This window comes from Takifugu rubripes, chromosome 9, assembly GCF_901000725.2.
Source record: "Takifugu rubripes chromosome 9, fTakRub1.2, whole genome shotgun sequence".
In the NCBI taxonomy this organism is placed as follows: domain Eukaryota; kingdom Metazoa; phylum Chordata; class Actinopteri; order Tetraodontiformes; family Tetraodontidae; genus Takifugu; species Takifugu rubripes.
Window position 1 is genome coordinate 5,705,982 of NC_042293.1, and position 271,748 is coordinate 5,977,729.

Genomic DNA, 271,748 nt, shown 5'->3' on the forward strand with positions numbered 1-271,748 from the left:
GGTGTTTGTGGACCACTCCAGTTTATTGTCCAGCTGAACACCCAGGAACCTGTAAGATGAGACTATTTCCACATCCTTTCCACTAATGCAGACTGGAGAGGGAGGGGACTTGCTTTTTCTGAAATCCACCACCATCTCCTTCGTCTTGGTCACGTTGAGCTGCAGAAGGTTCTCCCTGCTCCACCTGACAAAACTCTCCACAAGGTCCCTGTATTCATCCTCCTGTCCATTCTCCACACACCCGACTATGACTGTGTCATCCGAGTACTTCTGGAGATGACATGTCTCAGAGTGGTACTGGAAGTCAGCTGTGTAGGTGGTGAACAGAAAGAGGGAGAGCACAGTTCCTTGAGGAGCTCCTGTGTTGCTCATCAGGGGGTTGGACACACAGCTCCGCAGTCTCACAAACTGTGGCCGACCTGTCAGGTAGTCCTCAATCCAAGAAACATGTTCTCCAAGAAACATGTTGCATGTTCTCCAACTTAGCCCTCAGCAGTCTTGGCTGGATGGTGTTGAAGGCAGAAGAGAAGTCGAAGAACATGACCCGCACTGTGGTGTTTAGTCTGTCCAAGGAGGAGTAAGCCCTCTGTAGCAGGTATATCACTGCATCATCAACCCCCACCTTGGGCTGATAGGCAAACTGCAGAGGGTCCAGAAAGGGGCTCACTAGAGGTCTGAGGTGTGACAGCACCAGCCGCTCCATGACCTTCATAATGTGGGAGGTCAGTGCTATTGGCCTGTAGTCACTCGGTGCCACAGGATGGGTCTTCTTCGGCACTGGGACCAGGCAGGATGTCTTCCAAAGCACTGGGATCCTCTGAAGATGAAGGCTCTGGTTGAACAGGTGCTGCAGTATTCCACACAGCTGCCTGGAGCAGCTCTTCAGCACTCGTGGGCTGATGCCGTCCGGTCCGGCAGCCTTTCTCTGGTTGAGCCTCTCCAGCTCTCTCCTCACCTGGCCAGACGTGAAGGATAGTCCTGTCGGGGGGGATGGGTGACATGTTGGAATCCATGTCGGGTGTCAGCAGGGGGGAAGGGGAAGAAGTTGGCAGAGGTGTTAGGGGCTCTGGGAGGTGTGAAGGGGACCCATTGTTATCCAGAGGAATATTGGGACAGCTGTGGGAGTGGGAGCTAGAATCAAACCTGTTGAAAAACTGGTTCAACTCATTAGCTTGGTCCACGTTCCCATCAGCTGAGCGTATTCCTTTCTTCTGGAAGCCAGTGATTGTTCTCATCCCACTCCAAACATCCCTGGTCTGGTTCCTCTCCAGTCTCTCCTCCAGCTTCTTCCTATAGGCGTCCTTGCTCTCCTTCAGACTGCGTTTCAGTTCCTTCTGTACACTCCTGAGCTCAGCCGGGTCCCCAGCAGTGAAGGCCCTCTTCTTCTTGTTCAAAGGGGCCTTCAGGTCACTTGTCACCCATGGTTTGTTGTTTGGGTAACAGCGTACCTTCTTGGTGGGGACGGAGTTCTCAGTGCAGAACTTGATGTAGTCGGAAACACAGTCTGTCAGTCCATCCAGGTCCACCAGTTGGTGGTCTCCAGGGCATCCCGCAGACAGTCCATGGCACCATCAGACCATTTCATAACAGTCCTTTTTAAAAAAAAAAATTTTATGAATATGTGAGAAACTGTTTTATTTCTACAGAAGAGTCTTTAATGAACAATACAACATAATTGCAACATAATCTTTCGGCTATATAAAATGCTCCCTTTACCATAGATGAGATAAGACGCTGTTAGATAAGACTTGTCAAATTGCACCAGGAAAAAAGAGCATGAAAGAAGCCATAATTAGACACAGAAAGAAACCTAGGAAAGAAACAAGTAAACCAGTTTTTAGCCAATGGCTTCAACGTCATATATTAGTAAATTGTTTGAAAAAAATGATAAATGAGAGGTTAATGTATTTATTAGCAAGTTAAAACATGATTGCCCCAAAGAAAAGCTCATGTAAATAAAGGGATTGAGGGTGAAGTTTTCTTTGGTGTGGTGATAAAATTGCATGGAATAGGGGTAACTGGGAAGATATTTATTTGGGTTATGGATTTTGCAAATGAAAGAACTGAGTGTGGGAGCAGAGTTAACAGTGCACTGTTAAATATGGGACACTGCAGGGGGAGAGGACTTACAGCAGAATTGCCATAAGTATTTCAGTACCAGCTCCAAGGAGCTTTAAAACAGGAGCATCAGAACTCTCCAAGGTCTAGTGATACATGCAATAAGAGTACCATATAGGAAATGTCCAGAGAAAGGGCTTGTTTTCTTTTTTAATGGACCCCAGTACACCTGAGGATTTTAGAGAAGAGAGGCCAGACAAATTAGCAAAGGAAGCAGTCCAGAGGAGCGCTATCAAAAATGAAATTAAATTTTCAGAGTCAGAGGGTAGGAGTGTTGTGTAGGAAAAGCAAAAAAACATTGGCAGCAAAGCAGAAGTCAATCAGAGGCATTTATTTTCAGTAGAAAGGAAGGTTGCATTATCGAGGAGGAGGGGGAACCAACAGAAAAGAGCAATTCACAATAACCAGGTTAAGAATTTGGTGCAGTACCTTAAACAGGACATTACACATTATGGGGGAACATTTAACTGGATAATGTCAATATTGCCAGGAATTGGAAACAACAAAAGACAAAGAAAGAAAATTGATGATGGATGAACTGGAAATGGTGGATGGGGATGAGAAGAATATTTAGAGTTATGTAGAGTGTTCAGGTGATAGGAGAAAAGTTTTTAAATATCTGATCTCCACTGGATTAAAAAGGAGAAATAAGCGAGGAAGATGACCCGAAGGTGGCAGTAAATCAACTTCCCAGATGCCAACTGCCATTAAAACCCAGAGAAGAATAAGCTTCTGACATACATAAATACATACATACAACTGAGTTTTCATCTGTTCCGTTGTCCTCTGACATGTGAATAACTGATATTTCAACACAAAATTTGTGAGATAATAAAGATGAATTGAATCACACATTATCTGAATTTTTGTCCAGATAATATAATGATTATTAATATATTGTTACTGCTTGAAATCTGTCTCTTCAATGAATTACAACAAAACATATAAGTCAGAGTTTGAGATTTTTTTATTTTTCATTTGGTGTATCTGCTTCGACAAGTTCCATTTAAAGTGAAAGGAGCCAGAGAACACGAGAACATCAGCTTCCTCAGCTTCTGTAGGTGCTGTAGGAGAAACGACTGATCAGCAGAGGTAGGTGGAACCTCTCTTCACCCTCACTGATGAGAATTACAACCTGTAAATGGAACTTGTCATAATTTAGAAGAAATATGACATGTTCCGTTTCTACAACAGCTTCTTTTAGAAGTACAATGTGCTGAAAACAAGTTTGTTGCTTCAAAAGATAATTTAAAAATGCTTTTGTTTCCTTCAATAAAAATACTATCAAAATGATACTTTCAGAAAAAACTTCAAAAATGTGCTGCTTAAAAAATAATTCTGAATGCACAAAACCTGAATTAAAGTGTTCCATGGAGGATGTGGAAGAATTAGTATTCAAAGTAAAATTATAGAGTATCATTAAAATGATTTCATCTGCAAATACCAACCTGATTTGCTGACGCAGATCAAAACTTCACAGTGATCAAGAAAAACGCACCTCAACATAAGGATAGAAGGAAATGTGACCCAGGCTCTCCCAGTATGGGCCTGTCTCAAAGCGCAGTTTGTACAAGCCGGGGAGGAAATCAGGGTGAGGGATGAGCCCTGGACAGCAGCCATCTTCATCTGTTCTAAAAAAAAGCAACAGTCCACAAGATGTGTAAATGATTGATGAGCGACAACCATGTTTAATGATTGATCACAGTTACAGGTTTAAAAAAGGAAGTCTGTGGGGTTTATTTATGTGGAGCCACAGGTGTTTGATGGTGGTTACCCAACACTAATCATGTTCCAGATCATCAGTTTGGAGTCCAGTCGGTGCAGACTGAGCGCCATTCTGGCTGCTGGGATGCCATCTCCAGTGTTCAGCACATGAATCGTCAGAGGGCTCAAGTGTGCTGCTGCCATGATCTTGCTGGACAGCTGTGGACAGCTGTGGACAAAAGGACCATCACAGCTGAAGCAGATGTGCTTAATCATGAAATGACGGAATTCTGTTTCCTATCAATGGAAATTAAATATTAAAAGTATAAACATTAGTGACATCTGGGGTACAGAAATGCTTCACCACCAGTTTTATTTAGCTTTAGCCGATGCTGTCACGCTCTTATTATCAGACAGATGTTCACATCACATCAGCTGCTTATGGTTAAGAACATTTTTGATACTTCACAACCTTCTGGAACCAGATGAGTGGTCCCTCACCCATTAACATTTGTGAAGTTCCATCATGTGACAGGATGTGACTCCTGCAAAAGCTGCTAACCTCTTTTTTTTTTAAATGAATTTGTCTGTTGGTGGTGAGAACTGGAAGAGAATTAGTTCTAGCTGGAACCTTTCATACTTACCTCCCACACTAGGCCCCTAGTGCCCCTGCTTCTATGCTCTTTATCCCTTCACAGTGTTTGGCATTTGCCTGTGTCACCATCTTCTGGGACAGATGTTATTCTTTGTTGTGTCTAGTTTGCATGGTGGCCATCTGTTCCCTAAACACTAGAATTCAGTCCCTACACCATCACAAAAGATATTTGTGCTTCTCTGCATTAGCCACACCCACTTCAAATTTTGACACAAAAATCACAAAATACTCTTTAGATGCCACACAAGACAAAGGTTCTGTTTGGATGAACAGTAAACGGAACCTTTAATAATCAAAGCAAACACAGGAAACATGGAGGTGATCTGCAGTTTAACCTAGACTAGAGTCTGGATTTTTGGGGACTGTGTCCATTTAGACTTGATTGTTAGCTGAAAATAAAATGAAAAATGTCAACTGTGGTTGGTTTAATCATTTGGTGACAAGAAAATATTGCTTTTAGGGTTAGGATTCAAACTATCATAAGCTGTGTATGATCAGATAGAGTTTAGTGAAGAAGAAGTGGAGTCAGTCCAGCTGGAACATAAATATTGCTGTGTTAATTCATGCTAACATTTGAAAATGCCATCATAGGTCCAATTTTATGCCATATTTGAAGAGCAAACAACACATAGACTGACAAAGGTGAAATCAAATATCATACATTGATCCTGTCAGACTGTGAGGAAAACCAACAACAGGGACCAGGACTCTTAGACTGGTCTTATTGGTGTGTGAGCTTTAGTTGAAGTAGTCTTACCTCTCTGAGTGATTTCACCGTCACCAAAACAACGACAGTAAAATTACGTCATCGTCCTGAGTGAAAAGTTAGCGTTTAATCATTGTGTTATTCAGTGCATTGAACAGGTTTTTCTATATCATCACTGAGTTTTCTATCCTTTGGGTTGTTCTTTTCTCAGTTTCCTCACTAACACTTGTTGTACTTAATGTACTTGAATGTTCTATGCCTATTCTCTCATCTAATTGTCCTTCCCCATCTCGCCTCCCTCCTTCTCCTCCCTCTCTACCCAGCCAGCCATCAGCAGGAGGGTCCCCCTATATGAGCCTGGTCCGGCTCAAGTTTTATTTCTGTAAAAGGGGAGTTTTTCCTTGCCACTGTTGCTTGTTGGGAGTCAGACCCTGGGATTCTGTAAAGCGCCTAGAGACAATTTTGATTGTAACAGATGCTATATGAATAAAGATTGATTAATTGATAACACTTACACATAGCCCACAATAAAGGGTCAGCCAAAACAGGGTAATAATAGTACAATTGTACTGCTAATTATTACTAATCACACTCGCATTAAGCATTTTTGTTGGTGTGGCAACTAGATATTTTCACTGCTAAATACAAAATTATGGTAAGAGGTTTGTCAAAATATTGACAAGTGCAGCAGGAAATAATATTTCAGGCCGATTTAACTGATGAATCAGTTTTAAAACTTTGAGATTGTTTTACATATAAACAGTCCACATCCTGTATTAATTTCTGAGCAGTTTTTCATCATTTTGTTGATAAGGTTTAATCAATAATAGAATATGTCCACACACGTGTGTGTTTTTCCTCCCAGGTGGGGACTGCTCGTCAGTTAAGTGTTGTGCGGACCTCCCTCCTTATGGGGACCAATCACATAAATTTCCATAAATAAAAGTTGGAATTCTGATGTGTAATAAGCTGTTATTAAACACATTTAAATGATCTGGGTGCCTTCATTTACAATTAGTTATAATTAAATGTGATTTTCTTTCCTAAATACAAGAAAATTAAGCATTCTAGTGTACCGAGGTGTGTAGGACTTATGTCTTTGTAACATCTGTTCACTGACAAATTAGACAGGACTATAAGAAGAGAAGAACATCACTGGCAACAAAAGAAATGAAATAACGGAAACATTAGCTTCAACACACACACATCAACTTTAAACGGTTCCTAAGGGATGCAGATAGAGCTTGAAGAGGACAGGTGCAAGTCCCAAACCTCATGGACTCAATGAGGCAAATTCACAAACACTAATTGATGTACGTGTGGGTGCAAATATAACGAATTTATCTTTCTTCTTCTTGAATAAATTAATGCAACAAAAAAATTATATGCACCCTCTAAACTGCGCGCTTGCACATACTCAGCGCACAAGAAAATCTATGCAGCGCACAAAATAAAATTCAACAGAAACGTATCAATTAATATCTAATATTAGAACTGATATGATCTAGTTAATTAGACCAGTAATATCGTTTTCTGTACCATTTCGCAACGTAACTCAATGAGCGACAGGTGTCCAGCCAATAATCCGATACAGTTCACTTACGCTACGCAGCCAATCAGCATTGACAGTATTTGCGTATGTGCCCTGCCTTTACTCGCCATGCACGTTAGCTAGCTAACAGTGCAACGGAGTTAAGAGATGCAAATGCTAATCCCTTATCATGGCGAAACGAACGGGCAGAGACACATCCACTCATCAAGCCAAAGTAAAAAAGAAATGCGGTTCTTTTAAGATGGAATGGCTGTCGGAGTATGTGCAAATAGAAGAACAAGCGGTGAAACTGAGTGACTCTTCCTATGGTTAAAGCAGGACTCTCACATATAACATAGTACACATCTCATGAACAAGATTTTTGTCTTTTTCATTTTATGTGCTGCTGTAATTTGATTCTTTTAATAAGCCACGTAACTTGCTATGATCCAAGGTTTTGAACAAGCGTGTGTGTGGCCACAGCGTACCCATCTGATGTTGCTCAAAGTGGTCCTCAGTGTGCTCAGGGAGCTTGTGTGTCTACTCAGACACATGAAAAATTGTATATTGTATGCACCACGTGTCCTTTTTAGTGACATGTCATCTACTGTCCATTGTGGGTCTGTTCTTGATGTTTGGAAAAGGAGGAAGGCAAAGCAGAATAATGCAGTAGCTAAACGTGGGTAGCCTTCTAAAAAAAAAAACTGCCTTTGGACAGTTGGTTGATTGTGCTGCTCCTTCACGTTGAAGTTTCTACTCATATGTCTCTTAACTGAACTCTCTGAACTGACTTAACTTCTCTTTTTCCATTTGCGTACTTCAGTCTATAACGAGAGTCTACAGGCAAGGGTCCAGAGAGGACACAGGTGAGCAAACATGAAGGTTAAGATGAGGATGGAGCGCCCCCTGTGGTTCAGCCACCACATCACAACAACACGCTTTTATCTTGGGTATCTGCTGTGATTTTAGGAATGATGTGAAGCATTCGCACAGAATGGCCACGTGTTACCCATTTTATCAGATGGGTTGTTCATTATCGACCAGGTTGTCATGGTTACCTAGTAATTGTCCATTCAGTCAACAAGTGAAAAGTTAGAAATAACTTAAACTTTATATATATATTTAGTAGTGGGTTAGTATATAAATCCCATAGTCTGGGTTTCAATTGTGATTTCAGTTAATGACAATCATGACAATAGCAGCCAAAGATCATTTCACTCATTTAAAAAACTAATTGTCTGATATAGTGATGCGTTTTATATAACCTGTCGTAGCTCTTAATGTTAGTAATAATAAATTCCCTTCAGTAGACACATTAGTAGTCCCTTCCAGACACATACAGAAGCGCCCCCTCCTGGCCACCAGCAGATACAACACATGATGTTCACGTGGTAACTGTATCATGTTTACTTTTTAGCCAATCAAGAGTGAACAAGTTATAAATGCAATAACAAAGGCTCTGATACCTTTGTGACCTTTTCCTTTACAAATATGATCTTTTATTGATCATCAACCGGATGAGAAAAATGTATATTTCTCAAGGGAAAACATTTTGACTTTATTTTCAATGACTCCAAATGAGCTGCAATGTGTGTTCTTGAGACTGCTACAATTGGCCAATTCTTTCTGTAACCCAATAACGAGGAGGAGGAGGGGGGGGGGGGGGGGGGGGGAGTCAGCAGAAGAAGTGGCAGGAAGGGGAGGAACATTGGGAGGGGGAATTTGACAGGGGTCCTCTTAAACAAACGAGAGCAGAGTAGCTGGGTCAGTGTAGGAACCACGACGCACGAGTGCAAGTCAACAAGAAAGCGTCTTCTACAGGATGAAGCCTGCTTTTGTCATCACGGTGACACTGTGTCTTCATCTCACCTGCTCCTCATCTGCTCAGGTAAGAACAGCGAGACACTTTCAGTCAGACAGAGATTGTGAAAAGGGAGGAAGACTTTTCTGTATGGTTGAGTCTATCCATCCATCCTACATCAGTCCGTCCGTCCATCGCTGGGTCCATCAATCATACCACCATCCATCCATCATTCATCCATCCATCATCCAGCTGCCCATAATCCATCCATCCATTAATTAATCTGCCCACAATCCATCCATCCACCCACCCATCAACACATCATCTATCTGACTATCATCCATCCTTCCATCATCCATTTGCCTATCATCCATCTATCCACCCAACCATCCAGCTGACCATCATCCATCAGTCATCAAATCCATTATCTGCCCACAATCCATCCATTTATGCATCTATTCATCTGCCTGTCAACCACCCATCACCCATTCATTATCCATTTGTCCATCTATCCATTCATCCATGTAGGACTTTCAGATTATGGTTGTGATGTTAAGTTTCTGAATTTCAGACTTGACCCTTGACCCTGATGCTGTGGCTCTGGAACCCTTGACATTAAAATAACTTGTTTGGGATGTGATGAAGAGGGTTAGGGTTAGATATTTGGTTGTTTTTCATCCCATCACTGTTTCAGTCACAAGATCAGCATCATCCATCATCTTTCAGTTAATTATTTTTTTCATTTCTTGTTTGTATGACAAGTTAACATCCTATACTTAGCCTGATTTAACTAGCACTTCCACTCGTGCGCTGTATATATGCAATAATATTTGATTTCTGCATGTTTTCACCTGCAGGAGTGTCCATCCAGCCACCACCTGCTGAGCTCACTGCAGCAACTGGGGAAGATGTTGGCGGACCATGAAGTGTCTTACTGACAGAGCCTGCATTCGCTGAAGAAAAAGATTAGCAATCTGCACAACAGCACAACAGCCCTCATTAAATCCAGGGGTGAGAAATTAACTTTTGGCTTTATGCGGAAAATCATTTTTAAAGAGTTTTTTTACTTTTAGAAAAGTCATTGCTATGTTTGTATATGTTTGTTATTCTGACACGAAAATCAAACAGTGGCATGAAGTAATGATTCACCGCCACCTCTAGTGGCAACATGTGTTTTTACACAAAATAAAAAAAATAAAGAAAAGGTGATTTTTTGAGAACTTTATACAAAAAACTCACAAATGGACTAAAAGAGAGTGTCAGAGGGTGAGTGATGTCATCTTTTCACAGTTTCCTGTCCCAAACGTCCTGTCCCTGCTTATGGACGCAGGCTTGGAAGGGTGTTTGCCGTTGGACACGAGGTCTACTTCGTATGCACGTCTGGCTACAAGCTGATTGGTCCACGGAGCCGCATGTGTCTGCAGACTCAGAGATGGAGCGGCCAGCAGCCCGAGTGCCACCGTACATGTCCTTACAGGATTCTGAAACCGGTTTGGGTTCTGACTTCTAACACAATTTTTCCTCATTCAGGGCGCAACAACACCAGAGCTTCCACAACCCCATCCTCCCTCGCTCTTCCATCCTCTTCTTCGCCTCCTCCATCCTCTCCCTCCATTCGACCGTCTCGCTGCTCTCACCTCTGGGGGCACACCATTTCGGGGCACAACAACATCTGCACAGGTGGTAAATATCAAAAGGCTGAGTGAGTCAAAAGCGGTCACTATAGTAACGTCTGTGTGCTTCAGACATCGATGAGTGCCGAGTGTTACTGCTGGGACAGCCTGGGCGGCTCTGCGTTCATCATTGTGTCAACAGCCCCGGAAGCTTCAGCTGCTTCTGTCCGGCAGGATACGACAGAGATGGCAGCAGCTGCACAGGTCAGAAGTCAGAGGTCAGCTTCTTGTGTAAAGGAGAAGAGTCTGTGATGCTAGTTTATTTTCCTTCAGATGTCAACGAGTGTGAGACACAGATCCACAATTGTTCCACTCAGCACATGTGTGTCAACACATTTGGAGGCTTCCAGTGTGTGACAGTGTCGTGTCCCAGCAGAAAAAATGCCACCTACATAAAGACTTCACCTGTGTAAGTGCCCCAGAGCCATGCTCATCTTTACACCTACACCAATTAGATGGTCATGTCAGTTTATAACAGACTAACTGATGTTACCATTAGCATTAGCAACAGCTCTGATGGAACCGCCCAGCTATCCCAGAATGTACCATGTTGGTGTTACCAGGTGCTGTGAGAAGAACCCGTGCATGCAGGGGGACAAAGGCTGCCTCCAGACACCAAACTCCATCTCTTTTCACTTCCTGTCTGTAGTCTCCAACATGTCAGCACCTCGAGTACTCTTTCAAGTGTCTGCGGCACGTGTTCTGGGGGACACTCTGCGTTTTGGCCTGGCTGGTGGTAGTGGACACGGCCATTTCAGTGTGCAGCGCTCTGGGAGGCAAACCGGAACCCTCCTCCTGGTGACACCCATCAGGGGTCCCACCACCCTGTAGGCAGAAGTGGAGATGAGTGAGCTGGAAAACCACTATGTGCTGGGGCGCTACATCACCAAGGTCATGCTCTTCGTCTCTGCCTTTGACTTTTAGCTCTTTGGTCAATGTTTCCTGTTTCTGGCCAAACCTGAGCTCAGACTAGCGCAAATTGTCTTTGTTCTGAAAAAATAATTCATGAAAAATTTCTGGAGCAGATATAAAGTGTTTTTGTTCAGATGTTATCATAAGTCTCAGTGTATGTCTTCGATCAGTCACACTCATCATTGTTCCTCTGTTTGCAAGAATGTTCATATACACTGTTAAAGGGGAGTTTTTCCTTGCCACTGTTGCTTGTGGGGGGTTAGGCCCTGGGATTCTGTAAAGCGCCTCGAAACAATTTTGATTCTAACAGACGCTATATAAATAAAGATTGACTGATTGATTGACAGACACAAGATGCTACCAAGCTCCCAACTCAAACCATCCCATCTAACCCAGCCCAGACCTAAACCATGTCTTAACCATCAAACAGTCGTTTGAAGATGTGAGGACCAGCCAAAATGTCCTCACTTTGCTGGCAGAATGTGTATTTAGGTAATCAATATATAACAAGAAGACACACACAATTTTTTTAAACTTTTTCCCTCGGGTGTAATAAACATATTTAACTTGTGACCCAATGGGTGTTTCACCTTTGTTCTGCTTGAAGGTCAAAATGTTTTGGTCCGTCAGGAGTGAAGAATTTCACAGAACTGCGAGATCGTCTAAAACCGTCCTCAGAGCAGACACAACACACACACACCTCCCTGCTGTTTAGCGTCTCTCATGAGCAGATTTAATATTTTGAGGTTGTCAAACTATTTTAAGAGTTTGAAATGAAACCAGCAGATTAGAAACTTTGCAGACTTTATTCTTATTAAACTGTCCAATTTGTATCTGTACAGAGCATCAAAAAGAAAACTAAAAAAACAAACCGTGAGGAGCCACAAATACAAAACATCATTAAAAAAGATCACCAACCGTTAATCTGACATGTTGGGGGGGGGGGGCACACTTCAATACACACACATTTCACATGCCCACAACGCACCTGTGCTGCAGGGGATTTTTGGGATTGTGGTAGAGCAGGATCTCTGGGGGAGGAGGCACACATCAGAACAAAGTAAAGGCAAATGATGTAATCAGGAGGGTGGGGTCACCATGGCAAGCTAATTACACATCCAGGTGATGATGCACATGTGCGACTGTTGGCACAAAGACAATAGAAATAATAAACTTCTCTCTGATGTCTCATCTGGATGGGAAATTTGACATAATTATTGGGGGGGGGGGAATCACAACAGACCACCGCTCGACTTCGGAATCTGGGTTTAAAACCATCATCTGACTAATCTGGTTCTGAAAATTAGGCCAATCAGATGGATCACATCGGGAACATGACCTCTGATCTTTTCGGCTGATTCAGCAAAGATTGTCAACAATTGTCCAACTTATAGAAAAGATTTAAAAAAAAAAAAAAGGTCACATGCAAAGTTTTGAACCTAACAGTGCCATTTGATTAGTGTAAAAGGAGCTGGTGCGTGGGGCTTAAACACATTAACACGAAATTAAAAATGTTTATAGAGTGAAGCAGAACACCTGAGGCCGCAGGACAGATGACTGAACATTGATGTCATGTTTGCAAAGTTAAAAATACCTTCTGACTGTTTTTTTACACAAAGACCGTAAAAATACAGTTATCATCTTAGAGTTTTAATTTACTTTCGAAGTTTTTAATTTTCTCTAGCAATGGCTTCATCAAGCTAACACTTAACTCCACCCTAAACTGTCAGGAAAACTACATAATCAAATTACAGCAACTGTTTTTTAATTCAGATACTTCCGGGACAATCCCGCCCCCACACTGGAAGAAGGCGCGTGATTAAAAAGGCAACATTCAAACCATAGAAAAAAAAACATCAGTACACAAATAAATAAGGAAACAACCAAAATATATATTTAGAGAAATAAAATAAAGATGAAAATGTGCAACAATTCCAGTATCATTCTCACACGAACGTTCACATCTGTACAATTACTGAAATGTTTAATTTCTTTATTTTTTCCATTTGTTCTTGTACCAATCAACACCAGTTCACCACTGGGAAAACACTCCCGCACAGCAACAAACTGGCCCCACCATCCCAAGGACCACGTCTGGGCCTCTGCTGGAGCGCTGATGTGGGCGTGTGATGTTTACGGCATGACTGCAATTGAGAAAGTTGCCTGGTCTACCATTTAATGACAGACGAACCACAAGAACTTTGACTTGAGGGAGGGGCAGATGGCCAAGCCCACCTTACAGTCGCATGGCACTAAATGTCACAGACGCACAAATATCCAGAGCCACATAAACTTAAAGAAAGTGGTAGCAGAGATGCACACTGTCTCTCAGTCCCTCTCTGTCACACACACCATTAAAATACTGAGTCAGCAAACCACCCTAGACATGAGAATTTCCCATCTCATTTCTACACATGTACAATCATTTGATTTACCTTCCTGACTCCACCCCCTTGTAACCTTTGACCTAACCCCCCCACAGAAAGGGGAGGAAGGAGGACATAAATGGTGCAGGAATAGTACTTCAGGACAGAAGGACGCTCAATGGAGACAAAAATATAGGAGTAGGTGTGGCCTCAGTCTGACCGTGAGGGTCATGTTTGATCTAACTTTGAAGCAGATGGTTCCGGATTCCAAAATAATTGTGGGGAAAATTAGCCTTGTGCTGCTTGGAGGGAGGAACAGGACTGAAGCAGAGTGTCATAGGGTGGAAATTCCAGAGGTGATGGTTCATTTTTCCTTTCTACCGTGGCCATTCACCTAGGGGTGTGTCGTCCAGCCTCCCCTACCTGTCCTTCAGCTCTTGTGTGACACGCTTGGTGAACCTTCCACAGAAGAGTCCCATCAGGAAAAGCAATGCAACGCCGGCTCCAATCACAGTCAGGATGTAGTTCTTTGAGGGTGATGTCATCACCTGCATGGCGAGGTCAGAAAACCCCTCCGCCGGAGCCACCTGCAAGGTGAGGAGACGGTGGTGTGAGCCCATATCCAAGTCAGACCAAGTGATGTAACTTCCACTAATGCTACTCCTGCTTATGCTACTACAATAACAGCACAAACAGCCTTTAGAGGTCAAGCCTGAGGTCGACAAACCTTAGCAGCGTAGCTCCACATGTCGATGCGATCCTGAAGTCTCTTTTTGCACTCTGGCTGCAGGCGTACGCGTTTGTCCTGCAGCGCCTCCATCAGACAGGACATCTCTGTGAGATGGACAGACATGACACCATGAGGTCTGAAACACACTGACAGCAGCCAAAATGGATTCTAGACTCACGCCGTCCTTTTCCAGGTGGGATGGCAGCACACTGATGTTTGATGTCCAGAGCACAGGCTGTGTGGAGGACAGGGTCCACAAAAATGTCTGCTTTACTCTCTTTCAGCATGTTTAGGACCTCCTGTGCCGGAGAACCAGAGCCATTAGCATGTTAGTCGCTCAAATCAGCCCTTTAGCTCAACCTTAAAGTTCAGTTCTGAGCTAAACCATTGTATCAACTTGTGATGGCTTGTTGATAGTTTATATATGGTTTAAACAAAAAAGGTTGCAGTTTCTTTCATTTCTTAGGAAGGTTTTTAATGTGGTAAATTTACAGGGTTGGCTTTCTTTACCTTCTTGCACCCTTCCTGTTTGATCTTCAATAGGTTCACTTTCAAACACTCCTCGACCTGCCCCGTCTGCTCCTGAGCAGCAGCTTCCTCTGCACACAACCTGGAAATCTACACACACACACACACACAGACACACACACACACACAGACACACACACACGCTTAATGTATTACTCAAACACTATGAAGAATTTTATTCCACAGTCAGTTGGACCTCCTCCTTCTGGTCATCCTGACACATTACATGCAGTCAAGGATGAGGGCTTATCTGGATGCACGAGAATTCCAGGCTGAAGACACACACCTCATGTGTGCACTGGATCTGCAACTGTGGATCCAGCCTGTAATCCAATGCTGACTCCTGCAGGATGACCCGAATCTGATCCTCACAATCAGGAGACAAACGCTGGAACACGAACAAATACGCTCAGAAGGGCCCAGCAAAAATCAAACAGAAGCAGAATGAAGCTCTGGGAGCTTCTGCTCCGAGTTCTGAAATTAGAGGTCTGACCTGGTCGGCGTATTTGAGCTTCAGGCAGGAGATGACCTGACCTTCCAATTCGCTGTCAGAGGCGGCCTTGGTCAGGATGTGCTGGCAGAACTTTGGGATATCAGCCTTACAGGCCTTCCTCAGCACCGGATTGAGCCGGTAGTCTGCGGAGACAAAGACTTAGTCCAGAGTGCCAACAGCTCCAAGCTTCTGTTCTCCTTCTGGCTTCTGATACCTGTATTCTGGGTGATCTGTCTCTTGGTGATCATCTGCTTGCATTTAGGGTCCATCAGTTCACTGTTCTTGTTCTGCTTCAGACACTGAAGGACGTTCTTCCCCTCTGACTCAGTGCAAAAACGCTGACAACACAAAGACACTTTGTTAAAGACAATGGTGAGGATGCCCACACCAACGATCCCACAGATGGCGCTGCCTACCCTGATCATGGGTTTACAGACTTTCATCAGCTGGTAGTCCAGCTCAGGGTCGGCCATCTCCACCTCCTGCAGCTTGAAAATCCGCTGGTGACAGCGCTGAGTCAGCTGTTTTTTGCTCTCCTTCAAACACTCGATGACCTACAAAGACAAAGTCATCAAGCTGTCGCTTCACGAACACGGGTTCGACTCTCACACAGATGTGAGGGAACAATGGTGGGACCATCTAATGAAACAGGAAGTGACAATGTTCAAGGACAACAACAGCAGCGAGTGTGCTTCAAAACATTTCCAGACCACAGCTGAGGAACCACCAAAGGAACTTTCACAGTTGATCTGGCAGTGCTCCTTCTTCAAAACAAAAAAACCCTGTCACAAGACTTTCCAGTAAAGATATACGATATACAAGAAATACGCCTGAAGTCCTTTATACATCCACATCAAAGCCAATGGGAACACCCTTTGAAAACAGTTGGTTTGTCAACATGTGTAAAAGATTTTAAGAAATCACAGTGTGTGAGTGTGGGTATGTGTGAATGCTGACCTGAGCGTTGCCAAAGGCCACATTCTGACACAGCCTGCTGATGTCCTGCCTACAGGAGTCGTACAGTTCAGGATCCAGTCTGATGTCTTCTGACTGCACATTCATACAAACACACAGGCATTCAGCGTTCAGCCACATTTGAAAATCTAAAATCTTGTACAAGTGTGCAACTGTTACTGCTGAAACACTGAAATGAGTGCGTCGATGCGTCTTGACCCGCTCCACTCCATGCTCAGAGCGGTCTAACCCTCCTCGCTGAGAGGGGCGTGGTTGCTTACTCCCTCCCTCTCATATGCCATCACGTCAACAAGGTCATCATTCCACCTTTATCTGTGCTGGGACACTGAGAGCCGGACAACGGACAGCATGAACGTCAGGGAGTCCATGGTCAGCCTTGTTGTCATTTCCTACTTTAACATTTTGTCCCTTTTGCAACACTTGCAAGATCAGCACAAATTGGACAGTGTCCAAGTGTTCATTTAGAGAAGGATGTTGCACTTTGGGGCTAATCTGGAAAGATGGGAACAGAGGACACTTGGCTTGTTTGTCTAATTTATGGTTGCAGTGATCAGGCTGCTAAGAGAAGGAGTAACTCCTGAAGAATTTGTCTTTGAAAATAAATTTCTGTCAGCAAATAATGTGTGTGTCTTAAACTCCTGACAGCAGTGGAAGGCACAGAGGACAGCACTGATGCAGCTAGCTGAGAGTTGGATCTGCTCAGGAGGTTTAGCCAGTGCTGAGTGGCTGTAGCTTCATTAGCAACAGTGTTAATAGGGCCACTCAGAGTGTCAATAACTTGCAGTATCAATAACAGGGAGCAGCACAGCAGCTGCAATCTGGTGATGAATCTCTTCTCTGCAGAAGCTGAGCAGATGGTGGATCTGCTGATCTTGTCTGTTGGCTGCCATGAACCATGAAAAGCTGTGTGGTATGGCTACAAAAGCTGTGATCAACAATCTCCCATGGGTGGGGTTCCCTCAGCAGGACGGACTTCAGCTGTGAGCTCCCATTAAAGGTGGAGTAGACTCTGAGATGAGACCAGTCTCTGTGGACAGAATGTCCAGTGGCTCAATCACAACAGGACAGGCAGGAACGTCAACATCATGGGCTAATTTAACAGGACTACCTTTGATGCCTTTCATATTGTAGGTGAGCCACGTCGTCCTGCTAATTTCCTGGGTTGAATGAGCCTTCAAATCAACAACCTGGGGCAATGTGCTATTTTAGTGTGGTGTGAAAGGGGCTTTATGGAACCATCTCGCTGTGGTTGAAACCACTTTGTTGATCCCACACTCATGATAGCAGCCCTGCGATCACTGTGTTCGCCACTAGAGGCCACTAAATGAACGATTAAATCTTGTGCAGCAGTTGAGATGTTTGCAGAGCAAACTTACCATCTCTACCTCCTCCACTCGCAGCTGTTTACGACATTTGAGGGACACGCGCTGCTCTTTGACCTCCTGCAGGGTGTCGTTTCTCACCATGGTGCTGAGGCACATCACCACATCCACCCTAACACACATTAGACACCATGTTACACACTGGTTTCTCCTCAAGGACTTCACAGGGTCTCAAATTTTTTTTCCCTTGTATGGTTCTTTTGACACTTTTACTTACTTCTTCTTGATGTTGGGACACAACTTGAGAACATCTTCCTTGCAGGCTGTCTTGAATTTGTAGGAGAAACGAAAATCCTTAATCTGAATCTGGAAAGAGTTGAGAGGAGAGGACCTCCTTCAGCAATGAATCCCTCAGATTAGCATTGACACCCCTAACTAGCATCTCAGTCTGTATTTTACAACTGATGAATGGCTGATTGAGAACAGGACACATAACCATGAGTGTTCTGTCAGCTTGATGTTAGAAAACCAAAGGTAGTCCAATTATCAACAACAAAAATGTGCTCATGACACATGGAGGACTGTTTACTCACCAGCTGGAAGTGCGTCACTCCAACCACACACTTGTCATTCATCTCCTTCTGATGTTTGTTCTGAACCAGACAGTCCATGAGGTCACCACTGTCAATCTGATTATCAGCTACCTCCTACAGATCCCACATGCACACACACATTATGGATTTTATATGATGTTGCTCTCATATTTTAGAATCTGCAACAGAGACAGGCTATGTGACAACTCAGTGCGCGTATCTCTGTGTATCTGTGTGTGTGTGTATTTGAATGTCTGTGTGTGAGTATGTATCTGTGCGTGTATGTGTGTGTGAGAGTGTCTGAGCATGTGTGTGTATATCTGTATGAGCATCTGTGTGTGTATATCTGTATTTTTCCTTGCCACTGTTGCTTGTCTGGGGTCAGGCCCTGGGATTCTGGAAAGCGCCTTGAAACAGTTTTGATTGTATAAGACGCTATATAAATAAAGATTGATTTGATTGATGAGCATCTGTGTGTGTATATCTGTATGAGCATCTGTGTGTGTGTGTGTGAGTGTGTGTATGTGTGTGCAGGTAGCAGCAGCATCAGACTCACGTGGCAGTGCCCCTGGATGACAGGTTCACAGGCCCTCATGAGCAGTGCCTCCATCTGAATATCCTGATGACAGAAGAGACACGCGTGTCCTCACCACAGGTCGCTGCTCAGGAACTAACCCACAAATATTCACGTGTCCCTTTTCTCTCACGCGTTCATGGTCACTTTCTGCTCATTTTTACCTCAGACTCCAGCTCAGTCAGGTTTCCTACCACCTCTCGACAGTCCGGCACCAGATCTTCCAGGTGATCCTGCAGACACTCCAGCTCCTGGCCCGCCTCCGTCTTCTCGCTGCACCACTTCCCAAGGTCGGTCATGCAGCGTCTCTGGAGCTCCGGATCCAACTTCACATCCAGGGCCCTCTGATGGAGGATCCTCTGCACCTCCACCTTACAGTCTCTTGAGAGCTGCAGGAGAAGGCTGGGTCAGACCGGCACACTAGCAAAGACCACAAGACCAGATCCAGATAGAATGTACAAGAAATAGCGAAATAATTGTCGCCGAGGCTCCCAGAACATAAAAGAAAAGCCGGCTAAGAAAGAACTTTGACTTCCAGGATGATTGTTTAACGTGATGCAAGGCTCTGAACCACTGCACCCTCGTGGGGCATTCAAGTGCTCCCTCTACGATTGGAAGTCAATACCCTCTAAGATCTAGAAATGTTTACTGTTGTGAGTGCGAATAGGATCAAGTTTACAAATTGATCAAAGCTGTTCATTGGTAATGGATCAATATTGGCCCACAATCAGAGAGTATCATTCCAGATCCTCGTTGTCATCCTCAAATTTCTCCTTCATCACTGTCATCACGCTCCTCCACACTGACCTTGGAAGGAGGAAGTCTCACATCCTCATAGCAAACAGGAAATGGTCCCACTCACCCGTCGTCCCTGCTCCACAGAGCGGTAGGCATGGCGGTACAGGCAGGAGAAAATGGCACCGGGTGGCATCATTTCACTGGTCTCATTCCAACCATGGGTGTGGCACAGCCGAGAGGCATCGCCCTGACATTTCTTATACAGGATCGGGTCCAACCTGAAAGCACCAGTCAACTGTGTCAATGAGCTCATTTTCATGGCGGACTGACTATAGCTACAGACTCACTTCCAGTCTCTGGCGATAAAATACTGCAGTTCCAGCAGGCGGTGTTCACAGTCCTCCACCATCTTGTCAGTGTACAGATGTTCCATTAGACAGGACAGGATCCTGAACACAGACACACGTTAGTCTCTCTTCATGACCACACAAGCAGAGTCAGCGGGACTCACATGGGGTCTCCGGTGCGGATGTGTTTGCAGGCGGTCTGGATGACAGACTCACAAGCCTCGCTGAGAGCCCGGTCAATGCGGTAGTCGGCCCCTGGGTCGGCTTCCTGAATCAAGGTCTGGACCTAAGGACAAAATGGTGTCAACTGGAGACAAACAATTTTCTCAGCTCTAAAATAAAGTTATTCAGTCCAGCTTCATCCTAAAGCAACACCAGCACCAGGCCCAGAAGTTCTGTAGTTGGATACTTTCCAGCCATTACCACTTACTCCTGGGTCTTTTCGTCCATGCCGTCTTACCGCCATTTGACAGTTGGCGTCAATGTCTCCTCGGCTGACCCTCATCAGGCAGTGCAGCGTTCTTCCTTTGCGGTGCAGACCAGAACAGTGGCCCTCGATCTCGCTGCGGCAGTGCAGCACAATCTCCGGGCTCAGAGAGAAATCCTCCATCAGCATCCGCCGGTAGTCCATCATCTCGCCCTGACACTCGCCACTGACCACACGTCCTGAAACAGGGATTTTAAAAAGTTGACATGGAAACCATCCAGAAAGAACCAGCTGTTTTTATGGATAAATCAAAAAATGTAAAATTAAAAAGTGCCATTTCACCACCACCTTCGCTGATCACTGTCAGATAAGCTAACGTGTATCAGAGCTAATTACCAGGACAGAAGCCTGTTATTGCTAGTGTGTCTTGAATGCTAACATACAAAGCTAATCAACCCACCGGCTCCCTTAACCAGAGGGTGCCATTACCTCGATGTACTGCGGACTCCAGGCAGAGCAGCAGGTAGGACAGGCGGGCTTCTCGAGCACGCGGCATGTTGTTCTCAGCATTGCAGCGGTACTTCCTCAGGTCCGACTTGCAAGATCGAGCCAGGGAGTAGCTCACCTTGTAGTCCTGAGCGATGAGCTTCTGCCTAGTAGTCAGCGCCTCGCGACACTGGACACAAAAACCATCAGCACCACACTGGAGGACAGGCTGCACTCGTCTCTACAGGCTACGTATTAAACACTAAGGGAACAAAACTGGGGTGCAGTGCGACTTCATTTATGTTCATAACAAGGACAAAAAAGATTTTAATTCCTCTTGGGACAGGACCCAGGACTTACGCGCTCGGACATTGCCTCCTCAAACTTATGATTGAAGAGACATTTGTATACTCGCCCCTCCCCAGCCAGAACCTGAAACACAAAAGCAGGAGTAGCTCTTAACTGTGACATCAGGACAGGAAAGATGCTTTCCAAAGATGCCTTAAGCAGGATCCACAGGTGACCATGTTCTAAATCTTAGAGACCCGGCACTAAGCTGAAACATCAGGCACTGGACAGTCTGGATGCTACAGTGTGTGATGTACTCAGCTATCATCAATGCAGCACATCACACATTAAGATTATGTCCCACGCCAGCTTAGAGTCTCATCCTCCAAGACAGAGATCATGCATGATTGCACCTGCTCTAAGAAAACGAAGAGACGTAGCAGCAACCAGCAAACACAACAGACAACACAGAGGACACACTGGTGCCAGTCTGGGGATTGTTATCAAACTAAAAGACAGGTGGAAACCCTGGAGGTGGTGCCAACACCCTCACCTCTCAGTCAGCTCACATCTTCAAACTCGTGTTCCTCCTCATAGTTGACGTTTAAGTCCTGACTTGGGAGTCTACCCACACATTTACAATCCTCGATTAGCAGGACAAATCCACAATTTAACACCCCTCAGACCACATGAAAATCTTAGAGGACATAGGGGTTTGCCGTCCTTGGGGGGAGGGTGAAAATCAGGATATAAGGCGGCTGAGTATAGGCAAGAGTGGACCCTTTAGGAACAATTGAATCATGTTGTAGGTGGATTGATGAAAAACACACATTTTCACAGAAGCGTTCCCGGTCCTCCCGGCAGGAGAAGTAGAGGTAACGGTCCAGGTGGAAGTCATCTGAAGACAGCTCTGCCACTCTCATGATGGCTTTCTTGCACTGATCTCTGATGGCGTGCGCCCCCAGCTGCTGCTCAGCCTCACGAACCAAACCCTTCTCCAGACACGCGATGACCTCACCCTGAGAGTGGACGTCCTGCACACAAATGTCACATTTCCAGTCCTTCACCTGAAGATGGTTCCTTTTACACATCTGAGCAGTCAGTCAGGAACATTGTGTTGTCAACACTGGGGAGAAGGTCAGAGGTCAACTCTGACCTTCTCCCCAGTGTTGACGCTGCCACAGAGGAGAGTGTTGATGTCTTCACGGCAGTTGTCCATGAAGCCACAGATGAGCCGGTAATCGCTGAAGACGATGCCGGTCATCTTGGTAATGTACTTCCTGCACTCGTAGTCACTGATGTTGCCACGGTGATCCACCAGGCAGGACATGAGGTAACCCTTCCCCAGCTCCTCAGCAGCACATTCTTTAACCTGCACATGGGACAGGAAGTCAGGCCAGGTCAGGTTACTGAGTTCCAGCAATCCAAAGAGCAGCAAAACTGTCATCACCTCAGAGATGGTAGACTTGCAAACCTCCACGGCCACAGATTCAAATTTTGGGTCGGTGGTCAGGTTCAGTTTGTAGTTCCACAGCAGCTTTAGAGAGAGAAGATGGACTAATGAAGGTTCACCCGTGTGGGACGGACCCTCTTGTCCTCCCTGGTGGACTGTCAGCAGAAGCTACTGTTGCTGTCACTAAACTCTGTTTTGGACTCAATTATCAGAACGTATTAAGAGCTTCACATCAATTGTGTCACCAGGGGGCGCTGCAACCGATCTGACCTCCCAGGACCTCAAACCTTGTTCTTGTATTTTCAGTCTCAATTATGTGAAGTTATGACAGGCTCCATTTTAAAATAACCTCTTACTAGTCAACCAGCACCGAGAGGGCAACGAATAAATGGCAAAGAATGTATCTTAAAGTTTTGCAGAATGTTTCTACAGTAAACACCAGTTGTTACTCACGTGGTTACATTCAGTGGAGATCTCTGTTTCCTTGAAAAACAGAAAGACGGGGTCAAATACACACACACAGGTCACACACACAAACATTAATACACACATATTGGTCTCAAACACACGCTGAAGCATTTAGGCAGTAACAACCATTGGATCCACCAACGATGTTATGGTTTAAGAAGAGCAGCTGAACGATTAAATTCGAAGAAAGTTAGAAGTGAGAGAGAGAGAGATGCGTGCTAGCATGACAGGCTACAACTGTTAGCACTCAGACTAGCATGTCGGTAACATGTTCGCCGCCCCAGTTTCTAGTTATCACATATATCATAAACCTTTTGGACTCTCGTTTGAAGGTGGACAGCTGTTTGATGCAATTAGGTGTTTATTCGTGACTGTGAGGATTTCATAAATAGTTGATCCACACATCTCAGCATTAACTCCTCTCGAGGAGGCGAGATTTCAGGTTGTCGCTTTCAATCTGCAGCACACGTTTATTATTATTACTATTATTATTCATTATTCACTATACCAGCGTTTAGAAAAGCTAAAGAGGTCCACAACAGCAAGGGAACAGTCATCCATCTGAACGGTACCGCGTCAGGCCAAATCGGGGAATAGATCATGGCTGGTCTAAATGGGAATTCAACGTAGTGAAACACTAAATAGAACCTTTAACTATTTAGCAAAAAGAATATATTGGTGAATATCCGGCTGTCAGCGGAGCGTTCTCTCTGGCTAGCGGCTTGCAGCGGTAGCAGCTAACGATGGTCGAACACAGGCACACCCTACATTCCATGCCCCGACCACAGACTCCATCCACTTATTTAACCTCTTTCCTGTCTTGTAGACACTCCAGCACCGAGAGGTTGTTGGTCCAGGAGTGTTTGGGGCAAAGCCGGGTAACATCTTCCCTGCACACCGCTTCCTCAGCCAACTTCCAGCCGGTAGAGCGCCTCCGAGGCGGAGAGGCCGCTACCCCGAGTTTCTTCTCAGCCACTGCTGCGTTCTCCAGAGCCCACCCCGGTCCTCCGACTGGATTTTGTGAGTTTTCGGGTTCAGCAGCAAGCTTGGCAACAATGCCAATTTCTCCTCGAATTAGATGCAAAAACGATAAGATGCACATCAAAAGCAGGAGCAGTGGAACACGTATACAGTCCGCCATCTTTACGAAGCGAGTCAGCCTGCTGCTACATTCATGGACACTCGGAAAAAAAAAAATCAATAAAGTTGGCCATTTAAAAAAAATGGAAAATGAACGCACTCACTCAACACCGTACAGACTGTCATCAGAATTTCAAGTTATTTTTATTTTAAAAACATGATAACAATAATAGATGAAATAGGCAATAACTAAAATCACATTTACCTGTCGCAACATTTCACGTCACCCTATCTATCCCATCTTTACATTTGTGGACATATTACGATCTGGCCATAAAAGCAGCGCCAACAATAGTGAACCATGTTTTTTGGTAACACCGCCACCAGCCGCCACGTCTGAAAACTCTTCAAGTTTATGTTTCATAATCACATTTTTCTAAGATTGATGAAAATAAAGTTACAAATAAGTGGTCCTAATTATTTTAAGACCATGTATGATTTTTGAACTCCTATTTTTGGCACTGAGCTCTGTTGAGACTCAAACTATGGGAAAAAGTTCACTCAGATCATTTGAAAATTATTCATAATCTTTATTAACTGTCACCTGGTACACAAACTAACAAATAAACATATGTAAAATTTTCTATATGAAGAACAGATACTTTGGGCACTTTGTGTGTGTCTCCAAGAGACAAAAGGACTGAGGACATGAATTGTGAACGGAATGAATGAATGTAAACATGCAGGTGTGACACACCTGATGTGACCTCCGATAACAAATTATTTGAAATTTTCAAAGTGTTGTTTCTCCAAAAGCCCTGTAGGCATAAAGTTCAGCAGCATTTTAATTTGTTTCTTGTTTTTCTTCTGCATTCCCAAATGCAATTGCTCACTCCCAGCGGTAGAGCTTCAGCATCTTCTCAGTAAGTGAGGCCAGGAAGTGCTTGCCGTTTACTGTAAAAGGACTGATGTCCAAAACAGGAAGGTCAGCTGGAAGCTTCTGGAGCAGAGAGCCGCTGCCTGCATCCCACACCTGAGAAGAGGTGGAAAGAGGGAGGCATTTAGGCTGCACTGGGACCAGACAAACTTTATTAGGCTGAAACCAGCATTAAAGATCTACACAACATCTGTGTTGACGTGCACATCGGGACTGACCATGGTGGAGCTGGAGGCCTCATCACCAGCACACACCAGCGTTCCTGTCCCATCTGGATTCCTGAAAACTGCATTCTTGGTGAGCAACTTGCAGGATGAGCCGGCACTAAATGTCTGTACTGTTGAACAGGAGCAGCTGGGCGGCTGAGTGGAGTCCTGCAGAGGTGTTCGGGTCAGGGCCATCAGGACGCAGCGTAGTGACGGGTTTGAGCGCCCTGTAACATCCATACATACATACACACATATATACAGACTTCAAAACCCCTTTACAATGACTTATTTAGGAGCTTACCTGGCCTGTAGGTGACCAGACAGTGTCGGCTGTCCACCTCTACCTGGATGTCAATGCAGCCAGTGTTCTCCAGCGGGAGGACGTGTGGTCTGTACGTGGTCTCATTCGTCTGCTCCCAGAAACAACCCCCCTCCAGGGAGCCAGCGATCAGCCCGCCACAAGGGAATGTACTAGATGCTGCATGTGGTACATAACACAGGGAAGCTACCGGACACCTGAAACCAGTGAGAGCTCAACATAAGATGTGCCTATGTGAGTGCTTGTTTGTGTGAAGGTCTGTGTGTCTGTGTGTGTACCTGGAGCGCAGCGGCTGCAGCTCCTGCACATGTGTGCTCGTGTCTCTGGTGTCGTAGACGAGCACAGAGCCATTGCTCAGACCTGCATATACGTAGGTGCTGTTGTCCAAACACCAGCAGCAGCTCCACACTGGTTTACCTGCATTATACGTCTGAACCACTGTGTTGGTCAGCAGACTGCAACACACACAAACATCCTTGTATCTTTATGAAGACTTTCATAGATGGAAGACATTCCCAGCTCCTAACCCTCAATACCACAACTTACCTCCAACCTCTAACCTAAAACCAGGTTTTACTGCTTGTGGCAGGCCACACAAAGGACAGTGGGAGGGGCCCTGAATCTGGGGGCCAGGACTGGGCAAAGTTGAATTTCTTCTTCAACCGATTTGACTGTGCCGCCCCTCCCTCTCCCACTCACCAAAGCCCAGACCTGACTGTGTTGTCACATCACCTTCCCCCTCTCCCCCCGTAACACCTCCGACACCAGCAGCTCTCTTCTCACACCACCTCCCTCCACCCCCTGCCGGATCGACCCTCACACTCCAACCCCCGTCCTCACTCACCAGGAGTCACACCTCGCCTCTTCATAACAGCTGATCGGGTGAGGAAGGAGCTGAGGAGGACCAAGACGAGGAAAGCTACTGGCCCTGATGGCATCAGCTCCAGACTACTTAAGGACTGTGCAGATCAGCTCTGTGGAGTACTCCTGCACATCTTTAACCTAAACCTCAGTCTGGAGAGAGTTCCACTCCTGTGGAAAACATCATGTGTGGTTCCGGTTCCTAAGACTGCGCACGCCAGGGAGCCCAACCACTTCAGGCCAGTGGCTTTAACCTCTCACCTGATGAAGACCATGGAGAGGATCGTTCTCACCCACCTCCAACAGCTGGTGGACGGTAAGATGGACTCTACAGTTTGAATATCGACCGGGCATTGGTGTGAATGACGCTGTCATCTACCTGCTGCACCGGTCACTTTCACACCTAGAGGGCACCAGGAGCACTGTGAGAGTCATGTTCTTTGACTTCTCCAGTGCCTTCAACACAATCCAGCCATCATTGCTGAGGGGGAAGCTGGAGGGAGTCGGAGTCGACTGTCACCTAGCTGCCTGGAAAACCGACTACCTCACCAACAGACCACAGTACGTGAGGCTCCGTGACTGTGAGTCCGATGTGGTAGTCTGCAGCACGGGGGCACCGCAGGGTACAGTTCTCTCTCCCTTCCTCTTCACTCTCTACACATATGACTTCAGCTACAACTCAGACAGCTGCCACCTCTAGAAGTTCTCCAATGATACAGCCATCGTTGGACGTGTGTCTGAGGGGAATGAACTGGAGTAGGAAGGTCATCACCAACTTTGTCACCTGGGGTGAACTGAACCATCTGCGCATCAACGCCAGCAAGACAAGGGAGGTGGTGATCGACTTCAGTAGGAAGGCTCCTCACATTGCACCCGTGAACATCCAGGGTTTGGACATGAGATCATGGAGGAGTACAAATACCTGGGTGTTCACCTCAACAATAAACTGGAATCACAACACAAACGTCCTGTACAAGAAGGGCCAAAGCCGTCTCCATCTGCTGAGGAGACTGAGGTCCTTTGGAGTGTGCAGGACACTGCTTAGGACTTTTTAATGACTCTGTGGTGGCATCAGTGATGTTTTACGCTGTGGTCTGCTGGAGCTGTGGAAGCTCAGAGAGGGACAGGAAGAGACTCAACAAACTGGTCAGAAGGGCTGGCTCACTCCTGACTGCTCTCTGGACTCCATTGAGGAGGTGGGTGAGAGGAGGATGTTAGCCAAGCTGACATCAATTATTATGTTTACATGAGACTGTGGGGGCCTTAGGCAGCTCCTTCAGCAGCAGACTGTTACACCCACGGTGTAAAAAAAAAAAAAAACGATACCGCAGGTCATTCATCCCAACTGCTGTCAGATTGCACAACAATCTTAATGTAGCACCAATAACCCATGGTTGGCATATTTTTCTGAACTACTTAATCATACTACCTCTGGAATCTCTTATTTGCACTTTCATTTTTCTTCATTAGTTTTAATATTCCTTTCTGTATATAATTTCTATCTGTATATAATGTACATAACATAATAGTTTTTCTTTTAGTGTTGTATACCACTGGCTACTACTGTAACATGTGAATTTCCCAGATGTGGGATCAATAAAGTTTTTATCTTATCCTATCGTACCTGGTTCAGCATGGTAGGGCAATGGTGTCCCCGGCTTACTAATCAGTAGACCAAGTGCCAGACTTAAACATACACACATTACACAGACATACACACCCTTTCTATAGCTACAGGTCTGCATCAGACATAAGCCATCGTAGAGACAAATCTTGGCTGCTTATTTTCAGCGTTGCTGTGGTCTGAATAAGTTTATCGTCACCATAATGTACTGTTGAACAATGTTCACAAGTATCAGTGTACAAGATATGAATACACATGTGTGTGGGTCCATAGGGGCAGACGTACAGTATGTGTGGAAAGTTTGGTTTTGATCTGTTTCAAAGTCAGTTCTTGTTTGTATTGTTGTTTTTGGGGTTATCTTTTTCCTTTTCATTATCCTTTTCAGGCCTGTCTGGTAGTTATTTGCCTGCCTTGCTGTAACTTAATTGGTTTGAAGGTTTTCCAGCAGTCAGGCTCAACATTCATTTATAAAATAAATTCTGAATATTCATCATTATTGAGGGCGGGTTCGTCAGGCCCATCCTGGTTAAAAAAAAAACCTGTCTGGTACAAAGAGGCGTTCAGATGCCAGTTCTGCTGCCCCACTGCTGGACAGGACAAGGGGGAAAAAAAAGAAACAAACAAAACAGGTTTTAATCCTCAAACAGTCCCTTGAACGTATGAGAACCAGCTAAAGTGTCCTCACTTCCCCAAAGGTCCGTACTTTGCTAGTAGAATGAGTATTTTGGTACCGGTACTCAATATGCCACAAGTACAAGAACACACATCTGCTCTCACATACATGTGCATGTGCACACACATCCGCGCTTGTGTACCTGGTCAGTTTGACGGTGTTATCCAGGGCAGCGGAGAGCAGCAGGCTGTCATTCTGCCTGTTGAAGGACAATCCTCGGATCTGTTTGCTGTGGATGGGGACATACTGACTGGCCTTCATGTTGACAACGCTCACCTTCTTTATGCCAAATCCTGAATTAGGAAACAGACTATCAGAACAGGACAGTGACAGAGTGGAACCAATAAAAAGCATCTCCAGATGGTGACAATGTGAGGATTAACAGCTCTAAACCAGATTGCAGGAGAAAATTCCAGACATCCTGACAGCAGAACATCTACAGACACCTGAGGGTATGCTGACATCTTTAAAATCTGACACAGGACATGTTTCCAACTATTTGATCATTTCTGTTCAATATGATTCGACACAAAAATTTGTTTCTTGTTAAACAAACTCTCCAAAATTCTCTCCAAAAACCCTGTAGACTAAAAGTTCAGCAGCATTTGAATTTGATTCTTGTTTTTCTTCTGCTTTCCCAGATGCAAATGCGCACTCCCAGCGGTAGAGCTTCAGCATCCCATCCCATCTTCAAAATCCCATCTCTTATATACTTCATCTAATTTTATCATGGTTAATTTATATTCATTTTGTTCTTATACAGTTAGCATCTTGCTAACAGTCATATGTGCTAACGCTCTAAGCACAGATGAGCTAAAAGGTGAATGATGGCACAGTGCTGCCACCTACAGGCTGTAATGTCACTGAGGCCGTAATAGAAAAGTGGGGGCTGACCAGGCACCAGAGTGCTGTGTGGCGAAGGCTGCGAGGCCAGTAGGCAGCTCAGTGGTTCGCAGTATGATAAAACCCGACATCCTCCGCCCTGAGACACCAACACTGCCTTGGAGAAACTGTACTGGGCTGTCCTGGAGCCATCCAGCCTCTGAGACACACCGAGAAGTGATGATGGCGACGAAGAGGAGGAAGTTGGAGAAGAAGACGGAACAGAGCCTTTATCTGCTATCAGAGCCTTCAGCTCCTACATACACGCACGCACGCACGCACACACACACACACACAAACACAGGTTGTGTAAGTATTGAACAAGACTAAATACAGCTTTTGAACGTAAACTTTAAAATAAGAAGCATATATGTCCAGATGCCCCCACACCTCACCTGCAACTCCTGCTGAGCTTGTCCATATTTGTTGGTGATGACCTGCAGCTTTAGTCTGCACTGGGCTGTCTCCAGCTCAGCTTTCCTCCTCAGGGACTGTTCCTGCTCCAGAGACCTGTGTGAGTGACCACAGAGCTGCATCACTTCAAACAGGAACGAGCTGATCCAACAGTAACTCTGTGATCACTCAGCTGTAGATGTTCACTCACTTCTTCAGGCTCTCCTGCTCAGTGTTGTCCAGGGCCTTCAGCTTGGGTGCATACAGAAGGACAATGTCTGAACGTCTGGCTTTCTTGTTACACTGCACAGACCGAGACACAGTCAGAGACAGACAGAGTCAGAATCAGAGACAGAGATACAAAAACAGAGTCAGAGACAGATTCAGAAGTTTCATCATGGGGGAGGACTCAGGTCCCAGTGTGAAGCCGGGTGACCTGCTGACCTGTGGGCACTTGGCCGCTGAGCCCTGAGTCTTCAGCCAGCGCTGGATGCATGTGAAGCCGAAGATGTGTCCACAGCGGAGAGCAGACAGTCTGTGCTCGCCTGCCGTTGTCCAGGCTTCAAAGCAAATGCTACAGGAGTCACCATCACCTTCCTCACAGCGTGGGGGCGGAGTCAGAGCGTAGGCCGTGGGGGAAGGCTGCAGTTCAACGTGACAAAGAATGAATGGTGAAGGAGACCGGCACACCAGACTGATGAGTCAAGGTACAGTAGTCAGTCTGACCCTGATCATTCTGGTGATTTGTGGAAAAATGAATGGATTCATCTCATCAATTGTCTAAAAATGATTTGGGGTTTTCCCGCTAGTCTGGGCAAAGAGGGGCTTACACACTCACAGGATCTAACCCAGAACAAGACAGATATGCACACATGTTCTTCACGCGTCAGGAAATGCTACTTTAGAGCAGTACTCACGACTATGCTAATTGTTCTCCCTGACATTGTTCAGAAATAACAGTTTATCTGAATTGACCTTTGACCTGTCACAGGGTTCAGGTTAATGTCAACCATCTCGGCCACCTGACTTACCTTTGTGAAGGTCTAGAAATGGATTTGAGTTGCAGGTTATTGCAATGCTTGAATCGATAAAGGACCTCAGAAATTTTAAAGCCATGACCACGTCTTCCACCAATGGACAAATGAAATGTAGATCCCAGCATTTATCGTGTTAATTACCTAAATGATCTGACATGGAAAAGTTACCTGAGCGACCCGATTTTGAGCTTGCAGTCCATCAGGGTCTGCAGCTGATCTGGAGTCTGAAAACACACAACTGTCACCATACAACCTTCGGGAGTGACTCTGGCTCACAGTGCTGTACACACTCACTGCTAGGAGCAGCTTCCTGCAAAAGCGAGTGCTGGACACCGGTGCCGAGGTGCACACTGGCTGGTGACCCAGGGTTTCCTGGCTCTTCTAGTGCTCTGTGTGGTGGGCCTTCAGCAGCAGCATATTCATCCTCTTCTGACTCACTGACCTCCGTGGTGCTCCCTGACTCAGGCTGACCCGCACCAGCAGCTGGAGCACGGAGCAGGAAGTCTGAGAAGTCTCTAGAGGGCGCTGCAGTCTGGCTGTGGTAGTGAACCCTGAGGCCCTGTCTGGGACAACATGTATGACATCACAAGGTACCCTTCCTGCTCTGGACAAAAGGTCAATTACACCTCATAACCAGCTCCAATTTTGCTTCCAGCTACCTCAGTCTTCTCCTTATCGGAGCCCTCTGAGTGGATGAATTTGTAGCAATGGGGCTGCTGGTGGCCCGTTGACTGAACGCCCAGGTGCTGGGAAGTCTGGGAGGCACTCGAGCCAACATCTGGCCTTCATCATTGTCATCTTCTTCCACTTCTGTGTTGCTGCCAGAGTCCAAGATGATGTACAACTCGTCTCCAGTTGCCGCCTGCACATCAGAGGGAGAGTCCACCTCCATGGCTTCCATCTGGTTAATGCAGATTTTCACTGTTTTTTAATTACCCTTTTTAAAACAGTGTTCTGACACTACCTCTGATTTTAATGAAAACCCAGGAAATGCCAGTTTTACACATTTCACACATGGTGGAAGAACTTAGTATTCAAAAAAGTAATTGAACGTTCCTGCCTAGAGTTTAATGTCATATCTAAATTCATGGCTTAGTATCACCATAAGCTGCAGATTCCTCAGTGGGGAGGCACTGAAGCTCTCATGAAAAAACACCACACGCACCCATCAGCCTGCACAGGCAGATACCCCTGATGTCTTTGTTTTGCTTATTTTTCTTGAAAATTTTTTGGTAGTCTTACTATTTTGGAGTACCCTAAGAACCAGAGCACAACATGCTTATACTGTATATGAATCAATGTTGGTCAAGAATCTGGTAATATTTACATGCAAACTGACCAACGCATGGATTTCATATTATTATAAGTAAGAATGTTCTCTTGTTAGAAGCTCCCGTTATTAATCCCACGGGGAAAGTGCCTTGAGAGGCCCAGACCCCCAGTTCTGTGCAACACCGAATGATTTTGAATTAACCGTAATGCATTTTCAGCAGTATCCTGTTCACGACAAGACATGCATCATGTTGATATGCAACATCCACGACGCAAAAACTAAAGCAGACAGGGAAACCTAAGCAAAGAAGATATAATGAAGCGCCAGATAGAATAAGGGCATATTTAAAGTGGTTCCATCACAGCCTGTTGTTTTTATTCGCCAACCTCACATGTGCTACTTGGCTAGCACACAGGCAAAGACATCACAATAAGTCTCCGAATGCCACCAGCCCAACAACCATTTTTTTTGTTTGATCCAGTCCTTAAATCTAAAAGGGGACGCCTTGCGGTGCTTCTTCCGGCCCCGGTGAGGGTGGAGCGCTCTTCGGCTACATGTTAAACTCGAAACCGCGGCGTCAGCGGTCCTCCAGGAAAAAAACTGGTACCACGGGTTCTGTTGTCAGAATCCAGCTTTGATCGAGTCATTATTTCAGGATGCAGCTTTAGAAAGTTCTATGATTTAAAGACTTTTTTGGTGTTCTGCCAACCATAAAATGCTGCAGCTAAATTGGGTTAGCATGTTGAGCTTCCGCTGCCAGCCAGACTCCTCTGAGGCGGGGAGGCTGATCAAGAGGACCAGCCCACTGTCCCCTTTAATCTGGCTACTTTGAAAAGTTAACAGATCTGATTCGGTTCGGCCCAGGTAGCAACAGCCATGAAATACATACCCGGTGAAGACTTAATAACAGCCGCTAAGACGGCTCCGCAGAACCACGCTGCGATGCAACATGACTCGGAACTTGCCGAGCAAAGTGGACCAGATCCGATGGGCTTTGTGCTTCTTTCGGGAACGTTCTTATGTTGGATCCGCCAGGACGGAAGTCAAGGATCGAATCTCCCGGCGCCACTTCTCTCTGCCCGCCCCATCCTGCACTTACGTCACCGCAAAGATCGTAAACTGGCTACACGCTGCTCAACAACGTTGTCGAATTAAGAATTCGGACACTATTTCAAAATGGCCTCCACACTATTGAGTGCACTATTAGGGTACTATAGGGGGTGGTTTCGGACATAGCGACGGTCCTCGAGGGCCACAAACCAACCGGGTTTTCTGTCCTACCAGGCTGAAAATGCATTCAGTGAGATATAAAACCCGGCTGGATTATAGCCCTCGAGGACTGGGTTTGACGTGCCTGCTTGAGTTAGGGGTCGGCAACCCAAAATGTTGGAAGAGCCATATTGGACCAAAAAAAACAAGAAACAAATCTGTCTGGAGCCGCAAAAAATTAAAAGCCTTATATATGGCTTATAATAAAGGCAACACATGCTGTAAGTGTCTATATTAGCTGTATTAGTCTACTTTCCAAATGATAAGTAGGCTACAAATACATAATGAGCATTCGTGATGAAATGTTTATTTTCCCTGCAGCACATCCTGGAGAGAATGACACACCACGTGGCCACTCTGCTGTAAGATGGTGCTTCCATTATAATGAGATGTTGAAATTCAATATTTATTATACAATTTATACAGCATTGGAAAACTTTAAGAATGTTTGTCACATTTTTACTTCTACAGAAATTATAGTAAAACAATTTCCATTTTCATATTTTTGAAAAAGCTCCAGGGAGCCAATAGGGCGGCGCCAAAGAGCCGCATGCGGCTCCAGAGCCGCGGGTTGCCGACCCCTGGTCTAGTTGGTCAGTAGCACCCCCGTCAGGAAGTCGTACAGGATGAAGTTCTGGAGAATCAGAACCTGAGCAGAGGTCTGGGGTCGGGAATCAGCTCCTCCCACCAGTTTTTTTTAAATCAGCTAAAAACATTGATCCCAACAGAAAGTTAATTTTTATTTGAGAAAATCTGCTGAACGCAGTTCTGATCCACAGTTATCCATATTCTGCCGCTTCAGTCAGACTCTTAGTTGCCATGACAGCAGCCTAAAATCATCAGTGAGGAATTATTCATGAATAAAAGTCAAGATTTCTCCAGGCGGAGGCGAAAAATAGAAGCCTCTGCCAGAGGTTGACAACAAGGGGCAGTAGCGTGCACCTGATCTGCTGCAGGTGAACCAATCAGAATCAACCCTGTCACATGACTCCTGCACTGGTCTGTTAGAATTATTGCTCCAGTTTCTTAACAAATTCTTCGAAATATTGTAAAAATTATTTTAAATGATCATGAAGGCATGAACGCATCAGCAGCGGAGCCTCTCCTCCTCACCACTCGGCTTTGTGATGAAGAGTCGTTTGAGGAAGAGGAGCTGCAGGTAGCCTGAAGTGACAATGAGGAGGCTGAGGGCCATCGACCACCAGCTGACGTACTGAGAGTTGGACACCAGCAGGAAGTAGTCGGCACTCCTCCTCATGCGGCCAAAGCTGTAGTAACGGAACATGTGGAAGACGTAAACGTCCACTCTGTGACTGGCGCTCTGCAAGACAAGTGGACAATCATCATCCTCATCATCACAGCTGGGAAAACTGTGGTACTTTACTACACCAGTAAAGTGTGCCCAGTATAAAGTACCAAATAGTGAACATGTACCTCGATAATGCTCAGGGTGTTATTGGGGTCGTTGCTCATTTCCTCTTTTTTCTTATCGTCCTCTTTCTGCTGGGCAGGGTCTTGGATGCCGTTGTAGTAAACGCCAAAGCTAAGGAACACCTGCATGTTGCCAAAGCGGTTGTGGAAGTTGCTGAAACACATCTGGTAGAAACCTGCAAACAGCAGAAGAGTCAGTCAAATGGAAGATATTGAGAGGTCAGGGTAGGCGGAGCAACTGTGGCTGGGTCGGGGTCATGATCGGGTCTGGTCGGGGTGACAGTTGGGGGCAAGGGTATGGTCCTGGCCGGGGTGAGGTCAGGGTCATGGTTGGGTTAAGGTTAAGGTTTGGGGTCATTAGCAAGGCTGGGTTAGGGTCGCAGTCAGTCTGAATTTATTTAACGTCACACTTTGACACTGGTGTATCGTACCCGTTTCTTCAGCCTCAAAGCTGATTTGGCCTCGTGAATCATCAACGGTGGACAGTAAGAGACCACTGGGAGCATTGACGGTGACAGACAGGTGCCTGTCATGGCCAACACCAGTCACCCACTGGACCTATAATCAACCGGGAACACAAACAGTAATAGTAATTTGGACACCTTTAATAATTGATGTTATTTGAAGTTTATATCTCAAAGATACATTTGTTAAATGAAGTTTGAAATCAGAGTAAAGGTGAACTGAGAGGTGTCTGAGGTTCTTCTCACCATGAAGTTCAGGTAGAATTTCTCTCCATGGTGAGCGAAGTGCCAGAAGCACTCTAGCACCTCAGCCTGGAACACCACGGAGAAGTCGTACTGGTCGGCGCCCCAGAACAGCTGCTGGTCAGAAACTTTGGGGTGAGGGTCCGTCAGGGGCCCCGCGTGAACCACACCCCAGAATGTAAGAACATGGAAGTAGCAGGACGTCCAGGAGCACATGTCTGCAGAAGCCGAGCCGTTGGTGGCAAGTGGCGTTCGGTGGAGTGCAGTGATGAATGATTAACTGATGTTGGTGGGAGTCGACACAGGTGAGAAAAACAGACTTTCAAATGACTTTAACACATTCTAATAAACTTATTTATACAAGAATTCAGTCTGACTCAAAACCAAAGTAAACCAACCTGATCCGGAAGAAGCTTCAGAACAAGATGTGGTCGGAGTCACCTGCAAGGGAACAACTACAGCTTTTACCTGTAACGAGTGTAGTGAAAGTGACTGTTCTTCACTGCATGGTTCAATCAGAATCTGATTTGACCTTTTTCAACCTTTATTTTAGCAGAAAACCTGGAATATGGGATCAAAATAGATTCATTACCCACAGAAGTGTAATCAGAATACTGTCCAGGAGGAAAACAGGTTTATTGGTGAATGAAACTAGCTAAAATTATCCACATTCATAAAAGATGATCAAAATCTGACAACAGAACAATGAAAGGGTTTAAAAGTCCAGTAAAAATATAAATAACATTCTGAAGCATCATCACTTACCAATATTTACCTGTTAATATTCAGAAACTCAGCTGATTTTTGATGACAGAAGTTTTGGAACTTAACGCCAGTGCATTTAATGAATGTAAAATAACCCGGTAAATAATGGAGGAGAGACTTCTGATTAGGATCAGGTTTATAATTTTACAACTGCTGCCATGACAAATGTTTGCACCTTCTTAAAATAAACAAATTAGATGAAATAATGATTTCACCAATGACTTTGCTGATGCAATTATCTGAATGTCAAGACAGACTGGGATGGAAGCGGCGCCACCCGACCTGCCGAATCCAAATCTGTCTTTTGACAGCGTTCTTAAAATCAAATGAGCGGCTGCAATAAAATAATCAGGCATAATATCAGTTTAAAAGGTTTAAATATCAAATGTTTCCTTCTTCCTTTTAAGGACAGTGGAGGAAGAGGATATGAAGACTCCCGCAGATGGAGGAAATTAAGATTTTCTTGTCTTCTCACTGGTCTTTTCCTCCGCACCATGACGATCACTCTTATGACCAAATATGGCCTGCACTCACAGGAAGTGAACAGTATTTCAAAATAAAATCAGATCAAGAGCTGAGCTTCAGTCAGGTAACTCCTCTCAGCAAAAGCCTCTGAGGACATCACCTGAGCTCTACATGAACCTGTGTGAGTGTAGTTGAGGCGGAGCAGAGGATGACATCATCAGTGCTGATAAATGATGGCTGGTTTCCTGTTTTCACGTCACCCAGCCAAGTGAAGAAGAGACGGCGCAGATTCACTGGATCAGCCATCACAGTAATTTAGACCCAAAACTGTTCCATACAGCAACTCATCCAAAGTCACTAGTTCTTCCTACATGTGACTTCAGCTGTAGCATCCTGGCCTTTGGCCTCCATGGATCTGAGCTGCGGGGAGGCGGGGCTCTGAGTCTCCGTTGATTTTCAAATGTGACTCCTGGCCACCAAGGGGGCGGAGACAGTTCTTACTGGGTTCATGTGACTGATCAGCTGAGAGGAGACAAGTGTGTAACAGTGTCTGAGAGGGGAGAGTGGGCGTGGCATCTGTGGTTGGAAGAGGATCACCTGGTGGAGCCTGTCCAGTTGGGTCTGTGGGTCCCTCTGCTGGGTCCAGTGTGTGACAGCGAGCCAGTGGCCGTTCTCTGATGCCAAAGTCCACGGCCGTCTCCAACGTTTCCCCCCATGCCAACCTCTTATGGGCTGGATTCCCCTGCAGAGTGAAATGAGTGATACATGTATCAGCAGAGAACAAGCGTGATCATATGGACACAGAAAACTTTTAGAAAGAACTGCTACCTCTGATTGCAGGGGTGGAGTTTGGTAATGAGATGGGACTGGTGACCATTGATTACCGTAATGGAAAAGTAAATACCTGGTTTAGTTTTGAAGACCTGGAGGAAGAACTATAATCTTTCTTTGTTTGTAGAATTCTGAATCAGGACAGCAAAGAAAGTTCATGCCGAGTTTGGTGCTGCCAGTCTGAATTTGCAGTGTGTGAATGGCAGGTACCTGTTGGTGGGAGGTACCAGCTTCTGTCTTCTGCTGCTGGCATGATCCTGCAGTCGCTGGATGAGGGAATGAGCTGCAACCATAAGAAAAACCAAATACCTTCACATGAAAATGTGGAACTCTGTCCACTGAGATCACATTACTGTATTGTGATCACAATACAGTAATGGTGAAGAAGACTTAAACAACGTTTAATCTGACTACAGTGATCCCTCGTTTATCGCGGGAGTTGCGTTCCAAAAATAACACGCAAAAAGTGAAATCCGTGAAGTAGTCAGCTTTATTTTTTTTTATTATTTTACAATGCAATACTGAACTATAGAATGAAACCAAAAATCAAAACCTGTTTTAAAGCCCAAAATTTGTTTAAAACAATAATTTTAATATAGTAATACAAGGTTGGAAACATTGTCACTCGCGTATTTCACAGTCCCAGCTGTGCCTCTTCGTCCTGACTCCGCTCCGCTGTAGCGTCTGTTTCTACTGAAGGAGTCTTTCTCCGAGAGAAGAACATTGTTATGGGTAATTGTTGGCGCTCTTTCTTTTTCTGAGCAAGAAGATTTTTATAAACGGATATGCCACCTTCGATTATATTTGAGAACTGCAATGAACGACTCGCAAAAAAAATCCGTGAAGCAGCGAAGCCGTGAAAGATGAAACGCGATATAGCGAGGGATCACTGTATCCCCTTTCTGATCATTCCAGGATTTAAAGGCATTTTTTCCCTCTTAGAAGTGTTTTTTAGATTTTCAGAGACAAAAAAGAAGAGCAAGCAAACTGTTCACAACAACATTCTGGACTGCTCACACCAACACCACGCTGAGCTGTTCATGCTAACCTACACATTAAGGTGTTCCCAACATGCTGCTCATGCTAACAATATGCTAATCTAATCAAGCTAACCTACATGCTAAAGTGCTCATGACAACACGCTGGACTGTTCAAGTTAACAACATGGCAAACTTTTCAATACAACACACTTAACTGTTGTTCACGGCAACCTACACGCTAAAGGGTTCGTGCTAATGTGCCAGTTTGTCATTAGTTTGTACATTATCATTCCCTTGTTTTGGGTTTTAGTTCTGATGATGACGATGATGATGACAACAACTACATGTTGAACCCTGACTGAACAGGAACCAGTGAGGATTCAGACGTTACCCAGAGCTCCTTTGGGCACCGACAGCAGCTTGATTGGTTCCTCATCAGGAGACAGCCCAGATGCTTTCTGCAGAGCTCTCAGGATCTCTGTGTTCTGCAGAAAACACCATTTACAGTCATTCAGAACAGAGAGCAGAGGAACAGAGACCCAGAGTCAGAACATCAAACCCACACTGGCCTTCCGCTCTGATCAGAAACTAGTCTGAAGCACATACCTTCCCACCCATCTCATAAGCACAGTCCAATGGCGTCTTTTGGCTCTTGTTGCTGAGACTGGGAGATGCTCCGCCCCTCAGCAGCAGCTCCACCAGTACCTGATGTCCACGACGCGCCGCCTCATGAAGAGCCGTGTTTCCCTGGAGGTTAGCTACATTCACCAATGCATTACTCTGCACACATACACACATCCTTGTATGTCTATCTTTGTGAGGACTTTCATTGACACATCACTTTCCCCAGCCCTTAACCCTCGCCCCTAACCCTGACCTAAACTCAATTCTAACCTTAAACTTAAAACCACGTCTGAGGAATGAAGACCAGAAACAATGTCCTCACTTTTTTAGGTGTATTGTCATAATTATTAGGCAGCATGAACAAGAACAGACACACAAACACATGAAATGAGGACCAAATACACATTTAACCACTGAAGTGAGGACATTTGGTCTGGTCCTCAAAACTTCAGAGGGCTGTTTGAGGGTTCAGCCTTGGTTAGAATTGAGTTTGGGTTAAGATTAAAGTAAGAGGTTAGACGTAACAAGTACACACCAAAGTAAGTGTGTGTATGTGCATGTGCATGTGCGTACCTCCAACAGTCTTGTGACCGTCTCCAGATTTCCACACAAACAGGCATGTATGAGAGGTGTGTTTCCAAAATTATCCTTCTTATTTAATTTGGCATTACACTCAAGCAGGAGTCTCACAACCTACACTCACACACACACACACACACGCACACACACACACACACACACACGCACACACACACACACACAACTGTAGAAACAAACGAATACAGTGGTGTGCAGTGGTTTTTAAGCACTTATTGAGTTTTAATAAAAGTAAAGCTGGGACAAACTTTTGTTTGACTAAAAAGTTGAACTGATGAGTTTTAAAAGTACATGAAGGACTGAAAGGAGGTCTCCTGGCTGACGTACCTGTATGTGACTGTTCTGGCTGGCCAGGTGGAGCGGCGTGGCACTCTGGCTGGTGCGAGCATTGATGTTTGCACCGTGGCGGATCAGCAGGCTGGCAAGCACCGAGTGACCATGCAAGGCAGCCACGTGCAGCGGCGTGAAGCCGTCAAAGTTACAGCTGTTTACAGCCAGAGCTCCGGTCTGCAGGACACACATCTACACAGACACAGACACACATACAGAGTCAGGACCAACCCTCTGCTTCACCTTCTCATCCCTGTTGGGGAGAAAGTGATCAGTTTTCTTCCCGTGCTGTTGCCATCAGAGGAATGAGACGGAAGCTTCAGTTTACTTGCTGCAAGGGCAACCACACATCTGCAGTGTGAGCTACAAGTGTGGGCCCTGGTGAAGTTTATTCTTACACTAGCACACGAACATGTAAGATTACAATAAGCGTGTAAGCTTCACATGATAAAACAAAGCATGATATATACAAAAGGAACATATAAGAAAATGGGGGATGGAGTGTCACAGGATGTTCAGGTTGTCCCCTGCTATCCCGAGGTGATAGAACATCAGCTAAAGTAGGTCAGGGTTCTGGTCAGGAGTGATAATAAGTAGTTACAGCATTGTTATATGAACAGTTTGAACCTAACAATCCCTCACTTTCCTCTCACACCTTATGTGTCGGAGAACAGCTGGGACACTGGCAGAGAGGGTGACACAGCAGAGCCTGAACCTCCTCTTCATTCTCCTCTTTCTCATCTGTCCATTCGAGCAGGAAACGCACCTACACACACACAGCTTTAGAGAAGATCAGCTCAGAAGATGTGACTACTTCCCATTTCTTCTCACCATCTCCACATCAGCATCAGCTACAGCTCGCAGCAGCTTCTCCACCTGTCAATCATACAGGCTCATTACTAGTTGTCATGGAAACAGCCAGTGCCAGGTCTGTCCCTTCATCAGCACAGTGAAAACACATGCTCTACTCTTTTCCTGACAGGTTCCCTAGGTGTTTTACCTCTCTGTGTCGGACTCGTTCACCCTCCGGTTTGAACTCTGAGCCCAGGGAGGAGGTGCTGGAGATGGAGGAGCAGAGACTGCTGTCATCTGAGACCTGAGGGGAGCAACATGGTGATTGGGGGGGGCAGTTAAAAGAAATAGGCAGCAGGAGCATAAGTACCATCAAAAAACCAAAGCCAACTTTCCTCTTGGATCACGCACACAAACACACACACACACACACACGCACACACACACACACACACACTCACACACAAACAAGTTGCAGGAACCCTGGTAGATGAAAACCAAGTCAATGGCTGCCGTGATAAATTATGTTATTAACTTCTAGAATGTCAGAAGTTTAAAACATCTGTGCAGAGATTTCTGGACCAGCCTGTGTGTTTGTGTACTCACAGTAAATCTAGTGTTGCTGCGCTGACTACCATTCTGGCTCAACTCTAACAGCATGAGGATCTACAAGAGAACAGAACGAGAACTGGATCACCTCAGTGATCAGGTCCAGGCAGAACACAGAACATCCAACATTCATCTACATGTAGGAACATCAGGACGGAACAGCTGCTGAAGACTCTGTGTGTGTGTGTGTGTGTGTGTGTGGTTTAGATGCTCATCAAGAAGAAGTTTGTACCGAAGTATTTGATCAGCCCAGGACATGAACACAGTTAAGTAGATATATCAACCATCTGATGGTCAAAGAGGATGATGGAGCAAAGGGCTCTACACCCTGACCTTAAACTTACCTTGGAGTTGAGGGCACACTGCAGCGGGGAGTCTTTGTTCTTGTTGACAATGTGGATGTTTGCTCTGTTCTCCAGCAGCACCTGGATGATGCCCTCGTAGCCCCAGCGAGCTGCGGTGTGCAGCGCTGTGTCACCTTTATCATTCTGCAGGTCCAGGTGACATGTTTGGATGTCGTAGTACACCAGCGCCTTCACACACTGACACACACACGGATTCTAGTTACTGTTCCAATGAGTGACAGGTGCTCTGCATGACGACGCTGCTTGGTGTTCCTGCTACTCACATCCTCGTGGCCGTACATGCAGGCGAGGATCAGCGGACTGTTGCCACTGTTATCCTGAGCGTCCGTGTTGGCCTTGTGGTGCAGCAGCAGCAGCTGCAAGCAGTACACATTTTTAGTGTATTTATCTGTGTGTCTGTATCTACCTGTGTGTGTATGTGTGTATCTATTCACCGTGACTCCCTGGTATCCATGCTGGCAGGCTAGGTGCAGTGGTGTGAGACCATGGTAATCTGTGGCATTCACTGAGGCACCCTTACACACCAAGAGGTCAATCAGCTGAGACTGACCTACACGCACGCACGCGCGCACACACACACACACACGCACACACACACACACACACACACACACACACACACACACACTAAAGCTCCCAGTACAGCTCCCAGTACTAACATGCTATAGCTGTACTGTTATAACTGGGGCTCACCGCAGGTAGCAGCAACATGTAGTGGCGTGTAGCCTCGGTCATCTCTGGAGCGTGGCGTGACGATGGAAGGGTCATTCAAGCGACTAGAAAAGGAACCCTACCACATCAGTTTAAACATTCTATATGTAGTGAGTCCTAACCTCCGGCAACAGATACAAGCACTTAAAAACCAAAATGATCTGGCCGAAGGCTCAGGGGGTCCATGATGAGATGATATTTACCCAGACAGCTGGAGGTCACAGAGGGTACAGGAACAGAGCGGATGACACATTCTGACCTCCCCCTCTCTCTCACCCTCATTCAGCAAATGTTCCACCACCTCTTTGTTCCCATTTGCTATGTGCTTCAAAACCGGCACAACACATGCACACACAGGATGAAAAATTGGTCATTCTGGTGCTAAAATATGTGAAGAAGCCTTTTGTCTGTAAGCTCACCTGGAACAGATGGTGGATGGGTGTGGCGTTCTGATCCAGCAGACTCAGCCTTGCTTTGAAATACACCTTTTCATTCAAGGAACCCGAGTGCTGAGGGGACCCAACCTGTTTAAACATTACTGAGGCACCATGTGTGTGTGTGTGTCTGTGTGAGAGACACTCACAGTGTGTGTATCCTGCAGCTTCCCCAGGTTGATATACTCGACGGCAGCCTCAAACGTGCTCAGACAGTAGCTCAGCTCATCTTTGCTGGAGTGGCTGAAGCAGAAATTTTTGATGTAGCTCAGATTCGCCATCCTGACAAAACAAAAACATTAGATTTGCTTCATAGGCTCCAATCCATTGATGGATTTGGTTATGACTGGCAGCCGTCATGTCTGCCCCCTGCTGACTGCCTTCAGTTTAAACACCCTGCATCAATGTGTCTTTACTCCTGCCAAGTTGTATATCTGTCCCACAGAGGGGGATGTGTTTAACAGCTATACTGCAACCAGCCACAAGGGGCATAAACACCTGCCTTCTGATTCTGAAATGGAAATTGAGTGCTAAAGAAAGGAAAAGAAATGGAAATTAGAAAGGGTGGGGTGAAGACTGGGTGAGCATATGAGCTTGTTTGCCACCTCATGCATTCACAGGGAACAAAGGCGCCCTGAGGCTCAATGGAGACCTACGTCAAACGACTGACGAGGGGGACATTCTACTTCTTGCGCCAGCCAGGACACATGCTGTGCAGGCCCCGAGCACATGCTATGCATGCAGCGCGCACATGCTGTGCAGACGTCCTGTGTTGAGCACATGCTGTGCATGCAGCGCACACATGCTGTGCAGACATCCTGTGTGTCTTGGAGGCGGGCCTTCGGCTGTATAAGATCAGAACTGTGTAGGCATAGGCAGAGATCTCTCTGCATGCTTCCATGCATGTATCCTGACCGACTGACTGAATAAACCATCTCCTGCGCAGTAACTTAGATTCATCGTTTACTTCTCAAAACGGCTAAATTCTGCGACAGCTTGCACCTGATACTGTCACAAAGATCAAACCACAGAGATGAAACAACTGAACACAGACATGATGACAAGGAAATTTGTTGGTGATGTGCTTCACCAGAGCTCATCTGCTCACCAGTTGGGGATTTCTGTCTTCACCAGCAGATACAGGACGACTGACAGCAGGTCATCTGCACACACGGCTTCAATACTGACTGCACGCACACACGCACGCAGGCACACACGCACGCAGGCACACACGCACGCAGGCACACGCACGCAGGCACACGCACGCAGGCACACACACACACACACACACACACACACACACACACACACACACACACACGCGCACACACACAGAGTTACACCAACAGCCCCTCGCTTAAAACCACATGATGACACTGGCCGGCTGGTCCAAACCTGTGCGCTTGGGGGTCTGGATGGCGGTGAGGGCGACTTGGCGCAGACAGAGCAGTTTGAGGAGGGGGGATGTCTGCTGGTTGAGCCGGCTCAGCTCTCTCTTTGCTCGAGACAAGTTGATGCTGCGAAAAAGCAACAGGTGAAAATGATGAAGCTGCTATTAGAGCAGGGAGCGGTTACTACAGCAAGAGCTCCGTGGTAACTGAGGCCCAGATAAAAGATGTGTTGCGGAGCAGACCTGAACTGGGGTTTGACTCCCAGATCTTTCTGCTGCAGCTCCTGCAGACTCCTGCTGGTTTTGTTAAAGGCTGCATCCTGTTGAAAAGCATCAGAACATAAAATAGAATCACATGACTCAGCAGCAAACCTGCCATCTTCACTGGACATGAATAATCTGTCTGGAACTTTGTGAAGGTGCAGAAATGAAAGGAGAACTATTCTGGACAAAAACAGTTTACTTCCATGACTGTGGGAAAAAGAAGGGTTCACACCTACCTGACTGGCTTCAAGAGTCCCCACAAAGTTAAAAATGATGTCATGGATTCCATGATGAACATACATCTGGAAAAGGAAAACACAAGACTTTGTTTGGACAGCAGCTGAGGGAAAAGGGCTCAAAAACCTTTAAGCTAGTATTGATTTCAGCTTGACAGCTGAGTAAGCAGAGATGATTACAGCAACCCCTGCTGTTTCTCAAGCCCCACTGTTACAGCAAATACAGCAACAGTGGCTCATCTGTTCTCACTAGCCATTAGCTGTTTCTTCAGAGGTGAATACTTTTACCTCGACAGCCTGTTTGAGAAGATTCATCTGTAGCCCCTCTTTAGCCAAAAGTTTCTGAACAAAGAAAAAATGACAAATGTACCAGTCAGCACAGAAGATGCAGAGGAGGCACTGCTGGATAAAAGCTGAGCAGAAAACAGTCTGGAAATATTGATGATGCCTGAGCACCATCTGTTCAAACAAACCCCACCAAGATCATGTGGTGGGCCATCTGTTGTAGAAGCTGGTAATAACCAGACCTCTGCACATCCATCCAATGGACACGACACATCCAATCATCTAACCACCATGCATTCAAGCTCACGCTCATGGTCTGAAGACCAGTTTGACGTGACTTTCTGGGCGGAACTTTCTTCTCCCATGTTGTACTCACCAGACGAGAGTCTCTCAGCAGACACTGAAGACACTTGGTGTAAAGAGCATTCACCGAGTCCTGAGTGGAGAGACAACAGGACAGTTTCACGTGGTTTCTGCATCTGTGCTGTAAGGAGAATAAGTGGTACCAGGGGCAGAGAAGAAGAGAATTTGCCTCACTATGTGGTGTCGGAGACCTTTCCTGTCCTGCTGTCTGAAGGCCTGACAGAAGCTCTGGATCAGTTTGTCCAGCTTCTGTGTGTGGTGGCCCAAGAACTCCCGGACATCGTCCAGATTCTTCAGGTAGGAGGGGTGCGGTGGGCTGAGATCACAAAGACTCAGGTCCACCTCTATGGGCCTGGAGATGCACAGAATGTTGTAGCTCTGCTCCTGGTCATTGTAGAAGGTCTCATCAAACAGGATGGGGACCGAAGCCAGAGCAGGAAAACCGGATCCCAGTAGGATCTGTTTGTTTTGGATCCGGACCTCCTGCAACAGGAGGAAAACCATTTTATTTCCTTGTTTTCAATCAAAAACCCAACGTTTCAGACTGGTCTCCAACACTGTCCAACTCTGATGCCGGTCTGGATTTGATTCATGTGATGTAACTGTATGTTTCTGCACAGGTGAGCAGCAGGTGAGGTTGCACAGACGGACAGAACAAACCTTTCCGTCAACTGTCTGGAATCCATCCTCTACTGGCTGCAGAACATAACTGTCAAACTGTGTGTCTGAGAAGCTGCTGACCGTCAAACTGCTGCAACAGGGAACCAGAACCTGCAGGAAGACACAAACCCAGTTCAACACTCACTGATGGTAACAAATGTTTCAACATTTCTCAGGAGATATGAGGAGACAACTTTAACCTGTATCTGTAAAATTAGATACTGTCAGGGCAGAAAGAGATCAGACCATCCTGGACCACAGCATCACTGACTGATGTGTGAAATGAGTTGTTAGATAACACTTCCTCTCATACTCAAACATTACAAGTGATCCTTCAAAAGGGTCAACAGCAGGTTACTGCTCGTTCACATTGCAGACCTCCATCAGCAGGAGTGGCCTCCCACTCTACTTGGTCACCAACAATGTTTAGTATAATGAAGTTGCACCGGGAAATGCAGTGGTTGATGGTTTTCATTGAAAACATGGAGGAGCTGAAGAGCAGAATTGGATCAAATCAATTCATTTTTATTTATCAGCATCTGCTACAATCAAAAGTGTCTCCAGGTGCATCATAGAATCCCAGGCCCTGACCTTCAACAAGCACCAGTGGCAGGAAAAACTTCCCTTTAACAGAAAGAAACCTTGAGCTAGAGAAGGCTCATATAGGGGGACCTTCCTGCTGGTGGCCAGCTGGCAAGAGAAGGAGGAAAAGGGGGAGAAGTATCAGCTTGAGTCGGAGGTGGTCATGGTTTCCGACCCAGGCTCACGGCGCGTATGACTGTCTGACCCTGACCTGGCAGAGGAGAGCAAGAAACAGTCACACCATTCCAGGAGACCCAGTGACTCACCACCATGTGAGCCAGCAGACAAAGGGGAGACGCCTCAACCGAAACTAGGTGAATGACCCTACCAACGACCCTACCAACAACCCTGCCGACGACTCTCAGGTGACCACTCAGATCATTAACATAGTAATGGTCCCAGGGGCTATATTTTCAAGCTCGGTCCCCAGCGAGTTCAGAACTGAAGAAGCCTTCTGGATAGAAGGCGAAACGTCTTCACAGAGAAGAAACACAGTCCAGTTGACAGAGAAAACTACCTTGGATAACGATGACCTGGATGACTGAGAATCTACACAGGCAACAAACAGTCGGCTACCAGCTAAACTGGGCTAAAGTGGGGAGGTATGAATAGGCCTTCAGAGACTCACCACACCGTGGAATTCTGCCACTCGGCTGCACAAGTCTGGTCTCTGCTTCTCCAGTGCCAGGTAGAAAGGGTTCTTCAGGATGTTCTCATCATACACCGCCATATGGAGGAGGCAGTCTGGATCCTGGTCATGACAACAGACAGAACCCAGTGACCCCATTTCAGGGAAATCAATTTGAGGTTTATTGCGAAGAGAAAATGATAGAAGAACCGTAAGACAAACTGCAGCGATGCCTCAAAGCAAGAACATCAGCATCAACCATGATTGCCAGAGTCTGACATCCTTCCACACATTCCAAATAAAGCAGGAGCAGATATGGGACAATTCCCATAGCAAGAGAGAAGCCAGAGTGACCCCAGGAAGAACACAGGGAGAACCATTCCAAGATGAGTGGTGCTGGGCTGGATGTGCTCTACTAACAAAAACAAAGCTCGGCTGTGATCTCAGGAGAAATAAATCATTCCAAACCATGGAAATGTTCCTTCTTTATTCAACAGTTGCTCTTGCCATTCATTTCTGGGTCTGATGAAGAAACACTGCACAACCAAAACTCTTCATCAGATCAGCTTCACCCTCTCTGATCCAGGCCACGCTAGAACCATTTCACGTTCTGAGCCGGGAGTCACATGACCATCACAATCCTCATGACCTCACAGGAAGAGAGCTGTAGGAACGCTTTGTGGTGTCAAGGAATGTCAATATGACAAACCATGAGATCAAAGCATGTCTCATCTGATGTGTTAGCCCCAGCACAACAACAGGGGGACAGAGGGACACATTCACGTTATCAGTAATCGGATTATTGGCACGTTGATAGACCATCCCAATGATTAACAGCTAAGTGACCAGCATAAATACTGATGATAATTAGAGACTACTACAGACATACTGGGACAGACAGGACTAATAGACTAGTTGAACTGGGTCGGAGTGGTTAAATGGGCTTGTTATACTTGTGACGTGCCGTTCATTAGCACCGGGTTTGATGTTGTATATTAGCTCTTGAATATCAACAGATACTTTACACAAACGACGATTATAACAACGTGCGGGTGAATCAAAATGTTATTTTCTAATTGAAGGTATTTAGGTATTATGACAGCTATATTATTTATCGCTCCGGCAGTAAAGGAACACCGGAAGCGTGAACATTTGGGTCCAGCTACATACACAACTGCTAGATGTACTAGCACCGGTACCAGCAGCCCCACAACAACCCTCGTTACCTCAGCAACATCCCAGCGTGATTTCTCGGCTATATAATGTGTTTTACCTGTTACTGGAGGCGGGCATGGCAAAGACCAACAGCTACGGCTACCATAGACATTAAGATCGATGACGGCTACCGCCCGGGGCTGCTGACTGGCGGTTAGCTTCCCGTCTCGGGTACAGAACTACAACAGAATTTTAAAAAAAACAACTGCTGTATTGTTCTGTTGCTAAGGATCTCCAGACAATTCCTTACGGAGAAAAAAAAAATCAGATTTCAAACTGCATTTTTATCTAGAGGTCGAACATTTGCTCTACAACGTCAGCTACCTCACGCGGCCCCCTATCGAACAACACACGTATTACTTCTTCTTTCCCATAACAAGCCCACCTCACACTATACTGCCACCTACGGCACCACCCTGTATTACACGAACATTATAAGCGACTGTCCACTATAAGGATGGACTTGAATTCTAGTCAGAATATTTAATACTTCATACACAAGTAAAATGACATCTTCTTAAACGTCTGAAAAATTAAACATGAGCAAGATTAATAAAAACTGTGGAAATTAATAATTCAATTCCAAAACCTTCAGCAATTCTCTCATTCAAATGAAATTACATATAACTTTAAATGAACACACAGATATTAAAACAAATCTATAAAACACACTATCAATAGGACCTTAAAGCAAAATTTAGACATCTGAAATTTGTTTCAATCCTCCAGGAAACATGAATACAGTCCTTGCCTGGGCTCCCCTTCATCACCCGTCCTCCCCTCAGGGGTTCCCACAACAGAAAAGAGTGGAACTTGGCCTGCAGAGTGGTGCTGGTAGGTTAGGGTTAGGGTAATGTCCATTATCTTTACATCCTGTCCATAAAAGTTACAGAACTGCTGACAAAAAGCAACTCTGACTAATGCTTCCCGAGAATCTTCCTGAACAAACATATGGACCTTTACCAGAATTTTGTGGTTTCGTCTTGTCCAATCATCATAAATTCATTCTAATGTCCCCTGTAACCGTTTGGCTGAGAGGAGGATTCAAATGATGTATCACAAGGTCTCTGCCTTAATTGCACACAACAAAATAAAGAGAAAGGAAATAAAGAGAAAGGAAACAGCTTTCAGAGCAGCCATCATCAAAATTCTCTTGACGTATTTAATGTAAACCAAGGAGAACTCAGAACTCTTCATACAACACAGGAAATACATCACTAATCATTATTAATTACAATAACTGAGAAATACTGAAATGCTTGCAACGGTTCAGCTCAGCTGCAACATTACAACCAGCAAAAAAGTCTGTGAACAACCTGGAATAAACTTCTGGGACACATATGGAAAGAAAAACTTGGACTTCTCTGCTACTCCACCCATGTAAAGCCCTTTGATGGATGATAACAGGCAGCACCAGGACCTGTAACCTTCAGTCACTCTCACTGGTGCTGTCTGAGTTCATGTACCAGTTGTCCTCACCAGTTTCCTCCACAAACCAGGGACCTGGGGACCATGAACATAAAAAAGTCATCAAAAGTGTCATCTGCTGAGCAGCAGCCACTGTGGTTCAGTTGCCTACCATTCAGGGCTATGGCTTCTTCCTTCTCAAAGTGCTCCGTGTCGTAGCTCACAAAAATATTCTGCCAAGAAAAAGAAGTTGTTTATTCCAAGCGACTCAAGATGAGAAATATGTGAGCATGATCGCTGCTGATCAGCTGTGGGCCAAAGCTGATATCAGAGCAGAAAGCCCATCAGCTCCAGACAATACTGAGAGATTTACTGTTCTTTGATCAGCAGTTCTGTTCTGTAGTGCCTTATTCCTTCTTATGTTTTATATATATATATTCCTTATATTCCTTCTTCCATCTTATGTTTCAAAAGTTTCTGTCACAAAAATGCAGCTTTTCAGCTAAAACAGCTTCAATAAATACATATCTCCATTTGATGCCATTAGCATACTATTGGATGTCAGGAATGGACTGCTGCTGCCAACATTACCATCAGTGTGAACTTCCATCAGTACCTTGTTCCTAGAGAAGCGCTCCCAGTATCCCTGCTTCTGTTTCACTAGTTTGAGGACCGGCTCATTGCAGCTCATCTCCCAGCAGCAGCTCTCAGCATGGATGCTAGCCTGAAGCTCCAAGTCAGCCCAGTACTTCCGTCCGTTTGCTCTACCACTTAACACATGAGAAAATGTCCCGTGTTATATGTCACAGACATGTCTGTGTGAAGATCAGGCTGTAGAGGAGCCCACTCAGGCCTCTGAAAAGTTCTCAGAAGGTCCAGTAGCTAGAAATGTAAAACTAGACACAAACAGCCAACAACTAGATACCTGTAAACGACTCTGTCTGGGTAGAAGTGGCAGCTTTGATCCTCCGGATTCAGCAGCTTCACCGTCACCATCACAAAGTCACGCGTCTGGTACCAGCGGACCTGAGGGTGGAAACTGCAACACAAACAGTAGATGCAGCTTCACTTTTGGAGCTTTGTTGGCAGGAGGAAAACTATCTCCTACCTCCTGGTGGGTTCCTGGTGGGCTGAACCTTTGCTAAGCAGCCTGCTACCGTCCTCACAGAGGTGGATGGCTGTGGGCTGACTGGTTGAGGAGTAAAGTCTGCCGTCCTCACTGGTTCTGAAAATCAGAGACAATGGGAGGTTGATTGTTATTAAGCAAAGACAGAGATCAGCTTAACTTTTCCAGGCGTATGTATTACGCTTAATGACTCGTGGTCAAACATCCAGTTCCGGAAGTTCTCAAACATAAGAAGTAATGTCAAAACATTTACAATAAATCTGACTTCTGGTACTTTTAAATGTCAACATATATCATTGATAAATCTGAAGAATTGGTTCACTTGCCCCAGGTAGACCTGTGCACCTTCAGTTGGTCTTCACCAATAACCAACCTTGAGATTATCAAAGACGACTCCTCACAAATTGCAGCCGGGTAGGCAACAGCATCCCTTCCCGCTGGTTCTACTGGGAGCAGGGCCTGTGTCACTGGAGATCCTAGACCAAGGGGTTCAGAGTAAGAACAGTCACCCAGAACAGTCTCCTCAGCTTGGATCCTGGCCCCCAGAGATACTGCTGCTTCTCCCGACCTGTGAACATTCATCACCAGTTGACTACAGTCAGCTTCCCTGCTAGGACCACAGTCAGCATCCTTACCCAGACATGTGACCCATTTCCTGGCACAGTGCCCTCAGCAGGTCCAGGTGATCAGGGTTCTTGACGGCCATCCCAGTGTTGAGGATTTCTGTGTGCACGTTGTACTCGTTGATCACAGTTCTCATTCCAGGAATGTGGGCAACACATACCTGAGAAGTACAAAAGAAAAGAAACCCAGTCCAGTTGACAGAGAAAACTACCTTGGATACAATGACCTGGGTGATTGAGAATCTACACAGACATCTTACAAAAGAAAAGCTGTTAGCAAGATTCAAATCCAAACACAAGGCTGATGGACAACATTCACCATAGGATCCAGGAACACAGTCCTCCCCAGAGTGAAAACCACTCTGGCCTGGTGCGGCACACCTTGGATCTTCTCACGGATCGCTCTGGTGACCTGATTTTGGATGCAAAGACAGATCAGATGAGGATGGGAAGAGAGAATGTGTTGGGAGAGGAGACCTTTGGGTGCCAGTCCTTCTCACTGTCGGCTGGTCTGACCCCACAGACGATCATTTCGACAGCCTGGCTGGGCACAGAGTGGTACCGTTGAGGGAGCTCCAAGAGCTGGTAGGACTTGACTTCCTCCGTTTTCCCGACATCAATAAACCAAACTACATTGCTGGAAAATAGGCGGTCGCTTCTGTCAGAGACAGACAGGATCTTCACCCTGCCGGCAGGAGAACATGGTCATGGTCATCCTTCTCTGATGTTCATGGACATCTGATTTATGGTCACACCAGTACAGCTGAGAGAGCCGCTGCTGTTTAGGTTGTTCATGCCACACCTGTGGAACTCTGTGGCCTCCTGCACCACATACAGGCCTCCCTCCTTCACCTGCCTGGCTGCAAGCTTCTTCTCAGCATAGTGAGACGTCAAGTCGGTCACCATGCTCTGAAAATCATCGTGGCACTCCTTCCTGATAATACGACCGTAGAAGACCGACGCCGTTTTTACATAGAGAGGCTGGACCTGGGATCACATGATGTCAGGTGGTTTTATTGAGAAAGCTTCTTGATGACTTCTTTTAGACCAGCTTGAAAGACCTGCATGGAGCACGGCTGGTCTCATATTTTAGACGGACACAAGGGTGATTTAAGGCTGTTTTTACCCTGCATGCGTGAGGTATGTATGGTAATCGTCTCTGAGCACTGGGGAACAAAGTGGTCAGCAGTGGTTTTCACTGGAAATGAACCAGCTCACCTCTATAAGTCCTGTGGTAGGAAGCAGTGGCTGATCCAGATGATAAATCAGTCTGTGGCGATCAGGACACCCACTGCTGTCTCTGCGACACACAGAAAAAAGCCAACATCACCACAGCGTGCAGCCTCCATCCAGGAGAACAGAAATGCTCACATCAAAGAGGTCATGCCAGCAGGATCAAAGGGTTTTTTTAAGGGTTGATGGGTTAAAGGGTTTTTTAGAGTGACCGCCTGAATCCTACTGATCTCTGACGCCTTTGGTGTCCCGTTAAATGAAAACCAGTGAGAGCTGAATTGTTAAACTGGCACCAGTAAATCTCTGGTGCCATATGTTCATCAAAGACCTGCAGACTCCAATGGTCTTCAGATAGCTGCAGAGAGGACGGTCCATCTTCTGCTCTTCACGGGCAGCAAGGACACCCTGGACAAAGGAGAGTAGCTGTGGGGGCAGCTGGGCACAGGTCCGCTCCAGGTAATGCAGGATCCCCACACTGTGACTGGTGCTCCTCTCAGAGATGAACAGCACAGACTGCACAGGAGCAGGGCAGACAACAGCCAGGGCCTGCAGAGGAGCCTGGGAAAAGCAAAGAGACATCTTCCACAGCCAATCCTGATGTGTTCGTAAAAGCGATCGTTCCGATTGCTGATCAATGACCTCCGACAGACAGGAGTCAGCACAAATCAAGCTCATTGTACCTGTTCGGAAAGGTTCCTGAAGTTGTCAGCCATGCAGAAGAGTCGCTGACCGAACACTTTGGGAGACGCAGGAAAGTCGTAGTGGATGATACTCGTGGCATCCCTGATGCTCAAACTCTTCAGACACTCGGTGGAGGTCACTGGTCCCATCAGAAACCATCAGAGGTTAGACACAGACCGTTCACTGTAAATGAACCAACGGTTTACCCAGAATGATGTGAGTGCTGGGACCAATGTCCTCCCTCCACTGTTCCATCACACAGTCAAAGCGATGAGTCAATGTCTCGTGTACCATCAGGCAGAAAGCAGATTTGCTGCTCAGAGCCTGAAATTGAAAACGTCAGATATTCTCCAGACATCAGAACAGTGTTTTCATTCAGCATAAACCTGTGAGGACATAAGAGTTTCAAAGCTCTTACTGTCAACATGCTTTATTAGTACATGCTAATTTGAAGAATCAATCTTTTCAGAAAACACATTTGTCTAATCTAAAACCATAGCTGTAAAAAGAGAACTGATCCCCGTTACAGCTGCCAAAAGACACCAAAAGAAGGCCAGAGGCCACAGCATGAATGACGTCACAGTTAAAACAGAAATTCTCTTTCACCTTGAACACCTCTTCCACCTCCAGAGCAGATCTGGTTATGACCAGAGTCTTCTGACCAATGTTAGGATTCAAATCCAGCAAATCCAGCAGTTCAGAACTCTTCTTGCTCTCCATAGTTACGAGGACAATCTGGAAAAAGTTATAAGTATAAAACTTATACTGATAAAGTTGAGCTCTTTCACAAAACATCTGAGCCGTCAGATGATTGCTTGTGAATGAAGGACTTTGTGATAATTTCTGATAAAAAAGTTGACGTTTTGTCAGATCTGATGTTAAACCTGCTGGATGTCAGCATAGAGAGCCACCTCCTCCAACACAGACAGCACGATGCAGGGGTGTGGCATGTAATTGGCTAACAGGTGGCCCATGTGCCCACTCCATCGTTTGGCCACAGCAACCAGCTGGTGACAACGGGACATCGGTTCCCCCTTCAAGTTCCCTTTCTGGAAATGCTGCAAGATGGTCACCATCTGATGAGAGCATTTTTAAATCCACAGGAGAAAAAACGAAGAAGGAATTCAAAACGAAACCATCTGACACCTGGAACAGCCAAACTAGGACTCAGCATTCAGAGCCAGCTTGGCTGCAGCTACATTATTAAAAATAAACCTGCTGGGACGCTGGGACTTAAATATTGGGTCCCCATAAAATCAGGTGGCAGAATGAAGGATTTGGGACTGTCGTAGAGAAACGGTCACATTTTCATCAGCTTCACATGGAAACTGCCACATTTACAGCCAGTAGAGGTGTAGATGAACCTGTGGGGGAGAGAGACGGTGCTTTACCTGCTCAGGTGCAAGTGTGAATAGCCGGTCGGCCTCGTCCAACACCAGATGAGACAGACGCAAGAACAAAAAACAGTGGCAAGACAGCAGACGGACCAAGGTGAAGGGAGTGGTCACCAACAGAAGGCCTGGTCAAAACAGAAGTCATAATTTAGCATCAGCACAGGCATAGATTACCATTAGCATTTCTGATAAACCCCACGGCTCAGTTTCTTACACAGTTTCAGTTTCTTACAGTCCCAATCAACCAGTCTCACCCACCACGCTCCCACACTGGGAGTGTGTATGTGTCTACGCACAGAAGTAGTGCTGCTGAGAAGATTTGGACATTTTACAGTCAGCGACGTATTATTTGGTGTTTCTGCTGGTTCTTCCTACCCGTTTCCCTCCCACCAGTGCTCATCTCTAAAGGAACAGCCTTTCGGAGATTGCTACATCCCTCCTGGATGGCTTGTGTCTTCCAGGCATACTTGGGTTCGGTTGTGTTCTGTCATGTTTTGGGAACTATTCTATTGTTAAATTTCGCCATAATTTCTAATTCACATTTCCACAGATGAAATGAAACAGGAGAGAGTGTTTTTGATGAAGTAAAATCAGAAAATTTAGAATCAGATTCGGGCTGCATATAAAAATCCGATGACCTTGTTGATCACAAGCAGACAGAGATGAAGATGTTGACTCACAGTTTTTAGGGATCTTGAAGGCTTTAGCCTCGTCTTCTTTGAGGCCCAGCAGGATAATGATGGAGTGAAGGGTTTGGTTGACCTTTATCTCCTCCAGCAGGTCATAGACAACTTGAGCCTTTTCCCAGCCTGAACACAGCACGACAGCGATGGGCTGGACACAAGAGCAAAGCCCAAAGCTAAGAACACCCCAACTAATGACAGTTCAGTACAGGAGCAGACAGGTGTGATCAGGATGGCTTTCTAAATAAATATAACTTGAATATGAAGATGTTTAAGAATGAAGACGACGATGATGTTCTCACCCCTTTGCTGGAGGTTTGGCAGGTGAAGATGGAACTCAGCAGGATGTTGGTCAGGAACGGAGCCAGGTAGCTGAGCGGCTGCTCACTATTTTGTGAGATCACTAGCGTGTTGCACCCACGAGCCATAGCTGGCCAGCTATAGCAATCAGCTGGAGACAGAGTACTGTACTGTGCCCTCCACCAGCCCTGAAGACAGAGCAGCAGTGTGGGAAGCTCCACTGGGTGTGGAGCAGGTGATGAGCCCGTCCACTACAACCAAATCTTTGTGCAGTTCCCCCAGTCTCTACCCTCCCAATTCTCCGCATTCCCCTGTCCCCCAAGTCTCCGCACTCCCCTGTTCCACAGTCTCCACCCTCTCCTAGTCTCTGCCTTCCTCCCTAGTCTACGCCCTCCCCTGTCTCCCCTAGTCTCCACCCTCCCCTGTTCCCCCAGCCTCTACCTCGACAGTCTCCCTTCCATATGCCCCCCTCCCGAGTCTCCGCCCTCCCCTGTCCACCCAGTCTTCGCCCACCTTATCTCCACCCCCTGTCTCCGGTCCCATCTGTGTGGTGGGTGGTGGAAAGGTTGCTGATTTACTCCAAGGTTCTCACACTGCAAACAACCCATTGTGTGTTTTTGAGGCTGGAATTCAAAGTGAAGCTGAACATTCATTTACCCTGCGGAGATGCTCCATGATGGGGGCATCATCCCAGCTGCTGCAGGGTTCTACTGGAAGGGCAGAGTGAACAAGGACGGTGCTCTTACTGGGACCACTGGGAACAACCTGAGGGCCAATGACATGTGAGCTTTGAGCCTGTTCAAAGCTGTACTGGATCAGAACAATTCAAATGACTCATTAGGTTCAGAAATGCTGAAAGGTTCCACAGAGAATACCTGTTTGCACTCTAGAGCATCTGGATCATGGTCCAGAAGGTCTGGGTTCAACCACTTCAAAAAGCTGCAGGAGAGAGTTCAGGTCAGAGAGCTGGACTGATGCAGACTTTTGAAGTTCTGGACACTAAAGGACATCGTGGTCCACTGCGGAGCAGAACAGGCGGAGACGAAAACAGGTGCAAGCAGCACCAACAAACTGTTGCTGTATGTGGAGGAGCTGTGACGTCAAGACTCAGGTAGACGAGTTAGTCCTGATGTCTCCTGTCAGTCAAACTAGAGAAAACATTGCAGTTCCATCAAACTTTCAGCAAGTGAAGCGCACCGTGCACACATGACATCCTGCTCCCTGCTGCACGTCCTCTGTGCTGCTTCACACCACAGAGCGTTCTCATACCTCCTTTCTTCGGTTTTCTCACCAACACATTCAGCTTCATTTCTGCAGGTTCAACAAATCCGGTCCAAGGAAAGGGTCCATTCGATAGTCCCGAGCAGGGGTACAAAAACAGAGTTAGAGTTAGAGGGGCAACATCAGAAGGGCCTCAACACAGCATTCAGACACATGTAGCAGATATGGTGTCATGTGGTTAAAGCAAAGGTCCTTAGTCAGATGAGCCTAACCCTGCTAGCAGCATGCTAACATATATTAAGGAATATTCCAAAAAGAGATCCAAACAGGGCTTCACCTGTCAGCGACATCACCATCATCATCTTCAGCACCATCAGCAGCAGCACCATCATCATCATCTTCAGCACATTCAGCAGCAGCACCACCATCATCATCATCATCTCCAGCATCATCATTTTCAGCACCTTCAGCAAGCCTGAACACTGCTTGGCTGCCTGCACACACATGTCCATCTTCTGACCACTCCAGCTTGTGTTGTGGCCTCTAAAGCAGCAGAGGAGTTAAAGGTGAACATTCACTGCAGAAAATCTGTTGAAATGGTTTCAACATCTGCTCATCCACCCAATGCTCTGCCCCACACCAGCTCCTGCAGCCTTATCTCCTGTGGCAGGGTTAGAACCTATTAATTTCTAGTCACACAGTGACGATTAAATAATGACCATCATTAAACATCAGAATATAAAATCATCATTTAGTAAAGAAGCTCAAATGTTATACAAGAGTCCACATGTCCATGTGCATGTGTGATCTTTGTGGAGGCTCCTGCTGAACCGTACACCGATGTCTCAACACAAACCATCTCCCTGCCCTGGAAACTGGACATTTACATGTGTCCTGTCCAACAATGGCCCTTATTTACATGCTAGTGTGTGTTTTGTTGTCCTACGTGGAGCAGAGCTGCTGACCTTAGGTGTGGATGGAGGAGCCAGGTGGTCACATGCTCCACCCATAGACCAGCTTTGATGCAGCACTGTGAATGAAACCATGTTAGAGAGGACAACACCACCACCACCATCAGCAGCAGCTGATCTTCATTGGCAGGAGACGTTGGTGGTCAAGAACAAGACAGTCTGACCCAACAGGAAGCAGACAAGAAGTGTGTACCTGGAACCGCCACCCTCGTGGTCGTGCAGGCGGTCTGCTTCAGGATAGAAGCTGGTAACATAACAGGTTCTTGGTCAACCTCATCCAGCTCATAACCAGCAGCCAGCTGGCTGTTGTACAGCGCAAACTTCTTGGCCACCAGATCATCGTTGACACAAATCTAAAACGAGATCCAGACACCTCACTGTTCCAGTGGAACACCTGAGTCCAACCACTGCAGAGCTCCCAACAGCAATAAATATAGGATAGTTATAATAAAACAGGAAGGTTAAAGAGCAACACAACAGGTCTGGGGGTCACCTTGATGTTCCCAACAGTAACGTACAGCATGATGGGGGTGGGGTCTGTCGCCAAATCCAGCAGCACCACCTCCGATTTAGTAGACACTGATGGAAAAGAGAAGACTGATTAGACAAAGTGAGGAGGAGGGAGAGGGACAGTGTCTTACCTCGTAGCAGGTTGTGGAGGTAAAGTGTAGCTGAACTGTCCCACTGAGTGGACGGTCTGCAGAGAAGACAATAGTTGGACTTTTGGTCCTGGAAGCTTTTGAAGCAGCAACATTTCAGGCTTCTCTTACATGAGCTTTGCTCTCTCCTCTAACACATCCACTTGCAGGGTTGTGGGTTTGATTCCCATCAGATGGAGCCTCTTAACCCAGAACGGCAGCTGGAGGAAATTCTGTGTCACCACTCGGATCCTCGGCGAGATCACAGAGGACAAATTCAGTGTTTATTTGGCTAAAGTGTGTGAAGACAGCAGCATCGTCACTCCATCGCTCTGCCGATAGATGTTTCTGCACTAAAGGTCAGACCACCGCAGCATCTGAGAAGACACAGCTGTCAGACCTCACACATCACCTGACCTGCACTACCAGAAGTTTCCACCAACTTTGGGAAAGGTGTTGAAGCCCTGGTCACATCCAAGCGTGAGCAGTTGGTAGCAGCCAAGGGCAAAATAACTGTGTTGGCGGCAGAGCTAGGATAGCGCCAGATGAAGATGCTTATTTCTTACTGGTCAGAGGAAACAACCAGATGTTCTCCATGGTCCACCAGCAGGCAACGAGCTGTGCAGCACACAGAGTCCACAATGAGCGACTCCACCACGGCCCGGCACCATGACTGCAGCACAGACCAGTACACTACACAAACCTGCGGGGAAATACAGGCACGCACATGTCCGGCCCAGCCTAGCTTCAATCCAACGGTGTGTTAGGTGCGGTCTTACCTGCCCCTCCTCTAACACAGAGGGCTTCAGCTCCTGCTGGTCCTTGGTGACATCATGGTAGAATAAGTTCATCTGCAGCATGAGATGTTTGTACTTCTCCACGATGTCTGTCTCTCCTCCAGGTCCCAAGTAAACTCGACTCCAGATGCAGGATGGACTGTCCACCTGCAGTCAACAAAGAACCAAAATCGTTGGTGGGTCCATTTGGAACTGGACTTAAATCTAAGCCTTTACTGTTCCCACAGATGGCAGAAAAAGACAGCTAAAACAAGCAGTGCTCCTGGAAGTTGGTGGATGTGGAAAAGTCAAGACGAAGACATGTCAAAATGATGACTGGACCACAACATAAAACTGCATTAACATAAATCCACGATTGAAGTCAATGTAGATTTTTCTACTGTTGAAATCCTCACAAACATTAAAACGATGTCTGATAAATTACATTTAGCACGCGACATCAAACAAGCCACTGTAAATTCAACCATATCAAATGAAGGACTTTGTCCACCCTCTGCTAAAGTCAAGAGGTCAGAAAATCTCTGATTTACCTTTACAATGGATGTTGTCGCCATTGTGGTTGGCTTTAATCAATATGCACTACAATTTCACCTCAACACAGTGGACGCTGTCGGGAAAAAAAGTCACTAATTTTAACTCAAATTAAACACGAAGAACAAAAAAAAAGTCAAGTTAAGTCATACGAAATTAGCATGCGTGAGCTAATGCTAGCTAGCTCATTGGTGGCACATTGCTTTCAAATATAAAGCTTAGAATATTCTAGAATGGGTGATGCTGCAGTCTAGAAATAGTCATTGTTTGCCTGGCTGTTGTTGGTTTTTTATTTGTTTTTTGTTTTTTCAGTCAACCAAAGGAAATATTAATCTTACCAGGGACCGAATTTCTACACGAAACAGCCGGTAAATGCGGGGGGCATGTGTGTGCAGTTTTAGCCGTGACCGACAGAGGTCAGTGACAAGCCAGCTGTGTAGTTACGATCTAATGATCCTGGTTCGAGTCCGTGTCAGAGTCCGGGTCTCGGCACCGTCTGTGGCGAGTTTCCATGTTTCTTTCCACATTTCAGCATATCAGAGACTCTAAACTGTCCCCCTGCGCGCGCGCGCGTGTCCTGTGATGGACAGAATACCTGTCCTAGTGTGTTCCTATCTTTCACCTGGTGTCGGCTGAGATGTACACTACCACCTGGGTTAGAACCAGACCTCACTGACCACAAACTGCAAGGATGGGTTTACTTCAGATGCTTGGCAGAATACTTTAGGTCTGACTAGCTAACTAATTAGGCCTGAACATTATTTTATATTCATCATATCAAAATGCACACCATACAGAAAAAGCAATTGTGTGTTCCATATGCAGCCATTCCAAACTGTATCCATGTTGCAGTTTTCAGCATTGTTGCTGAATATCATATAAAGAGCAAATACATAATATCTAACATTTGTTTCTCTCATCTGTAAAGAATTTTCTGCTTAAGGCGGCTTCGATTCTCTTCTGCTTCCCTAATCTACATTTGTCGAGTTTCACTCAACGTATCTTTGAGTAAAGCTTTTGTGCTATGTGCTTTTGTGCTCGATCTGATTTTGGGCTCTAATGGCGTCATTTACTGTCTCGTTTGGAGTTAGACTCAGGATCGGGGAAGAAAAGCTTATGCGCTTTTGACTGATCAATCTGCCCTCCAGTCCAGCAGGAGACGGTAATTCACCTGCTTACCGTTTGTTTACCGAACGTTATAGAACAAGAAGAAGAAGAAGCAGTAGAGGAAGATTTTAAATATGATTAGGGTTAGGGTTACTTTGATTTGCTCTAATGTGGGAGCTTTTTAGGGATGGAGATCAAAGGAGCCGCTGTCGTTAACACACTTCCGCCCTATGGACACGTTATTGCCGCCGAGAAGTGGAGAAACTCTATGCTTCTTCAAGGTTTAAAAGGTGAGAGGAGCACTATTTGTTTCTATTTTAGGATATAAGTTGTCTTTCTAAGTTGTCTTTCATCAGGTTTTTATTAGTTCAGTTGCTACACAGTCGAAAAAGGTTGATACTGTCAAATGATGTTCTGACTTCATTGGAGGACAGTCGGACATAAGGTGCTAATTAACAGATTTGACCCGTCACTTTTCTATACATGGTGGCAAACAGAAGCTGAAACTTTCAGAGAGAAACAGCGTTTTCTTCTCATCATGCTGTAGGTGAAGGAGTGAAAATCCTGTTTGAGAGTCACCTGGGGCCTGCAGATTTCCATCTGCCCAACAAAAGCTGCGTCCTCTACCTGTCTGAGTGTGACGTCATCGCTGGCAACGGCTACAAGAGGAAGGTGGTTCGCTACAGAAACGTGAGTTTTAACCACAATCTGTTTTATCCTACTGTTCCAAAGCCTGAGACAAACTGTGCACGTCCTCTTTTCAAGGTCAGTGGTAGTTTACAGGAGTTGGTGCTAGTGGAGGACAGCCAGCTCTGTCAGCAGTACTTTTCCAGCGTGCAGAAGAAACTCACCTTTGTTTGGCTGAAGAGACAAGGGACACAAGTCTCATCCATACATGCACGCTTCATGTCTCAAAGCTTTATTTTACTTCAAAATATGTGTCTTTTGAAAAGGTCCCTCTTGCAGCAGTGGTCCTTGCTGCTTTCCTGCTGTTGGAAGTTCAACAGAAACATTAAGTTGGGGAAAAACTGTGATGCTGATCTCTTTGCTTACTGTAACTCACAGGATTAATGATATCTCAAACAACCACTCACAGGGAAACATCAGGATGTTATAGATGGACATTCCTGAATTCTCTCAGAGGTGCCAGATCCATCACATTAAATGTGCTTTAATCAATCAAAATTCTTTATAGTCTCGCAGCGTTGTCTTCTGGTTTCCAGGTGCACATGGACGATAGGGACAACACGTTCAGGAGACGAACTTCATTTCAGCTGTTGGACCCACTGGTCTTGAGTGTGGTCCTGCAGGTCCCCGGGGTAGGCCGTGTCAAGGCCCTAGCTCTGTTGAAGCACTTCTCCAGCCTCCAGCAGCTCTGCAACGCTGCTCCTTCTCAACTGGAGCCCATTGTAGGTCAGGCTGCAGCTCTGCTCATCCACCACTTTTTCAACAAACCTGTGAAGCCAGTTTGTTTCTGACGGACCGCCACTTGGGGGCGCCTGTAGACCCTCCATTGGCTGTCATCTTCAACCTCCGTCTGTAATGTTGGAACAGCTTTAACTGTACAGAATGTTCTTAGGATTGTTCAGCAAACATTTATTGAAAATGTGGAACAAGACATCAAGTGTGTCCATATTCATTCATGTCACAGTTCTGTGAGAATAAAGACTGATTACTTCCATCCCTGGTGCACACGCTTCTCTGCTCGTTACACCTGCTTTATTTCCTGTGGCTTCCTGGGAGCAGAGAGGTTTCTGAATCGCGTAATTTCCAACAATTGGCTTTTTTATTCTGCAGTGAAACTCTGATCTACATCAGAAAAAAACCTTAGAGTCTTTCAGCTCTGAGATGGGGCACAACTATTTGATTTAGTCCCGTTGGTCCATTTAAAGCTGCATCATGTGAAGGTTCAGAATAGCTGCTGTTTGCCTTTCACCCAGGTTTTTTGACCTCACTTATCTCTCCTCACTTTCCTGTATTTTACTTGTCTTTTGAACCCAGGAGGACCCTTTTACCACATATACACAATAAGCTTGATTTGGCCCCGTAGACCTGCCGACAGTCAAATTCAATAAAAACATGAAGCAAACACTCCCCACCACTCCTCTAGAGAGGAACAGTGGCTGAAGGTCATTGTGGGCCCTGAAGAGCCAGTCTTCCTGTCCCATCTGGAGCCTTTTCATGTGTTTTTCCCTCTGTCCTAGAGTTGACATGAGCAAAGCAAGAGCTATGAAAGACCCAACAAGAGTGTCCATTTGAAGACTGGCAGCCTCAGGTCTTGTGTCTGAGTGACACTATGGATGCTTACAAAAGCTCTGGCTTTCTTCTACTGCAGAGTGATGAGAGAAAAGAAAAGGGGGCTGCGTGGGGCGCTCTGGCCTGGAAACTGGCCTGCTGTATAGGGTTGGAGGATTAGGCTGTGGGTGATGGGGATGTTCACCCGACTCTCTCCAAGCAGTTTCAACTGGTTGCCAGTGTGAGTACAACGATGGTGGAGTCGGACCAACATCCGCCACAAACAGAACATGTGAAAAAATGTCCACCTGTCCCGCCTGTCCATTCATCTGTTGGCACGTCCACAACTTTGTCAGAGCTCCTGGTTGGCCATGCACAACGTTTCTTGTCCCTGTGACCTTCTGGAGACTCTGGATAGACTCTCGAGTTTCACCATGTCAACACAAGAATCAGTGTCTTCAGAGGAGCTCAGGAGGTGTCAGCTGAAGACATCAGGTGATGATAGGCTCCTGGGTGGCTCCAGAGGCCACTGGTGGATGTTGGATGATGCACTGACACAGTGCTCATGAACTCTGACACTCAACCAAACTACTGTTGGGCTCTGGCACTTAGCTGAGTCTGGAGGTACCTGAAGACTAACGCCAATGCATGTGAGACCAGTAATATCCTGATTGTGAAGGTTCCAACGAGCTTCTTTTTTTTACTGGTGACTGTTGCATGTTAGCACATTAAAGGTAGCTCTTCCAGGAGCACATTGGTGCACTCACGGAGCTGTTACAAGAGTATAACTCTCACTTCTCCTTCATTTACCTCTTGACGCAGGAACGTATTCTTTCCTGGTCAACAGCCCAGATACAATTCCCAGCACCGAGGGAAGCACTTCTTCTCAGAGTGTATTGTGGAGAGGAATGCTATTGAATTGGCTGTTTTTTCATGCAGCAGCCTCTTTTGTGTTGAGTCTAAGGAAGTCTATTGTGCAGGCAGACACCCTGAGAAAAGAGGCGAGCTTGTCTGCTGGTGCTTCAGCAGCGGCCCAGCCTGTAAAAAGAGCTGAATGAAGCTCTGCCATCGGAAGCAGCCGGCCTGAACTCAGACACAATGCTGCTGGGCAACTTTGAAGAGCAGCAACAATTAAAAACACAGCTTCACTATATTAATTATGCATTCACGCTTTTGTCTTGGGGGGTTCAGAATGGCGAAGTGCAGAACTTTTAGATTCAACGGCTGTGAAAGTGAGCTGACTGTAAACATGCTAATGATTCTGCAAACGCTGCAGCTGGATGAACAAGAAGAACCTGATCCTGGTGTTCAACCCAAACTTTGCTGTTTGAATGAGAACATGAAAACAGAGCAGATCTGCAAAACCTGGTTTCTTCACCCAGAGCATGTTGCTAGGACACGCAGAGTTAAAGCCTGGAGTTGCACTTCGGAGATTCTTTTTCTGTAAGGCCTTTTTTCCTATCTCCTCCACTGGTGGCCAGCAGGCATAAAGCAGCTCTCTGCAGGCACTGAGGTGAATGTCGGCTGGCTGGCAACGCTATCAGGTGGTTCCCTTGTCCTTCCAGTCACAAGCCATCACCTCCTGGGCTCCAGGGAGGTTTATTTCCAACAAGCCCAAAGTGTTTTGAAAAATGGTTATGCTGGGAGAAATTCCTTCATCAGAGATTCAGCAGCTCTGAAGAATGAGTGAGTGTCCGGAGAAAATCTGAAAAGGTCTCCCACTAAAACCTTTTAGACAAACAGGAGTCCTGCTGTCTGTCACCTGGACTGGAAGCTGCCTCTCCTACCTCGGTACCCTGAGGTAGGAGAAGCAGTGTTTGTGTCTTCACCGTTGTTGAGCTCGTGTCACCATCATCTCATTAGCGCAGAAACACCCATCAGGAGAGGCACAGCAACCTCAGAACACAAATCAATTGTAATTATCATTGCTGCTTTGTAGAAAAACCCATGTTTGACTCTTCTTGAAGCCAGACTCTTGATTTATTTACCCTGTCAAATGATAAGAACGGGAAATCCTTTTCTCTGTCCTCATGAAGACCTTTGCCTTATAGTTTGGATTTTGGCTTCAGCAGACTCCTACAGCTCTCCTGGTCTACAGCTCTGCTCTGTCGCATGTCTTTCAGGTTTTCTGGACTGAAACCCTTCAGGGCTGTGGAGACCAGCGGCACAACCTGGAAGTTTATTTTGTATCTGACTGGGACCTGTTGGGATCATCTGAGAAGAGCCGCAATGTGCTCGACTCAAGCCTGCCGCTGTTCTGTGTTGTCACAGTGACCGGTGGGTCACAGCCCATCCCAGGAGACCAAAACCTGGACCGTCTTCTCCTGCTCTGCTTGTCTTTCAACCACTGTGTCAGCGTGTGTTGGTGTGTTTCACCTGTGCTGTGGTGGCAGCAGAGTGAAGGAGCGTGTGAATGCAGAGCTCATTAGTGCAGCAGGAGAGTCTTGGAGGACACAGAGATGCCAAAGGTGAAGTGAGCATTGAGGGTGTCAACACATTCCTGCCACTTTACTTGGCTGAGCCGGGATGCCGTGTGTCCCAGAATAGAAGGTCTTTTTCCATTGTGTGTGAGTGATTCTAATAGAACACATGTGAAGGCTCTTCTCTCCCTAAAAGGAACTTGTTGTCATTGGAGAGGCCTGTGAGTGCTGCTGCTCTCAGAAGATAAAAGCCAAGCAGACATGCTGTTGGCTGGAGCCTCCTTCAGTGGAAACCACCAAAACAAGCATAATAACAATTAATCTGTGCCAACAACCAGCAGGCTTTGACCCAGAGTGGCACCTTCAAGAGCGGAGTAGAGAGAGGGGACAGCCACCGTTCCCATCGGCCCAGCGTTCATGTTCTGGTCCGGACATCTGCCCAACAACAACACCAATGTTGTCCATTAGTGCTGCTGATCAGCCTGAACAACAACAGGTTCGAGGCTGAAACACTGTGTCTTGTTCAGTTTTGATGTACCACCTATAAACTTGCTTCATTTAAAATGATTATCTTTCACTGACTTCATCAGCCTGTAAACCAGCAGCCTTTGGCAGAGCCTTATGGGGCTGCATCAACACACCGGTGAGATGAGGTCATCCTTCAGTCCGTTTGTTGCTCCTTGTACATGTTCTAAAGGACTATGGTAAAGGTTGGGTTTTTAAAGGACCCGAAAGCAGCTATAAAAAGTCCAACAACAAGTCTTTATTTAGCAAATTCAACTGGCAATCCCCCTGGACTGCAGGGAAGCACTGGTCCAGTCTTCTGGGGTGCACAGCAAGCTCCAGCGCAGAGCCAACACAGGGGTCAAGTCTTGCGCATTCTCTAGTCCAGCAGGGCAGCATGGAGACCTCGAACAAGCAGGGGAAACCACCAAATCTCTCCAACCCTGGTAGACAGGCGCTCCCTCCTTAAATAGGTGGCCTGATGGCGATTGCCGACAGGTGCGCCTGCCTGCAGCGCCAGCTGTTGCCAATATCGGCTCCTCCACGCCCCCTGCAGGAAAAAACAGACACACAACCCAAAACCCTGGACAACAACAACAACTATAGCAGAATGGTGGTGAATCAGCTCAACCAAACCCTTCCGAAACCTCCTAAAAACTAAGAAAGTAGTTGAGTAATACGTCTGCCGTTTCCTAATCCTAGAGCCTGACCTCTGACTTCCATGTGGGTCCGTGTGTGTATTGTGGATGACTCGAGAGTGGTGTTGGGACAGTTTTAATAAGTGGCTTTATTAAATACTTGCAGGTAACAGCACAGAAGTAATCACGGGCCTCCATGGAATGCGGAAAACACAGCACAGCCACAGGTGGGCAACGGTCCAAATAAACACACGGCAAAACTCTTAATCAGGGACAGAAGGTTGTCAGATTTACCAGGGCAGAGATGTAGAATAAAAGTCCAAGACAGGCAGGGTCAAATCCATTAAGTCCAATCAAACAAAGTGCTGGAGAGTCAGGCATGGAGTGATAACAATCTGGCAAAGCAGAACTGCACTGCTGTGGATTAAATACAGTTTAGGCAGAAACAACAGGTAAAAATGCTGAAGCCAAATCAGATGGGTGTAGAAGGCAGAGTGAGTGGAATTTTCCACTTCAGCACAAGAGCAGAAGAGCAGGCAGTGACAGGTACCCCCCCCCCCCCCCCCACCCCCCACCCCCTCCAGTTACGACCCAAAAGCAGGTCCAGGGCAGAGGAAGTGGAGCCACCGAAAGGAAAAAAATAGAACCACCTTAGGGTCGGATAATGCGGCCAAACTCAGCAAAGTGTCCAGCTCAGAGCCACTCCTGGGTGTCTTCCCTCACTGTGGGCCACCAGAAATGTTGATGAATGGCCTGTTGGGTGCATAGAGTTTCAGGATGGCAGGTAAGTTTAGAGGAGTGAAACCACTGTAACACCCCTGCCCATAAGGGTACGGAACGAGCAGACAGTTCAGGGGACAGGCACTCGGACTTGGTTGACCTTCAGTGGCTCTCTTCACCTCAGACCCAGTGTTTGTCTCCTCATTCTGGAACTGCCGGAACAAGGCATCGGGTTTGGTATTGCAGGATCCTGGGCAGTGGGAGAGGGTGATGTCATAATGTGATGTCACAATGTCGTAATTCCTCTCCGCAGGGGACAGGAACTGAGAGAAGAAAGCACATGGGTGGAGTTTCTGGTCAGTGGAAGACCGCTGGGACAAGACAGCTCCTACCCCTACATCCAAGGCGTCCACCTCAACATCAAACTGACGTGTATGGTCAGGCACCTGGAGGATGGGCGCGGACATGAAGCGGGCCTTGAGAGCCTGGAAGGCCTTCTCTGCCGTAGGAGTCCATCGAAAGGGCACTTTAGAGGAGGTTAGTTTGGTAAGAGAAGCTGCCACAGTGCTATAGTTCCAAATGAAACAGTAGAAATTGGCAAAGCTGAGAAAGTGCTGCAGCTGCTTCCAATTCTCTGGCACTGTCTAACACATTAACAGCAGACACCTTTGCTGGGTCCATCTGGAGGTGTCTTTTTGCCACCACGTATCCCAGGAAGGCAACTGAGGAGGCGTGAAATTTGCACTTCTAGGCCTTAACATATAATGAGTTCTCCTGCAGACGCTGGAGTACCAATTGAACATGGTGGGTGTGGTCCTCCCGGGTTTTAGAGGATATCATAATGTCGATCAGAATGTCATCCAGATAGACAAACACACATCTATTGAGCATGTCCCACAAAATGTCATTCATTAGGGCTTGAAAGATAGCTGGGGCATTGTGAGGCCAAACAGCATGACGAGGTACTTGTAGTGTTCTGTGGGTGTGTTGAAGGCTGTCTTCCACTTGTCCCCCTCTCTAATGCGGACAAGATGGTAGGCATTGCGTAGGTCTAATTTTGTGAAAATAGTGGATTCCTAGAGCAGTTCAAAAGGAGACAAAATCAGTGGAAGGGGGTACCAATTCTTAATGGTAATGCTGTTAAGACCACGGTAGTCAATACAGGGTCTCAATGTCCTGCAGGGGCCAGAAAAACCTGGCCCCTGCAGGGGAGAAAGAGAGACGGATGAGACCCGCAGCCAGTGAATCATTTATATAGGTGTCCATGGCCTTCGGCTCAGGTTCCGACAAAGTGTACAGGGCGTCCTGGGAGGGTGCGGTGCCCGGCAGAAGTCAATGGCGCAATGATATGGGCGGTGAGGGGGCAGAGATGTAGCCATGGCTTTACTGAAGACTTGGCAGAAATCCTGATGCTCAGGTGGCACCATGTGAACTGAACTGTGTTATGAACTGGAGTCGGGAGGACAGACAGGCGAAGAGGCTTGCTGCAGAAGAAAAGTCCCAGGCGGGCACGGTCAAAACCCAGTAAGTCCAACCAAAGAAAGTGCTGTAGAGTCCAGCATGGAACGATAACACTCTGGCAAAGCAGAACTGCACTGCTGTGGCCTAAATACACCCTAGGCAGAAGCAACAGGTGAAAATGGTGAAGCCAAATCAGATGGGTGTGGAAGAGGGGCATGGCAGAGTGAGTGGAATTTTCCACCTCAGCATGAAAGCAGAAGATCAGGCAGTTACAGTGGGGGTGTTAATGACAACCAGTCTGTCATGTGTGTCATGACCTCATTACCTCAATCCATGTGTTGGCTGGGGGTTGGGGGGGGTTGGCCTGATGCTCTGCATACAGACACACAGAAACAGTCGTCAACATCACAGCAAACTATAGTCATTCACAATCGGATCATGTAGGGGGACCCTCCTGCTGATGGCCGGCTGGGTAGAGAGGAGGAGGAGAAGGGAGGAGGACAGGTAGAGAATAGAATAGAGAGGAGAGGAGAGGAGAGGAGAGGAGAGGAGAGGAGAGGAGAGGAGAGGAGAGGAGAGGAGAGGAGAGGAGAGGAGAGGAGAGAATAGGCATAGATCATATAGAATACATACAAAACCCTGTGAAACATGGAGGGACCGCATTATTCAGTCAGCAACTTGTCAGGTGACCAGTCAGGAAAACGGTCAGTTGCCAGTCAGTAAACCAGACAGGTAAATGATCAGTAATCAGTCAGTTAACCATCCAATTAATTAAGCCAATTAACCAGTCAGTAATCAGTCAGTTGGCCAGCAAGGAAAACAGTAGGTACCCAGTCATGAACCAGCCTCGAAAACACTCCCTAACCACCCCGTTAATCATTTAAACCAGTCAGTAGGGCAGCAAGGAAAACAATCAGTAGCCAGCCTGTTAATCAGCCAGTTAACCAGTCAGTAGGCCAGCAAAGAAAACAATCAGTAACAAGCCAGTTAACCAGTCACTAACCAGACAGTTCACCAGCCAGGAAAATGACCAGACAGCAAAACAGTAGGTAACAACTCAGTTAAAAGACCATTCAGTTAACCATTCGGTTCAGTAACCAATTAGTTGACCAGCCAGGAAAACAGTCAGTTAGCAGTCAATAACAGTCACTTCACCACTCAGGTGATGAGACTGGTGAACAGCCAGTTAACTAGTCAGTTTGTGAGGATGTTGGTTGAGACCTCAAATGTTCCATCATAACTCCGAGTGGACTTCTGATGCCAACACTGGTCAATGGTGGACAGAAGGATGAAGGACGTGAGGACAGGACATTTATGACAAAGACCATCTGACTATTGGCCTGCATTCCTGAACAATGGGAACAATGCTGAGACACCTGCTGTCCCCAAAAAAAGGTTCCCTTAGGGAGGGTTAGTTGTTCAGGTAACATGAGTGGATCAGTCCTGTTGCTGGAGTGTGAATGACCAAACAGGAAGTTCCTTCATCTGTAGTCTCAATTTACCTAGAAAACACAAACATAGCCTTAAATGTGTGACCACTAGCCACCTTCAGCGCTCTCAATGGTTCCCCTCCATTCACAGGATCACCATTGGCTTTTCAGTGTGCAAAAACTTACATTACTTATATTTGTCATCTAGACATTTTAGAAGTGAAAATGGCCATCAGTGGCGCTGATGTGTGCTACGCTAGGTGGTTAGCCCCTTCTTCAGTTTACTAGAAATTCATAAAAATAGCACAGTGGAAATGATAAAACTTTCTTAGCTTTGGAAATGATGGCGTTTCGTCTTACTGTTGGGTTGTTTCCAGACGATCCTGGAGGGAAAATGATGGTGAAAAAATTCTCCACCAACTCCTCAGAAACATGCTTGAATGGCTCTGTGGGAGTACGGCTAATTTTATTAGCCTCCTTTCAAGCACAGCAGAAGCTTTTTCTGCATAAATTAACGATAATCCAGAGTAAATTATGCAAATGTATTCAGAGCCATAAAGGCCGGACTGGTGTGGTCGTTTATTGTCACGTTAGAACCTCTGAGCCAATCGCCAAACCTTCAGGAGGATCCAGGGAATCGGACCTTCAGGTGGCCAGATCTATAGAAGGACTCCCCATTACACCAATATGGTAAAAGGTTTGACTGGGACAGACAGAAAACAGAGAAATAAACAAAGGAAGAAATTAATTTGAAAACAGATGAAAAATACTTCAACACACACACACACACACACACACACACACACACACACACACACACACACAGACACACACTCACACACAGAGACACACACACACACATACACTCTCCCTCTATTTTCCTTTCCTTTCATCAGGTGATCTGCTAAATCAGGGTTAGGGTCAGCAGTGCAACAGGTCAGCCGTTAAGTGATGTCACCTGTTTTTATCTTTATTCCACAAGATTGTGATATTCGGAACTTTGGAGCTTCTGCTCTTTGTGATATTCAGAACTTTGAAGCTTCTGCTCTTTGATTCCACCCTGGATGTGAGTGAGAAGTCATTATTCTGTGTGCTGGACTCTGTTTGCTGTTTTGGATGTTTTATCTTGAAAGGTAGTCCGTAAGTGAGTTTACTGACTCTTTACCGGGGCTTTTCCGGGGCTGCTGCCGGGTGGAGGAGGCTGGCGTGTCTGCGGACTGTGGGTGGCGCACTACTCCAGTCTGTTGGTTGGGGTGGAGCAGAGCGGAGCAGGGATCAGTTGTACACACCCGGCTTCAGCAACATCTCAAAACAGCGTCAGGCAGGAGCGAAGCAGCATGAAGCTGTGAGGACTGCGGAACCCCGGGACCTGGCCCCGAACCCCCGACTCATCACTTTAGCTTTTGATCCCCGACATGGAGCTGGCAGGCGGGCTGCTGCTGCTGCTGGCTGCGCTCTTCACCTTCCTCTGCCAACAAGGTAAGACGCTGGTCTGTGCTCAGGACGCCGACAGGCTCGTTCTGTGCTTCTCCATTTTTCCGTTTGCGCTTCGACTCCTGGAGCCGCAGAACTGCCTTTGTTGGAGAACCACACCGACTTTGCGCTGCGTAACAACAGCTGCGTCCTTGGAAATGTTGGCGCGCACAAATTCTTGCAAAAGAGCCTAAATTGGGTCTCTATGGTGATGAAGAGTTGATGATAAGGGTCTGTGGGATGGCAGGTGAAAATGGGAGCGAGGTGTCATAGATCAGATCCAAAGCGCAGCTGTCACGCAAGAAAAGAGCCTTTTGGACACGGTGGTCAGGCGGGCTCGTTCAGGCCGCCACATTTTGCGTTCTAATCTGCAGACCAACGTTGCTTCCAGTCAGCAGCGCTCAATTGCTGTACTGATCTTCTTTCTTCGTGATTGGAGCGAACACAGAACTTTCCTGCTCTTCATTTTCTTCTGTAATTATTATTGTAATAATGGATGATGGAGAACCTTCTGGTGCATGAATACTTCATCTCATCAGTACTTTTGGCACTTTCGATGACTAAAGACTTTATCAGCTCCAACATTCTTGCCTCCTTTTCAACTTGAACTTTTCAACTTTTAGAACGGTTGTCAAGGAAAGGCAGATTAGTTCCATTTTTGTTTCATCCATTTAGAGTTCACAGTCTGGATTCTGTAGAAACCCAGAGTCTGAATAGCTACAGTGGCAGCTAAACTGCTTCTAACAGGAAGAAATCTTGGGCAGGACGAGGCTGATGGGGGAACCCTCCTGCTGATGGACAGAAGGACAGAGACATCGGCCATACAAGCAGATACATTAGTTAAACTGAATGTGCAGAACTAAAACGGAGCTTGTCAGAGGGGTCAAAGGTCAGCAGGTCAGCAACTTTGTGTCTGGGTCAGCAGCATAGCTAAGATGATGCTAAAGATGAGCTCTTTCTATTCTAGCTATTAGCATTAGCTTAGCTTGTTCCCCTCAGTATCAACCACCTCCCTCTCCTCTGTTCTCTTCTCTTACACCAGGTAGCCACTCTGGTACCAGTGGTCTTTGCTAACCTTGACTCTCAAGAGTGTCTATCTTCTTTTTTAAGCATGTCGAAAGAGGCTGCAGCTCCTCACAGTCTCTGTGGTGTTCCTCTAACAGATTAGCAGGTATTAGGCTCAACAATGTTTGGTGAACACGACCTGACCCGGCCCAGCCTGGCCTTGCCCGGTCCAGCCCGGCCCCACTGAATTATGCTGTCAGAGTTTGTTTAGTAACACAAGGAAGGAGAACAACTGTGAGAAAGAAAGATGTGTGGGAGCAGACGGGAGGAGGGGGTCCATTGGGGCGGGGCTAATGTGGTTGTGACCACACAGACGTGGAAAGGGGGGCTTCTGTGAGTGTGTATCCAGACACATTCTGGAGTCTTTTGGATCTGACCTGAAAACACTGTTTTCTCTCTTATGCTGGTGTTCTTTTCTTAATTCTTAATCTCTCCTTTTTTCTCCTTTCACCCTGTTGCCCCCCAAGGCAGCCATTGTGTCTCTGCTGGTATCCGTCTGGTCTTCTGCCTCTTCTTACTCCTCCTCCACCTCATCCTCCCCAACTTCTCTTCTACCTCTTGTCCTCCCCCAAATCCTCCTCCTCTCATCCTCCCCCAACTCCTTCCCCTCCTTCTCCACTCATCCCCCAACTACTCCCCCTCCTCTCATCCCCCAACTCCTCCTCTTCCTCTCCTCCTCTTTTCCTCCCCCAACTGTTCATCTTCGTCTCATCCTCCCCAACTCCTCCCTGCCCTCCTCTTGTCCTCCCTAACTCCCCCCCTTCTTCCCCTCGTTCTCCCCAACTCTTTCCCACCCTCCTCCTCTTGTCTTCCATCAACTCTTCCCCCTCCTCCTCCTCTTATATGCTGAAGGTTTTACACAACACCTCTATCTCAGACATGAGACTTATCCTCTTATCTGGATCAGAACCAGCTTAAATTCCTCAGTCACCCTTTTACCTTCACCTACTGTGACACCCCCCCCCCCCCCCCCCCACCCCCCCACCCCCACACACACACACAAACACAAACACATACGCTAATGCTAATGCACACCCTGGTCAAGACAGATGTTTCTGCTGTGGTCAGGTGATGTGACCTCTGGACCACCAGGACTGGACTTTTAAAGTGGGTTCAGACTCTTGATGTCTGTCCTGCTGTAGTTTCAACAGATTCTGATGGTTGATGGGAAAATGGTGTCAAACAATGACGAGTAGGAAACAGCCGCCAGCAGAAATGTGTCAATGGCATTGAAGGACAAATCCATAATTTCCTCAGTGCGCCCTCCCCCGTCCCCCCATCGTCCCCGCTGCTTTTTTAAACTGGGTCATTTCTCAGAATAGTCCAATGTCCCCTCAAAGCCTTTGCTAATGACACTGATTGCACTCATGATGCTGTCAACGGGAAATGAGACCAGTAAGGTCTGGAATAAAAGTCTGCTGACAACAGAGTGACACTTAATTCTTTGAGGAGTCCTCATTCAGGCATCCCACTATGAGTCTCTACTTGTGTTTCTTATTCCCATTGTCCCTCATGCTGAGTTTGAGGTTGCAGGTCTTTATTAAAGGTATGTGATGGAGATGAATGTTCTTCAGCTAACAGCATTGACATGCATTAGCACTAGCTGTGTGGTCAACAGAAGACTTGTATGTTGGCGTGGTCTGCTGCCATCTTGTTTCTCCAAACAGAAGCTCCTGCAGGACCCTTTTGGTCGTTATGTTGCAGCTCAGATGTAAAGGTGCAGTAAATTAGTGCTCATGTACTGTATATGATCTCACCCTCACTGGCTACTAACGTCATTTAATTTGAGTCTTTATCGAGTTTTTAGGTTTAGTCCCAACAGGGCAAAATGAACAAATGGACCTTTAAACTGGCAAGTCATTACCTGTGGCAGGTTTGGAGGTCATCCAAGATCCAAAGTTTATTGTGGAGTCGTTATGGTTTTACGTAGCAACGTGAACACCTTGTCTATACAAATGGGCCTCGGCATTTACGCATCAGTGGACCGATGTCTGGTTCTCTGTGAAACTTCCTGCTGAAACTGTAGAGGGCAAAGCAAATCCATGATTCACTGTGCCTTTTCTGTCAAAGCCAAGGCAACATGATGGATGCCTGTATGTTTTAGAGGGTCACCGAGCAACGCTGATTACTTCTACATTTACAGCAGCACCACCAACAGCAACCATCACTATTAAAAAGTCAGAAAAGAAGCTGCTCATCACAGTTTCTCATATTTGCTAGCTGCTGCGGAGCTGCTTAGATACAGCTAGCGGTCCCAGGAAGCGTAGCCCAAACCAAAGGCCCACGGTGCACCACCACCACCACGTGGCTAATCGTTTTTCCCCACTCGGCGACACACCCGCTGAGAAACCGACCCTAGTAATTGGCAACTCTTGTTTTGCGCTACGTGAAGCCGACTCCAGCTACCATAGTTAAGTGCATTCCAGGGGCCAGAGCGGGCGACATAGAAGCCACTCTAAAGCTCCTGGCGAGAAGTAAACGTAAATTTGGTAAAGTTATTATTCATGTCGGAGCAAACGACACCCGGCTTCGTCAGTCAGAGGTCACCAAAATTAACATAGAGTCGGTGTGCAACTGCGCAAAAACGATGTCAGACTCCGTAGCATTCTCTGGTCCCCTCCCCAATCTGGCCAGCGATGAAATGTTTAGTCGCATGTCGTTGCTTTCTCGCTGGCTGTCACGGTGGTGCCCTGAAAACCAGGTGGCCTTTGTAGACAATTGGAGCACTTTTTGAGGAAAACCTGGTCTGATCAGGAGAGACGGTGTCCATCCCACACGGGATGGTGCCTCTCTCATTTCTAGTAACTTGGCTAATTTTATTAGACCCAAAGTGACCTGACAATCCAAGGTCCAGACCAGGATGCAGAGTTGTAGTCTTACACACCTCTGTGCTGCTTCCATAGAACCCTAATCCACCAACAATAACATATTTAACACTTTAGAGGTAGTCTGTGTTCCATGGTTAAAAGTTCACCAAGCACAGAGCAGGGGTGCGGTCAATCACCATAATCTTATTAAAATTAATACCAAAGCACAAGTTGGAGAAACTAATATCACAATTAAGTGTGGACTGTTAAATATTAGATCTCTTTTGTGTAAATCCCTGTTAGTGCACGACCTGATAGCGGATCATCACATTGATTTATTTTGTCTTACTGAGACCTGGCTTCAGGAGGAGGAGTATGTTAGCTTAAATGAATCTACACCTCCTACCCATCTTAATTATCATATTCCTCGTGTTACTGGTCTAGGAGGGGGAGTGGCAGCAATCTATCAAACCAGAGAAGACAGAGAAGTTAGTGAAGCTTCAGACCTATCTTAAAGACATAAAGTCCTGGATGTCTTCAAATTTCCTCCTCCTTAACTCAGGAAAAACTGAGGTCACGGTGTTTGGTCCTGAACCTCTTAGGGATAGATTAGATCACATGATCACTCTAGATGGTATCTCATTAACATCTAGTCTCTCTGTGAGGAATCTGTGAGTAACTTTTGACCAAAATCTCTCCTTGAACTCACACATTAAAACAGTCTCTAGAAGTGTTTCATCTGAGGAACATCACAAAGATCAGGAAACTACTGAAACTACTGATGCTGAAAAGTTAGTCCATGCATTTGTTACTTCCAGGCTGGACTATTGTAATTCTTTATTATCAGGGTGTCCAAACAACTCTTTAAGAAGCCTCCAGTTGATCCAAAATGCTGCAGCCAGAGTTCTGACAGGTATTGACAAAAGTATAACTCCCGTACTGGCGTCTATTCATTGGCTGCCCATTAAATTTAGAATAATTTTTAAAACCCTTCTTTTGACCTACAAGGTCCTCAGAGGCCTAGCTCCATCCTACCTGGAGGAGCTAGTGACACCTTACCAGCCCAATAGATGGCTACGCTCTCAGAATGCTGGTCTACTTGTGGTTCCCAGAGTCTCTAGGAGTAGAATGGGGGGCCGAGCATTTAGCCACCAGGCCCCCCTACTATGGAACCAGCTCCCTGTCCAGGTACGGCAGGCTGACTCCATCTCTACTTTTAAGATCAGACTTAAAACTAACCTCTTTGAAAAAGCTTATTGTTACTAATTCTGCAGTTCCAGTTACTATCATAGACAGACAAACTATCATACTTAGGGGGTCGTCTAATCATTAGGTTAACATCTTAGCTATGCTGTTATAGGCCGAGGCTGCCGGGGTCCAGAAACATGATCACCTCTGTCACCCCACTGGTTTCCATGGTTTCCTCTCCTCTCCTCTCCTCTCCTCTCCTCTCCTCTCCTCTCCTCTCCTCTCCTCTCCTCTCCTCTCCTCCTCATCAAGTAGACTAGTTATGCTGATTCTTGTGTAGTTTTTCTGCTCCCCCCCCCCCCCCCTTTCTGTATTCATCTACAGGTATCGCCGCCTTCGGACCTGCGTGATAATCTCCGGCCCCGCTGACCCACTCGGCTGGCGGCTTGCATAAATAGTGTATTTTTGTATGTGTTTCTGTGCTCTGTGCTTCTCCTCTCCTCTCCTGTCCTCTCCATTCTATCATCTACCTGTCCTCCCCCCTCTCCTCTATCACCTACCTGTCCTCCCCCCTCTCCTCTCTTTACCCAGCCGGCCATCAGCAGTAGGGTCCCCCTACATGAGCCTGGTCCTGCTCTTCTTCTGTTAAAGGGGATTTTTTCCTTCCCACTGTTGCTTGTTGGGGGTCAGGCCCTGGGATTCTGGAAAGCTCCTTGAAACAATTTTGATTGTAAAAGACGCTATATAAATAAAGATTGATTTGATTTGATTTGTACAAATGTTCTTCTAATGTATGTGGACTGACTAACACCTCTGAAATATTTCCGTTTACTTCAAAAGCCAAAATATTGGAATTTGTCACAATTTGGTGCCAATCTGGTCTGACGGCAGACCCCCTCAGAGTGTTCCTCCTGGGCTGAGGCTCAGACTTCTGCCAGAAGAAAATCTTTTTCTGGAGGCTGCCTGAGAAGCTCTTCTCAACTCAGGAGATGCTCCCGGGTTTCCCAATCTTGTAATTGCAGATAGGACCACGTTCATTCTGAGTACAGGAGGGGGTCATTTACTGCCAACACAATGAGACTTATAAGGTCATCAAACCTGTGAAATCTTTTGAGACATGAAAGAAATGAGAGACACAAATGCAGGTGAACTTTTAATGAGGAATTGTTGGGCAGCCGATTGATCCTGATGAACTCGGAGCAGATGTTGGTGTCTCTGGGTGGACTCAATTGTCCTTCTGCTAGAGATCATGTAGTATATCTGGATTTGTGAGCCACTTTTTTTTCCAAAAAATGTTTTTTTCTGTTGTGCAGCTGAAGGATATTCATACAGGATTCAGCGGAAGTTCTCTGAGGATATAGACTGGTCATATACTGGTGAGTACCACGTTGACAGGGAACACCAGAACAGTTTCCCACAGGTGAAAACTAAAACATCATCACTGAGGGTTTCAGCTGATTAGCTGGATGCTAAGAGCTATATCTAGAGCTATAAGTAAGTGATACACTTCACCCGCTTGATTTAGCATGTTGAATCACCATCATGTGCGTTCACAGCATATGCAAAAAACAAAAAAGGTGACAAGAAGCGGAGGAAGTTATGCACGAAGTAAAACTCACATAGGTGTACAAATGTACTTTGGAAATGCAAAAAAAAAAGCTCTGATGTCAGTTGTACTTCTGGAGTCTCCTTAGCCCAACAGTGACATGTTCCAAACACGTATTTCGGAAATAATCCAGCTCAACAGAACCTGAAGCACCACCACAATCATTTCTGTGCCAATGTGTGCCAACAGTGTGACGAGCCAGTTTGAGAAACCAAGCAGATAAAAATAGAGTGATGCTTCCAGATGTTTTGAGAGTACATGAACTTTGGCTCTGTGCTCTTTAAGGGACTTTAAATCAAAACAACTGGGCCAAGAAGTTTCCATCCTGCAGCAACGCCAGACAGTCTCCTATCAACATCGAGGAGAACCTGGCTCAGGTGAAGCTGCACTACCGGGAGCTGAGCTTTGAGGGCTGGGAGAAACCCACCACTGCCCAGACCACCATCAAGAACGATGGGAAGACTGGTAAGAACACATGCTCTCAACTCTGGAACCAGAACTTTCAGGCTCTTTGTTAAATGTTAGACAGGGTTTTGGGAGAGAATGTTGGTCTCCCTCGAGGTGCAGATGTTTGCTCCACCTTTCTGTTCATGAGCGCAGTGAGAAAGAAAAGAGATGATGATGAGTGAACACATTCATGTTTCATCATGAACATTTCAACAGGATGTATTCAGCTGAGTCAATATTTACCCTCTGTGGAGGGAAATGAGCTTGTAGAGTTAAGCGATGGTCCTGAAGAGAAGGGCACAGTAATCATCACTGAAGAGTTGCTTTAATTCTTGCTTCTCATTATCAATGCAAACATTGAAACAGAATCATTCAGCCGTGGGACTTCTGGATCACAGGGGAGGCACACTTTACCTCCCAGGGTGAACCTTTCCATTTCCATAGATAGCTTACCTCCTCTACTTCCTAAAACAACCATCCCACAACAGGAACATTTCAGTAGGAACGTTAAATCAAGGCAGGCCGAAGCTTGACATTGATGTTTAGGGATGGGGAGCGCCGATACCAGGCATTGGTATCGGGCCGACGCCAGACCTTTTTAAAAATATGGGTAGTCGTAATCACTAACCCGAACCAGCAACCAGGTAAAAAAATGTTCAAACATAGCAAACATGACTTCTCCTGTCCCAAAAAGCTCACAGGTTTGAGAAGTCTGTTAGAGTTGCTACAGGTGTAATGAAGAGGAGTTCCTTGTTTTGAAAGTTTTTCCAGAGACTTCAGTTGCATAGTTTACAGATATCTCTCTCATTAACTGATGACATTTCACAGCATCCACATGTTGTTTGCTAGTAAAGATGTTGCTTTCTTATAATGTTGCTAGCTAACGGTTGTGCTAGCTAAACAACTTGGGTATTTCTGTCAGCACAGATGTAAAAAAAAACACAATAAAGCCAATGAGAAGTGATTGTTGTTTGCATTAAACAACCAAAACAGACTAGACATGTCCCCTTGCTTTCAATGTATTTATTGTATCTTTGTGACATTTATGTTTTGAGTGAAGGACATCACGATGTGAAGGACACTAACAGTTTTTAATTTTTAATATGTCGGATGCAGACAAACATATTGGCGATGTGGAATGTGCAGTATCGTTATTACAAAAAGGTAATTTAATTATATTAAGGTAATTCAGTGACAGTTAAGCTGTTATTTCCATTTTTTCTCAGTTCATTTTGGTTTGTCCTGATTAAACTTTGAACTTACATCTGACCAGTTTTAAATGACCTCTAGAGGTCCTGGATATGCAACCATTTCACCTCAGTCAGTTTGGGAAAAAACAAAACACAAGGCTAAAAAGTACACAGTAACCAGAGCACAAGCATAGACAATAAATAAATAAGTTATTTAACTAGACATGTTGGTTCCTCACCTGATCGGTTATGGGCTTATGTTGTAAGTCTAGTTTAAGAGTAGGAATTTAGTAAAGGACCTCAGGGTGTAGAAAGAGATACATTCACAAAAGTCCACAGATGTGTCGGTAATGGTGAGTAATCGAGTGCTTGACAATGAGTGCTCGAGTGTGAGAATTTGAAAGTGAGGACTCACAAAAGAGGACTCATACTCGCACTGAAAGAAGTGGTATCAAACATCCCTAATGATGACCTCCCTAATGACCTTAACTGACCTTGTATCTTGTCAGTGGCCATCAACGTGGATGGAGACTTCTACATCGGTGGAGGGAGTCTCAGGTCAAAGTTCAAAGTAGGACGCATCACCTTCCACTGGGGTCGCTGCAACGCCTCAACAGAGGGCTCCGAACACAGTGTGGATGGGGTCAAATACCCACTGGAGGTCAGGCTGATGTCATTTAAGCTTCAGTATTCTGCTGCTCATGTCTGAAGGGGTGTGAAGTTGTTTGAAGAAGTGTGAATGGGTGGAAAGGTGTGTGAACGGGTGTGAAGGTGTGTAAAGGTGTGTGAAGGGGTGTGAAGGGTTCTGAAGCTGTGTGAAGGAGTGTGAAGGGGCTCTACTCCTCTGCTCTGCTCCCACAGATGCAGATCTACTGTTACCAGCCACATCACTTCCACTCGTTAGATGAAAGCATCAAAGCCGGGGGCAGGATCGTTGCACTCGCCGTGCTGTTTGAGGTATGTGCACATGCATACGCACCATGCTGTGTAATTAGAGAGTGTAAATGTGATGCTGGGAGTGGATGAACGGGAGAGTTACCAGACTCAGCTGAAGGAGTGCACGCCTGCTGGTCCTGGATCAGCTTGTTGCTTCTCTGAACTGCAGTTTGGCCTCAAGCTGTTGGTACTTTCAGACAGAACAGACAGAATCTTCTGAGGTGAAGCTACAGGAACATCTGCCTTCAGAAGGTCTTCACCCTCCTGGTTTTGTTTTCTGGAATAAACAAGCTCACCTGGATGATGAGGAGGTTCCTGTAGCCTCAGGCTGACGCCCACGCTATGGAGCAGACATAGCAGAGATGGAATGTTTCTTTAGAAGTGTGAGATGTTCTCCTGGGCTCTGGCTCTGATGGTGGAGCTGCCAGGAGGGCTTCTGTGACCACTCTGGTTTCTGTCTGCAGACCAGCAGCCAGGAAAACAGCAACTACGCTGCCATCATGGAGAGCATCAGTGGCGTCAGCAGATACGGTGCGTCCTCCTTTCTCTGTCTTTCTTTTTCTTCTGTTGACCCAAATGTTATCTGTGCAGGTAAGAGTGCACAGGTGTTACCCTTCACACTGCAAGGGCTCCTGCCAAACTCCACAGAGAAATACTTCGTCTACAACGGTTCTCTGACCACGCCCCCCTGCAGCGAGACTGTGGAGTGGATCATCTTCAAGAACCTGGCAGCCATTTCCGATGAACAGGTGAGCTAAACCTGAAGCACCTGTTGAACTCAACTGTGCATACAATCAAAAAGGCAAGATGAAGTATCCATGGTAACCATTTTCCTTTAGTCCTCCTGAAAGCCCAACTTGATATTAACCCACTTTGTGGTAGCTTCTGTGGATATTTGTCCATCAAGTCATCACTTAGCTTGTCCATTTAGCATTTAATCTGGCAGCACAAAATAAGGAGCACACAAATACCACTGTCTACCACCTGGAGACCACAGTTTTACCTTGGCATCATCCATCTTTATGCAGAAAAGAGAAATTGAAAAATTACAAGTCAAAGTGTTTCACAAATACTCAGTAGCTTCCAGGACAGTAGCCCAAATAAACTCTGGTCTCTAAAGGCTAACACCTACCTAACACCTACCCCATCTAGCTAACACCAACCCCAGCTAGTCCCCCTCCCTCTCCTTCTCCCTCTCCTTTCTGTAAAGCGCCTTGAAACAATTTTGATTGTATAAGACACTATATAAATAAAGATTGATTTGATTTGATTTTGATTTAACACCTACCCCAGAGAGTTATCTTCTACCCCAGCTAGCTAACACCTTCCACAGATGGCTAACACCTTCCCCAGCTGACTAACATCTAGTAAGGTAGCTAACACCATAAAGCCTGTCCCAACTGAGTACATCTCCAGCTGAATGCAAAGTAGACATACAGACAGACATATAGATGTGGAGACACCAGGGTCCACATAGCTTCCTGTCGCATGAACAATCATCAGTTGTCACTGCGGTGAGATCACAGAGAATCTCCACCATTTCATTTAAAATCACTCTGGTTCCATAGAATCATCAGTTTTAACAGGAACACTGATGTAGGTAAGAAATGTCCTAAACACATCCCAACATGTCAAACATTCCAGCTGCACCTTACCTTTAAAAGAGGTGGTGCTGACACCAAGCCTTGCATAACAGACAGGTGACTCACCTACACAGGTAATGAGTAGGGTGAACAGTAAAGACAGGTGACAGTAGCAAGCCCACTGAAGTTCTACCTATTTTGAAGTGTCCATCCATCTATTATGTACATCTGGAGAGAGGCGGGGTCACCCAGGACAGCTCACTGCAGGGCTAACCTTGACCTTTTAGCTGTGAGGTGACAGTGCTAACCATTGCTGTGCCACCATTTTTAAATGTCCATCCATCCATCTGGTTCCACTTTTCTATTTAAATGTTTCTGTAATAATCAAAGATTTATGAATGGCAAATTAGAACATTAAATCAACTGAGATGTTTTTCAAAAAGAGGTATTTACAGCTGAGCTTTGATTTTTGGAGCTAAAGATGGCTACTGCTGCACACATGAACCATTCATATTAAATGTTGCTGTGGTTGTTAGCTCACTATGACTAGCTATTAGCATCAGAGTTTGTTATTCAATGTTTTTATGTCCATAAAACCCCAAACTTCCTGATAAAGATGTGAGTTGGCTCCCCTCAAACCCTCCCCTCAGGCCTCCAGACTAGTTTTGCAGGCCAAGAATTCAGAAGAATTCAAACTTTCCTAGTATTTATGTTCAGACTCCAAATGCTGGACTGAATCAGTTTCCTTTCGAGATTTTATCTGATGTGTGCTGGTGTGATGTTAATGCTGCTTTCCTTTGCAGCTGGAGACGTTCTGTGAGGTGATGACGATGCAGCAGGCTGGATACGTGATGCTGATGGATTACCTGCAGAACAACTACAGGGAGCAGCAGCAGCAGTTCATGGGTCAGGTGTTCTCCTCCTATACCGGCAGTGAGGAGGTTCTCACGCCAGGTAACAACAAAAAGCACCAGCAGGAGACTAAAACACAGAAAGGTCACAGCAGGTCACACAGAGCAGTGTGATTGTCACGTCACGGGAATCTGATCCAGTTAGCACCAGTGCTTCCGATTTTGGAGCATCTTTACAGAAAAATCCATAAGCTCCAGCTAAAAGTCCACCACAACATTTGTCAGGCCCCAAATATTAAAAAATCAGCCATTACCTGAACGTTGCAGACATTAAAACACTTTTTCTAATGTGTTTCTCATCACTGAGTTGATCCAGTTTGATGAAAGTCCACCAGTATATTCGGGGCCTCATCAGAATTTTGGATATGAGCACTAGCAGTTTAGCTGTCATTAGGTGTGTATCAACTTCCTGTCAGAACAGCTACATTCATCAGGAACATGTGGGCCTCAGAGCAGGAACCACTAGACCAGCCATGCTGGGTTTATGGTGCCCTCTCGTGGTGGTTAGATTATTTCTTGTTACTGATCATTAATCTGTTTTAATCCCGCCCACTGTCTTTAATCCCGGTGACGGACCCACAACACAACAATACCATAGAACAGAGGTCGGCAACTCAAAATGTTGAAAGAGCCGTATTGGACCAAAAAAAACAAAAAACAAATCTGTCTGGAGCCGCAAAAAATTAAAAGCCTTATATATGGCTTATAATAAAGGCAACACATGCTGTAAGTGTCTATATTAGCTGTATTAATCTACTTTCCAAATGATAAGTAGGCTACAAATACATAAAGAGCATTCATGATTAAATGTTTATGTTCCCTGCAATGCATCCTGGAGAGAATGACGCACCACGTGACTAGTCTGCTGTACGATGGTGCTTTAAGTTTAACTTCCATTATAATGAGATGTTGAAATTAAATATTTATTATACATATTTTTACAGCATTGTAAATCTTTAAGAATGTTTGTCATGTTTTTCCTCCTACAAAAATTTTATTAAAACAAGAAATATATTCACACCATGTTTTTCCATTTTCACATTTTTGAAAAAGCTCCAGGGAGCCACTAGGGCAGCACTAAAGAGCCGCATGCGGCTCTAGAGCCATGGGTTGCCGACCCCTGCCATAGAACCTTCTCGGTCTCTGCTGCTTGGATCTGAAATGATCCAGGCTATGGAGATCTGAAAGTTGATCTGTATTCTTCTGTCAGTGTGTAGTTCAGAGCCGGAGAACATCCAGGCGACTCCTCACAACCTCAGCAGCCTGCTGGTGACGTGGGAACGTCCACGGGCGGTGTACGATGCCGGCATTGACAAATATTCGGTCAGATACGTGCTGGCCAGTGGGGAAAAGGTCACACCGTCCGTGTACCTGACTGATGGAGACCAGGACGTGGTGAGAGTCACATGACTGAAGCTCTCAAATCAGTGACTGATGAATGCTCATGATTATGGTCCGTATGGTCTGTTTGTCACCATCAGCATCTGGGACATGAAGTACAGGGTGGGACAGCTGTAGTCCGACACTGAAGAAATAAAGCTGACTGAATTGAACTGGTCGCCATGGTTTCCTATATTAAATCAGAGCTGATATAATACCTTCTATATCCACCAGGGGGCATTACTCACCGACCTGTTAGCCAACAGCAGCTACGTGGTCCAGGTGGCGGCGGTGTGCACCAACAGTCTGTTTGGCCGTCTAAGTGCTCCTCTGATGGTCACCATTCCCATCGATGACCCGGGTAAGAGACAGACTGAAGGTGGAGTCTTGAGTTAAAGAAATGAAAGCAGCATTGCTTTGATTTGGAGGAAAAGGTCCAGGTAGCTTAGGTTATCATCTTTTGGGGGGGGGGGGGTTCTCACTTGCTCTCCATCTTTGATGTGTGCTTTGTTTGATGAGATCCTGTGTTTCAACCTGATTTTTTTACTTGAGCTTACTTTCTGCCACAGTTGTAGATGCCACTGCCATCTTTGTTTGTGTTGTTACTGTAACAGTATAACTGGTCTGTACTTTTGCAGAAACAACTTGGAAGCTTGTAATACACTCACTTGGAATCATAAATTGTCCCTTTTTCTGTAGCCTGTTTGCCAACAGCTAGCAGACCAAGATTTGTCTAACCTTGAACTATACTCTAAATCAATTAGCCGAGGAAGCAACGTTCATTTTTTGTGTTTCTTCTTCTGTGAAAGACCAAATGTAAACTTCTTTGATCCTCCGACAACAGAAACGAACCAATGATCCCTGAATAAAGACATTAAACTGTCTCCATGTCTGACTGCTGAATTAGAACCAGTCTTCTCCTCAGAACCACAGCAGATGATCACGCGTTTAACTTGGTCTCCAAACTCAAAGATCTTGTTTCTTCATGTTTGACTTTTCTGAATCATCTTCCTCCGTCTGAAACGTTAAACCTCATCTCATGACTTCACCTGTGACAGGTAAGAGCCACCCCCTCTCAGCCATCCCTGAACATTCCCATGTGTCCTGTGTTTCACGTGTGTCGGGGTTCTGTCCCTGGAGGACAGGCAGAAGGTTCACAGCACAGGTTTTGTCTGTTCGTCAGCTTTTAGAGGAGGGTGCATGAAAGTGTGACACGTGTGAATGTCCTTCTGTTTTTGTCCCTCCTTTATGTCTTCTCCACCTCCTTTCATCTTTTCTCAGAGAAATGTCTCAGTTTAATGCTCACAGTTTAACACATAAAGGCATCTGGACTTTTTATAGGATGTTGAAGACCACCTCTCCTCTCACCTGATGATTACCCTCAGGTCTTTGGTGCTCTGGTGCACCTGTACTGGGTCTGACCTGTGTGTCTTCAAAAACCTACAGAAGTTCAGGTCCTGCACTTGTGGGTGAGGTAGAACTTTGGTGGCGAGCTCCCATCAGGCGCAGCTTCTCTCCAGATCACCTGGTCTGAGTTCACACAGCAGAAACTTCACTGTTCAGGTTGATTATGGAGTTGTTCTGTTGGAGTAACCGTCCCACCATGGGCGGTGTCACAATGAGATCACGTTCATCCCCTCCAGGTGTTGGCTTCACATGTTGCCTGTTCTTTTTTCATTGTGTGTGCTTCACTGTGATTGGCTGCCAGTGTAAAAAACTGGTCCGTTAGAGCCCATTGCTATCTGGACTAGTCTGGAGAAGCCATGGTGGCTGCTGATTTGTGCTCCACTTAGGATTGTTTTTTATTGATCTTATGTTTCTGTGTTTCCTGTGCAGACGGAACCTTGGATCCTGATTCTGATGACTTCCTTGTGGAGGTGAGGGAACCCTCCATTTCTCTGTGGTATCGCTTTACTTGTTCTCTTTTTAAAGGTGTTGTTCTATTACCAGCAGGACCGATTCGACCTCGAACTGCTGTGGAATGCACCCATCCACATGAATGATTACAATCCTACCCAGGCTCCCACAAGCTTTCCACGTTCTTCTGCATCTGAACCTCATCTTTTCCTCACACCTGAGATCAGGAGCACAGCAGAGTCTGGAAAGGACCGAACTATGACTGATCTGCCATCCTGGGCCAAGCCAACTGACCACAATCACGTTCTGTGCCAGTTGGCACGCTGCACAACAAAAGACTCTGAAAAGCGAGTTGGTGGTGTGAGGACCACTCCAACTTTCGCCAGTGCTTCATTAGCATCCAACCAGGCTGAAGCAGACACCAGTGTGGACACTCGTCCAGGAGGCCAACCAGAGGTTCAGGACGAGATCTCAACCCAAGAACCTGATAGAGCAACAAGTCAGAGCGTGCTTCATTTTTCATCTATCCCGACCTCCACCCAGTTGAGTGGTATTCTCTTACAGACATCGTACCCACTGGCTACCGGTGAGCAACTCTTTGTCCTCCCCTCCTCTGCCTCCTCTTGCTCCTTTGCCTCGGACCCCAGCTTTTCCTCCACCCGCCTGCATGACCCTTCCGCCTCGTCCTGGGCTCTTATGTCATCCTCTGCATCAGACTTCCAGCATGTTGCTACAGACCCAAGTCCAGCTACTGCTTCAGTTCCCTCAGCTCCTCTTGCCTCCTCCTTGCCCTACTACCCCTCTGACCCCCTGTCTGATGGGGGCTCTGATTTGTTGCCTGCGGCGTCAACCTTGAAAGTTTCTCTTGGTGATACCCCTCCTCTCCAAACAATGCCGTATCCATCTGGCACAGAATTTCCTGACAAGTTTCCCGGGTCGTCTGGGGACCTATCACTGTCAACACCCTCCCTCAGTCCCACCCTGCAGCCTTCAGTTCTTGTCTCAAGTGTCTTCCCTTTCTTTGGCACAACTCTGGGTTCATCTCATTTCTCCTCTGTTGGGTTTGAGGAATCAAAGTACGCTTCAGGAAGCAAGGTAGAATCTTTTTTTCCTGACACAGGTAGTGGGAGGTTTAGGTTAGCTACTGATTTGGACCCCGTATGCGGTTGCTCACTGGAGTCATCGGGTTCTTCCTTCTGGTTGCATGCTTCTCCTCATGTTCCTCTGCCATCAACAGTGTGGGACTCTGTTAGCTTAGCCCTGTACTCTAGCATCACTTCAGGCTCCAGTGTTAGTATCGACAGTTTTCTACATTCTGAGTCCATGCTGGGTTCTGGTGGTCTGTCCTTGGACCAGGATTTGCTCTCCCACAGTACTGATACTCCATCTTTCCCTTTCACCCTCTCACAAATCAGCCAGGGCGCCTCCACCAACCTGCCCCTTTCTGTTTCAGCCCCACTGCCTGCTGTCAGTAGATCCTGGCTGACCAGCTCTGACCTGCAAACCTCTGCCCCCCCTCTGTCAGCCTCTGCCACTCCATTTCCCCTCACCCCAGAGGAGCAGACATTAGACATTGGCAGCGGTGCTTCTGGCTCAGCCATTGTTCCCGACTCTCAGGAGAGTGTAGATCAGGAGTGGGACAGGATTCAAGTCTCTGGAGGCTCTGGAGGAAGCAAGTACCCTCTCTCCACCAACACCGTTCCCCCACCTACCACCTATCAGTCCACCCAGAGTCCCCATAATGAACACTCGTCGGCATTTTATTTTGAAAGTGAGAGTGGTAGCGCCACAGAGGTGGGAGATGCAGCAATGCCAGCCCTTCCTGCTGTGAGCGCGGTATCACCCTGGTCGTTGGGCACAGAGAGGCAGAGTGGCTCAGGTCAGGGTGAAAGCCTGTATGACAACGAGACGCCCTCTGACTTCAGTATCTCTGAGCACAGAGAGAGAGAGGAAGAGGAGCCAGTTGCAGGTAACAGAACCCGTTGGCTGCCTGAACATATGGATTCATCTCTAGTATTTCAAGGGTTGCATAGCCACCATTAGCACAAGCGAATGATGTTTCAGGTGCTAAAGTCCATATGAGCGATGATGATGTCGTTCTTTGGTAAATCAGGTTGGGTCAATAGGTCCAATGACTAAGAGCAGCCAACTGCTGTTCTATTATGCTAATGTAGGGTGAAAGATTTCTTCCACCAGTTTAATATACAGAAATATTCTCACATCCATAATCTAAAAATCACCAAAATGTTGGCTCATCAGTAATTGTATTTTCTTACATATTGTTTATATCATTAGCATTGGTAGCAGCAGCAATAATAGCATAGTATGAATATTGGAATGAGTATCACAAACATTAGTGTTACTACGCCATAGTTCTGGTCTAGTTTTCTATTTCCTAATTCATTTTATTAACTGTACGTTATCTATCGGTTTACATAGCTTTTGTAGCATTACTCATGAAGACCACCAGAGTGCAGTAGAGCTGTAAATATCTTTAATTTGTGTTGCGTGAGGGAGGGTAAATATGTCATTTATTTCCAACAATGTACTTTCTTTTATCATTTACAGGGAATATTGATACATGTGGTGTGTGGTTATAGCTGTGGTTTCATCTTGATAAAATTTTTAAAAAATAAATAAAATTTCAAGGTGTGGTGGGTGCTCAGCCTGTAGGGATCTGGGCTGAGATGCAGAGGGTTCTTGGTTCAAACCCCAGTGTAGACTAAACATAGGAGGGATTCTGGAAGCAGTAGGAAGTTCCAGGATACTTTCAGAGCACCACCAAGGTACCATTGAGCAAGGTACCGAACCACCAAAAGCTCACATAGGGCCCTTTGATGAGGGGAGAACCCTGCTTTCTCCGCCCCCACCCCCAATAAATCAAATCAAATCAATCTTTATTTATATAGCGTCTTATACAATCAAAATTGTTTCAAGGCGCTTTCCAGAATCCCAGGGCCTAACCCCAGACAAGCAACAGTGGCAAGGAAAAACTCCCCTTTAACAGAAAGAAACCTTGAGCAGGACTAGGCTCATGTAGGGGTACCCTCCTGCTGATGGCCGGCTGGATAAAGAGAGAGGAGAGGAGAGGAGAGGAGAGGCACAGAAACACACACAAAAATACACTATACAACGGGTCAGCGGGGCCAGAGGTCATCATGCAGCTCCGAAGGTGGCGATACCTGTAAATGAATAGGGGGGGGAGAGAAGCAGAAAAACTACACAGGAATCAGCATAACTAGTCTGCTTGATGAGGAGGAGGAGAGGAGAGGAGAGGAAAAAGGAAAGACAATTTGATTTGGAGGCCAAGCACTCATCTGTCTTCCATCATAGAAAAATGCTACATTAAAAGCTGTAATTTTGAGTTTGAAACCAAAACCCTTTTAAAAAAAAGAAAAAAGAAAAAAGTCTTGAATTACAATCGAACCAAAGGTAGCAAAGTTCTAAAGCCATCCAGTGAGGATGATGAAGGTTGGGCCTTCCTCGCATTATTGGGCTTAAAAACTCAAATCTATTTTCATTGGCTTTTTTCCAAAATCTAAAATATTTACAATATTTCATCAAATTCAGATTAATAAGATCAAAGGGAAAAGTTTTCAAAATATTCACAGATCAATCAATGACCGTCAGTCATGTGACCAAAACAACTCCTTACCTGCGTAAGGCTGAGTCTATGGCGTCTTCTTCCTCTCTCCACCTTTTTGTTGAGTCATCTGGTTAATGAAGCCCAACTAAACCGGTTGGAACAATCAGACAAAACATAAAGATCAAAGAAAGCAGCACATTTGTTGTTTCAGTCTCTGATTCTAGAGCAGAGGTCGGCAACTCAAAATGTTGAAAGAGCCGTATTGGACCAAAAAAAACAAAAAACAAATCTGTCTGGAGCCGCAAAAAATTAAAAGCCTTATATATGGCTTATAATAAAGGCAACACATGCTGTAAGTGTCTATATTAGCTGTATTAATCTACTTTCCAAATGATAAGTAGGCTACAAATACATAAAGAGCATTCATGATTAAATGTTTATGTTCCCTGCAATGCATCCTGGAGAGAATGACGCACCACGTGACTAGTCTGCTGTACGATGGTGCTTTAAGTTTAACTTCCATTATAATGAGATGTTGAAATTAAATATTTATTATACATATTTTTACAGCATTGTAAATCTTTAAGAATGTTTGTCATGTTTTTCCTCCTACAGAAATTTTATTAAAACAAAAAATATATTCACACCATGTTTTTCCATTTTCACATTTTTGAAAAAGCTCCAGGGAGCCACTAGGGCGGCACTAAAGAGCCGCATGCGGCTCTAGAGCCATGGGTTGCCGACCCCTGTTTTCCAAATTGTATTTGAGTCACCTGTAGGGGGCGCCGGAGACAAGAGGAAGGCAACCATTGCGCAGGCCTGTGTGCATTGGTTGTCTTTGTTTTCCACCATGCTCTCCTGACCTTTACACTTCCTTTTTTTCTCCTGACGTTTTCTCCTGGCTACTCTCAAGCAGTTGATAGCTGCGGATTCAGGTGCTCTCAGGTCAGCGAGTGTTGTTCAGTGCTACAATGACGCGGTATGATCAAATGTGCTGGTGGGTGTGTGTGAAGTTGAGCTTTGGCAGGTGGCTGGAGTGCTGCTGTCAGCAGTGGTGGCGGTGTGTTTGTGAAGATGTTGAAGTTCTGACTGAATTTTTTTCTCAGGGTTTGGTTCTACTCAGCAAGTCAAATGATGTCACATGAAGGCTGGTCCAACTATGCATCAGAAAATCTTTTCAAAGTGGTCAAAGGTCATTGGTATCCAATGATTTAACTGTATTCCTGCTGATGGACAGATAAGCAAGGGAAGAGTGATGAAGGAGGAAAACAGAAAGAGAAAAGGAACAAACACATATATCATACATGCAGATAAATGGAAGTGGAAGTATCACTAAAACTGAGAAGGTCAGTCTCAGAGAGAGGGGGCGAGATTAGAGATGTAGACATGCAAGAATCAGGAGAAAGGAACCCACCTGATCGTGTCTCTGGTCCCCAGCAGCCTGAGCCTGTAGCAACGTAGCTAAGACAATGCTAAAGCATAGCTGTTCCTCTTCTCACTATTAGCATTAGCTTAGTGAATCTCACATTCATCAACATTTCAGTAACTTAGATCTCTTCATAGCTACTAATAAAATCCACACACGTTTTCGACCATGTGTAACGCTTGTGTAAATGTACAACCATATAAATAATGCTTGTCACTCTTGTAAATTACAATTTTAATTCATATTGCGCTCTGTTATAAAAATAATAAGCATATGCCTTCAAAAAACATGATATAGGCATATCCTAAACATGACAAACAATTAGAAATATAAGACATTTAGTTAGTTAAATTAATTGGCAATAGGTGGCTCTTAACCGTATCACTTTTTAAAAATGTTAGATAGCTCTACATTCCGACAGCTATCACGGATTTAGATTCGGCTATATCAATTATGCAATATAACATTGCTGGTTTCACATTTCTGCTTCAATCTGGAGAGAAAATTGCCCAAATTGTTTGGCACTGTATTGATCTGAATTGATCACTAAGGTATCTGTCATCTAAGGTCTTTTTTTTTAGAATGTAGACTATTGTGACATAACATTTATTACCTTACCATCTGGGGTCGCTATCTCCATCAGAGATGATTCCTGACAAAGCGCTCTCCCCAATAATTCCTGCCATTCGTCTGTATTTGACAATTTGGACAGTGAGCCTCCTGCTCCTTCTGTGTGCACAAATACGTATTTGGCCTCTAGTTTTTATATCAAACCACTTTCCTTTGACCTCGGGCATGGTTCTGGGGATGGCATTCACTGCGTCTGTTACCTCCTTCCAAGCTTTTGATTTGCCTGTCCCTGTCACACCACTGCTTATTGATGACATTAAAATGTGTTTTATTTTAGCTCAGCTTCACTCAAAATAATCCCTATCTCTGCTTCATAAAGTTTTGAACTTTATGAAGCAGAGATAGGGATTAACCTTTGTTCTCTCTCATTTTGCTTATGCCATGACTGACAGGTAAACCGGACACATCAACGTCCAGTGACATCAACAATGGTGCTCATTGCCAATTCATGAGTGGAGATTTATGCAAATTGCTGATTAGCGGGAGCGGACTGTCAATTTATGATCGTTTGGCATTCATGATCTACAGACGTGTTTACAAGATCCGAGTTCCCCAAACACAGTTTCACGTGTTCCTGAATCCGGAGTTGTTTGTTAGTGGAGTAGGCTTATATGTGTAAATCTGTAGCTACTGGCCCCCGTTCTACTGTGAAAGCTTCTGGAACTAGCAGTAAACTGAAATCCTCTATGTTATGGATTGGGGCTGAATATGTCTGAACAGTGGGTAGCAACAAAGTGTTTGTCCTTCATGTCCATGACTTTGTCCCCCTCCTCTTCGTCAGAGATTAGCAACAGCAGCCACGAGTCACGGGTGGGATCGGTCAGGGAGAGAGAGAGGACAGCCGTCCTTTCCTTAGCTATTGTGTCCAGCCTCGCTGTCCTTGGCCTCATTGTCCTCATCGGCATCCTGGTGTACTGGAGGTGAGTTCTGTTGCGCGTATGTCAAGGTGTCTTGGACAATATCATCGTCAATCAATCAATCAATCAATCTTTATTTATATAGCGTCTTTTACAATCAAAATTGTTTCAAGGCGCTTTCCAGAATCCCAGGGCCTAACCCCAGACAAGCAACAGTGGCAAGGAAAAACTCCCCTTTAACAGGAAGAAACCTTGAGCATGACCAGGTTCATGTAGGGGGACCCTCCTGCTGATGGCCGGCTGGGTAGAGCGAGAGGAGAAGGGGGAGGACAGATAGAGGATAGAATAGGTAGGAGAGGAGAGGAGAGGAGAGGAGAGGAGAGGAGAGGAGAGGAGAGGAGAGGAGAGGAGAGGCATAGAGCATAGAAATACATACAAAAATACATTATATTGAATATTGAATAAGCTACCGGTTGAGTGGGTCAGCGGGGTTGGAGGTCATTATGCAGCTCTGAAGGTGGCGATACCTGTAAATGAATACAGAAGGGGGGGGCGGGCAGAAAAACTACACAAGAAATAGCATCACTAGTCTACTTGATGAGGAGAGGAGAGGAGAGGAGAGGAGAGGAGAGGAGAGGAGAGGAAAGGAAAGGAAAGGAAAGGAAAGGAAAGGAAAGGAAAGGAAAGGAAAGGAAAGGAAAGGAAAGGAAAAGAAAGGAAAAGAAAAGAAAAGGAAACCATGACCCAGTGGGGTGACAGAGGCCTGTCAGGTGATCATGTTTCTGGACCCCGGCAGCCTTGGCCTATAGCAGCATAACTAAGATGTTAACCTAATGATTAGACGACCCCTTAAGTATGATAATTTGTCTGTCTATGATAATAACTGGAACTACAGAATTAGTAACAATAAGATTTTTCAAAGAGGTAGATTTTAAGCCTAATCTTAAAAGTAGAGATGGAGTCAGCCTCCCGTACCTCGTCCATCTTTGACCTTCAGCTTTCTGTCAGAGGCATCTCTTCTTATCTTATTTTTACTGTTGTCCTTGAGAATGTTTTAAATTGACAGGATTTCAAATATGATCTGAGCAGCACTTCATGGCAAAGGTTCCCAACTTTCATCAGACAGGTTCAGACAGCTTCTAGACTTCACAGATTGTTCTTGTTTTGAACTCCAGTCCTTGTAGCTGCAAGACTCAAGCAGCAATAATCCCCAGATTAATGAACACCACTCTGAGGGTCGTCAGCCTGACCGTGTCCAACAGGAGGAGGCATGTCAGCATCTTGTAAGGCCAGATTCCAAACGACACTAATCCTGCCGTGCTCTTTTTCACCGCCGCCACAAAACACAGTGCTCATTTGGACACGGCTGATGTGCATTTAAGATCAAGCAACTTTAAGTGATATGCAGCTAATTAGCAACAGACAAAAATATTTCAGCCAGAGCAGGATGTTAGCATCTGCTTCAGTTAGCGCTAATGAGCAGCTGTTCTTTTCCAACCAGAGTTTCTGGTAGTAAAAGGAAGTTCTGTGTTGTTTGGAGTTGCCATAGCAACATGTAGCCCCTATCAGAGAGAATGGACAAGATTTAGCCAAGTTGTTGCTAACGGTGAAGACCAGAGGTTCTGTAAGCTTCAGGTATGTAAACATCTGGAGATGCCCCCTGATGTGTCCATGCACACAGGATCTTTAGCAGCGGTGGCTCTTGCTCCATACAGGCTACAGCGTTGCTTCTACAGTCGCCCAGAAACAACCAGCAGAATTAAATAGGAAATGTAATACATCTTTACATGTAAGATGATGTTGCCCTCCTCAACAGCCACCACAACTTTCCTGAACGGACAGAAGGGGTCAAGTCCATTTTCTCACCACTAGTTGTCCCCAAAACTCACAGACTGGATATTTGAATCTTTAGAACCTGAAAAACACAGCAGGACACAGCCGGTGCTTCCTGCAGAACATGGCATTAATCTGAGCTTCGATCTCCCTGCTGCTCATAATCCCTGAAGCACATTTGTGTGACGCCACTGCTTCATCCCAGGCGGAGCCCATCCTGTTAAAAACGTGTTCTGGATTATGAGAACACAGATTTTTCATGTGTTTGTGTGAAGATTAACGTGTATTCTCCCAAATCTGGGCCCAGTGTGCCGTGGAAACAGATGTTGACTGATGTGGGGAGACGTGTCCACAGCGATCTGTACTGCTCCATAATCAGAAAGACCTAGTCACATCTGAGATCCAGCTACAGATGCAGTTCTTCAGAGGTGCTTTCATTGTTCTGAAGAACCCAGAAGACTGGAGTGAAGCAAAACAATTCAAATGTTGCCATGGCAATAGTATTCAGGCTCCAGTCTTCTGGGGTTGGTTATTCTCTGCAGATCCTCTCAACTTCTGTCACGGAGACTTGAGGTTCATGTCAAGCTTCATCCAGGACTTGCATAATCTCTGCCTATTCTCTCCTCTACCTGTCCTCCCCTCTTCTCCTCCTCTCTCTCTACCCAGCCTCTACATGAGCCTGGTCCTGCTCAAAGTTTCTTCCTGTTAAAGGGGAGTTTTTCCTTGCTTGTTGGGGGTCAGGCCCTGGGATTCTATAAAGCACCTAAAGACAATTTCGATTGAAGCTATTCAAATATTGATTAATTGATTGATTGATTGATTGATTGAAGGAAGGAAGGAAGCAAGCAAGCAAGGAAGGAAGACCTTCACAGAGGTCTCACACTCAGTCCGGGGTTGTCCTGGTTGTGTGCCACGAAGGTTCTGCTCTAACCGACTTTGTGTGTGTGTGTGTGTGTGTGTGTGTGTGTGTGTGTGTGTGTCTGCAGAACTTGTTTCCAGACGGCTCACTTCTATGTGGACGATAGCTCGTCACCCAGGGTGATTGGACCGACGTCCAGCGCCACTCTGACTTCTGGTGTTGACATGTTCTTCAAAATGTGATTTGCTTGAGTGGCGTTTATCAGGTCTCAACTGTGTTTGCTTGTTCTTCTTCAGATAAACAGTCAGCGTTATCCCTCACGGAGTTCGTCAAACACGTCGTTGAACTTCACAACACACAGAGTTTTCACCGAGAGTTTCAGGTATGACTCAAATCAACAATCAAATCTTCAGACCAGTTGCGCCTGTTCTCCGACCCTCCACCAGAAAAAACTTAAAGGACTCTTTATTTTTTAATGTGTTCGTGGGCTTGGCCTGGTCTCTGCAGGTGTGTTTACAGGTGTGACATCATCAGCAGATGCTGTGGATGTTGAGGAGGTGTTGCTTGAATGAAGCTTCTTTTCCTTCAACATGTTTTTCTCTGCCTGACTGTTCTCGTCAGTTGAATTTGTCTCTGTTTTCTTGTAATCCTGTGTGTTTCACCTCTTTGCTTCACTGTGTTGTCATGGAAACATCCTTGCTGCCTGCCCTTCCTCACCCTCATCATAGATTGTAAAGGAGAGCTATGAGGTAAGATGCTCTCCTCATCTTATAATTCAGCAGACAAAAGCTGAGTTGGCTATTGCTCAAACACGACAACCTGAGCCCACTGTACCACTGCTACTTCCTGTTGTTGAATCAGCTGTCTGTCATCTGATACCGATAACTACAAAAACTACAAAAAGATTATTCAGCCTAATTGTTTTTAGTTCCAATGATGAAACATGTGTGTCCAGGAGGTTCAGGCATGCACGGTGGATATGGAAATAACAACCGACAGCTCCAACCAGCTCCGACAGCTTCCTGACAACAAAAGGAAAAACCAATACAGCAACATTTTGGCCTGTGAGTGGCTGACCATTGGTGACCAGTTGTGTTTTGTCAGATTATTTCATCTGCTACAGTTTGCAGTCATCTGATTGGTTGTTTTGTGCTTTGAACACAAATATGAATTCATCACAAAGTTTGTCTCCTCCACATGAACCATCAGATGACCACAGCCGTGTACAACTGATGCCAAAGGCCCACAGCGATTACATCAACGCCAACTTCGTAGATGTAAAAGAACTTTTTTCAGCTTTGACCATTTTGCTGTAAAACCCTCATCTCGCTGGGGTCAAGTAAAAGCTATGAAGCAAACAAAAGTTTCTCTGTCAGTTTTCATGGAAACATGACGTTCTGCCAGCAATTCACTGTGTGATGATGATGTGTGAAGGTGGACCAGTTGAACAATGATGCACTGCAGCATTTGTTCTTCCGGTACAGGCCTGGCCCGCACCAGTATGTGCAAACACCCTTGATCAGTGTTCCTGTGAGTGAGTGAGCACATTCTCCTGTCTCAGTCTCCCACCTGTATGTTGTCAGGGCTTCGGAGTGCCGCGGTATTACATCGCCGCTCAGGGTCCTCTGAAGTCGAGCACAGATGATTTCTGGCGAATTATTTGGGAACAAAATGTCGGTGTTATCGTCATGATCACCAAGCTGGTGGAAAACGGCAGAGTGAGCTTCCTGTTGACATCTTCAGAAATGTCAGCATTTTGTTGCTGTTTGATGTGTATTCTGTCTTTTTTGACACGCTTCCCTAGAGGAAGTGTGACCAGTACTGGCCCACAGACATGCCGCAGGTCTACGGGAGTTATCTGGTGACTCTGAAGAGCAGCAGAGTTCTGGCCCACTACACCCAGAGAACCTTGACTTTGAGGAACATCCACACCAAAAAGGTGCTGCCTCTGCTAGAAGTGAGCAGAAAACCTTCCTGTGACCAGACACCGCCCATGAAGCTGTTCAACAGCATTTCCTGTGTGCTTGGCATGCAGGGCTGTCAGAGGGGCCGGAGCATCGAGCGGACAATCACACAGTACCAGTACACACAGTGGCCCGACATAGGGGTCCCAGACTTTGCTCTCCCGCTCCTCAGCTTCATCCGCAGGTCCTCGAAGGCCAGGACAGACGATATGGGCCCCGTCGTCATTCACTGCAGGTAAGATGGTGCGTTTCTGTCCCTTAGCGTCAGATCTTGCTCATTATTTGTGTTCCACAGCGCCGGAGTGGGACGGACGGGCACCTACATAGTGCTGGACAGCATGCTGAAACAGATAAGAGACCAGAACGCCGTCAACATCATGGCCTTCCTTAAACACATCAGGAAGCAGCGGAACTATCTTGTTCAAACTGAGGTTAGAGGTCATCCCCAGCCCCAGTGCTGAAAAATGAGACAATACTCATCTTTTGTGGGGGAAGCTGAGGTCCCACCGCCTTCACAACTCAAAAGCTCTGAAAAGTCTATTTGATCTGACGCGATTAATCTAATAACCTCCACAGGAACAGTACGTTTTTATTCACGATGCCTTAGCAGAAGCCATCACGTGTGGGGAGACGGAGGTGATGGCAGCGCACCTGCGCAGGTACGTGGATGAGCTGCTGGCCCCAGGGCATGCTGGGAGGACACGCCTGGAGAAACAGTTCAAGGTCAGTTAGCACAACAACACTCCCTCTCAGTCAAAATCCGAGGTGTTGATACAGGTGTGGTTTCTCCTCCGCAGCTGCTCCGTTGCTCCGGAGTGAAAGTGCATGATCATTCTGCGGCGCTGCTTGACTGTAACCGCAGCAAGAACCGCAGCGGCGCCGTGATGCCCGGTGAGCCCAGCAGCACGCTGGCACTACTAAGCTCCATGCTTTTGTTAGCGCAATGTTAAAAATACAGTAGCCTTCTATTAGCCTGTCTTAGCCTTGTTTTCATCTGCATCAGTCTGAAGAAATAGTTCTTTTCCAGCTGAACGGTCACGAGTTCGCCTGTTGGTGACGGAGGGAGAAACGTCTGATTACATCAACGCGTCTTACGTAACAGTAAGAAAATGTGGTTTCTTTTTCATCAGTTCACCAGAAGTAGCGTTACGTTCATGTGTCAACCTACTGTTCACCTGTTTGTAGCTGGAGTTGATGGTAAGAAAAGCTTCATGGCAAAAAAAAATCTGTTTCCTCCTGTGATCATCTGCAGGGTTACAGGCACAGCCGGGAGTTCATCATTACCCAGAATCCTTTGCCTGGCACCATGAAGGACTTTTGGAGGATGGTGTGGGACCACAATGCGCGCATCATTGTATCGCTGCAAGCAGCGTGGGGGAGCGAGGTGAGGAGATAGCCAGCTCGCCCCCTGTGATACATCACACTGCTTGAGACACTAGAACTTCCTGTCTTGCTGATTTGTTGTTAGGCGGAAGAGGAGGTTGGGCTTTGTGCCCTTTGGCCTCAAAAAGGTCAAAAAATCTGCTACGAGCTGTTCACCGTCATGCAGAAGAATGAGGATCGTATCTGTTTGTCCAGTGAGGACGTGTTGGTGATCCACAACTATGTACTGGAGTCCACAAAAGTACGCTAATATTTGCAATACAATATATAAACACACATAAGTGCACTCTGGAGCATCAAGCTCTGTTCTTGGTCTCAGAAAAGGATTCACATCTAAAACTTTCTCCTTCAGGATGATTTTGTTCTTGAGGTGAAACAGTACTGCGCCCCCAGCTGGCCAAATCCGGATAGGCCCATCAACAATACCTTTGAGGTGGTTGCTATGGTGAAAAACCAGGGTGCCATAGATGGCCCCACTGTGGTCCATGATCTGTAAGCCCTTCTCTGAATGTTTCACCATCAGGACAGTAATATTTGTGGGATTGACAGTGAATGCATCTTTTATTTGATCAGTGTGGGTGGAGTCACTGCGGCAACATTCTGCGTGCTGACGTCTTTGACTCAGCAGCTGGAGGCTGAAGGTTCTGTTGATGTCTTCCAAGTGGCCAAGATGACCAACCTGATGAGACCGGGGGTCTTCAGCCATGTTGTGAGTTAGAGGCAGGGCTTAAACCAGAGCCTGCAGTGGTGGGGCTTAAAGGCAGGGCTTAAAGGCAAGAGAAGTGGGAATTGTGTAGCATTGATGGGATTTTTCTATAATGGCAAAAATATTCTGTCTGTTGGCAGGATGAGTTCCAGTTTCTGTATGAAGCTCTGCTGAGTCTCATTGGAATGCTGGAGCAGGAAACATCCTCTGATAACAATGGTTCCGTCGTGGTGCGGACTGGACGCAGCGTTGCTGAGAGCCTTGAGTCCCTCATTTAGCAGGAAAAAGAACATTCTTTCATTTCTCCTCCAAAAGCAACAAAGTTGTTTCTATACCGGTTGAAGACGACAGCAATTCGGGTCAGAACCAGTCCCATCCCTTCCCTGTGTGCCTTCTGGGACCAAATGAGGAAGATTTGAGCCAAAAGTTTACTCAAAAGCAACAAAGTCTTTTTTCCTGTCATGATTAAAAAAAATGTTTTTTTTATGAAAAAGGTTGAAGTTGAGCTGAAAACACTGAAAAGGTTTTAGGAATGTAAATAATATTATTCTAATCAACTCAAGGGGCCAAACTTGTATTTATACATTTAGATTTGTACATTTGACCCTTAGTGCGTTCACATATTTTGGTTCTAACATTTTTGAAAACTTCTGTTTTCGTAACACTGAAGCTGAAGTACTAAAACATTTCATCTGCTGGATTCTCAATAAACAGAACCAGAACCTCTTATAGTCTGGCTTTTATATTTGTCCAACAGGGAAAAAGGCAAATAACTGTATATTTGATCAGAAGATTTTGGAGAAGGAGCATCGCTGTCAAAGTGTCCCATCAGCAGATTTTTCATGAAGGTACTGCTCTAAAGCACAAACTAAAGAGCATTTGAACAATTCAGAATGACAGAAATGATCAGTGGTTTAATGATGCCAGAACTCACTTGGATGTGTGATGGCTGTCGAACATCAGCAGCTCAAAGGTCACAAACAGCCATCAGGTGTTAAAACAACCAGCGGGATTATCTTTTGTCCTGGATGCTCTAATCCCAAAATCGACCTGTCGTTCCACTTAATTTCCTTTTGAATTAATCCGGGTTAAGGCGCTGGATGAAAGGCATCTTTTCAGGACAGAAAATGGGTCAAGCATCCAGACAAGCAGCACGTCCACACCTTCATTTGCATTTTCTGACTTTCCAATCCTCAGCTGCTCACTGGACTGGATGGATTAAACCAGTCTGGATATTCAGATCAACTCTGATCAAATGTCCTGTTAGCTGAGCGACGGCAGCACAGAGCTCAACAGTCATTCAAATGCTGAAACACCCAAACACCAACAATCATTTGAGGAGTAACTCCACAAACTGCCAAATAAAAACATGTTACAGTGAAGAAATCTTTTATTCCCTGGAGGATTGAGAAGGCAGATATGATCACGAGTGGATGTTTGATTATGACATTGCACAGGAAACATGCAGAAAAAGAACTTTTTAAATAAAAGCATTCACAAAAAATCTACCCCGAAATTAGACAAGAATTTAAATTAAAAGGGTTTTCTGAAGCAACAGAAGATAAATTAGCTCAAAAAAAGTTTTAACTGAATGTTCTTATGTGTAACGAGTCACAGGACGGCCAAACCTGCACATACAAATGCGAAAAGGATGTTAGCTTCATCATATTTTATTACTTGTTCCAAGATGAGACCTGTGCTTTTTAAATGTAACAATGTCATTAAGAATAGTCACATAGCAGTAGTAGCAGCAATAACAAAAACAGTTTCTTTTAAGCTCATAAATGTGACTACCTAGCATTGACTGTTGACCCTTACAAAGTAAACATCTTCAAAAAACATCATTTACTTTGGTGGCATTTTATCTTTTCACTTCTTTATGCTCACATATTTGTTGAGGTCAAATAAAACACAAGCTCTCATTCCTGCAGTGTGCTCATAGACCTGAAGTGAAGCCCCTCCTCCTTCAGCCGCGTCAGCACCGGCCCATAAATCTCTTTTGTCATCGGAACCACAAGTCCTTTTCTCGTGATTTCACCTAAAAGAAAGGTGAAGCTTAAGTTAGCATTAGCATAACATTTGCTTCACACATTGACACGGGCGACATAAACCAGCGTTAGCTTCACAAATGTCAATACAAATTGATATTTTAACAGATTCACCATCCAGCAGCATGCGAGCAGCAATGGCTGCTGGGTATCCCACAGTCTTGGCCATGGCGGAGAAGCCGTCCGGGTCGCCATACACGACCAGGCTGATGTGTTTGGTCTCCAGCTCCCCGGTGGGATGTCGGAGGCCGACGTCATTCCTGAGGACAATCATGTCTCTCTCGTTCTCATCTGGACTCAAAATCAAAGAGGGTTAATCAGCATCCACCCTTTCAACTTTGCTTTCATCTGAGTTCCTGTCGCACCAAAGGCCAGTTTCACTTCCAGGTGTTTAGCGAGTGACGCAAGCACGCTGTCGGCACGTGGCACTGCCTCCTCGCCCAGCATTCCGAGCCTACGTGGAACCAAAGACAACAGTGAAGATGTGTTCTAACATTCTGACCTCTGCAGCCTCAACCTCAACAACCTTCTGTTGCAACTTCCACTCAAACGTGGAAGCTTGATCTATAGGCTCCGCCCCCCCAGAGGCTGCAGCGGCAATGCCCAGCTGTTCAAATGCTGAAGATGATGACAGTCACTCACCACCGCAGTGTGTCCATCCCAAAGTCATCCTGTCCCAGACGCTCATATATGGCTGCCTGAAAGGCCTCATGGGAGATGGAGGAGGACAGTCCTGCCTGCTGACACAGCAGCTCTTTCTGCAGAAAACACCCGCCCATCATGTTACCAAATGTTTCCATGGTGACTGGTTGCTTGTTTCTGAACGTACTATAAGGTGATAACTAGGGATGCAGCTACAGTATATCAACATTTTATTATTACTACTGTTTTGGCCGATAATTGATTTTCAGCAGTATCCAAAGGTTACAGAGCAACTGTTAATCAAAAAAATAAGTTTAGCAACATTTAGTAGAGTAGAGATACCCAGGTAACAGGAGCAGCTGTTGGTCCGATGGCTGCAGAGCTGCTGTGGATCAGACCCAGTTTAATAAACCCTCTCATGGCCTGAGAGAAACCCTGCAGAACAGACAGGACACACCGAAGATTCTGTCCTCAACAACATAGAATAGAAACACTCATCCTTCCTGTGTTTGTGTGTCTGTGTGTGTGTATATATACCCTGAACCGCAGTGATCCTCTGATCAGTGTGTGTGCCGTCTCAATCCCATAAGGTTCAGCATATTTGGTGCTGTCACGATTTGGAAATCCCTCCAAATTCAAACCAGGAAAGAACTTGAGGGGCATGGTGGCATCCATGAGAGCGCCCCCTGCAGGGATGTTCACCAACTGTGCACACACACACACACACACACACACACACACACACACACATTCTGACTTCTGAAAATTCAAATGTTTTTGTCCATTGAAGGCTTCCTTACCTGGCTGTCTCTGAGAAAGAGGGCGGGGCTAATGGTGTTGAGGAGGACGCTATAGGGACTCCAGCTGAACTTGTAGCGGAGAGGATTGTCTGAACATTCTGGAGCAGGAAGACCACCACAGAATGACATGTAGGACTCTACCTGATCACACAGATATCACAGCACTTACCAAGAGCCAAGATCAAAGATACACTCACACACACACACACACTCACGGTGCAGCCGTCAGCTTTTGCCTGGTCAATACACTCCATGGCGAGCATGTGATCAATTCCTGGATCCAATCCCACCTCGTTGATGATCGTGATTCCTGCTGCCTGCACGCTGTCACAGACATGCTCATGTTTTCACTCAGGCTCACACAAACCATGAGCTGCCAAACTCTGGACCAGTAACACCAGTCAGCAGCAGAAAAAACAGTTAGTGATGGTGAACATAAACAGTCCTGAGGTAGAGATGCTGAGTAATTTTACAAATCTTGGTGTAAAATTACAACATCTCTGCCCTGAACTCTGGTTCTGGCCTGGACCCCTGGGACTGACCTGACCCTTGGTTCTGACCTGATCCTTGGTTCTGACCTGGATCCCTGGGACTGAGCTGACCCTTGGTTCTCACCTGGACCTCTGGGACTGACCTAACCCTTGGTTCTGACCTGGGACTGACCTAACCCCTGGTTCTGACCATGTGATCGTCCTCCAGACATGTCAACAGGTTCTTGTGTAGTGTGCACGTTACCTTAGAACCCAGGAACCAGTGTTATACACCTTCTGTTTTGTTTTATAGTTTTCTTGGTTGACTGGCAGACTGTCCGGGGGATAAATTGTCTTTTTATTCTGTCTGTCTCTATAGATTGAATCTATTTGATAGTCCTGAGTGTTACTGCTCTTGCCAACCAACTTGGTGGTCACCTGCTCTGCAGCTCCTTCATGGCAGGACTCTGGTAGCTGGCAGTGACCAGGTTCACCTTCCTGCTGATACAGTGTTTGGCCACCAGGGGGTGAAAGGAGTGTGGCAGCATGCTGATGGGAAGAGGGAGGAGTTTAAGCCAGGACATTTGCTCTGTTCATGTTCAGTAAAAGAAGGAAGTTTAACAATAGAGTCACCTGATGACCAGGTCGTGGTCTTTGAGCAGCGAGTCCAGGTGTCCTTCCTGACTGCTCACATCCACCATGATGGGGATGGTGTTGGGGTATCTGGACGCCAGCTCCTCGGCCTGCTTCAGCACCACCGAGCCTGGGGGGCACACAGAGACCCCCAGTCATCCACAACAATCATCTTCAAAGAATCTTTTATGAGTTCATGGAACACCTGATCCTGACATTTAAGATCTGCACCTTCTCCAGGTACTACAAATTGACCTCACTGATGCTAAGGTTAAGGGGTTGACCGCTAGGGTTGGGGGTCAACCCTAACCTTAGAGTCTTGAAGCATGACAGTGAGATATGATTCTCAACAGGTTCTCTGCTGGGTTCAACAATTTTCTCTGGACAAATCAGATCTGCTCCACCATCTTGAATCAACATCACAACATAGCCTACATTAGCCTAGCAATACCGTAGCTTAGCCTTGCAAAAAGAGCAAATCAACACCGGTTGGTTTTCATTATACAGTAAAGGTGTGATTTGAAGGGAGGGCGGAGCGCCATAGTCGAGATACCACAGGAACTGATGTCATTTACAGCATGTAAGAAAGACAACTGTGGCAAGAGCATTAGCCAGCTCGGAGCATTAGTTCATGAAAACTCACCCACGGTCACCTGTGTCTTGTCATCACGAGTCAGATACTCAACCACAGGTCCAGAGACGTAGCCTGAGCCCAGCAGCAGAACCCGTTTCATCCCAGTCCTCCTCAGAATCTGAGCCTTCTCCCTAATGGACAAAGAAGATTGGACAAAGAAACCTGTGAGAAGGACTGAGAAAAAAACACAACAGGAGAAGGAGGAGGAGGATGAGGATGAGGAAAACGAAGAGGAGGAAGATGTCTCACCTTCTCTCTCTGAGCTTCTCTATGTACTCAAACTTTGGGGTCAGCGCTCCGTTTGAGGTGATGATGGCCTTTAAAAAGAAAACGTGACAGGAATTATTCTGAACAACAATGAACTCTCCTGACAACTCAACCTGAAGGTCATCAGAGATGGAGTGATGAGTTAGAGAGAGAGAGAGGGAGGACAGAGGAGAGAGAAAGAGAGGGAGGAGAGAGGGAGAGAAAGGGAGGAGGGAGAGGGGAAGAGAGATGGAGGAGAGTGGGAGGCGAGAGGATGAGAGAGAAGAAAGAGAAGAAGAAGAGTGGAGTGGAGACAGAAACAGGAAGAGAGAGGGGGGAGAGAGGGAGAGACAGAGAGAGGGAGGTGAGAAGGAGGAAAGCAGGAGAGTGAGGGGAGAGGGGGACAGGAACAGGAGAGAGGAGAGAGGGAGGAAAGAGGGGAGAGAGGGAGGAAAGAGGGAGATAGAGGGAGAGTGGAAGAGAGGAGAGAGGGAGGAGAGCAGGGGACAGAAACAGGAAGAGAGAGGGAGAGAGGGAGAAGAGAGGGAGAATGAGGGAAGAAAGGAAGGAAAGGAGGAAAGAGAGGGGAGCGAGGGAGGTAAGAGGGAGAGAGGGGGAGGAGAGAAGACGTGTGACTATTTTACTGGTCTCTGCTCTTAAAGCTGCTTCACATGAGAGGAAGACACAAGGCTGTAAGCCCTGCCCCCACACTTCCTTGTCCAAGTGTTTCCAGGCTCTTCTGGATGATTGACAGGTATGACAGAAAACATTTGAGGGGCCAACTTACGTCTTTAACCTGTGGGCTGAAGTCCTCTTGGTCCAGACTTCTGGTGGCATCTGAAGGCAGCTGATGGCGACAGACGCTCCGTTAAAACCTTTCTGGCTGCAGCAGATATCAGACTGACAACAGTCGGCACTTCTCACCATCTCCCAGATGTACGGGAACAATCGGTCTCCAAAGTATTCTGTGGCTTCAATGGGCAGCTGAGCGGGAAGGTTGTCGATGGAGCACATGAGAATCCCGTTCCCCTCCACGCTGCCAGGACAAAGGTGAAAGGTCAGTTAGTCACAGTGCCACACTTGCCTGGTGAGAGAGAGGGAGGGGAGACAGAGGGAGGGAGGAGGAGAGGGGGAGAGAGAGGTGAAAGAAGGTGAGAGGAAGGGGGAGAGAGGATAGAAGAGAGAGGGAAGAAAGGGAGAGAGGGAAGGAGGAAGAGAGAGGGGGGAGGGAGAGAGGGGGGTGATAGGGAGGGGGAGAGGAGAGAGAGCAAGACAGGTAGTATAGAGGGCATAGCTGTAGCTAAGCTCGGCAGTTGCCGCTATACTAGGCTGCAGCTAAGCTATGCTTAGCTTTTTTGAGGATATAATCGTGATGATGACATCATCAAAGCGAGGATGATGGCGCACCTGTCGTGGTCAATGTGCTGGTCAGCGTCGTACATGCAGAAGGGTTTGTCGATGGTGGTGCACTCGTTCATAAACTCGATGGAGCCGCCAGTGTCGGCCGAGATGTCGCAAATGGCGAGGAGCCTGCAGACAAATGAATGTCCGCCATCAAATGTTTGATGAGGTTCAGCTCAGTTTTACATCCAAACTGGGAACACTGGGAACAGACTGCTTGTGTTCTCAGAGAAGATCAAATCTGTGTTTTTTTTCTTTTTACCTGGTCAAAGCATCAAAACATTAAAGCCATCAGATTCAGTGTTTAATGTCCCACAAAGCTAACACAGCCTGTTTGGGCTAAACGTGACAGGTCAAAGGTCATAACAAAAATGCCATTCATGTCACTTGACAACAACAGGCTAATAGCGGAGCTAACATTAGTTCACACACATACCTGTGAGGCAGTACTGGTGAACCCTCTGTGGACGCTGGAGAGACGTTGGGAGGCCTTATTAGCTTCTGTGCATCGAGCCTTCGCAGCAGTCGGGGAGTATGACGGTCCCAGTAAATTCCATTGATGAGGCAGGTTGTGTACGGAGCCACCTGTTTGGGAAAATGTTTAAGCGACGTGAGGAGAAGCTGCCTCACAATAACTGACTGCAACAGGCATGACCGAAGCCACGGGGGAGGAGCACTCACGCTGGTCCTGAAGTGGGAGGTGTAGAGTTCCGGGTGGTTCTCATATTCCATGGGGTCATAAATGCTGTCACTCTTGCGGACTAGGTGGTGATGTCGGCTCAGGACTGTGGCGTAGACTTTGGTCAGTTCTGCGAGAAAAAGTTACATTTCCGACCTTCACACCTGAATGCTGGGAATAACCGCTAAAACTAGCATGAACACCAGAAGCACTAAATGTTAACAGGCTGTTAGCTCACGCTAACAGGCTTCAAAAGTTTCAAACCTCCACTTTCAGAGACGTCCTTCAGCTCCAGCGGCTCAACAAATTCAACAGGAAGCTCATTTAAGATGTCCTGCGCCCCCTGTAGGACAATAAGAGTAGAAAAAAATCAAACATGCTTTTTCAAAAAGTGCAAAGGTCACAGCATACCTTGGACACGTTGCCAGTACCAGTGAAGCAGAAGGTCACAGGCCCAATGGACTTGGGCATGAGACCCATGGAAATCTCGTACCCACAATCCCTTACTGCCTGGATGGCCTGGCTGACGTTCCTGTAGTTATGAGCCATTCCGATGTGCTGGGAACAGAAAGTAAACATCAACACAGGAAAAGCTGAATGTTTGGTGTTCTTGCTTCTCTCACCATGAAAGGGGTGTGGTGTCCAAGAGCCAGAAAGCGCAGCCCCAATCCATGTAAGATGTTAATCATGCCTAAAATGAACTCAGTTTTGACTCACTTTCTTCAGGGCTGGTTCTTAAATGATTGAAGTTCATTTAACACATACACATAACACATACATATGTACATATCTTAGACATGTGACTATGATAAACCTCATCAGAACATAAAAAGAAGTACCTGCAACACCGGCCCACTGGCCAAATGCAACAATCCGATAGCCATTAGCATCGACCATCTTCTCATAGTCAATCAGACGAACCTCCTGAGGGAACAAAAGTTGAATTTCTAGCTTCTTAGCTAGCAGCATAACAACAGTTTGAGCAACACCAGTGTGCTAATGGAATGCTGACCTTTTTCAGCAGGTCATCCAGGAGCCCCATGTTAGCTTCCTGAGCTTTGATGGTGTGAGAAAAAAATGCATATGTCTTCCTGGGAATCACCTTCTCCTCTGGCAGCCTCTTTACCCCAATGATTAATGACGCCTCTGAAATGTCCTCCTGAACGATGGCGCCCGCCCTCTCGTAAAACTACAACGATACCACATGCCAATTTTGGAAAAAAATCAATCTTGTGTGACTTTTTTTTCCACAATAAATGGCAGGAAACCATAGGTCAATCGTGATATTTGGTCATGATAATTGGCCATTACAAGCGGTCATGAGAATCAGTAATAATCGGTTGTGGTAATCAGTAACTATCGGCTATCATGACTCTCAGAACGAAGCGTCACCTTCTCGTGGATGGCTCTGCGGTTGGACGGCTGGACCAGGACTTTGACCTTGGCATTGGTCAGCTCCTTCACATGCCGCGGAGCCAGTGGGGCCCGCCTCTCCCACGGGTTGATGTCCTCGCGGCGGATGGCCATGATGGCCCTGTAGTGTTTAAGGCGTTGTTGTTGCACCACACAGCACCGTGTCCTCTTACCATGGTGATGGAGAAGCCTGAACATGGCGATACCTTTGCCACAGACACACACCTGATTAAACACTCAGATTAGTCTCATTAACACTGATCGTCAACAGCAGCAACAAGGAAACTTGACAGCGTCAGGATTTGACCAAGGATTTGATCAAGTCTTAAATTAGAAATTAAAGTTAAAAACAGCAGTAAGGTCAAGCTAACGCGGTTCAAGGTGCCTGTGATGCTGCCTGTGGAAAAAGGAGGCGCTGAGAGGGGTCGGGCTGAGGAAATAATAGATGGTGTCATGGTTTAAAGTTTCCACCTCTGGAGAAAGAAAAAGTGACTGGAGTGTTTGAACCTGTGGGTTCAAACTGGTGGATTTTCTAGGTTCCTCTGGGTCAGCCCTGGGTCCCTCGGGTTCCTCCTCTGGGTCCTCCAGGGTCACCCGCTGGCCTTCATCATGTTCACATGACCAATAAACCTGATTCTGATAGTTGACTTTAACCAGGCTGCTGCATCCCACATAACAGATGTGGAAAAAGAGAAAGAAACAGATTCTAATTTTTGGCTCAATCTGACAGAGGAACCAGTCAAACGGAGCAAACTGACTGGGAAGACACAGGTGCCCATTTGAGGAGCGGACACTCAATGACAGGCTGACTGGTTCCGGGACTGGGCTAAGCTAGCTGGCTAACATGAACAGCAAAGGTCTCAATCACAAGTTACACCCTTTTCAGCGACGTCATGGTTTGGTCCCAATACACACGTAAGAAAAGAAGAAAGTAAAAGAAAAACAGATAGAAAAGAAAACTTTAAAGCAACTTTAAAACTGGACAAAAAATAAAAGAACCGCTGACTTTTTGAAAAACGAATAAAAATGAGGCAGAATGACATTTCGAAGGCCACAAGAAATAAAACTCAGTTTTGACTCACTTTGTTCAGGGCATAGAATAAAGCAAATATTTATGTACAAATAGTCATAAAGCGGCTGTGGCTTAATTCAGAACGCCGCTAACTTCGGGACGTGGGCTGATATTGATCGGTATTATAACGTCACGTTTCTGGCAGCTGATCGATAAGCAATGAAACGCTGAGGACGCAGCTCAGCTTTACCTTGAAGAGCAGTTTGTGTCCGGATCAGCGCCTCCAGGTTCTATTCCACCTCAGAGGTGATCCCCACTTCACAAGCACCACACATTTCCGCTCAGACTTTCACAATAAAGCGGATTTCCGTTCATGTTTAGGTACGTCACCTTAAATCTCCCGATTTAAACAGGACTGCAAAAAAGGACTATCACAGGACAAAAGCGTGCATACAGAATAACATAAATTATATTATGTATTATTTTAAATGTGCATAATATGTCTATTATTGTTATCATAACAATATTTATTATGTTTCGTGTCTATTATTATTATCACCATCATCACCATCATCATCATCGTCCTCTGCATATGAAACCTGCAGATAATAAATCCTTTCATGCAGGTTGTGTTTCATGTTTTAATCAAACTTTGGATAGTGAAAGGTTTAAAGGTACATTTATATTTTATTCTGAAATCCTCAGTTTCCGTTTTGTCCCAACCACCTGTCAGGGGCCCTGCCGACTTTCGACCAGTCAGCTTCCGAAGCTGAGGCGCCTCCTCTTCTCCTCACTTTGCGACTGTAGTTGTATTATCGAAAAAGGTGTCTGTGACAGACTTGAATCAGACTCTGTCCACACAGATACACGTCATCCAACCTAGTTTGTCATTTTGAGACAGTTAAAGAAATCGTAGAAACAAGAGCCGTCAGGCATTTTTTGAAAATTAAATCTTAAACATATTTTTCATTTAAATGGGAGTAACAATGAGCAGTTTATAGAAGAAAATGAAAACCGTTGGATTATTTATTATGCATTTTATTTAGGAGTCAAATAATGCGGCTATTATTCGTCAGCTGATCTCAAGAATGTGGATGAGGTTCAGACTGGAGGTAAAGATCTCACCTAGGTCTGACCCGCAGTGTCGAACCTCAGACGAACCTCCTTGGGAAACAAAAGTTGAATTTCTAGCTTCTTAGCTAGCAGCATAACAACAGTTTGAGCAACACCAGCGTGTTAATGGCTTGCTGACCTTTTTCATCTGGTCATCTAGGAGCCCCATGTTAGCTTCCTGAGCCTTGATGGTGTGAGACTTCATTCGACTACGAAGTCAGTGTCACTGTGGCGTCACCAGATGGGAAAAGTTACATTTTGTATTTTGGGAGTGATCTGGAGTGGTCCGGAGTGATCGTGAGTGATTATGAGTGATCGGGAGTGATCAGGAGTAATCGGGAATGATCCCTTTGATAGACAAATCGACACTATTTGTCCTTTTTAGGAGGTGTTTATCGTAAAAATAAGATCAGGACCTGAGGGCTGGAGGCCTGGCCCCATGCAAGGATCCAGTGGTCTTATCTGGTGCTCTCATCTTCAACAGGATGGCGATTGACCTCTGATGACCTTCAGGTTTTGGAGCCAGGACAGGGGTCATGTGACCTGTCTGGCTTTGTTGATCAGGACTCTCACACAATTAAAGCATTTATTAAATGTTTTCTCATTCAGCAGAAACACGATGGCAACATGTTAGAACATCGGAATAATTTAACGTAAATACCATAAACACTAATTTTACAGGAAACCTGAGATCAAAATCAAAGGATCAGTAAAGTGAAGGAGGAGGTAGGAAGCATCGGCTCTTCCTCTGTCAACAACAACTGGACGGAAGAACAAACCAACATAGAACACACCTTTAAGCTCAGGCTCCATTTGTCTTATCAGAATTTTCAGTTATTTCTGAATCATTACACTGAGGAATGAATATTTCAGAAAGTGAAACACCAAAAAAAAGCTTTGACATTTTAAAATCAAAGGGAAAGAAAGGAGCCAGAGATGAATCCCACATTTCAAATAATAATGTCAATAAACATTCAAAGATTCAATCAAAAATTAACATTTGAGGGAGAGAAAAACTCAAAAGTCCAGCTTAAATAATTCCAATTTTTCTCCTAACAAGATTTATCACAAGGAGCCGAAACTCTGGGAGGTGAAGATTTATATCCATGAACACCTTAAAACCCATCCTTCATTTAGTGAAAATGTGGTTTCAGTCTTACTTGATCACAAAAGGAAAACAGGTTTTCTGATGGGGAAACATCTGGAATAAAGATGGTTCTGACAGGAAGAAAGAACCAGATTCAAAACTGCATCTTCATCCTTCACCTGTTTTCTGTCCAGACTGAACAGAGAGGATCATCTTCATCCTCCTCCTCCTCTCAGACACGTCATATAAGAAATGAAGTTACTGAAACAAATCTGCTCTCAGACCTTCTCTCAATAATCATCAGCTTAAAGGGAAATTCTTTCATCAGGTTCATTTCTCTGTTTTAGTATCACAACTCACGCCCAGTCTGAACCCAGTATAAGCCCAGTCTGAGCTCACTCTGAGCCCAGTATGAGCCTAGTAGGAGCCCAGTTTGAGCCCACTCTGAGCCCAGTAGGAGCCCAGTATGAGCCTAGTCTGAGTCAAGTCCAAGCCCAGTCTGAGCCCAGTAGGAGCCCAGTCTGAGCCCAGTCTAAGCCCTGCATGAACCCAGTTTGAGCCCAGAATGAGTCCAGAATGAGCCCATAAAAGCCCAGTATGAGGCCAGTCTGAGTCTAGTATGACTCCAGTATGAGCCCAGTCGGAGCCCATTATAAGCCCAGTCTGAGCCCAGTCTGAGCCTAGTAGCACAGTCTAAGCCCAGTCTAAGCCCAGTCTGAACCCAGTATGACCCCAGTCTGAACCCAGTCTGACCCCAGTCTGAGCCCAGTCTGAGCCCGGTCTGAGCCTAGTCTGAGCCCAGTATGAGCCCAGTATGAGCCCAATCTCAGCTTTTGGTGGTGATTGAAACAGATTTTTCCATAAAGCTTCAGCTCTTCTGATAAACTCTGGGGAGATTCTGCTGTAGCCTGTTAGACAACATCAGACCTGAGCGGACCTTCTTATCTGCTGCATCATGGGAAGTGTAGGAACTCCTCCCTTGGGTGATTTCACTCTTTTGATCCAGACTTTTTTTTAGCAAGTCTATAAAAGTGAATCATTGGTGTGAGTTCACCTGATGTTCCCGTTCAGGTCTGCTGAGGTGCCGGCGACTGCGGTCCAGTCAGATCGTGGAGCTTCCTGATGTGTTTCTTCAGGTCAAAGTTTCTGCAGAAGCCTTTCCCACAGGTGGGACAGGTGAAGGGCTTCTTGTCATTGTGTGTGTGCATGTGGAATGTCAGGTTGTACACCTGATGGAATGCTTTGCTGCAGATGGAACATTTGAACTGCTTTTCCCCGCTGTGGGTCAGCTTATGGTTCTTGTAGTTTCCTTTGTAGACAATGAGACGGGTGGAAAGACAACGCAACTGCTTATTTGTCATCATAAACAACAACAACAACAACAACAACATTCGCAGCTATAAGCGTGGGTTTCGGGAGCTGTTGCTGGTTACGTCTGGTCGCATTTTTCAGGACAGGAACTGTAACCTGAGCAGGTGCCGCCAGCAGAGGGCGCACTTTGCTTAGCTCCCACTAACGTCCGCCGCTAAATTTGTTCTTAACTATGACGCCACTTTGAAATTCAAAAGTTATTTTTTTTAACAAATTTCAGGTTGTTTATTTGTGTGTTGGTACTAATGACTGTTATATTTTGCTCTGACGGGATTATTTGATGTTTCCATGAATCAGAGGTCACGTGAGGTTTCTGTTGATGTTTGATGATGATAATGATGATGATGATGATGATGGTGATGATGATGATGGTGATGATGATAGAAACTCACCTTTCTGATGGAATCCTTTCCCGCAGAACTCGCACACGAACGGTTTGTACCCCGCGTGGATGCGCGTGTGCGTGTTGAGTGTGGAGCTGCGATTGAAGGCTTTCCCGCACTGGTTACATTTGTGCGGTTTTTCCTGCGTCACAACAAGAAGATGAGATCTTTTCGGTCTGTGTGTTTGAGGGGGATCAAAGTCCACCAGAAGAATCTGGATTATTTCAGTGCTGCACTCAGAAAATCAGACCGACGATCACGCGGACTGCTGGTTTCTTTATTTCTAATGTAATCCGAAAACACGATCAAGAATAATAATCACGATAAAATAATAATAAACTGCCACGTGTTCAGGTACGAGAAACGCGGCATCTTTACTGGTTTTCTTCTCTACAAAATTAAAGTACTTTTTTCAGGAAATAATTTAAATATATATTTACATATACGCGTGTGCGCGTTCATTTACGTTTTTACAAATAGATTAATAACAACTATAAAAAGAAAAATGTATTAATAGAAGTAACGATGATGATAATAGCAACAATAATGATATTAACCTTCCAATTTCTGCCGCTTTTCCCTTACGGAGTCGCGGGGGGCTGAAGTCCGCCTCTGCTTATAACAACAACAACAACAATAATATAGCTCAATAATAATAACTGATGTTGCTGTTATGTTGCTGTTCTTGTTGTTGATTCACAATATGACTACTAGTGTATTGTCATTATACCAATATTTATTGTGTTTCTTGTATATTACCATCATCATCATTATTATTATTGTTGTTGTTGATATTATTATTATTATTGTAATTATTATTATTATTATTGTTGTTGTTAACTATTATTATTGTAGTGGTTAACTCTAACCTGAGTGTGGATGATCTTGTGGCGGCACAGCGTGCTCGCCTGTCGGAATCCTTTTCCGCAAACTTTGCACACGAAAGGCCTCGCGCCGGTGTGCACGGGCATGTGGCGGGTCAGGTTATAGTGCGCGTTAAACACCTGCGGGAGGAGACAAAAGAGTAATAATGATTATTGTTATTACAGGAACAGAACAGTTGAAAACTGAAGATTTTGACTTTCTTATTTTTAATTGAAATGATTAATTTTACCGTGGTTGGGCGTCATTTCTGCCCTTAAAGCTTAAATAATTCAGACATGTTGCAAAAATAATGTGGGACAGCTGATCAACTTTAAATCGAACTGCTCCAAATTTACTTAAATTTATTTACTTACCTCCCCTTTAAACCCAGTTAGATTTTCTTCTGTGAATAATAATAATAATAATAATAATAATAATAATAATAATAATAATAATAATAATAAAAATAATAATAATAATGTTGTCAGCCCGGTTCTGCTCGGGCTGTTCTGACTCACCTTGCCGCAGACCTCGCAGGTGAACACTTTGGGCTTGGTGCCGGGACACGGCCCGCTGAGGCGCGCGGCCGCAGCCGCGGAGCTCTTGAAGAGTTTGTCGGTGAGAACCTGGTCCCGGTCCTTCATGTAGTTCTGGATCTGGATGTGGCTCTGGGACACCGGGCAACGCTCCGCGGCCTGCAGGCCCGCTTTGCTCTTGTCCGTCAAGAGGGATTTGTGCCGGGCGCTCAGCAGGTACGAGGCCATCGGGTGCAGGTTGACAAGCCCCGCGGGCGGCGGGCAGCCCCCGCTGTCGCCGCTGCAGTTCAGGTAACACACAGCGCCCACCGTCGGGAAGGCGGACTGGTTGACCACGCGTGGTCTGAAGAGTTTGTACTGGCCCGGGGTGGAGGCGGACTCCTCCTGATGCGCCCTGAAGCCCAGAAAGTCTGCGTTGGCGGGCAGAGAAGCGTCCAAGTGGCCCGAATCCAGACCAGCGACGCTGAGTCGGTGGCCCGGCTCGTACCCGAACGGCAGCAGCGGGATCATGCAGTGCAGCGAGGACGGGCACGTTTCGGGTTTTCCCACCGGGGAGGACGGGAACCAGCCGGGAAGCGGTATCGACCTGGGTTCTGGAGTGCGGGCCATAATCCGGTCGATGGAGAACGCGAGAGGCTTCCCGCTGCCGACTTGCATGTCAGAGCCTGTGGGCTGGCTCCCAGAAGCCGGGGGGGCGCCGAGCAACCCCACTGGGCGCAGGAGAGGAGCGTCCATCACCTCCGCATCCACCGCGACCAGGAGCTACTGCAGGGAGGCCTGGAGGGGGTCGCTGCTGCTCCTACTGGATTGCAGGAGAGGGCATCATCAGAGGGGAAGCGTCCACGCACACACCCGTCGAACACGCGGCCGCAGCTCGCTCGATACCCGCGTGCCGAGAGCCGAGACCCGGATCGTTACCGTCCAGAGCGAGGAGGACCTAATTTGGTCAATTCTTCACAGATGAGGAGATGAGGAGATGAGGAGGAGGAGGAAGAGGAGGAGGAAGAGGAAGAAGAGGTGCTCCTGCTGGCGGGACTCTGGATCATCTGAGGCTCCTTTCACTCTCACCTCCCCTTGTGGCTCCGCGTGACATCATGACGGGTCAGGAGCTGTCAGAGGCGCCCATCAGATCAAAGTCATCGATCCGAGAAGCTCGCGCCAGAACTTTCCCCACGCGCGTTTAGGCGAGACAAGCAAAACTCTTTCTAATGCTATATTTTCTTATGCCGTTATGTTTATTTTCTATTTTTCTCCTTTATTTCATTGTTCAATTTTTTTATTTTATTCTATTCCAAACAGCGCGCGACCACGTATCGTTAAGACAATAGAATAAAAAGGTAATAGCAATCATACAGTGATACTAATAACAACGATAAATATAGAAATAATTATTATCAATATTATAAATGGAGCAGGAAAACGTGAACTCTTTATCAAATAGTCAAACAAAGATGAACAAGCTGAAAGTCCAGATAAAACTGCTGCGATGAATAAATAAAATGTGAAGAAGGAACTTAAAAATCAGCTGTTTTGAGAATATGTAAAGATAATTTAATAACATTTAATAACAAAATAAAAGTTAACAAATTAAGAAAACGTTTAAATTTATTTTGTGAAATAAAAAGATAAAATGGCCCATAAATCAAATAAATTGAAATGAGGAAAAAAAAGAAATTGTTTGTTGCCATTGTTTTTTTTAACTGTTATTACTCTAATTATTTTAATGCTGTTCTCACATTTCTATCTAATGACGCAAATTAATGCAATTAATGCTACTTTAATAATATCTGTTTTATCATTATTAACTTTATGAATAACATTGTGTGCAACAGTGCATCTGTGTGTTCTCCTGTAAAAGCCATGTTCTTGTTAGAACCTTGACGTGTCCTTGAATTTAGAGAAATAAAAAAATGTTGATCAGATTTTTCTTATTATATTAAATTCCTTAAATTGTTTCTAAAACTGTTGCTGATGTGCTTTAAATTAAATGAGTCTCTATTTTTAATGATCAAAGCTGAATATGTAGAAGACAGAGAACATCCTGCATCCATCCTGGGTGTCTGAGAACAGTTTCTTTGATCATCAAACACACCAGTGTCGCTGCAGTTTTTTCCGCCACCTCAAACTGGTTACAGCAAGAACTGGAGATCTGTCGGCTGTGAGACCAACAGAACCTTCAAATCATGTTGTCCCAATGTTCCTGCCTCCTTTAGCAGGAACGTTTTCTAAATATTGGTTGAACTGAATGTGAGCAGAAATTTTGCCTTTGATGGAGACATTTACAGGGACTAAGGAGACAGCATTTAGCTATTTGTTAGTGGAGATGACTAACAACAGGAACAGCTACAGCTCATCAGTCAACACATCAATCAGACCAACAACATTCTTTGTTGTTTCTCTCATCCACCGTTTCACCTTCAGCTCAGCTTTTATTTGTTCGTTCACAACAATGTAAATTCATCAAAACCTTCACACAGCAGTTAGCAGCAGCAGAAGTTTGAGCCTTTGCTTTCAAAACGGATTCAGGTATAGCTCAAACAGGAAGTGTCTGAAAGCGCAGGAATGCAACGCAGACAATATAACTAGCTAATTCAATGCGCCGATGCTGTGTTTGCTAATGCAGCTGTGCACCGTAACGCGGTTACGGCTACGGTGTGGTTGCTGTGTTGGATCAGTCAGAACAGCTATTGCTCATGCTACACGTCAAAGCTGTGTTAGCTGACCGAGCATCGGAGGCCAGGTTAGTGAAGATCGTTTGTTTTTTCTGGCTGACTCATCGCATGTGCTGATGATTGAACATGGGTTTAGTTTGTCATGGATTTTGTGTTGGAAACTCCGCTGACAACAAAAACTGAGGTACAAAGTGACTTTGAGAAGAACATGGCTGCGCATAGGAGGGGGACTTCCTGTCTCACTGTCCAGCCACTTTCCACTGTGAGGGTCTTGTACAGACTTCTACAAAGCTTCTACAACAAACCGTGACAACATGCACACAGCCTACACAGTGAAATTCTACTGACAGTTAAAAAAATATTGTAAAACCAGTGTTTCTCGATAACCACATGTAACTCTTAAACAAGCTACAGTTGGGGTTTGGTTTTGCTGTCAGCATTTGTCCTTCTGTTTCTGTCTGTCATGGTGTCTCTACTGGTTGTTTCTGGGTCCCTCACATTTGTGTCACAGAATTCTCTCTCACTTAACATCAAAAGGGAACAAAAACAGGAATTAAACATGTCTGAGCATCAACCATAGTCCTTCTGTATCAGCGAGGAAGGTGACTCATCGGTTACTCGTCCTCCTCATCGCTGTCTCTCATGCTGATGCCCTGCAGACCGTCGCCGGCCTTCACCACCGCTGTTGCCCCCTCCACCATTAGCCGGTTGTAGACGGTCTCATAGTTCTTGTTCTTCAGCGTTCCGACCAGGACGCCCTGCAGCCGAAAGTCACGGTAGGTCTTCTGTGGGTTTGGGAAAAGTGGATGAGCAACAAACTGGGAGGATCAGAGGAGAGCAATAGGTGGAAACTGGTCTGACTGGAAATGTTTCCCCTGAATAAACACTGGACCACAGGCAGAGGAGCTGTGGATCTGCTAACCTTCACCATCTTGACGAGCGTCTTCAGCTGGAAAGTGTGGAGCTGCAGGTCTAGCCTCTCCGTCAGCCACACACACACCGCATTCATGGAGCCCGTGTACCACAGCTGCCAAACACAGGAAAATATGGGTTCACACAGGCACGCACGAATGCACGCACGCACACACACTAACTGCAGTGAGACTGGTCTGAAACTGGGTAAACAATGGTCAGGTTAGTTCCTGCTGGATGAGGGACCATCATCAGAACACATTTCTACAGATCAAAACATCAAAGGAATCAAAAGGCTGAGAGCAGAACACCAGAACCTCCTGAAAGCTGCTTCATTCAGCCCCTGAGCAGCATCATGAAGCTGGTCTGAAGTAATCTGGAAGATTTCTTTGCTCTGAAGTTGAAATAAAAGTACACTATGTTAATGCTGACACGGGCGAGCAAGGACGGCGTGCACCCGTCATCCTAGTGAGGAGCCATGATGATCGCCATTTGCCTCTGAATGCTGATGACACTACAACTCAAGGTCAAGGGATGTGCAGCGTGCAAACGATGAAACTCAAAGAGGCTAAAACATTCGCTTATTCAACGCCGCCAATTTACCGGAAAATACTCGGAATGCTGCACATCAAAGGAAAAGATCGGCGCTCCACCATGACCTCTGCTGAGGAAGAACAGAAAAAAAATCAGCCAATGCTTTTGTCATCTTTGTCAAACCGTTGACTACCAGGCTGCCACCATCGCAGCCGCATCAAACCTTTTCCTCTTTAATTACAGCAGAATTCAGCACCAGAAACCGCCGCCACACGCTTACATTCAGTCGCTGCCAGAATTACCGCAGCAACAGAGAAACACACACACACAGCCGCTAGATCACCCGAGTGTGTTTCTGTGTGTATCTGTGTGTTGCGTGTATCTGGGTGTGTATCTGAGTGTGCATGTGTATTTGTGTGTGTATCTGTGTGTCGCTGTGTGTGTATCTCTGTGTATCTGAGTGTGTATATCTGTGTTAACATGAAGGTTGTAAGTTTGATGCACAGCTCTGTGTGTCTGTGTGGACAGACCTTTGACTTATAATGATGAACATAAACATAATGATATCATGATTTCAAATCTGCTTTAAAAGACAAATTTTGTGACACAGATATTGGTGATGTTTGTGTAACAAAGGAGACAAGTACTTACCCATAATGCACCTGGTGGGGGGGCCCACTCACATATGTGCAACACTTTACCTGTGTGTGTGTGTGTGTGTGTGTGTGTGTGTGTGTGTGTACAGTCTAATGGGCCACAGAAGTATCAAGTCATGCACAGAGAAAGAGGTGACAGCAGGGCCTCTCTCACTCTCTCTCTCTCTCACACTCACACACACACACACACACACACACTTGTATTTCTATCATTGTGAGGATTTTCGTAAGCATCATACATTCCCAGGTCCTACCCCTCAAATAGTCAACAAAGTTGTGAGGATAAAGCAAAATGTCCTGACTTTTTCTAGTAGAATACAGTTTTGTTTTTTGTTTTGTAGTTAGTATGTAGCAAGTACACACCCCCCTCCCCCCACCACACACACAAACACACTCTCCCTCAGTGGAGGCTGCAGGTGGCAGAAATCCATCTCTTTGCTGTCATGCTGCTAATATGGATGGAGGTCTGTGCTGCCATGTCCTCCACATTGACTGGCGGCGGCGGGCTGATTCGTGTTTGGACCAATCACGACTAAAGTACTTTGGGAAATCTAAAGTGGGGGTTTGTTTGCGACCCCTGCAGAGCGAGCCGGTGCTGCTGGCTGTTTTCCTAAGTGATAAACGGGTCAACAGAGGCAGTGTGTTTTCAGCCTGGTGGCGACCTGCTGAGATCACCTGAATCTGTAGTTTTGTCTGCTGAAAACAGAAGTACCAGAAACTCTGACTGCCACACTTCCAAAGACCAAACATGGTGAGGAAAAGAAGCACACCGGATGTGGTGAGGAAGGAGAGCATGTGGGGTTAGGAAAGGTCTTTTAATATAAAGGAACAAACGTGTGAGCGCCATGGTGCCGCCAGCTCCAGGTGAGCATCAAGGTTAGCATGTGCATCAAGAGCATACGTAAACTCACATCAAAGATCTTCTGGATGTGCAGCTCGTCCCTGATGCCATCTCGCAAAATGTCTTGGTTCTGCCGGACAAAGCTGATGTAGCTGTCAGCCAGGTCGGAGCCTGGTTTCTGCAGAACAATGACAGACGTGTGTTACAGCAATCAAACAATGGAGCTGGGTTTCCACGGGAACGCTTGATGGGCTGTACTCTCTGCAGGATGCATGCTTGTCAGGTGTAGAGGCACAGCCCACATGACCTCCACCCTTTCCTAATCTAGAGCGTTCCCACGGCGCCTGCTGTTTGCCAGGGCAACAGTTTTATGGGTTGCTTCCTGAATTGGTTGTTGTGGAAATGGATGTTGATTCAAAGGTTGTTGCTCCATTGTTGGTCAAGTTGTTCAACTGCTCTGAAACTTGTTTTTTTGTAGTTCCATATGGAAGAGCAGTTTTTCCATTAGGTCAGATGGATGGCTAGTCAGATGAATGGATGGACAGATGGATGGATGTCTTAATGTTTTCCAACATAGAAGCATCAACAAGCTACAAGCAGCTGGATAGTTTAGTGAATCAACCAAACACCTGATGTTATTTTTCACAATCATCTTATGTGATTACTTTAAGGATTACAATCATCTTTAGAGGAGGAGGTGAATGTGAAGGAGGTGAAGGATCAGGAGGTGAAGGATCAGGAGAAGAATGAGAGAAAGAAGAAAAAGTAGAAGAAGAGAGGTGGTGTTTGGTGTGAAGTAGCCTCCCATCATCAGGGGAGATCGCCATCAAAACACTCGTTCACACCTTCTCTCCACGCCGCCCCCCCCAGGGAAGCACGGGGGTGTGGGGCTGAGGAAGGCGAGGGTTTGATTCCACCAGCGGAAACAGTTGTGATATCAGACGGAGGATTCTGGTACCTGATGTCATCTGAAATCCAGTCCCCCTCTCCCTACCTTCTCTTGTCCAGATTTTCCTGTGGGTGATTGACCTTTAGATGCTTGTTACGCCCTCGATCAGCCCTCAGCTGACTCCGCCCATTATCACATCTACAACTCGCTCTAAGACTCGTCAGCGGGGTTTGGCTGTGATTCAGAGTGAGCGGTGAACACAAACCACAGGTTAAAGTGGGGTCACACGGCCGGGGCGTGATTGACAGGCCTGTCAGAGTTGCAACCATCGTCCTGAAGATGCGAGTCCATGTCGGTCACACACGACACATTGAGCAAAATCAAGCCTGCTTGCTGCAGCAGAACTGGTCACATGACCAGGCGCACATGTCCATGTCAGATGGACTTTATTACTGAAACAATGTAATAAGGAATTATTACTATTATGAATAATAATAACCAATAATAACAATAGCAGTAACAACAATACTAATAATAACAGAAATACTGTAATACAGCAATAATAAATAAAAGCAATAACCCCAGAAGATTGATAATTATTCTAATAATAAGAACAGAGAAACAATATTAACAGATAATAGAGCAACAATAATAACAGAGCAGTTGTCCTGATGTGTAATCTGTAAACGTGTCGGTGTTGCTGGTGAGGCGAGGACCCCCGGGAAAACCGCTGAAGAGGAGGAGGAGGAGAAGGAAGAGGAGTGGGAATCAGAGCCACAGTGGGGTTATCAGAGGAGAGCTTTTGTTTCAGTTGGCAGACGTTAGGTAAATGTGGGGGGAGGGGTAGAGTAAAAAGAGGAGGAAAAGGAGGAGGAAGATAAAGAGGAAGAGGAGGAGTGAAAATCGGTAAAAAGAGGAGGAGGAAGAGGACAGGAAATAGGTAGAGTAAAAAGAGGAAGAGGAGGAGGAAGCTCTTCGTGGCCTGAAGCCTGGGCTCATTTAACCCTCTCCTGTGGATGTGACTATCAGAGGTTCCGGCACAATTCCAACCACATTAAAGCAGGAGAGCAGAGAAAACAGTAACACCGTCACTCTTTACTGATCAGACAAATGCTGTTATCTGCTGCTCCATCAGACCAGGGGGGCCCAGGTAACCCACAGCAACGAGGTCCCTCTGTACCACCTTCAGCCCTCATGTCTGCTTTGTTTGATGAAGAGCTCAGTTTTTAATGGTGTGTGTGTCTTTATATGTGTGTGTGTGCGCGTTATATCCCGGGGTCCTGGACTGAGAATGAGCGACCCTGCTGGACTGGGCCTTATTCATCAGCAGCAGCAGGTTCTGGTCAGCAAACGTGGAAACATGAGAGAAACAAGAAGCAATAAACAAACAAACAGAAGAGATGAAAGAGAAAGTGAAAGATGAGGAATGTTCTCTACACGAAAGCAACAATGGCATGATGGTAACATTAGCATCCATCAACTAATGGTTGTTAAGGTTCTGTTGCCTCATTTGGGGCACAGACACACCAACACACTGACCCATTCTCATGTCAAGTGTGCAGAAAGAGTCAGAGGCTTCTCGTGACAGCAGGGCGGAGCATTCCAGCAAAGTGGCTCAAAGCCCCGCCCCTTAACTCTTTATTCCACCTGGAAAAGAAGCTTAGTTGTGTCAGGTTTCTTGCTCACTAAAGAAGAGGAGCAGCAGGTAATGCTTACATTATAATTTCAGTCTGGAACTTGAGAGCATGATGGGAAATACAGGAGCCACAACAGCAGGGTGGAGGAGCCAAAGAGCTCAGGTGTTGCTCTTTATCTCCAGGTGTGACCTGAGGGCTCTTTTATGCTCTCCTTGACTCAGGTTAGGGTCCACATACAGGGTTTCCATCCAAAATCCATCCATCCAACTTCCAACATCCGTCCATCATCCATCATCCTTCCATCCATCCATCATCCAACAAACCATCCATCAATTATCCAACATCCATCCATCCATCATCCAGTTTTCAGATGATTCAGGAGGGATATTTTTAAAAATAAAAACAGATTTTCTGTCATTTTTTGTAAATCTCTCCATACTTTTCTCCCACTTGGACTAGAGCAAACTGTGAAAAATGTTTTCAAAAAGTTGGTACATTTTTCATTGCTGACTTGATCTTGTGAACATTAAATTCAGCAGATGAGACATGTTTCTCCTTCACACCTTCAACACTTTAACCATGCCACCCCCCGCACTCCCCCCACTCTCACCACCGTTTATTAACCATTTGACACACGCAACTTCGCCCACAAACACTCAACAAAACACATCTCAAGGATGGAGGAGCAATTAATTAGGGTGGTGTGTTCTTTGACTCTGGAGACAAACACGGAATAAAAACCCACATCAGGTGTTACGCGTGTTCAATGGTGTGATCAAGTGACAGTGATGCATAGAACATCAGGGGAACAAATATAGTACCAAGAATGACAAACTGAACCATTAATACAGACAGACTTACGGGGACGTCCATGTATCTGCCTGTTGTTTTGACCTTTAGGAGAGCAAAAGCAGAAGAGAAGAAGAAAGGTGAGACTTCTTCTGTTCCAGTGAACAAAGAACTGGTCACTCACCGTGAAAGAAATGATGGAGGAGAACAATGTGCCTTCATCGTATCTGGAGAGTTTTGAGAGGACACCATCTAAAACACTGGCCAACTGCAGACACCAAAGAGGGAAGAGATGAAGAGGAGACCCTCAGGTCTTGATCAGGACTTCATTCAGTTCCACCAAACCAGAGACGCAGATACAGAAAAAAACATCTTTACCTTCGCCATCAAACAGGAAGTCATGTCAGCGTTTGCCTCATCGATCAGGATATCGATCCTAGAGTGATACCTCTGCTGTGGGGGGGGTAAGAAGAGACATGATCAATGAGATCAATTCCTGCTGAACTACAAACAGTGGCTGGAAATGTGGTTCAGGTTAGAGTCCAGATCATCGAAATCACTAAAGTGAACTGGATCACTTCACACACACACACTCCTCAGACACACACACACACACACTCCTGCACACTCTCTCACACTTACGCCTCTGACACACACAATCACACAGTCACAAACACAAACTACATACATATACACACACATTCACACACACACACACACACACTCTCACACTTGGACAAACACACACACAGATAGATACACACACTCACACTCCTCAAACACACACAAAGACACACTCACACACACCACAGACACACACACTCACAGACATACACAGACACACACTCACACAGACAGACACACACTCACACACACACCTCAGACATACACTCACACACCTCAGACACACACTCACAGACATACACAGACACACAAACACACACTCACAGAGAGACACACACACTCACACAGACAGGTACACACCTCAGACACACACTCACAGACCTCAGACACACACAGACACACACAGATACATACAGACCTCAAACACACACACACCTCATACATACACACACACACACGGGTGGGGAAGGGGGGGGGGGGGCAGCCAACCAAACATTTGTGAGCAGCACCGTTAAGCAGCTAATGGGACCATTATGTGTGAGTGAATTCCAGTCTGTGCTGGAAAAGCAGAGGAATCTGAAGGATACTTTTTGTGCTTCTCCTCACAATTAGCACAGCCTTGTATTCCTCTAAAGCTCTGGTCCAGCTGTGAAGACCAAAGACTCACCAGATTCAATTAATCCGCCATTTCACGTCTCGTTTGTGTCCCAAAGCTAAAAACACGTTGGCACCTTTTCCCCTGAAGGAACGGAAGAAAAAAAGGTGGCTGGGCTAAGCGCTGAATGGCGGTGGCAGCGGGGGAGTTCGTGTCTGGGCGACAATGGCCTTTCACTGGCCGTCTAAAGAACGCCCAAATTAAAAATTTCAATCAACAAAGCTCGCAGATCGCTGACAAATTGCAGGTCTCGGGAGGTCAGCGCCGCCGGCCCTAATTGTGCCGTTTTTAAATCCCCTCCTTCACACGTCCTTAAAATGGCAGCTCTCTTTCAGTGAGCAGCATCTTTTGGAAAATCTTGAGGGCTTTTTTTTCCTCTTCTTACCTCAATTAGCATGACGGCTTTCCTGACAAAAGCAGCTGGAAAGAGCACAGATGGGACAAAAAAGATGTTTGGTTTTTGCCGTTTTGGCAGGAAAAAATTGAAAAAAAAAAAAAAAATTCTGTCTGTGACACTAAACGAACCAATCAAAAGGCGCCAGCAGGATCACTCCTGATCTCTCGTGATAAAGCCTGATCACTCCTGAGCACCTCTTGATTCCTCCTGATCACTCCTTATCACCCCTGATTACCTCCCAATCCCTCTTGATGACCCCTGAATTGCCTCCAGATCACTTCTGATCACAGTTTAGATGCTGTAGCTTTTCAAACCTGGAAGTTTGTTTGGGAAGTTAGAGCTGATGGAGGTCTGAATTTCATCTCCAGTCACTCAGTCAGTCAGTCAGCAAGAAGACAACAGTGATTTGTCACTTACCCACTGATTGTCAGCCTGGAGACTCAAGGATGGAGGGACAGATGGACGTATGGACACACGGGAGAGCAAAAAACATAGAATCAGTTAAAAAGGGACAGATTCTTAAACAGTGGAGAAGAAGCTACTGCAGATGTTTGACATCTGTTACGCTACTGAGCTGCTCTTTAAGACTCTCAAACTGTTGGAGCCTGAACATGAGTGGTCAAGTCAGAATGAGGAGGTTTCCTAGAAATTAGAACTGACAAAGAAAGCAGAAGAGCTGTGACATGGCAGTAGTGGTCCAGTCTGTGATGGGAGCACTGGTTTGGCTGTTTTTGTCTTTTAGAGATGACTTTTCCCACAAACATCAGGTTTCACATGTTTGTTTTCAACTACCTGACGGTTCTTTGATGATGGAAACGCTTTTCCAAACGGGAAAGTGTGAAGGCAACAGTCGGAGAGCAGCCTGTGAAGCGTGTGAATAAATGAACAGATGCTGAGATAGGAGAGGAAACTGAAGGTTAAGAGAACACAGAGCTTAGCTCTCTATCAAGACTGCCGGCAGCCAAGGGTTTAGCTCTCAGCGGCGGCAAGGCCACCGTCTCTCTCAGGCTTCACGGTCATCCATTAAACAGCTCCGCTGGAGCGCTCGGCCGCTTCAAGTGAACACAAAAACACCTGAACTTGGCCGCTGCCGAGCGCCCAGGAAAAAGTGCTCTTTCAGAGTGACACTCTGACTCGACCTGTGTGGAGCGAGGCCGCGAATAAAAGACGGCCAAGGTGCTTTAGAAGCTGCCGGCAAACATCCTCCAACTGAGGAGAGGGGAGCCGGTAAAAGGCTCCACAACTACAACTCTGCGGCTTCCAAGCTGGTTTCACCACCAGCGGCATCATCATCAAGCTTTTACAGCTGAGCCACGTCATGCAGTCATCCACAAGGGGGCTGACTCTGTCTTGGAGAAGCAGCCTTTTACAAAGTAAAATCTCTGCATATCTCTGCTGTGTCATGTGACCACCAGCTCACCTCCTGGCCCATGTCCAGCACGCACAGTTTGGAACACTGTCTCTTGGCGTCCATTAGGACGTTGAACATGGTACAGACGGTCGGCGGCACACGCAAGTCTGTCCACCTGCTGGACTTCTGTAGTCTGGCATCAAAGGCTGATCTGGTTCTGTCAGGACAGAGCAAGAGATTTTTCAGAGTTTACAGTCATTTTACAGTCTCTCTCTCCTCCCACCGCTCCCTTCCCTCTTCCTGTCTGTCTCTACATTCACCTGTCCTGTAAAGCAAAATTCTGTAATACTGTTCTCACCTCTTGATGTAGGCTTCCATCATGTCGCTGGCCATCAGCTTCAGCCTCTGCTCCAGATGTTTAGCGAACTCGGGCTCAGGCCAGTAGAGGTCCATCACAAACATCTGCAGGGCATCGAGCTTCCAGAATAGATCCTCAGAGGTGGCCGAGCCATTACTATAGAGACAGGGGAGATGGTCAGAACACCACCAGCCTGCAACCAAGACCAGCCAACTGGGCTAAACCTGCAAGGTGAGGTCCTTGTTCACATCCACACGTGTTCGTGTCAGGGTTAGGTGTTTGGACGTGAAGGAGGACACATCAGGATGCCTGGACTAGAACGTTTGACTTAGAGAAAGAATCTGAACTGAAGTCTCCGTTCACATATAAAAACAGGCAGCTGTTGAACATTTGTTTTCACGTTCTTGGTCTGATTAGTGGAAATGGATTTATTTCTCGTGTTTTAACCTTTTTCCAAGTTTCTCTTCCTGCGCATTAACACATTTTTGTCACGTGTTTGGCCAAGAATCATCACTTTAGATTTATATGATCTCCAAACTGAGTGTTTTGGCTCTGATGTCTGAACACTGTTGCCAGGCAGACGGCGTCCAAGTGTACAGCGCAGCAGGACTGATGGAGGAGGCTGAAACCAGATCTTCACTTTGTGGTTAAAAGACTGTTACCTTAACAAGTGGCAGCATGGGGACAAACGCTGCGTCGCCACTGTCCCCTCATGTCTAATTAGCGGTGCTCTTCTCTGAGCGGCTCCCCAGGGAAAAACCATCCCACTCGGCAGTCTGTGCTCGCTAATGAAGAGCCTTTTTTCTCTTGTCCTTCTCTCATTGGCCGTTGCAGAGCAGTGGAGGACCAGTGGCCTGTGTGCTGGGATGGCTGATAGAGCCTCAGACCCAACTGGCCTCGGGGGCTGGGACCAGTATGGCCACTGACTGACACAGTCACTCACTGATGTGAGAAACAGTATTGTCATACGAGAGGAACAGTCAGATTCACCACCAGGAAACCCATTATTGCGGGATCTTCCTGGAGCAACTGACCACAGAGGACCCACACCACCAGAAACCACCAATCTGGGAATTCTGGGAAAAGGGCAAGTTGTTTTTTTTTGCTGGAACATTTATGTGACTTACAAGATTTCAGGTGGACTTACTCCCTGCAGGCTGCAACAGAAGATGGAGGGTCAGGGTTAGAAGGTGAAAGGTCAGAGGGCACTGGGTCACGCGCACAATCACAAAAACACTCAGAGGTGGAGGGTGGAGCTTTGAGTGGAGCTTTGAGTGACTAGACAGACAGACAGACAGACAGACAGACAGACAGACAGACAGACAGACAACAGTAGAATACAGGTAGCAACCGGACAAGCAAAAGTGTGAAAAACAGCCAGCCAGAAAAAAGGCAGAAATCCACAGCAACAGACGGAAAGACAACAAACATGTCAAAAACAGACACAGACCATTGGGAACACACAGAAACAGGCAGAAACAGGCTTGACAGTCAGGAACACAGAAACATGCAGAGACAGTCAGGAACACAGAAACAGGCAGAAAAAGACAGAAACAGTCAGAGACAGCTGGGAACACACAGAAACAATCAGAAAAAGGCAGAGACAGTTGGGAACACACAGAAACAGGCAGAAACAGTCTGGAACACACAGAAACAGGCAGAAACGGGCAGAAACAGGCAGATGAGACACACCAGGCTCAGCACCAGAGCTGCTTCTCTCTGCTCTGGAGCCTCAGCAGAAAGAAGCAGAGAGAGAGCCTCTGCTCTGGAGCTCAAAGTGTGGAACCTGTTCTGGTTCTGGTTCAATGCAACATGAAACCAGGTCACCATGCCGACAGATTGTGTGTAACCCCGCCCCACCAGCCCATTCAACACCAGCATGCCGAACCTGTGAGCTGGTGCTCTGGGCCACTCTAATCTTTACACCTTTTCACTGAAGCCTGACAGCTGTGTTGTGATCCAGATCAGTTCTGATGTGACTTTCAAACAGTTTTTTCCACATTGACTTCTGTATAAAGAAGAACGCTGAATTTCATTTTTTTGGTAACAAACTCGATGGTGGCAGCAAGTCAGCACGCCTGTGGCCTCGGGTTTGTTACGGTACCTACGCGTTGTCGCACAGCGGTCCCATCCAGACGGGCGCTGAAAAACTGGGCATCTGTGGCAGTTTGAGGGGGAAGCTGGGGACCTTTGGAAGAGGAACGCCCGTGAGATTGTTAGTCAGGGACCTGCTGGTCAGAGGGGGCGAGACCAGGGGCGGGACCCAGGCACAGACATGTTAGAGAGGACAAGATGAGACAGGAGAAAGTTTTAACAGCAGCTGCTGATGGGTAATTAAACACAAATGCTCCTCAACTTCATCCTTTCACTCTCACTTCTGCAGCATTTGGACGCAGTGGCACCGCCAGTGTTCCTGCTGCTTGCTTCCTTTTGTTCCATGCCATTTCTTCACACGTGCATTGTTTCTTTTACATTCACAGAAACCATTAGCATAGCTCAAGCACTAAACGGAAACAAAGCCTCAATGGCGTGTCCCGCCAGTTGCTCGGGGACCCCACTCAGCTATACACCGCAAAAGACCACGCCCACAACCACAGCAGGGTGATGAACATCAGGTGGGCCGCCAAACTACACAGAATCATAAAAATTACAAGGCTGTGCTATTTATGTTGTGTGACAAGCATGAGCAGAAAAACCCAAGGTCAAGGTCATCGCCATCCTGCTGAAGTGAGTCAGATCCCACAGGACGGCCAAGGACTCGCTCACTGATCAATGGAGTCCAAAGAGAACTCATAACTATGGGTATGACACCAGCCTCAAAGTTCTGCATTGAACAAAAAAGACTCGGATGTGGCCAAAGCTGAAGACATATGACAGGTGCCACCAACGTCCCCATCTTGATTGTATATTTCCTAATAAATACAAAAGTGCAAATTTGTGGTTCAACATGAAACATTAAAGAGCAAACAAACCGGTGCCCATGTCGTGGATGCTAGCGGGTGGGCGGAGCTTACTTGACACACTGCCACTTCTCCTGCTCGAAGCCACGGTGAATGGACTGAGCAATAGACGACTCCATCAGGTCGATGTAGCGCACCACCAGTGGTATGAAGAGGTCCTGCAGGTGTTTGTGGAACGTCCCGTTGCACAGGTGAGCTGCAGGAGGCAGGTGAGTAAACCAGTCAAGCTATTGCTAACAAGCGCTAGACGATCCGCTAACATAAACCCACACGAGGGTGATTTGCAGCAGCAGCGATTTTTAGACCTTGAACAAAACAAAAAGAAGAATCATTCAGATTTGTGGAATTCCATAATAAAAGTTGTGCTTACAGGCTATAAACCAGAACGAATGAAAATTTCAAGGACACCTCATGTCCCTTCAGAATAGAGCGAAATGATTCTATTTCAAAATCTTGGAGGACGTGTGTTTCTATCTCCTCCTGCTGGCCAAACTCGCAGTAACAAAGACTGTCTTCAGCTCAGTTTTGTTCATGGACAGACCTTCTTGTGCACGTACCCCAAACCTCAGCAGGACACTGTTCAAGTCAAACATGCAGAAACAACTTGAATGTTGCTTTTAAATGTTCTCAAGACATCATCAGACAGATGCACAGCCCAGCTGGAAATTAATTTGTCGCTCCAGGAACCGATCCCAGAAATGTTCAGGCAGCTGGTTTCAGCCGGCATCCTCCAGAACCTCCCGATACTTTATCCTCACATTGAGAATTGTTTCATCAGCATTGGCTCCACTTGGACTTCCCTTTACCTGCTACTGTACAGTTAGCTCGGCTACATCTACTCATCTTAGCACCCTTTCCTCTCGAGTTTCTACCACGAAATAAGCATACACAGGACTGTCCCTGATCATGGGGGATGTCATTTTCTGGACTCATCTCTTAATTTTTATCAGTGCATTGTTCCTAGAGATCCTCCTGAGGTTTCTGATGGAAGTCTTCTGTGGGAAAGGTGCTGCAAGGCTGCGGGAGGTTGCAGCTGATCGGTCAGAGACAGTGTCAAATGACAGCAAGCAGCAGCTCTCTGAAGACTTCATTAGCTTTAATTCCTCCCGCTCTGCTCCAGCATTATCAACACTAGCCTTTTTGCCCTCCTGGGAGCAGAAGAAGCTTCTAGTCACAGCCGCTTGCCTTCACACTTCGACAATCAAGTGAGCATTTTAACATTTGACAGAACATCAATCCGATCATAGCGGTGAGGACAATCCGACTGTAGTGGTGAGAAGACCGGCTTCTCGGTCTCAACTGGGTTATTATGAACATGATTATTGTTCCTTTCACATTAATAATTATTCTTACTTTTTAGAGAAGGTGGCCTTTTTGTCTCTAATGCGCTGTTTCATCTGCATCCGATCAGGAACGAGTTCAAGTGAATTTCTCTCACTTTTATCACAATTATCAAAAACACAACCATACTGCACTTGTTCTGTTTGCTCGGTGTTCTGCAGTTTAACCCGACTTCTGCTGTGATACTCAGAGTAATTACAGCGGGGACGATGTAATTAGTAAAAAGTCATAAAAGAAGCCGACGGGAGCTGCAGGAATCGTGTTTGTGCGTAATGAAACACTAAAAAGCTCTTTGTTCCCGGTGGTGGCCTTGGGCCGTCTGCCTGTCTCCTACTTTACTGGAGGCTCTTTTGGCATCAAACACTTCAAATGATGCGTCGCCATTCGCCAAATCTGTGCTGGCGCCGAGACAAAGAGGAAGGAGGGCTCAGAAACAATGAGAATTCCAATCAAAGCGAGATTTATCTGAGAGGAAAACAACATGAATACAGACATGAGAAACTTCTGAGTCTGTTTGGACCTTCAGCACAAACTGTGACTGTTATAGTTAAAATCATGTTCATGTTCAAAGGCAACCAGGAACCTTTGGAGGAACCCTTAGAGAATTGGGTCTCAGCTGAGATAGTTCTGTTTTTCATGTCTGTGGACCTCAATGAGGTTTAAAAAAGCATATGGAAGGCAGTGAAGGCAGTTCTTCAGGAGGTCCAGAGGGTGGGTTTGGTGAAGGGGTGGGGGGATCGATGCTGCTGTGTCAAGTGTGTGAGGTGCCATTAACCTCAGCTCTTAAACAGCATCATCAGTGTTAATTAGCAGCAAGGCTACACAACACAGGTGCATTTGCTCACCAATAAGTTGCTGTTTCTAGAGGAGTAAAAAGGCTGTGATGAAGAGGAGAGTTGGCTGCGAAGGCTTGTTAGCGTGCATGGCAACACTGCATTTTTACAAAGTGCATTGTGTCAAACCGGACCCTCTCACTTCAACATTAGTGGTTTTATTACTTGTGGTTACACCCATTTAAAATGGACACCCACGTTGACATGGTGAGTTTCTCTGCAGCAGGCGAGCCACATCGTGTTTAACGTTACGACAGACATGATCCGATATATCGCAAACATTTAACTAAGTAAATAACATGCCACCATTGGTGTGTCTTGAAAAGGTGAACATTTTGATAGCAGTCAGAAGAAACAATGAGACGCTGAAACCGTGAGGAGATATCTGCTCAGCTACCGCGGGCCCATGACGTCAGGCCTTTGGCACCGCATCACAGAAAAAATCTTGCCTGCACTCAGGTGTGGCATGCATGCTGCATATGGCTCAGAGCCAAGTGGGTGGGTGAAACAAGCTCCCAGTTGACCCTGTCCTCAAATGTTCATAGAGATAGAGAGTCAATGGATTCCTGCAAACGGACACCGTCACACTCACCGTCACTGCGAAGGAAGTTATTGAGAAGTTGAAACAGTGGGAAGCTGTTCCACGAGTCCACGGGCTGCACCTGCAGGGCCGCGTCCATGTCGGCTCTGTACAGAGACAGAAACGTTTCGGTGTGTTCTGCCATCAGCTCAGGCCACCACGAGAAGGCCTGAAAACACCACAGATGAGAAACATCAGGTCGTCCAGCCAACAGAGCTGCTGATGCCGGCAGTAGCTGGCTCATCACAGGTTAGCATGTCAGCTAAAGCAGACTTGAATACTGTGCAACACAAACAGTGAGCGTTGTTCATGCATGACAACACAAACACAGGAAATGAACTTACGTCTCTTCCCTTCAGGTCGGAAACAGAAACAGAAACAGAGCAGCAGAAAGTTAAGTTGTTGGAAACCAAACAGGGAAACAAGCAATGACGACTGACCGCCCTCTGGTGGCTGAGAAAATGTTAACGCATTGAGGTTGACGTCTATGACAAACTTTACAAATGTGAATGTTGGTAATTCGCCATGACGACCATCTGACATGACGTAGAGGAGTAACAAAGACACTGAAGGAACCAGATTTTTCATTTAAACTGTCACTGCTACGACAAAACAGCCCTTAATTTGTAATCACCGCCACAAAATGGAAGTTCTCTCATTGCCATGGCAGCAGCAGAGCGAGGCCACTAAAAATAGCGCTGAAACAGATGCCAGAGCGGCACATCGCCACTGAGGGCTGATCACAACTGCTACGTCTCAACACCTATGATTGATCAGTTTTACACCATGGCGTATAAATGTAATGCACATATGGGCCGTGGGCGTTGTTTTGCTCGCTCCGCCATCGCCGATGCTAATGGCAGAGCTGCCACTTGCTGTGTCATCTGCCACTTTAGCACAAACGCTGCCAACGGCAGAGGAAGAACACGGACAAAGCTGTGAAATCTCAAATGATCAACTGTTGAAAAACACGCATCCAACACGCCAATGTGACGCTGCCCAGTCTGATGGTAACGTCACTTGTGCGACGTGACGACACTTTTGGGACATTTTGTCCTCACAACTTCCAAGACCTGGTTTTAGGTTCGAACTAGGTCTGGGTCTACAGTAGGTTAGAGGGTTAGTATGGTCAGGGTCAGGACTGTGAAAAGTAAAATGTCTATGAAGGTCCTCACAAGGACAAGGTTGTGTGTGTGATTCTGAGAGTTTATGAGAGTGCATCTATGTGTGTGTTCCACCAGAACAGCAGGACCAACCAGACCTCAGAGTGATGTTCTTCGTTCTGCTGCAGAACTTCAATGCAGAGTTCTCCCAGTCTCAACAGGTCCTCCAGTCGTTTTTCTGGACTGGTAAGAGGATTGACTGAACAAAAACAAAGGAAATCCACCATTGTGATCACAATGGACAGTGATGACACACACATGTTCTCATGCACTCCTGTGATCCAGAAGTCAGTCATGGAGAACCTTTGTGAGAACAGTAGCTGCTGGACCGACAGCAATTCCATGGCTTCAGAAAGAGTTGGGAGGTGGGGCCTGTTTGCTGATTGACTCCTTTAGTTCATTTACATGCCTAAAATTATCTGATAACTTGGAGGAATCAGATTATTATTTTAATCAGATCAGCCACAACTCCGGCTCATGGCTTTGTCTGTTTATTGGATTTACTTCGGCGTACTTATAGTACGTGGTGACTCAAACTTCCTGTTATCTTGAAAACATGGCTGCGGTCTTAGCATTAGCGCTCCTAACATGGAAGCTAAATTCAGTTACACGCTGCTGCAGTCCTGCCTTTAGCCTCTGGGTCTTCTGATCGGATCGTATCCATTACAACATGTTGCTGTTCAAATGATCACAAGCAGGAGTGTAAAAACAATGATGAACCATCAGAACATACAGGCTGTGTTAGCTTGCAACATTCGGATAAACTCACTTTCTTATACTGTGTTTTCGCGACCATAAGGCGCACTTAAAAATCTTAAATTTTCTCCAAAATGGACAAGGTGCCTTATAATTCGGTGTGCCTAATGTGTTCACCGAGTTCCAAAATCTGTAAATGCTTTTCGGCTTGCCGGCTTTAACAAAAGCCATTTCGGATTCATTTTGGATATAGAAGATGAGTACTTTGAATGATTTGTGGATGAGGATTGATAAAAAAATAACGTGAGTACATTGCTAAATACACGCTAGCATGCATGTTTTAAACTAGCATACCGGTATGTTTTACCATGCCTGCACTATGTAACTGAGACTGCACCTTTTAATACAGTGCGCCGTATGGTCGCAAAAATACGGTAATCAAATCTGATGAATATAATAATTTCCAGGAACTTTGTGAGAGAGGGAAACGAGCACTGTTGCTTGGCAACTGGCAGTTATAACTGCATGCTTTAGTAAAAATAGATGTTTAGTTAGCAACCGCTGATTCAAGCACGTTTGTTTCTATGCGGATGACACTCTATCAATAAACTATCAATTAAAGAGAAAATATTAAGTCACACCATCATTTCTCAATCTGCAGACTCAGCATAATTATCAATGACCAATAGCTGGATAAGACTCCATTCTTTCGTGTTTTTAAATTAAGGTGGGGGGGGTGACCTTTACCTTTGACTTGTGCATATTCCATCAGCTGACTGTAATTGATGTGAGCAGCTTTCTCCAAACACTTTTTGACCAGGTTCTTCATCTCCTCTGGAGGAACAGGGGTGGTGATGTCCTTCATCAACACCTGAAACATCAGCAACAATCCTGCCACCTTTTATTGCTGAATCTGGGTTACCATAGCAACAGCAGGTTGGCTTATTGATCTTTGTGAAAACGGCTAATACCAACTGTAGAAAAATAAAGTTGACTTAAAAAAACATTTATTTTGGACACTTTGAGATGAACCTGAAATATTCCTCTGGATCAGCTCTGGCCTTTAACTGGAGCTAACTTATTCAAGAAAACTGTTACGTCTGCCCGTTGGCGGCTCCAAATATTGAAGAAAGAAAAAGGTTTCGAGATTTATTTAATGATTTGGAGAAAACCTTTTGAAATAATCTGACTGAATGTTCACGTACCCGTTCCTGAAGGGAAAGCGTTGCCTTCAGGGCCCCATCTGGTCGTCCGAAGGGGAAACAGTACCTGCAGATGTAGAACGTGGGAGGTCATCGCAGTTGCTTACAGGCTCAAGGACGAGTGCGTGATAAAAGAGGCAGAAGAAAAATATGTCAGTCAGCTCCAACAGATGGCCACCTCCTTTCATCTAATTAACCTGATGAAGAAGCTTTTCTCGTCTCTAAGTCCAGCTCAGCACAGGCCGCCGTGTTCATGAAGGTTCCACGCGGCTAATTGACAAGGGAACACGACTAAATTAACAAAGGGAGGCGGTCACACAGGTCGGCCATTTAATGGACAATAAACCTTCAGACAGATGTCCTGGTTCTTCACACTTGCACGGCTCAACAAAAGCCCGATCAAAAGGTTCATTTAGGAGGTTCTGAGATGGCCAGTCAGAGGTTTTCTCTGTTCCTGACAGAGATCAATGCACTGAAAAAACTTTTATCTCAGCATCCAAAAAGAAACCCAGTTTTGTCTGGCTTGATCAGTGATAGAAATGATGGTTGCAAAACTGTTGGATTTATAAACGCACCCGATCATCAGTGTGAAGACACATTCACAGAATTAGCAGAATGCTAAACAAAGGCAACAGTTGTTTTGGAGATTCATTTTTATACCTGGACAAATCTACTCCACAAATGGGATGGAACATCAGAGTTTAATAAGAATCAACAGAACAACAAGAATCAGAAGTTCCTACTGGAACATTCTCATGGTTCTGGAAGTTTGGAGGTGGGGCCAGGAGATCTAAAGATTTCTAGTCGGCTGAATGCACTCGTTCATCAGGAGAGATTTCGGGACTAACCCTAACCTTTACAGAGTTCCAATTCCTAGATTCTGTCTGTCATGAAGCTAAAGGTTCCTGAGCTGCAGGTTCTAATTTTAGATTGTTTAGCTTCTTCTGGTTCCCCCTCAAAAAGAGCTTCTCCAAATACTCCCAGAACAGAAAACACTTAAAATCCTCTTGAAGAAGGTCCACCACATTGATGTTCCTTGTGAAAGTGAATTTTAATGACTCCCATAACACTTCTGTCTTGGCGACAAAATCTGACCAGGAGAGACGAATCCAGAGACCTGCAATGGACATGTGACACCTAAATGAGGGCAGTAATTACAGGATAATCTGAGGAGCAGTCCTGTTGTCTGAGATGTGCTCCTTCCTGTGAAACAATAGTCCCTCAGCAGAGTAGAGAACCACCTAAGGAGAACCTTGATCTGCTTTAACAGCTTTAATCTGGAACCTGGTTCTTGTTTGGGGCTGGATTAGTGTAATCAGAGTATTGCAGTGGCCATTGTTTTCCCACATTAACATCTCCTTGAGGGGGTGAGTAATGAATCCCCCCTCCTCTTCCTCCAGGACCAGATGGAAGCTCCCCTCAAAAGCACGGAGGCTTTAAATATTCCCGGTCCTCAGGACCCTTAACGGAACACAATGTATTCACATGAGTGTGGCTCAAGGTCTGTGGGCTGCTGCTTTCACGCCCGCTCACAAAGCTTTCACACGCTGGAGCAGCTGGAGGAGGAGCCAAACACCAGGAAGAGCCATTCCGAAGCACCTCCAGCAGGAGGTGCCCTCACCTTGTCTCACCCTCACCTTGTCTCAGCCTCTGCTGGCCTTACCCTCAGCTGATCTCACCCTCAGTTAGTCTCACCTTCAGCTAGTCTCACCCTTGGCTGGTCTTATCTTCAGCTGGCCTCACTGTGAGCTGGTCTCACTCTCAGCTAAACTCACCCTCATCTAGTCCCATCCTAACCTGGCCTCACCCTCAATTGGCCTCACCCTCAGCTAGCCTCATCCTCACCTAGTCTCATCCTCACCTGGTCTGACTCTCAGCCAGTCTCACCCTTAGCTAGTCTCACCCTCAGTATTCTTCAGAGCTCATTAGCACTGAAGCTAAAGCAAAGTCAGGCTGTGGTCGGTGAAAGCCACCATGTTTGTGCATTGGGATGTTTGACATCATCAAACAGGATGTGATGAAATCAGAAGCTGCTCTGAAGCTTGAAGGCTGCTGCTGCTTCCTGAGCAGCTTCTTACCTAAAGTATGTGATGTGATTCTCCAGCAGTGCCATCAGTCGACTCCTGACAGCTTGGAACCTCTCCTTTTCCTTCACCGTGACCGTTCCCATCCCATCAGGCCTGGACAGACAAACACAAGGTCAAAGTCACAGATGACATGACGAATGGTAATGAAATCGGTCACAACATGAGCCTATGCTTAAAGCCTGGGTTCCTCCTCACAGTCCTACAGAGAAGATTTCACCTCACACAAACTGAGTTGCTTTTGTTCCAACAGACAAACAATAAGGCTTTGCAAAGTTGTAAAGTTTCAATATTAAATATTGTCAACTTCCTGTTCATTACAGGAAGTTGCTCATTGACTCACTGGTAAAACCTGACTAAAATCATTCTGAAATCTGTGCAGACGAAGGTTTCAAAGCCTTAAAGACAAAAGAGGAACAAGTCAAACAGCTGCTTTTATTTTCCACAGAGAATAAATAAAATCATTTGGTTTTCACTAAACTAACGCATAAAGGAAAAGAACCCTTCATGACCTCAGAGTCAACCAATCAAACACGAGAGATCTTCAGGCTCCCCTTCCTCCTCCACAACAAGGCAGTCGCAGGACGATGTCCACAAAGACTCGGCAGAAAAAACCTGCGAGTTGAGCGCTTCATTAATGTTTGTAAAGCTTTCATTCGCTGCCGTCTTTGTCTGAACAGGCAGTTCGCTAAAAAAGGAAAAAATGCAATCAGTTAGCGGAGCGACCAGCCTTGACTCTGAGCAGCTGAAAGAGAAAACGCGGCCTCTCCAAACAGCTCTGTGCTCGCTGCAGGGAGGAAGCGAGGAGCCTCTATGTGAATGAGCCCCTGACCGCCGTGAGCTCAGCGCGCGAGATCGCACAGCGGTAAAAATCAATCACAAATACAACACCATAAGTCATTGTTGCAGAAAAATACAGCCAAACAAAAGGATGAAGGAAGAAACAAATGTTCCATTAAAACCAAACCGGTTTACTTGTTCGTAATAAAAAAAATAACATGGAAGCAATGAGCTTAAAAGGAGAACAACATTATTATACTTTAGGAATGGTCTGTTTATTTATCACCAAAACTGGATTTAATTTCATAAATGTCAGTTTCATATTTTATCGTCCTTTAAAACTTCTCAGGGTTAAAATTCTTTGCTTTGATCAAATGAATCAAGATTAGGTGGCTCTATCTTCTGGGAAACACAACTTGAGCTTCCCCCCGATAACAAGAGAGCCCGCAGAGCACAGCAGAGCTCATAGAGAAGAGTAGAATCTGCAGAGCACAGCAGAGACTGCAAAGTGTGGCAGAGCCAGGAAAGTCTGCAGGGTCGGCAAAGCCCGCAGAGCAATGTAGAGCCTGCAGAGCATAGCAGAGTGTGACAGAGCACAGCAGAGCCCAAGAAGCCTGAATGACACAGTGGCCCTTACTTTCAGTCATTCGTCACCATTAAAACCAGTCACGTGTTTCTGCCTGGACTCCCACACCGAGTGGGAAGTGATGTGACAGATTGTCGGGGTTCAGACACATTGTTGCTGCTAAATGAAGCAAACGAGTTGGAGCTAGGGCTGCTAGGGGCTGGGGGAGGGGGGCCACACGTGGAAACTATCAGTGCCAACAAACCCCGCAGCTACTTGCTTCTGACGACTGAACTCAATGTGGCGTTGGTGAGGGAGGGGTGGGGGGTGGACAGGAAATGGAGCTGAGTGGCAGGTTACCCTGTGCCACATCCTGAACAGATGGGGGTAGAGGTGCTGATAAAAGCTCCTGTCACATCATGTGTTGCCGTGGCGTCCAAAACTCAGTGATGGGAAAATCTGAGGTGACAGGCGAGAAGGAGGCGAGTTTTCGGCAGCTTCACTAACGCTCCTTTAACCTCGATCAGGACCAAGACTCGGTCGTCATCTCCATCACCTGCTTAGGTGTGATCGGCAACGACAACAATCTCTTAAGGTTCATTGACCGCAGGAATGGCCACAAACAACATTTTCACAGCGGCTTTCCTGATTATTTCATTCTGAAAAGCGTCACGTCACCTTCACTGTAACCCCTCCCTGCCTGGCCCTAACCTGCATGTGGAGCTTTGCCTCTTTCCTCACGGTCTAAGGCACCAGTGTGAGTAGTGTGAGTAGACACAATTCTGGACTTCAGAGCAGCATCACACCCCCCAAAAAACAACTGTTGTAACGGGGTGACTAACAGAATTAGCTGCTTGCAAAAAAGCACCATTCAGTCTGGCGTTTTTCTGGGTTTTTTTATTTTAGAAAACTTCCAATCTTTTTTCATGCTTTTAATATTTATTTCATCTTTTCCTCCATGCAGCCTCTCTCAGGAAGGCAGTTTATGTGGTGAGGTTAGTGGGTGTTAGATTAGCTAATCGCCCAGATAAGGGTACAAAGACAGGAAGTACAACTGTCAAGTGAAGAGCTAAATCTGTAGCTGTATGTTACAGTAGCTAATCGGTGATGGCCTGAAGAGACCATGGTTGTCAACACTGGCAAAGCATTGTATCTGTGAATACAGAAGACCGAGAGCTATCGTGGAAAGATTTACATCTCTTTCTCTGTGTTCAAGGTAACGCTAGCATGAAAAAAGACAAATGAAAGAGTTTCTGCATCTCAGTCACAAACACCGCAGTTGTGTCAACAATCACAGGTGAAGAAAGTCACCAGGTAACACAGCAGGTGGCACCTTAACTCACCTGCAGGGGAACACGTCAGCTCATAGGTCAGCGGCGCTAAAGTTACACTTGAGAAGTGAACAAGCACCTCGAACTTTAAATGTACATGTTTAGAGGTCTGGAATCAGTAATTGCACTATTGACATGTGACCAGGAGATTTTACCTGTTCCCGTGGACGTGCGAGGCACAAAAGGCGTAGCTGTAGTGGAGCAGCGTGGGGTCGATCAGAGCGTTGTTCTCTGAATAATCCATCAGATCAGTCAGGTAGCTCAGGTGGCGATGGCAACCGCGGACGCCGTAACGAGCGCAGTACTCATCCAGGACGAACACCTGACCTGGACTGAACCAACCCTGCAGACACAACACGCAGATGATCTACTGGACCGTAACAGGCAAGCGTGCAGAGCCTCTGTGAGCTTTGGATGGCTCCAGACGGATGTGAGCACCTCACATCCTCAGATTTCCCCTCGTTGATCATGCTCGACAGGTGAACCTATGTCACCACAAACTTAATACCAGTCTGAGACAGAAATATCTGCTGCCATGTCCTCCTCCAGAGGAACCGTGATGGGTGAGCAGATGGGCCACACCTTCAACAGGTCATTCTGCTGGAACTGCTGCATTTTTGGCTTGTGACCACACACACTGAGAGCTGATGACCTCCACCCACATGCCTCCCTCCTGAACCTGCACATGAATGTGCACGAGCACAACCTTGTCAGAAAAGACTTTTAGAGCACTTTAAAAACTGTGGAGCCACTAAAACCTCCTTATGCTAATTAGCTCAGTCAGACTGCATGACATCGTTAAATTAGCCACCAAACTGCAGAGCTAATTAAGACTCCTGCCAGAGGCACACACACAAATTAACACCTCCACCAACAGTACACAGACATATACACACAGATACGCGCACACACAGACAGATACACATTCACACATACACACACTCACACACACAGGTAAAGAAGCATCAGAATGTTTCAGATGAAATCTCCTGTCAAGTATTATTTTAATGGAGGTCTAGTGGTCCTAGAAGCTCTTCTGGTTCTCATTCGAGCAGGAGAGCAGGTGGTTCTGGACCTTCAGAGGTGGGACAGTGGACTGGAACTTTAGCAGCACGCGGCAGGTCCAGACCTGCCGGGGAAGGGGTCCAGGCCACTGTTGAGAACCTTGGATATGCAGGTGGTGGTGGTGGTGTTTGGGGTTAGGTGATTGCCCAGATGATGATGATTTCTCTCTGGAAAATGAGTGGCGTACTTCAAAGGTGGTCTGAGGACAGCGGTTTCTTTATTTTCCGTGGATGCTGGCCAAACTTCTGTTTGCCGTTGAGGTTTTCTGGAGATGACAGATTTTTCTTCTGCACGTCTTTTAGTGCCTCCTCCATCTCCTCCTCCCTCACTCATCAGTTTGGTTTTTTCTCATCTTCATCTTTGTGTCCATCTGTGATTGCAGGCTAATAATATCACAACACACAGCGAGAGGAGGGGGGCTTGACGGCGACAGAGAAGCAACAAGATGTTCCTCAGTGACAAACAGATGGCAAACTCCAGTCTTGGCGTTGACCGCTCAATTAGCTGCTAACGAGCCGACTGTCTCGTCAGCTTCATCAGCCTCGGCTGCATGCCGACGCGTCCATGACCCCGAGAGGAGCGTAGATGGGATCTGTCAATCACTCAGCGTTTCCCTCCAGAATTTTCCTGGCTGATGACTCTTTTTCTCCAAATGTTCTCATGATCCTGATGGTCAGAGGGTTCTTTACACTGTCTTACAATGTCACACACACACCCACACATTAATTATGTTTCTGTGATGATAATTATTATAACTAGAGATCTATTTTGATCTCATAAATCGAGGCGAGGCGAGGCGAGGCGAGGAGAGGCGAGGCGAGGAGAGGATCAGTGGACCCACCAAGCAGGAGAAGGAGTCGTTCATGCGATGTTTCAGGGTGTATCGCTGTAAAGCTGCGAAGAGAGTGGCGTGGTCGAAGTGGGACGGCGCCGCTGACATCAGCTCTTCAACGCCCTGATGCTGCGAGAGGTCCACACCTGCACAGATGAAGGCAGAAGCTCTCAGACTTCCTGGATTACATAATCATCCACTTTAGAGGCATGCTGGGAAATGAGAGTTTCACTCATATGTAACAAAAGAGAATCAAAATAGAGCAATGTTTTTGCTCCAACCATGGCAGGATGGTCCCTGTTGTGCAGAGCATCACTACTGCCATACATGTGGAGCAAGCTTAGTGTCACAGCTGCATCAAAACAGCCAGTGTGATGGGCAGAAGTAAAACCAATAACCCATACTGGAATACATTAGTGTGCAAACTCGCCTCCTCATGTGAGTTGGCATTAACATGGCATCTAATACTTCCCACCTCGCTTGGCTACGAATGCTCTGTGAGGCTCTGCGGCGCTCTCAGCTGACTCAAAACATTTAGCCAACATGGCTGACAGGCGAGGAAATGACTGCAGGCAATTTGGAGAGAAACTTCAACTCCCAGAAGAGACCTCCTGAAGCCCCGCCACCACCCACTGTGACCTACATGGCAGCAAGATTCGGCCCTTTAAATTACAGCTGCCTTTTTTTGTTTTATTGTTAAAATTGTCAGACAAAACTGAAACATACATTTGGAACCAACTAAATATGTTAGAACGACCTTCATTTGATGGCTAATGTCTAACATAACTTATATATGTTGTCAACTGTTGCTGCATCTGACATTTATCAAAGATAATAGTGGAATAAGTGAGATGATAAACAAAGGATAATTACAGGAACACAACCATGTGCAGCACATGTGAAATGAATTGAAGCTACCAGTAACCAACATAAGCTAGCACAGATAAACCTTTGCCAGAGGTAGAAATAACAGAGCTTTAAAACGTTGGGCAGAGAAAAAATTGTAGTTTTCTAATTAAATCATTCATTCACCTTTTAATTGCATGACCAGCAAAAATATCAAAAATATAACAAAAATTATTGCATCAGACTAAGATTTAATGGAGAAAAACTAGATACAATCAAAAACAACCAGAATGAAGGACATGCTAAGCTAGGCTAGCCTTGGCTAACAGTCTTGCAAGCGTTTAAGACATGTGAGCGTTTCAAAAGTAAAAAGATAAATTAGTCAACATGTACCATTTCGGGTCAGGGGCAGAAGAATAAAGGCTGAAGTAAAAGCCAGCAATACAGAGGTGGCGGTGGCAGCACAGCGACCAGGCCTGAGCAAACACTGGTTCATTTACAGTCCTTTCAGGCATCCTGTTAATGGTTCCACCAAATCAAAAGCCTAACACTTTCTATTCTGCCTTCATCTGGGGGGGCACAGTCTGTAATGGGAAGGTTCTGAGTGGGACGCATGGCCCACAAAAGACCAAAGCTCGCCCGAGAATGCAGTGCTGCGGCGCCCCCGGCCTTGCGTCTCAGACCAGCATTAGCGTTTTTATCCACGCTGCCATTTTCGTTTGGACCCAGAGAAGCCTGCGAGGACTTTGAAAGTTTTGTTCCCCACCCCCACCAACACTCTGCTTTTGTCAACAAGAAAAAAAACACAGCAAAAGTGAAATCTTCACAATCAACTTCCGATCGATGCAGCGCTCCTTTTCTTTCCCTCCTTTCTTCTGACTCCGGCTGCCCTTTGGCTCCTGTGGCCTGCTTTCCCCGCTGTCTCATTCCGATGTAGGTCATTTTACATTCATTAGCTCCAAAACACCGATTGTCCTTAATGTAATTTGGAAAAAAGAAGTGAAGGAGGCGACTCTAAAGAAAAACGAGACAAAGAAATATAGATTAATGCCCATAACAAGAAAAGAGGGGCGGAGGGGGAGTATTGATTGGACTACACGCGCTGGAGGACAGATGCTGATTTGTGTCAAGACCAACTTTCAGCTATTATCTGGGGGCGGGGGTGTTGGGGGAGGGGCTGCGTGTGAATGAAAACAGGGACGGATGTCCACAGATGGTCTGGCCTGTTCCCTCTCATCAAAAACTCTTCCAATGCGCCAGAGAAACAGTGTCACTAATGCCTGGAACCGGATCTTCTTCTAGACTTGAGAACCAGCACAGCTCAGGTGAGATCAGATGGTTCCAGACCCTCCAACATGCCCAAGAATGCTGCTCTGCTCTCAAGTTACCTGTAGACAAAAAACTAGTCCCCGTTTGGGAAGCTCCCAAACTCCCTAAAGTAATATGTTGTGACCGACGGTATCAAACGCCGCCCTGAGGTGCAGTCGCACCAAGACTGTTGCCATTGGCTGTGTTTAAACACCTTGACAAAAGTCTGGGGCTGAAGAGCAGCCGGAACCTTGAGCAAAAGACACCAAAACAACCAGTAACAACCACACGGAGATGGAGCGAGCACGCTAACCACACCATGCCCGGCTACAACATTGTGTGTGTGTGTGTGTGTGTGTGTGTGTGTGTGTGTGTGGTGGGGGGGAGGGGGCAAATTCCCATCTTTGATGTCTTCATATCTACCCTGTCAGTATCGTCGTGGCAACAGTCACATCTATGTGACGTGCCGCTCTGAGAGGCAGAAGCGGTGGCGGCAGGTTATTGATGTGCAGCAGGAGGAGAAGTGTTTCAGTTTCAGGTGCACTGAGCTGAGCGATGTGACGTGATGTGTGTGTTGAAGCGTGACAGTGTACGCACGTTAAACACACATGTAGATGAACATTCAGACAGACAAGTGCGGCGGTGAGCGTCTGACTGAGCGGCTTCTTGTTGCTCCAGCCCAACTGGGGGAGAAGTTTGGGAAATGCAGCTGTGGTTTTAGAGGGTGGCAGGAATCTGCAGAAAGTTAAGCGAAGCAGAGGACCGACCAGCTGCCTCCTCACACAGCTGGCATGATCAATCAAGGTGGATCAATACAGGAAACAGACTCGTTCTGAATCCCCAGGTCACGATCCATCAGACCTTCAGCACGGTCAAGTGACCCACAGACAGGAAGTGACACAAATAAAGTTGGCCGACACGCCGCTGCCTGTACATTGAAAACTGACTGACTGGTTAGAGAATGATTGGACACACGTTCTGACGCAAATGTTCTGGCGCAGTGGTGTCGGTGCTGAAGGAGCACCACACACACACACACACACACACACACACACAGCCATACAAACACACACACTCACACAGACGCATACACGCACACTCATACAGACACGTATAAACACAGACATACATTCACACACACTCATGGACACACGGATACACACCCACTCACACAGACACATAAACACAGACAGACATTCACTCTCACACATCTACACACACACGCACACACAGACGCATATATGCACACATTCACACAAACACATGGACACATACACTGACACAGACACACATTCACACACTCTCTCACACACACACACACAGACAGACACACACTCACACCGACACACGCATATGCACACTCGCACACTCACAGACACATACACACAGCAATACATACACAGACACATACACACAGAGACACAAACACTTAGCACCCAGTTAAGAGCTATTTCAGGGACATTTCCACTTCCTCGTGCCCAGCGTGTCATCACCTCTCACCATTAGTGTGTCAGTCTGTTCCATTAAAAGCTAAAGAGCGCAGTGGCAGTGAGGATGAGATGGCACCATCAGTGCCCAGCATGATGCGCTACATGTGACAACGGTCCGACAGCTAATAAATGAAATGATTTGTGATTGAAGGAGAACAGGAAGGCTGCAGTTATAGGTGAAGGTAGAACAAAGAAGCAGAGAGAGCGCCAGACAGGAGAGATGAACCAGTTTCTATGTAAAGTCTCCCTGACATCCACAGGAAGACACGCATGACTTAATCTCCCATGACCAAAGTTTGCTGGTCCCAGGTCAGAAGGTGCAGCTGCTTCCTTTCCCATCAGCACTGTTCTTGTACCACAAAGAGAGATTACATTTATTTCCTTTAAGTCCTATGACACCTTAAATATGTCAAATGCTATGATCCTAACAATGTTAGTAACCTCACATGAAATAGCCAGATTCTTTATGTCATATATGATCTAAGTGTGTGCTCAGCTGCAGTTTAAAGGCTCTCTGCACTCACTTATTCTGTCTCTGAAACCAAGACAACATAGAAGTTCCCAATGTGTTTCTGTTTTCTGAGAGCCTTTTGGGCGGGACTTAGGAAGAGGTCAATTGCAAGCAATGGAGTAGGCGGGGCTTATTTTAATCCTGCTATTAGCCTCTAGTGGCCTCTAGAGCCACAAGAGACACAACATGACTGCTTTCAACACCTTCTATCTTTTGATAAATCAGGAGCGTTTTTCTCTGAGGACGTTGGAGACTGTTCCACTTTCCACCAGGGGGTAGACCTTGGCTGCTTCTCAAAGAATAAATGTGAACATACTCATGGGGGGTGCTGGGTTCAGGGATCCTCCGCTGCGGTTGGACATTCTGTTCTGTAGTGGTGGAACTGGTTTGTGAGACTGTCCTGTGGCCCGGTACATGGCCTGAACCCACATCATGCGGTCCTGTTCATCATCACAGGCGAATGTCACCAGATCACCCTCTCGCACGGCGTTGAAGAACACCCGGCCGCCCTTCAGGCCTGACAAAGGAGGAGGACCAGGAAGTGATGTCACAACCACATTTACCCCTTACAAAATCCTGTGTGTTTAAGTGTGTGTGTGTGAGTCTTAGTTTGTGTATGTCTCAGTGTCTCTGTACCCGTTTGTGGGTTGCAGTAGTCCACTGTGTACCCCTCCATCTGCATTAACTCCTGAGGTTCTGCCTTTTTCTGTCTGTAGCTGCACATGGCGAAGGTATACTGACTTACCTGACAGAAAATTTGATTATTGACACAATCTGTCACTCTGTAGAATCAATCAATGATGTTTTCACCTGAACGAGGACAAAGTATCGTCTCTTCCAGCGTTTCCAGACTCTCTGACCAAGAGCAAACAAGTGTCTGCAAAACACACACACACACAAAACCTTCATCATCCTCACCTTCATCATCATTTATGCTCATATTCACAATTATTTAGGATAAGACTAAAGATATATTTTTAAATACATTTTTGAAGCCAAATTAATTAATTGTCATATACTTCATAGAGTTGGAAAATGAAGGAATGAAGCAGATGAGGTTAATACTGCGCTATTACTGAGGTTATTACGGGTTTTTTGGTGTGTTATTTTGTTGTTACGCACCAATTACGAACAGATCAAATTCCTTTGATCCGACTCTGATTCCTATGGAAGTCGGACACTGACCTCTGCTGACCATTTTCAGAATTACACACATTAGCTTTGAATTGTTTACTTTCGCTGTTTGACTAAAGACAAACTGACTTTGATGTTTGAAAAATGTTTCATAAATTAGATTTAGATGTATATATTATAATATGTATATATTATATATATATATGCTTATAATATATGCTGTATATATGCTTATAACGTTCTAATCTTATTTGTATTTATTTATTCTGTTTCTATACTTTGTAAATACAAAACCTAGTCTACAGTTATATTAATCCACGTTAGGCTGCTACTACAATTGAATTTCCCTACGGGGATGAATAAAGTACATCTTGAATCTTGAATCTTGAATTGACTGATTGAAATTGAAGCTTCATAGTTTTTGAAGTTACTGAAATGACTGAAATGTTTGTTCATTCTTCCATCAGCAGTGGAAAGATCAAAGCTTCTTCATCATGGATGAGTGGATGAATGGGCCCCTCAGAACGTCTAGAAGGATCCAGAACCTGCTTGGATCATATGACCGACTCACCCGCTGTGTTTCATGTTGGGGGGTTTGTCCATGCAGACCGCCAGCTTGATCTTCAAGTCTGTGTCCTGGCTGTTCTTGGGAATCACCATGTTGTGGAACTCGGCCTGCTTTGGCCCGTTTGTGGTTGGATTAAGGACCACCTGAGGGAGTGCAGAATGGGTTAGAACTCTGCCGTTGTGTCGACTCAATCGTGTTCAAACAAGTCAAAAATGATGAAAATCCAGATCTTTTAAAAATGAACAACATTAGGAATAAAAACACATTAACAGAAACCAATATCCATCTTCTGTTCACACCATCAGAGAACGTCTATGTTCTGGTGGGTGAACGTGGTGCCAGCAGCAGGCATCAGGTGAACACAAGCTCTCCTGCTTGCTACACGGTAACTGTGCTACGGACACTAACACTGCTGACTGGGATGTGTGTGTGCTTCTGTGGAGGTGGGCTCACCCGGCCAAGTTCCTTGTCCTCCAGAGCCAGGACCCCGGTGCTCTCAGTGAAGAGCTTTACTTTGACAGATGGCAGTGGGTGAGTCGTGGTGAAGTCACCCTGAGTCCCCCACCTGAAAAACACCTCAATCACAATGTTCAAAAACATTTTCACTCTGAAAACAAAGGACAACAGTGGGCCAAGAGGACCTACAGGGACTTTTAATGGCCTACCGGGACTTTTTCTGGCAAACTGGGACTTTCAACGGCCTACTGGGACTATTTATGGTGTATCAGGACTAATGGGACTTCTCTGGAGCTCATTGCAGCCCATCCTCTTGTGTTTTTCTCTAAGGGGTTAGCGATAGTTCTACTCCCACAAGTATGCAACATTAATCTGTGTCAAATGGTGCACGCCATGTGCCTGTCTATGCATAATGAAGTCTCACAGAGCCTGCTCTAAAGGACATGAAGAAGAAAAAATCTGGCCAAAGATGAAGGTCAGATTAACTTGAGAAAAAACTGAAATATGTGTTAGAATTTCACGCCTTGGGTCAGATAGTAATCAGAATGTTGTCGCAGCTCCAAAGAGAACAAAGAGAAGCTGGGCCATAGTGAAGACAACGATGGACAGTCAGATATTAATGTTTCTAAATGCACGTAAAGAGTAGCCCACTGGCAGTAGCCTGTCTGCCTGTTGGCATCGACGTCAACAACATTAAAGTCCCTCACAGGGAGGAATGGCCAGATCACTACAGACCACTATGGGGCCAGTATTCCAGGGCACAAACACTCAGAAATGCCTTTGAGACATTCCTCTGAATAAGAGGAGTAACAGCATTTATTTTCTCACTTTAAGTGCTGACAACAGCAACCTTAGCACTGCAGCACTGTATGAAGATCTGGTCATCTGTAATCTCAGGTGCTGAATAAAAGAATATTAAGGTTTTAATAAAAAGTTAAAGGAAGAGATGATGACATCACAGAGTTGTTGGATAGAAATAGAGGGAAGCTTGGGGCCCCGCCTGGCTGGGATAAAAATCTCCTTAACTAACAGCAGGGGGCCGTGAAAGGGCAGCCTCATTACCTCGAGGACCCCCTGCTATCGCCAAACTCCACCTCAGGTCATGAACTAAAGGAACAAAACTGAATTCCTCTATCTGCACTCTGAAGAGACCTAGTTTGATTTCTACCACCTGCTGAGTTCTCTAGCTGCTTCACCGTGGTGGGAACATTTAGACGATCAGCAACCGGAATTCTGGTCTATAATGAGGACCACAGGAGGCTTGGGTTTGTGCTGTTTGTTGTTTTACGGTGAATCATAACCAGATTAATGTTATTCTGCCTACAAACATGCTGAGGTGATGAAGATGAGGAACTGACTGAGGTCTGGAGGCTTCTGCCTGGTCCGTCTGCAGTTTCTCTCCTCCCTCCACCTCCATGGTGCAGTAAACAACCCGGTTTGGGGCCAAAGAATTCAGACCCTGAACTTCCACAATCACAATCTGGAAAAGAAAATCTCACTTTAACTCCAACGATGGTAAAAAGAGACTCAACAAAGCAAAGTTTTTGCAGGACACAGTGAAGAACCCATCTGTGACCTCCTGACTGGACTCCAGTGATGATAATGGATGCTTCCTCAGCTACTGACCTCCAGGTTGAAGGACAGAAGGACATCAGACTTGGACAGGACCTCTCCCTCCTCTCCAATGTCCAGGAAGGAGTTGTTGAGTGAGGAGCGCTTCAACCGCTGTTTGAAGTCCGGGCCCCCTTTAGCCACTGGCAGACTCTCAAGGTTGGCCATGAGCAGGTTGATGGATGAGTGCAACTCCTCCACATACAGAGACTCCATGTCTGCCGACACAAACCTGGGAAATCTCTTCTCCTAGAAAGTTTAGAATTTTTCAGGTTCTTCTGGAATCATCTCAAATGCCCAGAAGCATAAATCAATAATCTGTTTTGCTTCAGCACCAAGTAAATGAGATGATTTTCTGCTGTTGCCGTATGAACTGATTATAAGTCTGTAAAATTACAGACATTCACTCTTAAAATCACTGCCATTTTATCCAGCCAATCAACTAGTCAGCAGTCAGCAAATGCAGTAACCTTCCAGGATCTCACCCTGGAGATCTTCTCAGCCAGCTGAAGACGCCCATCAAGCTCTCTGCGAATCTGTGCCGCCTGCTCATCTGTGCTGTCCAACTGAGAGAGGAAACACAAATGATGTCATCAGTCACATGGTCCTGCTTCTTCCCATCTACCATGACTGGTTTTCTTGGTGGCAAAAAAATGTACAAATCAAAGTTAGCATTGATGAATGATTACATCTGACTCAAAGAACTGATGGCTGCAGTTTCTATGTGGGCCACCAGCTGCTGCTGCAACAATGCTGACACCGTGTGGAAGGGGGAGAAGGAGTAAAGAAGTGTCTGTGGTGCTTCGAAATGTCAGACAGAGGAAAATTCCTGCTGAGGTGGATGCTTCTGTGCTCGCCCCTGGATTCAGCTCCTCTTTCACTCCTCACGCCACAACCTTAAAGGTCTCGATCAGGAATGAGGATTGAGCCAGTAGTATGCCACACAACGTGGCATACTACCTACATTTACTGTTACCATGGCAACCGATGCTCAGCACACAACCTGAGATTTAAACAGCTGGAAAAGAATTACAGGTACCCCTACAGCAAAAAGGTTCCATGTTCGAATCCCCCGTTTCTGTGTAGAGTTTCATTTTCTGTGTGTGTTTGTGTGTTCTCTCTGGCTCCATCCACAGTCCACCGACTTGCATGTGGGGTGAACCGGTGGCTCTGAACTGGCCCCAGGTGTGATTGTGAGTTGGCTGTCTGGATGTCGGCCCTTCAGTGAACCGACAGCTAGCAGTAGAAGATGGTTGGTTGGACACATAGATGATGGATAGATGGATGATGGACAGACAGATGATGGACAGACAGACAGATGATAGACAGATGGATGGATGAACAGATGGATAATTGATAGATGGATGTTGAACAGGTGGCCAGATGGATGGTGGACAGACAGATAATGGACAGATGGATAATGGACAGACTGATGGTGGACAGATGGACGGTTGGACAGATGGATGTGGACCGATGGATGCCTATTGTATCTGTTTGCAGTAGTTATGTCACAGCTCCATTCCCCCAGTTCCCTCCTGTCCCTCTGCCTCAGTAATTTTCCACTCTCCCTGCCTCTGCTCCACTCTACCTGCCAGCCACTCCCACCCCATCAGCTCAACTCCACTCACCTGCAAGCACAGCTGCAGTCGATTCCCAATCAGCCCTGCTTATAAGCCTCCCCTGCACTCTCACTCTTTGCCAGATTGTTCTTCTGCGTTTCCATGCAAGACTCTCCAGCACTTCTTACCTGCCTGACCTCCTGTTGCCAAACCTGTTTGCCTCTAACCTGCCTGTCTCCCGGTAAACTCACCAGCCTTCCGTCCCTGACCACGACTTCAGCGTTTCTGGTTCCTGTCTGCTCACCTGGTCCTGAATTCTCCGCCTGGCCCCAACTTCCCTGCTGCTCGTCCCCAGTCTGCTCTGCTGCATCGTCGGCCTCATCTCCTGTAAGCCCCTTTCTGTCACTCCTGCCCGCTGTAAACGGAACTGTACAGTTCCGAGGGTTCTCGTCCTCCCCCTCGGTTCTGCTTTCTGGCTCTGCTCAACCCAATCCCCGAGCCTTAACCCCATAGACTTTGTGTGGGCCCTGAGCCTGAAGAACGGACTGAGCCTGAAGAACGGACTGTTTCCTCCTGGTCATTACCAACGGTCCCAGCTTTCCAGAGTGCTGCTTTTGGGTCCAAATTGCACCCGTCACAGTACAATCTGGCCAAACATGGACCCAGCACACTCGTCATCACCTCAGTCTTGCTTGGACCAGGTGGAGGGAAGGCTCTAACAATTCGAGGCCCAGCTAGCCTTCAATGCTGCAGAGGCTCGGCAGACGGCATCGGCCTTGGAGCAGGCATTAACTTCAATAGCCACCCAGGTCCAACAGCTGACATCTCAGTGTCACAACCGGCCGCTCCTGTACCTGCTCCAGCTCCTCCTCCTCCGGTTCCTGCTCTCCCACCAGGCACTGCTCCAGAGCCCCAGGTGGGAGCCCCAGAGCGTTATTCTGGGGACCCTGAGGGCTGCAATCCGTTTCTGACGAACTGTTCTATCCTATTTGCTCTACAGCCCTAAACCTTGGCCTCAGAAGCGGCAAGGGTCGCCTTTACCATCAATCACCTGACTGGCAGAGCACACCTGTGGGGAACGGCAGAGTGGGAGAGGGGCACGCCGGCCTGTTCCTCCTTCCAGGCTTTCTCTGCTGAACTTCATAAAGTTTTTGGACCTGTTTCTCTGGGCCCGGATGCTGCCGGGGGACTTATGAGCCTGAAGCAGAGGAGTCGGCCCATTGCCGACTACGCTATTGACTTCCGTACCCGGGCCCGTCTTAGTGACTGGAACTCAGCAGCCCAGTGTGATGCCTTCCTCAATGGGCTAGCGCCATACATTAAGGGAGAGTTGGTTTCCTTTGATCTTCAGGGGGCCATGGTCTTCACCAAGTTGGATCTCCGCAATGCCTACCACCTAGTCCGGATCCGGGAGGGGGACGAGTGGAAGACTGCCTTCAACACACCCACTGGACACTATGAGTACCTGGTCATGCCTTTCGGCCTTACTAATGCACCGGCCGTATTTCAGCCGCTCATTAACGACATTTTAAGAGACATGCTCAACAAGTTTGTGTTTGTCTGCCTAGATGACAACTTGATCTTCTCCCGGTCCAAGGAGAAACATGTGCATCATGTCCAGGCCGTCCTCAAACGCCTGCTGGAGAACTCTCTGTTAAAGCCTAGAAGTGCGAGTTCCATGCTACCTCCGTCTCTTTCCTGGGGTACATCATCAGTCAAGGTAGCGTAGAGATGGACCCCACCAAGGTCTCTGGCGTCACCTCCTGGCCCATTCCCAAGTCCCGGAAACAGCTGCAACGGTTCCTAGGGTTCGCCAACTTCTACCGAAGGTTCATCCGGGGATACAGCACCGTGGCCGCTCCACTCACTACTCTCACCTCCTCCAAAGTACCCTTCCGTTGGTCCCAGGCTGCTGAGGAGGCATTCCAGAACCTAAAGCCCCGGTTCACCTCAGCTCCCATTCTCCTGGTTCCTGATCCTGAAAGGCAGTTCATAGTAGAGGTGGATGCTTTTGATGTGGGGTCGGAGCCGTTCTCTCTCACTGCTCTGCTGATGACCAGAAAATGCACCCCTGTGCCTTCTTCTCCCGACGTCTGTCTCCGGCAGAAAGGAATTATGACATTGGGAACCGAGAACTGTTGGCGGTGAAACTGGCGTTGGAGGAATGGCGTCACTGGTTGGAGGGGACTAAATTGCCCTTCCTGGTTTGGACGGACCACAAGAACCTAGAGTACATCCATTCGGCGAAGAGACTGAACTCCCGTCAGGCCAGGTGGTCCTTGTTCTTTACCAGATTCAACTTTTCCCTCTCCTATCTGCCGGGCTCCCGCAACGTCAAGCCTGACGCTCTATCGCCAGTTCTTGGGAACAGAAGACACTGCCCTTAACCCGGACACCATTCTCCCTGCTCCCTGAGAGGAGCGTGTAAAAGCTGCCTTGGAGAATCAGCCTGGTCCCAGCTCCTATCCTCCTGACCACCTGTTTGTCCCGGTGGGTCTGACGTCCTGCAATGGGCTCCCGGCTCACTTGTCACCCAAGTATTCAGCGCACTAAAGAGGTCCTGCAACGACGGTTCTGGTGGCCCACTTTAGAGGACACAAGAGAGTTTGTCAACGCCTGCCTGATCTGTAGCCAGCACAAATCCTCCTGCCAGGCCTCTGCTGGTTACCTGCAACCTCTGCCTGTGCCACATCGGCCCTGGTCCCATATATCACTGGACTTTGTTACCGGTCTGCCACTGTTGGGCGGATTCACCACTATCCTGACAGTGGTAGACCGTTTCAGCAAGATGGCCCACTTTGCGCCCCTACCCAAGCTTCCATCGGCCAAGGAGACTGAACTAGTTCTGCAGCACATATTTCGGCTCCACGGCCTTCCGTCTCTGATCGGGGTCCCCAGTTCACGTCCGTATTCTGGTGGGAGTTCTGCAGCCTCATTGGGGCCACCGTAAGCCTGTCCTCTGGGTTCCATCCCCAATCCAACGGCCAATCGGAGAGGATGAATCAGGAGATGGAGACGGCACTTTGCTGCATGGCGTCCAGACACCCCTCCACTTGGTCCAAGCAGCAACTGTGGGTAGAATATGCCCACAGCACCCTAACCAACTCCGCCACTGGACTTTCTCCCTTCCAGTGAGCCTACGGCTTCCAGGTGCCGCTGTTCCCTGCCCTGGAGAAGGAAGCTTCCTGTCTGTCCATCAAGGCCTTTATCCACCGTTGCCGCCAGACCTGGACCCAGGCTACGACAAGCTGACGTTACGACGGCCGCCAACCGCCATCGTTCCCAGGCTCCCAATTACCTGGTGGGCTAGAAGGTATGGCTCTCGACCCGAGACCTTCCCTTAAGGGTGGAGTCCAAAAAGCTGGCTCCTAAGGTCATCGGGCCATTTTTAATTTGTCATCAACCCTGCGGCTGTCAGGCTTAAGCTGCCCGTGCCATGCGGCTCCACCCAACCTTCCATGTCTCCAGGATCAAGCCGGTTCGAGAAAGTCCATTAATGCCTGCTTGTCAGCCGCCACCACCTCCACGGATCATTGATGGGGGTCCAGCCTTCACAGTTCGCTGCCTGCTGCGCACCCACCGCCGCGGAAGGGGTCTCTAGTATCTCGTGGACTGGGAGGGATACGGCCCAGAGGAGAGGTCATGGGTCCCGGCCCATCACATCCTGGATGCGCAGCTCATCCGCGAGTTCCATCGATATCACCCTCACCAGCCCTCCAAGATCCCCACTGCTGGTGGGTGCGCCAATTTAGAGACTGTCCTCCCTGAAGAGAAGGGGCCATCCTCAGGGGAAGACGACTCGGAAGAATTTTAGCCCTCCTCCAGGCCCCTTCCACCCACCCGGCTCGGCTTGGACTTTGTTTTTGGGACGTCAGGGGCCGTCCCTTGAGTTCCCTCCTGTCCCTCTGCCTCAGTAATTTTCCACTCTACCTGCCAGGCACTCCCAACCCGTCAGCTCAACTCCACTCACCTGCAAGCGCAGCTGCAGCCGATTCCCAATCAGCCCTGCTTATAAGCCTCCCCTGTACTCTCACTCTTCGCCAGATAATTTTTCTGCGTTTCCATGCAAGAGTCTCCAGCACTTCTTACCTGCCTGACCTCCTGTTGCCAAACCTGTTTGCCTCTAACCTGCCTGCACTGCCTGTCTCCCGGTAAACTCACCAGCCTTCCGTCCCTGACCACGACTTCTGCCTCAGCGTTTCTGGTGCCTGTCTGCTCACCTGGTCCTGACTTCTCCACCAGGCCCCGACTTCGCTGCTGCTCGTCCCCAGTCTGCTCTGCTGCATCGTCGGCCTCATCTCCTGTAAGCCCCTTTCTGTCACTCCTGCCTGCTGTAAACGGAACTGTACAGTTCCGAGGGTTCTCGTCCTTCCCCTCGGTTCCGCATTCTGGCTCTGCTCAACCCAGTCCCCGAGCCTGAAACCCATAGATTTTGTGTGGGCCCTGGGCCTGAAGAACGGACTGTTTCCTTGTCTGCGTTCCAGTTTGCCCGTGTACTAATAAAGGTCATTACCAACGGTCCCAGCTTTCCAGAGTGCTGCTTTTGGGTCCAAATTGCACCCATCACAAGTTAAAAGCTTGAGATCATTCATCTCACAGATAACATAAGAAATTGTGCTACTGTACCATCAAGTTTAGAGTTTGGTGGGCGGGGCCAGGATGGAGGTCTCCCTGGACAATACCCACAGAAGATGGTTCTCATTTGTCAGCTCGTCAAAATGCAGCTGCTGAGCTTGAGGACCATAAAGTTACCATAGAGCCATGTTTGCTGAGCAAGCAGAAAGAATGCGTGAGGAGCAGAACCATCTCCAGTGACAGCAGATTAAAAAGCCCGTGATGGGAACTGCCCTAGAGCCAGACACAAGCGGAACCATAGATAAGGACTTTCCTTTGAAGGGTCCGGCAAATCATTGCTTGCTTACTTAGGTTATGCCTCCCTTCATGAAAGCCAAGAACAGAAACTGAAGAGGCGGAATGCTGGGAAGGAACATTCTTCATCTCAGATGGGATTAGAAGGGGACAGAAAGGGAGGAGGAAAAAGACAGAGGGAGGAGGAGGAGGAAAAGGGAGGGGGGAAAAAAAAAAAAAGAGGGAGGATGAAGAGAGGAAGAGTGGGAAGGAGGAAGAGGAGAAGGTTGTGATGTTATCAGGAGGTATGGATCAATACTGTCCATCCTTTGCTATGTACAATGAAAACAAATAGACAAAATTATGTTTGGTAACTCTGCTTCTGTGGAGGCCTCGTCTTCACTTTCTGTTTCTGTGTGAATGTTCAACTTTGACCTGTAGGTGGGTGGAGTCTCTGCAGCTCTACACATGGACTCTGGGAATATTTGCTTAACTCTGAATGCCTGATAGGTTCTCTTAGAAGAAAATAATCACATCCCACACAGGTTTGAAGCCAGGTCAGAAAGTTCTGTATCCATGACAGGACAGCAGGCCTTCAGAGAACTTGCAGCAAACCTCCAAGATCAAGTGTTTTCATCTGAGCTGGAGTCATAGAAATACCACACGCCCAGGGTTCAAAGCCATATTTCTGGTTGTAAAGATGAGAAGGCTGCACACTAAAGAAGAACCTCGCACTCTTCTGTGGAACCAGAGTGTGTGTGAGACCTGTGTCAAACCTACCTGACAGGCATTGTACAGCAGTTGGTGCTCAAATTTGCGGATGCCGAGGATCTGCTGGAACATCTCATACAGCTGCTCCTTGCTGAGGATGAGCTCCGACACAACGCTGAGGTGCACCCTTTGTGGCTGCCGTCTCATGTTCTCCTCACCTCTGTAGATAGCGTCATACTTTGCAATCCAGGAGCTCAGCACTGTTTCTTTGCTCAGGCCGTCAATCTCAGGTAAGCTCCGGACACGACGCTCAATATTCTTCTTGAAGACCTCACGGAAGTCATTGGCTGAGCAGCCTCCGCTCTGAACCATCCGGGAAACACGCTCGCTCTTGAGGAAACCCTGTCAGAAACAGACACACCACCATGACTTCTAGAAGACCGAGGAACACCACCCCACCAAACCCTCAGAAAACATCCAAACACTTCAAATCAGAGCTGCTGCTCCTTCACATTTAGAGGAATCAGCTGAGGTGGCTCGGGCACCTGTTTCAGATGTCCCCTGGACACCTCCCTAGGGAGCACTATTTTGGTTTAAGATGATGTGGTGTTACCTGGTCACGATATTATTCTTCTGCGAAGAGCTGCTCAATCAGGGTGACCCACCCTGTCCTGCAGGCTAGATCATGTCTGAGCGCTCATGATTTTATTGATATATCCAGGTCAGCCTGTGGGCCAACCTGATCTGTCTTCTTACTGGTAGAAACCAGAGCACCCAGAGGAAACCCACACTGCCTCACAGCAAGAAGTTGCTGTGAGGCAGTAGTGCTAACCAGCATGCTGTCATAGTGTCCCAGCTGCAGGAATCTGATGGTCAAACATAGGCTAAGCACATACAACCGTCCTGGATGAGGCTGATGATTGGTCAACAGAAAGTCAACATGTAGATCTTCACCCAACAGTTACATAACGCCAGGAGTCCTGCAGCAAGGATGGAGACAGCCTGAACCGAGTGCACCGCTCGATCAAATCAAATTAATCTTTATTTATATAGCGTCTTTTACAATCAAAATTGTTTTAAGGCGCTTTCCAGAATCCCAGGGCCTAACCCCAGACAAGCAACAGTGGCAAGGAAAAACTCCCCTTTAACAGGAAGAAACCTTGAGCAGGACCAGGCTCATGTAGGGGGACCCTCCTGCTGATGGCCGGCTGGGTAGAGAGAGAGGAGAGGGGGGAGGACAGGTAGAGGATAGAATGGAGAGGAGAGGAGATGAGAGGAGAGGACGGGCACAGAGCACAGAAACACATACAAAAATACACTATTTATGCAAGCCGCCGGTTGAGTGGGTCAGCGGGGCCAGAGGTCATCATGCAGCTTCGAAGGCGGCGATACCTGTAAATGAATACAGAAGGGGAGGGGGGGGGGGGCAGAAAAACTACACAAGAATCAGCATAACTAGTCTACTTGATGAGGAGGAGAGGAGAGGAGAGGAGAGGAGAGGAGAGGAGAGAGGAAACCATGACCCAGTGGGGTGACAGAGGCCTGTCAGGTGATCATGTTTCTGGACCCCGGCAGCCTTGGCCTATAACAGCATAGCTAAGATGTTAACCTGATGATTAGATGACCCCCTAAGTAGGATAATTTGTCTGTCTATGATAGTAACTGGAACTACAGAATTACCATAATTTCCGGACTATAGAGCGCACCGGATTTTAAGCCGCAGGTATCCCACGTAGTAATATGAAAAATTAGATCGAAAACATTCAGTACGGTATATGTTTTTATTACCGTAAGAGACGAGTCACGGACGAGTGACAGACAGGTAAGAAACAACAGCCACTCTTTTCACTTGTATGTTTATACAGAGACCTTAAATCCAATTTTTATCACTTCAGGATTTTTTACCTTTTCTTTTAATTTAATCCGCTTAGCAACATAAACAAATATATTCTACCGGTAAATGCTTTTTTATTCTAACGGTGTCTGTAATGCAGCTACCTTGAAATATACATTTGTATCAGCTACACACAAATTACGTTGTTTATGCTTTTTTACTCAAACAATGAACAATCTAAAACTCCCCGATGGCCCACCTCTAAAATCTTCTATTTTCATCGTGGTGGCGATTGCTTTTGCCTTCCATCTGAGTTGTACAGCGTAAACACCGCGGCCGCCTGCTCTCTGTGTGTTGACCCAGTCTTCCAGAAAGTTTTCAAGCTCGGGCCACCTGCGATGTTTACGTCTAAAAGCTTTTGTCGTCTTTTTGCTTTGGATCAGTTCTTCAGGCTGGCATCTCCACCTTCTCGCCATTGATTACCGTAATGTATGCCAAGATTACGTGTGGCAGCTCAATTTCCTTCTTCAACCGCCAGAGTGATCGCTTTTAACTTAAAAGTCGCATCATAAGCTTTTCTTCTAGTATTTTCCACGTTGATGAGGGTTAGTAAAAATGACTGATTCACAATAGTTGTAAGAACTATCAGAATAAGCCGCAGTGTTTAAAATGTAGGAGAAAAGTAGCAGCTTATAGTCCGGAAATTACGGTAGTAAGAATAAACGTTTTCAAAGAGGTAGGTTTTAAGTCTGATCTTAAAAGTAGAGATGGAGTCAGCCTCCCATACCTGGACAGGGAGCTGGTTCCATAGCAGGGGGGCCTGGTAGCTAAATGCTCGGCCCCCCATACTACTCCTAGAGACTCTGGGAACCACAAGTAGACCAGCATTCGATGTAACACAGGAGTTCTGAGGTTTTGAGTTCTGAACCTTTAACATGCAACAGGAGGATTCTAACACCTCCAATGACGTCACATATCTGGAGGCTGCTACAAGTGTTAGGGCGTCTAAACCAGTTCTTTATTGAGAAAGACCTGGTTGATTAGACATTTTACTCAACACGTTATCTTTGATCTCAACAAAAGACAACAATAGACAGGTGGACATCTAACGTGGTTAATGAACTGCCACTCTTCCATCAGTCCACCCACCAGCCACCCAGCATCATGAAATAATTACCATCTAATATGAGTCAAAGTCAGGACAGAAGACATTCTCAAGGTGGTCACACTGTTAAGCATGGAATGTGCTACAGGAGTGTTGACAACATATCAAACAAAAGGATCCGGAACATCTGATAGATCTTATACTAATAGCACGCTGCTAACCCCACATATCCTCCACATATCTGTGTTTATTATGTCTGAACAATTCATACTGGAGAATTCATGAATCACAAGGTCTCTGCTGCCACAACGATTATTCTGAAACACAGGAAATGAAAATCGTTAGCATTATTCTCCAACAGAACCATCATCGGGGTGGTTCAGATGGCTCTGTGGGTGCTCTGGTTTCAACCGACCCTCCTTCAGACACAAATGTCAGCAATTATTACTAATGAATCGATGAGCCCCCCTCTACCTCCGCTTTCAGATTTGACTGAATTATTTACACACCAGCAGATGCCCCCTGAGTCAGGAGGTTAAAGATTCCAACCATCTGAGGGACTGAAGACCATTACCACAGCAACACGCCAGAGTTTGTCCCACCAGCTGAGCTAAGATTGGGACATTTTTATAAAAATATAACCAGCCCTTTAATCTGAGGAACCAGAGAAACCTGCTGAGAATATGTTCAATGTGTTCAGATTTTTTTTCTCTGACTTTTTGACCTTTGATGACTCTGTGAACAATGTCAGCCATTTTTGATGTGATGAAAATTGAAAAACATGTTTAGCCTTAAATGTGAGCGTCCTCTTTTACCTCCCATCAGTCATAAAGTTCAAATAAAACATGACATGTGCTTCTCATGGAAACAGGTTGTGACTGAAGTTAACAGTCAGCAGCATCCAAGAGAGTCACCCTCGCCAGTCACCCTCAAAGGTCACCCCTAAAAATAAAAATACCTCTAGACTTAATTCTATAAGGAATGCTCCGCTGATCTCTATTGAAACTGAAAATGGCAAAAAGCACAATGAACAGAAAAAGCAGGTACACAGGCAATGACCACAAACCTGCCGCAATAATTTCAGGGAGAACACGTACGGATGTGAGAGCAAAAAGGCAGGACATAGGAAGAACATGAGAAGAACAGAAACCATTTCAAATTAACTCTATTGATCATTGAGCAGATTTCAAAAATAATGTTACAGATTCTAACTGTATGAAAGTCATTCATAAACATCAGCAAGGTCAGAGACCACAGCCACACCACCAAATGAAGCTGCATGGATTTTCTTCCAATCACTCGTAAACATCATGTGATCATCACGTCATATCTGAGGCTCATTAAAGCTAAAGTAAAACCACTGGCTGAGTGTCACAATCTGCTAAAATGAGCACATAAACATCTCCACTGGTTAACCTCAGTCAGCCAGGTCGAAGGCAGTTGGACTTCTTTTAGTTTTCTGAACATGTTTGACCTCTGATACAGGATGCTTCTTCAGTTCTAAACTGGAGGAATCCTAGAGTTCTATAAACTGTACTGGTTTACTGAATGCCATCACTGGTGGTCATTGGTATTATTAAAGGGTGGGTCATCATCCGATGTTGGGTTTGATCAATTGTGAAACTTTCTGGGAAGGGATACCACTACAGCACTGGGAGCAACAACTGGTGGTCACACATAAATACACACCAGTGATAACCTGCTCCTATTTTCACAGCGATTAAAGAAGCTGTGAAAATGAGAGGTGAAGAAAAAACTGCAGCAATATATTTATACAGAAAAAGCAGGAAGGGGCTGCTACATCGACACTGTCAGACAGGAGCAGAGTTACACAAGAGAGAGTGTGTGTGTGGGTGGGGGGGGGGCTTTCCTGCCTCTGGCGGTACCTGGTGTGTGTGAGACCTGAAGCACCAGCAATGACAGAACTAACCTCTAACACCTGAGACAGGAAGTACAAATCAACCAGCAGCTTTCCATCAAACCACCTGACCAAACCTTTCAACACTCAGTTGAAGGTGAAAAACTTGCAGCAGAAAACACAATGTGACTTCTGTCAATTCTCTGTTTTGGAATAAAACACACCCTCCGGTCCCCTCCCTGGGCTGCCACCTTATCGTGGTGGAGGGGTTTGCGTGTCCCAATGATCCCAGGAGCTCCGTTGTCTGGGGCTATATGCCCCTGGTAGGGCCACCCATGGCAAACAGGTCCTAGGTGAGGGACCAGACAAAGCGTAGCCCAGGACCCCCTAATGATGCTGAACAACATTGGTGCCAAGTTTCCCTTGCCCGGATGCGGGTCACCGGGGCCCCCTCCTGGAGCCAGGCCTGGGGGTGGGGCACGTTGGCGAGCGCCTGGTGGCCGGACCTCTGCCCATGGAGTCCGGCCGGGCGCAGCCCGAAGAGGCAACATGGGACCCCCTTCCCGTGGGCTCACCACCTGCAGGAGGGGCCAAGGGGGTCGGGTGCATTGTGTTTTGGGTAGCAGCCGGAGGCAGGGACCTTGGCGGTCTGATTCCCGGCTGCACAAACTGGCTCTAGGGACATGGAATGTCTCTCTGGTGGGAAAGGAGCCTGAGTTGGTGCGCGAGGTTGAGAAGTTCCGACTAGATATAGTTGGCCTCACCTCGACGCACGGCAAGGGCTCTGGAACCAGTCTTCTTGAGAGGGGTTGGACTCTCTACCACTCTGGAGTTGCCGATGGTGAGAGGCGACGAGCAGGGGTGGCAATTCTGGTTGCTCCCCAGCTCAGTGCCTGTGTATTGGAGTTTACCCCGGTGGATGAGAGGGTAGCCTCCCTTCGCCTTCGGGTGGGGGGACGGATCCTGACTGTTGTTTGTGCCTATGATCCAAACAGCAGTTCAGCGTATCCACCCTTTTTGGAGTCCTTAGAGGGAGTGCTGGAGAGGGCCCCTTCTGGGGGCTCCCTCGTCCTCCTGGGTGACTTCAATGCCCACGTTGGCAATGACAGTGCGACCTGGAGAGGTGTGATTGGGAAGAACGGCCCCCCTGATCTGAACCCGAGTGGTGTTTTGTTATTGGACTTCTGTGCTCGTCTCAGATTGTCCATAACGAACACCTTGTTCAGACATAAAGGCGTCCACATGTGCACTTGGCACCAGGACGCCTTAGGCTGCAGATCGATGATCGACTTTGTGGTTGTGTCATCGGATTTGCGGCCGCATGTTCTGGACACCCGGGTGAAGAGAGGGGCGGAGCTGTCAACTGATCACCACCTGGTGGTGAGTTGGCTCTGATGGTGGGGAAGGATGCCGGACAGACCTGGCAGGCCCAAACGTGTTGTGAGGGTCTGCTGGGAACGCCTGGCAGAGTCCCCTGTCAGAAGGAGCTTCAACTCACGCCTCCGGGAGAGCTTTGACCATGTCCCGGGGGAGGCGGGGGACATTGAGTCCGAGTGGACCGTGTTCCGTGCCTCCATTGTTGAGGCAGCTGACCGGTAATGTGGCCGCAAGGTGGTTGGTGCCTGTCGTGGCGGCAATGCCCGAACCCGCTGGTGGACACCAGCGGTGAGGGATGCCGTCAAGCTGAAGAAGGAGTCGTATCGGGCCTTACTGGCCTGTGGGACTCCTGAGGCAGCAGATGGGTACCGGCGTGCCAAGCGGAGTGCAGCTACGGCGGTTGCCGAGGCAAAGACTCGGGCATGGGAAGAGTTCGGTGAGGACGGCCTCGAAAAGGTTCTGGACCACCATCCGGCGTCTGAGGAGGGGGAAGCAGTGCACTGTCAACACTGTGTATAGTGGTGATGGTGTGCTGCTGACCTCAACTCGGGATGTTGTGGATCGGTGGAAGGAATACTTCGAGGACCTCCTCAATCCCACCAACACGCCTTCCAGTGAGGAAGTAGGGCCTGGGGACCTGGAGATGGGCTCTCGTATCTCCGGGGCTGAAGTTGTCGAGGTAGTTAAAAAACTCCTCGGTGGCAAGGCCCCGGGGGTGGATGAGATCCGCCCAGAGTCCCTTAAGGCTCTGGATGTTGTAGGGCTGTCGTGGTTGACTCGACTCTGCAACATCGCGTGGACATCGGGGGCAGTGCCGCTGGATTGGCAGACCGGGGTGGTAGTCCCTCTTTTTAAGAAGGGGGACCGGAGGGTGTGTTCCAACTATAGGGGGATCACACTCCTCAGCCTCCCTGGTAAGGTCTATTCAGGGGTACTGGAGAGCAGGGTCCGCCGGATAGTCGAACCTCGGATTCAGGAGGAGCAATGTGGTTTTCGTCCTGGGCGTGGAACAGTGGACCAGCTCTACACCCTCAGCAGGGTCTTCGAGGGTGCATGGGAGTTTGCCCAACCAGTCCACATGTGTTTTGTGGACTTGGAGAAGGCATTCGACCGTGTCCCTCGGGGGGTCCTGTGGGGGGTCCTCCGAGAGTATGGGGTGTCGGGCCCGCTGATACGGGCTGTCCGCTCCCTGTACGATTGGTGCCAGAGTTTGGTCCGAATTGCTGGCAGTAAGTCGAACTCGTTTCCGGTGAGGGTTGGCCTCCGCCAGGGCTGCCCTTTGTCACCGATTCTGTTCATAATTTTTATGGACAGAATTTCTAGGTGCAGTCATGGTGTTGAGGGGATCCGGTTTGGTGACCTCAGGATCGCGTCTCTGCTTTTTGCGGATGATGTGGTCCTGTTGGCTTCATCGGCCCGTGACCTCCAACTATCACTGGATCGGTTCGCCGCCGCATGTGAAGCGGCTGGGATGAGAATCAGCACCTCCAAATCCGAGGCCATGGTTCTCGACCGGAAAAAGGTGGAGTGCCTTCTCCGGGTAAAGGAGGAGATCCTGCCCCAAGTGGAGGAGTTTAAGTACCTCGGGGTCTTGTTCACGAGTGAGGGAAGAATGGAGCGGGAGATCGACAGGCGGATCGGTGCGGCGTCCACAGTAATGCGGACTCTGCACCGGTCCGTTGTGGTGAAGAGAGAGCTGAGCCGAAAGGCGAAGCTCTCGATTTACCGGTCGACCTTCGTTCCTACCCTCACCTATGGTCATGAGCTTTGGGTAATGACCGAAAGAACAAGATCACGGGTACAAGCGGCTGAAATGAGCTTCCTCCGTAGGGTGGCTGGGCTCTCCCTTAGAGATAGGGTGAGAAGCTCTGCCATCCGGGAGGAGCTCAGAGTAGAGTCGCTGCTCCTCCGCGTTGAGAGGAGCCAGATGGGGTGGCTTGGGCATCTAGTCAGGATGCCCCCTGGACGCCTCCCTGGTGAGGTGTTCAGGGCATGTCCCTCCGGTAGGAGACCCCCGGGGAGACCCAGGACACGTTGGAGAGACTATGTCTCTCGACTGGCCTGGGAACGCCTGGGGATCCCTCCGGATGAGCTGGAGGAGGTAGCTGGGGAGAGGGAAGTCTGGGCTTCTCTCCTTAGGCTGCTGCCCCCGCGACCCGACCCCGGATAAGCGGTAGAGAATGGATGGATGGATGGATGGAATAAAACACCCCATCAGATCTCACCTGACTAACACAGCAGTAAGAGAGAGCCTGATGGTCACCAGTGTGAGGTGACCCACCATCTCTGGGCCCTTTACTAACCTCGCCTTTGTTCCACTGTGTAATAGTTTGATTATTATAGGAGGTTTTTAGGACGGGACACTGGAGTTGCTGCCTACCTGGTTTTAAACATTTCATTGCTCAGGTGAGCTTGCTGTCAATACTGTGCATAATATAAATAAACCTCAGTGAATCTTTGGAAAACTCACTGTGCCTTTGGTGTCCAAAGAATCTTGAAACAAAAGCAGAGTTTTTGGTGAAAAGGTGGTCTGAGAAGGAAAGACGTGTCCATCCAGATGATCGTACTCTCTTTGGCCAGGAGGCAGAGCTAGAATCACCACCTGCTAACAAACACCTTCAGCCCTCTAGAACATTTCTGCCCCAGATTACTAAAGGTTCCTCGAAGGTTCAGCAATAACATTGAGTGATCCCCAAACCTAAACTGGCTCCAGGGGATCTGAAAGGCTCTGGGCATCACTCATCAGTTCTGTTTTGTTCTGTCTGTGGTTGTGTAACAGAGTTCTTCTGGTCTCACTTGTGATGAAGTCATGATTGTGGCTGACTTTAATGGTCATGTAAATGCTGATCTGATCTAGTTCTGACTGACAGATCTTTCTTTGGAACACCTGCAGTGTTTGAAGGTGCAGCAGCCTCCATCCTGTCAACCTGAGAGAGACAATGAATCAGAGGAGGCTTTTCTATGATGCATTCTTTTCCTCCTCCTTCACCCAGCTCTCCATTCTCAGCTCTTGAATTCTAACCTTCTATCAGTAATGTTGAGCTTCACTGTTTGTGTGGATGGTTTAGAAGTTAATGTCAGTCTGGTTTATTATGAATTTATCCTCCATTTCTTTGAATTTTGAGCCCAGAATCAAACCTCTGCCTCCTACAATATAATTTATTCAAACAGAAACAGAGCTTTTAGAAAAAGTTCTTGCCTCATAGTAGCTCCTAACTGCATTGCAGAAGGCTTCATCAGCCACAATCTGAGTCTCCCCACTGAGAAACGCCAAAAACCGTTCCTTCACCGCCTGAAGCTGCTGCTTGTTCACCTGAGAGCAGACAGAAGAGATGAAGAGAAGAAGGGATGAAAGAGAACAAGGAGCAGATTAGACATTCCACCATTAGCACATTAGCTTCTCAATAACAGAAGGAAACCTGCAGCAGCACCGCAGAGCTCTGATGGACCTTTTGAGTCTGGGAACAATGTCGATCATCTGGAGGTTTCAGCGTCATCACTTGACGGCTGACTGACCTTCCCTAATGCAGAGGCAGCAGTCATGTGGAACAACATTACTGATGTTCTGTCACGTTACTGGCTGAAACATCTTCAGACAGAACCTTTGATTGAATCCAAACTTGAAACTCCTGAACCAGATTCACACATTCAACTGAAAAATGGAGAGATTGAAATTTTCTGGTCCACAAATGGCCCATGTGAAGAAGAGATTTTCCTGGACCTTGCTAACATCTGGAAGACCTACTTTCCGATAACAGAACCCCTCAGAGCAGAGCAGAAAAGAAAACATTTGCAAGAATGTCAGCATTCTCATTTGTCTGGTCAAGCCCACAATAGGCAGAGCTGCATGTGGATGAAGATGAAACACACTGCTGCCAACAGTAAATCTATCCTGCGAGTGACAGAGGGTGGACTTATCTGCGTCTCACAGGGTCCTGCGTGGGTTTCCTCCAGGTTTAGCCGCCTTTAACTACAGCGGATGAAAAGAGAAGCTGCTGCAACAGTGGAGTGCTCCATGAATTTCTCTCACATGTTGTCATTAGTACTACTGTGGTTTTAGGGCCGTGGCATCAGGGATTGAGTAGTGGATCCCCAATTGATTTAAAGATTGCAGGAGGTTTTGATTCACTAATGCTAACACCTGGATTAGTGCTGTTCTTCGTTCCTTTTTTACATCATGAGAGACTTTAAAGTGCTTCAAGGATGTTTTTCCTTCAATATTAGAGCCTGATTGGGACACTTTCAGAGCTGACAGTATTCATGTGTTCATCAGATCCAAAGGCATCAAATAACAGTTAATCAGATGGCCAATCAGGTCTGCTGCTCTTGGCGCACCATGATGAACCTGAGAACAGAAACACAGAACGTCTACTGAACAGTGGAAACCATGACAACAGAGTGGGAAGCCCAACCCTGACAGTCTCCACTGTCAACACACTGCTACCAATGAGGACAAAAATTAGAAACAAATGAGTTTTTCTGTTTTAAGAATTTTAGACTTAATGAAAAAATAAAGTGCTGTTGCTAGTTCTGAATTCTGATGTGAACATGTGAGAATGGAGTTGGATGATCTGATCTAAGGTCAGCTGAATCCCAGTCAGTTAACCACTAAACTGGCTGTAAAGCAAGTGGAAGGTTCTGGTTCTGCTCCCCAGTATCAGAGGAAGGAAGTAGTGCCACCAGGTCACTTCCTCTTTGGTTTCCCCACACTGTTAGATTTTAACAGCTGACTCAGAGGTCACATGATCTCAACCAGCTTTCAGTGTTTTTACTAAAACAGGAAAGTCCTGTAAGGGCGGAGCTGCCAGATCATCTGTGTGTGTATGTGAGTTTATGAGTGTGTGTATATGTGTGCGTAGGGGGACAGCAGGACAACGAAGAGCAAAGACTGGGGGGGAGCAGGGCAAAGATGACTGCTATGACTTCAACAGGGAGATAAAAATAGAAGCAGATCGCGGCGGCGAGCGAGTCCACCCTCCAATTATCATCGCCGCCAGTTAAGCTGGAGAATTTATGAGATCAGAACTAAACCCACCATCCACATTTTTGAGATGGACAAGTGGACTGTGTCCCAATGCTGCACGAACCACCTACTTGGTGCCATAACGTAATCACACCCATCATACTGCCTCTTTGCTGCCTCTGTGGTTATTGACAGCACTAATGTTCAGACTCATCTGATTTAGGAGATAAAAGCAATGTGAAAAAGGCAGGTTTGGACCGAAACGATAGCCAATGATACGTCGTCATTTTGCAGGGGACAATTAAGTGTACAAGACCAGAGACAGTTCTACACACCCATTGCTGTTGTGACCTGATTCGGTCAATAAAACTAAAATGTTTTTAAAGGATTTTCATGGTCTTTGCAGTGCACCTGGAAATGAACTTCCTCCGAACAGAGAGCAACCTAGTCTAGTGCAGTGTCATACTTGTGAACCGTTACCTGACCCCGAGGCATGGCGGTCTAATGAGGAAGAGTTTGTCCGTCCCTGTGAACACTGAAAACCCACATGGCTCAATCATTCATTATCAGAGCACAAAGATAAATGACAGGCGCTCCTGGAACACCTCATCCTCCTTCAGTTGGCTGCACAGGCATGGCGTAGCCAAGTCCCAGGACAGTGGTGATGACAGCTGAGGGGACGTCAATCGTCTCTGACAGAAACAACCAGAACCAGGCGGCAGCTCAGACAAATCTAAAAACAGTTTATTTACCATGTGTAATACATCCAGAGAACCAGAGCCAGGGGTGTCTATGGTTCAGTTCCTGTCCAAGTCATTATACCTGAAGGTTGAGTATCTGTGAAAAGTCCATGTTGGACTGGCAACGTGAAATACAGTAAGAACAACAGTCGAAAAGTTGAATCCTCTCTGGGGTGAAAGGCTGAAAACTCAACGTTTGAATCAGATATGACAAAGAAAAGAAGATCCAGGAAACAGAAAAGAGCATCAAAGGAACTCCAAACTGGAAAAAAGATGATTGTTTTATCTCACGTTTGTGGCAGCAAAAGTTTCAGTTGTAGAACAATAACCCTCTTTGGCTGCAGATGTGTGTGTTGTCACACTGAATTTACTAATAGTTTGGGAGGTGGCGCTGACTGAAACTCTCCATGGAGCTCCTGGCTGAGAGGAAACCCTGCAGAGACATCAGAGGAGGAGAAGATGTTGCAAAACTCTCTGAAAAAAGAATCACATCTCAGGATGTGACAGTGAGGGAGAGATGGTACCACAGGACGGCTGCTGCTTTCAGCTAATCTCAGCAGAAGAAGGTGGTGTTGTTCAAGATGAGGTGGATTAAGAGGTGAAAAAAAACAACATGAAAACAGCTCAGCACATGCTGCTGTCGTCTGTGGTTCCTCAGGTGATCCACAAACTTTCTCTGGTACCATTCATGTGTTTTTCTGGAGGTTTATCAGAGCAAACGCACTGTAAGCTCTGTTTATGCGTGGGCAGAAGCTAAGCATCATTAACTCCTCCTCCAGTACCACAGAGTCTGTGTTTCATGTTTCAATACAGCTGCCAACACTGGCTCTGGTCCTCAGCTGAGTCCAACAGGTAATGCAGCAATTGTTTACATCCACAATTCAAAGAGTGAAGAGCTGACACAGAAGAACAGGTTTTAGATGGAGAAGCCTGTTGTTTCAGACCCGTTTAGCGATGGTGGAAGTAATCCCAGAGCCTACAGCCACATCTAATCCAGCAGGACTCTACACATCTAGAATCAGTTCAAGTGCACAGATGAACCAAGCTGGAGATGGATCAGAACAATGGAGGAGAAAAGAACACAGCTAATAATCACTGATAATCATGTGACCAACATGTTTCTGGTGGTCATATTCTGGTCCACATAGTAGCACATGGTCCGGTTTTTCCTGGGCTGAAAGGCATCTTCTTCAGACATCAGACCACCAGGCTGCCTGCTGACATCATCTCACCATAGCTCAGTGACGCTTCTTGTTTAAGAAGAATTACCAGCAGCAGAAGACGCTGCCACAGAACCACTGTTACCAACATTCCAGGCTGCCCCGCAGGGGGAGGTGGTCCTCTCACCCTCCAATAGAGGGGCAGAACACCACAGCGGAGGTGGAGCCACTGAAACTCCTTTAAACAGGAAATCAAGAGACTAAACTGGCCTGAAGGTTGAGCTGCATCGGCTTCAAACACAAACACTCTAAATCACTCGGCAGCAGGAAGTGCATTGCAGACTGTCAAAATAAAACAGGAAGTACAAACGAACAGCGATGCTATGGTTACTATGAGTTTTCTAGTTTAACAAAGTTCTGTCTGAGATATATCTCATTAGTTTTGTGTAATCTGGATCAATGTTTTCACAAAGACTCCTCAAGCGCTGCTGGAGTTACCACAGGACTAACGTGCACGCCTGTGTCGTGTACGCGACTGAACACATTTCAGCACCAACTTCTTGAGCGTTTGCAAACTTGAACGTGAACTCATTACACCTCAAACTTCATCTCTATTTATTTAATCTGTTGCCTCAGCTGTTTGGAAGTTTTTAGAAAATCACTTTGGGATAAATAATTTCATGGGCCTGGAAATGATGCAACAGAGAATCGTGGAGGACAGCAAAAGCCTAAAAGGTTGATCATACGTGTGCCGAATTCCTCAGCGCGTCAATGTTTATCTGAAAAGACTTGTGGGACGGATCGTGTCAAGCAGTAGATTTATTTCGAAACGGACCAGTTTCTGAAGGAGGTTGCGCTCCCTTCACAACGAACAACAGGTGTCTGCGGCGGCTCACCTTCTGCTGCCGCCGGGCCATGTCGGTGGGCTGCTTGGCGTTGAACGGGTACGCGATGCATCGCAGGACAAACACGTATATCTGAAGTTTAATCTTCCTCTGCTGTTCCTCCTGGATCCGCTCTCGCTCTTTCCTCTCCTCCTCCTTCTCCTCCTCCTCCTCCCCCCCCCCCACCTGTGGTGCCATCGTCTTTTGCGCGTCTGCCGCGGGCACCTCCAGGCACCGCACCGCCGGGGTCGCACCGCTTCCCTGCTGAAGAGGAGGCTGGTTTGTGCGGACCCTCCCAAATAACTTCTGGGTCGGACTCCCCGCCGGTGTCTTCGCTAGAGGAAGGGTCCAGCATGGCTCCGAGTGGTGGAAGAGTGCGCGCAGAGAAAAACAAGTTTGTTTGTTTTAGTTGACGTGGCGTTCAACCACCGCTCTCATCTGCCGCTTCCGCGCTGTGACTGCAGCCACTAGTTCCACCGACGGCTTTTTTGGCGAGTGGGCGGAGCCTTATCGGCGGGTACTCAAGAGGTTGTCGCCGCGTGCGTTTCGTTCCGTCACACAGTGCTGGAATGGCAGCGCGCGCCCCAGCTCGCTCACAGGTGAGAAACCTGTGGCTGCCGAAGAGTGTCAGACAGGACGTCTCACTCTGTTTAAAAAATGATACTTGTTGAAACGTGTTACTTTTACCTCGTCTTATTAATTCAGAATTATACCTCAAACGACGACATCCACAGTGGCATAGTTCAGCATTTCAATGTTTATTTTAGTGGTATTCACATAAAAATATTGTACAGGTGTTGTAATTCAAACATTGTAAACATGAAATGTTGCCTTTTAAACATTAGCTCATTAGAATATTTAAAGTTATAATTTCAAAATACAATAAGAGTAAATGGTTGAATCTGGGGACCAGGTAAGCAAACAAACAAAAACGTTCACTTTTTTTATTTACCGAAGCATAGAGACGTAGCACATTGAACAGTGGGTGTATTTTTGAAGCATGAGTGAGAGTTTAGGCTAAAGAGAAGATCTTTAACCTGAACTCAATCAGCAAGTTTTTGGGAACCAAAGTAGCAAAAAGCAACAGGTTAATATTTATCTTCATTATACTGAAATTTACACACACTTCGAAACCAATTACACTTTGCATTTATTTAAAAAAAATGATTTGGGTACTTTTTCATCATGATTCAGGAAGTTCTGGAAGATCTTGTATTTACTCAAGATCTGTCACCAATATATCATCTGATGATTGCATGGAAATAAATATTTGCTCACTTCGCCAACAATATTTGGCAGGGTTAGATCAGATAGGCCAGGCAGAATGCAAAAATGCATAAACAACGAAAGCATTATTTCAGTGATAAATTAAGTTTGTTTTCAGTTCAACTGGTCTGAACTAGTTCATCCTAAAGTGAAACTGTGTAAAGGTGTCCAAAGCAAGATCATTTTTATTCCTTTATAAAATATAAAGACGGGGGAAACACCTAAATAAAGTACTGTAACACACAAGCGTTACTTCCTGTCTAGATTTATATTTACAGTTATACAACGTTCAAATTCACAGCTCAGTTCTGACCACTAGAGGGAAGCACCCTAACACACATCTGACTTTACGGTCTGTTAAACGTCTAGAAGGTTTTGAACCATCCAACACCAAAAGGTGGCCCTACTGAAGGGACTTTGGCTGATTTTGATTTTGGCTCTGTTGTTCTATTTTTGACTATGCTTATTTTTCACTGTTTTAACAACAGCAAACTGAATTAAATGTTGTGGAGCGCAATGACACTTTTTCTTCACATTCATCACAAATAAACAAGTCATGCCTGGTATTATTAGTAGCTCTGCCAAACCAAGGGGCTGTGATCAGAAACCACCTATGTTATGCACCTATATGCAGAATATACTATGGGTGTAGGTCACATTCTGTGAGGAAATGAGCTGCTTGGAGAAGGTCGATGTTCTCAGAGTGGTGTTTTTTTTTTCCCCAAATTACTGTTATTATCTTCTTTTTATTATTGTTATCCAACATTCATTACCTACCCTTTTAGCACCATATTGATAATTTAAGGAAATATTTACCAATTCAGTTGTATCTATTGACCATCCCATCATCCCATTTATACTAAATTTCTACTGAGTCACAAATTATTTAATTTATTAAATTAATTTATTAAATTAATTCCTCACAGACACCAGGACAACATGGAGAACCCTCACAGACCAGGGCCACACATGGAGACTCCTCACAGACACCAGGAAGACATGGAGACTCCTCACAGACACCAGTACAACAGAGACTCCTCACAGACACCAGGAAGACATGGAGACTCCACAAGGAAAGACCATGAACACGGAATCAAACCCACACCCTTGACAAGAATGTGTTGACCACACTAACTGTACGAGCTGTAAGTCTCGACGTAAAGCTGGGTCTGACTTATTACTATAACACAAGTGCAGTTATAACAACAGTTAAAAACAAAAGTTGAGTGTTTCCATGGAGATGAATTGTAAATGAGTAAATATCAGTCCTGTATTATCATTAGAACTGTAGAAAAACTGAAAATGTTGATGTTGAAAACAATGGATCCTTGTTGTCATGGTGATGTGGAGTTGGAGCCAGGATACACCGGAGCCCAGTCAGGGTACGTATCCAGCGAGAATAACGGAACTCCCCACGTGGCCACAGCCAAGAGAGTAGCAAGGACGCCGATGACATTAGTGCCAATACCCGCTTTCACCTGCGACAAGAGACAATTATAACAGCTGTAGGTTAATGACCTTTTCCTGATGTTGGTGTTCTTCTCACCATGTCCATGATAGTCAGGTGTCCGTAGCTGAACACGACGGCGTTGGGTGGGTTGGACACTGGGAGAAGGAAGGAGAAGGAGGTGCACAGTGTGGTGGGGATCAGGACGTAGAGTGGGTTCACCTGGATGGCTTCTGCCTGCAAACAGACACACAGGATGGCAACAATGTCACCAGCTCCAGGTGCTGAACTTCCTGTTTGCTGACAAAGGACAATTAAAGCAAACCTAACTAATGTCAGCATAGACCTACCAGGGCTGAAAGGATGGGGAGGAAGATGGTGATGGTTGCCGCGTTGCTGGTCACCTCTGTTACGGTGGTGACAATGATGCATGCGACAGTGATGGTGGCTAACACAGGCAGGTCACCCAGAGGTTCCAGAAGTTCAGCAACCCACAGAGACAGACCTGACACCTACACGCAGACACACACACACGGCCAAGAGTGGACCACCAATATACACTGCTTAACTAGGGACATCTGTTTTCTTCATTTAAAAAAATGGATGTACATTGTATCATTGTATTTAATTTTGAGTAGTTCTCCTGGTGAAATAAAATAAACATTTAAAAAAAAAATCAACAGAAATCTGAGTAACTTTCTGCAATCTTAACAGATGTGTATAAAAATATATAGAATACAGCATAAGCTCCTACCCTTTACCCACACACAACCACAAACATTACCTTCCCAAGAGAGCCTGGATCAGATCCTGATTTCTAGAATCAGAACCTAAAAAGATGACAATGCTAATAGTGCTACACTCAGATCAGAGCACAAGATGCCTCTAAGACACAGAAGCAGAACCTTCTGGAGGAGGACCTCAGGAACCAAGAAGCACCCTCTGACTATTTCTCAATTTTTAAAGTAATATTTCAGTATATTATTTATGTATTTTAGCCCTAAAATTCACCCCAGGATAAATTTCTCAGAAGTCTGAGACAAGCAATATCAGAATTCTGATAAATAAGTCAGAACCAATCAGGGATCTAAAAATTCATTGTCTGTGAGGAGTCTCTGTTGTGAAGTGAAACAGGTGAATTATTAATAAAATATCTGAAGTGCTAAAGGTAAAACCTAAATCAAATAAAAAGTCAAAGTGAAAATGTTACTTTTGTTCCTTCGGCAAGTGCGAATCCTCCGCCGACTAGCAGGGCCACATTCCATGGCATGGACTCTTGGAACTCCCTCCAGGAGATCATTGACACTGGTTGGAGAAGAAACAAACTAATAAGAAAGCTCATCCGCACATACTACAAATTCTAATGACGTGTTTGCCACCAGCAAAGCTAATGAGCTAATTGACATCATGCCTGACCCAAGTCAGGCCCGCTTAAATTGTAACCAGGAGCATGAGACATATGTGTGTCTAGCATCCCATGTTGATTCATTGACCTTTTAGCTTTTTTCCAATCAGTTGTCGGTCATTCCAATCACCTCCACCTAGTTTTCTACAGTTGTTGGGCCCCTTGTCAAATATCTGTTAATGTAAAAAGTTCAGTGGGTGGAAGATGACAACTTCCCTTAAGATTTTAAACAAAATCCCTTTATTTTCATATTTTATGTTTTTAAAATAACACACGCAGAGTTAGTGCTCAACAGCGCCCCCTGTGGCCAGCATCAGAGCTTGTTGAGGCTTCTGTAGCTAGTCAGGCTATTTCTGGGACATCAGAGCCTGAAGATATCGCCCTTTGGGATTATTAGCATGCTAATGATGTGGGTGATCAACTAAGAGGATTTAGCAGGTTTGTTGACCCAGTTCAACTTGTGGGAGCTTCCCCTTTGTCTGCAGGGTCACGTGGTGATGGGTCACATGATCCTGTGTGAAGGTGTGAACATTGACGGACGGAGTGTCAGACTGTATTGTTGTGTTTTTAAACGCAATGTTTTTTTCAACTTGACATGGTGGGTACAGCCCTCTGTAACCAGTGTTCTTCTTTGGTGAGGAGCCTTAGGCTGGAGCCTCAAGAGTTGGTCTACAGTGGATTCTAAGTTGTGTTTAGGATCCTTATCCATCCATAGAAGTCATCTTCTTTTCAGCTTTTTTTACAGGTCCTCTTATGCTTGATTCCAGAATTTGATGTAATTGCATTGATTACATTCTTACATCTAGATGTGAGATCTTCCTGCTGGCCGGAACACAAACCCAAAGCATGCTTTACAGCTGGACAGATTTTTTACCCAGTAAATTCTGTGTCCACGCAGACCTTTGCTCACTACTGCCTGAGTTCTATTACAATCTTGTGGTTCAACGGGACTTGTTCTCACAAAACTGTCAGGCCTGCTATTCTGTTGGCTCTTCTGAGAAGTTTAATCTGTTCAGGTGTTGCTGTTAAAGAGTGAAGCACAACTCTGGACTTTGCCAGATTTTCCTGGAGATCTTCTGCAGCTAAACAGAGTTCTGATCTTGATCTCCACTGTTTCTGTAAACTGTTATGTCTTAATCAAATTGTTAATTGAGGAAATGACCTGAAAACACTTCGCTATCGTCTCAGTCTCCTCCTGCTGTGTTGGCCTTAGCCATCTTCATCTCCAGAGTTCAAGATTCTGCTCAGAGGAACCATGTTGGGGTGGAGTAGAGGAGTCTGGTATTAATAAACCATTGATTAGCATCAGTTGGTAATGACTGTAAACAGGCCAAGATGCCAACAGACTAATGAAGGTGAAAGTTATCTGTGAGGTCAGATCTCCTGAAGTTTTCATTCTTTCCATCTGTCACTTTAAAACCAAACCAAACCAAACAAAAACACAGAAATGTTTTAAATATTGAAAATAGTTTCATATTGAGCTTTACATCATTTTCTGATCAGTTCAACTTCCACCTGTTGAACTGTTTACATGAACAGAAATTATGACCAGACATTTTCAGGCAACTGAAGTTTTCAAATCAAAACTGATGCTGGACATTATTTGATCGGTGGTGGTACCGTATTTCTTTTGTGGTCCATAAGCAGGAACAATGAAGAACAGGAGCCCAAGCAGAAGAGCCACAGTGGCGTCCGTGATGTAACCCGAGTAACTGTTCAAAGACACATCACAACCTTTGTCAGGAACTATTTTCACTTTCGTATGAATCAGGTGAAGGAAATAAAGTAGGTGGCTCACTGAGGAAAGAGGGAAGACCAGCCGGGCATAAATCCAGGAGATCTGGTCAACCACAACAGGACCATGAGCAGGAACACCACACCAGTGAAGATCTCCTGAGAACTGACAAGAACCAGTGAGTCAGTGAGAGAATAGTAAGGGAATTCAGGAAAAGGGTGAAAAGGGAGAGAGGAAACAAATGAGGAGGAGAGGGAACAGTTGGGGAAGAGAGGGAACACTTGCGGAAGAGAGGGAAAAGATGAGGAAGAGAAAGAACTGGTGAGAAACAGAGAGAACAGGTAGCAGAGAGAGGCAACAGGTGAGGGAGAGGGAACACACAAGGAAGAGAGGGAACAGGTGGCAGAGATGGAACAATTGAGGAAGAAAGGGAACATGTGAGGAAGAGAGGTAACAAATGAGGAGAAAAGGGAACAAGTGGGGAGAGAAGAAGCAGGTAAGGAAGAGAGAATTCATAAAGGGGTCAAGAAGGCAAGGTACTGTATCCTCACCTCATTGGTCCCAGTGACTTGCACTCCTCCTCAATCACTTTCTTTGCTGCTCTCTCTTTCTCTGTCTGTTCTCCTCCACATTGCCACAGGAAGCTGAAGCTTCACACACAGAGATACACACACACACAGATTAGATAATAAGATAGTTCAGTTCTGTTTGTGCTGATTGGCTGAGATTAAACTCACTCTGAGCCAATGAAGAGCCAGTAGAGCCACAACCACGTCAGCACCAACATGATGAGACTAATGGGGAAACACAACAACAACCAGTTCCCGAAGTTGATGCAGTTGCATTTGGGGTACATCCTGTAAGCAGAGACAGTCGTCAGGTCAGTGTTTGGGTGTGTGGGTGGTTTGTCGCTTCACTCACTGGTTCAGGAACTCAGAGAAGATGAGGTTGGGTGACGTTCCAGGTAGCGTGCTGATGCCTCCGATGTTGGAGGAGTAGGCGATGCCGATGCACATGGCTTTACAGACCATCCGGTCCCGTTTGTTGGCCTCACATGCTGCAGGCTGACATTCAGCACCCTGAAGACAACACAGACGGTAATAAATCCTTTTAAAATACAACAATGAAACAGAAACCAATTGGAGTCTCAAACTGAATGAAACCATGATCTCCTGCACATTCTTTGTTGTTGTTTGTACCTGAGCTGCACAAAAATATGATGTGGTTTGGTCAGGAACAGTGGTGACGACAGAGTCAGGTACAGGATCACCTGGAATATTCTGTTCACTAAACACACGCAAACAAATAAAGTTTTGGTTGATGTTGCTGACGATGCCTCACAACAGAAGGACGGAAGTGGACCTTCACGTACCTGGAGGGCTCTTTCATCTTTTCCTCATGGCCATCAGACTCTACATTGATAACAGGCAGCTGTTAGCGTTTCTAATGTTACATGACGTATTGTTAACGATGCTAATGCTGACAATCACTCAGACTCTTTAGATGTTTGTGAAAATGTGATCAAATTCTACTGCAAATCTGAGCCTTTGGGTGGTTGCAGTGACCTCTGACCTTTAACATCATCAGATCACTCATAAACCAACATAAATCCATTTCTTCAGTTAGATTTGACATGATGCTTGAATATCTGCAAAACATCACATGTTACCGTCCATCTGCAGGTTGGGGTTCACCTCTCCAGCAATCTGCTTCTCATTGGCCTTCAAGATCTGCTGAAGAACTGCTTCAACAATGGGCATCACCATGGCGACAGCTGAGGTGTTTTGGACCCACATGGAGAGGAAAGCAGTGCCAGACATGAAGCCCAGTATCAGCCTAGAGATGACAGGACACTGCCATCAGGGAACAATGTCCACAAGGTGTCGCGCCTGCTCCGGCCTCCCACAAGGCCAACACCAGGCGATCTGACCAGGAAAGACCAGGTGAACACTCACCACACTGGACTGACTCCCACCAAGGTCACCAGCCTCAAGGCCACCCTGCGGTGAAGCCCCCACTTTGCAATGGATGTGGCGAGGCAAATGACCCCCACCAGCAGGAAGTGAAAGTCTTTAAAGTACTCCCTTGCCACCTAGAAAGAGTTTTCTGATGAATCGGACTGTTCTGCTCTTTGAAACTGATTGTTTCTGTTGTTGGGGAGAATTTTGTCTACTTAAATTAATCAAAGCTGCTTATTTCCTAAAGTGCAACTGTGGGATAGTAAACAATGAGAAACCGACTCACGTCTGATGATTTCATGATGCCAAAGATGGGGAACAAAATGGCAGGTAGCATGGCAGCCATTGCCAGAGGGATGACCTCGGTCATCCAGAAGACCGCCATCAGCAACAAAACGAAGGAACATTCTGCTTCCTGTACAGACACAGAGGCAGGAACTGTTGTTATTACAGCTTTACGCACCTGTAACAGACGGATGCCAGGATTAAGAGAAACAATGATCAACACAGTTCCTTTGAAGACACGTCCTATCAGTCAATGATTCAGGTCAGTCCACATTATTGCCACTAACTTTCGTCCTGATAACCAGAGGAAGAGGAAGCAGCAGCAGCGGCGTCACCAGGATCAGGATGATGCTGCGAAAGTTCCACAGAGTTCTCCTCAGGGTCTTCATCTCTGGGTCTGCTCTGTCTGACTGACTGTCCCAGCTTAAGGTTCATGCTCTTCTTAGGAGCTCCCACTGCCTTCAGGTCACATGGTTTCATGTTCATATCAGGAACGCAGAGTTTCCAAACGTGGTCCATAATTGCTGATAATCTCTGAACAAACACACACATAGAAGATAAACAGACAGCTTTTAATTTATGAGTCTTTAAAAAGAGAATCATTGGTGGAAATTCATACTTTCATCTCTTTCTTGTGAAATCTGAACATTTTTCATAGAACTCAGAGTTTGTTTAGAAGGAAGCTAAGCTAAGCTAGCATTTTCCTGGCTAACCTCTACGTGTGTGTGTGTGTGTGTGTGTGTGTGTGTGTGTGTGTGTGTGTAAGAGAGAGAGAGAGAGAGAGACAGGGAAACATACGATTAAAGTTTGTTTGGCCGCACTTTTACTGTCTGAATTTCCCCACTGAATATGAAGAGTAACCTTGACCGGCAGGGTTCAAGCTAATTAAACATTAAACCCATTTTGCCAACTTTGGAGAATTTATTGGTTTATTTCCTGGTGTATACATCAATATAAAGGTTTAAAGTTTTGTTTAAAGTAGTTCTCTTCATAAACTAACTTTCTTCTTGCATACTTGGTTCAGACCAGCCAAGCAGCAGCCAGTCAGCTGTTTAGGATGACTGTTAGCCAAATAAAGCAAACATGGAATAAAAAGTAGGCATTAGCCCAAATCTCACTGGTGCGATGAAGATTAACCCTTTTAGCTGAAAGACAGAAATCCCATGTGTGATGGAGAACTGCTACATTTTCATAGGACTTTCATTGCATTTCATTCTTATTAAAGTTGTTGTTGGGATGTTATTCCCTCTCAATCAGAGATACGGTAAGCTTCACGTCTTTGCTATAAAAATGCTGTCATTGACCTGCAGCAGTCACAGAATTTATGCATCAGGCATTTGTCATTTATTGTGTTGATCAAGTTTTAATTATTCAGTTACATCTGCAGGTAGTTCCTGGACAGGGTCACATGGCTCTACCCTGCTGGCCACATGCTCATAAACAGGAACCCTCTGATGTAGTCAGACTAAAGTAAAGGGTCAGGCGTCAGTGAAGGGTACTTGAGTCAATCTGCAGAGACCTTTAAGCGTGAGGAACGCTCTTACATAACTACGCACCAGACTGAAATCAATATCCCTCAAAGATATGTGGGACCTCCATGAGTCTCCTATCATTTAGATAAGGAGGGGGAGAATTATCTGATTAACACTGATATTCTGTATCAGACAGCTTCCAAGTTTGTGGGGGTTAAAAGGGTCCAAACACATTTTCTTCTGTTACTGAATCTCATTCATTAGCCAGGGTCATGTGACATCGCTAATATAATATAATATAATATAATATAATATAATATAATATAATATAATATAATATAATATAATATAATATAATATAATATAATATAATATGTTTCACTGTGATGGAAGCACATTAGAATCCACTGACAAGGTATGTTGTTTTCATGATGGCAGTAATTTATGAAATGTTTCCTGAAAAAGAACACAGTAAATGTGTGCGCTGAGTGGAACGCAGTGAAAGTACGTTATACTATACGTGTATGGGACTACCATGGGCTGGTTACAACAATACTGGTGAGATCTGGAATGTTTGGCAAGTTAACTCATGAAAGTTATAGATTATTATTATTTCATTTCAAATATCACAGAAAAATCATATTTCCATTCTCAGGTAGGAATTTAGATGTTACATCAACAGTGCTCAGGTAATCAGAGAAACTGAGAGTTAGCTCTTGACTAGTTAGAGCCTGTTGTGGCTGTACAGTTTTGTCAGTTTTGTTGTGTATTTAATAGGACTGATTTCCATTTGCAAACCTCAAGGTGGTTGTTCTTGATGGGTAAAGGTCATGTCAGGATTATAAAACATCCTGTTTGGAAGTTTTGTCCTGACTTTAGCTCCGCAGACAAAACTGCTGCTCAGCTGCTTCAGAAGGAAAACATGCAAAGTATGCGCCCTAGTCCAGTAGGGTCCAGTAGGGGGCCTACTGGACTGTGAACAGTACAGTAGGTGAATCTACCTCTTGACGACGCCTCTTGTGCAGCACCAGCGTTACTCATGACTGTCACACCTCTTGAAAGGCATTTGCAGATATCAGTGTACACACAGCAGCAGTTGCACTGCTCTCACCTGCTGCTCATACTGAAAACTTTCTGTTGACAAACCAGTTAAGTCTGAACACCAGAAACCCCAAGACTGTAGAAATTTGAAGGTGGGGAGTCAATTGGATTTCCTATCCAATCAAACCGAGAGTACAGAGATGTAACTCCTCTAAAACCACAGAAAGAAAACAAGTGTTAATGGAGTGATTGGTGTAATTACCCTCCAATCCTCCAGGGGCAATAACAACTGTACTAGATTAAGTATATACTATTCTATTGTAAGCCTTAATCTTAAGATTCCCTCTCTCGCTGCCTTTGTATGTGTTTGTGTGTAAGTTTGTGTGTATGTCTTTGTGTATGTATGTGTTTGTGTGTGTGTGCACATCTCTGTTTGTGGATGTGTGTGTGTTTGTTTGAGTGTGTCTGCATGTTCATGTGCGTGTGTGTGTGACTGTGTGCGTGTGAGAGAGATGAACCTGCCCCTTGTTCTTGCCCCAATAACTGCTGGGCCAGATTCATGATGAAGCCTACAAGCCAAAAAGAAACAGTTTTAACAGTGGTCAGATTTTGATAAATATTTTTATTTTCATCATTTCAGAACAAAACAGGAAGGGGACAGTACGATGAGAGGGTTATTTATGTAGCTGAGCTGGTGACGGCAGCCTGTTCATCTGTCGTCGTGGAGACGGGGCTGGAGAGCAGCTGAATGTTGAGTCCAGCTGCTGGATGGGAACTGAGATACTCCACCAGCGCTGGGTTCTGTCTGAAATGACGCCAGGCCAGCAGGTGCCTGTACTCAATACTGCGGATGAACACCGCCTTGTAAACCTGAGCACAAGCGCACACACACACACACACACACACACACACACACACAGTGTTATATTAGGTGACCCCACCTGGAGCTCAAATGTAAGCCACCTGCTGAGTTGTGTTTGGGGATTTTAGAGTCCTAGCAGCAGCTTTGTGATTGCTGGGATTTGGCGAAAGTTATAAACTCTTAAATTCAGCCTCAAATTTAAAGATGTAAAAGTTTGAAATTTTCACGAATAAAGACAATCCGCCTTTAACGGTAGGAGTTTCGTGATTCTGGGCTTTGGGTGATCCTGTGGGTATGGACAGACCTTGTGGAGATCTTTCACCTCCAGGTGGCTTGAAGTTTCCTCTGTGGGCAGCAGGATGCAGTTCCACGGACTCCAGTCTCTTCGACGGTCCCAGCGAACAAAGTCCAGAGCATCCAGGTCGCTCCTGTCTTTAAAGGCTGAGCAGAATGTCCAGACATCCTCCACCAGGTACTGAACATCCTCCACCTACAGACACATGAGTTTTGATGAAGATGCTGTGACAGAGGAAAAGGCCAAACTAGAGAGATGACCTGCAGCAGGAAGGTGATTCTGGCCTCTTTGTTCAGCTGCTGCTCCTCAACCCTCAGTCTTAACAGCATGTTCTTGTAGCTGCAGACGTCCTTGCGGGTTCTGGCAACACTGTCAAGCGCAGTGCATCTACGGCATCGACTAATCTGGTGGCTGCCAGCAGGCAAGTTAAACTTTGTAGAGAGCAGGACGCGATGGCAGCTCTGGCAGAAGAGTGTGTCAATTTTCTGAGAGGGACTCTGAGGAACCTAGAGTCAAGGTGAAGAAGATGTGTGTTTGAACAGTGTTTCCATGAGGAGGTGACCCTGATGGTGCGCTGCTCACCTCCAGCAGTTTGGACACTTCTGGGTTAACCTCTGGTTTTTTGATGTACTGCAGGAAGAGCGTGCTGATCCTTTTCCTCAAACCCTCCAGATTGTCTGACCTGACCCCTCGTTTCATCAGATCCACCTCCCTGTTAATCAAGCCCATGATGTCCTCTGTCAGCTGACACCTGTCTTCCTGTCCAGAAAAGCAGCAAACATCAGGTCCACAACCACCGTTCTCAGAGGGAAGTCCACTACATCCCCGCACACAATTGTGTGAGTGTGTGTCACCTGGACGGTGTCTCTTAGCTTCTTCAGCATACAGACTCTCTGCTCTGAGCTCTCAGGGGCCACAATGATGGAGTTGTAAACATCTCGCAGTTCTCTTGCTCTCCTGATCTGCTGATTGTCGACCTCGATGGTTTTACCTCCTGCTGCTGGCCATCGATGAGGGGCTGCTGACTGACACGGCATCACATATTAGCATGAGGGGGGGGGGGGGGGGGGGGGGGGGAGGGGAGGAGAGGAGAGGAGAGGAGAGGAGAGGAGAGGAGAGGAGAGGAGAGGAAGCCATGACCCAGCAGTGTGACAGAGGCCTGCCAGGTGAACATGTTTCTGAACCCTGGCAGCCTCGGCCTATAGCAGCATACCTAAGATGTTAACCTAATAATTAGACGACCCTCTAAATATGATAATTATGTCTAGGATAATAACAGGAACTACAGAATTACTGACAATAAGCTTTTTCAAAGGGGGAGGTTTTAAGTCTAATCTTAAAAGTAGAGATAGAGTCAGCCTCCCGTACCTGGACAGAGAGCTGATTCCACAGCAGGGGGGCCTGGTGGTTAAATACACAGCCCCCCATTCTACCTTTAGAGACTCTGGGGAGAGGAGATGTCTGAACTCAAAGATGATGGATGGAGACAGGTGAAAGCTGTAATAACCTCTGACCTTGTCCAGCAGCCTCCTGACATAGCTGTCATGGTTGCTAGCCTTGGCCTTGATTTGAAGGCGCCCAATGGCGGCTATGTGCTGTGTCTCCTGCTGGACCAGTGAGCAGAGCGCTGCCGTCTTCTCAGCTCCTGTTAGGGTGGAGCAAATTTGCTGCTCCGCCATCATCCTCCACTCTGAAAAACATGTGGATTAATTCATATTCAAAACCTGATCAAAGAACATGTCTGTAATCATATGACACAAGGAATACGTCTTACTCGCCACTGAGCGGTACAGGTCATTGAAATCTTCCTGCCGCTGTGGGTTTGACCAGCGCTGGTGACGTTCCCTCATTTGGTACCTCTTTTCCTCCTGCCTCCTCCTGACCTGCTCGTTCTCCCAGGCGAGCCGGTGATCCCGTTCCATCTTCAGCATGCCCACTTTCTGCTGGGCCAACCAGCGTCGCACAAAAGACTGCAGACAGATCACCTGGAGCAGAAAACACCACGTGAGTGGCTGACGTCAGATTGATAAGCAACACCCACCCCTGCACAAATATTCTCAACACTGACTATTCTCAACTAATTAAGCATTTCTGAGTCCAACTGCTGTCAATTTCTTTTCAGTAGGGGGATATTGCTCCTCAGGCCCAGGTTGATCATTGACAGAAACTCTTTATAGAACACTTTATAACTGCACACAATTACAGAACTTTGGTCAGTGGGGAAAAGCTGCCAAATGATTTGGTAGCTTAGCAACAAATCAGCAGCTGGATGCTTTTACTGCTGTGACATCCATTGTGAAACAATGATTCACAACAGCCACAACATCTACAGCCGCTGATGATCTGTTACCAGACAGACATCCAGTAAAACAGCACCAGTGGCAGTGTGGACTCACGGCTCTCAGGCGCCACTCCTGATAATCGCCAGCCGTCGCGTAGTTGCCCGGAGAAACCAGCTTGTCCTGGCAACAAGAGACGAAACAACCGACCCTGGTCATCTGAGTAGAGACGTCAACTGCACACTGCTGCTCCTGACACCTGAGCTCCACTGTCTGATGAATCAAGAGACAGACAATCAATCAATACATCAGTCAGGTCATGGCTACATCTGCTGAGAAATTCGTGGCTACATCTGCTGAGAAATTTTACTATTTCTGCATTTTAGTGTGAAATTTTACCATTTCTCAGCAGATGTAGCCATGACCTGACTGATTGCTCATCTGGTCATAGCTACATCTGCTGAGAAATGCTAACACTGGTACAGAGAGGACTGGTTGACAGAGGGAGCACTATGTTGTGGTGGTGATAGTTACTATGATAAATATTGGTGTTCTCAGGTTAAAAACCTTTTAAGTAGAGAAACATTTTAACAGCACATGTTTTATATTCATTGTTGTCTCCGTGGTAAAAGCTTGAACTGATGTTGTTGTTTTTAGTGTTTTGCTGTCACCTGTGTGTCGCGGCTGAACAGCTGAACTCCTCTGTCAGGTCTCTTCTTCTGCAGCGTCTGCACAGCTGCGTGATGGTACTCCACCCCTGTCAGCTGGTGTCTGTATCCTCCCAGGAACCTTTTCTGATAGCAAGGATGCTCAATCTCTACCATCAGCTCCTGGTAGTCACCTTCATCTGAGATCAAGGAGTCAATCTAAACACAGATGATCTTCCTGCACAACATCCTCTTCTTCCCTCCAATTTCCTTTCTTACCAGTCTGGACCAGGACCGTGAGGACATCTGGCATGAAGTCATTCTCTATTGTTATCACGGGGTGAAGTGGGGAGGTGCTTGGTTGGGAGGAGCTAACCTCCATCACCATCAAGGTGGATTCATTAAAGACACCCGTCTCCGTCAGAGTATGCTGTTCGTCCACTGCTGTACATAAGAATGGAGGTTTCACTCAGACTCCACCTTCTTCCTGTCCTGAAACATTCACTTTCAAAGTGCACCAGCACAGGTGTAGATATTATTCTGCTGGGCCAGCAGGTGCTGGCTGTATTTTAGTGTTCAACAAAAAAGAAACCTTTTTTTTCTGTCAAAAATTGAGTTGCTGTTCTCTCACATTCTACATTATTCTATCATGTTCTATGGCGTTCTTAGTGTGGTTAACGGTCAGCACAGATGCTAATTGCTCAGGGTCTAGACATCTGCACAGCAGTGATGACTGTGCTGACCAAAAAGACTCACCTATGGTCAGACTGGACTCATCTGTGGTCAGACTAGTCTCAAATGTGGTCAGACTGGTCGCATCTGTGGCCTCTCTGCTGCCCTCTGTTGGCTGTTCTGCAGCACGTTGCTGATTTGATTCTCTCTTATCTTCCATCACCTTTCAGACATGAGCATGAAGATCTGTGAATCATTTCAAAGGTCATTCATAGATCAGCGGCAGATCCTGCTCAAGGTTCGGAGCAGACTCCGCCGAGGCCCCGCACATCTGAACGTCACAGAAAATCGTGGCAGTAACTCAGTCCACGTTGAAGCGCACGGTTTGGCGTTTTTGGTGCCTGAACCACAAACATGCCATATATAACCGTGAAACTGCAAAATGTTGATGGATTAATTTAAATTACTGGTGGAGTCCAGTGCGTGTGTGTCCCTCCGTTTGTCCTGCAGAAGAACAAACACCCTTGTCAATATCTCACCTGCTTGTCTTGTGTAATTATTTCCATAACTGCTGACTGTCGATATTAGTCAAGGTGAAAAAGCGGTTGAAATACAACAACGCAGCTGTAATAGAGTATGCTGCATGAAATCAAAGCTCCTACCATCCTTTGATCTTTATTTTGGTTAACACCTTTTTTCTTGGTACAATATTTAGACATACATTCACTATTCCTGCTCGTGACACAGGTTTTGTTGTATTTTTGTGATAAACGTGAAAACTGTCGGACTATGACAGGGACGCGCCAGTCTCAAACTGAAACAGCTCCTAAGCGTCCACTTTGCCATCAGATGACGCTGCTCTTCGCAGAAGTTTCGTCCTGCCGCCACTTCCAACAGTTCAAATTCAATTATCACTTACCGACTTCGGTTCGAAAACGGCGGAAATATCGGTTTCCTTTAAAAGACACCCAGAAAGTTTCTTTTTTCCGTCCTGGCAGAGGAGAGGTGAGAAACCTCAGCCCAGATACCTCTGAACAGCTACGTGAGTTCACGCGAAGTCAGTTGACGCGTTGCTATAGCAATCGCGGACTGGGTCCGCCTTTAAATACACAAAAATAAACATTAGCATTGTGACTTTATTTATAGAAATTCGGTTCATTGTTGTCAAGGTGTCCAGTTTTACTGCACAACGTCCATGCATACTGAGGAATAAGCAAGCGAATCTCTCCAATGTCTTCAGCCTGGTAGCATATTTATTACAGGAACATGAACTCACTCGGTATACCGCGCTCTTAACCGGAACATACAAGGAGCTTCCGCTGCGCAAAACGTCACATCCTACACGTGACATAAACAGTGTACAATACCACAAAATACAGTACTATAACTAATAGGGTAAGGGTGTCATCAAATAACAACACTTAACAGTAAAATCAAAAGTTTTTGGTGAATTTTGAACTGATGAAATGGAAAAATATTTAACCTGAAATTATTGTCTTCCTGTCCTTCTGGTCTTTTGTCTCAAATTTTGACCCCTGAGAAAGTAGGAAGTATTAAAATACATAAAAATTAAGTTACTGGTGCAAAAATGGACTTTTGTGTCTTTTTAAAGTTTGAACATGACGTGGATGAATTCTATTTTGGGGGATTGTGTTTGCTTTGAGCTCAAAATAAAGTTTTGATGGGTTCCAACATGAATCATACAGTTAGAGGCAGAAACATGTTTGTCAGATGAGTTCAGACACTCGTCTGTGGACAGCGACACTTTGGGAGGTTTATGTTGAGCTATATGTTGTTATTTCAGTCTGGGGGTCAGATGTGGCGCCTTCAGATAAAGCTCCAGTCAGCTGCTGATGGGGGGGGAGTCCAGAAACCCACTGATACTCTTCACGCAAACACGTGAGGAAAACGGACGCTGTGATTGTTCTCAGCACTGCAGCTAATCTGACCCTTTTAATGCTGACAACTATCAGAATTTTGCTGAAGGCATCAGGATGATTTTGAAAGTGTTAAAACAGTTGACAGTTAAAAATCTTCAAATGTTCCTCTATCTGAGAGAAAACAGGATTCACTCCACTGTCCTTTGTTTTTTTGAGAAATCTCCATCATTATCATCATCAATTTAATTGTGTGAATGCACAAATGTTGAATCGAACAACATGTGTCGGCGAGCTAAAGCCCCAGACAATTGTGAGATCAGAAAAGGAAGATTTCTGCCAAATACGACAAAGACCCAGCTTAGACAGCACAATGGGTCTAGTAACCCGACTCTATTTAAGAGCAGCAGCCGCGATTGGACCCTCCAGCAGGTCACAACATATAAATGCTTCATCAGAGCAGCAGTGCAACACGCCACCAGCAAACCTCCAGGTGAGAACTTCAGCAAACCTCCAACATTTGGGACATCTTCTGTTTTAATTTTTAGTTTTGGCTGAATTTTGTTTTTAGGCAGGAGAAAATAGTCATTTATGACTCAATTCAGAGTCTTGACTAGCTGGATTAGCTGACATTTGCTTACACATTTGGCTAACATGGTGCTCAGTCTAAAGGGAGTTTACCAATGTGCCTCAGAAACCTCCTTTATTCACATGAGCATCAGCAGGACAATGTACACTCATGAAGAAGATGGTGAAGATGAGCTCAGTGACTACATCACCCAGCTAAACATTCACGAGTCCTGCCAAGAATCCTTTCTGAAGTCTGCAGCAAGGTACCACACAACATTTCAGTATGACAAAAACTACACTAGCAGTGCCTGTGCTGCTCAGTAAATACTAGCTTACTGTAGCAATATTACAATCATAACGGAGGATGCTAATCCCTGATGAGGCTTCATTCTTTCTCTCTTAGCTTAGCAGCAGAAACGGATGAAAACCTGAGAGTTTTGGCTGCAATCGATCAAGGTAGGTGAGATTCACCTTCAGTATCAAAGAACAAGCAGCTCAACGGGTTTTGATCTTGTCTTCCTACAAACAATGGGATATCCTGATATTACTGCACTGGAAAGGTGAGGTGCTGGTGCTCACAGATCTGCTGAAGGGCTCTGGGGCCTTCAGAGAGTGGGACAGTCGTGGATGTCTTCCGCTCCATCGAGCTGCAGTCCAGCCAGTTCTGGAAGTTCTAAAGACAGTTTTGAGATGTGAGTTGTTCTGTATGATGTATTGATTTGTTCACACAGATGATGTTTTTCCACTGATTGATAAATTGACCGTCTTAGCTGCTGTCCTAACCATATGCTAACTTACACAAAAGCACCAAGATTGTAGTAAGGCCAGCTGAAGATGAAAACATCACTGAGATGAGAAGTTTGGCTCTCACTGACAAAAATAACCCAGGACATAGCTGGACATCGAGTTGAGCTGCTCAGCTGCCAGGTTAGCAAGTCGACCTCCAGGAATGTGGACCCTGATAATCTGCATTTGTTTACAGCGGCGACTCAGCGGCTCAGCCTGGAGGAGAGGACGGCGGCGGCAGAAGGAGAGACGCCGCTGACGCTTGCGGTCATAGCTGGACTGACACACAATGTGAGGACGCTTCTGGAGCACGGAGCATCGCCACACAATACCAACGGCAAGAAAGAGTCGCCACTGATGCTGGGTAAAGATGGCGGGAGGATGAAAACCTAGCCCGGTGAATCAGTCGCATTAACACGACAGCTACAGAGTCCATCAGCCACAGCAATTCCTCCTGAGTTCTAACATCTCCTCTCAGTTAAACCCTGAAATCATAGAAAAGCTGAGCAACAGCAGCACCATTGACTCTCTGAAGGACTCCATCTTACTTCTTCTGTCGTTTCTTCTCAACAACACCCGCTGATGTGTCCCACCTGGCAGCAGTGAAGGCGGGCTCTTACGAGATGACGCACCTGCTGATCACCTACGGTGCCTGGGCGGAGCAGGTCTGCTGGAGGAACTGGACGGCGACGCATGAAGCCGCCAAACTGGGCAACACAGACATCCTGATGCTGTTGCTGAGGAATGGAGGCCGTGTGAACCACAAGGATGTGACGGGTGCGACACCTCTCGCCGTGGCGGCCGAATATGGCCACGCCCACATCGCAGAGGTTCTGCTGAGCTGTGGTGAGTATGATGAAAGTAGACTTGTCTAAATGCTGGTGCACTCTGCCAGAGGTGTCCCATCTCCTTTGTGCCTGCTCAGGTAGCAGAATCAACTCTCAGGCCTGTAATGGGGAGAGCGTCCTGCTGGATGCCGCTGGATCAGGAAACACAGCCTGTATCCAACTGCTGCTGGACAACGGAGCCGACGCCAATCTGCCCAATGCCACCGGACACCTGCCCATCCATAAGGCTGCGTATGCTGGACACTACCAGTAAGTTCTGGATTGACGGGTGGGACGACCTTCTGATGACTGACACAACCTTGATTTGTTGTCATGCAGAGCTGTGAAGATGTTGATACCTCTGACCACCAAGAAGGCCATCAAAGAGGCGGGTCAGAGCCCAGTTCACTCCGCAGCAGAGGGAGGCCACAGGCGCTGCCTGGAGCTCCTGCTTGCTCACGGCTTCGATGTCAACTATCGAATGGATGCCAGGAAGTCTGAAACCTACCGAGACATGAGGAGGACCGCCCTGTACTTTGCTGTCTCCAATGGAGATGTGGAGTGCACCAGAATCCTGTTGGCTTCCGGTGCAAAGACAGATCTAGACCCATTGTGTTGCCTCCTGGTGGCAGTTCGGTCTGGCTGCTATGACATCGTGAAGCTGCTCCTGGCGTCCAAAGCAGACGTGAACCGTTACTTTACAGTGGTGAGTGACACGCTCTTTCCCACTGCCCTGCAGTACTGCCTCAAGGATGAAGTGATGATGAGGCTTCTGCTCAACAACGGATATGATGTAGAAAAGTGCTTCCAGTGTCACCATGACAACGCCTCTGACACTGGGGATGAGGGGCAGCGGAAAATTCCAGTGAGTCACAACTTAAATGAGGTTCTCTGCTGCCGATATCAGCCTGTCTGTGTGCAGGTGTGCAGGAGGTCTTCTGCTCTCCCATGTTCACCAGTGGAAACTCTGAGCTGAGAGAATTGAACGTCTGAGAACACCAGAGAGTTACTTGGTGTTTTAGGAGTGTGTGTTTGAGTTGTGTTGTGTCACTCCTCTCTGCAGTTCTGTGAGTTCATGAGTCTTTGCTGTGTGCTGCATCTGTCTGGGAAGGTGGTCCTGATCCTGCTGGACTACACCAGCCACGTCCACATCTGCTCCAGACTAGGAGCCATCCTGGAGAAGCAATCAGAGTGGCCTGAAATACGTCGAGTCCTAGGTGAGTGTTCTTAGTTCCAGCTTTTCCCGATCCAGAACCCCAGAGAGATGGCCCTGAACCTTAAACCAGAATCCTGAACCTGAGGAGCAGCATCTGAACTTCTGCTAATGACGGAGATTCACAGTGTTTATCAGCCACAACCTGCTAACATCGGGGCCACTCAGGATGTTTTGTGTCCCTGTTGCAGGTAAAACTGTGATCTGATTGGCTTGTTTCTATGACCCCCTAGGTACCCCTCGCTCTCTGGGGCACCTGTGCAGGTTACGGATGAGGCGGAGCCTAACTCTGAAGAGACTCAACAACCTCGAAATCATGAATTCACTCATCATCCCACCAGGGCTACAAAGGTTCCTCCTGTATCAGGAACTTGACCTCTACACTTCTACAGGATCCTGAATGCACCATGACCTCACCTGAATGCATCATCTCTTTTTACTACTTTGAATTAATTTTTTATATTAACTTTTTTTCAATCACTTTTACACGATTGTGATGTTTATAATTTTTTGTGATGTTTAATGTTTGGACCATCAGAGCTACCATAGTTAAAAACGCTGAACAGCAAAATAAAAAAAGATTGACTTCCTTTCACACACACACACACACACACACGCACACACACACACACACACACACACACACACACACACACACACACACACACACACACACACACAGTGATTATAAACTTTGTGTGGATACAAGAAGAAAGTTCAAAAGTTTGTTGAATGAAAATATTAAACAATGTGAATAAATGTTTCACCTGAAGGTTCTGCTGGTTTTGGGTGGAATGCAGTAGCTTTTGGACAGCAGACTCTGAGGGCCACCTGCTGTTCTGTTAAAACATTACTGATTGAAGGAGGTTTCATGATAGATCATCTCAGTTGGTGTCTGCAGAACAGAAATTCTGACATCAAAAGTTTCTTCTGAGTGCCTTTGTCTTCAGAGGGGCCAATGTTAAAATGAACTCTGATTTTTCACTTTTCAGTTCTCAATCTGTAAAAGGGATTGTTGAAACCTTTCAGGGTGTTTAGAATCCTCGGGAGGGACATCAGGAGATCAGCAGAGAGGTCAAACCTAGAGAGGAGCAGCAACCTGTAATGAGGACGAAATGATCCAGCCTCCGGTTCTGCTTCTGGAAAGTTCTCTGAGACACCTCAAAACAACATTAAATTTGTATTATCAAATGACAATTTCTTCTGCAGCACTATTATATTCTGTAGAAGTCCATTAGGCCAAAGGCCACACTGTTGCCATTAGGTCAACAGACAAATTCAACTTGTCGAAAAAATCAATTATATCCAAATATTAAAGGCTTGCTTGAAAGTCTTTCATTAAACTTAAACCTTCATCATTAAATGATAAATTCATTCATTAAGCCTGATGAACTAATGTTTCTTTCTTTGAACAAGTGACCTTTCTCCAACTAAATCTATATGCAGGTCAAAGGTCAGACCAACAGCAGATTTATGGCACGTTCTAACTTCAGTCTGGTAATCTGACACTAGGGTTGAGCAGCTCCACACAGCCGCTCATTGAGAGATTCCAGCTGTTCCCAGGCAGTCACACAAGAAACGTTGTTTCTGAGGGAGCCGTTGAAAACTGATGCTTTTCTAATCTGTGAAGTCTTGTTCCGAGATTCAGGCAGATCAATCTCAAATCAAATCAATCTTTATTTATATAGCGTCTTATACAATCAAAATTGTTTCAAGGCAGATGAGACGCCAAAGATTTCACGTCTCCAGGTTTGAGGTTAAAGTTGAACTAAAGTTGCCTTCTGTTTCCTTCATTGTCTGATGAGCTTTCAGCACTTAGTCTTCACATTCCTGCAGTAAGCCTCTGGTGGGCCTCCCTAAAAAAAGACCCTCACATTCCATCCCCTTTCCCTTGAAGACTCTGGACCTTCTTACAGGCCACATCAGTGATCAGAAGACGATGGACTGAACAGATATCCTGGTTGATTCCTGTTAGGACCATGACTTCCTTTGGGTACCACAGAGAGCTGAAAATGTATGAGGAGGAGGGGGATGAAGATGAACTGTTGGCAACATTGTCCTCTGAGGAGCTGCAGGAGTTGGATAGGGAGCTGATCCATCTTGATGACAATATTCCAATTGGAATGAGACAGAGAGTCCAGACGGTCAAGACCCCGATTGTTCAACAGGGACGCTTTGCTGAGGTTCTGGGAGGAGAACAATAAGCTGCTCGAGAGCTACAGCAGGATGGTTTGTTCAGAGCATCACACCATCAGAACATGCTTAAACCACAGAGACGAACCATCCTCAATCAATCATCACTTTCTTTTTAGGTTCCTGCAAAATTCTAACATAAAGCCGTTGATATCTGATGGCGGAAGCACATGACAGCAGTGCTTTTAGCTGTGCTATGTTGTTCCTCCACAAATTCCACAATTCATAAAGTTGCAACATTTCTGATTCAACAGATAAAAGTTGACATATTTAACAACTGAAATCAGAAAAATCAGAGGAAATGTCTACAAGACAAATAAGAAATACATGAAAGTCAGAAAGACTTTCCACCAAAGAAATATAAATATCACACGCTCCTGTGTGTGTAAGTGTGTTTTCTGCAACTGCAGTCACTCTATGATCACATCTTCGCTGTGTCACACACTCGTTCCCTATTCACTACTCACTACATGGGTACTTGGATTGAGTGAACTACGTAGTGCACTGACTTTAAAATTATCGTTCGGACACTATGGCGCACGTAAAATGACGTCATGCTGTCGCATAATAATTACGAACCACGGTCGACGGTAAAAGTGGCCAGGTCCATTTACTTATTTTAACCCATCCGAAACACACCCCAATACATTCAGCGGTCGTTTTTTGGAAATGCAATATTTTACGCTAGAACTAACTTCATATAGTAAAATAAAATATTAATGTCAATAATAATAAAATTGTGGCAGGACGAGGAACGACTCGGACAGAGCAGATGGTTTAGACGTCTTTATTCTGCATCCGGCAGACAATACCAATTGGCGCGTTGAACAGTGCATCAAATCAAGGGCTAACCACGCCCACCACCCCATGCATCACCTGGGTGTGAGTTACACCCCAATGTGTCCGCCACAAAATAACAATTACTTATTACCTAAAATAATTAGTGTCTCAGGACATTTTCAAGCCAAGATATGATGGCACATTCTCAAGTCATATTCCACTGTAGTGAAAACATTTAATAAAGCAAATTTTCATCAAGAAATGGATCCAGTGCTACTTTTCATCTTTGCAAATAATATTTTAATTAGCCTGGTGAGGAACAGACGATTCTAAAGAACAATTTTAAGTGTGTGTGTGTGTGTGTGTGTGTGATGGGGGGGGGCAGTGAAGGTTGATTGATTTTTTTTTTTTACACATTTATGTTGTAATATTTTTAAGATGATCATCTTGGACCCCTACTGAAAACAATTGTAAACTACATATTGATTTCTTATTTCCCAGAAATTTCATATATCAAACCGCACAGTAGAAATTACGTTAAAAAAAATGTATCCCATCAGCCTTTACGGTAACACGTGATACCGTAAAGGCTGATGGGATACATTTCCAAGTTAGGATGCAGCGGTTGTACACTACTTTTCGCAGTGCATTGTGGGATACATTAAGTGCACTACATAGGGTACAGCGATGCTCACTAAGAATTCGGACACTATTTCAAAATGGCGTACACACTATTGAGTGTACTATTAGGGTATATGGGGGTGGTTTCGGACACAATGCTTCTGTCCTGTAATCTTATGCAGGAGGAGCCACCATCAGACCACTGTGCAGAGCAAGTGACGGTGACCAACGATGACCCCGCCCTCAGCGTCAGGAAGGACGGTGAAACATGGAGACGTCTGAAAAACGACAAGCGGGAAAACAAAGACAAGTTCAAAAACTCTTTGATCTGGATTTAAAGTCATCAGAAGGCCAGTACAACAGAGGAGTCCAGAAAGACTGATTGTCTGGACCAGACCCAGAATCCTGGTCCGGATCCAGTCTCTGACTGGCAGAGCAGGAATCTGGCAAATGTGAACAGAACTCTGGAGCAAATTCTGTCTGATGATCCCAGCACCAGCAAAGTCAACCTCAACAACATCGAAGATATCTCAAAGAAGACTTTGCTCCGCTTTGCCGAGGCTCTTAGCACAAATGCTCATGTTCACGTCTTTAGCCATGCCAACACCCATGCCAATGATCACTTGGCCTTCGCCATCTCCAAGATGCTCAGCAATGCTTTATCACAAAACTGAACATCGGAGTCCAACTTTGTGTCTGGTCATGGTATCTTGGCACTGCTGGGGGAACTGCAGCACAACCAGACACTGATGGAACTCCGCTTCTACAACCAACACCACATCTGTGGGGAAAAGGTAGAAATGGAGATGGTGAACATATTAAGAGAGAACACCACTCTTCTCAGACTGGGTTATCAGTTTGATCTCCCAGGTCCAAGGATGGCACCTAACATCCTAACACGCAATCAGGACAAACAACAACGGAGGAGGCTGTGACAGAAGTCCCAGCAGATGTCCACAGATGGGCCAGGACGAGGGTCATCTGCAGACAACAGACCTCCAGAGAAGCTGGCCCAGTCTAAATCACTGAAGAATCTGAACAAGAATCCTTCTCCTTCACCTTCAGACCCTCCAATAAGGAAAAGTGCCCAAATGATCAAACAACGCAAAGGCTGGGACACCACCAAGAACCAGCACCAAGAATGGAACCCCAGACAGAAGAACTTCAAGAAGAGCCACGATTATAAAGACAGCGGCGATCTTCTCAGAGATCTGAGGAATGTTCTGAAGCCATCACTGCAGAAGAGACGAGAAGAACCGAACCTGCCTCCGCCTCAGAGATCGAGTCACGATGACCTAATGGCGGCAATAAGAGCGAGCAGCATCAGGTCCTTAAAAAGGGTAAAGTTCTCTGAATCTGACCTGCAGGACAAGAGAGAGAGCATCACAGTTGTGAAACCTCCGTCCAGCCACATCTCAAGAGTGTGACTTCCTAACTGATAAGAAGCTTCAGAGGTGCTAAATAAATAAGTCAACATGACTATCTTTGTCCTGGTGTCTGTGATAAGTCTCCATGTGGTCCTGGTGTCTGTGAGGAGTCTCAGTTCATGTTTGTTTCCAGGATGGTGACAGTGACGAAATGTTGTGTTTTGTCATTTTAGGTGGATCTGCGAGAAACATGAATTTCCTGTTATGAATTCAGTTCTTGAGGCTCATCAACTGTGCTGGATGCGACATCACTGTTTTGAGTTCTTCCTTCTCCTTATCATAGTCTTGGAGCGGAACCTTTGGAGATCACAAAAACGACATATGGGTTATGCCAATTAGTTTTGTTTCGTTTATCCCACTTATCCGGATCCGGGTGGCGGGGACAGCAGCTTCAGGAGGGATACCCAGACAGCCCTCTCCCCGGCCACTTCCATTAGCTCCTCCGGGGGGACCCCCAGCCGCTCCCAAGCCAGGCGAGAGATGTAATCTCTCCACTTAGTCCTGGGCCGGCCACGAGGTCTCTTCCCAGTGGGACATGTCTGGAACACCTCTACTGTAAAGGGAGGCGTCCGGAAGGCATCCTAGCCAGATGCCCGAGCCACCCCAGCTGACTCCTCTCGATGCGGAGAAGCAGCAGTTCTACTCCGAGCTCCTCACCCTATCTCTAAGGTTGAGCCCGGCCACCCTGCGGAGGAAACTCATTTCAGCCACTTGTATCCGCGATCTCGTTTTTTCGGTCATCACCCAACGTTGATGGCCATAGGTGAGGATTGGGACGTAGATCGACCGGTAAATTGAGAGCTTCGGCTTCTGGCTCAGCTCCTTCTTCACCATGACTGATCGGTTAAGCACCCACACCACTGCTGACGCCGCTCCGATCCACCTGTTGATCTCACGTTCCATCCTACCCTCACTCGTGAACAAGATCCCAAGATACTTAAACTTCTCCACCTGGGGCAGGACCTCCTCCCAAACCCGGAGAAGGCACTCTACCTTTTTCCAAGCGAGGACCATAGCCTCTGACTTGGATATGCTGATCCCTGCTGCTTCACACTCGGTTGCGAACCATCCCAGCTTTTGTTGGAGGTCCCTGTTTGATGGCGCCAGAAGAACTACATCATCCGCAAAAAGCAGCGACGAGAGCTTCCGCCCACCTTACTCGACACCCTCTACTCCCCGGCTGCGCCTAGAAATTCTGTCCATAAAAGTTACGAACAGAACCGGTGACAAAGGGCAGCCCTGGCGGAGTCCCCACAGGATGCTCCTGGGGATCCGGTCATAAGCCTTTTCCAAGTGCTTTTCCGCTCTCAGAATGCTGGTCTACTTGTGGTTCCCAGAGTTTCCAGGAGTAGAATGGGGGGCCGAGCATTTAGCTACCAGGCCCCCCTGCTATGGAACCAGCTCCCTGTCCAGGTACGGGAGGCTGACTCCATCGCTACTTTTAAGATCAGACTCAAAACCTACCTCTTTGAAAAAGCTTATTGTTACTAATTCAGTAGTTCCAGTTACTATCATAGACAGACAAATTATCATACTTAGGGGGTCGTCTAATCGTTAGGTCACATCTTAGTTATGCTGTTATAGGCCAAGGCTGCCGGGGTCCGGAAACATGATCACCTGACAGGCCTCTGTCACTCCACTGGGTCATGGTTTCCTCTCCTCTCCTCTCCTTTCCTCTCCTTTCCTCTCCTTTCCTCTCCTCATCAAGCAGACTAGTTATGCTGATTCTTGTGTAGTTTTTCTGCTCCCCCCCCCCCTCTATTTATTTACAGGTATCGCCGCCCTCGGAGCTGCATAATGACCTCCGGCCCCGCTGAAGTGATTGTACATCATATTTTTTGTGTGTGTTTCTGTGCTCTGTGCCTCTCCTCTCCCTCTCCTCTCCTCTCCTTTCCTCTCCTCTCCTCTCCTCTCCTCTCCTCTCCTCTCCTCTCCTCTCCTCTCCTCTCCTCTCCTCTCCTCTCCTCTCCCCCTCCTTCTCCTTCTCCTTTTCCTCTCCCTCTCCCTCTCCTCTCCTTTCCTCTCCTCTTTCCCCTCCTCCTCCTTCTCCTCTCCTCTACCTCCCCTTCACTCTACTGCTCCTCTCCTCTACCCCTCTCCTCTCCTCTCCTACCTATCCTATCCTCTACCTGTCCTCCCCCTTCTCCTCTCTCTTTACCCAGCCGGCCATCAGCAGGAGGGTCCCCCTACATGAGCCTGGTCCTGCTCAAGGTTTCTTCCTGTTAAAGGGGAGTTTTTCCTTGCCACTGTTGCTTGTCTAGGGTCAGGCCCTGGGATTCTGGAAAGCGCCTTGAAACAATTTTGATTGTATAAGACGCTATATAAATAAAGATTGATTGATTGATTGATTGAAGTCCACAAAGCACATGTGGACTGGTTGGACAAACTCCCAACTCCCCCCAAGCACCCCAGCAAGGGTAAAGAGCTGGTCCGTGGTTCCACGACCAGGGCGAAACCCGCATTCTTCATCCTCGATCAGAGGTTCGACTATCACTCTAATCCTCTTTTCCAGCACCCTGGCATAGACTTTCCCAGGGAGGCTGAGGAGTGTGATCCCCCTATAGTTGGAACACACCCTCTGGTCCCCACTCTTAAAAATAGGGACCACCACCCCGGTCTGCCAGTCCAAGAGCACTGCCCCTGATGTCCACGCAATGTTGCAGAGGCGTGTCAACCAGGACAGCCCTACAACATCCAGAGCCTTAAGATACCCCAGGCAGATCTCATCCGCTCCCGGAGCTCCGCTGCCAGGCAGCTGTTTCATTACTTTGGCAACTTCCGCTCCGGAGATTTGATGGTCCACTTCCTGGTCTTCCGACTCTGTTCCTCCTTGAGGATACATGTTGGTGGGATTGAGGAGCTCCTGGAAGAATTCCCTCCACCACCCTTGCCCCAGGAGACGTCAGCAGCTCCCCACACACACTTAACACGGTGTGGGCGAGTTGCCGCCTGCCGCCCCTAAGGCGCCGGACAGTTTGCCAGAATCTTCTCGGAGCCGACCGAAAGTCTTCCTCCATAGCCTCGCTGACCTGTAGGCCTCTTTCTTCAGCCTGATGGCTCCCCTCACCTCTGGTGTCCACCATCGGGTACGGGGATTACGGCCACGACCAGCACCAGCGACCTTGCAGCCACAGCTCGCGACAGCCGCCTCGACAATGGTGGAGCGGAACATGACCTCTTCAGACTTAATGTCCCCTACCGTCCTCGGAACATGATCGAAGCTCTGTCGGAGGTGGGAGTTGAAGACCAGCTTGACGGGTTCCTCCACCAAGCGTTCCCAACAGACCCTCACTAAGCGTTTGGGCCTGCCAGGTCCGTGCGGTGCCCCCCCCCCACCTGATCCAACTACCAGGTAGTGATCAGTTGACAGCTCTGCCCCTCTCTTCATCCGAGTATATATGGCCGCAGATCAGCAGATCATTGACCTACGGCCCAGGCTGTCATGGTGCCAAGAGCACCGATGAACCTTATGTTCGAAATAGTGTTAGTTATGGCCAAACTGCGACTAGCACAGAAGTCCAATAACTGAACACCACTCTGGTTCTGATCGGGCAGACTGTTCCTCCCAATCACGCCCTTCCGAACCAGCCACGTGGATACTCCCGTCTCCAGTGGACCCACCACCTGCAGGAGGAGCATGAAGGGTCCAGTGCAGTGTGGATTGGGCGGCGGTCCAAGGTGGAGGCCTTGGCAGCCCGATCCTCGGTTATGGAAATTGGCTTTTGGAACATGGTTATGCCAATTCTTTATTTTTAATTTTGTTTTGTTTTTTTCCTTGGACTTTTTTGATCACATGTTCTATCTCATTTGTATTTGTGGATTAAATTTGTGGAAAAAAGTTATAAGCTGGTGACAGAACATGTGTGAACTGTGCAGCAGCTGTCTTTGAACAACACAAGAACATGATCAGAAATCATGACCACAGATGTTCTCTGGAAATATTTGCATTTATTGATGTAAATGTTGGAGCTTGATCACCGTCTTCCAGTCTGACAGGGTTAGCATCAGGGTTAGACTCACAGAACACCAGTAAGAGCAAATCAGCAGTTAATTGTTCAAACAGTGGGATCACTCACTCACAGACACACACCCAGACCCCCACACACACACACAGCTCAAAGGGTTTATCTCTATCAGGAGATGATTTTTGTTGTTTGCATAAAATGACGGCGTTAAAACTGACTGTCATAGTTTCTTTGCATGAAGAGAAGCAGGAAATGATGTGACAGCCAAGGCAACCAATCAGTTTGCAGCAAAAGAAAAGATGAAAGTTAAAGCATTTCGTCAACTGTTATCAAATACACAGCAACACAAAACATATTTAAAGAGTCTCACGGTAACCAATTGTTCCACAAAAGAAGCTAAAATACAACATAGAAACAGTGTGAAAATATGTGCAAACATCTTAAAACCAGACCAATGAAAGAACGAGGCCACAGCAGAGACTTCAGACCACTTCAAAATGAGAAACCCAAGAGTCAGAATAAATTAATCTGAGCTGCCGTAAAACAACAATAGAATAAATTACTGAGAGAATTTTAAGAAAATCGTTATTTTACACAGCCACTCGTTTACTCACATGAACCAACGACTAAACTCGCTTCCTCACGTATCGTTACCATTTAAGGGATGAAATATTGCACAGAATAAATTTATTAATCCATTAAAAAAATAAACAAGCAAAAATAAATATGTTGCCAATTCATAAAATGTACATTAAAATGTCAGTCTAAAAAGAGTTGGAGGAGATATTTTAGCGTTAGCTGAACTCAGTCATCCCACTCATCATCCTCTTCAAAGTCTTCATCATCGTCATCGACGTCATCTTCATCTGAAGAAAAAACAAACGCAATAATACCAAAACACAAAATGGCTAATGTAGCAACAACACACATGAGCAAGACTGAGCTATAAAACTAGAATCAAACAAAATTAAAACCAAGCCGGACAAGTATAAATAAGATTTTAATCCTTTAAACCCAGGAGTGTCTATTTTATTGATATCTTTTATTGATCCTACAGTCCTACATACAGTACAGTCTGTGGGTGGGCTGCTAGTTACCCCCCCCCCCCCCCCAGCTCCTACTCCACCTCTGCCCTCTTATCCAAAATAATGTTACTTTTGGCCCCAACAACACAATAAGTCGACATCCTGTAGACTCTTGCATTCTAAAACAGCCCTTCTAACTCCAACGGTGATGTCACAGAAGTTTGCCACTTATTCAATCGATGTTTTTGCACAACTGCAGAGTCACGTTAGCTTAGCATAAAGACAGGACCTGTGGACTACCTGGCCTATTCTGCTAATGAAAACAGAGTGGGACATACTAACAGTATCTGATGTTAAGACCTATGCAGGTGCCCTCACCTGAGGAATGGATGGCTTTGCTCCTCTTCTGCATCACCTCCATCAGGGCACCTACGATGTCAGCGGCGGGAACCGGTGGAGGACCAGACTCAGAATGGTCCGACACCTGATGAGAGAGGAGCCCCAGTCAGTTTCCAGAGACTCCAATTGTACTCTTAAACGTGCTCATCAGGAATTTCAGTTCCGTTCAAAGAGAATGTCATCTGTTCAAAAACACTTCAATCAGTTCTGGTTCTGAACTGGTCCCAGAAACATCCTGATTGGCTCACCGGTTTGAGCTGAATTCCTTGTCGGATCTGTCCCAGCAGGGCATCCCGGCCTTCTCCTCCTGTTAGTGCTCGCTGGCTCTGCTCCACCTTCTTCAGCTGGGTTCCACCTCTGATCTGTTCCAGCAGCGCCAATGACCCACTAGGGCTCGGCCAATGGGGAGACTCTTCACCTCCATTGAGTCCATTCAACAGAGGAGTTGGAGGGGGGGCGGGAGCAGGGCTGCCATCATTGCCTACAGGGTACTGCAGGGCCAGAGGTGGAGGAGGGGGAGTGGTTTGGTGAACAACAGAGGTGTGTGAGGAGGACTGTGGAGGAGGAGGTGGAATCTTTTGGTGCAGAGGAGGAACCTGGTGACCTCCCCGAGTGGTAGGTGGTGGAGGAGGTGGGGCTCCCAGACTTCCTGGTCGGGTGGGAGGAGGTGGGGGAGGGGCAGAGATAGGGGCACGTGATGGAGGTGGAGGAGGGGGGGCTCCACGGCACACTCTGGTTGGGGGAGGAGGGAGTGGAGTGGAGATGTGTTGGGTTGGAGGAGGAGGAGGAGGAGGAGGACCCCCACCACGGGAAGGGGGTGGTGGGGGTGCTGGGGGAGAGAAAAACAAATCAGGCTGACATGACACAAAGTCACATGACCACTGATTAGAAGATGTTTACCTTTAAAAGAGTTTCAAATCAAAGTTCTGTCTCTATTTCAGTCAATTCTCATGTTTTTATTAGAACATCACAACATAAATGTTCCACAGCATGGAGTCCGGAGCTAACACACTTCACTAGCATTTATCTCAATGTACCGGTGCAGATACCCCCTTCAGGCAGACGTTTGCCCTCACCTTGCCTCCTCAGCTCGTTCTTCACTGCCTCTACCCCTCCTTTCTTCTCAATGAAGTCGTAGATGACCTTGGAGGTCTTGCGGTCCTTCAGCTGAGCCTCAGAAATGCCACACATGTCAAACAGGTTCTTCAGCTCTGGGTCCAGGTTGTTCAGCTGAGTCAACACACAGAAGAGCTCAGAACCACGGTGAGCTGATCAAAGCCCCCATCAGTCGTACTCAAGACCATTAACTCCAGTAAGGTGAACAGATCTGAGTCACATGACTTCTCAAGTTCAATTAAGAGAAAACAATTTTTGCCCAAGTGCAGCTTTGGTGATGCAGTGATGAGCAAACAAAAAGACCCTCTGATGAATCTCTTCCCAGACACCCACATACACAGACACTCACTCACAAACAGGTCACTATTGTATGTATGTGCTCACATCAAAACCCGTGTTTGGATCCCAGCCCACGTGACCAATGTGCCTGAAGAAAAGAGGACAGAGAGAAGAGGTCACTCGTGCAAACAGACACTCACATTCTCACATGTACTTCTATGTTTGTAAGGACATTCATAGACAGTATCCAGTCTCCACTTTGCAGTTAAAATGCATATTATGGTCCTCAAATCATTGTAGGTAATAAACCACAGAAACACACACACACAGGGTTCTTGGACATGATTGGACAGAAACCAGGACCAGGAACTCACTGGAAGTTGCTGGGCATGCCAATGTCAGCCTTGGTCAGCTTCTTCTTCTTGCCCTTGCTCTTTTCCTTGCGGCTGAGGATGTTGTTGAGGTGGTACGGTTGTTGGGGGCTGTGAGAGTTCTGAATTCGGACATTGTTGATTTCGGGGTTTTTGATGTCCACCGTGGCGATGTGGAGGTCTGGACCTGGGGGAGCAGAACAATCATGGAGCTCAGGACCGTGAAATAACCAAGAACAACCATTTGATAATGTCACAGGTCAGGGGTAACAGAACTGTCCTTTACTGTCCTGTTCAGGACACACAAAGCCGTGGTACAGTGGGAACTGGACCCACAGTCATGTACGGATTGTTCAGATACATCACATGACCTTCTCTCGGCCCAGCTGTCCTCCTGGACTGAGGAAGCAGCCATTACGGGCAGAGCTCAACCTGGAGTGGTGACCACATGTCCCGTGTGATACAGCTTTTTCTCCAGAGGACCAATATCACAGGTCACCAGTTTATATCCATCCTCTGGTAAAAAGGCTGTTTTGGACCATCCCCTCCATGGTGGTTGGTGTGTTCCACTCAGGCTGAAATTCTTATTAATCTCTCCAAACTTCAGCAGCCTCTGACAAATTCCTAATCCTAATCTCAGTCCAAATCCCAGGACTCCCCATCAGCACTGGTCTGCACACCGGTGGGCTGGTCTCACAGGGCAGCAGCTACCACTTTTAACCAGAGGAGGGGGGACTAGATATTTGATTCCTGGGAACATAAAGATTCCGCACTGAAAAACATTCTATTTAATCCCAGATTAATCCGCAGATAAAAGGGTTCAACCGTTTGAGATTCAAAATGAAATGGTTTGCTGTAATACAGAAATCTATGAATTTAGTCCTTTAATACAACAAATGCCACGACAATTAGCTAGCTGTCACGAACCAACATTTTAGTGGGAGGGAACATTTAGCAGCTGTTAGCTTCACATTTGAAGCAATCGTGAGTCTGTTGGTAGCATGATAATGCTAATTTGCGTCTTTGTTAATCTTTATGTTAAAGATTTACTCCAGGTTTCAGCGTCAATGTGAACTAGCACCATTCAGATCAATCTGCTTCTTCGTTCTCACAGTCCAACTTTGATCAATGCGATACAAGCGAGGAGCAGCGAGATTACAGATTTAGCCTAATGTGGGGGCACGTGGGCTCCATATGGTTCAGACGGACTTCCTGCTGACCGGATTAACCTGCATCAGACAACATTCTGCCATAGTCTGCTACAGCACGTAACATCAGGAAATACACACCCTCAGGCAGAGACGGAGCAGCCAGGGAAAATAAACTGGCTCTCTCAGTTATCCTGAAGCAGGAACCTTAAAAGTCTCCTGGAGTTCGAAGTCTGGCTGTTTTAAAGAAAACACAAACTTAAAACCAAACCGGTTTTACGCTGTCGACGGTTGAGCAGGTCATTGATGTTGTTTCTGAATCTTCTGGCCTCTTCCTCACTGGCAAAGTTCAGACCAACCTGACAGGTCTGAAGGAGAATATGTGGATCATTAAAGTTTCACCTTTGAGAAACATCACAACTAAATTGATATCATCCAAACGTGGTCTCACATAGAAGAACAAATCAAAGACCAGGTTGGCTGATGAGGAGCTTTATTTTAAATTTCTGCTCTGAAACTGGAGGAGCATCAGAACACTGACATCACACTTACGTCTCCAGCAAACGAGATGAAGTAGGACCTGCTGCTGCTGACTGAGAAGCTGTGGTAGAGTTCCTGTTCAAACAGGGTTTTACCGTCCTGCAAACAAGCACAACATTCAGGGTCCCCACAGAATCAGAACCATCACACATGCAGGAAACCAGAGAACGTCAGGCATGTTCACACGGACAGAGCCGGACCACAGAGTGATAGCGTCGCCCACTCTGTTCCCTTCACACATGCCCAGATGTAGGAAGAGGCAGTTGCAGTCTGGCTGCTGAAATCTGTAGCATGGTTCCAATTCTCTAGGAGCAGTGACTCGCTCACTGGAAAGATTCTATCCATTCATTAAAAACAACACTCGGTCCCAATATCAAAGCAAGAAAGCCAAAGTGTTCCACTCATCCCTCAGAGGGGGACAACGTTTATGACAGAAGGGGACTATGACAGAGGGGGGACGATGACCATGACAAAGGGGGACAACGATCATTACAGAGGGGATGACAAACATGACAGCGGTGGACAGCCATTGCAGAGGAGGATGACAAACGTGACAGTGGGGAACAACGACCGTGACAGAGGTGGACGACAACCATGACAGAGGGGGAATGACATGTTGCCTTTGGGGATGTCAGATTACATATGAGGTTTCATGTTTGTTCTGATGACCACTATCATCATAACTGCTGTAATTACTGAAGCAGGGCGCATGGTCACCCATTCTCACTGACAGCTCAGTTAATAAAAATGGCAGATGGATCCTCACCTTCATGTCCAACACTCGGATAAAGTAGGACCTCTGGGGATTGTCTTTGACCAGACAGGCCACGCCACAGCATCGCTTGACCCAGCTGCAGGTCCGGTCTGAACCATACACCTGGACCACGGCCGAGCATAGGCTCTAAAGAGGTTAGCACATTTATCTGTTTACTCTTTTAGGACATTGACTTAGGGGTCAAAGCTCGTGGGGTACCCCATCCCACCACCAGATTATCCTATTCGATTAGTCAGAAATTTGCGGACAGAACTGCTGGCATTGGCACGATCATGTAATTATTGATACTGAACTCACGGTGCATTTCCTGCCCAGGTAGCCGAACAGACACTCGTTCTCATGCGGGGTCAGCAGGATGGAGCCCACGCTCTGGGACCTGCGAGGTGTTGGGTGGTTGTTCATGTTTCCACACTCCGCTACTCAACTCTGAAAACGACACACTCACCCCGCACAGACATTTGCGCTCACAGAAATTCCATGCGCGTTCCGCTTGCTATGGCCTGCAACCGGATCATCTGCACCGAGTCCAACTCGGCTGGAGGGCGGGGGAGAGTCGGAGTGCTTCCAGGCTCGTCCCACACGGAGAAGAACCGTTTTGTTCGGTTGGGTTTGGAAAAGACGTGGACACACAGTGTGTCTCTGCACACACTCACAAACGCTCAACTCTAGATCAGAACGTTTCTAACGGCGGAGGATAAGCTGACGATGATGCTGATGCTCCCGAACAACATGGCGGCCAGACGGAGCAAACCACCGCCAGAGAGCTCAGGGGGTGAAGGACATCTCCCATTATCTACCGAGGAGTAGACCACACCGTGGTTGTGTTGCATGACGTACACATCTCAACATTCAGATTTGGCTTCCTTGTTTAATGCTCCGTTTATAAATGTTTAATACTCACGTTTGTTTTTCAATGTCAAGAAAAAGTGTTCGGTGTACAAATGGTTCGATATGTTATTGCACCAGGCTCGTTTCTTACGTTTACATCTTTTGAAGGAGAATAGATGTCAAACGCACATTTCAGTTGGCAAAGTCTATTTTTTATATTTTCAAGTCCAAAAATGATAAAGAAAAATGATGCAGAGTGACGTAGCCCAGGTAGGAGCCAAATGCTGACGTAGTGGCTCCTTTCGGTCGGGTCCAGCGTGGCCTCAATTTTACTGAGTAGAATTAACCAGACCAATCAATCAAAAATGAGGCCCGAGTCGTCACTAAAACTGCTGGTAACAGATGCAATGAGAACACGTGGCCACTAGATGGGGAAAGAAGTTTATCTTGATCACCAGATAGCTCTACAGAAACACGAACCACTGTAGTCATCTGTGATCCTACATCTGCACCAGTTCAGCTTCCTAAAACATCAAAAATGAAATGGCCAAATCTCTCCTGTTGTGTCAAAAGTTCATCCACTATAAATGTGTTATAACACATTCATCTCAGACGAGTCAGATCAGACTCAGCAAATCACAATTGGACGGACTCAGTTAATCTCTTTAAGATTAAGATTAAGATGAACTTTATTCATCCCCGTGGGGAAATTGAATTATAGTAGCAGCGTATGCAGAGTAAAGAGACAGAAAAAATAAATACAGATAAGATCAGAATGTTATAAGCATGTATACAGCATATATTATAAGCATATATATATATATATAATATATACATAATATAATATATACATATTATAAGCATTATAAGCATATATACATAAATATAGAATAAATTAGAAATAAAATTACAACATGAACATTACACAGTTATTGTTATTGGCTGGGTTTGGATGAGTTATAGAGTCTGATGGCGGTCGGCAGGAATGACTTCCTGTTCCTGTTAAATCTTCCCGTAGCGTGGATGCATTTGGGGTGACTAGAGCGGTGGGTGGGCCTCGCCGGCCTGGATGCTGGGCTTCTTCATGATGTTGGAGGAATGGTGGGAAGGCTGAACCCCTTTCTGACTGACAGCTATGTTGACATTTCCACCTGGACACTGGGAGCTCCATCCCTTCATGAGTTTTACTGGTGAAGAGGAAAGACAAAGTTGTTTGACCATTTTCAGTGTTCACTTCTTACACTGTAAATGAAACACTCTTATTCGATTTCATTTTTTCAGTTTACATTAATGATGGAGGGATGGAATTGAACCTGCATGAAGAGAGAAACGGAACAGTGAAATGTTCCTGGAGCTCAGTGTCGACACACAACAACCACCTTGCCAATGTCAGGGTGTTTACTTGATGCTAAACTTGATCTTACAGATTTTGTACCTCTGCTCACTCAGCCATGAGAGACGGAAGGATCCGCCCACATGTGCAGCCTCAAGTTTCTAGACAGAAAGTCTCTGATCCAGAATCAGTTCTCTTGCAGTCACAAATGTGATGCCGGTTGCTTATGAGAGCTTTAAAGTTTTTTTCGGGTGCGTAGGACAAATGAGACGTTTTTAGGACAACAATAGTTGCTAACTTCTCAAGTACTGTTGCCAGACCACATTCTGCCACCAGACCTACAGAAAGAAAGTTCCCTTAAAATAACCGTCCAGATGTTTTGATGACATCGTCTGACTGAGGAAACAGCAGAAGCTCCTGCACGAACAACTGTGACAACTGGTCAACTAAAGCAGCTACAACGGTGAGAGTTTAGGACCCAACCTTTGACCTTCTGATCTGAAACTAAACGTGTCAAATGGACAACAGTTCTAGCTTAGATTAGCCTCATTGTTGCCCCACCTCTGAGGAGGAGCTGGAGCTTCACATGAACATGGATCACATGACCCTTAGTTGACATTTCCACAGATGCTCTAACATTAAAGATTTGTTTACCCATTAGCCTGCAGAAGTGATTCAGCTTCTTGGTTTGTTCTTTGATGTTCTTCATCACAGACTCCAAACATCCAACGCTAGCATTTTTACAATTAGCTTGTGTCCCATCACGTTTCAATTGCTGGGTGTCTTTTCACAGAGGGGGAGGAGTTAATCCAACAATATCAGGGCGTCAGTGACCCGCGAGCCACCAACAAACTCACCGAAACACAGACACGATTTAGCAGCTCATCAGATGGTGAATTCCGAGATGAAATGAGTCTTCATCTGCAGCACAGTCATTCACGACTGGAAGGTAGGTGTTCCTCACAATGGTGTTAATATCACCTGCACCTGGGTTAGCATAAGAGCAATAAGTAAGCATCTTTGCACAGGAAGTAGTTTTGTATGAACATGGTTATTTGGGGACAGGCAGTTGATATAAAAACTAAGTAGAAGTGGGAAGCAGGGTCCTTGCTCCCTTTCACATGATGTGATGGAGGAAAGCCAGCATGAGTCTGTCAGTGTGCGGTATGAAAAACCACTGGATTGTGGGTATTTCAGAGGGGAGAGATTCTGAAAACAAGATGTCGGAACAAACTTTGAGGATCTGGAGACGCTGAACAATAAACGTCACTTTAATGTTGTTCCAAAACCAAACTAGATGGCGCCGTGTGGTGGACAAACCAGGAATACCTGGAAACAATTTCTTCGCAAGCAAACAAAAATTAGAATTATGTGATATTTGACCTCCTGACCAAGGTTACAGCTAGGGTTAGGCTTATGCCTAGGGTTAGGGTTACGATTAGCAGCCTGACCTCATCTGGATCCACTTTTACTATCTTTTTGCAACAAACCATCAAAGCCAGAATCCAGTTTGCATTAATTCTTGGTGCTCTGGGGGTCTTCCCTGTGGTCTGGAACATTTCAGTGGTTTGGTGGACAGCACCACTAGGGTTTGTGTTGGAACAGTGCTGATGGAAAACCGTCTTGCTGGCATGATGATGGAACTGCCCCACCTGAAGAAATGCTTTCAGAGGAGGCATCTAATAAATCCACCTTCAATTTTTTTGAAGGAAGAATGTTTATGATTTCCAGCTGACCCCTCCCCCTGCCCAAGGCCACCTCCTGCTCTTTTTTCACTCTGGTTGTAACCGGACCAAATGAATGATGAAAGATTTTCCGTGGCGGTCTGGAAGCAACCTCTGTGGTCTTGTTTCCCAAGAGCCAGGTCACAAAACCTCCCTGATGCTGGAAAAACTGAAATATGAATTCTTCACATGTGGGGTGGGGGATGGGGGTTGGCTACATGAACGGTTTCTGTCAGATGTTCTAATAACTGCATCAGAAACTGCTCACAACTAAATCTGCAGTATAATGTCCCAACGGGAATGTTGTGAATCATGAAAAACCAACAAAGCAGTTGTGGGAACCAGGACATCATTAACATGGCGCTTCCTCTCTCTCAAGCAGAACAGCTTTGTGTTTTGTTGGGTTTTATTTTGCTGAGAAATTGGACCCGTTTTCTGTTTGATTATTTCTGCTCGCTGAACCTCAAAATGTCTTTGTGCTTGGTCCGCTTTTATAGGACCGCTAATTGCTCTACAGGGAGACTGGGGCCATGGCGCTGATGGAGCTTGGCCTCCTGGTACTGGCCTTGTGGGTTGGCTGGGACAGAAAGCTCCAAGTTTGGGCAAATCAGATGAAACCTGCCCGGGCACCTTTGATCCCTCACCGGCCTTTCGTCGTAGTTTGGAATGCTCCCACTGAGTCCTGCCGTCTGAGGTTCAAGGTGGATCTAGATCTCAGTGTTTTTGACATTGTAGCAAACCTTAATGAGACCCTCAGTGGCCCAAATGTCACCATTTTCTACCACAGCCATTTGGGATACTACCCGTACTACGCCGTGTCAGGAGAACCCATCAATGGTGGACTACCACAGAACCAGAGCATTTCCAAACACCTGACCAAGGCACGAGCTGATATCGAAAAGCTCATCCCTCAAAAGGACTTCCGTGGCCTCGGAGTTATTGACTGGGAGAACTGGAGGCCTCAGTGGGTCCGAAACTGGGGCTCTAAGGACATCTATCGCATCAAGTCCAAGGAACAGATCCGGAATCTTCACCCAAACTGGCCAGACAGCAAAATTGAGAAGGAGGCAAAAGAAAGTTTTGAGAGGGCGGGACTAGCCTTCATGAACCTGACTTTGGCACTGGCTGAAGGACGTAGGCCAGATGGACTGTGGGGGTTTTATCTCTTCCCAGATTGTTACAACTATGGGTACAAACAACACCCTCAGAGGTACACTGGAGAATGCCCCAACGTTGAACATGTACGAAACGACCACCTTATGTGGCTTTGGAAGGAAAGCACGGCGCTTTACCCATCCATCTACCTGGACTATGAGCTCAAGTCTTCTCCCAACACTGTAAAGTTTGTCCACTACCGAGTCAAAGAGGCCCTGAGGATCGCATCTATTGCCCGGACAGACTTCACCTTACCTGTGTTTGTCTACTCCAGACCATTCTACGCCTACACCTTTGTGATTCTTTCCGAAGTAAAGTTGAAGGCTTTTTTTTCATAACTGAACACTTTGTCCTTTGTGATAACATTAGGAAGTCTGAGCACGCCTGTTTAAAATGCTTTTTCAAAAGAAGGTGATCAGGAGAGAGCAAGCAGTCTGAAACTGTCCTATTTTATTATAGAGTGATCTGGTCCACACTATCGGTGAAAGTGCTGCCCTGGGAGCCTCAGGCATCATCCTCTGGGGATCCTCAGAGTACGCTCGTTCACAGGTAAAACCAATAATAATCACCCAAACAAGGTTTATGGCAAGATGGAATGTGACACATTGTGTGTAACCAGCTGTTTCCCAACGCAGCTCCTCAGAATCCAGTATGGAACATGCAAGAAAAAACACTGTCTTTCTTCTTCTATGTTTTTAAACAGACACAAGCTTACAAGGGAAAGGCCACAGCTTGTTAAAAATCTATTACAGTTAGTTAAGATTAGACAAAGCTGGCTATAGCTAGGCTGAATAGATATCACACACATATTTAATATTTATCACAGGTGTAGTTGAAAAGTCAACCTTTGATAAGACTTATAAAATGTTTGCCTCCTTCAGAAAAACTGTCTGACGGTGAAGAAGTTCATCGATGGTCCGCTGGGACATTATGTCATCAACGTCACCTCGGCCACCAAACTGTGCAGCAAAGCACTCTGCAAGAAGAACGGCAGGTGCATTCGGAAGAGCCTTGACTCTGGCGCCTACCTGCACCTTAACCCACACTTTTTCCACATCCGCCATGACCCGACCCTGAAGGGACGGCGCTTCCACGTCAGCGGTCACCTCAACCATGATGACATTCTGGCCATGAAGCAGAAGTTCACCTGTCAGTGCTACAAAGGCTGGACAGGGGTTTACTGTGAGATGCCCCAGGCTCCGCCCTGTCCTCCTGGTCGTCTTCTCCATCCTGCCATCCATCAACCTCAGCCCAGCCAAACCAACTTACTGGCAGATGTTCTCATCTTCCTTTCTGTACATTTCTCCTGCCTCTGCGTCATCATCTTCCTTGGACTCTGTCTGATCATCAAGTGTTTGACCCTTTGAAGATTTGACCTCACATCAGTCAGAGGAACCTCCACCAGAACCACAGACTTGGAAATAGGATCCCCCTTTTCTGAGTTCCTCAGATAAGGGGTCTATCCAAGGTTCCCAGATCCAATGACCCTGCAGGAGAGAAGATTAATGGATGATTTGATTAAACATCGTTATTGAGTAGCTTATTATTGTGATTCCTGTTTTTTTGTTACTGATCCAAGATGTCAAATAGCTAATAAATGTTTTGATCTCATATTGTCTCATTATTGTCTCAATAATCATGTGATTATTCAGCCTCAGCACTGATCTGTGCTAGTTGTCACATCTTTAACATGTCTGTGTAGATTCTCAATCATCCAGGTCATTGTATCCAAGGTAGTTTTCTCTGTCAACTGGACTGGGTTTCTTCTCTTGAAGACGTTTTGCCTTCTATCCAGAAGGCTTCTTCAGTTCTGAAATCGCTGGGGAGAGAGCTTGAAAATATATAGCCCCTGTGGACCATTTGCATGCTAATGATCTGGGTGGTCGCCTGAGAGTCGTTAGCAGGGTCGTTGGTCGGGTCGTTCACCTAGTTTCTGTTGAGGTGTCTCCCCTTTGTCTGCTGGATCACATGGTGGTGAGCCAGGTTTTGGTGAAGGCCCAGTCTGGGTAGCCACATGTTTTGAGAGCTGTCTTAATGTGGTCCTGTTCCTTCTTTCTGCCTTGGGATGTGGTGGGTATTTCTCTGGCCCGGTGTTGGAGAGTTCTGATCACTCCCAACTTGCGTTCCAGTGGGTGGTGAGAGTCAAACTGAAGGTACTGGTCGGTATGTGTAGGTTTTCTGGAGACTTCGATGGTGAGATTTCTGTCCTCAGTGATCTTGACTGCGCAGTCCAGAAAGGCCAAACTGTTTCCTTTTACATCTTCCCGGGTGAATTTTACATGCTCGTCTGTTTTGTTGAGGTGATCGGAGAATGCTTCCAATTCTTCACCCGGGAAGATGTAAAAGGAAACAGTTTGGCCTTTCTGGACTGCGCAGTCAAGATCACTGAGGACAGAAATCTCACCATCGAAGTCTACAGAAAACCTACACACCTTCACCAAAACCTCAAGAAAGCGAGACCCCAGCAAAGGAGAGGACGAGAGAAACAAACGCCGCAGCGTTTCCATCCCCTACCTGTCCGGAGTCTCGGAGAAGTTTAGGAGGATCCTCCAGAAACACGACATACCGGTTCATTTCAAACCCAGCAACACTCTCAGACAGAGGTTAGTACACCCAAAGGACAAAACACCAAGACCCAAACAAAGTAATGTTGTTTATGCTGTACAGTGTCAGGAGAAATGCAAGGAACTGTACATTGGGGAAACCAAACAACCTCTCCACAGAAGAATGGCACAACACAGACGTGCCACCTCTTCGGGTCAAGATTCAGCAGTCCACTAAAGCCACCTAAAGGAGAGTGGGCACTCCTTCGAGGACAGCCAAGTATGGATACTGGCCAGAGAAGACCGCTGGTTTGAAAGGGGGTCAAGGAAGCTATCCATGTCAAATTGGAAAAACCATCCTTAAACAGAGGTGGTGGCCTGAGGCACTTCCTATCACCCACATACAATGCAGTCCTCCACTCCTTCCAACAGCAAAACAAACATTCACACCATTCCAGGAGACCCAGTGACTCACCACCATGTGATCCAGCAGACAAAGGGGAGACACCTCAACAGAAACTAGGTGAACGACCCGACCAACGACCCTGCTAACGACTCTCAGGCGACCACCCAGATCATTAGCATGCAAATGGTCCACAGGGGCTATATATTTTCAAGCTCTCTCCCCAGCGATTTCAGAACTGAAGAAGCCTTCTGGATAGAAGGCAAAACGTCTTCAAGAGAAGAAACCCAGTCCAGTTGACAGAGAAAACTACCGTGGACACATCTTTAACAGTTTTAGTGAAATTAATAAATAAATTCTAACCTGTTCAAACACCAGCTGGTAACAGAACTTTGATTATTAGTCTTTCAAGAATCAAGTCAATCCAGTCAAGAAAGAACAAAGGTGTAATTACACCCTTAATGTATCTGAGTTGCAGCTAAATTCTAGGAGATCACATCAAAGTCTGTAGCTCTGCCTAGGAACCCCAAAGATTCCAAATGGTTTTTGGGCCACTTCTGAGATGCTGATCCTACAACAACCTCAGAACACCTGGAGGGCAAACATCACAGTGAAAGAAACTTGGCTGGTGAGAAGGTGCTGGAAACATTGAGGATCATGTGACCACTGGCCACACAGTCACACTGAACTTCTCCTTCCAGTAATCTGTCCCTCAGGTCTCAGATCAGAAGGTATCAACAGTGATGAGGATTATTATAATGTCACTGCTGTTGACAAGATTACCTGACCTGTGGAAAACGAGGAACAAAGAAATTAGGTGATTGAATTTGTTTGACTGTATAGCAGTGGAATGTGGCACCATCACAGATGGAAATCTGCACTTCCTGTATCGGTATCCAACAGTCCAAACATCATTTCCTCCACCAGCAGCTCCAGGTCATTCCAGCAGTCCATCCAAATGTTCCTGCATGTGTGTGTGTGTGTGTGTGTGTGTGCAGGAGCCTCCATCACTGAGAAGCTTGGAACACACAGACCTCCAGCTGCTGTGAGAATGTGGTCTGGATCCATCATCTTCAGGTACAGGACTGCTAATGTTAGTGTGACTTCCTGTTTTCATGAACTGCTACACACAACAATCCTGACGTCAGCCAAGAAACTCATGAAACACACCACACAAACACACACACACACAGAGACATACACACAAAGACACACACACACAGCTTAATTACACAGGGAAAATATAATTGCTAACAACAGTTTGACACCCAAACATACACAGATACTCATGCACAGACAGGGACACACAAATGTAGATGGACACCCACACACAAACACATGCATGATCACAGTATGAGTCAGCATAGACAGGTTGTGTGTAATTTTTAAGTGAACTCAGGGAGCAAATTAGACAAGTTCAGAGAGAAGATTTGAAATTTCAGGGCGTTAGTAGGGAACACGCACTCACACACACACATATACACACATGCAAACACTGACACACACACACACACATGCAAACACGCACACACACACGCGCGCGCACCCACACAGACATACACACACACTGTCTTTGCATCATTAGCTTAAAGACATTGCTGATTCAGCAGGATGAAGCAGAACCGTCACTTGCCACAGGTTGGTTGACATGGTGAAGATATGACACACATATGAAGAGCAGCACATTCGCATGTAGCAGGTAAGTGGATTGGACTGCTCGTCTATACCTTTACTTTATTTTTTTAGCAAATTCTTCTACCCCCACTACACACCTCAGGGTGTTGCTGTGCACGGCGGGCTGCCGCAGAACTGCAGCCTGGATCTGCATCTGTTCAAAGTGTATCAGGATGCTTTTGGTTCTCTTCTTTCATTCCTGCATTGACCTTCAGGCAGTTGAGTGTGTGTGTGTGTGTGTGTGTGTGTGTGTGTGTGTGTGTGTGTGTGTGTGTGTGTGATGAATTAAAAAACACATGTTTCTGTTGGGAAACTCCGTGTGAATATCAGACAGACGAGTCTCACTGACTTTGTTGGGCGCAACTGTGGTTAGCCGCTGGAATGTGTGTAAATGCTGGTGGCTCATGAAACCAGATTTAATCAGCCACGAAAACGAAGCTGAAGAAGACGAGAGGCGTTGATGGATTTCCTCTTTTCAACTGGATCTACTCCAGAAACGCTGACGTAGCATCATCATCATCATCATCATCATCATCATCATCAATTGGTTTTAATCATCATCATCAACTGGTCTTCCAGATTAAAAACTGTTTTCCTGATATTTCTCAGTTGACTTATCAGGTTCTCGATAAGTCAACAAAGGATCCTGAAACCACATGATTCTTCAAAATCCTTTTCAGGAGGGTTTTTCATCTTCACAGTTTTTCTTTATTGCAATTACAGAAGCAATGCTAATCTTTGTTAGCTTGTGTTATAAATGTTTGTGTGCCTCTGATCATCATTGGGGGCTGGGTCATTTCAGGTGGGGGCTAGCCCTCAGGCCCCTACAAGGGGTGCCATGTGGCTTCAGTGGGGACAGATACAGTCACAGAGTGCTGTCAGCTGTGTGTGTCCTGCTCTGCATATGTGTAAACATCCATGTGAACTGTTTAGTTGATGTTTACATGCTGCTGATTGGATGAAATGATCTGAGCAGGATTTAGCCCCTCCCCCTCCCTCCTCCACCTCCCCTCTCCGTTCTCTAATCGCTGTGTTGTGGCGACGATGACGTTCTCTCCTCCTCCTCCTCCTCCGGCATGCACATAAAACTCTGGCTGACTCGACGTCTTTGACTCATCTGAGGCTTCCTGTGCATGACAGCTGTTGGGACCAATGACCACTGACCCCACCACCCTCTGTAGCATGCAGCATCTACAGGTGAGTTCTTCGGACAAACTTTTTGCCAACAACTTCTGCTGTTTTCTGTTTTCTTCTTTCTCTGGGAGGCGGGAATTTCCCGACGTGTGGCTGATGAAGGGAGACAGAGGTGGCAGTGGTGGGGTGGTGATGGGGGGAGTCTGTCATTCCTGAAACGTTAGCAGAGCGATTCTGTAATTTAGAGATCAGACTGAGCTGCAACAGTCACATTAAAGTTTCCCTCCCTGAGCGGCTCTCAATACCGCTTGTGTGCTGCTGCTGTGAGATGTCTATGTCACCTTGACAGGCTCTCAAGATCCTCAGGTGATAGAATTTACGGATGAGTTCCACTGCTAATCTCTTTCCAAAAGTCAGTATGTTTCTGAAAGAACTGGGATGTTTCAGATGTTTCAACTGTTTCCTGTTACTTACACTGGGACCGAGAGGGCTGGTGATTGGTTATACTGGTGCAGAAAAGATAGATGACTGGTTATACTTGGACAGAGATGACAGATGATTGGTTATACTTGGACAGAGAAGACATATAACTGGTTATACTGGGACAGAGAAGACAAATGATTCATTATAGTGGGACAGAGAGGACCGGTGACTGGTTATACCGGGGCAGAGTGGACATATAACTGTTATACTGTGACAGAGGACCAGTGACTGGTTGTACTGAGACAGAAAGGATGATTGGTTATACTGGGACAGGGAGGTTAGATGCTTGTTAGATACTGGGACAGGGAGGAGGACAGATGCTTGCTTATAGGAGGATAGATGATTCATCATAGTGAGACAGAGAGGACCGGTGACTGGTTATACTGGGACATAGAGGATATATAACTGTAATACTGGGACAGAGAGGACAGATTTGCTGAAGAGATTGATGAAGAGAACAATGAAATAGGATAATAAAGAGGACAAAGAAGAGAATGAAGAAGGGGACGATGAAGCGGATGATGAAGAGGACCAAGAAGAGGACCATGAAGAGGACAATGTATAGTTCCATCTGTAGTTCCAGTTACTATTATAGACAGACAAATTATCATACTTAGGGGGTCGTCTAATCATTAGGTTAACATCTTAGCTGTGCTGTTATAGGCCAAGGCAGAAACATGATCACCTGACAGGCCTCTGTCACCCCACTGGGTCATGGTTTCCTCTCCTCTCCTCTCCTTTCCTCTCCTTTCCTCCTCCTCATCAAGCAGACTAGTTTTTCTGCTCCCCCCCCCCTTCTCTATTCATTTACACGTATCGCCGCCTTCGGAGCTGCATTATGACCTCCGGCCCCGCTGACCCACTGTACAAATAGTTTATTTTTGTGTGTGTTTCTGTGCTCTGTGCCCGTCCTCTCCTCTCCTCTCCTCTCCTCTCCTCTCCTCTCCTCTCCTCTCCTCTCCTCTCCCCTCCCCTCCCCTCCCCTCCCCTCCCGTCCTCTCCTCTCCTCTCCTCTCCTCTCCTCTCCTCTCCTCTCCTCTCCTCTCCTCTCCTCTCCTCTCCCCTCCCCTCCCCTCCCCTCCCCTCCCGTCCTCTCCCCTCCCCTCCCCTCCCCTCCCCTCCCGTCCTCTCCTCTCCTCTCCTCTCCTCTCCTCTCCTCTCCTCTCCTCTCCTCTCCTCTCCTCTCCCCTCCCCTCCCCTCCCCTCCCCTCCCGTCCTCTCCTCTCCTCTCCTCTCCTCTCCTCTCCTCTCCTCTCCTCTCCTCTCCTCTCCTCTCCTCTCCCCTCCCCTCCCCTCCCCTCCCCTCCCGTCCTCTCCTCTCCTCTCCTCTCCTCTCCTCTCCTCTCCTCTCCTCTCCTCTCCTCTCCCTCTCCTCTCCTCTCCTCTCCTCTCCTCTCCTCTCCTCTCTCTTTACCCAGCCGGCCATGAGCAGGAGGGTCCCCCTACATGAGCCTGGTCCTGCTCAAGGTTTCTTCCTTTTAAAGGGGAGTTTTTCCTTGCCACTGTTGCTTGTCTGGGGTTAGGCCCTGGGAATCTGGAAAGCGCCTTGAAACAATTTTGATTGTAAAAGACGCTATGTAAATAAAGATTGATTTGATTTTGACAATGAAGAGGACTTTTCCTGGGATAGCATTGTCAGTACCATCTGGTGTGTTGGAGCGTCATTTGGAGCCTGATGAGACGCAGAAGTGTTTTAACTGGGAAGATTCTTGCAGGACCGCAACACAGAAAGTCTATGAAAACATCGCTAGAGCAGAAGGTCCCCTGAGAAGGGCTGGGACTGGTAAAAACAGACCAGTGGGATCCTGGTTGGTGGAACAACAGAAGAAGAGGAGACAGAAGTGAGACTGAAGGATCTTCATCTTTCTGCTGAGATGCAGCATCATGGTTGGCAGCCAAGCCTCTCATTATGGCTTCAGCTCTCTCCACGTCCTCCACAGGATGACCACATGTCAACAGGAAAACAGCCGCCTCTGCAGCTCCATTCCTCCCTGGCTGTCAATGACTTCCTGTCTGGACCAACTTCAGCTGCACCATCAACTGGATGGACAGAAGGCTTCAAGCAACAGTCACAGATGAGAATAAAAAAAACCCTTTCAACTCCTTTTCCTCATTTCAGTACCTGTTGGGGTTAGCTAAGAGCTAACTATCACTGCCAGCTGGTGAAAATGTTGGATCACACTGCTGTAGGACACCAGAGAACTTAAATAACTTTATAAGTTCTTCTATGTTTGTTTGTTTTTTATCTTCTCAGAATGATTGACAGCTCTTGCTGAAGGATGCCTCTGGGACCAGTGGGCGGGGCATCTTCCTCCCATCATGTAGTACCTGTTGCTCTGATCTGCTCCTGGCTCCTCCTGCTACTCCACACTGCCTTTGGGCAGAAACCTGCCAAATTACCTCTGATTGGCCGAAAGCCCTTCATCGCTGCGTGGAATGCTCCTCTGGACATGTGCACCATCAAGTACAACATCAGCACCAACATTGACAGACTGTTCCACATCTATGGCAGCCCCCGGGCAGAGTGGACGGGCCAGAATATCACCATCTTCTATGCAAACCGCCTGGGTTTCTACCCCCACTACACACCTCAGGGTGTTGCTGTGCACGGCGGGTTGCCGCAGAACTGCAGCCTGGATCTGCATCTGTTCAAAGCGTATCAGGACATCACCCACTTCATCCCCGCACAGGACTTCCGAGGTCTTGCCGTCATCGACTGGGAGTTCTGGCGGCCTCAGTGGAACCGTAACTGGCATAAGAAAGACATCTACCGGCGCAGGTCTAAGGAGCTGACGGCCAAGGCGTATGTAAATGTAACGGAGTTGCAGGTGGAGGAGCTGGCTCGCAGAAGGTTCGAGAAGAGTGCCAAGGCCTTCATGCAGAGGACGATCCAGCTGGGCATTCGACTCCGTCCAAACACCCTCTGGGGTTTCTACCTCTACCCTGACTGCCACAACTACAACCTGCATGAGCAGAACTACAGTGGCTTCTGCCCCCTGCTGGAGAGGCTGAGGAACGACGAGCTTCAGTGGCTGTGGAACAGCAGCAGTGCGCTCTTCCCCTCGGTGGCCATCCGGAAGAACCACAGCGACAGTGACATCAATCTGCACTTCTCCCAGCACAGAATCAGAGAGTCGCTGCGTGTCGCATCGCTCACGTCCAGGGAATATGACCTCCCAACCTTCGTCTACCTGAGGCTGGGCTACCGGGACGAGGCACTGACCTTCCTCACTGCGGTAAGAACACAGTTCCCACAAGGTGACATATGATGTCCTGCTTAGTCAAAGTGCACCACATACCAGTTCGGGTCATTCTTTTAGTGCAGTCTAACAAATCTGGTCTAAAGTTATGAGATGTTTCCAGTTATATTGGAGACCTGTTGATCATCCATTTACTCTCAGAAGCTTTGAACTGAAGCTCAGAACTGAAAGTCTGATGAAAACATGTATTTCTTTGTTTAAAAACTATTTTAACACTGTTTTAAAACCATTTTAAAATGGTTGTCTGCTATCATCTAGCAGAGGCTAACAGAACAGCAGCTGCGACCTCCTGTGCTCACTTCCTGTGGTCATCTGACTCTTGTCTGTTTCTGCAGAAAGACTTGATCCACACCATTGGGGAGAGCGCTGCCCTGGGAGCAGCAGGATTCGTCATCTGGGGAGATCTGAACCTGACCTCATCCAGGGTGGGTTTCAGTTCTGTCAGCACTAATCTAGATTTGTAATCCAACATCATCAATCAGAGATCTGATTGTTATTTTATTTGTGCTGACGAGACAACTGAGGTGAGACTGAGAGACGCAGAGTTCAATTACCCCAGAACGATGATGTCATCCAGTGGTAAAATGTTGTGAGCACATCCCGAACCATCAGAACCTCAGCTGAAATTTATAGGCACTTGTAGACAACAATCAAATCCAGATGAAGGGATTATAACTGATTAACTGCACACTTCTGCAAAGACTGAAGGCTCAGGAATCATTGTGTGTGTGTCTGTGTCTGTGTGTTCGTGTGTGTTCACTTGCTACATACTGAGCACTAAAATCCTCATTCTACTAGCAAAGTGAAGACATTTTGGCTGTTCCTCACAACTTCAAAGGACAGTTTGAGATTTAAGACCTGGTTTTAAGGTTGGAGCTACAACTGGGTTGAGGTCAGGGGCCAGAGCTCAGGTATTCGGATCCCTGAAGATTAGATGAGAGGGTTTGGGTAAGGAGTTGGGTGATGCATCATATTGATGTAAGTCCTCACAAAGATAGAAGTACCATTCAGCTGATGTTATCTGGTTTCTCCTCTGGGAGTTTTGAGCAACATAATTGAGTTGAAGCTTCTGCTTCAATTTTCAACCATTCTTGTGTTTCTGCAGCATAACTGCACCAGAGTCAGGTCCTTCTTGCGCCACCATCTGGGCCGCTACATCACCAACGTCACTCGAGCCGCCGAGTTCTGCAGCGACTTCCTGTGCCAGGGAAATGGCCGCTGTGTCCGCCGGGACCCTCATGCACACCACTACCTCCACCTGAGTGCCAGAAGTTTCCGCATCCACCTCTCCGCTGATGGCGGCTTCACTGTGACTGGTTGGCCCTCGCAGTGGGAGCTGCAGTTGCTGTCGCGCAGGTTTCGCTGCCACTGTTACGAAGGTCACGAAGGCGAGCGTTGCGACAGCATCAATGAAGTGAGGGAGGACGGCGGGCCATGGAAGGAGGAAGATGAGGATGATGAGCAGGAGTGGCAGCGGTGGAAGAACGAGCAGGACAAACAGTGTGCGGGAGGCCGGAGTGGCGCCACACTAACAGGATACAAACAGGATCTGGTTGTATTGGTACTCCTGCTGAACTGGTTATTAACTACAGTCCTACAATGGTGACACATGTCACATCAGTAACATGAGCAGGTCAGCAGGTTGTGCTTATTAAAGCCTCTTCCTTTTGGACGGACGATGGCCCACGGGTCAGTGGGGCTGAGCTTTGTGGATAATTTTGAGCTTTAAAGTGTCAAAACATCAAATAAATTCAGTCATTTTTCATATTTAGTTCAATTTAGTTGATCAATGGATCATTAGTTTAGTTTTATTAAAGTACAAACAGAAAAAAAGGTTCTAAAATAAGTCCAAACTTTATTTTATAACTGGAGCAAATTGGTTTTCCTGTTAAATGACTCGAATGAAGATTCAGTCACATCTTCCTCACCCAATTATTTTCATCTGGACTGAATTAAGAGTCCTGAGTCGAAAACATGATCTTCTGTCTGTGAAACTTCCTGTCTTACCCAAGTTCTCATGATCATAAATCAAACCTGTGAAAAATAGTTTTCTGCTGAGTCAGATGTGTGTTTTGTTGACTTTATGATGGTGTTGTTGTCACTCATGAGCGATCTCAGTCGAGAACATTTCTGTGGTCCAGCAGAACCTCCTATAGAACCACTGAAGACTGGTCATCAAACCATCTGTAGAATTTTGTGATATAAACATGGTTTTATTTTGAAATTTCTATTTTCACAAGCAGTGAAGTTGAACAGTTCAGGCAGATGAGGAGAAAATGTTGTGACTCCTACTCTGGCCCCACCTCCTCCTGGGCAATCAGCTCAACCACCACCACCTGGGCCCTCTCCTTCAGCTGCACCCAATCCGCCCAAACGACTCTGCACCCATAAAAGGCCCCTATGCACTCAGGCCAGTGCTTGATCTTACTGATGTTTTTGGCAACACTTCCCGTCGACCCAGCATCTCTCCAGGCTCCCCAGCGACTCCCTGCGACTCCCAGCGTCTCCCCCAGCTCCTCTGCAACCTTCCTAGCCCCTCTTCCTCTGTTACTTTTAATTCCTGTGTCTGTCTGCCTTCTTTGGGGTTCCGCCACACTTGACCGCCAGTCCTCTCGAGCTCAACAGAAAATTCTTCAATGAGGAACATCAACGTCAGTTTCATTAACCTGTTTCTCTCTTCAGAAACTCTAAGAACCAGAAGGAACACAGGAAACACATCTGAAGATGGTTCACAAACACGTCCTTCCAGGCCAGTTTTACCTCCACAGGTGATGGTGCCAAGTTCACCAGATCTGTCAGTAATTAGGCTCAGACTTCCATAGGTGAACCATGTTGTCACAGGAGAGTAACACTGTCACAGGTGAACCACTCTCTCACACAGGAGTCATGCTGTCACGGGTGAAACATCTTGTCAGAGGTGTGGGCCCTGAAGTCGCTGTTATTCTGTGTTCAGGAAATGGTCCCAATGCGTTAAGATAAATTTTGATAGGTAATTAAGCTATAGATCCAGGTCATGCAGGTGTGTGAAGAGCCGAAGCTCCAGGTTCACTTAATCGTGGCTCAACAAAAGTAAATCTTAAATATTTTTAAATCAAATATGAAGAAGAGTTATTGTTACTAATGAAATGTGAAAGAATTAAAGGTACTGTAAAAACAGCTGATCAGGTCCTCGTGGACCTTCTGACCTCCGTCATTGTTTGTGCTGTTAGAACTTGAGATGACAAAAGGTTCAGAACAGCTGATCTGAGTAAACAAGAGGCCCAACCAGGATGTCCCGGATCAGACCCTGCTCAGGTGGATGTCAGAGCCTAAGCCCAGACATCCATCAAAACAATAAAGGTCCTGGGGTGTTTATAAACCACCAGGGACATGTCACCGAGCACAGACACTTTGGTCTCGGTCAGGTAAGAACATACCACAACATTTTCGCTGAAGGCTGATTTTACATTTCTGAACAAACTTCCTGTCCAGACTGGACCCGCCTCTCACCTGAAGGTTAGTTGGTGGTTCGTATGGACCTGAGATGTAATTCTTGTATTTTCTGTTTTTCTAGCACTGTCATGAAGGTCACACAGATCCTGTTCTGCATCCTTTTCTCTTTCATCACGCCCATCTCAACCATCGAAACAAGACCCCCGGCTGAGCCACTGCTGATTCATGACCATCCCTTCGTAGCCATATGGAGCGCCCCAACCTCCAACTGTAGGAAACATGAGATCCTGCTGGATCTTGCTGCCTTCTCCGCAGTGACCACGCCCGCCTTAGAGCCCGATCAGTTCCTGATCACTTATTATGAACCCCGACTGGGCCTCTACCCCAGAATCCACAGTCAAACTGGAATGTCCTTCGAAGGCGGTATCCCTCAAAATGGCTCCCTAGAAGAGCATCTCAAAAAAGTGAAGAATCAGATTCCAGAAACTTTGACCAAAGATTCTTCAGGACTGGTTGTCATTGACTGGGAGTCCTGGCGCCCCCTATGGGACAGAAACTGGGGTTCTAAAAAAATTTATAGGGATAGATCCATTGATCATGCAAGGAAGATCAACCAGTCACTGGCTCAACAGGACCTTATCAAACTGGCCAAGAGGCAGTTTGAAGAAGCTGGTCGCAAATTCATGGTGAAGACGATCAGTCTTGGCATTATTGAACGTCCCTGTCGCCTCTGGGGCTTCTACTTATTCCCCGACTGCTACAATTATGGCTGGGAGGAGCCAGGCTACACTGGAAGGTGTTCTGAGAAGACTAAATGGCAGAACGACCAGCTGTTGTGGCTCTGGGAGAAGAGCAAGGCCCTCTTTCCCTCAGTCTACATATCCCAGTCTCTGGGGAACTCCACATTTGCAAAGCTGTATGTTCGTAACCGTGTGCAGGAGGCCATGAGGGTGGCTGAGCTGCCTCATCGCCCACACACAGTTCCAGTCTACGTGTACTCCAGACCACTGTTCCGGGATCAGTCCAGCACATTCCTGAGTCAGGTGAGACACTTCATCTGTTCTACAAATGACAGGAAAGAAAGGCTAAAGTCTGACTCTGAGCTCTTGGGTCCTGTGTCAGATGGACCTGGTCAGCACCGTGGGAGAGATTGCAGCCGTGGGAGCTTCAGGTGTGGTCATGTGGGGCTCCAGCACCGATTACGACTCAAAGGTAAACAGGTCTGTCCGTATTGGAGCCATCTGCTCTGTCACAACCAATCTTGATCAATATTCAAGTTGGTGTCCTGCAAAAGTTCTCCATACAGCTATCACGAATCCACCTGATACTGTGCAGCTCTGTGGTGATGTAGCGGGTACAGGTGTGGTGGAGGTTTTCTGGTTTCTCTGTGACCACACCACAATAACAGATCCTCCGTCCAGCCAATCAATCAGTAACTGCAGAAACCCTTAATGTCTCGTCATCGTGAACGACAATAGGGTCAAATATCTGAGCAGCTCAGACCAGTGGGTTCAGTGTTCTAGTCTGACCGGATTCAACAGAAACTAGTTCGAGTCTGAAGATAAACAAATGTTTAAAGGGAACCTGTGTTGTCTGAGTGGATGGAGTTTTTAATGCTGTCACTGGTTGGAAATTAATACATTTTAAACTTGTAACAAGATGTGCAACTGACCTTAACCTGTCATTAACCTTTGACCTGAATGGCACCCCATCCCCCAGGGGGAGTGTGAGTCTTTATCCAGGTACCTGAAATCCACCTTAAATCCATACATTGCCAATGTGACGGCAGCTGCCATGCTGTGCAGCAGAGTCCTCTGCCAGGGGAAAGGTCGCTGCACCCGGAAGAACTACGACTCCACCCACTACCTGCACCTCAACCCCTCCCACTTCAACATCAGCCAGGTGAAGGGGACGTATGTGGCAAGAGGCATCCCATCGGTTGCTGACGTGGACACACTGTCCGAACACTTTACATGTCAGTGCTACGTGGATCAGAACTGTGAAGCCAAACCGGTTTATCTGGACCAGGTCCAACAGTTTGAGGTCTAATGAGGCAATGCGCTCAATAATCCTATAAATGCTGAAGGTGATCAGGTGCCTTGATGGTTAAACAAAAGTAAATAATGAATAAATTAATGTTTCATTCCCTTTTCTTGTTGTAAATGAGACTATGACGCCATACGTTGCCGTGGCAACCGTTACTCTGACCGATAACCAGGGGAGCCAGCATACTCTGCCTTCTGCTGCTGACGGCATTCTCTCTGACTTTGACTGAGGCTGCTTTTGTTTCGGCTCTAGTTTTCTTCTCAATTCAGTTCAGCTGAAACTTCTGAATGGACTTACCTAATGAATCTTTAACGTTTGATGGAAAAAAGAACTTTATGGTTTCCCTGAAGAAAAAAGATGTGAAAAGGTTCGATTGCGTGTCATTTTGAGTAGATTTTCTGTTTTAGAGGTCCAGAACCTGCAGACATGGGTCAGACCTCACATCCACCTTTCAGAATCTTCAACGCTGCTTTCATAACAACCTTGCGGCTGAAGAAGACATTCATGAAGGTGATAAAGGGTTGTCTTCTGTCGGATGACCAGTAGGGGGAGACCCTTGACTGGAGCTCTGTAGCGGCTGCTAAAATTAAACATAGACAGAAATGTCAAACACATGTTTAGGAAATTAAACATAGATTTAGAATGTGTGCTATTTTTAGGGAGTTTAGAATTATGATTAAATTTGATTGAACTATGATGGATTCCTACCTAAAACTTTCTATTACTGCTTCTAAATTTAATACAATATTAAAAGTTATAATTCACAGCCTTTTATAATGTGTGTGTGTGTGTGTGTGTGTGTGTGTGTGTGTGTGTGTGTGTGTGTGTGTGTGTGTGTGTGTGTGTGTGTGTGTGTGTGTGTGTGTGTGTCACATCCAGTCACAGAAATAAAATGAAATATCCACAACCAACAGAAGAAACAGAACCATCTGAAACAACAGAACCATTAGAACCAACAGAACTCACATCTTTAGCTCTGTAACTCAGTAACCAAACTTTAGATGTAAAAAAATTTTAGAAACATGAACATATTAAAGCTGAGTTGGCATGGCAACGGGCTCTGAGACGTTAGACAACATGTTGGTGATCTGAGTTCTGGTCTATTTTGTTCTGGTCTAATTAGTGAATCCACTGTTGGTAATTACAAAAGAATGTGCAGTAATTATCCTGGAGCCCAACACAAAGTCTGTCTTTGTATCATTGAGGCTTCAAAAGGGGTCAGAACACAAAAGCATCATCAGCTGATGGTCTGACCCGGTCAGTTACAGAGAACAGGACCTTTCAGGTCCCTGACCTGAACCCCACCACAGGGAACTGGATCCAGAACCACCAGGAAAACTGATGAGGACAACAGCAACAGACAGCTCCAATGCTATTTTAATTATTGATTTCTTATTTATTTCAACAGATTTTCAAACGAATGAACAGATTGAAACAGAAAAAAATGCAACTGTGATTATAACTGATGAACAAAAGAAAGAATCTGACCATGAGCATCTTTTAATTGTCAGTATTAAGCTACAAATTTGCTCTTTTGGAAGACTTTAAGTTATTTGTTCTGTGTTGCTGTAGCTTCCACTGCACAGCTGAGAGCCACACTCCGTCAGTTGCCATGACGACAGTAGGCCCAGACAATGGTGCGCTGTTCCTGATGATGAAAGGATAGAAAGAGGAGAAAGAGTGACGCAGCTTAAGTGAAGGAATTCTGACTCGTCCGCCATCATTATACTTTTGTGAATGAGTAAGAGCTGATCTCAGATCAGCGTCTCCATTCAGAGAGGATGCAGGATGTCCACATTCTCTGTCCCTGCTTCAACAGAAATCAGTGTTCACAGAACAGGCTCCACTCGCCCTCTCCAACTGGAAGTGAGATAACCTTCAAACATTTGTATCAATAAATGGATATTTCCCCTTCAGGAAGTGGCCCTGACCTTCAGAGGGCGGAGCCAAAAAAGGGGAACTCCACTGGTCAGAGGATGGATCAAAGGAGCCACGCCCCCTTCTCTTTGATCTAAAACAGGAAGAAACTTACACAAACGAGAGTGGAAGAAGATTTAATAACACCCACCGTGCACACCCAACATGCATGTGCATGTGGCACCTAAATATTCAACTAGACTGAAATTGTTGCATCATGTGACCAGAAAACTGAAGGACTGGCTGAAGATCCTGAGTCTCACTGGGGTCAAAGGTACCATGATGCTCCTGGTGTAACTCTTCTCTTGATGGAATCAGATTACAATAACCTTGGAGCAGTTTTAGTTTGGAACCTGATATGTCTACGTATCTGACTGATCAGCTTTTGCTCAGCCTCCCGCTGCTTCCTCAGCAGTGCGTCCCCACAATGGCATGAGTGGCTGAGTCGGACGCCTCCCTCTGGTCGGCACTTGGCGGCAACATCTCGAGGTGGTCGTCGGAAGCAGGGGGTGGGTTGCATTCCTCGCAGCAACAGCAGCAGCAGTTGAGGAAGGCTTGGCTGAACGGTTGACACAGGCTGAAGAGCAGCACTGGCGCCGCCGCCGACTTACAGAACAGCAGCAGCTGACTGACCACGTGCAGCACGTCAAGAGTCCGCTGTGGAACGCTGGCCGCCATGTATGTGCCGACAATGTTGCAGATGTTCTCTGGAACGATGCAGAAGCCATAGAGGATGGCCAAAGCCACCACCACGCAGTTCATCTGACTCTCCAGTTGGTTCTGCTTCTTGCTGGCACGGACACGGGCCCGCTTGGCACCACGGATCTTACGGGCCGTGAAAAGCGAGCTGCAGATGGTGAAGAGCGTTGGCAGGCAGAAGTAACAGCCGAAGTACCACCAAAGGCGGGCACTGTCATAGGTCAGGCCCAGCACATAGAGCGTGTCAGGGAGGTCAGTGGAGATTCGGACCACGCAGCGCTCGCACAGACTCACATTGGGCGGGCCGCTGTCTTCTGTGACCAGCTGCCGGATCAACAGCTCAGGCAGGGCCAGCAGCATGGCACCCACCCAGATCACACCCAGCTTGGCAGAAGTGGACACCCAGTTTTCAATCATTTCGTAGTACATCTGCACGTTGGTGGCAGCACGGAAGCGGTCGATGCACAGGGCGCAGAGAGTGAAGGTCGTGACCCCGAGAGAGGCGACCTGGAAGGAGAGGGAGGAGTTACAGGGGACTGTGATGACAAGGAGTCGGCATAGGACCCAATAGGACCCTTAACTTGGGGATGGCTACCCATGATGGCTTACCCAGAGGGACCCCTGGTGCCTGTGACTTCAGGCACCAGGGGTCCCTCTGGGTAACCAAATACTATACAGATACACATGTTTGTAATCCTATCTTTGTGAGGACTTTCGTAGACATAATCACGGGACCAAAAGTGATATTTTACTATCAAAAGCCCCGACCAAATGTCTCATGTTTTTTGGTCTACACAATACACAGACAACACATATGGTGGAGATGTTTGTCCCCTGACTCAGTGTGTGTGTGTGTGTGTGTGTGTGTGTGTGTGTGTGTGTGTGTGTGTGTGTGTGCGCGCGCGCGCGCGCGCGTAATCCCAGAGAATCTTCAGTAATCCTCATTTTCTCTGACTGGACACAAAGCGTCTCGAGCCTGATCAGATTATGGTGGGTTCACATGAACCCTGATTTTAATCCCTCCCTGCACTCTTTGTTTCACTTCTCTTTATCACTCTTCTGAGTGGGAAATCAAAGATCGCTGTCATGGAAAACCTGTTTCAAATTTAAAGATTCTTGTCTCCATGGTAACGACGAATAACCTGTGGGACTTTAATCAGATGCGCGGTGTTGCTGATAAACAACACCTGTGCTGTGACGTCACGCTTACCTCCAGGTAGGGGATGATCTTGCACGAGAGCTCTCCCAGCAGCCAGGTCTTGGTCAGCTGGTGGAACAGAACCAGCGGCAGGCAGAAAAAGATGACGCTGAAGTCCCAGAGCGCCAGACTGGCCAGCAGAGAGTTGGAGATGCTCCTCATGTAGAAGTTGTGACACACGATACACATGACGGACACGTTCCCGATCACACCCACAATGAAGATGACGGCCGACACCATCAGCACCGCGTACGCGCCCATAGCCTCTGCGCTGAGCGGATAAAACGGATTCTTCAGCAGTTTCCGTCTGGTCCGTGAGTCCAACGGCAGGAGCGGGGTGGGATCGGGGTAGTCCGGTACTTCGTAGTCCTGCTCCTCCTCCCCGTAGTCGCTAATGTTGAGGCCGGTGGGGGGTTCGGCCTCTTGTCCCTGGGCCATGGCCGCAGGCGCGGCGCCGACTGGCAGAGGCTCGCTGCGCTCCGTCCTGACTGGGTTCGGGCCGCGCTTCGCCTTCCACTCGAGGGTACAGAGGGGTCCGTGCGGGGTGCTCCGCTGCTCACCGGCTTTATTCACCAGTTTGCGGCGGACGCGCTGCGCTCGACTCTGCGCGTCCGTTTTACGCACACAGGGACGGGGCGTCTGCGGTCCGAACCGCTCCGCCGGTGCCAGGGTCACGCTCTTCAGCTCAGAAATCTGAAGTCCTGCACCGCGCGGCCCACCACTGTCCTTCCCGATGACCGTGAGCCATCTGTGGCCCTGCACATTCCTTTCGGCGGCGGAGGATTCATGAGGGCTGAAAGTGGTCTTTGTTTTCTGGTTGTGGAACTCTGCGGCCCCGCTGCAGAACCACACACACACGAACCCAGACAGTGGAAGAAGCATCTTGCGGTTCAGACTGGTCAAAGGAACAGAACCATATTTGGTTTGTACATTTCCCAAAACGTCAAAAACTTTAAACGAAATCAAATCCAAACTTGATCCATCCGGACTCGCACGTTCTCAGCACCGTTGAGGGTCCGGCAGCATGACGGAGGTAGAACCCAGTGGAGCTCCAAACGGATGGAAGGGAGTTAATCAGGGAGAAGACAGGGATCCGTCAGAGCCGGGAGAGGTCTGCCTCCGTCCGGCACAACAGGATTCGGAGGCCGCGGAGCTGAAGGAGAGGTCCCCACGGGAGGAGGAGGACCCCCGTGGGAGGAGGAGGACCCCTGGGGGAGGAGAGCCCGGGGAGGGGAGAAAGAAGAGAGAAAATCATCTGTCAAACACCACAGAAGAATGATTGATTACAGGTTTTATATAATTCACTCATGTTAAGACTTGAATGTAAATTCAAAATACTTCATCAAAATTAACCTGATTAAATTTCGACCAGCTTTATTTAAATACATCCGATATTAGATCAACAGAAAGATGTTAATTTAATCTATCGAAAATAAATCCACAATCTGAAAAGGGATTTAATAATAATGGTTAGTTGTCTGTGTAGATTCTCAATCATCCGGGTCATCGTATCCAAGGTAGTTTTCTCTGTCAACTGGACTGTGTTTCTTCTCTTTGAAGACGTTTCGCCTTCTATCCATAAGGCTTATTCAGTTCTGAACTCGCTGGAGAGAGAGCTGAAAAATGTAGCCCCTGTGGACCATTGGCATGTTAATGATCTGAGTGGTCACCTGAGAGTCATTGGCAGGGTCATTGGTCGGGTCGTTCACCTAGTTTCGCTTGAGGTGTCTCCCCTTTGTCTGCTGGCTCACTTGGTGGTGAGTCTCCGGGTCTCCTGGAATGGTGTGAATGTTTGTTTTGCTGTTGGAAGGAGTGGAGGACTGCATTGTACGTGGGTGACAGGAAGTGCCTCAGCCCACCACCTCTGTTTAAGGATGGTTTTTCCAATTTGACATGGATAGCTTCCTTGACACCCCTTTCAAACCAGCGGTCTTCTCTGGCCAGTATCCATACTTGGCTGTCCTCGAAGGAGTGCCCACTCTCCTTTAGGTGTAAGTGGACTGCTGAATCCTGACCTGAAGAGGTGGCATGTCTGTGCTGTGCCATTCCTCTGTGGAGAGGTTCTTTGGTTTCCCCAATGTACAGTTCCTTGCATTCCTCCTGGCACTGTACAGCATAAACAACATTACTTTGTTTGTGTCTTGGTGTCTTGTCCTTCGGGTGTACTAACCTCTGAGTGTTGCGAAATGTCTTCAAAGAGAAGAAACACAGTCCAGTTGACAGAGAAAACTACCTTGAATAATGGTTAGTGTTAGCTATGGGGCCCAAAGAGTCAGGGACCAAAGTCTCGAGTCAGCATTCAGAGTCCTGCTGCGTCCTCTACTGACCCGTCTGCATTAATACACAACTGTACTCTGGAACTTTTGATTTCAGAAATAATGATCTTAGATGTGTTGTGATTTTCAGGAATAATGATCTTAGATGTGTTGTGATTTTCAGGATCACTCCATTTAAAAGAATTTCAACAATAGCATGACTTCAAATTTCAAAGACGAGTTTTTGGTTTAGCAAAACTTAAAGGGGTGTCAAGGAAGCCACCCATGTCAAATTGGAAAAAACACATACAATGCAGTCCTCCACTCCTCCCAAGAAAACCAAACGTTCACACCATTTTAGGAGACCTGGTGACTCACCATGTGAGCCAGCAGACAATGGGGAGACACACCAACTGAAACTAGGTGAACGACCCTACCAACAACTCTCAGGTGACCACCCAGATCATAAGCATGCTAATGGTCCACAAGGGCTATATTTTCAAGCTCTGTCCCCAGTGAGTTCAGAACTGAAGAAGCCTTCTGGATAGAACACAAAACATATTCAAAAGACAAGAAAAACATTCCAGTTGACACAGATAACCATGACCTGGATGAATCTGCACAGACCAAACTTAAAAAACTTTTATTTTTTACAGTTTTGCTGCAGACAGAATGTTCAACATTTTACAAAAATGTTGAGATTCACACAATCAATAAAGACACATTCAAAAGGGAGGGTGGAAAGGAGCCTGGAGGTCTGGGCTGGACGAGGCAATGGCACTGTGGCAGATCTGATAACAGGTTTGGTTCTGGCCAAAATCGTCTTCTCTGCTGTATGACACCAGACACAAATGGAGCCACGGACGCTCACCTAAGGACACAGAAACATGACAGAGCGAATCGTCACGACTGACAGCTGAGCCAAGCGTGTGCGTGGTGTCTGAGGCTATTTTTCTGCAGTTGAGGAGGTGTAGCTTAGACCTGTTCAGGTATGTCAGTATTAAGGAGACATGTACCAGTGCTGTCCTCTGGTGGGCAGATGGACTCCACCATCCGGCAGACGCGGCTTTGAGCCTCCTGATTGGCTGCTGCGTCCTCTGCTGTCACACCGAAGAACAGCTCCTGATGACAGGAACAAAGCGAGATGTCATAACAGGCTCATGCAGCGTCCTTAGTGGGATTTTCCCTTTTTCAAATGGCTCAGGGATGATAGAAACTCACAGCATCCCTAAACAGGAAGACGTCCAGACTGTCAGTGGCATCTTGCAGCTTAAACTTCATCAGAAAGACAAATTGCATCAGTTGGATGCCGAAGGCTGGCCAGTAAAGAAGGGAGAGGAGAACAAGTCAAACTGGAACTTAGATCTTTAGTAGAATCACCGATGCTTTAACTTCAATTACAAAACTGTTAATTCTGTGTTGCTGAATTTAGTTGTGTTTGCCAAACAAGCCAATTATCAAGTGTTGTCACTCACAGAGTGAAACATGGTTGACTTTGGCCACTTGGCAGCAGCTCATGTACCTTCAGCAATGGTCTTTTCATTGATCAGCTCAACGCCATTGCCCCACGGCTCCTTTATTACCACGTCTGAGCAGTTTCTGCACCTGGAAGGCACGTGAACCTTACAGTTGGTCAACTTTAGCTGCAACACTGAATATGTCTGTAGAAACATCTAAATTAAGGCTTCATATCACCAAGGACACTCTGGATTAACAGTAAACTGCTGTCGTATCCTAAGAGGCTTGAGCCTTCAAACTTCTGAAAACTCCCTGTATGACACCTATTTGACCACAAGGGGGGCAGTGAGTCGGTACAGACTCCCAAATGTGGAGATGAACATGAGCTGATTGACTCTGACCCATAGAATCTCTTCCTGCCTCTGAACAAGAACGGTGCAGACAGGTCCAGCAGAGTCATGTGACCTCCTGATGACATCACAGGGACCACGTTCTGGTAGCCAGAAGTGAGCTGAATGGCTTCCTCCAGAGAAGAACCTATGGGACAGTGGCGGTCCATCAGTACCTGTAGTTGACTCTGAACTGCATGAAGATGAGGAGCATCCAAGAGGTACCCATGATGAAGATAAGCTGTGTGGTTTTGCCCTCAGACACAAGCTGTTTAGACATGTGAATGCTGAGAGTCCGCTTTAAGGGTCCTGGTGGGAGTCTGGCCATCCCAGAGAGAGCCCAGGGTGGAGGGTCACAGGGGACGGGGCTCCTGGAGGCCTGAGAGAATAAATTCTCTACCAGTTCTTCATCTGGGACGTCTTGCCTGAGATAAAAAGCATCAATTGTTAAATATAGTGTAGTTGTGGTGATCTGGTTCTTTATCAGTATAAATAAGGAGCAAAATGTTTTGAACATGAAAAAACTGCAGACTCTGAGGGATCTAATGGCTTGCAGGACCTAAACAAGCACAAATGGTCGTACATGGAGCTGCACTTGCTGCAGTAGAGCTTCAGGAGCTGGTGAAGTTTTTGCGGCTCGTAGGAGCGCAGCTGGACCCTGACATGGTGGACACCACCCGGACCGGCGCGCCTCACCTCAGACAGCTGTTCTGGGTGCCTATCTGGAACAAAAAACATCAGAATACTGGGGCACAAATGCACTGAAGCTACTTAATAACTTTAAAAGGAACTAAAATATTTAACAAGAAATGCAGCTCAATCCAGCCTTGGAGCTACGATTGCTCAGCAGGTGTATGTCTTTTCAACCTAAATCCAACAAGATGTCATTTTAAAGCAAGAATTTTCCCAGAGGATATGAAACCTATTGTTGTCTCTCCTAATCCAGGAAATTCAGACCAAATAGGAAATTACCATCCAGCAGTTCCAAACCTCCAGCAGCTTCAGCACCTGAAACACAAACAGAATCAGATCAGAATCAGATTTATTTATTGCCATTGTTCATGTAGTACACAGTATTACACAAGCTAGGAATTTGTCCCGGTGTGACGCTGCAACATTCAACATAGAGAAGACAATAAACACTAGAATAAGATAAATAAGATAAGACATATATATATATATAAATAGTAAGGAATAGGTAATATGTATTCCTATAATGTGCAAGAGCAGCAGTTAAGTTAAAAGTCCACAGTGCAGGTCAATGCAAAAGTAGTGTATTGTTCGTGAGTCCGACTGGCTGCTGTACGTGGTGCTTAAGTGATAAGTCACTTGGTATTCAGCAGCCTGATGGCAGAGGGGAAGAAGCTGTTCATGTAGCGGGAGGTTTTGGTCCGAATGGACCGTAGTCTCCTGCCTGAGGGGAGGGGGGAAACAGTCTGTGACCAGGGTGGGAAGGGTCAGCCGTGATCCGACCTGCACACCTCCGGGTCCTGGAGATATACAGGTCCTGGATGGATGGAAGCCTGCAGCCGATCACTTTCTCGGCAGCACGCACGACGTGCTGCAGCCTCAGTCTGTCCCTGACGGTGGCGCCAGCATATCACACGGTGATGGAGGAGGTGAGGATGGACTCGATGATGGCCGTATAAAACTGCGCCAACATCCTGGGAGGCAGTTTGAGCTTCCTCAGCTGCCGTAGGAAGAACATCCTTTGCTGGGCCTTCTTGATGAGGGAGCTGATGGTTGGCTCCCACTTAAGGTCCCGGGTGATGGTGGTGCCCAGGAAGCGCAGGGGGGAAAGTACACAGCCCTGGGGTGATCCAGTGCTGATGGTGATAGAGTCTGAGACAGTCTTCCCCAGCCACACATACTGCCTCCGATCTGTCAGGAAGTGAGTGATCCACCTGCAGAGGGAGTCAGGCACACTAAGCTAGGACAGCTTGTCCTGTAGCAGAGCGGGGCAGATGGTGTTGAACACAGAGCTGAAGTCCACGAACAGGATCCTCGCGTAGGTTCCTGGGGAGTCCAGATGCTGCAAGATGGAGTGAAGGGCCAGGTTGACCGCGTCGTCCACAGATCTGTTAGCTCTGTAGGCGAACTGCAGTGGATCCAGGAGGGGGGTGGTGATGGACTTGAGGTGTGGCAGGATCAGGCGCTCTAAGGACTTCATGACTACAGGTGGGGGGCAGAGGTGGGGGGGGCAGAGGATTGGAGTATCTCAGGTTGCTCTGATTAAAGTCACCAAGCACGATAACCAGAGCGTCGGGATAGGTCTGCTCCACTTGTTGAATACAGTCCGCGAGCGTGCGCTGAGCCTCGCGCGCGTCCGCGTCTGGCGAGATGTAAACAGAGGCCAGAATGAATGAAGCGAACTCACGCGGAGAATAGAAGGGTCTGCAGTTGATGAAGAGGTATTCCAAAGCAGGAGAACAGTGCTGAGAGATCACAGTCACATCAGTGCACCAGTCGCTGTTGATGTAGAAGCAGACTCCACCGCCTGCTCTCTTGCCAGAGAGCGCCAGGTCGCGGTCGGCACGGAACAGCTGGAATTCCTCGAGGAGGAGCGCGCTGTCCGGTGTCTCTTTCCTGAACCAGGTTTCAGTGAAGCAGAGAACACACGAGGTGGAGAAATCTTTAATCTGCATCAGCTACTTCAGCTCGTCCATTTTGTTACAAAGTGAGTTGACGTTGGACAGAAAGATCCCAGGCAGCGCCGTGTGCGAGCCTCTCCTGCGTAATCTCGCCAAGGCACCGGCCCGTCTTCCTCTCCTCCGCCGTCTCACCTTTTGGACCAAAAAGTGAACCAGGTCGGCTGCAGGAGCCAGAAAAACTGGAAGTAAGTCCGTGGGGGTGAGAGTCCTGATGTTTAATAGCTCTTCACGGGTGTAAGAGCAGACAGACACACAATTAACAAACAAAAATAGACAAACAAGAACGCAGCAAGACAAGGCGACCGCTCTGGGCGCCATTTTGATTTGCACACAGAAACATCGGCAACCAACAGACCAGGAAGAGAATCCATGAAATCCAATCCCAGTCTAACAGCAACACTTTCTCCAGGGGGACCTGCCCATGAGCCCAACATCACGCCCATGCTATCATCACTGTAATGTGTGTGGTGGGGGGGGTCCATGTCAGAGTAAGCGAGTCCAGACGGGTCAGGAACAATCATATGAGCAGAAAACCAGGACCAAAGTGGACCGAGACCGAGGATGATATGAGGCAACTCTTTTGGTCCAAGCAGCAGCACAGCTGGAGTCTGAAGAGGACGGTCCAGTAACAGGATGTGGAAGACCTTATAAGTTGAAGCATCTTCTCATCATTCTACATACTACACCACAAGAACAAGAATCATGTATGACAGTGCCCTTACAGATGAGAAAATCAACCAGAACTCAGAAAAAGAGGTTGAATAAAAGAGGGTCAGCACAATCAGGCCTAGGCTCAGAAGTCTTCAGACCTCTGATTGCGTTTGGTGAGACCTGAACATTCAGGAGGCTCAACTTATGGACACGGCCTCCAGCTTCACATCTCCAGTGCTGCTTTGTAAAAACCTCTGGATGGAAAGCAGCAGCAGCAGCAGGCCAGAGGTTCTTAGAAGTTCTGTTCTCACCTGCTGAACTTTCAGGCGTCGTACTCCACGTATCCATCAGGTACGAGTTGTTCAGCTCGTCGTCCTCAAACAAGTCTAAAACTCTAATCAAAGACACATGAAGCTTCTTCAGCTTTGAGAGAGGAAACATTTTTCAGAACATTCAAATTGATCAATAGATGTATTGGTTTTATGAGATCAAAGAGCCATACATCTCCTGCCGTACCTCTTCAGTTCCTGCACATCAGAGCTGTTCTCTGGTAGAATGCGAAGGCCTCGACCATAAGCGGTCCCTCCATGCAGGTGGAACGACAAATGATGGAGCTCTGCTGGCTGACTGCTGGGGAGTCCAGGAACCTTTTGGGATCCTGGAATCGCTCGCAGGTTGTAGAGTCTCAGGAAATCTCCAGGCTGAGGAGACAAAACATTCATTAAGCCCCACCCACTCTTCCTGTGGTAAGATCACACGTCAGGGAACAAACGTCATCATCTCTTCACTTTGTGGTTTTTTGCATGAGGTATTTGTGGACCAGCAGATGGCGCCATGTGTCTTCAGCAGGACTGGCTGAAGCTTCTCAGAAGCTGATCTGCTGGGGTGGCAGGATGAGCTCTGGCTACATCTGAATTTGCTGGGATAATCTTGAGTCTTTGTCAGGTGGATGGATCCATTCCTCCTGTGGAGCTCAGATGATGGTCAACACTGAGCATATTGATGCTGACGGAGGAACAAAGCAGCCATCAAATCCTGAGGGTTCACAGGCAGGAGCTGCAGCACTCAGCTGCTCCTCAGAGGTCTGAACTAATCGCACCAGGGTAAGGGCACCCTTGTGTTTGTACAGAGGACAGAAGTTTGTACAGAGGATGTTTTTATAACGCCGTGGCACAGGGGACTGGTTACATCCCAACAGATCTACTGGATGTGTCAGGGAGGTCATCAAGGCAAATAATTTATTACTAACCAGAAAAGTTGAATAAATTGTATTTATTGTTGCCATACTTGAGTTTCAGTGGAGGATTTAAACTGAAAGAGTTTATCAGGTTTCATGTGGGTTTGATTATCCAGCTGCAGTCTGTTGGGATGAAGACCCCCCGCCTCCTCCTGAGGTTTTCCCCTGTCCAGAGGTTCTTCCTCCTTCTTGAGGTTCTCCACCCCTCTAAGGGTCTTCCCCCTCTGGACTGGCTCTGCCCACACCAGCTAGGTGCAACAAACATCCAGGCTTAAATTCTGGATACATCGTTCTCCTGACTAAAAACTGCACTCCCTCTCACCTGAACAGGTAAAGAAGTACAGACAAAGAAAGGGACGTGTTCCAGATGTGTGATTAACAGAAACTGCTTGGACTGCTTGAGTGACAATTGTAGTAACTTTGATCAGCAGAGAAACCAAAATCGCTGCTGGAGCCTGGTTAACCTGCAGCTCCTCACATTGACGGGCTGGTAAAGTGAACAGAACTCCAGAATTCTGGGATCTACATAAACAGGACTAAAGCCTACACAGATGAGAGCTGTGCACTGAAGCACCAGCGCTGATCTCATCCCTCACTTGTTCCACTAATGCTTCAGTTAACTTCTCAAGCATCAGGAGAGAAGCAGCACTTTAATTGCGGTCGGTGGATTCTGGACTAAATGTGAGCCCATGGGCTCAACATGGAGGCCCGTTCTCCTCAGAACAGTGTTCACCAAACAGGAAGCAGCGTGGGAGGAAAGACGAGGACGCATCAGGGCCTGAGGCGGCATTCACCCAAGTGTGAGCACCTAAAACGAGATAATCAGCAGAACTGAATGCCACTGACGAGCAGAAGGCCCAGAAGATGATCACTGATGTGAATGATCTGACCCAATTCCGCTCATCAAAGACACGTCAGAAAGCTGGACCAAAGGTAACCTCTTTGTCTGGCCTGAAATACAGAATCATCATCTGTTTGTAGGAGGAGCCTTGCTGCCAGGGTAACCAGGTATTCAGTTCCAGGGCCAAAGTGGTCACAACAGTGCTGCAGGTTTAGGTGCAGGTACATCAGAAGAAGACGTGACTAACCTGTTTTTTCTGCGCATTTTAAGCACAATCCTTTGCCTTTACAGTTCAGGCTTCGGTCGGCTGAGCATGATCACAAAGCTAAATTTACAGACTCTTCAAACGCACAGCAAAGTCACTTCAAAGCAATTCACGTGTGACATGTGACAACATTCCTGCCGTCCCCTCAGACCCAGAGGGTCCAAACAGTCGGTCCACATTTGAGCACAGCTGCAGCATGAATGAGGGCAACACAACATCTCAAACAGTTCTTCAATCACCCAACTAAAGCCAATCAGACTGACTTGGATAATCGTGACAGTGATCTGACAGATGCGTAACTGATAACAGAACATCGGTTCTGTCACTGGCTAAACTCTGGTGCTGCTTTAAAGCTGAGATTTGTTTGTGTGAGCTCAGCACATTTCCTGATGTAGACATGCGAGAGTTCATCTGAAGTACTCACATAAGATGAATAATTAAAAAACAAAACATAATCATGTCAGACAGGGTGAAGCCTTCAAAGCCACAATCAATAAAAGGATCACGACTCAACAACAGCGTTCTTCTGGAATCCGGGTGCTCATATGATGAAGATGTTCAACTACAAACCTGGTTAAAACAAATCCCAGTGAATTATATTGAAATGACAACATCTGGAAATGAAAGTGTTCAATGTGTGTGTGTGTGTGTTTGTGTGTGCGTCTACGTGTGTGCGTATGTGTGCGCGTGTGTGTCCAACCTTCAGCTGCCTCGTGAACTCCACGTGGTTGTCGTAGACCAGGATGTTGGCAATGAGCTCCTCCTTCCGTGCAGAGAAGGACGGCGGTCCCTCTATGATGTCTGGACTGATGTTCACTTTCAAGAGTGTGTGAGCACATCTGGAGCCGTCCCACACCTGTAGACCATCACAACCATTACAACAGCACATTGTCCGAAGCTTCACAGCAGGGAAAGAAACATGAATGTCTGAAGACAGAAATTCCACCAGAAGGTTCAGCTCACTCGTAAAACCCACTGTGATCAAAGAGGGCCATAACCATTATGGATTTCCTTTATTTATTTTCCATTATTAGTTCGTAGTTCTTAGATTGTAGGTCTTAAAGTTAATTAGGTTTTTCCTTTATACATTTTTTTCAAATATGTTAGAACATTTCTACTGAAGTAGAAAATTATACAACACAGGAAAACAAGTGAGCTTTTTAATTTCCAGCTGCTCTTTGAAGTCTTGGCCTTATGTAATTAATAATTATGTGAGCCAATATTTGTGTCTGTTTATGTAAAGATCCATCTAAATGAACCGATCCCACTGAGAAAGTTATGCAAGTCATCAACTCTCACCGTAGCAGATGTTAAAAGTTTATTAATTTGTCTAATTTGATGTTGCCACATATTAAATATTGCCTTGGTTGGTTTGTTTCAGCTTTAACTTCAAATAATTTAATCAAATTAGTAATAAGTGAAAGGGACATCCCGCAATACTGGAAGCAAAGACCAAAGATATACCGTATTTTCCGCACTATAAGGCGCACTTAAAACACTGAGATTTTCTCAAAAATCAACAGTGCGCCTTATAATACGGTGCGCCTTGTGTGTGGACTGAGTTCCAAAATCTGCAGTGTGCTTTTGGTGGGTGCACTACAGTAAATGCTCCGCCCATCGATTAGCGGCACACCTATGCGTAAGGATCCCCTAAAATGGCGGCGGTCAAGCGACACGCGTATGAGGCTTACATTAAACTGCAGGCCATCGAATATGCGGCTGAAAATGGCAATTGAGCAGCTCCAAGACATTTTAATGTAAATGAGTCCATGGTCAGAAAGTGGAGAAAACAAGAAAGTGAACTGCGCCAAGTGAGGAAGACGAAGCTGAGTTTTTGCGGGAACAAAGCAAGGTGGCCCGAGCTGGACCGAGTGGAACAGTGGGTTGTGGAACAGCGAACAACTGGAAGGGGCGTCTCTACTGTCACCAAAGGCCAAAGCGATTGCTGAAGAAATGGACATTGAGCACTTCCAAGGAGGTCCGTCTTGTTTTCATTTTATGAGGAGGCGGCATCTCTCCATACGCATGAGGACTACTGTGGTGCAACGGCTGCCTGCGGATTACCAGGAGAGGGTGGCCATCTTCCGCACCTACTGCCGCGACAAAATAACCGGCAAAAAAACCCCGCTCCCAGCCACATCACCAACATGGATAAAATCCCGCTGACTTTTGACATCACTTTGACCCACACAGTGGAGAAAAAAGGGACCAGCACGGTGGCGATATGCACGACGGGGCATGAGAAGTTGTCGTTCACAGTGGTTCTCGGCTGCCACGGAAACGGACAGAAATTGCCACCAATGGTGATTTTCAAGAGAAAGACGTTGCTGAAAGAAGCGTTTCCTGCCGGAGTTGTGGTCAAGGCAAATCAAAAGGGCTGGATGGACAAAGAAAAAATTAAAGAGTGGCTGAGGGAAGTGTATATTAGGAGGCCAGGTGGCTTTTTTCACACTTCACGTCCCTGCTTGTATGTGATTCCATGCGCGCCCACCTCAGACAGCGTCAAACAACACATTAAGCAGGTGAATTCAGAGCTCGTCATCATCCCGGGAGGACTCACAAAGGAACTACAACCGGTGGACATTGGTGTGAACCGGGCTTTTAACGTCAAGCTGCGCACTGCATGGGAGCGCTGGATGACGGAAGGCGAACACTCCTTCACAAAGACTATGAGGCAGCGGCGGGCAAGTTATGCCACCATATGCGGGTGGATTGTAGATGCATGGGCTATGATACGGTCTTCATGTATTGTAAGAGCTTTCGCAAAAGCCGGCGAGTCTGATTCAGTTGATGACGAAGAGGAACTCAGGATGTTGGACATTGAAATAGCGCGGCTGTTTAATTCAGATACAGAAGATAAAAACTTTGATGGTTTTGTGGTGGAAGAATGAATATTTTGTTGTGTCGAAACTCACTGTTTTAAATCCGTTGTCGTTTTTTACTGTATGTTTTAGCATGCGCCTAAAAATACGGTGCGTCTTATGTATGGCTTAAGTACAGAAATAAACCCCGTAATTGAGAGTGCACCTTATAACCCGGTGCGCCTTATGGTGCGGAAAATACAGTATTTCCTCCTTTTGAGTCTTTACATGCTGGTAAGCCATCATCCATCCTGGTCAGGGGGGGTGCTCTTCTGCTGCAGTTATGTAACTTTTTTTGTTTTGTTTACCTACAGTTCTGGCATATTTTCTGACGTATATGGGAAATGTTAGGCTTAATTAACGGTAGCGTTTAATATTGCTCCGTCCTTCACGGACTGCAGCTCCTTAAAGGAACATCTCCATTCCTCCTCTGGTTGCTTTTATAATAAATTCATTTTGAAAGAACGTTAAGGAATTCCTGCTGACATATGTGGAGCTTATCAGACTGGAAGAAGAGCGAGTTTCTGACAGTCTTCTGAACATTATCTCAGATGCTTTATCACAAGATGGGGACAGAAATGACGCTTCTTACCCTCAGCAGGGTGCAGGTGGAGTCGATGGAGGCCTTGGCCAGCAGCTGGCAGGTCAGGTCAAAGTAATTTGTGGGCTGAACTGCAGACAGACGCATCAACGGGGACGGGGGCATCTTCACCTGGCCAGCAGCCCAGGCCCGCAGCTCCTCCACAGTAGAACCATCCGTCTCGTCAAAGTGGAACTTCTGGCAGGAGGTTCTCGGCTCCACGGGTCCACCCTCCCCGCCGTCAAATGTCACCACCGAGAAACCAAAGGTGTTGACCAACATGATGGAGTCATTGAAAAACTGAGTCTAGGAAGACAACAAGCAACTAGTGAGGACATTGTTGACCTTCAGACCTGTATTCTGATTGAATTTGATCAAAGGCAGTTAGAAGCATTCTGGAAGCCAGAATGGACCTTGACTCTGTGCAGGCGGATAATGTCCCCGATTTGAAAGATTTTAGGATGGTCCTCCAGCTTCTCACAGAAGATGGTGCAGAAGACACTTTGGTTGGACTGGTCAGTTATCTTCAGACTGGAGCAGAAGTCTGGAGTGGAGAGGAGTGGGCAGGAGTGGAGAGGAGAGGAGAGGAGAGGAGAGGAGAGGAGAGGAGAGGAGAGGAGAGGAGAGGAGAGGAGAGGAAGCGAGAGGAGAGGAAGCGAGAGGAGAGGAAGCGAGAGGAGAGGAACCAGTCAGTTCATGTCTCTGGTCCTCAGCAGCCTCAGCCTGTAGCAATGTAGCTGAGACAATGCCAAAACTTAGCTGTTCCTCTTCTCAATATTAGCATTATTTTAGCTAGCATAATGACTAGCTACAGACTCTAAACCTTCTCATGGAGGAAGGGTGGTTCAACAGCAGGGCTGAAAGTTCGGCCTCCCATTCTACTGTGAAAGTTTCTGGAACCAGCAGTAAACAAGCACTCTGAGAGCGGAGCGGCCTACTGGAATGATCTGCTGGGTCTCCAGATATGATGGATCTGGGCCTCTAATGGCCATTATACAGGGTGCTTTAAATATGACCATCATGGGAGAAACCTGGAGATATCTTTGGTTGTGGCTCTAAAACGGAGGACTTTGTTGCACATTGAGGCAAAGATAAGGTTCTTGTCCCTCCCCTGTTTCCAGGGAAACTTTGCTGCAGTTGATGCTGTCTTGGATGATATTTAGCAGCAGCTTCTTGTCTGTGCTGATGAGCTGTGGAAACCAGACAACCTGACATAATGTTTCACCTTCATGGGGGCCACCAGTCTTCCTATATAAACCATCATGGACTTCCAGCTTCATGAAAGATTCCCAGTACACCAGCTGAGGTCGGTCTCAAAATCTGATCGATTTAAACTAATGTGGTTGAAATTCTGGACCGACCAGTTCCACGCATCCCGAGGTCAGTCTCAGAATCTGATTGATTTAACCTAATGTGGTTGGAATTCTGGACTGACCGGTTCCACGTGTCCTGAACGGCTGCTTGAAGAAAACCACCACTCCATACACGTTGACCACAGTTCCAGGCTTCAGGTCCTTCAGTCTGACATACATGTACTTTGGAACCTTGGTCACCCTGGAAACCTGAGGAGAATTAAGATTATATTATTAATACTCTGAAAATGTCATGCAAGAATAAAGACATAAACAAGCCAGACTGATCCAATTGAAATCAGACCTTAGGGGAAGTGTACTTGGACACAGTTGGGACAGTGTGAGTGCAGCCTAAATGAGCTAAAACCCAAACACTCAGGAAACCAAAGTGCATCAACAGGAAACTTCTGTAAAGTTTTAATGTCTGACTGTATATGAAATACAGAATGTTTAGTTAATAAAGGTGGAGGTCACCAGGACCGCCAGCAGTTGACAGAAAACATCCTGACAGACACAAGACCATCATGGACCACAGCTAATCTGCCGTTCATCTCTGACCTCTGTCGAGGCTGCGCTGGCTCTCCTTACAACTGCCAAGGATCGAGGGTGGGGGGGATGCGGCGGCACTTCTCGGGACACCTGAAGGTCAAAGAGGACAAAGAAGTGTTAGAAGCAGTACAGCCGATACTGAGGAAAATACACAAATATAAATATCAGTTTTTCATATCTCAAACAGCTGCGTGAGACAGCCATGGGGTTGAGTCAGCATACCATTAGCCATACTGGTGTGAAGCTACAACTTGATGATACTTTTTCTAAATGATTTCTAAAACTGACTCAATATTGCTTAGCAACATATTTTCTGTGTGGCCATTAGTGTCTTACAAACACGCAGGCGTGGTCTCCAGACAGCTGCAGGTTAAAGGGGTGAAGCTTGTCCCTGAGACGTGTAGGCGATTTGCCGACAGTGAAGCCAGAGGCTGCGACCACATCCTGCACAAACAGGCCAGAATAAACACAAACAGAACTGTGAGATCAAACTTGACAGATAAACATACACCTTCATCCCACAGGGGTGAGTCATCCATAAACTGGCGTGTCAGTTGCCCAGGAGACGGCACCAAAGCTCAAGAAAAGGAAGCAGAAGCATTGTGTTTGGATGACCTGACAAACTGATGTAGAGCTGAATGTAGTGAGTCAGATTTCAGATTTTCTGACATTCACCAGGATTATCCTCGGTGAGATAATCATCCAAATCCTCACCAGAAAAGTGATTCAGAACTTTGTAAACAGCATCAGAGTTGTTGCCATGTTTCAGGAAAAGGAAAATGTTACTGTGGCAACAGCGAGAGGGAGTGGTTAAACTCTGGAGGTGGAGCAAGAGGGTCTGTATGTTGAGACAGAGAAAATAGTCTGCTGTCCTGGTTTAGGAAAACCTCCTAAACCAAGGCCTTCAAAATGAACATACCCCTTGATGGACGGATTGACTGAAGTCCTGAGCCAGCGTACCCTGCAGGATGACGTTAATTGAGCCCACAATCTGTTCAGACTCTTCTGTAAAGCAAAGATTCAAAACATGAGTAAAGCTCAAACTTACAGCTCGGGTAGACTCTTATTCACAGACCGAAGATTAGTGCAGATTAATGCTGAGCAATACATAAAGATACAGATACACGCAGGCATGTAATACTGAATCTATCAGATCAATGACATCACATCAGGTTCCATTTTTAAAAAAACCTCTAACGAAGAATCAAAACTGATTTCCAGACATAAGAATTTTTCACGCTCACCTGTGACCACAGCCTTCAGGATAAAGGAGTCAGCTGCCGTCGGCACCAGCGGACCTTTGTGCACCACTCTGCCCTGCACGCAATCAAACAGGCAAGTTTTTACCAGTACCGAAGAACTGGGACCAGAGAAGCAATAAAGAATCTGAGCAGCATTGGTGGAGTTGGATTTATCTGCTGCTTTACTGCTCTGAGAAGGAGCTGTTCAGATTATTACTCTGCTGGTACAAAGAACCTGCAACCATCACAGCAGGACAATATTACTGATCACCTGACCATTTAGCACATCGGTCTCCTGCTAATGCTGCGTTAGCATTAAAGCTTTGGTCCTGGACGGTGTTTCAGCATGGTCTCTCTCAGAAAACAAGCTAACATCACTATTGTAAACCTGCTGTCACAGAAAACCAGAAAAAAAGTCTCCACACCTGGACTGTCCTGTCGGTGCAGTCCACACTGGTATTGATGAGTGTGATGGGAATCCTGCTCAGATGAGATGGTACCTGTCTAGGTGGCCCTGCCCCATCTGACAGGAGGTGAACCGGCATGTTTATGGAGATCTGAGGGAGACCAATCAGAAGATGTGATGAACTCAAATAATATCCCATGATTCAGATCACAAAACAGAACCAGAACGTCCATTGCAGGAAACTTTCTTACTCCGTAATGTTGAACACTGCCTGCTCGAGCTGCACGAAAAAAGTTCTTAGAAAATCAATCTTGATTCCCAGATGCACAGCATTTCATGTCTACACGCAGCAATTCTGAAGTATTTCATTTTAGGAGCTGCATCACAAACAAATGTTCCCGTTTCCTCCCGGATATTTGCCAAGTACCCACAAAGAACAAAGATCCTCTGGATCCATCCCTGAAGTTGTTTTGCCTTCATTGCAGCACTGTAAATCTCTACAGTTAAATGTCACCACAACGTACAGCATGATGAAGCTGTAGGGTTAGTGGGAAAAACACGCAGATGTCCATAACCTTCCATGGAACCTTCTGCAGGGCATTGCTGAAGCCACCAAACTCAAGCAGACAGGAGATGATGGCAGCTATCAGGTGTCACCTAGACAAATATTTGGCCCCAATAAACACCGTCCAACACAAGAGAGTTCAGAAGATGAGAACTATTTGAGTAAGGAATAAAATCATGTCAGATCTCATGTGGTGATCTCAATTCATAGCAAAGACATGGTGATTACCATAATTTACAGTGTCGTACAGCCCTTTTACCTGCTGACATCAGAACTGCAGGTTTCACCTGTCCTCCAATACACAACTTCTGACAGGATAAAACCTCTGACAGGAAGCACAACACCTGTGTCTACAGGAGGGCAGCATGCTAACGGTCTGCCAGGCCTTTCTTCTGAAAAAAAATCTACAAAAACGCTGGCTTTGTTCCAAGTGGCCAGCATGTTGGTTCCTGTCAGGCCGTGTTACTTTGAGTTCCTGCAGATTTGACCGGTGAGTCCCTCAGTGAAGCATCACAGGCAGAGGACAGCACAGCAGGAACAGCCCGTGAGGCAGACAAGCTGCTTGCTCAGCTGCCCAGGCAGTGACCCAGTTGGGCAGAAAATTCTACCAAGGAAAATTAAAGTGAAATAAACCTCTGTAATGTGGACCAAATAGGCAGAGCCAAAGGCTCAAACGACAGCACAACAGAGCTCCAGATCTACAACTCGGCAGCTTTCAGATGGTGAAATCATTCAGGACCAAGACTTCATGCCAAGAGGCTTGGTTAGCTGACCTATCAGAGCTGAGGTGTGGTGGACCAAAGCTTGTGGGGCTAGCTGCAGCTGCCTGCTAGAGCCAGCAGCCCACAGCATTTGAAGTTGATCAATACTGTTAGAAAAAAGCAGTGAAGGAAAATGCAGATAAGATTGTGAGCAGACCAGATATGTTGAAGGTACTAGGATAGTTTCTAGCGGTCCCTACCCACTAAACAACCATGCAGGTCTCAGCTCATCTTCTTAACCACGTTATCAAGGGGAGGGTACACAATTAGCCAAGTGCCCACAATTAGCAAATGCAGCCCCCCCCCAGATGAGTCGCCAGTTCATTCCAGTACCCTATGTGAGCATTTGTGGGTTTGGTACCTCAGCAGTGCTCTGAAGGTGTTCTGGCACCTTCCCCTACTACCAGAGTATCTTATAAGATTTGTCTGCACTGGCACTTGAACCAAGAACCCTCTGCTCCTCAGCCCAGGTACCAACAGACTGAGCTACCACTGTCTGAAAGATTTGCTTCTGGACCTGCAGGGTCACCCAATGAAACTCAAAGTGAACAAAAAAGATGCAACAAAAATGGTAATGATTTTTAAAATACTGTAGAATTTGAAGGTCAACAGAACAGATAGAGGAGTAAGGGATGGGGCTAAAGGATGGGACCAATGACCAGTTTAGCTACCCCAATAGGAATAAAGATTGATAGATCTGCTGCTCTCAGCAGCTGTGAGGAGTTTCATTGGCTCATGAACAGCTGGCGAAGAGAGATGGAGGCTCTGTGTTGCAAAAATGATCATTTCATTGTTAAAATTTATGTACCGGTACTTGCATAATCTATGCCTATTCTCTCTTCTACCTGCTTCTTCCTCTACCCACCCAGCCATAAGCAGGAGGGTCCCCTACTTGAGTCTGGTACTGCTCATGGTTTCTTCCTGTTAAAGGGGAGTCTTTCCTTGCCACTCTTGCTTGTTGGGAGTCAGGCCCTGGGATTCTGTGAAGCGCCTAGAGACAATTTTGATAATAACAGATGCTTTATAAATAAAGATTGATTGATTATATGTTGATAATTAATACTGATTTAAATAATTAAAACTGATAAGCAGAAATTAGATTAAAGTGCTTCATTTATGGTTCCTCTCATTATCAACTCTCACAACAGTTGCAGATCCACTGATCGGTCCAGGATCAATCATTTTTTACTGTGGGGTGAACACAGTAAAAAATGAGCATTAAGAACAGATAATTTGCAGAAATATCTGAAATACTTTAAATTAAACTGAAACTCGGGATTTGCTTTTTAAAGGTCAACAGTTGGCTTATTATTTATTCTCAGGGAACATACAAAAATAGATATTGAGCAAATTTCAAGGAATAATATAGCCATATAAAACAAGGCTAAAGTCTTAATCTCTTAAAAATGGTTCCCTTCATACTGCAAGTTGAAATCTTCGCCATTGAGCCAAAAGTAAGGATCTAGAGAAGCATCTACTGGGGTCGAAATCAATACACAAACGTGTGAAACTTGGAATCGACCGTCCTGATGGCGATCATTCAGATTTTCTGAGTTCACTAAAGTCATTCTAATGACAAAGGAGCTCCAAACCCAGAAGAGGAGAACTTATATTATAGCAGGAGTGCGTTTCTGCTGCTAATTAAGAGAAGAAACCGAAATTAAACACTAAACTTCACACACTTACCGCTGAGCAACTTCCGGTAGTTTCCCTCGCGCGTTCAAATTGAAAGGAGTACGCATGCGCGGAGGAAGTCCGTCAACTACAAAATAAAGTTCCTTAACAAAATAATGGTGGCATTGGATGAAAGTAAAATAAAATCATTTAATTTGAAGTCATAACCAAAATCCACCAAACAAGAGCTTCAAGAGACTGCTCAGCAGCAACAAGCATTAAAGACAGTCTTCATTTCAATATTAAAGTATGGTGCTCTGGAAACAGAATATTGACCAAAATGTTTGATTCATTTTGCTCCTGAACTATAGAAGAACTCACAAATTTAGATTTTGGTCAAAGTCACTGCTCACAGTTGACACCAGTTGTTTCTTTTGGTGAGTCTTGTCAATTAGAACCATTTAACATCCATCTATTCTTCAAGTTTTTCAGGTAGAAAAAGGCTTTAGGGGTAGATAGCTAGTGCCTAAAGGGTCTTTATCTGGTACCTGAGAATTTTACTAGAGTCTGGAAGCTTCCACAGCTCACTCAGGATGAACTGGGTCATGGATTTATTGATCATTAGCTGTATTAACTTAATTGGTGGAATAGTTGTCTTGGTAATCAGATAATCATATTTTCTGCCTCATTACAAGATGAAGCTTCCTGGAGTTGCAGTTGACCTGAAACCTGATTGGCTATTGTCTTCCCCTCATCATAAAAGCTGCTGGAATCAGCTCTGATGTCGTCCTCTCCCAGTAACATCAACCTGTAATACCTGCTTCTGTTATCATTGGTGAGAGTTGTCAAAGGTAATGACACAGAGTAAAGGAAGGCTTGACACTACAACAGGAGGGCGGCTTCCGACTTCCTGCTGTGTTTGGCAGATAATCGCATTAGTGAAGAGATGCTTTTGATTTTGATGTACAGAAACATCTCGATGTGGCTCAGGTGCTCCATCTGAAGACATGTCAGATGACACCGGGAAACCCTTGATGAGTAGTAGGCGAGTTGAAGGCTGCCGTGCAGATGCCATCTCATCTGCACTGACAGATTTGGGACATAAACCAACTAGACCAGGCTGCACATCGGCTTTGGTCCAGGATGATTTTAATGTTGCCCAAAAGAGCAAAAATTTCACTTGACAATGTGCGAAATATGATGAACCTGCAGGTCTTGTACATCTTAGAATCTGAAATCAATTTACAAATGGTATTGATGCCGTTGATTAGTAACTTAATCACTTCTAAACCAAAATATCTAAAATGATCACATTTGAATTCAATAAAGGTCTGGCCCAAATCTATAAAAAGGATGATCCATCTCCAAAGAACAAACATATCCAAAAAACAAACTGTTTAACATAAGCCTACATTTAAACACAATAATCCAAACATGGATCAAATCATTTAATTATCAGGTTTTATATATCAATGTTTGATCCACGTTTGGTTCAAAACCGAAAACTTGGAGGGAAACTTCTTACGGACTGTTTACACACCAGATACTTACTGAAGATTGATTTTAAAACATGTAAGCAAAGTTTTTTCCACAGGCCTGGGCTCCAGGGGCCGGTCCAGGTTGTTTCAGTCCTCAAGGGGTGTTTGAAGGTAAAGGCGCCGCCTCAGCGCAACACTTTCATGGGATAAATGCAATATCTCCTTCCAGCTGTAGGTAATAGTAAAGAACAGGAAGGTCATCAGTGCCTGCGGGGCCTCCATACACATGATTAGCTGACAAAAGCATCATTTAATTCTGATCGGAGCTGATGAATGCACCTATTACATCCATGCTCCCATCCTGTCAATCCTGCACTGGGTCAAGAGTGAACAAACACTTCTGAATCACCTTCATCTTTCCCACAGTGGAGGTGGGTCAGTCGGCCCCGCTGAGCCAGTAAATCCTGCCTGTTTATCAGCCTTGTTCTGCTGCAGGTAAGAGACAGGAAGATGTTCAGGTCAGAGCCACAGCTGGATCGTTCTGACCTCTGGAGAACTAACCAATCCTCCTGGGTGTTGCCCACAAGAACCAGAAGACAATCTTGTGTTATTAGAACCAGATAATTTTATATAAAATTACAGGCATGTTTCCATAAAACCGGATAATGTTAACACAAAAGACCAAAACAGAAACAGAGTTTATCTCATAATTCGAGTTTGGACGTCATGGGACAAAAATCAAATATTTCCACCACTTTTTTTAATAAATGTACAGTAACAAATGTTGGTCCCTACTTCTTTTCATCTCTTCTTGGATTTTTTTTTTTATTGATTTTGCAGTCCTGGTGCCAGTCTAAGTCTCAGTGCTCTCACTGGCTCCAGTTCAGAGCAGGAAGATGCATCAACTGAGTCTGTGTGTTCACGCCGCCAATCAGTCAAACCATCCACGTTACCGGATCCACGTCTGCACATTTCAACCTCTCTTGTCTGCCTATGTGTCAACCTCAAATGGCTTGGTTGGTGTAGCTCACATAGGTGCTTTTGGTGGGTGTTGCTGAGGACAGAAAAGACAAGACGTTTGTGTGTTCTTGTACTTGTTACACATTAAGCACCAAAATACTCATTCTAGTATCTAATGTGAGGCCAATTTTGAGTAATTTAGTCTACAGAGGTTCGTCAGATGTTAGCTGGAGTAATGTTAGCAGAACTAATTTCAGCCTACTTCCTCCTCTGTATCTGATCAGTGCTCGAGTGAGCGGAGCTTATGCCTGGTCTCACCAGAGCTAACAGGAAGCCTGAAGCTGATGTGAAGGACCCCCTGCTGTGACTCCATTTAGAACACAATGACAACTTTTGTGTACTTGGTCAGAATATTGGGTGTGGTTAATGTGGAACCATATTTGTTTGGCTTGATCAGATACCAACTACAGAATGCGGAACCAAGATGGTAGCCTGCCGTCATCTGTCCAGCGTATTCAAGCTTTATCAAGAAACATTGTACAGCAGGTCTGCTTGTACTCACCTGCAGCCCCCACACCCTCACACAGCTCTGTCTTCACCTCACTGTTGGGCTGTGTCAGCTTGCTGGTCATGGTGGCGACAGTGACAATGGCTTTGAAGCTGTGTTTACGCTTGGGGATGTTCTGCTCTGGATGGAAGATGATGATGTAGACCTTTGGCATGTACAGCATTCCCAGAGAGACAGAGGCACTCAGGCTGAGGGACACGGTCAGTGTGGCGGTCTGGATGTACAGCTGAAGGAAGGAGTGGATGCAACACCAAGGGGAGGAATTAATGACAGATGAAAGATGCAACTGGAACAGCTCAGTAAACCATCAAAGAAAAAGACCCAAATGGTGCCGGCATGATGCGAAGGTTTGACTGAGAGAAGCCATTGTGGGAGAGGATTCAAGGCTGGTTCTGGTCTTTGAAAGGTTAACTGTGAACCTGAGAGGCATTGACTGTCACACAGGAAAACACAACTTCCAGCACTCCCATTGGGTACAGCACAAGACTAAAACGACTCACATTCAAGTTTGACTGACAGCCGTGAATGCATCATTAAGTTAACACTGCATTTATGAGCGAGTGTTGATTCAGGGCATAACCATATCTGCTGTCTCCACTCAACGATGCATTTGCAGACCATTGACAGACACAGTGATGCATTCACAGGATTAACAATACATTCACAGACACAGCGATGCATTCACAGACACAGCGATGCATTCACAGACATGACAATGCATTCACAGACCATTCATAGGCAGAATGAAAAGAAAAACAGGTCAGTATGACTGAGTCAGGAAACAGGTGACAGCTGGTGTGTTTGATGATGAAAACTGAGTTTCATCCTACTGAAACAGGCCTGATCTGATGGACTGAGTGTGTGAGCTGGACAGAGGGGGGAAGCAGCGGGCTGGGTCAGGCCCGCTCTGAGTGTTTAGATGTTGCCGTTAGACAGAAGAAGCCACCCTAGTTGCATAGCTCACTGCATGCTAAATTTTGCTGCAGTGAGAGTGTTTGGAGGTTATCTCCATCGTGATTGGTTGCTCTCATCATCATCATCATCATCATCATCATCATCAACAGCTGACCTCTATGTGTTCTTGTTGACTTGTTAATCTTTATTACATGTATTTCCTGAATGGTTAGTATTCTCAGAACCTTGGGACTCACCCGTTCAGCTGACTGTGCCGTGCCAAAGAAGATAGGGATGAAGGCCAGCCAGATGATGCATGTCGTGTACATTGTAAATCCGATGGGTTTGGCTTCATTGAATGTCTGGAGCACCACACGTCTTGATAGCATACACGGTGCAGGTGACCATTAGCAGGATGCTATATCCTAGTGAACAGATGAGCGACAAATCAGAAATATTGCACTTTAATACTCCTCGAGCCTTCTCTGGCTCTTGCGTTCGCTGCTCTCCATAATCCACAACAGTATGTGGTGGGTCAACAGCGAACCACACCACAACTCCCAGCAGCTGTACAGAGATGAGTGAAAATGTGATGAGGAGCTGAGAGGCTGGCGAGATGAAGCACGGCGCCGTCACGGCCTTCTTCCCCTGCTCAAAGATGCGGTGGATTCGGTTGGTCTTTGTGAGTAAGGCGGCATAGCTGAAGCACATGCCGAGGCCCAGGAATATGCAGCGGAAGGAACAGACAGCAACATCTGGCTCAGCGATCACCGGGAAGGTGATGACGTAACACAGGAAGATACCGGTCAGCAGCAGGTAGCTCATCTCCCTGCCAGATGCACGGACGATCGGAGTGTCGTGGTGGCAGATGAAAGTGACGATGACAAAGGTTGTGGCGAGGATGCCCAGCACAGAGAGGAAGATAGGCAGGAGCACCCAAGCCGAGTGCCATTCCAGTTTGATGATGGGGATGGGCTGGCAGCCGGTGCGGTTCTGGTCAGGACGTTTCTCATATGGGCAGAGCTCACAGGTGAATAGCTGGCCTGGAAGTGGTAACCCTCACAGCGCTCGCAGTGCCAACAACACGGGACACCATTCACCACCTTCTTCCTTGCTCCAGTGCCACAGGAGAGGCTGCAAACCAACACTGGCAGGGGCTGCTCCCCAGCAGCCCAGTGAAGGGCCTCCATATGAAAACAAGGTTGCATCCTAGCAATTACTGGACACTCATGCTGGGCCTTGTGTCTCCACTGTGCGACCCCCTGCTAACACCAGGGAAACCAGCAAATGTGAGCCTATGAGACTAAATTAGCTTTGCAATAATGTCTACAGACAAGAACAATACTTGTGATTTATATGGTTTTTCAGCCAGCACTGGTCAGAACCACATTCCTGTTAGTGAATGAAGCAGATTTTGTGTCCAACATGTCCACTTACATTCAGGTGCAGCGTATTCGTCCAATGTCCGATGATCTTGTACTCAGCTGTTGACCTGATGGCAATGACACATTCCTCACGCTGTTATTGTGAAGGACAGAGGAAGGAAACAGACTTTTAGTGTGAAAGACGCTCAAATGGATGCCAGTTGGTCTTTATTAGTTTGGTTTTCTTATAGATGGCTTCAATGCTAAGACCAAGCCAGGTGAAATGTTAAAATTTTTAGATAGCATGATATCCAACATGTCAATTTAGGCTGCCCTAAACTTTACTTTGATAAATAATTTCACAGAATAATAAACTTTATTAACCACACTGAGGATTTTCTGTTGTGCTCATCTTCTTCATGTTTATTCATTTATGGACAGGGAAAGGCACCAATACCAGATTTAGCTTGTGAGTTTTAGTATCTGTAGGTGTTTGTGTTGTTGCTGAGGAATGCAGAGCTTCTCGATGGAGGACACGTTCAACATCACCTGAAGGTAACATGACTTCATCTGAATATTAAAAGGAAGCATCTGATCAAAACAAGAAAAAGGCTGAACAAAGCTGCAGCTTTGATCTGGCGTTATTCAGATGCTTAGACGAACACAACAGACACAAAACCCTGAAGACTCGTAGTTAACAGGGCTGACCACCTACTGGTCTGAGAGCTCCATATTGGTATGAGAACTTTGTGGCGGCCACAACTTCAACTGTGGCTCAAGTCAAGGCAGCATTACCAGGCCAACTAATAATGGAAATGTGTGTTGTGTGTGTTGCCCTCTCAGAGAAGAACGGGGACTGTTTGTCAAGTCTATGTCCTGTTTAAAGACAAGAAAAGGCACCAAACGTCTGAAGAACCAGTTCAGGGGATAAAGATGTGCAAAATTAAGCAATGGAAGCGGATGAAACATGGACAGAAAGAAGACAAAGAAAAGCAGACCAACCAGAGAACCTAACTGGAGCAGAAGAAACTTTGATCTGTACTGGTGTTCTGTAAAGGTTCTGCATTGTTCCTCTTTGCTCAGTACCAGACTCTCTGGAGATCTGGATGAAGGCCTCCACGCCACCCTCCCCATAGTTTCCCTCAGAGGCCAGTGTTGATACATAGTTCCACCCCATCGCCGTGACAATATCCAGCATGGCCTGAGCCTGGTACGAGTCTGGAGGAACCACACGGGAGAAGAAGTCATAGCGGCGTGCTGTCGCTGAGCTCTGGCGCTGTGAAGGCATAGCTGATCTGAGGAATCTGCAAATATGACAAATCCGTCAGTGAAAAAATTCACTCACACTCACATCCATCTGACATCCAGAACATATCAGCAGTTCCCCACACATCACCTGGAACCTTCAGTTGTTCTTAGACCTTCCAACCTAAGTCAAGGATCAACTCAACACCAATGACCCCCCACAACACATGGAAGAGCAGAGGCCCAAAGTCTGTGAGGGCGCAGGCGTGCCAACATGGTTGGACCACTCCTGGTCTCACTGAAGTCTGTCTGTGCTTCTCCTGCTGTCTGAGGGGACTTCCTGTGACAAATGATTGATGGTTGTCATCCAGCTGCGACTGAAGAAAGGACATCGCATCAGAGGCGACAGCATGCGTGTATCTGCGCTTCAACTGGGGGATTTTAAAGCTGCTTCACTGTCATCTGTGTTGAGCCTGCCGGTAAATTAGTCATTTGGGTCTTTGAATCAGGACAGTAGGTCTATTTTACAGTTATCTACAACACTTGGATTTTCAAGAATCACAAATCCAATCTAACATGGTCACCACTAGCCTCGCCACTGCGAACCTTATGACCCCTAACATGGTCCCTGTTAACCTCAGAGCTAATCCATCAAATGTCCACGTGTACAGTACGTGTACAGTACGTGTACAGTACAGTACGTCTCCAATTAATCCAAATGAAGGAGCACAAGTAACTCAGGAAAAAGCCTAACCCCATTTGCACAGTGCACATCAGAACCGTCCCGCTCAATAAGCGCCTGCATAGTATTAAAAACAAGTGAATGGTGGGGTCACAGATTCTCCAGAACCATCCAGGAGCCATGTTGAGAGAGGCTGGAGGTAAAAAGGGTGGTCTGCTGTCACAGCACTAAGGTCCCTGTCAGCCACAACCAGGTGGACAGCCACAATGACTCGATGTTCCTGAACAGCTTCCCTCTGTCAGATATGGCTGAGGCACTGGAGCTTCAGGGTGTAGCTGAGGTTTCACAGTCTTCCACAGCTGCTTTAAAAAGATCTGAGCGGAGGAAACATCCTGTAGGAATATTGGTAGGAACCAATGTGCCGATGTTTTACGCAACCTGGGGTCATCACAGGTCCAGCCCAGACACCAAGGTCCTACAACATCGAGTTGGCCTCAGGAAGTCTTCGGAGAAACCGATCCCACATCAGGGTCATTCCAGAGACTCCTACTGTTACTAGATCAGGGCGCATGATTAGAAGACCAGTGAAAATGGACTTATAATAATAATCCGTCTTACATAGAAAGCTGTGGTCACACAGGGCAGAATAACCCCTGCACAGCTTTGGGGACTCAGGCAGTCTACCCTGACCCCGAGATAGGAAAGTGCCTTTAAGTTGATTGTTTGACTTGTTTAAAAGAAATGAGACAAAATGTACTCCAGTTGCTAAGCTAATTGATTATTGCATACTGTACATTCCTGAGTTAAAGTTATACAGAGGTATTTGTGTTTGTAAGTACAGTAAAAGAAAATAACAGTTGTTGATGTTAAAAGAAATGTGGGCAACTCACTAAAAGGGGGAGATGTAGGAATATTGGTAGGAACCAATGTGCCGATGTTTTACGTGCTTGGGAAGTACTTGGTGGGTGGATTAAAACAATAAAAAAGGATACACTCGTCTCGTCTCTTAGAGATATACTGTATACAAGGCATAGAGAATTGCTACACATCCATCAATAACCCAGCGACTCCTGTAATTTATTCCTGTAGTTTCTAAATTGCGTTCACGTACCCCGTGCCTGTTGCAAGAGCAGGTGAATTTCTGGCGTGACTCACAGGTCAGTCCTATCACGCCACGCCAACGCTTTTTCCAAATGCTTCCACCTTAGTTTTAATCTGACTCCACCACCACTGACCAAAAAAGTTCCCTACCTCAGCAGAACCGGTCCCGGTCAAAACGGACTGGTCCAGGCCTCCCCGTCAGTCAGGGACGGATGTCTTTCGTCAAAGCAGGGGTCCTGGCTGAGCCGGGGGATGGGGCGGTGTTCGTAGATCCAATTGGCTTTGGCCGCATGCCGAATAATCCATTCAGACCTGAGGAGCGAGTTTGGGACACGTGCGGGAACAGATGAAGTTTACATACTGGGGGGCGGGGGAGTGTGTGTGTGTGTGGGGGGGGGGGGGAAGAGAGAGAGGGAGAGAGAGAGAGAGAGAGGGAGAGAGGGGCGGGGGACACCCAGCGGACAAGTATCAGAACTGCAGGTAAAAGGTCCCGTCCCGTTATTTCTTGTGTAGTTTCTTCTTGTGTAGAAATTCTGCTCCTAAACTTTATCCTGATCATTTTAGTTAAAAATGATCATAATCAGGACAAAGTTTAGTCAAACAAAATGCTTATCAAGCAGAGACTCAAGAACTTTTAATTAGTATATTTTATTTTATTTATAAGGCTCTTTTAGACAAGCTATCTTCTGCTGTTCAGGTCACCCAGAATCTCAAAGCAACAGTTGGCTGCAGTTTAAGGTTCCTCTAATGAGGACCGAGTTAGGGAAGAACATCCTCTCCAACCTCGGGTCATGGTTGTGGAATACTCTGAGGGGAAACTCAAGTTTTTTAAAATCAATTTTATTACATAATATAGTGAAAAATTAATTTCAATACATTTGACATGAAAAAACATCTCAGTGTGAAATCAGACTGATTCATTCTTTTTATCAGCTCTTCAAAGATCCTTTTAAAAGATCAGGTAACACAATTAAGGGTAAATATCTGCAAAAGATTTTTAAACATTTTAAAAAAATCAGAGTCAAGGCCAAGGGTCAGAGCTCATGGTCAGAATCAGGATTGTGCTCTGCTTAACATTCTAAAGATTGTTTACATTCATGTTCTTCTCACTTACAGGGTGGAAATCATCAATCTGAGCAATCATTTGCTGTTGCCATGGTTTGAGAATGAAGCAGTGTTGACATACAGATTCTGCCTCAGAAAGTCCAGCACCTTTCTCCAGGAGTCTTCCTGAGCCCAAGAGTGTGCCACCATCTCTCCACCCCACAGAGCAAACGCTGCAGGGAGGACAGGAAGCTCTGAACTTCACCGACTCTTGATTTTGCATCGTTGGTGTCATTTGGTCTCTAAACTTACTTTTCGGTTGCGTTATTGCTGTTTTGAAGGCGGTGGATCGGAAGTGGGGCGTGTACGGAGGTTCGATCAAGTGACCGGTGTTTGGGTAAGACAAGATGGTCAGCAGGTGACTGTTCCCAGCTCGCTCCATCATTTCTTTCATCTAGAAAGAAGAAGTTGTAGCTTCTGCCGTAAGTAAATTCACATTACAGCCGGCAGTCAACTGACGGGCCTTTCACTTACGTCCATTGCGGACTCTTCTGCTGGCCAATTCTGATCATCCTCACCCACAACCAACAGCAGTGGAATCTGGAGCTGTCCCACCTGCTCAGGGCAAGTTCACACAAAAACAACAATTCACAAACAGAAGAGTCACATCAGTGCAGTAGATGTTTCAGTACACCAGTAATCCAGTCTGCTGCTGCTCCTTTCTTAACCCTCTGTTGGCTCACAATGGAGATGAGGCTACAGCAGCATTTCAAATGTCCCACATTAGTGTCAGAGCACATCGTGGTACACCTGAACCCTTCTCAAGTCCACCCCCAGGCACCCAAAACCCCCCAGAGGTTATCTGGCACACGATAAACCAGACAACCACAGTAGAGCAGTTAGAGAAGACCAGACAAACACAGTTTCCTCTGAGAAAACTATTGTGTTTTCTGTTTTAACAGAATTTTAGATCTCTAATAAAAAGACTCAAGCTAACAATGTTAAATTAGTCTCTATCTAGCTATTACAGCCAGATCACTTATCAGGACAGACAAGATCATGGTGACACAGAGATCTGAGTAGTGCTACTCACATCTACTTTGAGTTTGGGGTCAGTGGGGATCGGCAGTAGAAGATCTCGAAAGATCACCTGGTTCTCTTCATTGAAACGAGTCTTGTGTTCGTTTCTTTTTGGAAAATTAAGCATTATATCAGTGTGGCAAGATTTCAATTGTCAGATGACGTGGCTAAAGGTTAACTTACTGCTGAAAGTATTCCAGAATTTCCTTTATGGATCCATCAACAGGCTGCACATGGCTGCCACTGATACACACTGCACACCTGGGCTGGAGGGGACATGCACACACACACGTGTGCACACGCACACAAGGATGCACGTGCAAGCATGTACACAAGCATGTATACACATACACATACACACACACACACACACACACACACACACTCTTAAGGATCAAAGTTCTCGACACCGAAACAGCCATTTGTACTTCTATTGTGCGTCTGTAGCATATGTGTGTATCCTATGTGTGTCTGTATCCTGTGAGCATATCATGTTTGTATTATGTGTGTCTGTATCTTGTATGTGTGTATCCTGTGTGTATCATGTCTGTGTAGCATGTGTGTCTGTGTCCTGTGTGTGCCTATTCTGTGTGTATATATCCTGTGTGTGCGTATATCCTGTGTCTGAATCCTGTGTCTGAATCTTGTGTGTGTATCCTGTGTGTGTGTATATCAATGTCTGTCTGTATCCTGTGTCTTTATTCTGTGTGTATATCCTGTGTATCTCCCTTCTATTCCAGACCTTCAGAACTTTGGAGTAAACAGCTATTTTCAAAGTCATACTGGTTCCAAAGGAAAGACCCAAGATGGCGATTCTGCTGCTGAGGACCTGAGGATGCTTCTGCAAGAAGCTGTAGGCCGTCTACAACAGGAAATGAGAAGGAACAACCAGTTTTTGTTTCACAAGACAGAGAAACCAATAGGTAACATGCATGTTCTATGAGTATGTACCTCAGTAAACTACAACAAATGTTTTATTGAATAAGAGATAAGACCCAAGGCAGTTTTTAATTAGATCAATCAATCACACGCACACACACACACACACACACGCGCACACACACACACACACACACACACACACGGATTATGGACAAGGTCACATGACGCTTCTCGTGGTCATACATTTAAATTCTCACACTAAAGCTGAATAACTTTGGTTGCTTTGAATCAGATGATTATTGGTTTTACCTCGAGGTAATCAATGCCGACCATTTTCCCAGTTTCCATGGTGATTTTAGGCGTCATGTAGTCAAGGGCGATGGCGGCAAAGCCATGAGAGGCCAATAGAGCTGCTCGGTACTCGACTAACTTTCCTCCACCCCCCCAAAGATCCAAAACTCCAGGGAAAGGTCCTGGCCCTTCAGAGAAGTTGAAAAAGACAATGATAAATATTGTATTCTTCATGAGTGACTTTGGCGAAGCTCACCTAAATGTTGGTTTCATGTCATTTTTGGGTCATCAAACCTGAGTTCAACCAACAGAAAAACTTCTAAATCCTACTGTCAACCAACCTGAAGGTAGGAAGAGGGTCCCAGTAAGTCCATCCTCTGTGACCGGGATCCTGCGGACGCCCGGCGTGATGTACCATCTCTCCACCTCCACACTGACCAATGGAATCAGATCGACAAATCCCTCAGTCTGGTATCCTGCGTACACTGAGATGGTGACCTCCATGGGGGTCAGCACATTACTTTTTCTCAACCTGAAGGATGATGAGAAACATCAAGTGTGATCACATTATCTGATTCAATATTGCTTAATTCTGTTGGACCTCCTTGTGACCCACCTAAGCCCTGGTTTGCTACCTGGAACTGGTCTGAGACTCCAGAATAGACCCATTTGTTGAACCCCAGAATAAGTCCCGCCCAGACTTGTGTCTTCTGAAACTGAAAATGAATAAAAGTTCCTCATTCTGTCATTTGTTCATACTCTTTATCACAAAGCTTTAATTTTCCTGACCCTCCCAGATCTCAAATGACCAACAAACCATTGACAGAGCCAGAAGTGCTGGCAGAGTAGTGAGCAAAGGCCTCATAGCTGTGTCCGTCGTCAGACTTGTGGTGGGCGTAGATGGTCATCTGGAAGCCAGGGGGGCAGTTTTGGACAATGACAACAAGCTTCTCATCAATCAGTCCTCTGGATGGCTTAACTGTGAGGCTGACACAAAACTTCTGTCTGTCCATCCTTAACTTGCAACAGACAAAGAGGGAAAATCAAAAAGCTGCACATTTCCACTTTTTTCCAGCTCAAGTGGCTGTAAGAGCTTCCAAAAGACCCTATTTGTCAAGGCTCTGTAGGCTCCCCATAGGATTTTTCCTTGGGCCACATCTGGAAGCAGATTAACTTTCCACTACTGCTACATAGCTAGGTTTGTGGTTATGGCGACAGAAGTGCTCATTAGAGCCAGCTGGGGCTTAACTAGCCCATTTAGCACATTGCTAAGTACCCCCAAAAATTAGATTAGATTAGATTTCAACTTTATTGTCATTACACATGTCATAAGTACAAGGCAACGAAATGCAGTTAGCATCTAACCAGAAGTGCTTAAGTAGCAAATAAAACTGTGATGAGGTATATACAATATATACACACAATAATATATGTTTATGATATCAATATATATGTTTGTATTTACAGAGTTCACAGATATGTAAAGGGTATATAAAAGTCATTGCAACCAAGATAAATATATATACAGGCTGTAACTATGGTGCTGAATTTCCTACAGGATCAATAGAGGCTATTTATGCAGTTTTTAACTATGTGTACGTTTTGACTATACAATAATGATAAAGTATGGTAAAAATGTGAAAAGTATGGAAAGCAGTGCAAATAAACGGATGTAGGTAGTGCAAATAAACAGATGTAAATAGTGCAATTATTGTAACAGATGTAATCAGTGCAAATAGAGTGAATGTACAATCAGTCAGTCCAGACGGGGTTATTGTGCCTGAAGGGAGGTAAAGTGAGAGGGGTCGGAATTCAGCAGGGAGACAGCAGTGGGGAAGAAGCCGTTTCTGAACCTGGTGGTTTTTGTCTGGAGGCTCTTGTAGCGCCTCCCAGAGGGCATGAGGGTAAACAGTCCATTTGCTGGGACAGGAGTCTTTAGTGACCTTCTTGGCCCTCCTGTGACAACGCCTCCTGTATATGTCCTCAATGGCAGGAAGAGAAGCTCCAGCTATTCGCTGGGCGGTTTTCACCACCTTCTGCAATGCCTTCCGGTCTGAGGCAGAGCAGTTCCCATACCAGACCATAATACAGCTGGTAAGGATGCTCTCAATGGTGCAGCGATAGAAGTTCACCAGGATGTCTGAAGAGAGGTGGTGTTTCTTCAGAGTCCTCAGGAAGAAGAGACGCTGGTGAGCCTTCTTCACCAGACTGGAACAGTTAGTCGTCCAGGTGAGGTCCTGTGAGAGGTGGATCCCCAGGAATTTGAAGCTGGACACACGCTCCACCGCTGCTCCGTTGATGTGGATAGGTGGGTGGATGTCCGTCTTCCTCCTGAAGTCCAGGACGAGTTCTTTAGTTTTATTGGTGTTGAGCAGCAGGTTGTTGTTGTGGCACCATGTAGACAAGCGGTCCACCTCCTCCCTGTAAGCTGACTCATCGTTATCCTTGATGACGCCAATCACCGTGGTGTCATCTGCGAACTTGATGATGGTGTTGGAACCATGTAGAGCTCTGCAGTCGTGGGTGAAAAGGGAGTAGAGGAATGGGCTCATCACACAGCCTTGTGGTACTCCAGTGTTTACAGTGAGGGTAGGGGAGCAGTGATGATCTAACCGCACATGTTGTGGTCTATTGGTCAGAAAGTCCAATAACCAGTTGCAGAATTTCCAATCTCTACAGGATTATTAAAAAGGGTTTCAGGAGAAATGAATGAAAATGGCGACCTGAAGGTGGCACCAATGCAACTTCACAGATGCCAACTACTGTTAAAACCCAGAGAAGAAGAAGTGAAAGAAATAAAAGGTTTTGGAAAGGAAGGAGCACAGTAGCTCCAAAATGTGTGGCTGTGTTTCAGATTTTGAAAAAGTGTATGATGGGACACGGCTTATTAAATGAAATCATATGGGAACAAAAGGTAAAATGTTTAAATGGATCAGGAGCTTTCTTACCAGCAGGGAAATAGCAGGAAGTGTGGGTAAAAACCTGACTGAAAACCTCAGAGTAGCTAATGGAACATCTCAGGGAAGTAACATTAGCCCAAATTTATCCTCAGTCATGATAAATGGCATATTTTGGAGTATATGCAGCTCTATTGGAGTTTATTATTATTATTGGAGTTTCATTATTCACAGATGACAGAGCTCCATGGAAAGGGGGCCAAATGTACCATTTGTTGCAGGAAAGTTACAGGCTGTGATAGGAAAGTTTGGGCACTGAAATGGATAGATTGGAGTTAGTAAAACAAAAGTGGTTGTCCTTAAAAATAAGAAAAAACTGAGTCAAATCAACCTTAAGTAATATGAGCATTAGTTCAAAGTAGTGGATTGTTTGAAGTATTTAGGGATTTGGTTTGATAAAGGGATTCGCTGAGAAAATACACATTGAGAAGGTAGTGGGCTGTAAAAAGATTCAAATATTATCAGGTGTTTAAAAGGTAGAGACTGTAGAGCACGTAGAGCAGTATATACTGTATAGGTTAAGTATAGATTTCATCAGGTCTGAGTTACGGGTGGATACTATATGAATCTGCATCAAAGACGATGTTAAAAGAACTGGGCCTCATTCATTATCAGGTACTAAGAGTGTACTGTGATGCAAAAAAAACCATACCAGTGTCATCCCTACAAGTAGAGATGGGTGAAATGCCCCTATACATAAGGACAGGACAAACATCAGTGGTATATTGAGCACATTTAAGGGGACAGTGAGAAAACCACCCAGCTTAGAGTGTTTTAAAAACAGAGAAGGAAAAAAGAAAAGGTACACAGTTTTGGAGGGATGATTAAAGGCTGGATTAGAGAGAATAGGGTTGCTCACATAAGTGTGAGTAGTGCAGTCCCTCTCTGTGTTGTCCCACCTTGGACACTGGAAAAGGAAAGTACCGTATTCATTTGAGTCTACTGGAAAAGGATCAAGGAAAAAATGAGATTGAAGTGAACAGTTCAAGTTAAAATGACAGCCAGGATATTAAAGTATTAGTAGAGCAAACAGTAGGTAAAGCAACAGCAGTTTCAGAGTTACAAATTATATTAAATAAAAGAATCAATAATAATTTAACAATAAGTAAAGTTGAGCTGTTGACCACTTATATGGCATTGGACTGGATCCAGGGTGTCAGACCATGTAAAGTACTCATAGCATCAGCTTCCAATATTGCATTGATCAGCATCAAACATAACCAGTCAGAAACCAAACAAGACAATATGGGAGCTAGCACATATGCTGCAAGGAATGAGGAGACCAGGACCAGAGGCCAAGCTCATTTGGGTCCCAATACAAAGAGGAATTAAAGACAGTGATATAGTGGACAAGTATGCCAGGAGTGCAATGAGAAAACAACAAATATCAATTCCTGTAACATATAGTAAAGCATAGTAAATGTAGTTAAGTCGAAGATAAAGAGGAAATGGCAGAAACATCGGGACAGAGAGGGTAAAGGTTGACAGTTGTAGAACAAACCAAAGAATTCAGGAGAAATGAGAGAATGCCATAGGAGCAACAAGGAGGAAGATGCCATACCACTAATGAGAATTGAGCACACAGGATTAAACAGCACAAAAAATTAAAATATAAATAGTGTGCGTTCCTCGAAACATACCAGGAACATACCAGGTACAGAAATTCACACTAAAAGAAACATTTAAAAGAAAATCAGATACCATTTAATCTAACAGAGTTATCCTGGGGGAATTCAGAGGATGTGGTATTTAGGGGGGTAACGGGGTATTCCGCTGCACACTCCAGTCCAGAAGGTTGCGGTAATGCACCTACAAGCTGTTTGGACCCCCATTTAAAAAACAGAGAAAGAATTTTCAGCCCTGAACTTTGGAACGTGATTGGCTAGTTTCAAGAGCTTTTATTGGGCTGCAAAGTTTAGTCCCCTACTACTGAAGGTTTTAATGGCAAACGTGAAATGACTGAGACTAAATTAATTTTGCGTCAGTTCTATATGTGATTCAAATTCTCGATTCTTCGTTATACAATTGCAAATGCAATTACATATATTACACATTATTGCGCTATTTTTTCTGAAACGCATCATTGAAATATCATGATAGTGCCTTTATGGTAAAGGTTATAATTGCATTAAACTAAAAACCGTGTATCTAAAGATAGGATCCTTACGCACTAGGATGACAATAATAGTACAAGAAACAAATCCCTGAAAGTAAAATACTCTGATATATTGAACGCTCAAAGTCCAAAGTTGGACGTAAATGGTAAAAAAGATTTGGAGCCGGACCTTCGAGCAGACTCTGAACCAATCTAGGCTGACGAATTCTCCGGGTTTGTCGTCCTCCAAACAAATTTCACAACAGTCTGACTAACGTAGTCCGAAGCTACCTTTACTCACCTAAGTGTCGGTGATTGTCTAAAGTCCTCAGCTGGGCGGGACTGGACACACGAAGGCGGCACGGAGACACAACCTGGGACATTTCGCCCCGAGCGTTGTCTACAGGATCGACGGCTGTGATAATCCACGGAATTTCTCTAAAACGCGTTTTTGTTATATTCCAATTAAATATATACGTTTTTCTTTTACATATAAGAATAGCTACAAGATAAATGATTGTATTCAAAATAATGTGTCGCCATCACCTCAATAAGACAAAAATGTGTAAACATGAAACTGCTAAAATAAATAGCAGTCTGATCAGTCCTACATAGTTCAGTTTTTTTAAATGGCCCTTAAAGCACTTTTGTGTCATTGGGTGTTGGAAGCCAGTCTGTAGCTTTGCTTCCCATCTGTCTGCTCCATGAATGTGACCAGGCTCTTGTGTTCTATCTTTAGCTGCATCTATTCAGAAAACTGACACGTAACTAAGCTTCTCTGACAACCAGGCACTTCAGAAGCACTTTCATGCTATGCTTTACACTTTACTTGTAATTGTTCTCTCTATACCCTCTTTGAAAAGCCCTTGAAGCAGGACAGCTTGTTGGATGGCAGAAAAATAATTATTCAAGCTACAATGTGACCTTGGACATTTCTACCTTCATGGTAGGAGCAACAATTCTGAGGATTTTAAGATTCTGTTAGACTTCTGATGTCTCTCCCCCCCTCCCCCATCCCGCATTAACTCTACATCCAGATCATGAAACTGAATTAAGATTTGCCAAACAAGTAAGAATTCTGAGATTGTCCATGTCTGCGGTGGAGACTCTTGCTGCCAGACATGTTGCTGTGTGAGAGTGAATCAGAGGATCAGACAGTCTCAGGTAACTTAACCATAGTGATTGAAGATGTGCACTTCTGTGTGGATAAGAAAGAACTCATCCAAAACTGTGACTATTTCCAAGCTCTGTATCGCTCTGGGATGAAGGAGTGTTGGCAGGAGGAAATCCAACTTCAGTGTTTGCAGGCTCGTGGGTTTCTTATTGCCCTGACAGTTTTGAGAGGGGAGCGCCCAATCCTGGATGGTGACGACATTGTCGAGGCTGTTGAATGTGCTGCTTTCTTGCAGGTTGCACTGCTCACCAAACATCTTGTCAACAGTGTCAACTCTGACAACTGTTTGCTGATGTGCCACAGTGCTGCTATCTTTGGACTCACAGAGCTTTACCACGCTGCTGCTGTCTTTATTCGGAATATGTACACTGATCTGCAGGAGGAGGTCAGAGAAACCTTCCCATCGGAGCTGATTGCCCACGTGGAGTCTTTGAGTCCAAGTGTTTTTGTGGCTGTGGGAGCCCACGTGACATGCAGTAGTAATGAAACTGTGCATTCCGCCTCCAGGACAGTCTGCTATCTGGATGAAACTGTCAACCAATGGAAAGTGTTAACCGACCTCCCACTTAAGGCCAGCTCGTCCATGGCAGGAGTAGCAGTGCTTGACAACAATCTCTACATTGTTGGAGGTGTGCAAGGTCCCCACAAACAAATTGTAGACTCCTGCTTCTGCTACAGCGTTAACAGCAACCACTGGACCAACATCTCCAGGTTGTCTCAACCCAGGTACAACTTCAGTCTGATAGGTGTGGAAGGCCATCTTTATGCCATTGGAGGGGAATATGAGCGCATTGTGATGTCATCTGTGGAAATGTATGATGTGACATCTGCCAGGTGGGAATTTGCTGCTAACTTGCCTCAACCTGCAGCTAGACCGGCATGCACCACTGCCATGAACAGGATATTTGTGTGTTTGTGGAAGCCAATGGAGACAACAGAGATCTATGAGTACATCCCGAGGAAGGACGAGTGGCAGCTCGTTAGCACCCTGATCAAGCAACAGAGTTATGGCCATTTCTTGGTTGGACACAGGGACTGTCTTTATGTAATTAGGAATGGACCTTCAGATGACTTCCTACGATGCTTAATTGAATGTTACAACCTGACCACAGGCCAGTGGTCATCTTTGCCTGGTCACTTCACCAACAGCAAAGGCTCACTCTTTACGGCGGTGGTAAGAGGAGATTCAGTGTTCACCCTCAACAGGAGCACAACACTTGAATACATCATTGACAGGAAGTCATGGAAGCCCAGACGGCAGCTGAGAGGTTTCCCCAGAAGTGGATCATTGTGGACATTTCTGCTGCAGCTGCCAGCGGAGCTTCCATTATGTTCATGCTAAAACAAGCTTTGGAATGAATACTTGAACATTCAATACTAAAGGCTCAACTAAACTGTGGAAGATTTAAAATGACATTGCAAAATAGTTTTGTTGTATAATCCTACTCTGTTTCAGAGCTCTTTTGAAGTCCAGACCTGCATTTGTGTTTGCATTCTTTAAAGGAAAATTAAAGAAATTACAGCATAGTTTTATCATTATTGTGTCAATAAAAGCGAACGTTAAACTATTTTGAATCTTTTCCAACAATTTTAAAATGTACTCAATGTTATTAGTAGGAACTTTGCTACCATAGCTGTAATAGTAATCTACTATTTGGGTTATATTTTGACTTCTTGAAGAATACATGTATGATGCACAAGAAAGTCCACACTTTTATGACACAGTCCTTTGTCATGTCAGTCCATTTCCTTTTAACCCCTACTGCTCAGGGGTCACAGGGGTGCTGGGGTCCACTGTGCATGACTACTGTGTATCTAAATAAATATATTGGGAAGGATTTATATTTTATAATTTCAACTGATGTCAGCCTTTTATAAATTATCATATTTTTAACCACATCATCGATCTATAACAAGGTAAATGTTGCTAAAAATCCAAATAAATATAATAAATAGATATTGGTCTTCTTTTGGGCAGGGGTGGGTTTAATTGCAGACAGGCGCGCATGGGACAACTAACACAGACTTTATTCCGGTTTCCGGAAGTGCACGTCAGCGGTATTTTTGTGGCTAATGCTTGATAAATGTCGTTTCTTTAGTGCGTGTTGTAACTTTAATACCATAGTTATGATGTATGTAAATTCAACAGAAATCCCAGTTTGACTGAATATCTTACAAAAAAAACTCTTCTGCTCAGCTCTTCCCTTTTATCGATACTTAACAAATATATGTCTGAATTCAGGGAGGAATGCTTAAGTCCAACTGATTTAACAGCAACTAAGTATTTTAATACTTAGATTCATAAAGGGTAAGAAACAGTTAAATGAAAGATGCTACGATTGTTTGGTATTTGATGTTTGTTCGTTGTAGGTCTTAGCATCACGAACTTAAAACCCACATAATTATAGATTTTATTTTACGATAGATATGTGACTGAAGATTTTATTTTAATTTCAACACGTTGAGTTATTTTTTTCCATCCTAAAGAAAATAAGCATCTCAAAATGAAACCATTTAAATTATTCGAACTCCACTCTGTTAATATCGACAATGTGTCTTTAAATTCAGAAACTGGAATAATTTTTTATTCCAAC

The 271,748-nt window shown here is 46.1% G+C and overlaps 26 protein-coding genes and 1 long non-coding RNA gene across 87 annotated transcripts in view; 11 read left to right on the forward strand and 16 right to left on the reverse strand.

Annotated features, from left to right (window-relative positions):
* Nucleotides 1-3,068: 3,068 nt before the first annotated feature.
* On the reverse strand, nt 3,069-5,883 carry urahb (urate (5-hydroxyiso-) hydrolase b). 5 transcript variants are annotated; one of them, XM_029841931.1, is made up of 4 exons: nt 5,699-5,883; nt 3,893-4,051; nt 3,617-3,749; nt 3,069-3,182 (listed from the first exon to the last, which is right to left on the reverse strand). In XM_029841931.1, exons 2-4 carry the CDS (start codon nt 4,024-4,026, stop codon nt 3,093-3,095), a joined length of 357 nt encoding a protein of 118 aa, XP_029697791.1. In that variant the 5' UTR covers nt 4,027-4,051; nt 5,699-5,883; the 3' UTR covers nt 3,069-3,092. The 5 variants fall into 5 exon arrangements, with proteins under 5 accessions (XP_029697791.1, XP_029697790.1, XP_029697789.1 ...); XM_029841930.1 differs by lacking the exon at nt 5,699-5,883 and adding an exon at nt 5,235-5,484; XM_029841929.1 differs by lacking the exon at nt 5,699-5,883 and adding an exon at nt 4,467-5,219.
* Nucleotides 5,884-8,418: 2,535 nt separating this feature from the next.
* LOC115250939 (fibulin-7-like) lies at nt 8,419-11,056 on the forward strand. Of its 4 annotated transcripts, none has more exons than XR_003889453.1 (7): nt 8,419-8,602; nt 9,373-9,526; nt 9,806-9,976; nt 10,046-10,195; nt 10,261-10,392; nt 10,462-10,597; nt 10,688-10,805. XR_003889453.1 is itself a non-coding variant. In XM_029841161.1 (5 exons), exons 1-5 carry the CDS (start codon nt 9,928-9,930, stop codon nt 11,017-11,019), a joined length of 735 nt encoding a protein of 244 aa, XP_029697021.1. In that variant the 5' UTR covers nt 9,844-9,927; the 3' UTR covers nt 11,020-11,056. The 4 variants fall into 4 exon arrangements, 2 of the variants coding, with proteins under 2 accessions (XP_029697021.1, XP_029697020.1); XR_003889454.1 differs by lacking the exon at nt 10,688-10,805 and adding an exon at nt 10,838-10,974 and having other exon boundaries at nt 8,420-8,602; XM_029841161.1 differs by lacking the exons at nt 8,419-8,602; nt 9,373-9,526 and having other exon boundaries at nt 9,844-9,976; nt 10,752-11,056.
* Nucleotides 11,057-11,887: 831 nt separating this feature from the next.
* On the reverse strand, nt 11,888-24,066 carry glg1a (golgi glycoprotein 1a). 2 transcript variants are annotated; one of them, XM_029841158.1, is made up of 25 exons: nt 23,697-24,065; nt 22,874-22,903; nt 22,418-22,504; nt 22,124-22,339; nt 21,798-22,001; nt 21,040-21,111; nt 20,683-20,869; nt 20,227-20,432; nt 19,931-20,052; nt 19,767-19,868; nt 19,544-19,697; nt 18,846-19,070; nt 18,664-18,726; nt 18,108-18,221; nt 17,792-17,880; nt 17,569-17,686; nt 16,175-16,267; nt 15,634-15,771; nt 15,432-15,555; nt 15,218-15,360; nt 15,011-15,112; nt 14,707-14,814; nt 14,375-14,495; nt 14,194-14,300; nt 11,888-14,053 (listed from the first exon to the last, which is right to left on the reverse strand). In XM_029841158.1, exons 1-25 carry the CDS (start codon nt 24,027-24,029, stop codon nt 13,886-13,888), a joined length of 3,426 nt encoding a protein of 1,141 aa, XP_029697018.1. In that variant the 5' UTR covers nt 24,030-24,065; the 3' UTR covers nt 11,888-13,885. The 2 variants fall into 2 exon arrangements, with proteins under 2 accessions (XP_029697018.1, XP_029697019.1); XM_029841159.1 differs by lacking the exons at nt 11,888-14,053; nt 14,194-14,300; nt 14,375-14,495 and having other exon boundaries at nt 14,921-15,112; nt 23,697-24,066.
* A 477-nt stretch (nt 24,067-24,543) lies between these two features.
* rfwd3 (ring finger and WD repeat domain 3) lies at nt 24,544-33,289 on the reverse strand. Its single transcript, XM_011607112.2, has 13 exons — nt 33,066-33,289; nt 31,563-31,804; nt 31,198-31,466; nt 31,072-31,127; nt 30,311-30,508; nt 30,078-30,169; nt 29,869-29,983; nt 29,486-29,729; nt 28,734-28,884; nt 25,712-25,888; nt 25,416-25,630; nt 25,124-25,338; nt 24,544-25,001 (listed from the first exon to the last, which is right to left on the reverse strand). The coding sequence occupies exons 2-13, from the start codon at nt 31,802-31,804 to the stop codon at nt 24,858-24,860; spliced, it is 2,118 nt and encodes a 705-aa protein (XP_011605414.1). The 5' UTR covers nt 33,066-33,289; the 3' UTR covers nt 24,544-24,857.
* A 541-nt stretch (nt 33,290-33,830) lies between these two features.
* tmed6 (transmembrane p24 trafficking protein 6) lies at nt 33,831-36,131 on the reverse strand. Its single transcript, XM_003967269.3, has 5 exons — nt 35,982-36,131; nt 35,587-35,863; nt 35,308-35,434; nt 34,880-35,052; nt 33,831-34,766 (listed from the first exon to the last, which is right to left on the reverse strand). The coding sequence occupies exons 2-5, from the start codon at nt 35,797-35,799 to the stop codon at nt 34,533-34,535; spliced, it is 747 nt and encodes a 248-aa protein (XP_003967318.2). The 5' UTR covers nt 35,800-35,863; nt 35,982-36,131; the 3' UTR covers nt 33,831-34,532.
* Nucleotides 36,132-36,202: 71 nt separating this feature from the next.
* On the reverse strand, nt 36,203-49,076 carry ankrd27 (ankyrin repeat domain 27 (VPS9 domain)). Of its 6 annotated transcripts, none has more exons than XM_011607109.2 (28): nt 48,768-49,076; nt 47,495-47,617; nt 46,285-46,395; nt 45,799-46,107; nt 45,638-45,697; nt 45,265-45,318; nt 44,977-45,042; nt 44,720-44,796; nt 44,482-44,603; nt 44,195-44,273; nt 43,236-43,329; nt 43,072-43,161; nt 42,856-42,977; nt 42,635-42,717; nt 42,376-42,491; nt 42,205-42,297; nt 41,921-42,118; nt 41,574-41,633; nt 41,176-41,271; nt 41,007-41,051; nt 40,831-40,941; nt 40,173-40,367; nt 39,822-39,941; nt 39,231-39,404; nt 39,016-39,109; nt 37,855-37,927; nt 37,718-37,775; nt 36,203-37,555 (listed from the first exon to the last, which is right to left on the reverse strand). In XM_011607109.2, exons 2-28 carry the CDS (start codon nt 47,594-47,596, stop codon nt 37,193-37,195), a joined length of 3,165 nt encoding a protein of 1,054 aa, XP_011605411.1. In that variant the 5' UTR covers nt 47,597-47,617; nt 48,768-49,076; the 3' UTR covers nt 36,203-37,192. The 6 variants fall into 6 exon arrangements, with proteins under 6 accessions (XP_011605411.1, XP_011605410.1, XP_029697506.1 ...); XM_011607108.2 differs by having other exon boundaries at nt 43,236-43,368; XM_029841647.1 differs by lacking the exon at nt 37,718-37,775 and adding an exon at nt 37,642-37,679 and having other exon boundaries at nt 37,387-37,555; nt 43,236-43,368.
* Nucleotides 49,077-49,859: 783 nt separating this feature from the next.
* Nucleotides 49,860-60,726, reverse strand: tdrd12 (tudor domain containing 12). Of its 4 annotated transcripts, none has more exons than XM_029842277.1 (32): nt 60,653-60,726; nt 60,314-60,390; nt 59,766-59,930; nt 59,553-59,689; nt 59,119-59,238; nt 58,990-59,045; nt 58,842-58,927; nt 58,542-58,701; nt 58,343-58,407; nt 57,715-57,920; nt 57,354-57,467; nt 57,032-57,095; nt 56,814-56,966; nt 56,159-56,344; nt 55,854-56,007; nt 55,171-55,298; nt 54,664-54,837; nt 54,386-54,514; nt 53,986-54,103; nt 53,779-53,918; nt 53,427-53,656; nt 53,084-53,165; nt 52,668-52,852; nt 52,343-52,550; nt 52,185-52,277; nt 51,878-52,026; nt 51,616-51,810; nt 51,225-51,341; nt 51,042-51,155; nt 50,733-50,886; nt 50,289-50,349; nt 49,860-50,212 (listed from the first exon to the last, which is right to left on the reverse strand). In XM_029842277.1, exons 2-32 carry the CDS (start codon nt 60,335-60,337, stop codon nt 50,139-50,141), a joined length of 4,041 nt encoding a protein of 1,346 aa, XP_029698137.1. In that variant the 5' UTR covers nt 60,338-60,390; nt 60,653-60,726; the 3' UTR covers nt 49,860-50,138. The 4 variants fall into 4 exon arrangements, with proteins under 4 accessions (XP_029698137.1, XP_029698136.1, XP_029698138.1 ...); XM_029842276.1 differs by having other exon boundaries at nt 54,664-54,855; XM_029842278.1 differs by having other exon boundaries at nt 54,664-54,855; nt 56,814-56,921; nt 60,653-60,725.
* A 754-nt stretch (nt 60,727-61,480) lies between these two features.
* On the forward strand, nt 61,481-63,104 carry faap24 (FA core complex associated protein 24). Its single transcript, XM_029842058.1, has 4 exons — nt 61,481-61,711; nt 61,969-62,111; nt 62,187-62,303; nt 62,645-63,104. The coding sequence occupies exons 1-4, from the start codon at nt 61,609-61,611 to the stop codon at nt 62,897-62,899; spliced, it is 618 nt and encodes a 205-aa protein (XP_029697918.1). The 5' UTR covers nt 61,481-61,608; the 3' UTR covers nt 62,900-63,104.
* Nucleotides 63,105-71,659: 8,555 nt separating this feature from the next.
* On the forward strand, nt 71,660-101,245 carry ptprz1a (protein tyrosine phosphatase receptor type Z1a). Of its 8 annotated transcripts, XM_011607107.2 has the most exons (31): nt 71,683-72,308; nt 78,676-78,738; nt 79,254-79,433; nt 81,115-81,266; nt 81,467-81,562; nt 82,006-82,072; nt 82,133-82,290; nt 83,928-84,078; nt 85,246-85,430; nt 85,650-85,776; nt 87,252-87,292; nt 87,366-87,858; nt 88,726-89,241; nt 93,696-93,834; nt 96,591-96,679; nt 96,760-96,845; nt 97,192-97,212; nt 97,419-97,527; nt 97,673-97,740; nt 98,047-98,181; nt 98,268-98,420; nt 98,499-98,662; nt 98,723-98,858; nt 99,004-99,150; nt 99,225-99,318; nt 99,455-99,528; nt 99,680-99,811; nt 99,896-100,051; nt 100,163-100,302; nt 100,384-100,519; nt 100,657-101,245. In XM_011607107.2, exons 1-31 carry the CDS (start codon nt 72,245-72,247, stop codon nt 100,792-100,794), a joined length of 4,410 nt encoding a protein of 1,469 aa, XP_011605409.2. In that variant the 5' UTR covers nt 71,683-72,244; the 3' UTR covers nt 100,795-101,245. The 8 variants fall into 8 exon arrangements, with proteins under 8 accessions (XP_029697279.1, XP_029697280.1, XP_029697274.1 ...); XM_029841414.1 differs by having other exon boundaries at nt 71,676-72,308; nt 87,369-89,241; XM_029841413.1 differs by having other exon boundaries at nt 71,677-72,308; nt 87,366-89,241.
* Nucleotides 101,246-101,888: 643 nt separating this feature from the next.
* On the reverse strand, nt 101,889-110,845 carry aass (aminoadipate-semialdehyde synthase). Of its 3 annotated transcripts, none has more exons than XM_003967210.3 (24): nt 110,745-110,845; nt 109,462-109,688; nt 109,082-109,258; nt 108,909-108,993; nt 108,693-108,760; nt 108,481-108,627; nt 108,334-108,412; nt 108,072-108,199; nt 107,827-107,975; nt 107,397-107,519; nt 106,914-107,025; nt 106,777-106,836; nt 105,993-106,060; nt 105,753-105,874; nt 105,110-105,239; nt 104,915-105,025; nt 104,222-104,330; nt 104,007-104,147; nt 103,744-103,911; nt 103,549-103,641; nt 103,207-103,322; nt 102,930-103,018; nt 102,679-102,855; nt 101,889-102,554 (listed from the first exon to the last, which is right to left on the reverse strand). In XM_003967210.3, exons 2-24 carry the CDS (start codon nt 109,678-109,680, stop codon nt 102,436-102,438), a joined length of 2,790 nt encoding a protein of 929 aa, XP_003967259.2. In that variant the 5' UTR covers nt 109,681-109,688; nt 110,745-110,845; the 3' UTR covers nt 101,889-102,435. The 3 variants fall into 3 exon arrangements, with proteins under 3 accessions (XP_003967259.2, XP_011605407.2, XP_011605408.2); XM_011607105.2 differs by having other exon boundaries at nt 109,462-109,707; XM_011607106.2 differs by lacking the exon at nt 110,745-110,845 and adding an exon at nt 110,565-110,702.
* Nucleotides 110,846-111,516: 671 nt separating this feature from the next.
* fezf1 (FEZ family zinc finger 1) lies at nt 111,517-118,030 on the reverse strand. The gene is made up of 4 exons (XM_003967263.2): nt 115,831-118,030; nt 115,318-115,452; nt 114,458-114,590; nt 111,517-114,003 (listed from the first exon to the last, which is right to left on the reverse strand). Exons 1-4 carry the CDS (start codon nt 116,581-116,583, stop codon nt 113,762-113,764), a joined length of 1,263 nt encoding a protein of 420 aa, XP_003967312.2. The 5' UTR covers nt 116,584-118,030; the 3' UTR covers nt 111,517-113,761.
* Nucleotides 118,031-118,234: 204 nt separating this feature from the next.
* cadps2 (Ca++-dependent secretion activator 2) lies at nt 118,235-173,055 on the reverse strand. 13 transcript variants are annotated; one of them, XR_003889668.1, is made up of 32 exons: nt 172,571-173,055; nt 168,011-168,124; nt 158,707-159,039; nt 152,005-152,085; nt 151,535-151,768; nt 151,267-151,388; nt 149,906-150,017; nt 149,456-149,595; nt 148,561-148,627; nt 148,387-148,495; nt 148,067-148,267; nt 143,605-143,741; nt 141,854-142,041; nt 139,017-139,118; nt 136,942-137,005; nt 136,484-136,607; nt 135,139-135,239; nt 134,222-134,230; nt 133,890-134,046; nt 131,178-131,319; nt 130,272-130,394; nt 129,291-129,320; nt 128,164-128,319; nt 127,875-128,022; nt 126,872-126,886; nt 125,157-125,231; nt 124,963-125,046; nt 124,851-124,883; nt 121,534-121,641; nt 120,036-120,093; nt 119,443-119,547; nt 119,283-119,305 (listed from the first exon to the last, which is right to left on the reverse strand). XR_003889668.1 is itself a non-coding variant. In XM_029842243.1 (31 exons), the coding sequence occupies exons 1-31, from the start codon at nt 172,754-172,756 to the stop codon at nt 119,135-119,137; spliced, it is 3,768 nt and encodes a 1,255-aa protein (XP_029698103.1). In that variant the 5' UTR covers nt 172,757-173,050; the 3' UTR covers nt 118,235-119,134. The 13 variants fall into 13 exon arrangements, 12 of the variants coding, with proteins under 12 accessions (XP_029698103.1, XP_029698101.1, XP_029698102.1 ...); XM_029842243.1 differs by lacking the exon at nt 120,036-120,093 and having other exon boundaries at nt 118,235-119,305; nt 125,157-125,228; nt 172,571-173,050; XM_029842241.1 differs by lacking the exon at nt 120,036-120,093 and having other exon boundaries at nt 118,235-119,305; nt 172,571-173,048.
* Nucleotides 173,019-175,947, forward strand: LOC115251113 (uncharacterized). The gene is made up of 2 exons (XR_003889669.1): nt 173,019-173,157; nt 174,751-175,947. It is a non-coding gene; the product is annotated as an uncharacterized lncRNA (long non-coding RNA).
* On the reverse strand, nt 175,081-181,309 carry slc13a1 (solute carrier family 13 member 1). The gene is made up of 15 exons (XM_029842251.1): nt 180,942-181,309; nt 180,656-180,784; nt 180,367-180,503; nt 180,081-180,247; nt 179,784-179,823; nt 179,611-179,698; nt 179,333-179,490; nt 179,149-179,268; nt 178,963-179,061; nt 178,475-178,576; nt 178,297-178,388; nt 176,482-176,576; nt 175,622-175,783; nt 175,371-175,508; nt 175,081-175,302 (listed from the first exon to the last, which is right to left on the reverse strand). Exons 1-15 carry the CDS (start codon nt 181,041-181,043, stop codon nt 175,159-175,161), a joined length of 1,773 nt encoding a protein of 590 aa, XP_029698111.1. The 5' UTR covers nt 181,044-181,309; the 3' UTR covers nt 175,081-175,158.
* A 2,460-nt stretch (nt 181,310-183,769) lies between these two features.
* Nucleotides 183,770-189,139, reverse strand: iqub (IQ motif and ubiquitin domain containing). The gene is made up of 12 exons (XM_029842234.1): nt 188,842-189,139; nt 188,007-188,426; nt 187,530-187,694; nt 187,275-187,450; nt 186,721-186,876; nt 186,099-186,309; nt 185,839-186,014; nt 185,179-185,349; nt 184,907-185,083; nt 184,585-184,830; nt 184,334-184,519; nt 183,770-184,037 (listed from the first exon to the last, which is right to left on the reverse strand). Exons 2-12 carry the CDS (start codon nt 188,140-188,142, stop codon nt 183,846-183,848), a joined length of 1,992 nt encoding a protein of 663 aa, XP_029698094.1. The 5' UTR covers nt 188,143-188,426; nt 188,842-189,139; the 3' UTR covers nt 183,770-183,845.
* A 228-nt stretch (nt 189,140-189,367) lies between these two features.
* On the forward strand, nt 189,368-194,065 carry asb15a (ankyrin repeat and SOCS box containing 15a). Of its 3 annotated transcripts, none has more exons than XM_029842235.1 (10): nt 189,368-190,292; nt 190,494-190,632; nt 190,773-190,825; nt 190,930-191,061; nt 191,352-191,519; nt 191,756-192,001; nt 192,081-192,252; nt 192,322-192,847; nt 193,046-193,199; nt 193,429-194,065. In XM_029842235.1, exons 1-10 carry the CDS (start codon nt 190,082-190,084, stop codon nt 193,593-193,595), a joined length of 1,968 nt encoding a protein of 655 aa, XP_029698095.1. In that variant the 5' UTR covers nt 189,368-190,081; the 3' UTR covers nt 193,596-194,065. The 3 variants fall into 3 exon arrangements, with proteins under 3 accessions (XP_029698095.1, XP_029698096.1, XP_029698097.1); XM_029842236.1 differs by having other exon boundaries at nt 192,322-192,688; XM_029842237.1 differs by having other exon boundaries at nt 190,193-190,292; nt 190,522-190,632.
* Nucleotides 194,066-195,174: 1,109 nt separating this feature from the next.
* On the forward strand, nt 195,175-198,216 carry lmod2a (leiomodin 2 (cardiac) a). The gene is given in 3 exon segments (XM_011607142.2): nt 195,175-195,378; nt 196,972-197,050; nt 197,210-198,216. Coding segments are annotated over 3 exon segments (1,290 nt in total).
* Nucleotides 198,217-202,146: 3,930 nt separating this feature from the next.
* On the reverse strand, nt 202,147-208,566 carry wasla (WASP like actin nucleation promoting factor a). 3 transcript variants are annotated; one of them, XM_029842172.1, is made up of 11 exons: nt 208,280-208,566; nt 208,132-208,210; nt 207,826-207,960; nt 207,072-207,158; nt 206,791-206,887; nt 205,375-205,558; nt 205,106-205,148; nt 204,682-204,835; nt 203,854-204,434; nt 203,585-203,690; nt 202,147-203,047 (listed from the first exon to the last, which is right to left on the reverse strand). In XM_029842172.1, exons 3-11 carry the CDS (start codon nt 207,829-207,831, stop codon nt 202,986-202,988), a joined length of 1,320 nt encoding a protein of 439 aa, XP_029698032.1. In that variant the 5' UTR covers nt 207,832-207,960; nt 208,132-208,210; nt 208,280-208,566; the 3' UTR covers nt 202,147-202,985. The 3 variants fall into 3 exon arrangements, with proteins under 3 accessions (XP_029698032.1, XP_011605400.1, XP_011605399.1); XM_011607098.2 differs by having other exon boundaries at nt 206,800-206,887; nt 208,132-208,566; XM_011607097.2 differs by having other exon boundaries at nt 208,132-208,566.
* A 1,583-nt stretch (nt 208,567-210,149) lies between these two features.
* On the forward strand, nt 210,150-214,472 carry hyal6 (hyaluronoglucosaminidase 6). Of its 2 annotated transcripts, XM_029841859.1 has the most exons (6): nt 210,191-210,246; nt 210,314-210,458; nt 210,789-210,944; nt 212,217-213,185; nt 213,334-213,423; nt 213,756-214,472. In XM_029841859.1, the coding sequence occupies exons 4-6, from the start codon at nt 212,250-212,252 to the stop codon at nt 214,239-214,241; spliced, it is 1,512 nt and encodes a 503-aa protein (XP_029697719.1). In that variant the 5' UTR covers nt 210,191-210,246; nt 210,314-210,458; nt 210,789-210,944; nt 212,217-212,249; the 3' UTR covers nt 214,242-214,472. The 2 variants fall into 2 exon arrangements, with proteins under 2 accessions (XP_003967307.3, XP_029697719.1); XM_003967258.3 differs by having other exon boundaries at nt 210,150-210,458.
* A 3,998-nt stretch (nt 214,473-218,470) lies between these two features.
* Nucleotides 218,471-224,404, forward strand: hyal4 (hyaluronidase 4). Its single transcript, XM_003967257.3, has 4 exons — nt 218,471-218,691; nt 221,366-222,347; nt 222,707-222,796; nt 223,477-224,404. The coding sequence occupies exons 2-4, from the start codon at nt 221,391-221,393 to the stop codon at nt 223,975-223,977; spliced, it is 1,548 nt and encodes a 515-aa protein (XP_003967306.3). The 5' UTR covers nt 218,471-218,691; nt 221,366-221,390; the 3' UTR covers nt 223,978-224,404.
* A 500-nt stretch (nt 224,405-224,904) lies between these two features.
* On the forward strand, nt 224,905-227,946 carry spam1 (sperm adhesion molecule 1). Of its 3 annotated transcripts, XM_003967256.3 has the most exons (5): nt 224,905-225,440; nt 225,581-225,775; nt 225,925-226,846; nt 226,926-227,015; nt 227,523-227,946. In XM_003967256.3, the coding sequence occupies exons 2-5, from the start codon at nt 225,741-225,743 to the stop codon at nt 227,850-227,852; spliced, it is 1,377 nt and encodes a 458-aa protein (XP_003967305.1). In that variant the 5' UTR covers nt 224,905-225,440; nt 225,581-225,740; the 3' UTR covers nt 227,853-227,946. The 3 variants fall into 3 exon arrangements, with proteins under 3 accessions (XP_003967305.1, XP_029697726.1, XP_029697727.1); XM_029841866.1 differs by having other exon boundaries at nt 225,581-226,846; XM_029841867.1 differs by having other exon boundaries at nt 224,905-225,139; nt 225,581-226,846.
* A 1,390-nt stretch (nt 227,947-229,336) lies between these two features.
* gpr37a (G protein-coupled receptor 37a) lies at nt 229,337-233,182 on the reverse strand. Of its 4 annotated transcripts, none has more exons than XR_003889677.1 (3): nt 231,676-233,181; nt 229,781-230,972; nt 229,337-229,497 (listed from the first exon to the last, which is right to left on the reverse strand). XR_003889677.1 is itself a non-coding variant. In XM_029842321.1 (3 exons), the coding sequence occupies exons 2-3, from the start codon at nt 232,543-232,545 to the stop codon at nt 230,175-230,177; spliced, it is 1,668 nt and encodes a 555-aa protein (XP_029698181.1). In that variant the 5' UTR covers nt 232,546-232,558; nt 232,659-233,182; the 3' UTR covers nt 229,337-230,174. The 4 variants fall into 4 exon arrangements, 3 of the variants coding, with proteins under 3 accessions (XP_029698181.1, XP_029698180.1, XP_011605442.2); XM_029842321.1 differs by having other exon boundaries at nt 229,337-230,972; nt 231,676-232,558; nt 232,659-233,182; XM_029842320.1 differs by having other exon boundaries at nt 229,337-230,972; nt 231,676-232,558; nt 232,638-233,182.
* Nucleotides 233,183-234,542: 1,360 nt separating this feature from the next.
* pot1 (protection of telomeres 1 homolog) lies at nt 234,543-253,675 on the reverse strand. Of its 5 annotated transcripts, XM_011607094.2 has the most exons (22): nt 253,613-253,675; nt 253,227-253,306; nt 252,891-253,046; nt 248,419-248,550; nt 247,997-248,069; nt 247,672-247,757; nt 247,089-247,196; nt 246,762-246,842; nt 246,287-246,413; nt 245,265-245,395; nt 244,864-245,157; nt 242,111-242,266; nt 239,584-239,768; nt 239,379-239,461; nt 236,738-236,773; nt 236,349-236,487; nt 235,991-236,190; nt 235,778-235,913; nt 235,441-235,523; nt 235,140-235,234; nt 234,935-235,040; nt 234,543-234,789 (listed from the first exon to the last, which is right to left on the reverse strand). In XM_011607094.2, the coding sequence occupies exons 4-22, from the start codon at nt 248,536-248,538 to the stop codon at nt 234,644-234,646; spliced, it is 2,385 nt and encodes a 794-aa protein (XP_011605396.1). In that variant the 5' UTR covers nt 248,539-248,550; nt 252,891-253,046; nt 253,227-253,306; nt 253,613-253,675; the 3' UTR covers nt 234,543-234,643. The 5 variants fall into 5 exon arrangements, with proteins under 5 accessions (XP_011605396.1, XP_029697315.1, XP_029697316.1 ...); XM_029841455.1 differs by lacking the exons at nt 252,891-253,046; nt 253,227-253,306; nt 253,613-253,675 and adding exons at nt 250,591-250,716; nt 251,412-251,454; XM_029841456.1 differs by lacking the exons at nt 252,891-253,046; nt 253,227-253,306; nt 253,613-253,675 and adding exons at nt 250,618-250,716; nt 251,412-251,445.
* A 59-nt stretch (nt 253,676-253,734) lies between these two features.
* Nucleotides 253,735-259,943, reverse strand: LOC101071437 (metabotropic glutamate receptor 8). Its single transcript, XM_074084922.1, is given in 8 exon segments — nt 253,735-253,871; nt 254,340-254,571; nt 255,497-255,602; nt 255,604-256,276; nt 256,279-256,429; nt 256,677-256,757; nt 257,606-257,907; nt 259,782-259,943. Coding segments are annotated over 7 exon segments (1,539 nt in total). The 5' UTR covers nt 257,852-257,907; nt 259,782-259,943; the 3' UTR covers nt 253,735-253,821.
* Nucleotides 259,944-260,263: 320 nt separating this feature from the next.
* Nucleotides 260,264-268,368, reverse strand: LOC101071207 (bile acid-CoA:amino acid N-acyltransferase-like). 9 transcript variants are annotated; one of them, XM_029841461.1, is made up of 13 exons: nt 268,171-268,243; nt 267,587-267,701; nt 266,745-266,827; nt 263,746-263,947; nt 263,545-263,644; nt 263,270-263,460; nt 262,947-263,116; nt 262,498-262,617; nt 261,939-262,021; nt 261,769-261,862; nt 261,210-261,290; nt 260,988-261,129; nt 260,451-260,908 (listed from the first exon to the last, which is right to left on the reverse strand). In XM_029841461.1, exons 4-13 carry the CDS (start codon nt 263,939-263,941, stop codon nt 260,772-260,774), a joined length of 1,314 nt encoding a protein of 437 aa, XP_029697321.1. In that variant the 5' UTR covers nt 263,942-263,947; nt 266,745-266,827; nt 267,587-267,701; nt 268,171-268,243; the 3' UTR covers nt 260,451-260,771. The 9 variants fall into 9 exon arrangements, with proteins under 9 accessions (XP_003967303.1, XP_029697321.1, XP_029697322.1 ...); XM_029841462.1 differs by lacking the exon at nt 267,587-267,701 and having other exon boundaries at nt 266,745-266,792; XM_029841459.1 differs by lacking the exon at nt 268,171-268,243 and having other exon boundaries at nt 266,745-266,792; nt 267,587-267,604.
* A 118-nt stretch (nt 268,369-268,486) lies between these two features.
* kbtbd13b (kelch repeat and BTB domain containing 13b) lies at nt 268,487-270,678 on the forward strand. Its single transcript, XM_003967253.2, has 2 exons — nt 268,487-268,926; nt 269,018-270,678. The coding sequence occupies exon 2, from the start codon at nt 269,102-269,104 to the stop codon at nt 270,494-270,496; it is 1,395 nt and encodes a 464-aa protein (XP_003967302.1). The 5' UTR covers nt 268,487-268,926; nt 269,018-269,101; the 3' UTR covers nt 270,497-270,678.
* A 460-nt stretch (nt 270,679-271,138) lies between these two features.
* The window catches only part of ftsj1 (FtsJ RNA 2'-O-methyltransferase 1), a 3,325-nt gene continuing 2,715 nt past the window's right edge, over nt 271,139-271,748 (forward strand). Inside the window, exons 1-2 of one of the 2 annotated variants that reach the window (XM_011607085.2) lie at nt 271,139-271,212; nt 271,397-271,462. The gene's annotated coding sequence lies outside the window, so the exon portion shown is untranslated. The other variant, XM_003967252.3, reaches the window with a different exon arrangement.

Coding starts and splice junctions, on each gene's coding strand:
- urahb (XM_029841927.1), bottom strand. CDS start 4,098: ATGATTAAGCACATCTGCTTCAGCTGTGATGGTCCTTTTGTCCACAGC. Junction 3,750..3,892: donor TGGAACATGATTAGTGTTGG/GTAACCACCATC, acceptor GCTTTTTTTTAG/AACAGATGAAGATGGCTGCT. Junction 3,183..3,616: donor CCTTCTATCCTTATGTTGAG/GTGCGTTTTTCT, acceptor TTTCTCCTACAG/CACCTACAGAAGCTGAGGAA.
- LOC115250939 (XM_029841160.1), top strand. CDS start 9,928: ATGTGTCTGCAGACTCAGAGATGGAGCGGCCAGCAGCCCGAGTGCCAC. Junction 10,196..10,260: donor GCACAACAACATCTGCACAG/GTGGTAAATATC, acceptor TGTGTGCTTCAG/ACATCGATGAGTGCCGAGTG. Junction 10,598..10,751: donor TACATAAAGACTTCACCTGT/GTAAGTGCCCCA, acceptor TGGTGTTACCAG/GTGCTGTGAGAAGAACCCGT.
- glg1a (XM_029841158.1), bottom strand. CDS start 24,029: ATGGCGGACTGTATACGTGTTCCACTGCTCCTGCTTTTGATGTGCATC. Junction 20,870..21,039: donor AGGAGGCAATGTCCGAGCGC/GTAAGTCCTGGG, acceptor TTTTGTGTCCAG/TGTCGCGAGGCGCTGACTAC. Junction 19,698..19,766: donor TTTATCGCCAGAGACTGGAA/GTGAGTCTGTAG, acceptor TGGTGCTTTCAG/GTTGGACCCGATCCTGTATA.
- rfwd3 (XM_011607112.2), bottom strand. CDS start 31,804: ATGGAAGCCATGGAGGTGGACTCTCCCTCTGATGTGCAGGCGGCAACT. Junction 30,509..31,071: donor CTCAAAATCGGGTCGCTCAG/GTAACTTTTCCA, acceptor GTTGAACTGCAG/CCTTCCCCCACGGCCTACGC. Junction 29,730..29,868: donor AAGCTCAGCAGGAGTTGCAG/GTGAGGTGTGGG, acceptor GCGTGTATGTAG/GAGCTGAAGGCTCTGATAGC.
- tmed6 (XM_003967269.3), bottom strand. CDS start 35,799: ATGTGCTCCTGGACGTCCTGCTACTTCCATGTTCTTACATTCTGGGGT. Junction 35,435..35,586: donor AATTCTACCTGAACTTCATG/GTGAGAAGAACC, acceptor GGTTGATTATAG/GTCCAGTGGGTGACTGGTGT. Junction 34,767..34,879: donor ACACCCTGAGCATTATCGAG/GTACATGTTCAC, acceptor CTTGTCTTGCAG/AGCGCCAGTCACAGAGTGGA.
- ankrd27 (XM_011607108.2), bottom strand. CDS start 47,596: ATGGCGGTGTATGATGAGAACATCCTGAAGAACCCTTTCTACCTGGCA. Junction 43,162..43,235: donor AGCTGCAGGATACACACACT/GTGAGTGTCTCT, acceptor GGGTCCCCTCAG/CACTCGGGTTCCTTGAATGA. Junction 41,272..41,573: donor GCAGCAACACTAGATTTACT/GTGAGTACACAA, acceptor TGCTCCCCTCAG/GTCTCAGATGACAGCAGTCT.
- tdrd12 (XM_029842276.1), bottom strand. CDS start 60,337: ATGGCGACAACATCCATTGTAAAG. Junction 58,408..58,541: donor CACGAGGGTGGCGGTTCCAG/GTACACACTTCT, acceptor TTTCATTCACAG/TGCTGCATCAAAGCTGGTCT. Junction 56,345..56,813: donor TCATGGAGCATCTCCGCAGG/GTAAATGAATGT, acceptor CTCTGTCTTCAG/GGCTGGTGGAGGGCACAGTA.
- faap24 (XM_029842058.1), top strand. CDS start 61,609: ATGGAGATCAAAGGAGCCGCTGTCGTTAACACACTTCCGCCCTATGGA. Junction 61,712..61,968: donor GCTTCTTCAAGGTTTAAAAG/GTGAGAGGAGCA, acceptor ATCATGCTGTAG/GTGAAGGAGTGAAAATCCTG. Junction 62,304..62,644: donor TGAAGAGACAAGGGACACAA/GTCTCATCCATA, acceptor TCTGGTTTCCAG/GTGCACATGGACGATAGGGA.
- ptprz1a (XM_029841413.1), top strand. CDS start 72,245: ATGGAGCTGGCAGGCGGGCTGCTGCTGCTGCTGGCTGCGCTCTTCACC. Junction 85,777..87,251: donor CATTCCCATCGATGACCCGG/GTAAGAGACAGA, acceptor TTTCCTGTGCAG/ACGGAACCTTGGATCCTGAT. Junction 97,741..98,046: donor TCAACGCCAACTTCGTAGAT/GTAAAAGAACTT, acceptor GTATGTTGTCAG/GGCTTCGGAGTGCCGCGGTA.
- aass (XM_003967210.3), bottom strand. CDS start 109,680: ATGTTCAGGCTTCTCCATCACCATGGTAAGAGGACACGGTGCTGTGTG. Junction 108,994..109,081: donor TGGATGACCTGCTGAAAAAG/GTCAGCATTCCA, acceptor TTGTTCCCTCAG/GAGGTTCGTCTGATTGACTA. Junction 107,976..108,071: donor CCTCCCACTTCAGGACCAGC/GTGAGTGCTCCT, acceptor TTTCCCAAACAG/GTGGCTCCGTACACAACCTG.
- fezf1 (XM_003967263.2), bottom strand. CDS start 116,583: ATGGACGCTCCTCTCCTGCGCCCAGTGGGGTTGCTCGGCGCCCCCCCG. Junction 115,453..115,830: donor CCTGCGAGGTCTGCGGCAAG/GTGAGTCAGAAC, acceptor CTCCTCCCGCAG/GTGTTTAACGCGCACTATAA. Junction 114,591..115,317: donor ACAAGATCATCCACACTCAG/GTTAGAGTTAAC, acceptor GTTGTGACGCAG/GAAAAACCGCACAAATGTAA.
- cadps2 (XM_029842241.1), bottom strand. CDS start 172,756: ATGGCACCACAGGTGGGGGGGGGGGAGGAGGAGGAGGAGAAGGAGGAG. Junction 149,596..149,905: donor AGGACAAGGAACTTGGCCGG/GTGAGCCCACCT, acceptor GCACTCCCTCAG/GTGGTCCTTAATCCAACCAC. Junction 129,321..130,271: donor GGACCGCTGTGCGACAACGC/GTAGGTACCGTA, acceptor CTTCTGTTGCAG/CCTGCAGGGAGTAAGTCCAC.
- slc13a1 (XM_029842251.1), bottom strand. CDS start 181,043: ATGAAGACCCTGAGGAGAACTCTGTGGAACTTTCGCAGCATCATCCTG. Junction 179,269..179,332: donor TTCTCTGAGTTCCTGAACCA/GTGAGTGAAGCG, acceptor CTCTGCTTACAG/GATGTACCCCAAATGCAACT. Junction 175,509..175,621: donor TCCCCATCCTTTCAGCCCTG/GTAGGTCTATGC, acceptor GTCTGTTTGCAG/GCAGAAGCCATCCAGGTGAA.
- iqub (XM_029842234.1), bottom strand. CDS start 188,142: ATGGAAGATAAGAGAGAATCAAATCAGCAACGTGCTGCAGAACAGCCA. Junction 187,451..187,529: donor CACGGTCCTGGTCCAGACTG/GTAAGAAAGGAA, acceptor CCTTGATCTCAG/ATGAAGGTGACTACCAGGAG. Junction 184,038..184,333: donor AGGTGAAAGATCTCCACAAG/GTCTGTCCATAC, acceptor GCTTGTGCTCAG/GTTTACAAGGCGGTGTTCAT.
- asb15a (XM_029842235.1), top strand. CDS start 190,082: ATGTGTCGGCGAGCTAAAGCCCCAGACAATTGTGAGATCAGAAAAGGA. Junction 190,826..190,929: donor TTTGGCTGCAATCGATCAAG/GTAGGTGAGATT, acceptor TGCACTGGAAAG/GTGAGGTGCTGGTGCTCACA. Junction 191,062..191,351: donor TCTAAAGACAGTTTTGAGAT/GTGAGTTGTTCT, acceptor ATTTGTTTACAG/CGGCGACTCAGCGGCTCAGC.
- wasla (XM_011607097.2), bottom strand. CDS start 208,236: ATGAACAACCACCCAACACCTCGCAGGTCCCAGAGCGTGGGCTCCATC. Junction 207,961..208,131: donor ACCTGGGCAGGAAATGCACC/GTGAGTTCAGTA, acceptor TAACCTCTTTAG/AGCCTATGCTCGGCCGTGGT. Junction 206,888..207,071: donor TCATCTCGTTTGCTGGAGAC/GTAAGTGTGATG, acceptor ATTCTCCTTCAG/ACCTGTCAGGTTGGTCTGAA.
- hyal6 (XM_003967258.3), top strand. CDS start 212,250: ATGGCGCTGATGGAGCTTGGCCTCCTGGTACTGGCCTTGTGGGTTGGC. Junction 213,186..213,333: donor CCTTTGTGATTCTTTCCGAA/GTAAAGTTGAAG, acceptor ATTTTATTATAG/AGTGATCTGGTCCACACTAT. Junction 213,424..213,755: donor CAGAGTACGCTCGTTCACAG/GTAAAACCAATA, acceptor TGCCTCCTTCAG/AAAAACTGTCTGACGGTGAA.
- hyal4 (XM_003967257.3), top strand. CDS start 221,391: ATGCCTCTGGGACCAGTGGGCGGGGCATCTTCCTCCCATCATGTAGTA. Junction 222,348..222,706: donor CACTGACCTTCCTCACTGCG/GTAAGAACACAG, acceptor CTGTTTCTGCAG/AAAGACTTGATCCACACCAT. Junction 222,797..223,476: donor TGAACCTGACCTCATCCAGG/GTGGGTTTCAGT, acceptor GTGTTTCTGCAG/CATAACTGCACCAGAGTCAG.
- spam1 (XM_029841866.1), top strand. CDS start 225,884: ATGGACCTGAGATGTAATTCTTGTATTTTCTGTTTTTCTAGCACTGTC. Junction 226,847..226,925: donor CCAGCACATTCCTGAGTCAG/GTGAGACACTTC, acceptor GTCCTGTGTCAG/ATGGACCTGGTCAGCACCGT. Junction 227,016..227,522: donor GCACCGATTACGACTCAAAG/GTAAACAGGTCT, acceptor CCCATCCCCCAG/GGGGAGTGTGAGTCTTTATC.
- gpr37a (XM_029842321.1), bottom strand. CDS start 232,545: ATGCTTCTTCCACTGTCTGGGTTCGTGTGTGTGTGGTTCTGCAGCGGG. Junction 230,973..231,675: donor AGATCATCCCCTACCTGGAG/GTAAGCGTGACG, acceptor CTCTCCTTCCAG/GTCGCCTCTCTCGGGGTCAC.
- pot1 (XM_011607094.2), bottom strand. CDS start 248,538: ATGCCGGTTCACCTCCTGTCAGATGGGGCAGGGCCACCTAGACAGGTA. Junction 245,396..246,286: donor GTTCAGGACACGTGGAACCG/GTCAGTCCAGAA, acceptor TCTCCACTCCAG/ACTTCTGCTCCAGTCTGAAG. Junction 239,769..242,110: donor AGTTCACGAGGCAGCTGAAG/GTTGGACACACA, acceptor TTGTCTCCTCAG/CCTGGAGATTTCCTGAGACT.
- LOC101071207 (XM_029841459.1), bottom strand. Junction 262,618..262,946: donor TCGGCATTGATTACCTCGAG/GTAAAACCAATA, acceptor TTCCTGTTGTAG/ACGGCCTACAGCTTCTTGCA. Junction 262,022..262,497: donor TTTACTCCAAAGTTCTGAAG/GTCTGGAATAGA, acceptor TGTCCCCTCCAG/CCCAGGTGTGCAGTGTGTAT.
- kbtbd13b (XM_003967253.2), top strand. CDS start 269,102: ATGTTGCTGTGTGAGAGTGAATCAGAGGATCAGACAGTCTCAGGTAAC.